Consider the following 287,407-nt stretch of genomic DNA (forward strand, 5'->3'; position numbering starts at 1 on the left):
TTGAAATCAGCTGGTAAACTTGCCAGGATCTTCTGAATGGTATCTTATTCTCCATGCAAAGCAATGACTACATAAAAAATCTCCTAGCTTGTATGGCTTGAGTGATGCATGGCACCAATCTCCAAGGAAATAGTTCAGGGAACAACTTGTGCTTTTAATGTTATTCTGTTCCGGCTTCAGCAATTATGCTATTTATTGACTGATTTATGTACAGTGCCATCCAGTGGTGAATGAGGCCACTTGCTCCAACTTGCTAAAATAGATCCATCTCCCACACAGCTTCTCTGATCAGCTACTTGAAACATTCAGGTAAGACTTGAAACATTCAGGATGCTTGCTTTTGCCTTATTGTCAAGCAGCTAAGGCAGAAAGCACAGTTGTGGGGGTTCCCCATGCTGCCCTTGTGCTTCTGCCCCTTTCTTCTATCTCAATCTCCATTCCCACGTCTCACACTAATTCTCTCCTCAGGGTATTAATTTCCTGTAGAATACCCGTTTTATTTAATGTCTGCTTAAGTTGTATTGGCATAGATTTCAGAGCAGAATTCACAGGCCCTTAAATCAAGCACCATGCTAGCCTATTACTTGGGCCTGTGCACAGCCACACAGAGATGCAGGTCTGATGGAAGACTGCTGGAATGTGTGCTGCTTGCACTTGAGCTAAGACCACGTTCCTACTGCAATTCAGCAAAAAACCTGAAGGATACTATATTGGGCACAGAATCCAGTTTCCAGTGAGCCTCATCGATCAATTTTTTTTTTAAAAAGGAAGAAAGAAAAAAGAGGCAGGTTTCTAATCCTTACAGCTTGAAAATTTTGTTTGAATTTCAGCAGGCAATGCCTACTGAGATCTCAAATATCAGGTGTTGCTAGACAAGATTCTCAGTAATCGGGACATCAGTGTCCTTTGTAATTCCTTGCTCCTATCAACAGCTAGAAAAAGGGGTGTATCCAAAGTAATGCCAAGTAACAGACCTTTCCCATCCCTGCATGCCTCACTGAATCTGTCCTGGCTTTCTCCCCACCAACCCTCCAGAGATTTTGGGGAGGGCACAGGCCAGGCATGAGCGAAGGGCAAGTTCCATTGCGCGAGCTTAAATCCATGGAGCACATTAGCTAGATACTTCCCTAAGTGATTGCCTTGGTACATCATCATCATCGTCATAGCAGTAGTAATAATAATTATTCCTACTGTGGACTTGAAACTCTAGAAAAGGGGAGAACAAGTCTGCAGGGTTTGTTGTAGAAATATACCATAGGCAGAGCAAACAGAGAAGGGGTGTGGCAGCACAGGAGACGTTCTGGGTGGGCAAGAGAACAAAACCAGCCCACCCAACCCCACAGGAGCTGAAACACATTAACTATTGGCCATTCAGAACTGTGGTGAGCCTACATTCTTTATAGCCCTGGTGAATGTAGACTGGGAGAAACTAGACAACAAGCAGCTTCTGCAGCCCCACCCACAGCCACCTTACAGCCCACCTGTGGCTACCACAGGTTTTTAAGACAACAGCACATCCTAACTTTGTGTGGCACCCAAGGTGACCCCTTCGGACCTCAATCAGATGAGCTTGATTTCATACCTGTATGAAAATCCCTGAGGCCTTGTACCTTGCCTCCTCCAATCCTGCAGTGAAAGATACAGACAGACAAAAAGTAGGAGACTGGGAAGATCTATTATTAGAGTTTATTGTCTGCATAGTGATTAAGTGGACTGAAGGCGGTTGATGTTGTTTTTCCATTCCTGTCCCCACTGTTAGAGAAAGTGTCCTTCCCCTTAAATAGTCCCTAGAAAAACAGCCAGGATAAAAATTGTTTATGGGATTTTTTTCTGTTATATTTCATTACAAAACCACGCTGGACATAGCAGCTAGGCCTAAGGGGCACCTGCCCCTGCAGCCAATCTGAGGTAAGGCTGGTGTAGGCAGATGCCTACCGGGCAACCTGAGCCCAAGAGAGCCAGCGTTACCTCTGCAGACTCCGCTGAGCCTGCTTCAATAAGGTGTCGAAGTCAAGGGAGTCAAATTTGCTCCTCGCGGGAGCAGGCTCAAAGTCATCTCGGTTTGAGTCTGAAAAACACAAAGACAGTCACCGGTGAGTCAACTAGAATCAGCAACCAGAAAAGTGCACTGGAATGGAAAGGCTGACTAGGCCTCTAGCCACCTCTACACTCCCCCTAGACTGTTTGCCCCAAAAAAACTCTGGAATCAATTATTCCGAACTCTTCTCTCTCTCCCACCTTCTCTATCACACATAGGTCATGAATATACGGGGGTGTTACTATTATGCTATCCATTTTGGGTTTTTATGTTGAAAACCACCCTGTGATCTTTGGATGAAGGGTGGTATATAAATTTAACACATAATAATAGGCAAAAATCAGTGCCAAGCTAGCTGAACCTCAACTGACAACTCCATTACCCAAGATACTTAAGACCAAGCTTCCTTTGCTGTGTTGAGAGACACCTCAATGCAGGACTGGCACCACAAGTATCATGAGATCGGCTAAATAAAGGTTAAGCAGGGGGCTAACCTCCTGCACAAAGAAAGTTCCAAGAACTTGGATACTCCTGTTTGCTCAATGTCTCAGAGAAAGTTCATGGCAACTGCGTTTAACCCAAACTCACAGTCACCTCCATGGACTCACCCAAGTCGGCGTAGTTCCTTTTGCAGAACTGCCGGCGTCCTCCAAAGCACAAGTCAAAGGGCTGCTCATCAGGGCGCTGCAGTGAATGCCCACCGTCTATGGCAGCAAAGGCATCTTCAGCATAGCGGTACGTCACAAAGCCATAGTTATCCCTGCCAGATGGGAAGGACAAGGAATTACGATTCTACAGCTGGGACCAGCCAGGGGGAAAGTGAAGGGCCAGAATCAAACACCCCATCCCCCCCCCCCTTCCCATTAGCTCCATGCGGCAAAGGAGGTTGCCCAAAGGAAGGCTTGATCCTCTCTTACCCCTGCTCCCGGAAGTGCAGGGTGCATTCCTCAATGATCCCAAACACAGAGAAACGGTGTCGTAGTTCTGAACGAGTCATCCGGCTGGGGATCTTCCCAATGAAGACAACACGCCGTTCTTCCTATGCACATAATTGAGGGAGAGAGGGGGCAGAACTCAGCCACAGTTATATCAAGCAATCATCTTCCTCCTCCCAATCCACTTGCCCCAACAAGAACACTCACCACAAACTCATTTTTAAATATAGATCCCCCTGCTTACTTGTGCGAACCACTTTTGGGGAACTCATGGTCCTTCAGGATGCTAATAGAATATACTTTCCAGCATCAGTGAGCACTGCCCAGCCAAGAGCAAAAATCTGGAGGGCCACAGGCTTCCAAAACTTGTTCTAACCCTTCCCATGGTGCCTCTGTGGATCACTAAGAGGAGGGCTACAGCTTATCTGGAAAGTGCCGGAGAATTTTGGGATGGCCTCACGTTCACTCTCTATGTGGCGAATGTGTTCATGTGCTCTACGCATGAACTTCCCCACTGAACAGAAGTCATGAGGCGGTTTAGCTACTACGCAAATACCCACAACTATTAACCTTTGTTCATGCAAATACAACTTCAACTTCTAATAGAAAGTGCTCCAGGACCAGGACCTCACTTGGAAGTTTGCCTAAAGGGCTAAGACATTGTCAGGTTTTCCTCAAGGGAAGGGGAAAAGCCCAAGTAGGTGCGTGTTCCCAAGGTAACTCAACCGTATGTGTACCATATCCAGGGAAATCCAAATTCGACAATCAGCATGCTTTTTTGCTAGCTGAGTGCATCTGTTTTTATTTTTCCTCTCTTTTTTTTTGCAACTCTTGTTGTGTATTTGCCTACCTCAACAAGGACAAAGACTCTGAAGAACATACCAAGCCTAAACCAGCCACCTCTATGGCTTCTGAGATTTCAGCAAGCATAGCCCACACACTGTCAAGGTCATCTCTGCAGCTCAAGAAGTAGATACTTCCCTTTTTTTTTTTTTTTAAAGCAATTGCTTGCTCAAAAACTGCACTTCTGCACTGTATTAGCACTTTGGCAGTGAGGAAAGTTCACTGTCACTTAAACAGGCCAGCCTTTCCTTATCCTTGGATCAATGGAAAAAGCAGAGCTGCCTGGTTCTGGGAAAAACAGCCTAATAGCATTAGGTTGAAGAAAGCTTATCAATTCCTGAGCAGGAAAGCGACACATGGTCTTACAATGGCCATGATTAAGGCAGCCCCCCGTGATGTAGCTGCCCTTCCTAGAACACTGGTATGCCCCAGAAATACTCACTATTGCACGGTCTTTGTATCCGTTTTTCTGCCTTTGGTAGCGCTCACGGGAGCTGCTGGAATTGTATCTGTATGGTTTTTTGTAAAAAAAGAAGTCAAAGCAAAGCAGAGTGAAAAAAGTGAAATGGTAGCAGAAAGGTAGGAGCAGCTTGATTCTTCACTTAGGGAGATACAGCCATCATCTCCTGGTTTTAGCTCTTAGAGAAGAATAAGATGTTCCAGGCTGCAAGCAGCTTCCAAGGAAGAGAGGGGGTGGGGAGAGAGAGAGAGAGAGAGAGAAGTACAGATCCAGTTGGGGTCCACTCACGTGGCTGGTCAGTATAAAGCTAAACACCCCACTCATTGTGAAGGTGGGGGGGGGGGGGAAGTGCTGCACAAAAAAAACCCCGCAAGCTGTTGATCAGGTGACAACTAACTTGTGAAAGTTGGCACAGTGGCAAGAATACAGGCAAGACCTGGAGATCCTAGGCTGCAGTTCAGCTATGAAACTCAATGCAAAAGTCACAGCACACTTTACTGCACACGAGGCAAAAAACACACCTCTGAGCCCCTTGGGGGAAGGGCAGAATACTAAGGTGCCAAATACGTGGGAAGGGTTCAAGGTTTCAAGAAAGGAGAATGCAAAACTACTCCACAAGGAAAACCCATATGGTGACTAAAAAAAGCACAAAAATGCATTTAAAGCATTTCACATTATTTAATGTGGGGAAACAGAGAGGGAGCCCAAACTGAACATAAAATATTTGACTTTACTTTCATATTAGAATTGCTGGGGTGGTGGTGGTGGTGGTGGAGAAAGGGGAAGACGACAGATTATATATATTATTATATATATATTCAAGAGAACAAACACAAGTGCTGCATGTCTCACCTCTTCCTTCTGTGCAGAGAGGGGGAGCAGGAGGATGATCTTGAGATGTAGGAGGAACACGAAGAAGACCGGGACCTGCCCCTCGACCGACTCCAGGAGCTCCCACAGGAAGAGGAGCTGGAACTTCGAGAATGGTACCTGGAGTGAAGGAGGGAGCCCAGTGAGACCAGCAGCTACACACACTGTGTGTCCATGGGAGTGCGTGCAAACACACACAGGAACTCCCAAGTGACCTTCAGCTTGTGCAACCTGCTTGCAGTGGAGCTTCAGCATGCCTTCTCTCCCAAGGAACAAGGGGTTCCCAAGACAGAAAACCTTGTGGCAAAGCAGACTGTGACACCTACTTGCATTGGTAGAGGTCTATCCAAAATATATTGGTCAAATGTTCACCCCAAGACATGCCCAAGACGCTTTAACACTTGTTCTGTAAGGGACTGGAGCTTAATAGGGCATTTGCATTACATGCAGAAGATACCCAGTGAAATTCCTAGCATCTAAAGTAAAAAGAAATCAGTTAACAGGAGATGGGGAGAGCTATCCTGGAGAGCTACTGTCAAGAATAGACAATGCTGATCTAGATGGATGAACGGGAAGCTGCCATATACCAGGTAAGACTATGTTTAAGAAGTAACTTACTGCTAACAGTAGAAGTGCAGGATATGCACAGTGCAGTTAATTAAGGGCTGCATACCCATTTCTATCTCCCCACTACAAGATATACCAGAAGTATGGCAGATGTTCAGGCCACTGTATTCCACCACAAATCAGGACAAAGGTCAATTTCTGTGCTTGGTATGCATTGTGCAAGTTAAGGCTTCATTTCCATCAACAGGTCTTAATACAGTGGTACATCGGGTTACAGACACTTCAGGTTATGCATTTTCGGGTTGCGCACCGCGCCGATCCCGGAAATACTGGAACAGCTTACTTCCAGGTTTTGGCGCTCACGCATGCGCAGAAGCACTAAATCACACTTTGTGCATGCACAGAAGCGCCAAATCACGACCCACACGTGCGCAGACGCAGCACTGCGGGTTGCAAACGCCACGGGGCATGTTCGCAACCCGAGGTAATTCACCTGATCAAAATTTCTCCAGAGAGAGGTAATTAAGGAGAGAATGCAATTTGCGCATCCGTTAGCCATGGACTGTTGCCACCTATGCCATTGTGTGGCTAACCTTCCACTCCAAGGGTCCTGAACACTGGGTTTTTGGAAATAATTGAAATCTTAGGCCTTAATCATCATCAGCATCCATGTGCATTCCTCAGTACCATCAAGTGAATAGACCAGCTGAGGGCTGGATATTGGCAGCCGCCTCAGGCAGCACAAGATGTCACTAGAAACAGAACTGATGAAAAGAGAAGCAGAGGCTTAATGGGCCCAGCTGAAAAGGTTCAGCAACCCACAAGCTGCCATTCCTAGGATGGGAAGAGTCCTCATGGTGACTATATGTCACATGCAAACTGAATTAGCCTGTGGCCCCTCCGTATAAGGCGCAGAACAAATTCACCAAGAAGGGTATCCAACTAACATGTCCCAGTAATGAAAGGATTTCCATTTAAGCAAATATGCCCCAGAAGGCTGGAAGAACCTCCAAAAATAAAATTAGGGGCATGGGGAGGCAGGGAGAAAGTCCTGTTGTGCAAACATAAATCCCTGTGCTAACAGGACCATGATTTAGCCCTGCTTTGGATTCAACCCAAAGGGACAGAAAGGGATGCTAGATGCACACTCATTAGAGTAGTTTGCAAAGCTATCCTCCAAGTAACAAGATACAAGTTGAGAAGTTCAGTCCAAAAGCTCCTCTGGAAGAGAACCAGAATAGGCATGTAAAGATAAAGGTAAAGGACATCTGGACGATTAAGTCCAGTCAAATTTGACTATAGGGTGTTTTCCAGGTCATGTGACCAGCATGACACTTCTGGCGCAATGGAATATCGTGACGGAAGCCAGAGCATTTACCTTCCCTATTGGTACCTATTTATCTACTTACACTATACATACATAGGCATGTATACTGTAGATAAGAGCCTAAGACTCGCTAAGCTAGGACAGGGCCCAGCTACCCACAAGGCTAGCGAAGAGTACAGTGGGCTTCCTCTTGGGCAACGTAGACTCCGACATTGTGCATGCAAAACACCCCAAGCCACCCCACAGCACTCCACACCCATAACTTTCAGCCACAACAGCTGCTGAGGGAAAAGGCCCATAAAACTTCTGTGCCACGCAAGGGCAATTTGACACTCGGGGTGCCGAGTCTTGGCAAGAGGAAAGAGACTTCATCCCTCACCTTCGCCAGCGCTTCGCTGGGGGAGACCGAGAGCGTGACCGAGAAGAGGACGCAGAGGAAGAGGAAGAGGAGGAGCAGGAGGATGAAGAGTCACTGTTGTCACTGTCTCCATCAGAGCTGGAGCTGAAGGATCGGCTGGCGCGGGTCCGGCTGGCACGGGTCCGCCTGCCTCTCCAGGGCCCCTCTGGGGGACTGGCTGACTTCTGTCTGCCCCGGTAGCACCGCAAGGAGCGTTTGGAAGCCAGCCGCTTCTGCTGAACCTCTTGAGGCTGCTGCAACGTGGGTCCTTCTGTGTCCCGGCAGGGGGACGCAGCCGGAGATAACAGTACGGAGCATGGATCGTCGCTGCCTGCGGACCTAGGTGTGCTAGTCCGGTGGTCCAGGGGCTCCTTTTGTGAGCTGGTGGGGCTGCTGTCCAACAGCGGTGACTCTGATGTGTCAGGGCTGGAGCTGGCTGCAACGGGATTAGAGGCTCTGAGCTGCTCCCGCCCAACATCTCTGGGACTCTGGCAGGCAGCCGCCGTGCCAAGGGAGCCAGCAGGGTCCAGTCTGACAGCAGCAGGGAGCTGGCTCGCAGCAGGGGGCTGATCCGGCACTTCTTTTGCCACGGCTTTGATGGGCTTTATTGTTATGTCAGAGTTTTGCTTGACGTTCCACCGGGCACCTCCCTTTGGCTGAGCGGCACTAAGCTGACAGTAGTCATGCTCACCGGAGCCGACGTGAACGGGGGCTGCAGCTTTCCGGTGAGGCTTGCTCAGGGATTTCGTGAGCCTGACGCCTTTGGTGGAGCCAGCCTTACCCAACAGGGAGACGGCCACCAGAGGTTTCCAGAGCTGGTGGGGCGGAGTGGCTGGAGGCGTCAGTCCTGCAGAGAGACAGAGAGCCCTCAGGAGATGGAAGAGAAACCCATGTGCACAGCACATGTGCACCCCCTCCCACCCTCAAAAAATGTGGCCCAGGCAACTGGCCTTGTTGCCCCTCCTATGGGGGGGGTGTCAAAGTTTTCACCCCCAGCAATAGCCCAAACCAGCTCAATTTTACAACTTCCTTCCAGAAAAAATTAAGAAGACTCCATCTTCTTGAAAAGGCTATGCGGTGGGTAACCTTTTTGGGGGGGGGGGTAGCATTCCCTTCCGGGCAACCTTCCAGGGGCCGTATCCCAGTGTTGGGCAGAGCCAGAGATATAAGTGGGAGGAGCAACTTATGCAACTTTTACCACTGCACAGTGGGCTACTTTCTATTTACACACCCTTTTCTGCCCCCCATCTGGACAAGCAAGATACATTTTCAAAGTTTGAGGACACATTACAGCCAGAGAAAAATAGTTTGCAGTGTGAAACACAAGTCAGTAAGGACTGTTGCCTGGGCAGAGTTCCAAGGGCCACACAGAGAGGCCTGAAGGGCCACACTCTGCTTCCCTCCCCATGCTCTAGTCTTTGAGTGAATTGCCACCCCCACCCAGCAGTTTACCTTTAATGTAAATTTCATGCCTTTGCATTTTGACGGCAATTTATAATTACTTGATTCTTTTTCTGCTTTTTAGCTTATGTCTTTTCATGTTTATGAAAAGGGTGTGTCACAGTTGCCCCATCTACCTTCCCAAAAGAGCACCCTTCCTCAGCATGAACAACCTAAGCTAGGCCCCTCAGCAAGAGCTCAACAGAGAATCTCAGGAATGCATTTTTTTGGGTGCTGAAGAGTTGAGGCAAATTAGCTCTGCCCTCAGCACTCACTTCACCTCTACCCCACACCACTCCTGGAGAAAGAGCGTCTTGAATTTCCTGGCATTTCATTCTCAGTGATCATCTCTCAGTACAGAAATAGCTTAATTCTAAGAGCCTTCACCTGCAACATTGGTGAGCTCTGGCGCCTGAAGCCGGTCCACCATTTTCTTTTCCTGCTGTGTCTCAGAGCTGAAGGGGAGAGAGAGAGAAAGGCCTCTATTACACACAAAGTGTCCCACACAATCAGGAATCACCTAGTCAGCACATGGAGCACTGAAACACCGCATGCTGGGTACTCCTTAGCAGGTTATCATGCAACTTAGTCCAGGATGTGCATGCTCTGAAAAGCAGTCTCTTGCCACCAGTGTTTCTTGCCTGCCTCCAGAAATGCAGTGCTATTTGTCAACCAAGCGGAAATAATTGTGGGTGGGAAGATACCTGGTTAGGACCAAGTTCTGTACTCACCCATTGTTCCCCAAAGTCACATTGTCCTTAGATTTTGCCATACTAGGAGCTTCCTTTTTGGCTAAAAAATAAAATAAAGCAAAGCATTATTCACAAGCATTTTTTCTGAGCACAAAACTTGCCTATCTTTTCTGGAGACCTAGGTTGTTTTCAATGAAAAACACATTCACCCAAGCCAGTATTTATTTTATTTTTACATTTATATCCCATCTTCCCCTCCCATCAGCTCTAAATAGCATACATGGTTCTCTCATCCCCATTTTATCCTCACAATAACCCTGTGAGGTAGGCCAGGCTGGGAGGCAGAAGCTGGCCCAAGGTCACCAGATGAGCCAAGTGGGGAATTGAACTCTGGTCTCAGATAGCTCTCTTCATTTCCACAAGAAGTGTGGTGCTTTGTGGAAAGAAAGTGCAAGGAAGCCTGGGACTGGCTGCCACCTTCATGTGATACACAAGGCAGTCAGGCATGTTTGTGTCAGCTTGCATTTCTTAGTAGGGAAAATATTGATCTGATATGAAGAGATCTTTCCTATTCTGATTAATTCAAGAGGGTTCTGGAAGCTTCTCTGCGTGAAAGAAACAAGAAGAAGGTTCATGATGTTTGGGTCATTCCTTCAGAGAAGGCAGAGTACAGCTGGCTTAAACTGGTTCTGTTATCTCTTTTGTCAAAGTCATGCTGACTATAATAGGAGGCCAGAAGGAGCCTCCGTTTCACTTTCACTTTCTATCTCTTTTTTCTTCTGGTGTGGTGTTCTGTATACAGTCGTACCTCTGGTTGCGAACGGGATCCATTCTGGAGCCCCGTTCGCATCCTGAGTAGAATGCAACCCACAACTGCACATGTGCGATTCGACGCTTCTGCGCGCAACGGCATTTTGAGCGTCTGCGCATGCGCAAGTGGCGAAACCCGGAAGTAATGCGTTCCGTTACTTCCGGGTTGCCGCGGAGCGTAACCTGAAAATGCTCAACATGAAGCATATTTAACCCAAGGTATGACTGTACAGTCGTACCTTGGCTGTCAAACGGAATTTGTTCCAGAAGTCTGTTCGACTTCTAAAATGTTTGACAACCAAGGCACAGCTTCCAATTGGCTGCAGGAGCTTCCTGTACGCAATCGGAAGCCGTGGAAGCCACATCGGACTTTTGGCTTCCAAAGAACATTCACAAACTGGAACACTCGCTTCTGGGTTTGCAGAGTTCAGGAGCCAAGGTACGACTGTATAGTGTTAAGGTTTAGACTTATTAAAGTCGTTGTAAGTTGAAGTCTGCTGCAACAGGATTTCTTATGGACAATGAGAATCCTGAGTGTATTGAATTTGTGACCATTATGCCTTAAGCAGCAGTAAAGCTCAGCTGGATGAAATACAATTGCCTCTGGGAATCCTGCAACGTGTTTAAGTTTTTACTCTGCTAAGTATAGGTTGGAATCTGCTCTGGATCAATATGGAGTAGAATTTCAATGACAGTTTTGGGACAGGCGAAGAAGCTGGAGGAGTGAACAAGCCTGCCGGCACACTGGTCAACGTGCTGAGCTGCTTGTCCAAATTTCGCAACTCACCTTCTGTCTTTTCAAATTGCTCTAGCAGGCTGGACAAATCAGAGGCTTCAATTCCTGGGGGGGAAATGATAATATTAACGCATTGTGTACACTCGTTTGGGCTTCGTAACTTCTCAGAAGCTTCACTGGGCGGCCGGAGAAGCCAGGCTCCCCACTATTACGGCCTGGCCCTCTTTGCCAGCATCTTCAAAACAGTGTCTTAAGAGCATGAGACAGAAACAGACAGAATATGTAACTACTTAAGCATAAAACATGGAATGCAGTTGTTTGGAGCAAAAAAAGGGGGGGGGTAAGCAGGTTGCGAACACGTGATGAGCTAGAAAGAGGACTGTCCCCAGGCTTTAAAGCAGGGCTTCCCAAAGGGATTTTGACTTCCTGAAGTGAAGGGGTCAAGAAATACCATGGGGCAGAAATAGGAAAGGAAAATAAGTTTGCAAGGTATAGTGCATAATTAGGAATTATGAGCCTCCAATGGATATGGGCTTCCTTTTCCTTTTCTTAGAAGGGGATCCCACCATACAGGTTTATGAGCCCACCAAGGGGACACCCTGATCTGCACCCCAAGTTCTGTGTCCAGCAAAGGACTGCCTGCCATGCCATTCTTGGGCCACAGATGCCATTTAACCCTCTCCTCCCCCCAAACCTCAGCAGCACAGCCACTCACCAATTTCATTGATAAAGGCTTGAACAATGTCCTCTTTACAGCTGCGCTGTGCAATGTTGATGAGTGGTTGGTACTTCCAAATATGGGTTGTTTTCTTGGAGAGCTGAGCAGTTTCATGCACCTTCTGGGGCACCAATGATGCTGGAGAAGCGGTTGCTGTTGGGGCAGCTTCCTCAGCACCCACCTCCATTGCAGTTGGCGCTGTGAACTTTTCTGGCACTGAGGCAGCAGGAAAGGAAGAACATTCTTCATGCGACCAGGAAGCAGGAGGTGCCTCTTTGGCACTTGAAGCTGCAGTGGGTATACTCAAGGTCTTCTCCATACGGTCAGAGAGCACAGGGGCCTTCCCTGAAGGTTGCAGCAGATCAGGAAAGGACAGCTCTTCTGAGGGCTTTGAGGCCTCCCTGACTTGCTGGGAAGGAGGTGAAGAATGGGGTTCCCCCAAAGACTGAGGGCTGGAGCCCTTCCTGGCACAATGAGACAGTGCCGCTTCCCCTGAAGGCTCATTGACTGGTGGAGAAGGCAGCTTCCCCAGAGCTACTTGCCTCCTTGGGTCAGACACTCTTCTGGGGTCAGCTTTGATGGCAGAAGGGACATGCGCTGGCGGGAGCTGTGTAGGCAGGCTTGGTTTCTCACTGGCTGCCAGGCTTTGCATTCTGAAGTGAGAGGGCTCTGGCATCAAGGCTGCATTCTGGGGACCAAGCGCCCCTTCAGAACAAGATGGTGCAGGCAAACTGCCAGCCAGATGTCCCTGATCCCCGTAAGGGATGGGCAACATCGGATGGGGTACTGGCATGCCCGGCCAGTACGGTGGCTGTGGCGCCCACTCGACAGAGCTGTAAGGGGGGCCTGGGGCTAAAGGTGGCAAAGTAATGGGCGGGGGAGGCCAGGTCGGAGGGGGCACAGGAGGAACCATGTGGAAGACAGAAGGGCGGGCCTCAGCAGCAGGAAGTGGAGGTGGCAGGCTTTGGTAGGCGGCTGGCACAGGGGCAAAGGGAGGCCAGGGAGGCACAGGTGGTAGGAAAGCCCCTGAGGATGGGGGCAGGAAAGGCGGAGGCAACGTTGGAGGCACCTGAACCCCAACAGGGGGAAAGGCACAGGCTGTGCTGGGCAGTGGGGACGCAGCAGGGAGAGATGTGATAGGTGGTGGTGGTGGTGGAGGAGGTGGAGGAGGAGGAACAGGGCTCATACAGCCATGCTGCAATGGAGGAGCCACTCTTGGTGCAGAATTTGGAGCTGGCATGGATAGAGGCGGGGCACTTGCACTGCCAGCTGGGACAGGAGCAGCGGAGGAGCCAGCGGGCTTCTCAGGGTCCTTTGCCAGTCCAGACGAAGCAACTTTGGAAGGCAATGGTGGGACCAAGCAAGGAAGCTCAGCCAGTTCTGTGGGGAGTTCAGGGAGGCTGGGCCACTTGCTGGCGCTCTGGTTCTCTGTGCCGCTGCTACAGCTCCCATCGCGAGGCTGGCGCTGCTGACGGCGCTGCCTGTATTCACTCAGGCTGAGAGGCCTGGGCTTTGCTTCCTTTGGGGGGCAGCCAGCATCCTCATTACTGGGAGGCTGCCTTTCAAAGTCGGCAGTACTGCTGCGGAGCTGCTGGGGAGGTTCTGGGCCAGCCACCTCATTCGCCAGCAGGACGTGCTCACTCGGCACATCCCTCCCTTTGTGCTCAGCAAACCGCAGTTCCTTGTTGCATGGCACAAGTGGGGTTTGGGGCTCCAGTTCCTCCATCTCAATGTCTGATCTTTCCACTGTATGGGCTGACTGGTCTGAGAGCAACCTGCCCTGCTCTTCCCCTCCAGCTTTCTCCATCTCCTCCTCTGGCACAGGGTGGCTTGGCTTAGTCTCAGCCTGCTCTTCAGTACAGACAGGAATCGGCCCACAGCTTGTGGCCTCTTTGCGCCCCATTGTTTCCTTGTTCGATTTTCTCTTGGTGCACATCTTGTCCTTTGCCAAGGCACTGCGCTTTGGTTTTTTGTGTGCAGCTGAGCTAGGTTCAAATATAAGTTCTTGTTCATCCATTGAGTCCTGGGTTTTTGCCCCTGGATGAGCATCTTCTACCCCTTCTACCCTGCCGACATCTTCAGCCCGCTTGTCCAGGTCAGGCTCTCTGTCCAGGCAGGCAGCCTTGGTGCTGTCATCAGGTGGTAATTTTTCCAGGGCAGGGTCCAGGAGTGCTGCCCCTTCATCCACATGGCTAGCTGTACAGTTGCTCTCAGTTCCGTCCTGGATCTCTGTCTCCATTCTCTGCAGGACCACAGGGATCTCCATGCTCTCTCCACTCTCAGGCACCACCTCCAAAACAAGTGGGCCAGCAAGGAGCTCCTCAGCAAGGGGCCGGTTGTTAGGACTCAGGCACACTGTGAAAGTGGGTATGCAGTAAGGGTGCATGGACCTCACCAGCTCACTGAGGGAGATGCTCTCTGGGGCAATGACACAGGGACCATCACTTGCAGGTGGGTTCGGTTCCGCCTCCTTCATCGCTGATGCTACAAGGGTCTCCTTCACACCTGCTCCCAAACCCTGCCTGCTGCTTGTTGCGGCCGCTTCCTCCTCCTCCTCTTCCTCCCCATCACTGCGCTGCAGCACAGGCAGCTCTCGGTCCCTGTGCCTAAACAGCACACGCTTGCTACTGGGCTTCTTTGGAGCAGCCGAGTCGTTGTGACAACTTGGAGGCAGTCCCAAAGGGAGGCTGGCAGTGCTGGCTTCAATCTGGAGGGGAAGAGAGATTATGTAGTAAAGCTCCTTGCAGGTATGATGATCTTGGGGGGGGGGGCGTGATTTCCCTCTCCTTTGCTATCTCACCAAAGGATGCTTACTAAACACTGACTTTAGAGAGATCCACTGCTAGAATTACAGTGGTACCTCGGGTACAAACACTTCAGGTTACAAACGCTTCAGTTTACAGACTCTGTTAACCCGGGTTAAGAACTTTACTTCAGGATGAGAAGAGAAATTGTGCAGCAGCAGTGGGAGGCCCCATTAGCTAAAGTGGTACCTCAGGTTAAGAACAGTTTCAGGTTAAGAATGGACCTCCAGAATGAATTAAGATCTTAACCAGAGGTACCACTGTATATTAGTCTCTTAGGGTTGCCAGATCATCACCCAAGGGATGCTTTTACTTATTTAAAGCATTTTTAAATGCATTTGCGCCTTTCATAGCTATGTGAAAGGCAGCAGCTAAGCAAGTGGCGTTTCTTCCATTTCTGAAGTACTCTGGTGGCAGAGGTTGCCCTTACTCGACTCCTGCTGATTTGGAACTCAGCTCCCCCTCTATGTAGCCCCCAATCCAGGAGAGGCCATGCCAAAGAGGACTTCATAAATAATATTGATACAAGGCAGATAGGTGCAGGGAAATATTAGTTTAATATTTTATTTCTTTTTTTTTTATACACTGCTTGATTGTAAGAAGAAAACCTCAAAGCCATTTGCAAGATAATGTAACGGTAAACCAGAGATAAAAACTGGGTTGCCCACTGCACAACCCACCGATTTGGTTGGAACATCTCACCTTCTCTGTCACAATGGAGCAAAGTCTAGGCTCCTTTAAGTCCTCTATGGTGTGGAAGTCTTGCTCAGGGGGTGTCACGGACAAGCTGAGAAACCTCTGAAACTGACAGAAGGAGAGTCATTTGGAAAGCAGAAGTAAATTCAACTAAATCTGAAAATGCCATGTGAAGTGCTCCCATTTTACCAGCGGAAGCTGAGCTTTGCAAGATAGCAGCCAATCCATGCTTGCCTGGGGTGCATAGATTGAGGAATGTTCTTCAAACCACATTTAGCATCTTTGCATGTTTCCACCCAATGGCAAGAGAGCCCTTTTAACACTACCTAGCCACCTCTTAATGCCACAACATGTGCACCAGAGGGCGCTCTGACCTTGCAGAGTTCACAGTGTGCTAGACCCATTACATTTGGATGCCAACTGTAAAGAGGGATCCTTGCCAGGATTTTCTGAATGCGTGTACTGATGCACATGCCTGCCAGGAAGAGGCAGCTAGCAGCTAGCCTGGAGAAAATGATGTCACTATTGTCAATGTATAAGCAAAAAAAAAGACGTGACTGTCCTAAGAAACTTCATCATCAAATGCAGATTGAGATGAGATCACAGGTGAGGAAAAGGGCCTCCAGAACTTCCAGAAGGTTGATAAGCATCATCCTGGAACTGTGACAAAACCCACAAGAAAACCAAATGCTAGCAGCCAAGAACAGGATGCTGTTGTGTGTATATAATGATGACAGCAATAAGCTGGGAAATCTTGGAGCTGAGTACCAAGCAAAGTATTAAGCAGCTTGGATGCCCAGCCTATGGGAGACGTTTCAAGCTGAAGGAAGAGGAGGATGGGGTCATTCACATCCAAGTCTCCTCTTGGTGGAGAAAAAATATATACTTGTGAACTTAGCTGAGATTAGATGAGACAAACTCTGCCAGGGTCCAATCAGCCTATGGTATTACAAGGACAGGATGAAAGTTACATTAGCTTCTGTCAAACTGACATTTCATAATTAACCTTACCCGGGACGGGCTGCAATTTCAAAGGAGCTACACTGTTGTGGTAACCCCACAATTTTAACTGGCCACACAAGAGAAGGCAAGCAAAATCTTCTGTCCCATAAACCATGTCATACCGAAGAATTATCACGCTCTCTGGGTGATGTCAACAATTCAGAGTCAGGAATGGTATCAAAAGGAGAGAGAGACTCGTCATCGGTGCTGTCCAGAATATCTGTGATTGCAGTCAACAGGGAAAGCTCGTTCTCTACATCCATGCGGCCTTTTGTCTGTTAGGAGGGGGAAAACAAACCAAATTTGGAATAGACACTCAGTTCATATATGAAACTCAGGGATGGGCAATTTAGCTTTACCCAGGGAGAGTCCAAGGAAGGAAAGGAGCAGCTCTCAAGCTCATTGCCAACACAGGCTTAACTCACCGAAAGTTACATGGAAAACAAATTAAGTAAACAAGCTGTGGAGGTCAAGGAATGGAATGATAACAGAGGGTTGCTGTTAATGGCAAACAACTCAGATCTGGAAGATGAAGGAGCATTACCAAGATAACTTCACAACCAAATAAACACAGAATAGTTAGAACAATTGAAAATAAAATCCTTGCAGCTGGTTAACATTCCTCATACCATCCAAATAACAACTTCTGAAGCAGGTGTGAGGAATTTAGATATTAGGCCAGCCAGCACATAGCCACTAAGAGTTTAAGGTCTATAAATCTCCCAGAGGATGTCTGAACTTTTGAGCTTCAAGGCAGGCCCACACCAGTAGGTTGCTGTGTGCTGGCTGGCTTTCATCTCTCCATAGAGCAGACCATACCTCAGTCAGACTGCTGAAATCCTCAATGATGGAGATGACGGAAGAGTCTAAGTAGTCCTGCATCGTTTCCAGGAACTCTCCTGCTTCAAGGATGGTTTCTGCATCCAGTGATGTCAAATGCAAATCCTCTGCCAATAAGTACTGGGGTGAAGGAGAAAAAGGAAGAGCAACAGATGAGGGCATAGAAAGCTGCTTGGGGGACAATGTAAGTCAATTAAACATTACCTACTAGGTGCAGGTTAGAGCCTTCCTAAAAGTTGACTCTGTCTGATATTAATGCCCTCCCCTCTATTTTCGAACACCAGTCTAAACAATCAGGTAATCTTCAGCATGAAGGGTAGGATATATATCAATTTAATGAAAAAAAGGTAAACACAAAATGGATTTATTGCATGTGTGGCACAAGCACCAGTCCTGCAGTTCTAAGCTGTCAAGTGGGCACATATGGGATGAAATACTCCTTCCAGTAGCCTTGTTCCAAACTGCTGGAGGCATTATATACTAACAGAAACTTACTATACGTACATATAGTACAATAACATTGTTTTCTCAAGTGCTACAGAGCAGCTACTTGCAAGAAAAGCTTTAATGCCAATAAGGCTTACATTTTTGGTGTTGAGCTTCTTAAGAAGGAAGCAACACTATAATTCTAAGGCAGAGAAGACCAACCATTCTGAAGTTTAGGAAAAACCTCCAAGGTGTGAACCCCCCCCCCCCCCGAGATCATATAGAGGAAACACATACTGGAAGAATTTTGCATCTCAAGGAGATGGGTTAATTGGTTTGTACAATTATTCTTCCTTGCTTCTCAGCACATCCTTCAGGGCTTTCAAGGGCTTTCTGGTTTGCTTTATTGTTTTGACTTGCTGCTTGTGTTTCAAGGATAAGTGTTGGCAGAATGTGGGAGGATCAGCTTGTGAGCAAGTTCACAAGGTTGGGTGCCTGCCAGGAGGAGTACAGCTGCAGAATTTATTAATTAGGCCAGTGGAGAGGGGTCAGCAGTGACACAGCACCTTGCAGGTGATGTGACATTCCTCACACCATCCAAATAATGACCTCTGAAGCAGATGTGAGGAATTTAGATACTAGGCCAGCCAACAGAAACCCTTAAACTAAGGGCTTAAGGTACATTTATATAGCTCTCAAATTTGACCTTCAATGTAGATCCAGACCAGTAGGGTACTGTGCTGGCCAGCTTTGTCTCCCCATTTTCATTCTCATCAACTAAATAGGAAAGTATCTTATCTTGTTTCTGTTATGTTGCTCTGCTTGAATACTGGTTTCAATGACTTTTATTTTGTATTGAGTCTACTATTTAATAAATCACCAAGTTTTTCTCCCCTGGTGTTATTTCCACTGACTCCCAAAGAACTCTTGCATTTGGCAAAACAGATCACTAGAGTCAGAAGTGCAGCCCTTTTCATCCAATAAATGTTGGATTCCTGCCCCTAAGTAAACTCAAGCTGTTTTGCTAATACCTTATGCTCCAATTAGGGTACCAATGTTGCCTTACTACTCAAAGCTGTGAGTGCTAGCATGCACTAGGTCAGGAGTTGTCAATGTGGGGCTCTCCAACTCCCATCAACCCCAGCCAGCATGGCCAATGGAATTTGTCTGGAAAGCACAACCTTGCTATCCCTGCACTAGTTTCTATCCCCAGTTGCCTATTTCCACAGTCTCTGTTGATTAGCCCACAGCATGTAACTTTACTGAGTCAGTGCATGTTTGCCCCCCACCAACACACACACACACCTAAATCAAAGAGAAATGCCAAGCCACAAAATAAGGTGCAATTTGTTGCTAATGCAAGAAAGGTTCATATCATCCAACTGTGCTAAACGTGTTTTTGAGGAATGGATCTTCAAACATACTAAGCAATGGAATTATCATATCAGCACTGGAATATTCAAGAGACATTTGCACAATAGGATCACCATGCTGATCTCTTGATCACTTCTCAAGGGCTAGTGGGTAGTGAGAAAAGACAGGAGCAGTCGCCGTAAATGGCTTGCCTTAAACAAGGACAACTATTTCAAGGTAAAGGCTAAGCTGGAAGAAAGCAGTGGTCTTCGTCTATTTCTACATGGCAGATTCTACAGGAGTAACATTAACTATGAGGCAGCATTCCAAAATCAGTATTGTCAGAGTCAGCAGCAAATAAACATGCATGATCTCTGGGAGGAGCCACCCATTCTGACCTGGGAGATATTTTCTGGCTGCTGAATCAACACATTTAAGATGGGAAACTTGCCAACTGGAAAAGTCTGCCTTCACTACTGGTTCTGACAGATGGATATGGTGGGAATTCCATTTTCCAATGCCTGCTCCCTAGCCTTTAGGAAGACATAACTGCAAGAGAACGTGATGAGCAAAGTTATGGGAAACTGTGACAATGAATGGATTACCTGTGGACCTCCGTATGCTATTGGACTCCCAACCATTGTGGTCCAACAATATCTATAGGGCTATAGGTTTGAACCCATACTGGACCCTGTTTAGCTTTGCAGACATGCTAGCAGTTTTACTGCTGCACCACTAAATCCCACTTCAGATCACAGAAAAAATGCAGTTGGTGTCATTCACCATAAGAACAACAACAAAAAATTCCATTAATGCTCCTTTATTTCTGAGGAATGTTCTCCGGATAGCATATTCCACTGCAGTCTAATATCAGCCAAGGAGCATTATAAAGTCAAATATGCTGTAACACACTGTACTACAAAAAAAACCCTCTAGCACATGCATTCAGTGAATACTATTGCAGTCTGACATATGTTTTGCAGTAACTTGTGATCCTTCTTAGCCCCGTATATCAAACTGCAATGGGAACAGCAACATTTTTATACTCTTCCAATGAACATTCTACAGGCACCACTCAACAAATCAAGGCATGGCCACCTTGCAATTAACCACTTGTTCAGAGTTGCAATCCTGTCCACGTAAGCAGTTTCCTACGACTTAGCTGCACTGCACACACATGGATGTCCAGCAGGCAAGTTGGTAAATGTTATGCAATTATCTGCAAACACTAGGTCAATGGAAGGTAGCAGAGCTGGCAGGATAGGTAAAACTATGAAGCTGAAGACTAGCTTCTCGGGGCAAAGACTATTTTTGTTATGTAACTGTAAGGTGCCCAATGGTTGACCAAAGTGAATCTGAAGGGCAGCCTTTTGTTTTCTTTGTGTGTACATACATGGTTAACAACCAAGTCACCATGAGTAGCAGTCTGTGCTCTCGTGCCAAGGTAACAAATGCTAACATGGAAGTCTGACAGCTGAAGGACACTGTTCCTGGCAACTGAGAGATCACTAGATGAGATAATGTTTTAGAATGCTTTTAAGAACTGTTTTGTTGTGGATGTGTCTGCAGCCTTGGACTCCTTTAGGAAAGGCAGGATACTAGTAGTAGTAGTAGTAGTAGTAGTAGTAGTAGTAGTAGTACTATCATCAACATCACCATCATTAACAATATTCCATCAAGAAATTTTTTCACAAATATAATATATGCCTAATGCACTGTACTTTCACATTACAGCTAAACCTTACTCCAGATGAGTTTCTGGAACAGAAATGTCCAATTCATCATCCTTCATAGAATCTATGATACAGGTCCCAGGAGCCACATGGCTCCTACCTTTTCTATTCCTGGTTTCTAACACTGGTCTCCCACGCAGTTGGTGTGGGAAAGAAATAGGGAGTCACATGAACTGTTGCTCTTCCCAGATACCAAGCACAGAGATGCGAAATCCCTTCAGCATGCCTGTTATCATTTTCTCTGTGCTCTGCACTTGCATCAACTCAGTGGCAATGCCGCCTGCCCCCAGCAGCATGCAGAGGAGGAGATCATTCTGTCTGGCCAGCTAAAATGCTGGTGCTGATGGAACATTCACCATAGTATGAAGTTGAATCCCACCCTGAGTTAATGCTTGCTAATCACCACCAAAGTTCTGCACCTCTCAGTTTGGCTCTCGTTTGTCATAAATCCTGGTTTCCAGTCTGCCGGGTTTCCGTAACAGACTCTCTCTTACCTGTGGCAAGCTAGGGAAAGGATGCTGCATCTTTACAAACAAGCACCTTCTGATCCATTTCAGCACTTTCATCCTACTGCTGACAGTACTTGAACTCCACCAAGGCAGGCTCATAAACACCTCTTCCTAGGGCCACTCCTTTTTTTTTTTGGTGAAGCAGGGCTAGTCTCAGGGATGCAAACACCCAGAGAGCAGCCAGCTCAGCTTCAGGGAGGGAGGAAATGTGCAGAGCTGGTTAGAAAGCAGCTATGGAACAAGTTCTAACTCAAAGCACGTTTAACCGCTTCCCTCCCTAGACATCCAGCTGAAATTATTGGGCTTTGCATAGCAGACTCTCACTACAAGGACTTGGCAATACTCCATGAATACCTGGGAGCATTCTTTGGCCTGATGTCCCAGTCACCAAATTTTTCCACGACAGCTTCCCACCTAGTCAGCCAAAATTCTTTTCATACACATAATCCAGAGCAGGGCTGCTAAACTGTTCCACATTTTCTACGTGGAGGAGTCTGCATAGCTAGCTTCTCAGATTCTGAAAATTCCCATGGAGTCGTCTGCATTGCTAGCTTCTCAGATTCTGAAAATTCCTAATCAGTTTAAGCTTGAGAATAACCCAAACAAGCTCAAGATAAGATGGTTTCACATGTGGGGGAGACCATCCTGGCCTTGGATCTCCATTGCGGTCATTAACATCAACTGCTCATCTTTTGGTTGGGAAAGTGGATTTGCCTACCATCTTTCTCTCAAGGTCCAAATGTGGTGTTTTTAAGGCACTCCATCAAATGAAAACTGTTGCCACAACATGCGAAAGGAAAAAAGTGAATTTCTCAATAGGACCCATAGCTCATGATGTCAACTGGATAGGATAACATCTTTTCTTGGATTAAATGTTTATGGGTGGTATCCAGCTTTCCTGTTCCGCTAGCACAAGAGACTGTGGACCAGAAACCCCCCCCCCACGTGCCTCCCCATGCAGTCACCAGCACACCCTCAAAGTCAGCTCTGGAAGGCTAGGAGGGGGGACCTTACAAAGATGATTTTGGGGACAAGCAGGGCAAGGAGAAGGGGGGCTTTTTTTGCTGTGAAAGCAGAGTTCTATTTGCAGAGCACTGGGTACAACCCAGGCAGTTAGCTCAGTTGGTTAGAGCATGGTCTGATAATGCCAGGTTGTGGGTTTGATCCCTGTACGGACCAGCTACATTTTCCCCTGTTGAAGGGGTTGGAATAGTTGACCCTTGTGGTCCCTTCCAACTCTACAATTATATGATTAACCCTTCATGTTCCCTTTCCCTGCTGTGGATTTCACAACTAACCTCTTCCCACCCCCACGTGTCTGTAAATGGCACCAATGACTACAGAACAGTTTCCCACCATCAGTAGATTACTGTGGCAAAGCAGGTACCCTGTCACTAGGCCTGAGTCAATATGCTGCATGAAGAGCTAATCACCTAAACGAGCATGAATGCATCAACAGGTAAATTACTGACACCGACTGCAGGTTTGACCTTTCTGCTCCCTCAAACTGCTGTAGGTTATGTTTGATTAGCCATCAGGTCCCTGATTACAACGCCATGTCACCTAAAGCTGGATTTTCTCTCCCAACCCCTTTATAACTGTGGACCAGGGATGATGGGAGTTAGAGCCCAACATCCAACTCCCTAGAGAGCTACATGCTCCTCCTTCCTGCTATAAGCTCACAAGATTTGTCTATGCTACCCAGTGTCTTACATTGAACCTTGTTTCCAGATTTGCCTTCTCCAATAGGCAAACATACTCCAGTTATATAGTAAGCCCACAACTTACACCAGGGTTACATTCCAGGGGTTGCACCTAAAGCCAAAAGTGCACATACAGTAGTCAAAACACAATGGATTCAATGGCAGGTGGGATTGCCAAAGTCATTTTTCCCAGGCCCCTTTCTGCTCCCTTTCATCATCATCAACAACATCATCATTTTGCCATGCACATAAAGCTGAATGCATACAAGTTATGGGCTTACTGTATCTTAATAAATGCCCCAATAAATATACCATACTTCAATTGCAATTTAACAAAAGTATAGATTATTAAGGAATTAACATTAAGAATACAGTGAAGGGAAATAGAAAACAAAACAAGAATCCTTAAAGAGGATTTAAGAGATGACAGGTTGAGAATTAACACATCTACCACTGTAATAAAGTCACATATGTTATGAAGCCTAAAGTCTGGTACTTTTATCTGCTTAGCAGTGTGTTCTCCATGGTATTAGGAATATAGGAAGCTGCCTTACACAGTCAGACCATTCCACTGGCCCATCTAACTCAGTACTGTCTAACTGACCAGAAGTAGCTTTCTACAATTTGTGATAGGGTATGATTGTACTCAGAAAGAATTTATGGGCTTAGTGAGCTTATTACACTGCAAAATTCAATTAAGATATGAATGTGGAATAGTGACAAATGAAAACCTAAGATAAAATCTTGCAAGAGAAGCCAAACATAGTGGTTCAGCTTCTGCAGATGAAAGCTAAGGAAGGCAGGTTCACCTACTACTTAACACCCCTTCCACTTCCAACTGCAACAGGCTGGTAATTTAGCAATATAAATTATGTTAAATGCATTTTCCTTTACTTCTCACTGCACAGACACACAAAACAACTAATTTATTTTTGCATGGTCAGGACACAGTCTGCAATCACATGCTTAGTACATTCATCACATGGTATGGACGTGGTAGGAAGGAACTCAATTGGAGAAAAAGTCCAGCTGGAGTCCCAGCAGACTCTTCCAGTGAACAAAATGCCAAAGCAGGCCACATGCACATTACTGCTATTTATCATTCCTAACATGGGCATACACTCTCAACTCCCATAAATGGCTTCTCTCTGAAACTGCTTGCTGGAAGCAAAAGCCATGCTCCAAGTGATCATAATTTTTCCAAAAAATATATAAGCCAACACCAAGGGTTTTCAGGAATGCTGGTAGAATAAGATTCAGAGAACAAGAGATGCTAGATTGTTTGGAGCAGACAGAGGCATGCATGCTTGTAGAGTGCCTTCTCTCCGAAGAATTGAAACTGCTGAAAGACTGCATCATCAAATGGGGCTGAACAGGATCAGCAAGTGGGTGGGGATGAACACACCCAGAAATGAAAAGCTTTGGGTGGGAGGTGTATAAGAGGAAGAGGGTGGAGTTAAGGCAGGCAAAAGCATCAGGGCCCATTTTTACATGAGGGAACGCTTCCCAGTCTGCAGCCAACCCAGCGCATGAGACAGGGCTCACCCATCTCCAGAACAAGCAAAAAGTGCTCTAGCCAACATTGGCATGGGTGGAGGAGACAAAACGAGCCCCGCCCCGTTATGAAAGATAATGTGGATATACCACAGAAGAGGGAGTTAAAAAACAATCACGGGAAAGGGGCTCATTCTGAGCCAGATTTGATCAGAGCGATTCCTAAAAGATTCAAAAGTGGGGAGGTCCTATTTCCTTTGCTTAAACCCAGAACCCCAGCCAAGTCATAAATACCCCAGTTCTCCACGGAAATAAGTCCAAAACTGCCCCAATGGTGGTCTAGGAGACACCCCCCCCCCGACAAACTCTAAAGCTAGGACTAGCATGTCTTAGAAACCTCCAGTTTAACGTATCCGTTATGTCGAGTCCCTCGATAACTTTTTTTTGTCGGGGGTGGAGGCCACCTCCAGATCTCTGAACTGCGGTGGCCCTGACCCAGCTCCCCAAATCCCACCTTATGTCACCGTGTCACTCCTCTGGCCGCCACCGCGCGCCCGGGGCCCACGCGAAGAGCCTCTCCGGGACTCCACCATTCGCAACTTCGCAAAAGCTGGAGCCAGATGTTCCGCGAAGCATTTCCCCCTCCTGCCCCCGAAGCTCCCTTCCGAGGGCACCGGTTCCTGCCCGGTTCCAGCGCTGCCTTCGCCCTCCTCGCCTCCCAACCCCAGGGCCATGCTAAGCCGCGTTTCCCGGTCGTGCTGGCCGGTGCCACCTCCCTATGCCGGCCACGCCGCCTCCACGTGTCCACCCAGCGCCAGCCAAATGGCCTAGCCCAACTCTCTCCCGCCCGCTACCAGCCGCCAGACCCGGCCATTACCTGCGTGGAAGAAAGGCCATTGCCCGCCACGGACTCCGGGCCCCCTCGCAGCGGGAGGGTTCCCCCAGCCCCGGCATGTCCCGCGCCGCCGCCCCACAGCGCCGCCATCTTGGCACCTCCTCGCAAGCAGTTTCAGCAGCCCGGCCGGCACGCTAAAACTCTGTTTCCCAGAAGGCAGCGCGGCGGGGAAGTGAGCTTTTCTTCTGGCGCGATGTATGCTGAGAGCTCCGTTCCCTAAAGCATCATGGGCGTTGTAGTTTCTTCTGGCGGAGGCGGGCTCAAACAATAATCAATCACTTCAGGCTTGCAGTAATAGCGCGACATTCAGTGGTAAAAGCATTACTTTATCTTTGCATTGGTCTGTGGTAATGCTACAGTTTTTAGCCTATTTGTTATGCAATTAAGAAACTGTACAGAGGAGAAATCGTTTGGCACTGGACTTCAGTGCAGGGTATAACTAAGAGGTGTTCTTCAGCCTTCGCCTGTCTGAATCTGATGCTTGGTGATGGGATCCCATCAAGCTGCGTGGTTGATTTTTTCCAGCAGCTTGATCGGAGGTTCGTTTTTATGCAAGATGCAGACCCTCAAAAGTTGCTCTCCTGTTATACTACTACGTCGTTAGCATGCAGGGGGAAACGATGCGGAAAGGCTACGGAGATCAGTATTGCAGCAATTATTCTATTTAGCCTTCTCTTTTTTGTAACAGGTCCAGATCCCAAGAACCAAGGTTGCAAAAATACTGCCAACTAGCGTGCCCATTGAACACAGCGAGATTTCATAGGTCCGACTACGCACGCATAGGTTCGCGCAGCTTAGCACACGGTAGGCAGCCTGGTGACTGATTTGCAGATTCGGTGACGCAGAGTCTGTAGTTTTGTTCTAGCCTTGGACCCCGAAAGACGTCTCAGTACAAAGCAGTATTAAATCATTTCCGACAATTTCCTCTTTATTGAATGCGGCATTTCCTTGCTTACAGCTGCGATGAATTCTATATTCTTCTTATGCGGCGCGAGAGAAAGCAGACTCTTAACAAAGATCAGCTCTGGACTTAAGGCCGTTAGGCAATCTTATTACATGATTACAATACAATAATACAATTATGCGAAGGAGGAAGACATTTTACAGTTGGGCACGGGCTGCTGCCTCAGCTCCATCTTAATAGTAGGCGGCCCGCCCTTCGACTCCGGGAGTGGGTGACGTCACTCAGCCCCGCCTCTTTGTGGCCTCATTTTCCCGCGGTTAGAGCCCGGAAGTTTCCTCCCACAAGCTTTGCTTGGTGCTTGGCTTCCATGTGGGCAGCTGAGCTGCTGCGTGGTGAGTCAAGCTTAGCTGCAGCTCTGCCAAGAAGGAAGCAGACAAGAGGCCGTGGCTCAAGGGGCGAACGGGCTGAGCAGCCGGCACTCTTAGAACCACCCAGTCCAGCTGCAGCCGCTTGAGCTCAGAGGATTAACTTGTTTGTTTATTATCATTTTTTGCAGTTCATATATTTCATAAATATTAACAGTATAATAGCAGTAACAACAAGAGCATCAAAGAGTGCAAAAGTGTAACATCAATTGAGTTCAGCACGTATAAATCTTAAAATATTTTCAGTGGAAGATTCCAATTCTAAACGTAGCTAATCCTTCCGTCTGTCCTCTCAAGGGGGTGTGCATTAAAGCTATGGAGCAATAAAATGCCATTAACTTTAAGCAGCAGCAGCAGAAGCATAAACATTTCATTGAATTACCAAATGAAAATTAAAATATATATCAACACAAGAGCTTATAAAATACAGGGAGCCATCTATTCTGTATGCAGAAGGTCCCAAATTTAATTTTGGACATCTGGTAGGGCTGCAAATGTCTCCTGCCTGAGACTCTGAAGTGCTGCTGCCAGTCAGTGGTAGACATTACTGAGCTAGATGGACCTTATTCTGGTCCATAGGCCCAATGGAGGGCTTGTGGGAGTGGTTGGGTGCAGGGATATTAAAGAAAGATGTCAAAAAATGCCAGAGTGATCAGTTCTAGGGACATATTAAAGAGAAAGGTGTAGACTTACAGAAAATCAGCCTGCAAGGTCTCCCAGCTTCTACAGACGCAGGATGGACACCACAGCAAAGAGATTGCTTATCTGTGCCCAAGCAAACATTCATGTATTTTTTATACACAAAGCAGCATACATCATTTTAGCCAGGACTTCACATCGCTTCACCTGACCAGATGAGGGCATAGGTGGCAAAGACCCAAGTCATACAGATAGTTCCTGTTCTGGGCTCAGAGCCCAACACCCGAAACCCACAGATAAAGATAACACCAAAGCAAGCCAATTAGCTTATATCAAAGCATGTGAATATATGAGCTCATTGCTACAACAACTGCCACTTAATTGTGGGGTTATCTTGACTACCAGTTCGCCTTTGGTTCAACACAGACCTAAGGTCTGATTCAGCATGAGGGAGGGAACCCGAGGTTTGTCACAGCCAGGCATTTCATAAGGATGGGATGACACAGAAGAGCCCTTATCGCTTGTGCCTGCTAAGCTGATAAATGTTAAGGATGGGCCTCTTGAGCAGGACCTCTGCACTCTTTCCTAGGACCTGGACAGGTCATAGAGGTTCAGGCAGTCCTTCAGATATACTTTTTGCAAGGTTTATGCCACTTTAAAGGCAATCACCAGCCCTTTAAATTGGGCCTGGAAACACACTGGCAACTAGTGCAACTGATACAGGATTTGGATTTCCAACCACCTTGTCCCTGCAAGCAATTTGGTGGCTGTATTCTGCAACAGCTGAAACTTCTGGACCATCTTTAAAGAAAGCCTCATGCAGAACACATTACAGTTAAAGGTAAAGGACCCCTGACAGTTAAGTCCAGTTGCAGATGACTCTGGGGTTGCAGCGGTCATCTCGCTTTACAGGTGCGGGAGCCGGCATTTGTCCGCAGTTTTTCCAGGTCATGTGGCCAGCATGACTAAGCTGCTTCTGGCACAACAGAACACCGAAACCAGAGCAGCGCACAGAAATGCCGTCTACCTTCCCGCCTGCTTTCGAACTGCTAGGTTGGCAGGAGCTGGGACCAAGCAACAGGAGCTCACCCCGTCATGGGGATGCCAACCACCGACCTTTGATTGGCAGGCCCAAGAGGCTCAGTGGTTTAGACCACAGTGCCACCCACGTCCCAGCTGGCTGCAGATAAAAGTCCAGTCCAGTGCCAGAGTGAGGCCACATACAACAGCACTATTCTATATGTTTGTGTGCATAAAGCAGACATAGGCTCAGTTACACACACACACTGTTTAAAATCTAGGGTAGAGTATTGTAATGCTGCCTGATGGGAGATACCATTAAAGAAAGTTCAGAAACTTCATTTCATATTTTTTTAAAACAATAAGTAATTTTTTTTGTTAAAAATCAGCCAGCAAGATACTAGAAGAAACAAGATGGCCTGCTTTGCTTTACCCCATTCCTAAATCAATTGTATTGGTTACCAAGTTGTTGGTGGGCTCCCATTTAAACTGCTGGTCTTCTAAAGAGGAATGGGTAGTCAAATTGTGTGAGTACTTGGAGCTTGCAAAGCTGACAGATGCAATAAGAGATAAACCTTAAAAATTGGTGAAAGAAGAATGGGAATGTTTAAATCATTATTTAGGGGACAAGGGCTCAACAAGAAAGATCTGGCTATGTTTAGAATGATACCTCATAGAGAAATGCTCCCTGATACCAAGATGAGGGATTCCTTTGGAATGCAGATAGAGATAATTGATAAGAATAATGATCTGTTGTGAGCTTGACGGAAGTGTACAATAGATGAGCTTTCCTGCTTTGGCTCATCTTCCTTTTTTATTTTTTATTTTTTTCTATTTTTCTTTTTTCTTTTCTTTTATCTTTCCCATAGTTGCTTATGTTCTGTCTCATGTACTTCATTATTTTTTGTAGTTTTTAAAAAAGTTTTTTTTTCATTACTATTAAGGAAATTTCCTTTGTAATTTTGGTTGTCTATATTTATATGTACCTGTTTAAAGCAAAATAAAAGTTTTTTTAAAAAACTGCTGGTCTTGATTTTTACAGCAGTAAAAGGTTTGAGATCAGATTATATTGTTATAAGAATTCTGTAAGGTATCATAAATAAAATGAATGTTCATAAGTGCACAAGGTAAACGCACATATATAAATACATGTCTGAAATAGTATGGGAGAGCAATCCTGAAGCCATCTGGACACTTAATGACCCCAAATATTTGCTCTGCAGAAGGAAGCATCTTGGAAAAACCTCCCCCAATAGTTCAAACCTTTCTAATTTTGTTTTAAGGGCATATTTTGTATTTGAATAGGGTAGGCCTGTGACCTGGATTCAAGAAATAAGGTATTTAGCATCTCAAAAGAATGGCCCAGGCTGGCCAGGTAAGGCAATCAGTGAAACATTATCAGTTATCTGAAGATCTTCCTTGTTTTCCTTCTGCTGGTTCCTTTCTCCATTCAATTTTCTCTCACGGATAACATAAGTAGGGGATACTGAATCCCTTGATGGAGAGTTGGGCTGAAAAAGCCAACCCCATTTTTTTTCTATAACAAGATGAATGAATTACCCGTACATGTAAACCTGCCTAAGCCTGGAGATTGGCCTCAGTAATGATGTATGAATTAGAGACCCAGGGTGTAGGTTTCTGTTTTTAAAAAAATGTTTCAATATTAATTGCATTTAACCTTTGGCTCGGATGCATCCATGAATGATTCCTGCATGCCAGCATTTTGTGACTCTCATGCCTCCCTCCTCCGCTGCATTCCATCTCTCCTATCTGACCCTGAAAGTGGCACAAAAGGCAGGATGTTTTCCTATGCCTGTTGTGAGTTAGCCCCAACATCTCCTTAGGGGTTTCAAGGAACGGATAGGGACAGGAATGTCAACAACCCTGTCAAAGGCTGGGTTGCTAAGGAAACAGTGATAAAGTAGCATTTGAGACCCAAATGGCCTGAGCAGTTAGGAGCACCCAAAGGTAGTTGTGGAGGTGAAGTTACCTGTGTGGAGCCATGTGTGTTTTATTTCTCATGACCTGTAAACTTTCTTGATGTATGCAGAAGACTGCTTGATGTTGTATGATGCTTTGTTTGCTGTGTTTGAACTACTGTATATAAGTTTTGTTCTGATTTGTCTTTGAGCAGCCTTTTTGAACTGGTTCTGCTGAGTAACTGATTGGCAAGACTGTGCTATTGCAATAGTAAATAAACCAGGTCCCTAACTGAATATGCTGACACTTGCTGTAATTCTTTTGGTTCTGTGTTTTATTTAAAAGGTGTTCCCTCACCTGGGTAACAAACAGGTGGCGTAGAAGCCAAATTCTTTCCACAGTAATCACACTCTGTGGCTCAAAATTGGGAAGACTGGCAGGCACCAGAGATAACGCTGTTTCAGGGGTGGTTCTGCTGCAACAAAGAGCCGCACAAACAGGAGGCAGAGATGTGAGAGGGCATCAGCGGAGGAAGTGAAGGAAAGAGGGATAGAGGCCAGTGTTGCCCGGACACCCCTGACCATCATTCAAGGCACCCCAGGGTGCCACAGCACACTGGTTGAAAACTATTGATATATGGTGTGAATTATCCAACATGCAAGAGAGTGGATTGGTGCATGTGTTCAGAATAACTCTCCTGCAATTAGTTTGCAGCAGAAGTGCAAAACAGTCCCTGTGTATCATACACCGTAGGTAAAGACTCTGGTTGTAAAATTTTGCACTTGCTTCTAAAGGAAGCTCCAGAGCACAAGTAGAACAGCTTTTTTCAGCCCTAAAATGCCTGGGTGAACAGGATGCAGCTCACCTTAGGCAGCTGCTGCTTGGGCAGAATGCCAGCTATCCACATGCTTCAGATGTTTTTTCATAATTCAGCCTATGAGTGGCACATTTGCACTTTCTGCCCAGACATGGCTATAGGACTGAGGAACTGTTGATTGGCATTGGGGCACCAGGAGCAGAATCTTAGAGGGCACAAAGCCACTGTAGGGAGCCGGATGCCTTGTGATGGCATGATGACTTTGCAAGATTTAGAGAAGATTATCCCGAAATGACCCAGCTACGAAAATGCCCTTATTCCATGTTCTGTCATATACTGTTCACCATGGAAAATACTTGCCTACAAGGCTTCTATTGCCTTATGATGAATTTGGGAATTCACTCTTGAGAGGTGTGTGCATGTGAGATGTTTAGACACAGCAGGTTCCCGTATAAAAAAAGCCCTGAATAAAACCTTCTTCTTCCCTTAACCCCAAGTAACATCACACAAAGACAGAAACAGGGATTTAACTTTCAACATGTCCTTGACATGGACAATGTGAAATAGCCTCAATGACCTTGGGATGACACTGGATTGTAAGACAGTGGTGGGTTGGGGTGTGTGGGATGAAGCATACAGTTAGCTTAGTGCTACAGCTGGGCATAATACGATGAATGAAAGAAAGGAGTGTTATCAATTATTTGGTTGAGATTCCTACGTTTCAGGGGTTTGGACTAGATGACCCTCAGAGTCCCAACTCTACAGTTCTATGATTCTACCTGTCACTGCCAGCCTGCTGCGCCCATACCCACTCCACCCCTTTCCCCTCATTCAGCGAACCAGGGCTTTCCCAGACCACCTCCAGTCACCCCAGTCATGCTGCAGATGAGGAGTGAGGTGGGAGCAGCATTTTCAGTTTTGCCTCAAGTGGGGAAAACATCCCAGCCAACTTCCCATCCCTGGACCTGATTAATTTCCCCTCACTAGGGACTGGAGCTGTGTCCAGCACCAAGGGAATGGTTCTACAAACTAGTTAATCAGGACAACATGGTTAACATAAGCTTTCCTTCTAATTACGGTAAAACACATGGTTTGGGGAGGGGTGATTGAAGTCAAAAGTAGACTGAAAGAGAATCACAGTGATCCTCTTTACAAATAAGCTACCAGTCTCTCCAAAGTTTGACCTGGTAAGTAAAAAAAACAGCACCGTATGTTATTCAGGAGAATGGGAGCAGTTCTCCTGGAATGTACCAAGATCCAGATTTTATCACAAACTCTTTGGGTGGCTATATGGAATCTAGAAGGTCTCTTAAGTGATTTCTCCATAGATGCCTTCCTGACCCTCTCTCTTCATATGGCTCCTGGCATCCTCTCCTGCCCTCCCTGCCTGCCAGCCTCAGTAGATTTCCCCCTAGCCTCCTTCTTTAAGAATACTAGTATTAAAATACTATTTTCTATTGCACACACATGTTCAAGGCAAGGATGCTGGCACTGCCCTAAATTTCGGAGTCTGAAACCAAAAGCCACGAGCCCAAAGACTTGGTTCCTGCATCAGTAGCCTCATTAATTTCTGTAAGACATCTTAAATTGTTCTTAATATTTTCAGGAAATTACATTGAAAAGGAATGATACTAAAGAAAGTTGCAACTCCCTAACTGGAAGACACTACATCTATTGAGGAATGTGGCTATTATTTTAAAGTTTCTGTTTTGGATACATATTCAAGTTTCACCTCTTAGCTCCGTTGCCTGCTACAGTTTAGTGGTACTGTGTTATTGATGTCAGACTGTACATTTTAAAGGCTTTTAATTATACTTCATCTATTTGTATTGACAGAAATATGTGACAACTCTGTTCCATTTGCACTGGCTAGAATGAGCATCAGAATGTGAAGTTTCTTGTCATTATCAGATTTTATTAGTAAGTGCTCCCTCCTTTGTGTGAATGCGTTCTGTATCCTTTTGGTATTACTTCCTTTCTCTTTGTTCTTTTAGATTCAACATCTAGGAACAGGCTATCTAATATCCTTTGGAAGGCTTCTAGTAGGAATTACCACTACCAGCATTATCATCAATACTTATTGAAATACAAATTGCTTTTAGGATAGAGGGTCAGTGTCTTTCAGAGCACCAACTTATTGAAAGCCAGGGTCTCTTCTGTTCCATCCTCAGCTTTTGCCTCATTCTGATCAACACATGTGAAAATTTTAAATAAATCTGCACCACCCTTTGCTCTCTTTTTGGTGATAATTAAGTGACCACTTATCCCCACCCTATCTCCTCTAGTTTTGTTTAATGTCATTCTCTTGCAATAAAAAGAATAAATCAATCTGAATGCACATTTCGCTAACAGCCTGCCTCTTGTAAGAGGTTTTCAGGAAGCAGGTTTGCTCCTCATATCCCTTCCCCAACTACATATCTGTGAAGTCTTTTTATGTGCTCCATATCTGTGAAGTCCTTGCTGCTAGGTAAAAGCTAATTTATTAAAGAGCTTGGCCATCTGTTAAGAGATCAGATTGTCCCAACCCTCTGGAGAATTGTTACAATAATTTTAAGGTGTACACACATAGTGGGCCATATTCCACAGAAAACCAATCCTTCACCCTTCAAAATTAGGAAATATTTCCCTGAAAAAGTAGGCACTTTACTTTAGCACACTGGACAATCCCAAAGCCATGTTGTTTTTCCTAATGACCCCAAATATTTCCTCAGCAGAAGGAAGTATATTTGGGGGGGGAAAATCTCCCCCAATAGTTCTTTTCACTTACAAATCCTTTAAATCATATTATGTATATGAATAGGGTAGGTCTGTGACCTGGATTCAGGAACTAAGGTATTTACCATCTCAAAAGAATGCCCCAGTGTTATGTACTGAGTTGAATAGGATCCAAACTGCAGCAGTCTGATTGGTCCTAGAACAATAGGATCCAAAATGCAGCAGTCTGATTGGTCCTAGAACAATAGAATGCAGCAGTCTGATTGGTCCTAGAACAATGCAGCAGTATGATTGGTCAGCAGGAGCCACCCAATCCAGCTCTAGATAGAAGTGAATCCACAACCTGATTGGCCTACAGGAGAATTCCGGAATTAGCCAATCACGTGCAGCCCATTGTGTAAATAATGTATATAAAGCAGATACCTTGAGGGGACATTCATTCCCTCCTCACCACTATGAGCTGAATAAAGAGCATGAAATCCACTCTCGACTCTGAGTACCGTATATTTCACCCAGGCTGGCCAGGTAATGCAATCAGAAAAATATTATCAGGTATCTTGACAGACAGGAGACAAGTCACACTCTCAAATTTCTGTTGTGGACCTCCTCTTTTGGTGGCAAGTGTATGAAGCTTTTTGGGTGCCCCATGGCTAAGGGGCCGGGCAGTTTCTAAAGCCTTTAAAAGTTATTGGACACCTTCGTTCTGGGTCCTCACCACCTACCAAAGGGGGCGAAGAATTCTGTTGCAACAGGTAAATAAAGATCTGCCTTGCTTTCACTGCCTCCTGCCTCCATCCATTCTTCTCTGATTGATAATGGACTTAGGGGACAAGTGGAGTCCCTTGATGGAGAGTTGAGCTGCTAAAGGCAACCCCAGATTTTTCTATAATAGAATGTTGTGCTCCCCAATAAAATAGATATTGGTTATCCCTGGATAACTGGGGATGTAATCTGCAGGCACATGTGTGCCCATGGGCCAAGTGTTGGCAACACACCTCTAACCACTACACTTGCTTGTTCTCATGGTTCCCATTGCTGGGAAGTTATTAAAATAAATGGTAAGTTTGTGGAAAGTACAGTATGGTGAATAAAAATAATGTAAAACATTATTCCCACCCACTCCTTTATAGCAATCACACAAAACTATTCCACCCTACCTTTGGGGGATAAACTGTGTCAAGAGATATCGGTGAACACCATGAATATGCAGTACTTGGAATTCACCTAGTTTTTTCTTCTTCACTGGTTGCATGACATCTTCCTAAGCAGGAAATTTTAGAATTCTGCCATCACACATAGGTGCACCATCAGTTCAACTTAATAATTAATCAAAGAGTAGATATTTAATTTTTATATAAAGCTGGGGGGGGGGGGAATAAGCTAGGTTTTTATAGAGTTCCTTCTAAAGTGGCATGAATGAAAAGAAAGGAGCAGGAAAACCTATGGTGAAACTACGGTAGTTGTTGTTGTTGTTTAGTCATTTAGTCGTGTCCGACTCTTTGTGACCCCATGGACCAGAACACGCCAGGCACCTCTGTCCTCCACTACCTCCCGCAGTTTGGTCAAACTCATGCTGGTAACCTCGAAAACACTATCCAACCATCTTGTCCTCTGTCGTCCCCTCCTCCTCGTGCCCTCCATCTTTCCCAGCATCAGTGTCTTCTCCAGGGAGTCTTCTCTTCTCATGAGGTGGCCACAGTACTGGAGCCTCAGCTTCACGATCTGTCCTTCCAGTGAGCACTCAGGGCTGATTTCCTTAAGAATGGATGCGTTTGATCTTCTTGCAGTCCATGGGACTCTCAAGAGTCTTCTTCAGCTCCATAATTCAAAAGCATCAATTCTTCGGCGATCAGCCTTCTTTATGGTCCAGCTCTCACTTCCATACATCACTACTGGGAAAACCATGGCTTTAACTATACGGACCTTTGTTGGCAAGGTGACGTCTCTACTTCTCAAGATGCTGTCTAGGCCTGTCATTGCCCTTCTCCCAAGAAGCAGGCGTCTTTTAATTTCGTGGCTGCTGTCACCATCTGCAGTGATCATGGAGCCCAAGAAAGTAAAATCTCTCAATGCCTCCATTTCTTCCCCTTCTATTTACCAGGAGGTGATGGGACCAGTGGCCATGATCTTCGTTTTTTTGATGTTGAGCTTCAGACCATATTTTGCGCTCTCCTCTTTCACCCTCATTAAAAGGTTGTTTAGTTCCTCCTCACTTTCTGCCATCAAGGTTGTGTCATCTGCATATCTGAGGTTGTTGATATTTATTCCAGTGAAACTAGAGAAAAAAGCAAAACAAAAAAAAAAAAAAGCTACAAAAATCTGGTAATGCAGACAACACCAATATGAATAAAGAGGTGCTGTCAAAATTTATAATTCTGTATTTTAAAAGTACAGCTAAGGAGAAATACTGTCATGTACTAATTAAAAATAACCTGTTTTTTTACCCTAGTACACATTGACACATTGCTGGAATTGGGCTGTGGGGAGCAGTGTGGAGATGACCAAATGAGCACATTCTGTTTGTGGCCTAATATAAGGTACTCAGTGCATACAAGCAAGCTGAGGCAGGCTCTGCTTTCCTGTATCTTAAAAGCAGACTTCAAAGTACAGTATCCAGCAGGGAGTTAATATTGATTGTGTTATTGTGTATTATCTATGTGCAGTCTTGACATGGTCAGAAGTGGTTTAACAGGCTTAATTTCTAAAGATAAATTGCTGGTGGCGCTGTGGTCTAAACCGCTGAGCCTAGGGCTTGCCGATCGGAAGGTCGGTGGTTCGAATCCCCACGACGGGGTGAGCTCCCGTTGTTCGGTCCCTGCTCCTGCCCACCTAGCAGTTTGAAAGCACATCAAAGTGCAAGTCCGGCGGGAAGGTAAACAGCATTTCCATGCACTGCTCTGGTTTGCCAGAAGTGGCTTAGTCAGTACCTATTTATCTACTTGCACTTTGACGTGCTTTCGAACTGCTAGGTTGGCAGGAGCAGGGACCGAGCAGCGGGAGCTGCACCCCGTTGCGGGGATTTGAACCGCCGACCTTCTGATTGGCAAGTCCTAGGCTCTGTGGTTTAACCCACAGCGCCACCCGCGTCCTTTTTTACTCAGAATAGTTCCACTAAAATTCATGAACATGGTTAAGCTAGGTCCATTAATTGCTATTATTTATTTTTAACTTAATTGTTCCAAGACAGAGTCATTGCGTTTAGAAAGATATTGGAGCTCAAATTCTGCTCTCTGTTTTTTGTGGTCTGTTTCTTTTAATCCATTTAAGCTGTGATAACGGTACTCATATAAATTATGCAGAGGACCAAAAGTCGTAAGAGGTTGAGGCTGCAAATATAAGTCTAATTCTTCAGGTAACCAATATGAAAATCAAATTAATATATATGAAAATAAATTAAAACTGAACTTATTATTTATAACTGTATGAGAGTCAGCATAGTATAGTGGTCACTTTGATTAGAACTGGAGGGGAGGGGATAGACTTCATCAGGCAAGGCCTCCTTCCACCTGCCTTGCCCCACCTCCTGGCCCTGGGTCTCCTCATAAGGAAGCTATGCCTGGAGGAAGAACTGTGAGGGGAGAGACTTCATCAGGGAAGGCCTCCTTCCACCTGCCTTGCTCCACCCTCCAGTCTCTGCTTATCATTTGGTATTGTATTATGTTGTGCACTGTGGTTTGCTGTTGTTTTATTGATTGGAGTTTAGAAATTACTTATTGTAACTGTTGAGTAGATTTCTGTTTAATTTTGAAATGCTGATATTCAATATTATTCTATATTGTTTTAATGAATGTTGAACGTTATTTTATTTGCATATTGTATGTTATATTATGTATATTGTCTTATTTATATGATGTTAGCCGCTCTGAGCCTGGCTTTGGCTGGGGAGAGCGGGATACAAATAAAATTTATTTATTTATGGAGAGACTCATGTTGAAATCTTCACTCAGCTGTGAAGCCCACTGAGAATATAGGGCTATTTCAGTCTAACCTACCTCCCAGGGTTGTTGTGAGGATACAATGTATGCTGCTTTGTCCGTGAAGGAAAATGGGTTATAAATGAGGCAAATAATTTGAAGAGCTGGATTGTAAACTGCAGTAGGAAATTCAACAAGAATACAGTATAAATACAATATAGGAAAAGACTGTCTAGGCTATAGCTTTGCAGATAAAGAATACAGGCATTACAGTAGATCACAAACTAGTGTACATTATAGGAGGCACTGTCATAAAAAGGCGAAAGCCATTTTGTGTTGCCTTAGTAGAAACATTATAGCCAAGACACAGTATTAGTCCTGCTCTGCTTAACACTGATTAGGTCTCAGCAGAGAGAAATATGTAAAAATTTGACTGCTTAATGCTGAATATGATGCAAAGGAAAAAATGGAAGATTCAGGAAAGAGCATCAGAAACATGATAGATATATAGGAATTTTGAAGGGACATCTTATATTTATCTTGTACTGGGAAAAATATATGGAGGTTTCCGACAATGAGTGCTACTCCTGAGCAATTGCCTCTGGAATTTTTTAATTTTAATTTTTCACAAAGATTGCTTTTAAAGTAGGAGGATGTGGTTTTTCTTTGATAATAAAGAACAAGATGCCATGCTTATAACTTGTGGGTTGAACCATTTAGGTTGCATTTTCCATCCAGGAATAATTACTCTGGAATACAGGTAAGGGGAGGGGAGGGAGGTTATTTTGTGTTGCTTGGTTTGGTTTTTTGATGTGGCAGATCTAACCCGGGCTCAGCTCTGAAACGTATTTGCAGCAACCAGGGCTTAGTGAGTCCTGGGAAATGTAAAGTAACGATACAAGAAAAGTGTCGCCGCCGAGCATTGCAGAGTGCCTTTCCTTCTTCGCCACTGAGTCATCGTGGCCGGTCCCCACACACCTCATTAGCAGGCCTTGCAGGGTAGGTGGCAGGCAGGCTTTGCAGCAAGGGAAACTACACAGGGCATCCAGGGCAGGGCAATGGAGACAAATGGTTTGAGAAATCGGGAAACGTGGGGAGGATCGGTGCAAGAGGCTGGGTCATCTGCAGCAGGGATTTGGTCGGGGAACGAATCCTGCCTCGGTGCAAGGGGAGAGAGGGAATTGAGGATCCTTCTGATTTTGGAACGATTCAGCCCCAGCCACAAGTTCGCGCCTAAGCAAGATGCACGCAACGCACGTGATCCCGTGCTTTTGCACCCCCGGCGCGCACACATGTATATGCACGCTTGCAAAACATGCCAGCACATGCCACCACACGAGAATACACAGAGAGAGGCGAGCGCGCAGGCTAGTGCGCGCGCCTGCCTCGGCTCCCCTCCCCTCCCCGCGCGAGCCCGCCCAGGGTGGCTGCTGTGGCAGAGATTGGTGTGTTTTTCCCCATCTGCGTCACATGGCTGCCCCTCCCCCCCGCCCGCCTGCCCCTCCCCTCCCTGTCGCGGCTCGGCGCTCGGCTCAGGTCACTTTGACAAGCTCGCGCTCGCTCTCCTCCCCCTCCGCCGCGCAATTAGCATATTAATCAGCCCCCGGGATCGGGATTCGGAGCCGATCGGAGCGCCTCGTCTGCGCGCACAGCGAGGCCGGAACGCAGCGTAGCCCAGCCCTGGACTCGCCGAGAGACGCGGGATCGGGCTGCTGCTGCTGTTGCTGCTGTTGCCGCCGCCGCTCCGCTTGCTGCGGCTGCTGCGCTTCCCGGCGGGGAGGCCCCGCGATCGGGGGGCGGCCTTGCCCGAGGGCTCGGCCAGGGTCTCTCTCAGGGCGGCGGATGCCAGGGCCCCGCCGAGCGGGCACGTCGCACCTCCCCTGCGCCAGGCCGGGCATGTGAAGATGTCAGTGGGCTGTGCGTGCCCAGGTGAGTGCGAGCGCTCGGGGAAGCAGGGCGAGGGGAGAGAGGAGGGAGCGGTGGGGCGTACATCCTTCTCGAAGCCTGGGGGAAGCGCCTGCCTCCCTGCCCCTGCCCGGGCCCCTCTGCAACCAGACGGAAAACAACCCCGCAGAAACCTCCTCCTCCCTCCCTTCCCTTCCCAAGCAGGGGGAGCAGTTTTGGGGATGGCGGGGTTTCAGCCGAGCATGAGGTGGGGGAACCTGGCGTTGGCTCGGGATCTGTGCGCGCGCGCGCGTTTGCGGTAGGGCATTTTGCTTGCCACTAGTATAGCTGGTATCTGGCCAGAGAGTGGGGGGCGGGGGGGGGGCTGGCGCGGTGTGCCCAGCGCTGAGGTGAATGCCTGTCGGAGTTGCTCCTGTGATGGGGGAGGGTCTCCGGGGCTGGGAGTGGGGCACTGTGCAGTTAAGAGGAATGCTGGGAATGGGGGGGGGGTCGGGCTAGGATAGCTAGATCAACATTACAAAAATAGTTGTGGGAGGGACCTGTGCTCTGTGACAGCAGTGGCTGCGCGGGTACTGCTCTCCAGGGGTGTTCGGTTGTGGGGCGGAGGGTCGTCCTGTGGGGGTTGTATTCAGCAGTGGGGTGCCGATATCCTCAAGGGATGTTGCTTTGCAGCGCGCGAAGGTGTGCGCTTCTTCCGCCTCTACAGGGTTCTGTGCAAACGTCTCTTCCGTTTTTAGGATCACTAATTCCAGTAATTCATAGCCTGACAGTGCTCAAGGATGTGGTTTATTGGGGTTCACTCCAGTCTGGTGAGGTTAAGCATTGCCTCCAGAGTTGCTGTGGTTGTGACCACTTCTGGCTTGACTTGTGTGGCCCAAGATAAGGAAGTTGCTATTTTGGGGGGACGGGGACGGACTGACTATTGCCCTGCAACTGCCCTTTTTGGAGAAACTGTTGAGACTACATGGTTGTTGGGTCTCTCCTCTTTGCTAAGTGCTTTTGAGTTGGATTAGGGGAAGAGGAGAACTAGCTGGCTCATTAACATAGATTTTTATTGGTTTTAATTTTTGTATTATATTGCAAGTTGCTTTGAGTTTGCATTCCCTTTTTAAAAAAAGATCAGCCAACAAGTTTAATAAATACTGTAAATTGATCTAGCTGGCAGGCGTTCAGCTCTGTGCCAACATGGGTCTTACTGTGCTATCAGAGTGAAAATTTCCTGATAAGCCTGGGAGTTGCTCCAGAACTAGAGAGTTTTGTAAATTCTGGGTGCTCCTCAATATAGTATTATGCCCCACAACCATTGCTCCAGAGCTTTTAAAACACTTGCACATAAGTTGCCATAGTTATGAAATCTGAAGCCAAGCAGGGACCCATCCCATTAGTGTTTGGTAAAAGACAGGTGCCAGTCAGGAAGGCTAAGATCTGGGACTGGGTGTGTCTGATAACTGAGGAATGCATTAAGTATTCAAGACTGCTGCTAAGAGGGAGCTGATGGCCATCCTCCATAAAGCATCAAGGATGGGTACTGATTCTCTGCAGACTGTCTGTTCCATTATCAGAACTCTTTGTCTAATGTTATCTCTCTAAATGCCATGAGTGGTGGGGTGGGGTCAAACAGCTTCCCCAGTAGGTTTTCTTCAAAGATGTGTTTGACATGACCATGCTCAACTCCCTTTCCAGCCCCTTTCCTTTTGGAACAATTGCTGCCCGTGGCTCCTCTTCTGCTTCAGCAGCCTGTGACACAATCAAGCAGATTGTGTGGGCGTCACTGAAAAGTTAGGCTGCTTTCAGTAGGGAGCCTGCTGTGCTGCACCCACACAGCCCATGGTTTTTTGGGGAAAACCCTTCACAGCAGAGGCCTAATTTGCCAGAGAGGCTTCACTAATGACCTCCCATAACTGACAGGGAAGTGGCTTGACTGCCTGAGAATTTATACCTCACTCTTAGAGGGGTGCTGCACCCCACACTGAGGTAATGCTAGTGGCCAGGTAATGTCCAACTGCTCCATCTCCCAGTGACACACCAGCCTGACCCAGATTTCCTGAGTGTGGGTCAATTTCCTCCAGTGGGCATGGGCCATTACTGTACTCCCAGCACACGGGAGCCTCCGCCTAATCTGACATTGGATCCCTGAGACCCTAACCTCTCAGATTCCCTCATTACCCCCTACCTGTTGTCTGCTTGAATCTACTTCCCTGGCTTGCAGCAATCTCTGTTTCTAAACAACCCCCCTTCCCTTCCACTTCCCTTCCCCCACAACCTCCTCCTCCATCTCCCGCTGGAAGCTGCCAGAGCAGCGGCTGCTTCCTCAAGCAGAAAGTCACGTGTTCTCCCTCCAAAGCCAGGCCAAACATTTAAAGCACCAGGCACAGCGTGGGTTTCTTCTCCCTCTCCTCCCTCCAGGCAATCCTCCTTATCTAGCCCTGCATTGGCCCTTCCCGTCTGCTGGCCAATACAAGTGGGGTGGGGGGCAGCCAGGGTACTCCATGTCCCAAGGAGCCTGCAATCTGCCTATAAAAAAACAGGTCTGCTGCTGCTGCTGCTGCATAATGCCTGGCTTTTCATAGAGGATCTTGCATTAAGTGAGATGAAGATTGATCCTCTCTGCATCCTTAGCTACATGGCACTCCTGTTTTCTTTCACATTCAAGGTTGGACCTGTGTGTACCAAGGGGCTTGTTAAAATCCCAGCTCCCCGAGGTGTGCACACGACAACAAATGCTGTGTTGTAGCCATGTCTTGTCCCAGGTGTTTATAGATAGCATCTTACAAATGGCCTGGGGTTCAGAAGGCCCCGTAGGAGAACCAAGTCCCCCTGCTAGAATGGGCGCTGGCTATTTCCAATGGCTGCAGAGGGGAAGTAAGCAGCCATGGTTGTGCCTCCGTGCATGTGCATCTTTTTTCATGCTGCAACTGTAGTTTCCCCCATGATTTTGCTCCTAGGAGCCCATAACAGACTGTTTATCGGAATATAGAACAAACAAGCTCTGGTTCTGGCCTCCTGCCAGCTAGAAACATTTAATGAGCCTCTCGTGTGGCTGCTCTTATGGAGGGGGGGCTGCATTAACTTGGAGGAGTTTCCAGCTGTGGGTATATTTGCCTTTAAAGGGGAAGCCATGGCATTTGTAAGTTACAACAAAAGGGTTGCCTCTATAGGGCATTTCTCCATGTGGTGTAGCTCTGTATTCCTTCCATTTTCTCTAGGACAGAAAGCAAGACTAGTGCCTCACACGCATCCTGTAGACCAGAGGGAAATATCTGATTCCAGTGTGCTTACTGAGTCTCTTGCCTTGCACCAATCCTTCCATGCCTTTCTCCAAATTCCTCCAATTTCCCAGAAGCAGACATCCTTCTTGGTTTTTTTTTAACAAGTGGGGGTGGCTATAAAATGTATGATGCAGGAGAGCCTGATGGAAAGCAGGTGTGTGTGTGTGTGTGTGTGTGTGTGTGTGTGTAATGATGATGTTGGTGCTGGGTGTGATGTCTCACTGCCCCAGCTGGGCCTGCAGGGTTGTGTTACGCAGTGTGTTGTGTACCATATGTTGACTTCCATTATGAAAATTCTTGAGCGATCAGGACACCGCAGTAGTTTGTGCAAATAAATGAGCTTGTGTATATGTTATAAAGCTGTTTCCTATGAAGCTGCAATTGTTCAGATAAACAACTCTGCTTCAGGAAGGACTGGAAATGTTTAGTTTTGTAAAGGTGTTGTGGTTTCGCAGCTGAAGATTGGCTGATAAACCTGGGTTCCTGGCTTCTCCGTTGGTATATGGCATGGTTCACTTGCCAACACCATTTTGATCCCACCCCCTCAAGGAGTATTTCAGGGCATCCACAAAAATAATATATTTTTGTAGTAGTTTAGTAGTGCTGGACATAGTGATACAGGACCCTGCAGAAGCCCATTTGGCTTTCTTGGAGAGATTTCACAATCTTTTCCTTTGTTATAGACAACAGTCACTCATTGGGTTAATAAGGAGAACCCAGAAGATGTTCCTCCCATACAATTCCTTCCCATGTTTTCTCTGCTGTTTGCTTTCCCCTTTCTTCATAAAGGCATTTATACCCCACCCTTTAGCAAAAAAAGGCCCTTGAAGCGTCTTACAAAAATCAGTACCAAGTTCTTTCTCATTGTGGTTTTTAAAAATTGGCGTATGGAAATGTTCTTTTGTTTTTTTCTTTGACTTCCAGTGCAGTTGCAACACAAACATTTCAATGGTTTCTGTTGTCTCACCTGGTGCAGAAAAGTGGTCTAGAACATAGCTGGGGATAGTATGAAGTCCTGCCTTTCTGCATTGCTTGCCTTGCAGCTACCTGTTTACACTTCTTCCATTACCTGTAACAGAATCCCTAATGTTATTATTTGTCCAACAGTTGGCATTAGCCTTTTTTTGTTTTGTTTCACTCATTAAATGTTAATTTCATTTTATTTATGGCACTTCTCAGATTTTCCAAATTTGTAAAGCGGATTGTGGGGGGTAGGATACCTGACACTGCTCACTAGTTCTGTGCCAGGGACTGGGCAGCTCTAATGTGCCACCCACTTCCACCTTTGCTCTCGCATTCCAGGACGATAACAGTTTGGAACTACAGTGATAATCTCACTCTTAGCTGATTGCAGAAGAGCAGTGCCGCAATAGCACTAAAGAGCCATAATGAAGAAGCACCTTGGGTCATTGCAATGCTCTATTTGCATTTTCCCACACCTGCAAAGAATAAATTTATAAGTGGTTTTCCTGGAGATAGGAATGCAGGACATAGAACATAGGAGGCTGTTGTATACTGAGTCAGACCATTGGTCCATCTAGCTCAGAGGTTGCACTGACTGACGACGGCTTCCTAGAATTTCAGGCAGGGAGTCTTTCCCAGCTCTACCTGGAGATGCCAGGGATTGAACCTGGGACCTTCTGCATACAAAACAGATTCTCTGCCACTGAGCTATGGTCCTTCCCTTTTAAGGCAGAGGTGGAATCCTTCCCTTCCCATTACTTTCACAAGTCAGTGTTACAGCTGATGGAGATTCTATTGCTGATTTCTGAAGGTGACTTTGCACAAGAAAATGGGAACCAGGTGGCCAAAGACACTTGGTTAAGCGGGTTTGTTCTGCAAAGGAGATGCTACTTATATACAGTCGCAACGCCTTGCGAGTCAAACGTTTTGGCTCCCGAACGCCACAAACCTGGAAGTGAGTGTTCTGGTTTGTGAACGTTCTTTGGAACCCAAATATCTGACGTGGCTTCCACGGCTTCTGATTGGCTGCAGGAGCTTCCTGCAGCCAATCAGAATCCACGCCTTGGTTTTCAAACATTTTGTAAGTCGAACGGATTCCGTTCGACTTCCGAGGTACAACTCGGTGCCTAAACAGAATATCTAGTGTGGCCATTTGGTGGTGGTGGTGGGGAAGTCGGCAATGCTTTTTATTTATTATTTTGTTAAGCATGAACTAATGCACAATTCACATAAGTGACATATTGTTAATATCATATTTTTAACAGAAATTGTTAATACATGTTTAATTTGGTGTTTACAATAAAAATATTGGTACTATACTTCCGTTTTCGAAACACTACTCTTTATTACTAAACTCCTTGACATATTGTCTATCCTAAACCTTAATATTTACTTCGAGCCTTCAAAGCACAAAGGTAAAGGTACCCCTGCCCGTACGGGTCAGTTGTGTCCAACTCTGGGGTTGCACGCCCATCTCGCTTAAGAGGCTGGGGGCCAGCGCTGTCCGGAGACACTTCCGGGTCACGTGGCCAGCGTGATGAAGCTGCTCTGGCGAGCCTGCACCAGCGCAGCACACGGAAACGTCGTTTACCTTCCCACTATAAAACGGTACCTATTTATCTACTTGCACTTAAGGGTGCTTTCAAACTGCTAGGTGGGCAGGAGCTGGGACCAAACAATGGGAGCGCACCCCGCCGCGGGGATTCGAACCACCGACCATGCGATCGGCAAGTCCTAGGCGCTGAGGTTTTACCCACAGCGCCACCCGCGTCAAAGCACATACATTTCAGTAATCCTTGAGTTTCAGCCAGGCGCAAAAAATGGCACCCAGATTTTTGAGGTGCTTGCAAATGGAGAATCTTTGGATGCAAGATGCACCTGGTGGCTTGCTAATTTCAAACCCTGCATGTAGCCAGGGATGGCTTCTGTTGGGTTTGTGTGTGTGTGAAAAAGAGGGGTGGCGGAGGCTGTTCAATAGATATTTGAAATTCCTCCTTTCTTATGGGGTTATTCAGTACCGTACTGTGAATACTTCCCACAAATATCTGTTGCTGCTAAAGAGTCTGGGAATTTGCTTCATGCTAACTTTCTGCACCTCTAATCCAGGGTCCACAGCTAACAATCCCAAAGACCCTATATTACCTTTCGGCTACTATCAGATGCTTTCCATGAAGATCAAGGTGCTACTAAGTATAAACAATAGGCAGATGTTGCCTCTGACTCCCAAGGGATTATTGCTGAAGGACATTCTCTTGTGCAATTCACCACAATATTTAGAATTGGAAAGTCTTCTCTTAACCCTTTGGAGTAACTGGTCAGGGATGCTTGCATGGCAAATGGAGAAGTTCGTTGTGAGTGGAAGAAACAGGGCAGGTACCACATGGTGGCTTCAAGGACATTAAGTATAAGATGGAGGAGGCATCAATGGTGCTCCTTACTGGAGCAAAATACACTGCTGGCCAGAATGAGAGTATTTTAGTAGCATTATAGCAGCAGGAAATTGGGTCCTTTTAGTAGACACTTGTAGAAAGACTAATCTTGCTTGTGCCGAGAAAGAGGTGGCAATGGACATTCCCAGTGGGGAGAGGAAACCACTGCAGTAGCAACTTTGTAGTCACAACTTGGAATTTAATGTACAATAGATAGAAACACAGTTGTGTGCTGATTACATGGAGATAAGGCCAGAATGCAGGTACTGGTACATTCTCTCTGTCTGTCTGCCTGTCAGTCTCTCGCACAGAGAGAGTCTTTCTCTTTCCCAAGCTTTTGAGCAGCTCTTGATCTCTGCATGCACTTGAAAACTCCATCCTTTGCAAAGAGAAAGACATGTTTCACTCGGGTAGCCTCCCTATGCCAATCTCTAATATGGAAAATGTGGGTGTAGCCAAACAAATAATCAAAAGTATTCATGGGATCTGTTAGGTGCAGATGGGGTCTGTGATTGTCCATCTGCTCCAAGAGACATAGTCAACAGAGGAAGCCACTTTACACTGAAACAGACCACTGGTTCATTGCCTACCCTGATTGGTAGCTGTCCTCCTGGGTTGCAGGCAGGGGGACATTCCTAACCATTCACAGAGATGCCTGGGACCTTTTGCATGCTCTATTATGAACCATGGTCCTTCCCTCAACATGACTAGGGCTGTATGATTAATTCTGTTGTAGAGTAACCAGGAACTGGAAAATTCTACATAATTCATGGATGTGAAAGAACCTAGGAGATCCATCAAGCAGATCCTGTGGAAATTGTGGAGCCTCCAAACAGGATGCCAGATGTGACTTCATGAGGCTGGAAACAGAATACTGAACTAGACTTAAGCTAATGATGCTACTGCAGTTCCAGTTTGTCTCAGCAGTGGATGCTGGAAAGAGATGACAGGATGCAGAGGGAGCATTCTTATTGTCCAGGCTAGGAAGGGCGGAAGATGCTGGTAGGGATTGTTTTCAGATGAAGATAGGAGGTTCTAGGCAGGGCTGTTGCTGCACTTGGATGCAATAAGGGTTGGCAGTGAGAAGCAGTAGTGAGAGATTGCTTGATGGAGCCCGTGGGTGCTGAGTGGGGGCAGGAGCAGCGGATGCCTGGTGGGGGGCGAGTGAGCTGCTGTGTCATACTGGGCCATGATTGGTGCTTTCCCTGTGTGCACTCAGAACTGAAGCAGGAGTTAATTGGGAGCTGTCACATGCTGGGTGCATGTGAGCCCTTGCCAGCCACGCTGCGGCATCTAGCTCTGCTCTGCCGCTCGGCTGCCCAGGGAATTCACCAGCCAACCAGCTCTGAGACAAACACAAAGAAACCTCCGTGCTGCCAGCCTGGGGGCACACACTGCGCAGCCTGGGCATGCACCAGCCTTGGGAATAGGGAGGGGGCAGGCAGGGCCTTGGAGGGAGAACTGCAGGGGGCAGGATATGCTTCCTACTGGGGCAGGCTGGGGCTGGAGTGAAATTGGAATTCCCCTCCACCACCTGGCCAGCCCTCCTGCCGTCATTCAGACATTGCTTTCAGCAGGAAGAGTCTGCTGCGTCTAAACTCACTCGCAGCTCCCTTCACAATCAAGCCATCTGCCCTGCATGTTTTGAGAGAGGAACTTTCCTAATGCATGCACTCTTCCTCCACAGTCTGTAAGATGGAGCTTTTTTCTTGCAATAGCTGGGGAGGAATTACATGTCATGCACAACTGCACATAACAAAACACTATTAGGGTAAAGTAGTTTCAGGAGGGAGGCTGGTTCCAGAGAAGAGGCAGGGAGGCACGAGGAGGAAGTGGGTGCTTAACCCTTCTCCCTGCTGTCATTTTTCTGTTGCAGCCTCTGCCCCCCCCCAAGCCACTATTCCTATGGGATTCCAGACACATGTTTGCAAGGGTGATCTTGCTTTTGGAGCAATGTGAGGCAGCAGCAGGTCAGGGAAGTTGCATTAGGAAAGTGTCAGGAGGGGGAAATGCTAAAGACACTCCACCATCCCAGTACTCCAGTTTGCCTGCCCACCCCTGAAGGTGCTTTGCTCATGAAGTTTTGTTATGTGTTTTTGGGGGAGGAGGACAACGTGTATCTCTACCCTTGCAGATGACGAGTAGAAGGCAGCTTTAGGGGTGCTCCTATGCAGAGATTAGGACAAGGGGCTTTGTGAGTCCTATACACAATTGCATGTGGAGGGAGAATCCGCATTAGAGGTAATAAGCAAGTTGGAAGACATGTGTGAGGAAAAATCTGCACGTATCTTCTGCCAAGATGTGGAAGCAGCATCCTGCAACCCAAATAAGCAGGTTGCAGTTACTTGAGGTTAATTTAGCAATCCCAGCCGGGAGGGCCCCCCAAAGATGCCCAGGATCATTACCCTCACTGCTGCAGAGCAGCTTCCGTGGAATATGAAAGGATGCATTAGGCACTCAGCTGCAGGTTCGGCACTGTCAGCACACACTGTCAGCAAGGCTATGCAGGGCATAATGGAATAATAGCAGGTGGTGGTTTAGATGACAAGCTGCACCTCTAGATCATGTCCCACATAAGGCACCTGAAGGAATAACATCTTTTTTTGAGTCAAGCCTTTTCTCTTCCTCCTCACCTGGATTTTCCTGGCAAGTTTCCCCCCCTCTCCACACCTTGTGCTTTGCCTAGGACGGTGCACCCCGCCCATCCCCATGGTGCCTGGGCACCCATCCCTGTGAAATGAATCCCTTCATGGCTTGTGTGGGGGGGAACAATTAGGCTTCTAAAGGAGGTGAGTCACAAGTATGATTCTGTACTTGTGGGTGGGCTCCGTTAGGTATCCCCAAGCTAAGCTGCCTACTTTCCTGGCTGTTGCTTTTTGCGCACCATGGTACGGGTGCAATTATTTTGCCTGGTATATTCTGTTAGGCATGTTCAGCTGCCAAAGATACTGTTTTACTGCAGAGGTGCGCAGACCTCAGGCTTTCAGGTTCCATTTTGTTTTCCACTAGAACCCACCAGCCAGAGCCAGGTGAATAAGAGTGTCTTATGCAGATGGCTGAGAATTAATTGGCAGAGGTTGCCTTTGAGCACATGCTCAGTCCAGGAATTTTACCAGAACCAGAACCAAGATCACATCTTTTCACACACAAAAATCACACCTGGTCTCTCACCAATGGGGAGTGAGGGGAGGGGGAACTTTGTTGTTGTTCTTAGATAATTGGGAGTTTTTGCTGATCTGCTCCAAATAATCCAGAGATCTACCTGTAGAATCCAATCTACTTTCTGCCCACCTATGCTTTACTATAAGTGGTTATCATCACTGTTAGGTTCCCTTCCACACTTCTACGATTCATTCTGCACACCCAGTTGGTCATAAGGGTGGCCCAGGATGCAGCTTTCCTTTCCCTTCTGTCTTGCTGGAGGGAAGGAGGGCCCAACATTTGGATTGAAAGCCTAGTGTTAACTCTAGCAGATTTTTTCATCTAGTCTGGAATAACCCTTTGGTTATGCACCAACAGGGTCACAAACGTGGGTTCAGGTCCACTCAGTTCACTAGAATAAATGAACAGCATGTGGTGGAAAGCATTTGACCACGTTTTTAGCACTTTTAAACTATGCTGGCTGCTAGTACAGTGAGCTAAAGTGTTAAGAGGTAACTACTCTTAATTATCTTAATTATGGGTCTGTAAATGATGGTGGGGAAGTGCTGCCACCCTTTCCTAAACCTCAAATGCTCTTAGAAACATAGGATGGGAGTTGACCTAATTGTCACCTAGTTCATTTCTGCTCTGGGACATGATATTCCATATCAGCAGTGTGCCAAAAACTGTCTATATGTATACATACATACATACATACATAAATGTATACATACATATATATGCAGGTTTTGGTGTCCTCGGGTATCTTCCCGTGTAAAAGTTGGGGTGTCTAGGCGACGTTTCGACGAGGTCTCACTCGTCATCTTCAGGCTGGTGCTTTCGGCTTCTTGTTACTGGAACAGAGCAGGATCTCAGTGTTTGAGTTCCTATAAATACTGTTGAGGAGGTGTGGCCTCCAATGTTCTGGGCAGAGAGGAAGTTCCCAGGCTAGTGTGCCTTTTCTTCTTTTGTTCCTTAATTGCTTGAGGGATATCTTGAGTGATTTCTTGAGTGATATCCTGAGTACCACTTAGGTGGGTCATTAGGTGTGGATTAGTTGCTAAAGCCTTTGTGTCTTGACCTCTTGAACTTTGTGAAGAGTTTTTCTGAGAAGATGGGTGTACTACATTTAGTTGTGCTCTGGCTTGGCTTCGTGTATAGGGGCGAGCTGTGGTTTTGTGGCCTGTGCCAGCCAGATCTGTGTAGGGATTGCAGGGGGGTGCAGCATCCGGAGGTGCCACCATGGTTTGGCTACTGGATGGTGTCTGTAATTTATCTGTGGAGAGGGTCTGGGTTTGGGTCTGGTGTGGTTGATTGGTGATGGCGTTCTGTGTGCCTCTGGATCTGGTGTCAGTTTTTGTGGGGAGGGCTAATTTCCAGATGTCTGGCAAGCGGGATGTGTCGTCACGCTTGTTCATGTTGTGAGGGTGTTTCTCTATCTCGATGGCTTCCATGATTATTCTCTTGTGGTGATGTTCCATGTACATCACCACAAGAACATCACCACAAGAGAATAATCATGGAAGCCATCGAGATAGAGAAACACCCTCACAACATGAACAAGCGTGACGACACATCCCGCTTGCCAGACATCTGGAAATTAGCCCTCCCCACAAAAACTGACACCAGATCCAGAGGCACACAGAACGCCATCACCAATCAACCACACCAGACCCAAACCCAGACCCTCTCCACAGATAAATTACAGACACCATCCAGTAGCCAAACCATGGTGGCACCTCCGGATGCTGCACCCCCCTGCAATCCCTACACAGATCTGGCTGGCACAGGCCACAAAACCACAGCTCGCCCCTATACACGAAGCCAAGCCAGAGCACAACTAAATGTAGTACACCCATCTTCTCAGAAAAACTCTTCACAAAGTTCAAGAGGTCAAGACACAAAGGCTTTAGCAACTAATCCACACCTAATGACCCACCTAAGTGGTACTCAGGATATCACTCAAGAAATCACTCAAGATATCCCTCAAGCAATTAAGGAACAAAAGAAGAAAAGGCACACTAGCCTGGGAACTTCCTCTCTGCCCAGAACATTGGAGGCCACACCTCCTCAACAGTATTTATAGGAACTCAAACACTGAGATCCTGCTCTGTTCCAGTAACAAGAAGCCGAAAGCACCAGCCTGAAGATGACGAGTGAGACCTCGTCGAAACGTCGCCTAGACACCCCAACTTTTACACGGGAAGATACCCGAGGACACCAAAACCTGCATTCCTGTACCCGTGAAAATCTACGAAAGCACATACATATATATATATATATATGAATATGGAAATTTAAAGGCAGCTTATTTAAGCATTTCACACTTTTACAGTTATTAAAATTCTTTCTTACATTTAACCTAATTTTCTTCCTTGTACTTTAAGAAAAAGTCTTATCTTTCTTGCTGCTGAGGCTGAAATGATCACTTTAGATCATTTTAGACAATACGAAACAGTGAGCCTATTCCCACTCCTTTGATATTTTCCTCAGGCTTGAAGATACCCCATTGATTCAGCCTGTCCTAAGTGTGATTTGCATTTTAAACTGTGATTCTATAAACATTTATCTGGAAGTAAGCACCACCAAACACAAGTGAACATTCACAGGATTGCATTGTCAGGCTGCAGTTCAGTGCACCATTATGTGGGTGTGAGCTTTGTGTAACCCAGTAAAACTTTTTTAGACTAATAATTTTAGCCTTTGCAGATCAAGGACCCACATGCAGAATAATATGTTTTGCATCTCCACTCATCTCTCTCTCTCTCTTTTCAAAAACCCTGAAAAGAACTGTGGTGGCATGACTCACCAGTTAAAGTCAGATCTTAGGCCTTTAATCATTTTTGTAGCTCTCTTCTGACTCCTTTCCATCTTCTTGTCAACACCCTCCTTGAATTGTGATGCTCAGAATTGTTGCCTACATGTGAGCAATGTATTTTTCCTGGCCTCAAAACCTTGTCCTTTGTGGTTTTCAGAGACTTTCTGAGCTGGAGTTTAACTTTCGTTAGTTGGTAATCTAAAACAAAAGCCCACCATGGAATAATTTCCTCATGTGTGATGCACATTCCTACTTCCATTGCATCTGTTTCCCACCCATTCCTTTTCATTGCATGGAGTGTTTAAATTCTGCATAAACTTGCAGTGGAGCCTGCAATTATATTGTGGGAAGGTGTGAACAAGAGAAATTTCAACCTGAGCATAACTCATGCTTCATACAGCAAAATTACCAATACTTTGGTCAGAATCTTGCTCAGGATGCATTCCTCATGCCTGTTTCCCTCCTAAAACTGTCAGCGTGGTTCAGTGAGGTCAAAGGCAGAGTGGACTTAGCTTTGTAACCTCAGCAACTTGACCCTTCCTGACCCAGAACATCCCATAGGGGATTTAAAAGGGTGAGGGGAGGAAATCTCTGTTTACAAAATCCAGTTTGTGGGTACTTTGACTGCAGGCTCGTCCCCAATCTTGTTCATTTCCCTTCATCTACCAGCATGGCGCCAGAATTGCCTGGTTTCCGAAACCACTCAGCTTTATTCAGAGCTATTCATTCATTAGCTGAAGTTGTCCTGTCATAGACAAGTTGGCTGAGAACTAAGAGCCCTGCTTTGCTCTTTCCTAGGGAAGCCCTATATCAGGGGTCGCCAACACAGTGCCCTCCATATGTTGCTGGGCTACATTATTGCTTATCCTTGGGTTTGCTGGCTGGGGCTGACGGAAGTTGTGCTCTACAATAGTGTCCTATACCAAATGTAATTGAACTGTGAAAAAGACTCTATAAACTGAAAGTAGAGATGCTATATATACTTTTCCTTGTTTATTTGTTTGTTTTGTAACACAATAAAATCTTTAATAAAAAATAATAATTATTTTTTTTAAGAAGGGCACCACTTTGGCTGCATCTGCCTTATATCATCTAAATCATGTTGATGGAATTTGTGCTCTGTATGTTCTACACTGATCTCTGTGCACATGTTTCCTGCCAGTTTTTGCTGAGACTCTACTGGTTTTATTCATGTTCTAGCAACACAGTATTTGCTCCGTAGTCATTCTGGACAGGGACTAGGTGTCAGCCACGTTATTGCTGATTTCAATTCACCTCTCTTCACCTGTAGGTTGGGCATTCCAGATAACAGTCTCCACCAGCAGGGAGTCATGTCTTTTACCGTGGAGTATATGCAATAGTAGTAGGGACACGGGTGGCGCTGTGGGTAAAACCTCAGTGCCTAGGACTTGCCGATCGCATGGTCGGCGGTTCGAATCCCCGCGGCGGGGTGCGCTCCCGTTGTTCGGTCCCAGCACCTGCCAACCTACCAGTTCGAAAGCACCCCCGGGTGCAAGTAGATAAATAGGGGCCGCTTACCAGCGGGAAGGTAAACGGCGTTCTGTGTGCTGCGCTGGCTCGCCAGATGCAGCTTGTCACGCTGGCCACGTGACCCGGAAGTGTCTGCGGACAGCTCTGGCTCCCGGCCTATAGAGTGAGATGAGCGCACAACCCTAGAGTCTGGCAAGACTGGCCCGTACGGGCAGGGGTACCTTTACCTTTACCTTTATATGCAATAGTATTCAATAAATAAATTTAAAGGTGACAGGAAGACTAAAGAGACTGGGTGTGGATGTGCACTTCAAGGATTGGAATTCCACTCACTCAAAGAAAGAATGGAAGAGGCTTGGAGAAAGTTTAGGACTGAGTGGTGTGCTTGAATTCTGCTGTATGTGCACTCTCATGCTGATAGGATAAAGGATATGGGTCATCCTACATATTTCTTTTGGTCTGGGTCGGATTGGAAAATGGATTGGCCCAGTGTGGACTCCTAATCTTTATTAGCCCTGCTGCAAAATGTGAGTAATAACGACCTACCTCACAAAAGTGTTGTGGGTGGACATGGTAAGGACTGCAAAGCTGCTGGCAGCAGAAACACTGCAGCACAAGGGAAAACAAAAACAAAACAGCTCCTACTCATTTTACAGCCAATATGAAGAGTTCTGGAAAGGCAGCAGGAACTCCCTTTTCTCTAGCCCAGCCGGGTGTTGAGTAAGATAATGCCTTTCAGTTGTTTGTTCTATGGGCAAGGGCAAAAGCTGTGTTAAGCTATGCGCCTCTATTAATATGTGCATAAAAGAGGCCAAGAGAAGGATGTGTTTTAAAAGTTCTTCCAGCTGTGCATCTCACTGGAGATCAGATCTCATGCAGTTGGAGGCTATACAGTGGTACCTCGGGTTACAGACGCTTCAGGTTACAGACGCTTCAGGTTACAGACTCCGCTAACCCAGAAATAGTACCTCGGGTTAAGAACTATGCTTCAGGATGAGAACAGAAATCACGTGGTGCTGGTGTGGCAGCAGCAGGAGGCCCCATTAGCTAAAGTGGTACCTCAGGTTAAGAACAGTTTCAGGTTAAGAACGGACATCCAGAACAAATTAAGTTCTTAACCCGAGGTACCACTGTATCTAAATAACCTAGCCAACCACATTGGTCTTTCCTGTTCTGTCCATGAGAACACTAACTCATGGATAAGTGGCTTCCCCACTGCTGGTAGAATGCGTAAATGGCATTAAGGTTCACAAGAAAAACTTAACACTGATGCAGCTTGGATTGTTCAGTTCACACTGGAGTTACCTAGCACAGAAGTATCACCAATAGCTGTTGCCTGCCATAGCTCAATGGTAGAGAATATGCTTTACATGAAGAAGGTTCCAGACTCAATCCTGAACATATCCAGGTTAGGGCTGGGAGAGAAATCCTTGCCTGAAATCCTGGAGACCCACTGCCAGTCAGTGTAGACAGTATTGTGCTAGATGGACCACCAATAGTCTGACTATTGGGAGGTTTGCCAGTCCTCTTCAGCGTTGCTGCCTCCCAGAATCCCCAGCATGGCAGGCTCCCATTAGGGCTTAGTTTTCACTGAGGTGTGAACCTGTGTTTGGGCTGTACCACTTCAGACTATAGGTGGAGGTTCACATGACCGAATGCTCTTCCAGAAAAAAGGGGTATGTGTGGTAATAGCTGCCCCAAATATGTCTAGATGGCAGGGGAAAAGCTTAGAAGGTCCTCATTCTTATGATTCCTAGAGGACCCTTAAGGCTTCTACCTCTTAAGGCTTCTCCCCGCCCACCTAAAAAACAAAAACAAAGAACCCAACAGCAGCTGGGGCTGCTAAAGCCTTTCAAGATATGTAAAAAGGAAACACTCTTCTGAAGATGCAGAACTCTTAGTTGACTGGCTTAACTCCATTAGATGCTCCCCCCAAATGTGTGCTATTACAGAATCTCCAAAAAAAAATAATGAGTTGACTGGGGATGAGGAAAGGAATTGGAATGGCATAAGGGGGAAAGAGGACAACTTGTACAGCAAAACCAAGTGAAAATGCAGCTGCTTGCCTACACCTGAGTCCCAGTTTCAATTTGCAGAGGTTTCTTTTCAGAGGGGAGGGAGGCTGGGGATCCTATTTAATAATCAAGGTGCCTACTGCAGCATGTATCTGGCCTGAGACAATCCAGAACTGACAGTTGCTCTTGCTTTTTAAGTCCATATCTTCAAGGCAAATGCCATAACTCTTCCCTTCTAGGTATAGCAGCGTGATCCTTTCATCTCTTGTCTTGGAAATTTCAGCTGACCAAGTCTGTGAGCGTTCCTTTCCTTGCTAGAGGCCAAAGGTGTGCGTTGGCTGCTTTTGAAACACAGGCTCTTTCCAGCAACGTAGCTTCTGGAGAAAACTAGATTCACAACAACTAGTGTCCAGTGGGACTGGCAGGATAGACGGCAGGGAGACTAACAGCAGGTGGAGTTGAAGCCAGTGAGAGGCAGAGCCACCCCATGGCTGGTTGTAAGTATAAGGCAGGCAGGGGGTTGTAAGTATAAGGCAGACTGCAGTTGGTAAGGCAGTGCTCCTTTCACCCATATTGACCAGTCTCCACTGACAATTGGATTGTTTCCTATACAGTGGAACCTTGGAAGCCAAATGCCTTTAAATTCAAACATTTTGGTTCCTGAACCCGGAAGTGATTGTTCCAGTTTTTGAACGATTTTCAGAAGCTGAACGTCTGGCGTGGCTTCCGCAGCTTCTGATTGGCTGCAGGACACTCCTGCAGCCAATCAGAAGCCATGCTTTGGAAGCTGAACGCTTTGGACTTCTGGAACGGATTCCGTTCGACTTCCAAGGTATGACTGTACTTGTATCCCGCTGGTTCTATAGTGAGCTCAGAGCAATAGTTTAACCCCACAACAACCCTGTGAGGAAGATCTGGCTTGTAGAGAGTGACTTTCCTGGTAAACTTCATCCCTGAGTGGGGAGGCGATTCCAGATTTCTCTTGTTCAAACCCAGCACTCGGCTGCATCACACTGGCTCTCTAGAGAAAACCAAAGAATAGTTTTGTAACTGCAAGCAGGCTCTAAATTGCTTCCTGGCTGAGAGGGGCCGGAGTGTTATGGAGTGCTCCTGTTCTCAGCATGGACAGCTTCATTGATTACCGGGGAGGCTGAGTGGTGGCTGTAGTGATGAAGAACAGAATTATTTGCCTGAGCCATGGGAAGCAGATAACATGGTTTGCTTCAGGATTTTTCTGCATGTACCCATAACTTCTGTGACTCTTCTTCCTGAGGAGCAAGCAAAGAATTTTTTGGGGTTAGAACATTTTACTGTGGTGCTTATAGAGATCAGGGTAGAAGGACAGAGGTACACACTGCTCTGAACTTCTGGTATTATGCTGACAGGTGCCATTGGCCATTATGAATGAAACAAATCCCCTTTCTTTGCCTCTTAATGGTGAAAGGACCAGCTCAGTGTATTACCAGGAACAGTGTTGAAGACTGTGCTGGGGCTCTTACCCCTTTAGTGTCAAGAGCAAACCAGGAAAAATGTATATAAAAGCACAGATGCAGATGTGGTGGCTGTGGAAACTGTGCTTGTTTATTTGAGATGTTGGTGGATGAATTTGGCTAATCTCTCTTCGTGTTAAAATACAGTTATTTCTAATCAGTAGAAGTGTTTTGGTGTGGTTTCGCAGCTCACTGTGCAAGGCAAGCCACCCAGGGAGCTGTTCTTCTTTCTCTCTCTCTCTGTGTGTGTGTGTGTGTGTGTGTGAGAGAGAGAGAGAGAGAGAGAGAGAGAGAAGTTGGAGGAGCTTGTTTAGGTTTGAGGACAGCTCATGATGGTCAACTGTGCCCTGCCATCAGTATTTCTCATTCACTCTCTTTCTTGCAAGGATTCTGCAGGATCAGTGGTATTGGACACAGAATGCAAAGCATCATTCCATCTTAGATGTATTTCCTTGCTGGAATTTCCCCTGCTTTCTCCTAGGAAAAAAACCTGGTACCTTGTTGGGATGAGTGTAATCTGCTTCTCCTAGCAAAGCCACTAAGCATTTAATCCTACCAGCCAACAGAGCTTCCCCAATGTCCCAGTTTAAACCACCAGCCTTTTGTGTGTCTGGCAAATTCAAGTTCACTTTCAGAAGTTGACTCTCAACCAGTATTAACTCGATAGTTTCTTTTGCACAGAGAGCACCACTCACTTCTGCAGCAGGCACATTCCTAATAAATGTTAGCTGTGTTCAAGCAACGTGAGTTCCAGTGTTCAACAACATGGGAGCAAGGAGGAGAGCCACAACAAGTAGCCCCATCCCTAGGGTGGCATGTTCTTCTCCTGACATACAGGTGAATGTCTATAGGGAGGGGGGCCTTCACAGGTATGTGCAAAGGTCCTTTCCCTACAGACTTTTGTGCTGTATCTGCAGATGTTGGAGGAGGAGGTAGGGCTACTTGGTCTAATATAATATAATATAATATAATATAATATAATATAATATAATATAATAGAATATAATATAATATAATATAATATAATATTAATATAATATATTAATATAATTAATATAATATAAATGTATTTGGTTTCACAGCTCACTGTGAATACACACACACACACACACACACATATATATATATATGAATATTATTTTTATTAAAGATTTCTTAGTTTACAAAAATACGTGTATTGTCTTCTTTCAAGTTGTGTTTTCTACAGATCAGTTTCATTTGTTGTGAGACATTATTATTGCATGCAGTATTGGGTCAAGAAGAAAAGAGGGGGAGGGTGGAGAGGTGAGTGGGGTGGAAATGCTTCTATTATTCTATTTAGCGGGGGGGGGGGGTTGTGTCAGGGTCACTTGTGTTGGTCCATTATTGTTGAACACTGGAACTCATAAACACCCAAATACTGTAGGACTTTTGTTACATTTTTGTGACTCTGTTATGAAGAGAGAATAGTGGAAACACAGTGGAAAATTTCAGTGAGGCCTGTATGACGCAAATACTTGAACTCTTGGGCAGTATTAGTATTTGTTGCTGAGTCTTTGCAAGGGACAGTTTCTGAAGCTCAGGCGGGTTGGGAAACGTTATCTGCCAGCACCACTGAAGCCAGTGGGGAACAGCAGCAACTGCAGCACCATGATTAGAACCTGCTAAATGTTTCTTCCAGCTTGGAACCAGCCACCTCAGGCTCAGGAAACAAGTGGAGGAAGATGGAAGAATTACCTATTCAGCAGGGAGCTATCTGTTTAACTAGGCAGAGTCCCAATTGGGACTGTAAGCCAGGCTGGATTGAACTGCACCCCCCCTGGGGAAGGAACTGGCAGGAGAAACTCTATTCCTGATGCATTCAATATGCGCCCCCCCCGGAATCCAGATGCTGGAGCTAATGGAAAGGGTGGGGCAGTGCGCATGTCTGAGCCACTGTGCATGCAAGTTAGTTAAGAGTGAGCATCTCTGTATTTGTGCAAATACAGACATGCGTGTATACCAAATACGTTTGCACACTTGGAATTCTGCAACGGATATATTTGTTGTTTGTGTATCTCTGGTCTGCTTGCATTTGTGCACATTTGGGCTTTTAGGAATGGGCAGGCCTTTCTCCATAGAATGCATATTGGTGCCTTGGAAAAGCAGTAATCAGCAGCTTCATCTTGAGATGCCGAATCTAAGGCACTCTTCATCTAGAGACACACACAGAGCGTTTTCCTCCTTTACAAGCCTGGGAAATAAATTTGCTTTGTGCAAGTCCTCAGGGGGACTCAGATAATCCATGGTTATCACCAACCCATTCCTCCTGAATTCTAGGTTAAAAAAAAAAAGATTTGTGTCGCTGAGTGGGGGAAATGCTCCCTTCCTCGGCCAGCTGCAAAAAGAGCCCTGCAGATCCTCTTTATTGCCCAGCAACTGAAGGAAACCACAAGTCATGCATGCAGGTGCCCGATAAGCCTGCCTTCTGCAGAACAACTCTTGGGAGAGGGTGGGGCTGACTTTGCTGCTGCCTGTCCTCCTTCGCCTAAGTTGCTTTGTACAGTTCCACATGCTGAAGCCATGCTTAGGAAAGGGGCCCTACCAGATTTCCTCCCCAAACGCCAACATATAGCAGCCAAGGCTCCCAGTGATGCCCAAATCCCCACGTAACCTTTGCTATTTTTGGTGGGGGTTGGTCTATTGATATCATAGGCTGCCATGGTGTTTCTGCCAATGTCTCAACATGCTTACTTCCATACTTTAAAAAGAAAGTGAAAGCAACCTGTTGTTACTAGTAGGTGATCATATCTTTCATCTACACACAGATGTGTGTGTACACCATTGCCAATTGTATAATCAGGTAGTGCTTTGTAGCTAATTTGTATCTGATTGATGTGGGCATGTCATGCTAGTGCAACTGTAATTTCTTCACAAGAGCAACACAATTGATCCTCTGCCTTGTGTAGTAACAATATTTCATATTCAGGAAACAGTTTCCTTGTATGTTGAATCTTGTGATCTTGTACAGTGGTACCTCGGGTTACAGATGCTTCAGGTTACAGACTCCACTAACCCAGAAATAGTACCTCGGGTTAAGAACTTTGCTTCAGGATGAGAACAGAAATCGTGCAGCGGCAGCGGGAGGCCCCATTAGCTAAAGTGGTGCTTCAGGTTAAGAACAGTTTCAGGTTAAGAACGGACCTCCAGAACGAATTAAGTTCTTAACCCGAGGTACCACTGTATTGGCTTCTAAAGTGTAGCCTTCCACCACCGGTGCTGTTAATGTTCAAAATCTTAAGTCAACCACTAAAAGCCATGAGAATGACTTCAGAAATTCTAAACGCACATGGATATCTTTTTTAAAAAACAGTATTTAATTACCAGTTCCTGACCCTTTGATGCATTCTTCCATCACATTTTCAGCCTTTTTGTCTAGGGATGAAAGAGGTGATTAATCAATCTAAAATGTTACCTTTTTTTTTTTTTTTTTTAAGAAATCAGGTTTTAATCACTATGGGGAGGATGTTGGAAAAAGTAATTTCTGTACACTTCTTGACTCCACTTAACAATATAGTGAAGATAATTTCCTCAAGAAGGAGTGATCTGCCTGTTTTTGTTAGCAAGCAAAAACTGATCTTGATTAAATACCCTCAGCATATCATCCAATATGGCTAACTGAAAGAAACATACAATAAATGCGTCAAGCAGTTGGAGACTCTGTTTTCTTCAAATTCACAAGAATTTCTTAGTTTAACTATGTGCTCCCAGAAGAGATAGTGATGGTGGCTAACTTGGATGGCCAAATTCATGGAGAATACGACTGTCAGTGGCTAGTAGCCATGATGGCTATCTTGTCGCCCCACTGTTGAGGCAGTATGCCTCTAAGTACCCGTTGTGGGGTTTCACATGGGAAGAGTTCTCTGCACTCAGGTCCTGCCTGTGCAGGCATCTGGTTGGCTACTGTGAGAACAAAATGCCTGATGCAGCAGAGTTACACTAGGAAAGGGTTAAGAACAACAATTTGTTCATTTCCCCCTTCCAAGTTCATTGACTTCCATTTTTCTCCAAAAGATGTCCCAAGCTTTACCCAAACCATGCAAATGTCTCCAGACACCTGGTTATACCGCCACTTATTCTGGGGAACCAAGTTGCTTCAGTAACTGATTAGTTTACATGTTCAAAGGATGAACCTTGAATGTGAAGTGAGCTGAAAGTCTAGCATGGTCACTCTTTCCTTTCTAGCACAACGATTTAAATAAGATAAAGGTTGTTATCTGTGGTGGGTGGAGTCCACAGTTTCCTAGAGAAGCACAATAAATTGTAAATGGCTGAAGAGATTCAACCAGGGGTGTGTTTGCTTGGCTGGTTGCTGTAAGAATCCCCCTACCCAAGAAGCATCCACTTCTCAGAGTTGTGCAAGGCTGTTGGTTACAAACAACTCCCCAGATAACAAGCTTGAGATGGAAGAGTATATTTGGCAAAGTCTGATAAGCAACTCAGCTCCTGTAAAGCATGTAGGAAGGGGTAAGTGCCATGCTTTGGGGTCTGTAGAGTTGCATGGGGTCAGGATTGGGACAGCTGTAGGCTATGTGGCTTGTGAGTAAGAGCACTTTTTGTTCTGAAGGGGGTAATGATTCATTACTGTGGTGCATTTCCCCCTTCTATTTATTCCAAACATGCTGCTCCCCCTCTCCTTCTCAGCCCTTTCTCCTGGCTTGTTTGTGTGTCCCTTGTTAACAAGAGACTCTGATGGACGGTAGTCATCTCCTTGGCATTTTGTTTGCCACTAAAACTCACGTATAGGTGAGAAGTGCCAGAGTATTAGTGGGCCTGTCTGTGGCTTTCTCTCCTGCTGTTTGACAGCAGGGTGGTTTGAAGAGCTGTGGAGCAGCTGGCCAGTGCTCTTTCTGTCCCTTCCCTAGCAGGAAGAGAATCACCGCTGCATGGAATTGGCATGCACAGATGTAACATGAAACCAGAAGGTTAGGGTAATGCAGAAGTTATTGGTCTGCCAGAAGCCACTTAAGTGGGATTCTGCTTGAGAGTTGTGAGCTGCATAGTGCTAGGTGTGTGGTAAAGGTAAAGGTAAAGGGACCCCTGACCGTAAGGTCAGTCGCAAACAACTCTGGGGTTGCGGCGCTCATCTCACATTATTGGCCAAGGGAGCCAGCGTACAGCTTCCGGGTCATGTGTCCAGCATGACTAAGCCGCTTCTGGCGAACCAGAGCAGTGCACGGAAACGCCGTTTACCTTCCCGCCAGAGCGGTACCTATTTATCTACTTGCACTTTGACGTGCTTTTGAACTGCTAGGTTGGCAGGAGCTGGGTGTGTAGTAGTTTCTAGCAAAAGGTTTTGCTAGTACAGATATCTTTCTGTAGGGTTTTGGTTAGCAAGTAGATTGGCTTGCCAGTTAATCTAGACCTCAAAACTAGAGTGATCGCTACTTCCCTCTAGGGATAGCTGCTCCCCCTTAAGAGGGCACCAATCCCATGGGAACAACAAGAGCACTTTGGGTGCCACAGGCCTTCTTTCTAGCTATCTGCTAGAGCAGCCTTCCCTATCTTGGTGGCCTCCAGATGTTGTTAGACACTAGTTTTCATCACCTCCAGCCAGCATGGCTAATGATGGGAGTTGTAGTTTAAAATGTCTTGAGGGTACCAAGTTGGAGAAAGTTGCACTAGGGCATTTTTATGAAGCATTTTCTTCCCTCTGCATGCTGTATGGCTGTTTGTTATTGTGATTTCTCCAATTCCACCAACCCTGTCCAATAGGCTTGATGTCACTGAGCAGCCAGAGGGCAAGGCTGTGTGCACCCTACACAGTTAAAGCACTTTCAAAGCACCTTCTTTCCCTCAAAATAATTTTGGGCACTGTAGCCTGTTAAGGGTTGTTGGGAATCATAACTCTGCGAAGGGTAAACTACAGTGCCTAGAATTCTGTGAGGGAAAGAATGTGCTTTCTCCAGTGTCCTTTAACGTGCTTCAAATGTCCAAGTAAGAGTGAACTAGTGGAAGTTTCGTTGGTCAGTGGGCCAGGTGGAAGTTTTCCTCAACTGGGCAACAAATCAAGTTGCTGAAAATTAATATAAGTAGCCCTCCTAGGAAAAATATTTTCTACAATCAAGCGGCACATATATATTTTATGAAATAACAATTAATAAATAAAAATTGTACCCATTGTTTACTCAGAAGTAAGTTTCAATGAGTTCAATGGGGCTTACTCTGCAGTCGGTGACTATAGCAATGCAGGCTCAGGAAGTCAATTTAGGGAGCCGTATGGTTGCAGAGAGACACTTGAAAACTCGTCTCAGAGAATCACATAGTAGCACTTGCTTCTTTTTCAATGCCAGCTTCATGTTCAAAACCAGCACCACCCAGTGAAAACCAAAGGCTCTAGGCCAGGCCACCGAGAAGTGCCCCTTTAAGTGGCATTTTTTTTTTAAAGGGAGAAATTAGTAAACTGTACCAGTGTTCTATTATGAAAATAATGGGCCATAGGCCAAGTCCTTGTTAGCTTGTTTGATAATTCCTTTGCTGGTCAAAATGACCTCAATCTCAATTGTCAGGAAAAAACCCCAACAACAAATCAGGCACAGAGCCAACAAAAAAACAAATATTATTGACTGCTCACAATCTTTTGTTGGGATCACCTAAATGGAGCTTATGGTCCAGTTTCAGAATCTTTGGTCTAATAGCTTAGTGCAGGAATCAGTGACAGTTACAAGCTCTGTCTAAATGTTTTCAAAGTTGCAATCAGAGCAACTTTAAAATAATTTCCCTTCTGTCTCAATGACTGGTTCAGAGACACCTGATGTCTCTTTAGTTATCTTCCAGGGGCAGTGCAGGGCCATCAAACAAATTAAGGCATGCTTTCCGCCTTTTATTCAGGTCAATGTGCATTACATTATCATACAATGCAAGCACAAGAATTGGTGTTGGGGTCAAACTTCAGCATCCTGAGAATGTCACCTTCTTTTAAGTTTCTAGCCCTTAAGGCTGCAAAACAAGACTTGAAAATGCCCTGAACATCATATGAAATCTCAGAAGCCAGAGGGGGAGGAAGACAGGAATTTCAGTAGACAAGCAGAACAGATTTAGCACCTGGCATAGCTCTTTGTTCCTCCCTATGGCTAACAGAAAAGGAGTAGATTATGCAAAAAATAATAATAAAGCAAATTGATATTGCATGATTTTATACAGGCCACTTCATTTGGTTTCCTTGGTCAAAAACAATGATTTATTTATCTCTAGAGACAGACACAGTCTCTTGATTATATTGTGCTACCAACAAACAACAGAAGAGATCAAATTATTCCAGGTTGCTATATGCTAAAGGTGCCTGCAGGGCAATGAAAAAGTTGGTAAAACTAGCTTTGTAGTCTTGTTGTTCAGAATACTGTCATGCCAGGAACCTGTATGTAAAATCGGGTAAGTTTTTGTAACCTAACAGAATCCAGCTGGAGCAAAAACTGCCCGTAGCTGTGAACCCCGCTTGTGGCCCTGCTACACATGAAGTAGCCACATGTTCCTGTATAGCACAGGAGATAAGTTGAGTGGCACCCATAGCAGAAGCATACCTGGGTACTGGGAACATAGCATAGAAGCTACCTTGCTGGGGGCAGCTCTTTGGAAACCTCATTGATCAGCGGCAACAAAAGAAATGAGATCAAATGACAGTGGACTATTTGCCTGTGGAACTAGGGCTAGAGAGGGAAGATGAAGGACTCTGTTTAGCAGGCCCTGAAGGAAGCACTTAACTGCCTGAAACAAGTGACAGGAAACACCTGCTCAGCTGTGGCCTTTGCAAGGTGCAGAGGTCCCCCCCTCTCCTCCCTTGACTTCACATGCCAACAAGTCCTGGAGTAGACAGCCTGCCTCTCAGATGAGGGCCCTTCCCCACCGTCACACACACACAGCCCCAGGATTTGTTTGTGAGCAATTGTTTTTGTGCTTTCTCTGGAGTGTCCCTTCTCCTACACATAGGATCTGGAAATCCGACCCAACCTGCACCCTCCATATTCCCTAAGGCGTTCTAACCATCTTGGCTATCCAATCTTGGCAAAGCCCCAGCGAAAAGGACTTAAGTTTCTGAGCAGCTGTGTCTCTCTTCTAACAAGGGGAAATGCTCCTCGTCGGAGAGCGGCATCCGTTGCCACGTGGTTGGATCAATGGCCGTAAAGCTGTGTCTGTGTGATTTATATCTCCCAGAGCACCAGTGCTAGCTGCACAGAGTACAGTAAAAAGGGGCTGGTGAACTGTGGCACATGAAAAGACTGAACTGCAGGAGTTGAGAGAGAGAGAGAGAGAGAGGTTGGTTCTTGTGCTGCTGGACTCCTAGGTATAAAAGGTGGAAGGGATCTTCTTCCTCCTCTTCCTCTTCCTGTTAAAATATGTATAGTGCCCTTTGTCCAAAGATCACAGGGTAGTTCACAACATTAAAATGAGAACACAAAATACACAATACCTCCCACTGGAGACTGAATAGGACTTCCGCCAACCACATCCCAGTCCTGCTTCAGCATCCATCCAATGCCTCTTTAATTATTAACTTGACCAGAACCAGAACCAGCTAGAGCTGCTGCATCTTTGTGGACCTGCTCCAAAAAGGGATCGCTGAAGGTGAGGATGTGCTGCAAGGCTGCTGTAGCATAAGGGTGCCCTAAGTGAGCAGACAGGAGAATAAAATGCACACACAGGGCATGTTTTCTTTCCGCCTACCCAAAGGTTGCTAAAGATGTGTTCCTACTAGAGGATGCGTTCCTGTGACATGGACTGATGCTGCTAAAAAATGATATTGCTGAGCCCCACACCTACCAGTCTGCAGGACTTAGTGGTTTTCACCCTCCCCAAATACATGTGGGAAAATTAGCCCCCCAGTTTCTGGATTTTGATACACCCATGAGGCAGGTATAATTCCCACCCTCTCCATGCCTAACTAACCTGAATCACAGAACCTTGTCTAGCTTTGTTGGGAAGCTTGTTTGTCTCATTTCCTAAGCCCATTATAATATGTATGTAGACATTCTCTATCACTGCAATGTTGATGGTGGTGCAGTTGTGTGATGTGTGAATCTGAGATGTCAGGTGGGACAGAAGTCTACAATGTGTGAATGCCTGAAAGAAGTGTACTCCACTGGATTAATAGATCTGGTACTTTGATCTGGAAGCTCTTGATGTATGTTCAACTGCTGCTAAAGATTACTTATATAGTTTTGAGAAAGAAATGTTCAGCACCAATCCCACACCTGTAGAACAGGAATTCTGATAACTTTTCTCTCACAGCATTGTGGTGAGGTTAAATACAATAAAGGCTGTAAAGCACTTAGGAAATCAAGAATGTCATAGTAGGCAGTATTTTTGTTCTTATGGGACGTGGGTGGCGTTGTGGGTTAAACCACAGAGCCTAGGACTTGTTGATCAGAAGGTCGGCGGTTCGAATCCCTGCGACAGGGTGAGCTCCCGTTGCTCGGTCCCTGCTCCTGCCAACCTAGCAGTTTGAAAGCACATCAAAAGTGCAAGTAGATAAATAGGTACCGCTCCAGCGGGAAGGTAAACGGCGTTTCCGTGCACTGCTGTGGTTCGCCAGAAGTGGCTTAGTCATGCTGGCCACATGACCCGGAAGCTGTACGCCGGTTCCCTTGGCCAATAAAGCGAGATAAGTGCCACAACCCCAGAGTTGGTCACGACTGGACCTAATGGTCAGGGGTCCCTTTACCTTTACTATTTTTGTTCTTATAGTAGTATTAGAGGCACCCTCATTACTTTCAGTGTTTTCCTGTTCTAGCAAGACATAATATGACAAATGAAAGAAATGAGTGTTCTGGATCCTTTAGTTGAGATTCCTGCATTGCAAGGGGGTTGGACTAGATTACTCTCAGGGTCCCTTCCAACTCTACAATTCTATGACACTATGTAAAGGATTTTAAACAGTGTTGACGCTTAGAGTTGTTTTGCTATGCTTCCTAGTACAGCACAAATACAGGTGTGAAGAGGAGGTGGAAGGGGATAAGCTATTTTTCTGTACCTCCACAATATCAGATTTATATGATTGTTACAGCAAGGGATTGGGTCTCCCTTTCTAGGAAGCCTTGAACTTGCATCAGCCACAGGTTAGAAACCTCACAAATATGTGTGCATTAGGATATGCTATGGCTCCATTTCCCAAGCTCATGCAGCTTTGGGTCCTGAAGAAGTGTTTCCTTGCCACTGTGGATTGTTAGGATGACACCTGTTAATGCCAGGAGAGGGAAATGATTAAAAATAATATTTTAAAAGGGTTATTATTATTATTTATATAATAGCTTCATAATCAGCCTTTCAGGTTCCATGTGACCATTCAGTGTTTTATCACATGGTATGGTATGCTGAATTTTGGAAATGACTCATAACCCTTTGCTGCAGTAGTGAACATACAGCAGCACCATCCTTTCTCAGACACCATCACTACAGCCATAGCAACTGGGCACATCAAATAACAGATCCACCATGGTGCTTCTGCTGAAAGGAGCAGTATCTCATGAAGGTGCTGTTCTGTGACTCATCCTGTTTTGTCTGCCGTTCCTTGCAAAACCCAAGTTTATTAGAGGACTGCTTGGTAGCATTTTAAATCAGAGCCAGAAACTGTCCCTTGTACCTAGGGCTAGAACCCTAGGCTATGCTGCTTTTTATGGCACTGAAGCAGCCAAGAGGAGAAATTCTATTGCTGCCTTTGCTTATTAGGCTAGAAACTCTGTGATCCACTTGGGAGACTGAGCATAGATCTGAGAACGTAGTAGTAGCAGCTCTGTTTTTTTTAAATACTGGCTTGCTCACCTTGATCATTTCCCTGTCTGCTCTTCCGTTGAGCTCAAATGGGTGAAACACCTTCACTACAGTTGTCTGTAACCACCCAAAAGTGTTCGCCTAACATTTTAATGTTTACCATTCCACTAGAACTGAAGGGGTAACACAGTGAAATTAAAACTAAAATCTTGTTTTTGTTTTACCACAGCATGCATCATTGATCCTTGAAACATGCTACCATAAGATCATGGTGATAGCCAATAGTTTAACTAACTTCAAAAGGTGTAGAATTTCTTCCTAGACATAATCCGTTCCATAGCCATTAACTAAAATGGTTCAGACATCTTATTTCTTTATAGAAATATTTTTTAATGAAATAGCAGTATAATAAATATCAAAGCAACAAAAAAGAGTAAAACCATACAGTAAAGGTAAAGGTATGAAACGGATTTGTAAAAATGTTACATGGAAAAAAAATGCGAGGCACTACACTTCTGTAAAACAAGAAAATTCTGAATAAAATATATATTTAATAAAAAAAAAAAAAAAAAGTAAAGGTAAAGGTAAAGGTACCCCTGCCCGTACGGGCCAGTCTTGTCAGAGTCTAGGGTTGTGCGCCCATCTCACTTAAGAGGCCGGGGGCCAGCGCTGTCCGGAGACACTTCCGGGTCAAGTGGCCAGCATGACAAAGCTGCATCTGGCGAGCCAGCGCAGCACACGGAAACGCTGTTTACCTTCCCGCCAGTAAGCGGTCCCTATTTATCTACTTGCACCCGGAGGTGCTTTCGAACTGCTAGGTTGGCAGGCGCTGGGACCGAGCAACAGGAGCGCACCCCGCCGCGGGGATTTGAACCGCCGACCTTTCGATCGGCAAGCCCTAGGCGCTGAGGCTTTTACCCACAGCGCCAAAAACCATATAAAAAAGTTAAACACAGACATCAATTAACCATTGTAGATGTGTTCTTCATTTCCTTCACAGGCCTGGTGGAATAGAAAAGTTTTCGTCAGGCGTTTAAAAGTTGAAGCAGAAGGCGCCTGCTGAATCTCTGTTGGCAGAATATTCCACAGGCTTGGGCTGATGACTCTAAAGGCTCCATTTCTTGTAATCAAGTGAGCCTCGCCAATTTGGGGAATGATCTACAACATTCCTGCAGATTATTTTAGTTATTGCAGATTATTTTAGTTAGTGATCAAAATGGGATATAAGGGTTCGGGTGATCCCTGAGGTACCCTGGACCCAAGTTGTTTAGGATTTTGTAAATACATACAAGGACCTCTTGCTGAGGGTGTCACCAGTTTAGGAGAGTGAAATAACTGAAAAGTGAATGGCAAAGGCTGGAGTTATATGCTGATTCATTGCAGTGTTTCAGGCTTCCTCTGGTACATCTGGAGCTGATTCTTGTCAGAGAGGGGATACTGTGCTAGATGTACTAACCACATAAGACTGATCCTTTGTTTTTATGTAGCAGAGACTCACATCTCCTTGCTAGACCCTCACTAGAACCAACTTGATTCTCAGGAAATTTGTGACCTGAATTCTGTAGCTTAGAGTCTGGTAATTAGAACCATTCCTATCGCTAGGCTGTTCCCGAAAGCAGAGCTTTGGTTTGTCCCAGTGGCAGTTTGACACACAGCACTTTAGCTACGTTTTGTGTGTGTGTGTATGATTTCGTATTTCAGCACATAATCCAAGCCCCAACTCCTTTTATGAAAAAGAAAACAGATGTGTAGCCTTTCAGCTGCAGTTGCAATTGCACGTTACCCAGAGTTCTGCAGAATGAAGTATTCTTCCATTATTTTCTTACTTGCTCAGATGAGTAGCAGGCATTTAAAATGCTGTATTTATTGACTTCTGATTTTAGCATCTGATGAAAATACGACAATCCTGGTTCAGGCTGCCAGTACATTTATGCTTGTGCTGCTAAAGCAAGCCATCAGTTATGTGGAAGGCACGCATTCCATATTTTGAGGGTTTGTTCTATTACAGTCAAACCTAGAAACCTGTAACTTTTAAAAAGTCTATTGTGCTAGAACAGTTGTACAGCTGCAGCTGTATATGTGTGCACATTTGCACAACCAGCTATATACTCCCCCCCCCCAATTATTTTCCAGTGCTCCGTTGAAGGAAGCACCTAATTTTATGCCTTGAATCTTACTGGCTTTTTTACATGGTATATATCTCAAAATTACTCTTCATTGCAGGAGAATTAAATAATACCAACCAACACCAGCCAATCTGAGTGGCTAAAAAGGCTTGCTCTAAAACGAAATGATACATACTTGGGGTTTAGTTTCCAAGTTAAAAACAATAATGTGTTGTTATTACTTTTTTCAGGAAAAAATGCAATTAAAAGTTCTGAAGGAAAAAGTGTCTTTTGCCAGCTCTGTCCATCAGTTCTCATTTGCAAAAGCTGCCATGTGTCCTTATTTTGGGATGTTACATTCTACAGAACATATATTGCCCATAGAACAGGTGCTGAAAACTCCCTTTTGTCCCTCGTTTCTGGCTAGCACTGGATTTCATGCTTCCCTGCTTAGTAACATTTAGGGTTTGAAAGACATCTTGTCTGTACCTGCAAGGTTCCTATATCCTAGGGCAGTTCTGAAAGGGACGCAGTGGCATTAGACCTAATGATGAGGAACTTGTAGCTCTCCAGCTGTTGTGGGATTATGGGAGTTGTAGTCCAGTGATGTCTGGAAGACACAGGTTCCCTACCCCTGCTTTAGTTCAATTCTATCTTACATAAAGACCAATGCTATAGATTCACTGTGTTTCTAAAATTAGAAATGTGAAGGCTCAAACGTGCCTGCAGGTCACTATCCTGCACTAGAAACCTTCCACTGAATTCTAAATGTGCTCATAATATATGTAGTTATTCATCAGGCGGCCAGTATAGGTACTCTTATTTATGATTACATGACATGTTCAAGGCTGAGCCCTGGGCTAAGGTTGCATCCTTTTCTCCTGACAGTGGTTCTGTGCTATTGACAGCTGGAGGACATGCAGAGATGCAAAAGGAATGGCTTTCACCATTCCCAGCAACCAAACTGTGAAGCTGTTGGCTCCTCTGTTGGATGGGGGGAACTGAGCCCTAGGTTCCATGGCTGTCCTTGGTGAGCCACAACACAAGTTTAGTTCTACTGGTTTTAGCCATTGCTCATAACAACTTGACACAAATTCAGCCCTGCTGCAAGGGAAGACATAACTGTAACTGTTTTTGGCTACCTATAGAAGAGACCCCATATCACAAAAAGGCACCACATCCTGGGAATTGCAGTGAAGGCTTTGGACTGCACAGCCCTAGGATGTCTCAACCCAGTTGCCCTAATTACACTGAGATACAGTATAAACATTTTGCATCTGGCATCGCAGAAATTTAGGCTTTTGGTCTACTCTAAATCAAACCCTACAAGCTAGCAGGAACTGGAGTAGTTAAATGCCCATCTCCTCACATGCAGTTCCGCCAGTAATTATTGTCGTGGTTGTTTGTGGGTAACAAAATATCAGTTTTGCATGTTTAATTTACTTAGAAGTAACTCCTACTTAAATGCAAAGGGTTTTTGCTTCTTAGGTGCGTCCTTGCAACAAACTACCCAGTAGGAAAAAGCACTTCAAGCTATTTCAGCACGCAACCCCAACCCTTTCATTGAATTAAAGCGATTTGGGCACTAGATTTGCGCAGATAGAAGAAACGAGTGAAACCTCCCAACGTGGCGAAGTTTCCTTCCTACCAGGGATATTTGCAAGACCAGGAATAAGGCAGGCTTTGAAGCTCTCCATCCCGCTTAGATGGGGGTGGGGGGAATTGGCCTTTTTATGTTTTTTTGTTTTTGCTGTAGAGCCCGAGAGTTCTTCCATGGTGGGAGAAGACCTGGTACTTCCCAGCCTGCTTTACTTAGAGTGGGGAGCTTTTCACCCACCCCTCTTCTTCTTCTTCTTCTTCACCATCATCATCTTTAAGGGCGGATGGCATCACCTCCCACCGCAGCTTTCTCTCCTCTGGTCTTTCCGGCTGCCTGGCGTCCCCTTCCCTCCCTGGGATTTACCTCTTTCTGTCTGGGTCTGTCTCTCCCTTTTGTTTTTCTCAGCCTAGGCATGGCAGATCCCTCCCTCTTTCATGCGATCAGAGCAGCCCCTGGAGCGGGGGAGAGAGGAGTGGGAGTGGGGAGGGAAGGCCTCCTCCTCCTCCTCCTCCTTGGAGAGGAGCTTCTGGGCCTCTTTCTGAAAGGCACAGGGAGGTGTGTGTGCGCGCGTGTGCGCGAGAGCGAGCGTGTGTGCAAGAGCCGAGCCTCCTCCATGCCCCAACAGAGGGCCTGAGACAGCAGCAGGAGCAGCCATTGTTCAGGGAAAACCTGGCAGACAAAGGACGGGCTTCCTCCTTTTCACCGAAGCCTTCCTGTTTCCTTCGGCGGCCGCTCGCTCCGCTAGGCCTCTCGGCAGCCGCCGCCGCGCTCCGCTCCCGCCTGGTCCAGTTGCAACCCGGCTCCTGGCCTTTTTCTCAATTATTCTTTCCATTTTGAACTTTCTCTCTCCTCTCCCCATGGCTGGCTGGGAGTAAAGCACCCTCGGGCAGCAGGGATGTTCTGAGTTCCCGTCTTGCCGCCGTCTCCCACTTCTCCCCCCACCCCACCGTCCCGCCCCTCGCCCGCAACAGCGACACTCCGCCACTTCTCCCCAGGTAAGGCTCGGAGCTCGCCGCTCGCGCTCGGATCAAGTTCGGGGGAGGTCCGCCAGGCCGTCCCGGGTGCCTGGGAAAGGTCCGGGGTGTGTGTGTGGAGGAGCCGGCGGTGGCGGCGGGGGGCGGTTCAATGGCTTCTTCCTAGCCACGGCTCTTGCATGGATGCGGCGCGGCGAAGGGCTTCCTCCATCCGAGCATGTCTGCGCTCCCAGAGCCATGTGAGGATTGGGAAGGAGCTGTGCTGGGCAGGAAAGGCAGAGGGATTGAAAACACTCCGGCTTGCCTTTTGGGTGGGTGGATCTCCCAACGAGGGGGTCTTCTTGTTCCCAGCCTGTTTTTTTCCTTTCTTCTGGATTCCTCTCTCTCTCACACCCCCCCCCCCCGCTCCCGGTGTCTTCAGGCAGTGACATTAGGCCCTACTCTCCTCGGAACAGAGTTGCAAGCTGGCCCTTAAGAAAGAGGGGGTGTGGGAAGGGAAAGGAACTGAAGGGGTAGATGGGGGCTTCCTGGGTCTGTGGGCTTTGCTTAGTAGCAGCAGCAGCAGCAAAGATAATAAAGTTTCCTTCAAGGTGTGTATGTGTGTGTATGTTTGGTCAGTGGGCAAGGGAGGCCGCCAAGACACGAGTGAGACCAGAATTCTTTTTTAGTGGAGTTTACAACTCCCAAGCCTGCTGTTTTCAAAACAGGGGAATGGCAGAATCTCAGAGTGTTAGGAAGAAATTGTGGGAATGAGTGGGGGGTTTTTTTGGGGGGGGGATAGGTCCCTGGAGATAAGCAGCACTAGGGGTCACAGTGTGCATGATGGGGTCGTTTAATTTTTCTTTGCCGGAGGCTGTTCTCCTGCTGTCACTCTGCAGCAGCCTTCCCTGGCCTCAGACCCTTTCCTTCTGTCTTGCTCCAGCTTCTTTCGGTAAACCAGAATAGCTTGTATTTGGCTGAGAGCTCTTTCCCCTGGAAAACCAGTTATAAGTTTTCCCAGTTTCCAGGCTGCTCAGCGAGGCTAGAGCTGGACAGGAGTGGCCTTTGCATATCCAGTAGGTCGGAGTTGGGATTCTGTCAGTGTGGAAGCTCTCTTAACCAAGCCTTCCCCTTTTTTATGCATTTCTTAAGTTTCAAACAAATATTCGGACTTGGGATAGGACAGTAGTTCCTGGGGAAAATGTGGGGAGTATTTTCAATTAACCTGTCATATTCTGTAATTCTTCTTAGTATTCTTGAGACTAAACAAGCTTTGTAGCTCTATCAAACCCTGTCCAGGGGGCAAAATTTGCATTGGACACAATGTCTTCAACTTGGAAGAGCCGGCGACTTGTACCCATATGAGTTTATTTACTGTGGTCCTTCCCTAGTGGAGAGCACATTTGTCTTGGGATCATTAGACACACTGGCTAATTCTAATCTAGACCCTAGCTGCTGGTTGACTCAGAACAGGGTAAAGAGGTGGGGATATGTTGAGCTCATGAAAGAGAATTCTCATCTGCACTAGGCTTAAATGAAGCCTTCTACAACCTGGTGCCCTCCAGAAGTTTTGGACTGCTAACCTCAACCCCAGCCAGCATCATCAATAGGCAGGGAGAAGAGGAGAGATAGCCCATCTGCAAAAATTGGAGGGCACCAGGTCGGGAACAGCTGCTTTAGTGTGTCTTGGGACTGTGTACTGAAATTAGAACATGTCCAGTTCTTTACAGACTCTTGCCTCAAAGAGGCCCTGCATACCAGACACTAACACTGTTAGTGTAGACAACTCTACAGAACTTGAATTTCCAGTTTAGTGTCTCCCTTTGGTTTCTTGCAAGTCCTCAGAACAGGGAGAAGGATTTGTTAAAATCTCAGCTAAAGGTTTGACAGACTACCTTGTGGCACCTTAAAGACTAAACACATTTATGACAGCATACATTTTTTGTGGACCAAACTCTGTGGTGTATATGAAAGTTTGTGCCATAATAAATGGGTTAGTCTTTAAGGTGCCTCAAGACTTTACATTTTTTGCTTCAACAGAGTAGCAAGGGTATTGTATTCACTTTAGGTTTTGTTATTTAGGTGCTTGGTCTCCAGACTTTGGGAAGTGTGTGTATGTGTGTGTGTGCGTTATTTGACAGCAAATCATAAAAATCTTTGGACCTCTGTTGTGTGTTGACAATGTCAGTATACATTGTGGAAAGATAGATAAGGGATGAGGTGCAGTTTCTCTAGAAGATTTGGTGAATAGAGGCTGCAATCAAGAGCTGCTCAAGGGGCACCATCTGTCCTCCAAGGTTTAAGTTTCCCCATCTGGGTAGTTATTCTGAACATGGGATGACTAAAGCAGTGCTGGAAAGCAACAACCTCTCCATGACAGACTGGCCACATGCAGTGTAAAGCACAGTATTGTGCTTCATCTGCACTGAGCCCAGTAGGGAGTACAAACAGGTCAGTAGGAATCATTTAAGGAGGCTGAGAAAAGCAAAGAATAGGTCAACAGCCAACTTATTAATCTCCTTAGTCCTTTGTTATAAACAAGCCGTTTCTATCTTTTCTGCATATTTGCAGGGCAATTGTTGTGAGTTTATTTGGAGGAGTATGCTGGTAAAATGTTTATGTTAATACTGCCAAAGGAGATGTCTGATACTTTGGTGTCTCTCCTTTTCTGGAAGCATCAATGAAGGAACTGAAGAGGTCTCCCCACAGTGGATAATCTCTTGTTGCTGGGAAGTTTTGAATGCACAGGGATCTGTGTTTGAGTTTTGTGTCTCACTTGGAACAGTGCAGAATCATAAAGCACTCTAAAGATTAAAAATGTAACTGTGACTCGCACAACAGTGCTATCACACTTTAGGTATGTGCCCTGTGTTTTTGAATGATTGTCAGAGAAACCTTCCTGCCCAGAAATCCCATGAACATTTTCCATTTCACCCATCAAATATACCCAAGTTGAGCATATACTATACATGTGACAAAATACTCCTGTCTGTATTACTATGTTTTTGTGTCACCTTATGCAGTGGTTCATTCCCCCCCCCCAACTTTTCAAATCCAAGCAGTTGAAGAGCTCCTGTCAATTACAGACTATGCCCATCATCTTTGTCTTATTGTCTGGTCAGTTCCAGATTGCTTGAGGGTCTCCTGTTGTAGAAAGAGGTCTAGTGGGCATGCTGCTTCTCCATGTTGCTCTATCTAGTTGTCATGTAAAGTAGAGGGTTCTCTAGCTATTGAGTAGCACCATAGATTTTCCAGTAGGAATTTATTTGGGAAAGGGGAGCTTCATTTATTTTTTACATGATTGTAAGAGCACCCGGATTTCAAACTATTGTTTAGAGCAGGCTATGTTGTAGTATGATTGGGGCCTGCTGGCTAAACATCACAGCCTGGATCTGCACAGGAAAACCTGCTGATTCCACTATCTCCCTCAACAAAGCTCAGTGTTGCAAAACAAAACCATTAGTGATTAGGTGAGGGATTATCAGTTCCCCAAAGCTGTATCTTCTTAGCTCTGTCACACCATCTCTCGAACATGCTCAGTACTGATTCAGATCTATTCTGTAGCTTTTGGAAACTGATCTAATGGAAATGTGGTTTTTCATTGTGCTTCTTTATTTTGGTTTAGAATTCCACAGCAGAGAGTCCTAGCCCAGACTCCGCAGGTCCTTGGCACTGGATTTAAGGCATGCCATCCACTCTCCAAAGCACTGTGCTACTGCCAACCCACGGGGGCTCATGGTTGCACAGCACTTTGCTGATCAAGCTGACAAGTATAATTTAAAAAGCCCACAACTCACACTTTTATTTCCTCTACTTCTTTGTCAAGGCCTTTCCAGTTGTATAGAGGTATATATGCTCCATTTTGCTTTTTGAGATCTCTCTTCCTTTCCATAAGAGTATTTGGGCCAGCTCATGTAAGGGTTAATTCATTTGGAATGTAGAATAGCTTTTGGAGGTTATAAAGAAATGGCAATAATGTACATACAATTGACTAGCATTGGGAATGCAAATAATGGATGTGCTTGCCAATCTCCAAAAGGGAAGCTGCTCAGCTTATTCCATGGGTAAGAGGCATGAGCCCCAGATGGTAGTCCAGCTCATCTCATGTGTCTTACCGTGGGTGGAATGGGAAGAGATATGTATGATCCCTCTTCAGCCTTTATACTGGAAGCATGAACCACTGGCACATCTGCTGTGCTGTAGTACTTCATCAAATATGCCTGTTTTCTCTCTCCCTGTGGCTTTTAAAAAGATAAATAGGACCACCCTTTCTGCACCAAGAATTTAGAATTCCAAAGTGGAGTACTTTGGGATTCTACCTTGGCTTTAAATGTTGGTTGAAGTGTGCAGGCTGTAATCCTGTAAACACTTACCTGGCTGATAGACCTACTGAGCCTAGTGGAGCTAGTGAAATAGATAACCATCTCTTCAATTGGCCACAATTTTGCCTTTTTCTCCTGGCTTAACACTGTTGCATTATAGGGTTTGAGGCATCAGACTGATATAAATGTGGATGCATAACCTCAGAAATAGTGTAGACTTCAAAATGGGCAGCACTGATAGTAGGACAAAATCTGGAGTAATGCACATTACTTTAGGGAAGATTTTCTCCAGCTTTTGATCCTTAAAACAGCAGCATGGGAGATCACAATCCTTCTACCTCTTCTTTCTTTGTCTCTTTTTTATTTGCTGTGTTTCTGTCCTGTTGTCTCTTAAGCAGAACACATAAATGAAAGAAAGACAGAGGGCCTTCCATCAAACTTACAAACTAAAAAGACAAGACACACAAGGGAAGAGGGATAAAATGGTGAGCTGTAAGTAGACAGTTTTAACTCGCGTGTGCTTCTTTCAGCTCTCCAGTCTCAGGGTTGGAGCACATACTGGTGTTTTGGAACTCTTAGTGGAACGTTATGCCTTATACACTGCGGTGCGTTACATCTTCTGAGTGTCCAGGAAACTTAACGGGAGCCAGGAAGCACCTATTTATAGTGCCAGAAGCAATGCTGGGATAACAAATTTCAGTGTATCAAAGACACGGCAGGCCAAAGTTGCAGGCCCAGGTGATCTTCTGCAGAATGATAGTTGAAGGATCTCTGCAGCAAACTAGTGGTTGTGGAAACTTTGACTTGGACCCTTTTGCATTTGATACTGCATTCTACTTTCCATCCGTTACTTTTAATATTTGTTAAAGAAAACTCTTCCCCCTCCCACAAAGCTTGATAAAATTATCCCAGCCCCCTTGTTGGCATGTCTCCTGCCTTACATTGTATTATTATTATTTAGATACCAAGATGTTAATAAGTTATGAGAGTCCCTTTCGTGAATTGCAGGGATGGGGAGCCTGTGGTCCTTCAGGTGTTCTTAGACTCCCCTTGGTGGCAGCCAGCATGGCCACTAGCCAGGAGTGATGAGAATTCTAGCTCAACAACATCTGGAGGCCTGCAGATTCCCCAATGCATTGCAATCCACACAACTCTATATTTCTCTTAACATTTATCTGCACCAGTCCTGCTTACCATTCTATCCCTGCTGCAATCATAAGACCACTTTTAAATATATTTATTATTTTAGTTATTATTTGCATTTGCTGGTCACCTTAGACTGGATGTTCTTTAGGTGCCATGAAGCAATTAGATTTTAAAACAGAATTTAAAGCACAGCATAATGCAAGAAAATTCAGTATAAAAGTCTGATACCAAACAAGGAGAATAAAACATCACAACCTTTCTCGCCTTCACTGGCTCCTCATTTGCTTCCAGGCCCAATTCAAAGTGTTTGTTTTGACCTGCAAAGCCTTACACTGACCGGGACTTTGGAAGATGGCAGAAGACATCCTTCTGTATTTATCAATCCATGCATTATGACCTTCTAAACTGTTTTGCCTGAGTCAGTCTGACATACAAAGAGTAGTTGCTAAAGAAGAGGACCTTCTCAGCAGAGTCCCTTCAGTGGTGAAAGGCCTCTCAAGAGTGGCTCACCTGATACCCACATTAATGTCTTTACAATACCCTAAGAAGGATCAGGCCAATGGCCCATCCAGTCCACATCCTGTTCTCCCAGTGGCCAATCAGATGCTGTGGGAAACCTGCAAGCAGGACCCAAACACAAGAGCACTCTCCCCTCCGTATTACTGCCACCAACTGTGGAGGCGGAGCTTGGCCATCATGGTTTGTAGCCACTGATCCACCAGACAGACTTAGTTGTTCTCCAAGGCCTTTTAACATCTTCTAGCATTCCTTTACATTGGCATTCATCTGTGAAGCCATCTTATCTACATTTAGATGGGGTTGTAGCTGGGATGCCAACCTAAGCTGGTGAAAGGCACTGTGCACCACAGATACCACTTACACCTCTGATAAAAAGGATGGATTTAAGAGTGCCCTCAGGCTACAAACATGATTCTTCAGAGGGTGTGCAACCTCATCTAGAACTTCATGTTGGAAAGTGAACTTCATAACCCCCTTTTCAACATGGTATTTCTGTTGGAGTACAGCACCAGGGAAGAGCAGCCTTCTGGCACCTTAAAAGATGTGCACCATCTTTTGTGGACTGGGGTCCACTTTATCAGATACACCAGTGTTTCCCAAACTTGGGTCTCCAGCTGCTTTTGGACTACAACGCTCAACATCCCCAGCTACCGGAACCAGTAGTCAGGGATGGTGGAAACTGTAGTTCAAAAACAGCTGGAGACCCAAGTTTGGGAAGCACTGAGATACATGAAGTGCTATTCTATGTTTGTAGGTCAGTATAAACCTGATGGTAGAGAGAGGAAGAAGAAAGCAGCGAAGTCATGGTGAAATGAAATGCAAAAATGTAACAGCTGGGCTAAAGCTTAAACGTATGCAAAGTTTACCATTCACAAAACAGTGTTAAAGATAACAAAAGCACCAAGCACCTGATTTTCTAGTCCATGAAAGCTTATGCCATAGTAAAATTTGTTAGTCTGTAAGGTCATACACAACTCTTTGTTTTTGTTGCAACAGACTACCATAGTTTTCCCTCTGTAAATGGCTAGAATACTCAATACCAGGGGTCAGCAAGCTTACTGGATGATGGGCCAGTCCACGCTCCATCTGTTGGAGGATGGGTCGGAGTGTGTGCGCAGGCCCACTCTTCCGGATCAGAGGAGTGCCCATGCGCACATGGTATTTCCAGCGCTTCTCTGACCCGGATGTGTGCCAGAAATAGTGTGTGTGCATTCGCATGGGCGCTTCTCTGTCCCACACACATGCTATTTCCGGCACACATCTGGGTCGGAGGAGCGCCTGTGCGCACGCACACGGGTGCCATCAACCTGGAAGTCAGTCCCCACACTGCGCCACACCAGTAAAAGTGGGGGGCAGCAAGGGTCACAATGGGCCAGATAGACGAGCCCCATGGGCCTTAGGTTGCCAACCCCTGCTCAATACGCACAACTACTAAACAAGGTTTTTGTATGATAGGAAGAGCATACTTAGCTGCCTTATATTGAGTCAGACTATTAGTCCATATTGCTCAGAATGATTTGCTCTGACTAGCGGTAGCTGTCTAGGATTTCAGACAGGGATGCCAGGAACTGAATTTAGTTTTGGATTTGGTATTGCAGATTCTGTAAGGGGTGTCATAACAACATAAGCAAAGCCTGCTGGGTCAGGCCAATGACCCATTTAGTCTAGCATCCTGTACTCATAGTGGTCAACCAGATGTTTGTGGGAAACCCTAAGCAGGACCTGAGCACAAGAGCGCTCTTGCCTCCTGTAGTTTCCAGCAGCTGTTATTCAGAAGCATTGCTGCCATCAACCACAGTGTCAGGCCCCTTTGTAGTGCACATTAACCACACTAGGACATCATCCTGCTGAAATGGTCTTAGGAGTAACTAATATAAACTTGCACCATCATGATCACTGATTTGAATTTCCCTTCTGTTCCTCTGCAGCCTCCCTAGTTGCAGCTGTGTATTGAGCCTTCCTAATTCTAGCCATGAAATGTGTGCTGAGATATGAAGGTTCTGAATGCTGCTTGTCAAATGTGATCAGGTTAGGGCTCTGACAGACATCCAGGAGAAAGGAGCAGCTACTGCATGCACGGCTGTACATGCTTCGTGAAGTTCAAAATCACACATAAATGAATTTGATCAGGATGACCCTATTGCCAGTGGGTAGAAGAGAGGTGACTAACCCCTTGCCCAGGGACCTAACCTGGTCTGCCAAGGAATTTGTCTATCTGTCTTCTCGGCTGATCTGCACTGGAGCAGCTGAGGAGGTGGAGGTATATGTGTGCTTCTCCTATGACTGGGGGTACAGAAAGCGAGAGAGCGCACTTGTGAAAGTGTGGAGTGGTCCACTTTTACATGCATCCATCACTGGCCCTCAGGTTAAAAAATGTTTTCCACTCCAGACTAGAAGATATTTAGGTTCCAAGTAATTTTAAGCTTTCAAGTTCATGAGCAACCTATTTCCTTTTCCCAAAAGGCTATTCAAAACTTTGGAGCTCGTGGATATTGTGCCCCACAAACTGTCCCTTTGTAGGAGCCAGAATGCTGCTGTGTTGGGTTACTTTCTTTGTCTCATTGGCACTAGTCTGCCTAATTCAGTTATTCTAGGAAAAGCTATATGTTTGGTCTCCAATCAAGGGCCAAGTGCTCAGCTGCTCAGAGTGCTCGGGAATTGCTCTAACTCTTTTTTGTGATTTCTGGCCTGTGACATTCCAGCTGTGTGCTGGAGCCTTGGTGCAGAAAGCAGAGTTCAGGTCATGCATTTGGCATTTTTAACCTTGGATAGCAACTTTGCTTCCTCAGTTACACAATGCTTTTTAAGCATTTGTCTTGCATCTTCATGTAAGCCAGTTAAGTTTTCTCTGGTGCAGTATATTCCAAGTGCTACTGCTTGTCTTTGCCCTATGGCCAAGCTGCAGTAGTAATCTCTTCAGAATCCCCAAACTCATCACAGTCTCTGCACTAACCTTCTTCCTGGCTGATGCCGAACAACCCTCATTGCTAAACTCTTTCCTCCCTCACAGCAAACAGTTCAGCAGGTGAAGCTCTTAGCCATTGTGTGGGTTTTTCCTCTACTCTCTGCTGTCCATCCCCAGATGAATTCATCCAGCATCACACCTCCCTCCCTTTCAGCTAAACCATTATCACTACACATTTATTCGAACACCTGATAACATAATACTATTCTCTATTAGATGACCCTTTCTCTGGGATCCAATTCTAGGTTGTCTTCTGGAACATCCCTACTCCCAACATAGTCTGTTCTTAAAGAAACTGCTATGCTTCTTTGTGCTCCAGGGAAGCCGAGTGCAAATTCACACAATCCTGTTTGCTTTGTGATAATTCTTGCAGATGAGTGACAGTAGTAAACATCCAGCCAGGATGATTAGGTATTGCAGATACACCAATCTAACAAGGCAAGCATATAATTTCATAACTTGCAACAATGGATTTTGTGAACCGTCAGTAGCTGGCACTTGATCCTTGAAGTCTGTAAATTTTGGTTGCATTTAAAACGGGGGTTTGAGCTTTTAAAGGCTACTGAATGTATTGTTTTTATAAACTGGTCCTGTGCCCACAGAATCCACTGCATGGAATGTGTGATTCTGTAGGACCACCAGAAATAATGATTTGGAGATCACAGTGTGACCTTGCTGGAGCCCAGATCTTTCACTCCTAAAAATTAGCATTCAAGGCACAGGAAGGAAAAATACCACTCCCAGAAACTCCCTTCTGGGTTTTTGCTCTGAGTCTAGAGCCTTGTGTTGATCCCCTGGCCTGCTGTGAGTTTGCTCAGATAAGGGTCTTGCCTGCCAGCTGGATTTAGTTCCTCACCTCTTTTGTGGAACTTATAAAGTAATATCCTTGCTTCTGGGACAGTGAGGCATCTTGACTCAACCCATCTGGAAAACCGCATAATAAACTGAGCCAGTGACTTTCAACTTTGATGTGCCTACCAGCTAGTATGCTTTCAAGGTGGCTCTCGTCAGAGCACATGGCTGTCAGTCCTAACATATAACACCTCCGCAAACCCAGACCAGATTTAGACAAGGCAGTAGGCAAGTGAAAAACATTTATACATGCAAGGTTTCCCATAGTCTGGTGTCCGATTTAAAGCGGCCTTAACTTGTATGCTGCCCCCACAGATCTAGTGCTTGCGCATGGTGTGGCCTCCATCCAAACTGTAGAGTTCAAAAGGTGCATGAACTGAGGTCAACACATGGGTTAAGAACCTTTTGGTATGATGCTGGACCATATGATGCCCTGTTTTCTTTCTTAAGTGCTTTTTGCACATCTTTGAACCAGGCCTTAGTCTTGAAATTTAAAACACCTAATTTTCAAAGACCTGAAGTATGTATGACTCAAAATAAAAGGGCAGAATAGGCTGTATCACTTCATCTGTAGGACAAGGGATGCCATTTATGAATCCTCCCCTCCCCCCCAATGCAAAGAACTTCTGCATGTAAAGAGCTTGCACATCAGAGAGAGAGATTCTAGCTTGAATAATCTCTGTACTTTTGCTAGGTTTTTTGCTTGCTCACCAATACCAATAGGGAACTTTTTTTTTTAAAGTGATCCCTGCAGTCTGAAGTGGTTCATTCTACCGCATCATTTTACTTTTGTTCTGTTCCATATATAGTCCACATGAAAGCGCCAGCACAGAAGTAAGAAGAGGTCTTGGTCCCTTTCTAATGCAACTGTGAGAAAAGAATTGGGGGAAAACCCCAAGGTCTTTGAGAGAGCTTTTGGCTGTTAGCATACTACTAGTTATCTCCATGCAAATTTCTCTAGCTCAGAAGCCAGGTTTTTTTTTTAATGCATCATACTGACACTTGTAACCAGAATGCAATTAAGCAAGTTAAGGAAATTTGACAAATTTGTTTGCTTTGAACTGTGATAGGCTGTTAAAGTTGATGATGCGGTAAAGCAAATGATGACTGCTTTATACTTTGTGTTTGGTGACGTGGTTTCCACTCCAAAACGTAGTGTGTTCTGGGCTTATCTTGTGGATGGAGGCATCTCCATTGAATATCCCTATACCAGTGCCATTGCTCTTTCCAGGCTACTGATAACTACTGTGTAAATGTTCCACGCATTAAAGGAGCAGTGTAGACCCCTACTGTGAGGAAATATACATTCGGAAACTTAGTCTTATTAACTGATGTATTAACTGATATTTGATGTGTGCTACATATCAATTGACTATGCCGTGAATGAGTAAGCCATGAAATTATCTGTCAGGTTGTTTTAGCTTTGCCCAAACCAGCATGAAAGCACCTACCTTTGGAGATCTGGCTGCAGATTTGATAAAAGAACAGTGCTTATTCATACAATGCATAATTACCTTATGCAATTCACTAATGCAAGATATGGTATGGCAATGATGGCCACTAGCTCAGAAGGTTTTTAAGAGGAAGGCTATCAGCAGCTTTTAGCCGTGATATAGCCAGTATACCTCCTGAATACCAGTTGCCGGGGTCTAACAGTAGATGGTCATCATCATCTTGAGCTTCCAGAGATGACAGGCAGTTGTCCAGGGAATTTTGGAAAAAAGATGTTGAAACCGAAGGTCTTAGTTCTGATCTAGCAAGGCAATGGAGACCAATGCTTCTGCCTCCTTTTTGAGTTATGGGGCCAAATAAGAAGTCCCTTCAGCTTTCAGGACACCTGGGGAGTAGGCCTCCTCCAAAGTGGGCTTTACCAATCCAGTATGCACGGGGTGCAAGGCATGGAGGGGGCGCTTTAGTTTAATGAAGGTTGTGAAGTGTCATGAAGGTTGCCTAAAAATGGGCTGCTCCCAAGGTGTGGGAACTGTTTCCTCCCCTCCTCTTTTTTTATGCAGCTTGTTGGAGTTTAATTTAAATATTGAGAGCAGACTTTGTCTTGGAGGAGCTTGCAGTGAGTTTGCAAGGAAAGCTAAAGTGCCATGCAAATCTCTGAAATGGATGGTTTTGGTGTAATTAAGCTGCTTCGTGTAAGGAGTGTTAGATGTCCCTTTGGGTAGCCTGATCTTGTGAACTCTGACTAGCTTTTTCCTGCTGCTGACAGAAATCCTTTCCCCATGTGGAGCTTTCAGCATATGGCAGACAGGCTCTAGGTTGATCCCATTTTAAATACCTCCCTTTTCAGACTTCCTTCGGCACAGTTCTGGATGCAGCTGCACAGAGATGCTTCTCCACTGGCTGTGCATGTGGAGTGAGTCTTGAGCTCATGTGCCTTCCCCCTCCCTTCTCTGGTTTAGCCATGGAGAGGAGATTGGAAGCTTTTCCTTCCATTTTAGACTTAACCACAGTTTGTCGTGGTGTCTCAGCCCAGCAAGGTGTACAGTGGTACCTCGGGTTACAGACGCTTCAGGTTACAGACACTTCAGTTTACAGACTCCACTAACCCAGAAATAGTACCTCGGGTTAAGAACTTTGCTTCAGGATGAGAACAGAAATCGTGCTCCGGCGGCAGCGGGAGGCCCCATTAGCTAAAGTGGTCTTAAGGTTAAGAACAGTTTCAGGTTAAGAACAGACCTCCAGAATGAATTAAGTTCTTAACCCAAGGTACCACTGTAGTTAATTTTCAGTCTATGGTTATTCTATGGTTTCCAAATGAGGTTTTTGCATCAAGGGGATGGTCTTGTATTTGTTGAAATAGTGGGATCGTGTGGAGTATAAAATCTCTAAATACATCAACCTCTTTAATGATAGTTTGTTTAAACAAGCCAGCCTCAAACTCTTTTTTTGTTTACAAAGCTGCCATGTTTCCAGAAACTATAGTTTCTGGAACTATAGATTACCTGCATTTTAGGGTTCAGGTGTAACACTAAATTGTGGTCAATTTAAAATGGGAGTGGAAGCTTCCAGTCTCCTCCATGCAGGTGTACTGGAGGCTTAGCATTACAGGTGAGTGCAGGCACATTGTCCTTGCACAGCTTGCAGATGATTTGTTGGCTTACCTGGAAGGGACAAACAAGCATTTTGGGCAGTTTACATTGACTGCCAGGAAGCCCGAATGTTTCAGGATTGGTGGTCCACATGCTAGAGTTAAAAAGAACTCAGACATTTGGAGTGTGCAGGTCTAGGCACTAAGAACCCTTGGTCAAGCTGGACCAAGCCAGATGTGCAGCCAGCCAGCCAGCCAGCCAGGGAAACTCCATTACTCACCAGCAGCAGATGGTGCCTGTCAAGGGATGCTGAGAGGGGAGGAGCAGGGTGGTTGCCTCGGTGATTTTTCCATCACCACAGCAACAGAAAGGTCACCCAGAGGGTCCTTCATGCTCTCCCTTCCTGTGTATGAAGCTCTGAGATTTGTTGGAACGTAAGTCAGGGGGTATGATTGGAGGGATGGTATATTCTGGGAAGGGGGCAGTGGAGGTTAGAGAGATGCCTTCCAGGATGAATTGTTTTGGGGACCCCTCTCCTGAGATCTTGGAACAGCAGGTAGTACCTGTTCCAAATGCTTTAGACTGAGTTCGAAGTACACACGAGTGAAATGGAATCCAGAATTTGGCTTGCTTCATCTTCCAGAGTGAGAATAGTCCGTTCCTTGCTCACATGCATAGGTAAAGGTAAAGGTAAAGGGACCCCTGACTGTTAAGTCCAGTCGCGGACGACTCTGGGGTTGCAGCGCTCATCTCGCTTTATTGGCTGAGGGAGCAGGCCTTTGTCCGCAGACAGCTTCTGGGTCATGTAGCCAGCATGACTAAGCCACTTCTGGCGAACCAGAGCAGCACACGGAAACGCCGTTTACCTTCCCGCCGGAGCAGTACCTATTTATCTACTTGCACTTTGACGTGCTTTCGAACTGCTAGGTTGGCAGGAGCAGGGACTGAACAATGGGAGCTCACCCCATCGCGGGGATTCGAACCGCCAACCTTCTGATCAGCAAGTCCTAGGCTCTGTGGTTTAGACCACAGTGCCACCTGCGTCAGGTCACTTCATTTAGGTATTTGAAAATCAAAAGTTCCCCCACTGCCTCTCATTGAGCCAAAAACTCCTCTTATCAGAGCACACATGTTTCTTTGCCTTTTCCCATGTATTTACTTATGATGAGGGACAAGAGGAGCTGCAGGTCCGTGTTCCATGTAGCAGCCTCCTGCAATAAGCATCCTGTGGAGGGAAGCAGAGAGGAGAAACCGGAACAGTTTGTCACCAGGGCATCCTATGTGGCAAGTTGCTCCTTTTCTGAAGAAGAGCCATCTGCTGTGAAGGAACCAACGGGAGTCAAATGATTCCTGGTGGTGGGTGGCAGTGCTAAGGCAACAATGTCTAGCACAGACAGCTCCCCAGTTGCTCCCTTGAGGCAACAGCTCAGAGGGGGGGCAGCTTGGAAACTTACAACCAGGGTTCTTTAACTAAAACTACCGACACAAAATGCCAGGGAACTGGTTCACTGTGTCCCAGATTGCATGTGCATTTCCACATCTTGGCTCCCCTGTCTTTGATTGAATATATCCAGGGTGTCTTGCTACTTGACTAAACAAAGGGCCTGTAAGTGCCCCCTACCATTCCCCCCTCCCCCACAATGTGCATGATGTTGTTAGCGAAGCATTTCCAGCTTGAACTCAGCTGTTAGGACCAAAGGCTGGTTGGGTGGGGAAGGTGATGTGCTGCAGCACATACTGTCCAGACACAGCGGCGGCACCTGCCAGGAGTGGAACTGGTCTTTCTTGCTCAGCGGGAGTGGCTGCTGCACTGGTGCAGTGCTTCTCCTGGGGAAACAGAGGCAAGATCCGGCTCTCTTCTTTTGGTCCAAAGAAGGGGGCTGAAGGGAGGGAGAGGGAAAACTGTACTGATAACACCAAAAGGGATGGGGCAGAGGGGAGGGGACAGAAACCAGTGTGTATGTTAATACTCTGCAATGATGTGGCAGAGATTGATGGAGCAGCAAATGGAGCCCTCTAGTGACACACTTTCTTGTTAGCACAAGAGACACTTGCCGGAAGAACACATGTATTTTCAGCCCCTTCCACTCCCACTGAAACTCTGGTATCTCCCCACACATTCGCTAATTGACATTACTTTTTAGTGCTTTAAATGACACTGGATTGTCAGTGACAGCCTCCTCAAGAAGAGAGATGTAAAATTACCAGAAATTTTAAAGCCACCAAGGACAAAAAAACCAAAACAGTTTTTTGGGGGTGAAATTCTTGTGGAAATTGAAAAATAGGCAATACTTTTTTCTAGTGCCCTTTAATGATCCAAAGTCACTTTGTTACTTTAGAAACATAAAATATATCATGGATAACTTGGTTTGCTATTAAATTACCATGTTCTTTATGCTATATTAAAAATACAATTTATTCAGTTAATAATTACAAATTGAATATACTTTTTGCTTTTCTTTTTGTTACATTTGGAGTTACAAGCTGCTGAGCTGTAAGAAACCTAGCATCTCTTTGGTTTTTGTACTTTATGAGAAGGCAAAAAAAACCCCCAATAAAAACAGGAGAAACCATCAAAACTACAGTTTTTTTAAAAAAGAAAATTATAATGTATTTTGAAAATTATTATGTGTTGTATGCAACTAAGTCCTACATTCTGTTTCTAAACAGGGATAGAAAACCTGTGGCCTTTTGGGTGCTGGCTGGATTCTAGCTCCCATCAACCATTACCAGCATGGCCAGTGGTTAGAGTTGCACATGCAAGTTGTAGTACAACAACATCTGGAGGGACACAGGTTCCCCACCTCTGGTTTAAAGCTGTTGTATGCTGAGACATTTCCCTGCTCCTTGGACTTCCCTCAGTGGGTTCTCCCATGTACAACTCTGACCCTTTAAGTCTGTGCTGTAATTTTTCCTACCCACTGCAGAGAGATTAGACGCCAGAAGTGAGTTGGTGGATACAACACCACACTGCTCTTGATTCTGCATATGACCTTGGGTATAAGGCACCAACTCCCCTTTCTCCATCACTCTGTACCAGAGCTGCTAGCCACACCCTTTGTGGCAGGAAGGATGTGGAGCGGTTTGCATTTAGGGGGTGTTCTAGCTGCCTGAATTACCTGCGAAGGAACTTTGATCTAGATCTCTGGAAGTACACAAATCACAAGGCTAACTTTTAATTCACATCACGTGACATATTTTCTGTAGTGTCTAGATTTCTTTTTCCGTGTTGGGGCAGAAAGTATTTGTACCTGGGCCCTGCTAAGATAAATGTATCTTCCCAATCACTTCTCTGAGCCCAAAGCAAGCTGAATGAGGTGGTAAAATTTGAAGGTGGTAGAAGGGAATGTGCCACTTAAATTTGCATAGCAGCACTATAGTTTTTAAATACTCTTCCACATAAAAACTCTCTGTCACAAGAAAGAAAGCATAACAAGGAGAAAGGATCCATACCTCTTGCCTGCTGTGCTGGTTCCCTACATGCATGCAGGTGCTGTTTCTGTGGTTGTTGTTTTTATTTTAATGTAGGACAGTTAAGGGGGAACCTGTGGCCTTCCAGATGTTAGATTACAGTCCCCACCATCTCTGACAGGTGCACACTGTTTTCTGGGGCTGATGGGAAATGTGTTTCAACAACATCTTTAGGACCACCGTTTTCCCCCACCCGCCCGGACATATAGACTCCAGAGGTTTAGGTATGAGGTTCAGAAAAGGGCAACCAAAATGATCAAGGGACTAATGCAACTTCTCTATGAGGAGAAGTCAAAACATTTTGGGCTTTTTAGTTTGTAGAAGAGTTGAGTAAGCACAGGGGCATAATAAAGGTGCCTAAAATTATGTGTGGGGTGGAGGAAGCAGATAGAACCAAAAGCCAACAAAGAAAAGCGTATGTTGGAAGAGGCATTGCACACAAAATGAACTATTTCACTGTTGGAGACAGAATCCCTTCTGAATACCAGTTGCTGGGAAACACAAGAGGGGAGTGTGCTGTTGTGCTTGTGTTTCTGCTTGGCAGGCTTCAGGAACAGAACACTGGGCAAGGTGGACCTTTGGTCTGACCCAGCAGTGCTGGTATTATGCAACAAGCATATAAATGACACCTGCAAACCAATGTTCTGCTATTTACACCTATAGGTTTCCACTCCAGATACTATCTTGAGCAGGGGTCCCCAACTTTTCTGGGCTCAGGGGCACTTGATCTACAAGAGGAAGTGGTTTCTGGGCCATGACAGCTTTTGCCACAGTTACTTTGTTAACCTCTGAGGTTCCACAGGACTCCAGTGGAGAGTGCCCCCCCAAACTCCTTTTATTTCTATCTCTTCTTCTGAAAATGCTACTGCCTTGTTGATGCTGGAGAAGTCTCATAAATTGGTGTTCAATGAGGTGGTCACCTGCCACTTAATTTGGCTGGAAGTGGTTTCCTCCTGCCACAGTCCATTTCCCTGACAGGGAAAAAGCAGCACTAAACAATGGCTGTTGTTACTCCCTGCACCCCCTACTCTTTCTCTTCTTCCCCATATCCAGTGTGAAGTCAATGGGAGGCAGGGAGGGAGGATAGCATCTACAGCAGAGCATTATACTTTCATGGCACCAACATGACTTTGGCAGCCACTCTGTGTGACTTTTTAGAAGAAGGGAGGAGTGCATGTAGCTGTAATAGTGGTTCACTGTGCTTCCTTTGCTGGGAGCCACACCACAGTGCTGGAACAGCTCCTTCCATGCGTCTCTTGCCCTTGAATGTTAGAAGACAGAACCAGAAGCACAGCTACTATAGCGCTGTGCTGTTTTTCCATGGGGTGGGAAAGACAGTGCTGTGCAGTGGCAATAAGGGGGATGTGGCAGGTTGTCAGTTTTTGTCACCCAGCTCTTCAGCCAATGATATTTGCTCTCTTATCTTCAGCTTTGAGTTTTGTTTGATGATGGCATTTTATATTCGGAACTTCTCTGTCTGGAGGAGCTGAGTCAGGGCTGGTGTAGTGGCGTGGATGCCTAAGGGGCTGTAGTAGTCACAATGAAATCACGTATGTCTCATTCTTGTCTCTCGTCTGCTCCTGGCTGAGTGATCTTCTTTCATTTTCCCTCCCCCAGGCTGTTCCTCTAAGTCATTCAAGCTGTACTCTCCAAAGGAGCCCCCAAACGGCAACGCCTTCCCCCCCTTTCACCCGGGCACTATGCTGGATCGAGATGTGGGGTAAGTGAGAGGCTCTTTTAAAGAAGTTTTTCCTTCCTTTTGATAGCTGAGGAGGTCACCTAAATTTGTTTCTGGAGAAACACCCCTGGAGTTCAGGGGAGCTCAGTTCCTGCGTATCATCAGCAGGGTCCACTATTGATTAGAAGGAGGGAATCCCAGAGACATTAATTGTTCAGAGAGACAGCAGGTGGTTGGTTACCTTTAAGGGTAGCTACTGTATGCTGAGGGATGTGGGTGGCGCTGTGGGTTAAACCACAGAGCCTAGGACTTGCCGATCAGAAGGTTGGCGGTTCGAATCCCCGCGATGGAGTGAGCTCCCATTGCTCGGTCCCTGCTCCTGCCAGCCTAGCAGTTCGAAAGCACGTCAAAGTGCAAGTAGATAAATAGGTACCGCTCCAGCGGGAAGGTAAGTGGCGTTTCCGTGTGCTGCTCTGGTTCACCAGAAGCAGCTTAGTCATGCTGGCCACATGACCCGGAAGCTGTACGCCGGCTCCCTCGGCCAATAAAGCGAGATGAGCGCCGCAGCCCCAGAGTTGGCCACGACTGGACCTAATGGTCAGGGGTCCCTTTACCTTTACCTTACTGTATGCTGATAGGAGCCATTAATTATTTTCTCATGGCACACCAGCCATTCTCTTCTGGCATGCTGATGTGCCCTTGCATACAGTGCTTTTTTGTTAATCTATCCTGTATTGGCTTATTTCTCTGCAGACCAACTCCTATGTATCCGCCAACATACCTGGAGCCTGGGATTGGGTAAGAGACTGCACTGCTTTTCCTTCTGACAAACTGTGTTAACAGCAGGGTAGAGACAGATAAAACATTTTTCAAGTGTGGTGCAAGTGATTTCTGAGCAGATCACCCAACTGCCCCCTTGTCCACGAGGGTATGAAGGCGGCTACTTTCCCCTCACCTTGAAAAGGACATAGAGGTAAAGAAGGAAGTTGGAAGACTCTCTTTCCCACTTCCTCTTTCAGCTCTATGTGCTTTTCAAGGCTTACCTTAATTCTGCTGGATCTGACTTTTATACCTAGATCCCTTAGGAAAGTGAAGGTTGTGTGCATTTTTTCTTTCCCGGGGTGGGGCTGATGTGAGGAAGAAGGGAGAGAAGTGACCAGAGAGGGTGCTACCCATAACACTAAAAAAATCCAAATGTGCCCATAGACCCCCCAAAAAGTTTGGCAACCCATATAATCCATATGCATGTTGGAACTGTACCATAGTATTACTGAACTCATATTCTGGAAGAAAAACAAAACTTGGTTTCCAAACCTTCTTATAATGACAGCTGTTATAATCTCATGATACAGTCTAGCAAAGCTCTACAGTTAAATGTTTCAAGAAACATTTGCAGCCCTTTGAGGCATTTGCTTTCATGGTAGCGGATCTGTGTTCAAACCACTTAAAATATTAACATCTGTCCTCATCCAAACAGAACCTTAAATGAAGGGTGCATGCGGTGTACATATTTATGCGTTTTCAGATGTGTATGAAATTATCCATTTTGACAAGAGTCAGGACTTCAGTGTGTAGGGAGAAAAGGGGGGAAGGGAAGTGGAATCAAGCTGAGAGAAGTGGCTGGGGCGACCCAGTCTGATGGGTGGGATATAAGAAATAAATTAGCAGCAGCAACAGCAGCGGAGTGACCTTTTCTCTGTTCCTACATTGTAAATCACTCTGAGGGTTTTTGCCTACAATCAAACAGTATATAAATTTTATGAAATAAACGCACTCTCTCGTTTGAGGAAATCCCGTGAAATAGTCTCCTACATCAAGTATCATGCAGGTACTTTCTGACCAGGATTGGAACATTTGTAGAAGCAAATCCCATTGAATTCAACTGGGCTTACTCTTATAAAAGAGTCTCAAGTTCAATCCCTGGCATCACAAGATAGGACTGAACTTTTTAAAAATATTGCTTTTATTTTGTATAATCATGAGATACAAATACCCATTCCCCTCCCACAGCAATAAGCATGCAGCATGTTCTTCCTCCTATTGTTTATTTTGTTCCATAACCATCGCTGCTGGTGTCTATCTTGTTTCATAATCATGGAATGATTAGTAGATGAATCTCTGGGCTATGAAAGACTTTCACCTGAAAATTTAAGAGAACCCTTGCTAAGTCAGTGTAAACAGCCATGAGCTAAATGAATCAGTGGTTGGACCCTGTGTAAGGTAGCTTCCAGTGTTCCTATTTTAATTGACTAAAAAGCGACCCCCAATTAATCGGACAATAGGGTTTTTTATTTTAAAAAGCCCCAAATATTTTTAATATGAGTAGCTACATAAAGTTCTATGGTGGCAATTACCATCTGCGGAGACATTATCATATTTGCTGCAATTTTCAGCAGCAGCACCTGGTGGTGGTGGTGATTTCGCATCCCTGATCTTGATGGCTGCTGTTAGTTTAAAAAGGAGGACTCCAGGCATGGAGATAGATGCAAATATGTGGTTAACGTCACATCTAATTGTATCGTAAGAGCAGTAAATGAAGTGTGTACCCTCCACCGCACCTCTGGAAAGGCCTTTTATTTATTTAACAATGGAATTGTTATTTGACAAGATTACTATACTGCTTGATTGTAAGAAAACCTTCTAAAAGTTTGCAAAAATATGGTCCAGTGATTGGAGAGTTGGACACAGATGTCGATAAACCTGAATTTACATCCCTGCTCAGCCATTAACTTGGTGGGTGGCACCTGGGGTGTGGGGAGGCATTTTTCTGTCTGTGAAATGTGATCACCAAAGCAAGTAATGCATTCTGCATCATCGTAACACCCCAGACAAATTATTCTATTTTATTAGATTGAAATATTAATTGTTCAATTGCTGTGGTTGATTGACAGGAGGCACACACCATATGGCAACCAGACTGACTACAGGATATTTGAGCTCAATAAGCGGCTGCAAAACTGGACAGAGGTATATTTATATGGGGGTTCAGGGTGGTTGAATCAGGAGGAAGAGTGGGGAAACTTGTGGATGGGGGTACTGTTACTCTTGCAGGGGATGGAAGAAGAGTCTGGGGTCTCCACCAAGCCCTTGGAGACACCCGTCCTGGGTTCCTTTGCTGCCTTTGGTGGCGGATGGCTATCTCCTAGCCTTTGAAGATCTCCCCTCCCTGCAGGTAATGCTTTTGTCCTCTGTTGCTGCAGGAATGTGACAATCTGTGGTGGGATGCCTTCACCACCGAGTTCTTTGAGGATGATGCCATGCTAACAATCACCTTCTGTCTGGAAGATGGACCAAAGAGATACAGTGAGTCTCAGCCTAGGACGGGTCCTGCAGGCAGGCACCGTTGTCTCATGCAGGGAAAGGGCTGGAAACTGAGCAGGTTGCTTCAAAGCCTCTCCTGAGCTAACCTTGAAGGAGTAGTCCCCTGTTTTCAGGGTTGGCTGTGAGCTTAGTATCTGGTACATAGCTGGTGTGGCTCAACCAGCCCCCCCTTGCCTTCACAGTCCATCCTGAAGAAGGAACTCCAGAAGAATCTACTACATAGCTCAGATATTGGTAAAGCTGATGACTAGGAACGGAGCGTATATCGTACTGCTTACTAGGCTATAAAAACTGACCCTTCATTTTGCAACCACAGAACACTCCAGTTGCCTTTCAGCAGACATTTAGCTCCTGCAATCTTGCTTAGGAGCTCATGGTGTGTACCAGAAATTTCAGAAATTTCAGCAGTTTCTCTCTGTTCCTCCAGTATAAATACATTTTCCATGATTGAAAACAGATTTGTAGTGCTTCCTGGGCACAGACACATAACTTGGCTGAAAAGGTTGGTGTGTTAAGAGGCACATTGGAAATGAAAATCTTAAAAGTCTTAAAAGTTTCAAGCAATTTTTAAAAAGCATTTTCATCCCTGTAGTTCCTCCAAGAATCTTCATTTCTCACGGAGGAACTGAAAAGTTTCAGGGCCAGGGTGGTCTTGATTTATTCATTCATGTCAGCACTTGCATGTGTCTAAGGCACACCCACACACCTCCCTTTATACATCATATTCTAGATAAGAGGCAAATACTTTCAGGGTGAAAATGTGTATCATTTCTTTTTAAAGCAATTCGGCACATCACCAGTCCCTCCTTGGGACAGAGGTTAGAATGCTGTTGTCCAAGTAGGCTTTTGAAGCATAGCTTCCTAGAGACCCAGTTGATCACAGCAGGTCACAGCTCTGATCCCCACGTTCATCATGGGTGGGCCTTGGGCAACCCACCTATGAGTAAGCCCGAGGGGTTTGGAAACAAGGACAGTTTGCCCAGGACCCCCAAAACTGGAGCTTGGACTGCTCTACATATTCATTTGGATACTTCACCTGGTGCCTTACTATGGAAGACTTCGCTCTCTTGGTATTTCCACAGAGATGCTCATGATCCCCAGCATAAAAATAAGTGCCTATTGCTCTAGCAGCCCTGAGTCTGCAGTGCAAAATATCAGTAACTGATTTTCATCTCCCTTTTCTTCCCCTACGTCTAGCGATTGGCCGCACCCTGATCCCCCGCTATTTCCGCAGCATCTTCGAAGGGGGTGCTACCGAGCTGTATTATGTCCTGAAGCACCCGAAGGAGTCCTTCCACAACAACTTTGTCTCTCTCGACTGTGACCAGTGCACCATGGTCACCCAGCATGGCAAGCCCATGTTCACCCAGGTGAGAGGGCAGCACTGGTCCTCTGCCTCGCCCCCAAGCCAGGCTAGCAGGAGTCCATGCTGAACTGCTCCCCAGAGTAGTTCAGCCCTTTGTCACTGCTTATGACCTCCTGCAAAGAGCCCGAGGGTGGCGGAAGCAGGCAGAAACCTAGAGACCAGGTTTGTTTGCAGGGTGGAGAAGGCTCACCTGAGCCTCCAATGCTGTTTGTTTGCTTTCCACTTTCCCAGGTGTGTGTGGAGGGCCGCCTCTACCTGGAGTTCATGTTTGACGACATGATGAGGATAAAGACGTGGCACTTCAGTATCCGGCAGCACCGGGAGCTCATTCCCCGCAGCATCCTTGCTATGCATGTGAGTCCTGTGTTTGGTACTGGCTGTGGGCTTGACCTGGTTTAAGCAACTCAGCCGGACTCCCTCTGAAATCAGGAGCATTTTGTAGTTTGAGCTTGCTTTGTGTTGCTGAGCCCTACTCCCCCCCCCCAAAAAAAAGCACTGTTGCTTCTTGGATCTTTGCCAGCTCAGCTCCTCGGCACCCAGGCCAGCACCTGTCACCAGAGGGAAGAAGTGGGTGCACAATTCTCAATTCCTAAATTGTTGATCTTGGACTGGATGCCATACATGAGGCTTTTATCCAGCTTTTCATATCTGCATTTCATGGGTTTGTTTTTACTGTGTTTCATTGACACTCTCTTTCTACTGAAAAGAATCATAAAGAGGCTTTGGGGAGGAATAATACAAAATGCAAGGAAAACTAACCCCAAGAAATATTGATGATCACATTAAAAGCAACAGTAGTACAAACAAGCCTCCTATTCTTGTTGGACTCCTCCTTCTCTCCTTGCTCACTGCAGGCGCAAGATCCCCAGATGCTGGACCAGTTGTCCAAGAACATCACTCGATGCGGACTGTCAAACTCCACGCTCAACTACCTCCGAGTAAGTGCTTTCCCACAGCGCTGGTTAGGCTGTGGAAAAAGCTCCCTTGCATCCTTCCCTTTTACTTTTCATAAAGAAACATAAAGCTTACCTTTCAAATGCGGCACCTGGGGACTAATGCCTCTGTATTTTTTGTTCTACTTTACGATTTATTTGAACAGAGCAGATCATTTTACTGCGTGCATATTGTGACTGGAGGCCAGGAAGTTATTGCTAAAAACTAGTTCCGTGCAAGGAAAGAGTACAGGAAAATGCAGATTAGAGGTTTATACAGAGGAACATGAATTTCCATAAATATATTTATGTATGAAAATCAGCTTGTGGCATTGGCTTCTCCACAGCTGTTGGGGGCAAAGATGCCCTCATATTGGGCTATGCCCATGTGCACCGAAAAGCCTCTGCATTCTGTGTGTAGCTTGAGATGCATGGCTTGGAGGTGTGTCCCTGTGAATGCCCCACTAGCAAAGAAAAGGGGCAAGGCTGAAGCTGGGAATGTACTTTATCCTGTGACCAGAGACTAGAAGATGTTGCCCCTTTTCCATCTTCCCCAAGACACAGACACAGAGCTACATTTGGCTCGAGGGGGTTTCTGGTCTCTTGACAGGGGCCTGCTCTCCCCAGCAAAACCCAACCTTACCTCTCTTTCTTCCCTCTTTACAGCTTTGCGTAATCTTAGAACCAATGCAGGAGTTGATGTCACGGCACAAGACCTACAGCCTCAGTCCCCGGGACTGCCTCAAGACATGCCTCTTCCAAAAGTGGCAACGGATGGTGGCGCCACCTGGTGAGAGTTTTGCAGGGCCACCCTCAGTACTACAGCTTCCTGGATGCATTTCCTGTGAAGCCCACTAGAGGGAGGTATAGGAATTGCCCTTCTCCGGCCTGCAACTGCTAGTTGGGACTACTGACATTTCCTGTGAAACCCACCAGAGGGTGCTATGGGCATTGCCCTTCTCTGGGATGCAATTGCTAGTAGGGAATGCTGACAGTGCTTGGTGCCAGAATTCTTGGCTTCTACTCCTGGCTCTGTTGCTACAGTGTGGGATGGGTGAATGAGATCTGGGGGGCTGATGATGTTTGAAGAGGTTACAGGCAAGTGTAACCAGTGAATCAGGCTTTGGGGGAAGCCTAGCAAATATACAATAGCGAGTTGGGAGGTTATTTTTAGTTGCAGCTTGATTGGACTGGGGAACACTGGATTCATTTGCTAGGACCAAGATGTCTCACTGGCATTCCCTTTGCTAACACTTTCCAGCTGAGCCTGCACGTCAGCAGCCCAGCAAGCGCCGGAAAAGGAAGATGTCAGGGGGCAGCACCATGAGTTCTGGAGGTGGCAACACCAACAACAGCAACAGCAAGAAGAAGAGCCCAGCCAGCACCTTTGCCCTCTCCAGTCAGGTACCTGTAAGCATCCCCTTTTCATTCTCTCTTTTCGTAACCTGAGAAGTCCTCCTGCGAGGGGCCCTGCTCCATGTAGCTGGAACACCCTCAGAAACGCTGGAGAAGGCTCCCTGCGGTATATCTGCAGGGGCGGGATAGAGAGCTTCGTTTGTTCAAAACGGTGGCGGCAGCCATCTTGAAAATGGCAGCACTGTTGGGGTGCCTGTTGGTGCCAGCGCCACATGAGGAAGAGGATTCCTTCTGTAATTCTTCATGTTTGACATCCCGCCCCCCTCAGCCCTATGCCACCTACATTCAGGCATAGTCAGAGGGAGAGCTTCCTCCTCATGAGGGAACAGTAGATCCAGAGGCATTTGACCTCTTCCTCCTTGGATCAGATCTGGAACAAAGCAGAGAGGGGTCATATTTATCCTGTGCTCTGGTGTATTCCCAGATGTGTTAAGTGGCTGTCAGCTCCTAAACACACATTGGAAATGGAGTAGCCACAGTTGTAGGAATGTTTTGGGGCTTGATAAAAGAAGTAGAGAGTAAAGGAAGCCAATGGGTTTGGGTCTCCTATTCAGAAGGAAATGTTTTGATTTGGCGGTGGCTGGCTCCCTCTGTGGTGTGGGTCAGGGCAGCCTCCACCTCGATTATGTTTCGGGACCCTCTTCCCTCCTCAGGATGTGATGGTGGTGGGCGAGCCGACCCTGATGGGCGGGGAGTTTGGTGACGAGGACGAGCGCCTGATCACGCGGCTGGAGAACACGCAGTTCGACGCTGCCAATGGCATTGACGACGAGGACAGCTTCAACAACTCTCCCGCGCTGGGCGCCAACAGCCCCTGGAACAGCAAGCCCCCCTCCAGTCAGGAGAGCAAGTCCGAGAACCCGACGTCGCAAGCATCGCAGTAAAGCCCTCACCCCCAGCCTGGCCTTCAACGGACTTGGCTGGCGTCCCCATGGACTGAGTCGAAACCGTTCTACCTGGACAATTTGTGAAGAAGAGTAGCCGGCTGGCTGGCCGGCAAGGTATCAGGGCCGGTGGGCCTTGCAGCACCAGCCTGCCCACCTACCTGCCTCCAGTTGGCCTGGCCACCACTCCCTGATGTCTGCACTCTTGGCTGTGCCCTTTAGGGCAGACTTGGGGCGCTGGGCCTGACGGAGCCTGGGCCTCACTCCAGGCCTGGCAGAATTTTAACTCCTCCTCCCTTCCCACCACCCACGCATCCAGAGCTCCGGACAACACAGGCGGCACTCCTGCAGGATGGCGTTCCGTGCTCTTTATACGCCCCGTTGGAACCTGACTGGCACGAAACACCTCAGGAAGGGAAGGGGCCACGAATGCTCCTGGCCATTTGGCAGAATGTCCAGCCCTAAGCACGTTTTATATAGAAGTCCAGCTCCATATTTGGCCTCAGGGGGGCTCCCTTCTAACAGGAGGGTCTGGCAATGTCATGGGGGCAGCTATGATTTCTGTGGGGTGGGTCTCAAGCAGTTCCTCCTGGTGGCTGTAGGTGCGGCAGTGGGGCCACTGCTGCCCCGCCTGAAGACAAGGGGAGTTTAAGGCCTCCTGGAGTGGGGTTAGAAAGCAACCCTGCAGTTGGCATGGTGAGGGCACCTGCCCCTTGGGGTCTGGCCTTCTGCCTGACCTGCTCCTACAGAAAACTGCAATCTTGACACCTCCCCTGTACTTTGGGTTTGTTTTTTTGTTTTTTTACAAAAAAATATTATTAAAATTGTACGTTTAAAAAAAAATCTGCCCTTCCTCCCTATTTCCCCCCAGTCCTGATTTTTGTACAGGCTTGTCTACCAATTGGGAGTCTTGGTTTTTATATACAGTTCTGAGAGCTTCAAACCAAGGAGAGACTTTGCAGACTTCCTTTCTACATCCTTTGAGGACAGCATGGCTGCCCCACTTTGCCCCCTCTGTGTAACTTGTGTGTGCTGCTGTCCTTGCTCCCTCCCTTCTCTACCACCTCCCCCCCCCCTTCGGGTTTGTGTACCTTGTGCTTGTATATTTCCGCGCTGTAGGCTGTGTGTATGATACTGTTCTTTCACTGTGTTCTCACTAATGCAGCCGCCCCCACCAGTGGTTGGGGGAGTTCATTGTGATGGGCGTCCTTTGTGGGAGGCAGGAGAGTTCAGAGGGTACTGTCACCAGTTTACAGCAGTGCAGAACATGGGGAATGGGGGTGAACGCAACCTGGAGATGGGGTAACACGTGCTTTGTAAAGAAGGGTGGTCATTTCCTCCATTGCGGAGTGAGGTTCTAGGTAAATTTTTTACAGCCAGATCCATCCTTCCTGGTGGGGAGTGACAGGGCTCACAAAGGTCCCCAAGGAAAGAAGACCTGTTCCTAAACGCACCCAGTTCACTCTCTGGTGTTTGGATGTCACTCAACATTTTCCACCTGCAATTCCTTACTCTTAATTTTGTCCCAAGAACCATGGAGAGAAGTTGCGTTGTCATGGAGGCCTCAAACCAACCATCTGTCAAGCTTGGGTTGCCATGCGTGAGGTAGCCCCCAAAGTCTTTTGGTCACCTCATGGTATGGACTGATTGTGAGGGTGGTGGCATTTAGAGGGCACAGTCTGGACTGTCATGGCAACCACCCTTTGCCTTACTTAGACTGTTTCTCTAAGCAGGTCCCAGACTGCGAGGGGCTTTTGCTAGGAGGATGGCTGCCGCCAGGCTTACCCTAGAGCTGCTGTTTCTGGCCCGTTGCTCTGTGGTAGATGCCACCTGGCTCATGCGCTGGAATCCCATGTTCTCCATTCCTCTGGAGGAGCCCAGATGGATCAACCTGGAACATGCTTGGGGTGTGGGGTGGGACTGGTCACTTTTTGTGTTACTGGGCCCAGATGCTCCATTCTGCTCTGTCCCCCGGGAGTAGGCAATACAACAGTCAATACTATAATTTACAGGGCGTTTTTCTGTAACCTTTTTGTACCTAAATATATGAGTGTCACGTCCCCCATTGCTGTGCTCGGCATGAACTGGTGACGTGAACTCTGTCCCCTCTCCCCACCCTTCTTGCCCTTTCCACCTACCACTTCCCCCCTGGGGCACTGTAAAGCCTTTTTTTTTTTTTTTTGCATAGTTTGTGCCATTTATGGTCATGTATGGTACCAATAAAACAACTTTTTTCGGTTTGGTGCTCTCCTGCCAGAGTCGTTTCTCATCGGACCTTGAGAAAAGGGACCTGTCCTCCCTTGCTAGGTGAGGTTTGGACTTCCTCGCTTAGCCTGAAGACTTACCTGTTGTTCCCTGATGCCAGCCTCTCCCAAACTTTAAACTCTCATCCTTCGCTCCTATCCGTCTTCCCTTCCATCTCCACGGAACTGTGTTTGCTGGTACAACCCATTCTGGGACTTATACACCAGGAAACAAAAGAAATAACAGACACACCGAAAAATCACAGAAAATGTGAGGGCATGGATCAACAATGCTGGTAGTGATTGGAATGGCATAGCTCCTAGAAACATGGAGTTGGGAGTTTGCAACACGGCTTCTTACCTGCAATAGTAAATTGTCCTACATCACTGACCCAAGCAACCATAAGCAAGCAACCATAAGCCATGTTGTAGGGAGATGGGGGAAAGGAGGGAAATGTTATTTCAGGCTGGCTAAGAGAGTCACTTGTTAAGTACTTAGTGGTGGAAAATCATGATAGGCAGCAGTTCTTTGAACAACTTATGATGGAGTGCCAACTGCAAGAGCCATCTTCCTGCCTCACTAGCAGTGGTCACTTCTAGCCTTATATTTCCCTGCTCCTGCATGTGTTTTCAAAATGAATGCAGTGAAGCTACTTCAAAGTAGTTGTAACTCTTCAGTTGTAACGCTTCTCGTGTTGGAAAGGCCATCTTAACCCATTGTGAGACCTGTGTTTTCCAAAGTCGTTGCAACCCTCCTCCCTGTTCCACACCTCCCATTTGGAACAGACTTTTCCAACATTTCAAAGACACAGGTCTTTTGACCGCTCTCCTGTCCCTTCTCCATGCAAATTTAAAAAGTGAGGATGCAGTGGTAACTTCTGTCAGCAAACAGCCACTGTACAAACGTGCCTGGTTCTATCTAGGCCTTTATTCTTCTTTTAAGCTTAAACACATTTGTTAAAGGTAAAGGTACCCCTGCCTGTACAGGCCAGTCTTGACAGACTCTGGGGTTGTGCGCCCATCTCGCTCAAGAGGCCGGGGGCCAGCGCTGTCCAGAGACACTTCCAGGTCACGTGGCCAGCATGACAAACCTGCATCTGGCGAGCCAGCGCAGCACACGGTAACGCCGCCAGTAAGCGGTCCCTATTTATCTACTTGCACCCGGGGGTGCTTTCGAACTGCTAGGTTGGCAGGCACTGGGACCGAGCAGCGGGAGCGCACCCCACCGCGGGGATTCGAACCGCCGACCTTTCGATTGGCAAGCCCTAGGCGCTGAGGCTTTTACCCACAGTGCCACCCGCGTCCCTAAACACATTTGTTAGCAGTTGCTAAACTGTTGGATCCCATAGGCACAAACCTGTTGGAAGAGAAGAAACCAACTTCTCCAAAGCCTGGGCCTTTATTTCTTTAACCTTTATACGACAGGCCTACTCAAGGGAAGCCCTAAGGAGTTTTCCGTCAGGATAATTATTTGTGCTGCTTTAGAAGCCTATAACTTTGGGTGGCTGAGGGGGAAATGGGCCTCCAAGCTTTTGTTCTGACAGCAGCCTCCTTGTGCCTTGGCTCTTATCCCGATAGCAGTTAACCACAGAGATGCAAACAGGCCACAGTGCTTGTGCCGTTGAGGGTGAGGACAGGAGGAGGTTAAGCAATGGTTAATCTTGCCAATTGTCCTATCCTGTTGGCAAAAGACTAAAGGTCAGGCCAGTTCTGTCATGATGCCATTGGGGAAGGCTCAGGTTTCTCGCTCCTTTCCTCATCAGTAGGAGCAGCCAAAAAATACTTTTCAGGTCCAGCATCCTAGATCCTCTTCCAGAGAGAGAAAGAGAGAGAGAGAGAGAGAGAGAAAAGCTGTCATAGGTTACTAGAAACCCATAATGTTGGGGTTGAAAATCTGAATACAAATCAGCTCTGTTGTATCTTCATTGCCAGCAGCCTGCTTTTTGTGAGTTGGGACCCACAATAAAAAACCCTCTTTCCTTCAGGGTTACCTTCTCAGTTTGCGAGTTGCAGATTTCAACTTGCTCATTTTTTCTTTATTGAAAGGATGCTCACTTGGGACAGAGAAGAACAGCATGTAGCTTATAGTTGGTCTTATCATTTGATGTTCAGTAGGTAATGGCAAGATTTTGTTTCAAAAATATCAGCTGCAGTGACAGCTAGCATGTCCTACAACAGTACACTGGTACCTCTGGTTACGTACTTAATTCGTTCCGGAGGTTCGTTCTTAACCTGAAACTGTTCTTAACCTGAAGCACCACTTTAGCTAATGGGGCCTCCCGCTGCCGCCACCCGATTTCTGTTCTCATCCTGAAGCAAAGTTCTTAACCCGAGGTACTATTTCTGGGTTAGCAGAGTCTGTAACCTGAAGCATATGTAACCCGAGGTACCACTGTAACACCAAGATGCACAGAGTCATGATCCACAGGGTTGTTTTTTGTTTTTGCTTGCCATGCAGTGAAACACTGGTGAAGAAAAGAGCATACAGGGACACTGATTTCACTGAATAAGATAATCGGATTCCTTGCAGGGCAATCATATACACATGTCTACCCAAAATTAAGTCCCATTGAGTTCAGTGAGGCTTACTCCCAGGAAACCAGGCGCAGGATTGCAGCCCCAATTCCCTTTGAAATGCACACCCACTGAGGGGAAAAAAACAAAGAACCCCTCCCCCTGCCCCCACCCACTACTTGTGCTGTAGCTGCTAGGAGCTGGTGCCTTGTTCCACCGAGCAAATTGATGCAGAGCAATTGCCACTTTGCCCTTTCCTCTCCAGAAGATTACAGTGTGATCAGCCTGAACACAAAGGCACTGCAGTCAGGCCAAACTGCTCTGTGAAGACGTGTTGACTTTGCGCTTGGATATGGAGGTAACATTTGGGTATATTTAGTACTCTCTATGGTCCGTTTAAAACTTGACTGTATGCTCATTCTAAGGAAGGGCCACTTCTGATGCTGCAAGCTGCTTGCAGGAACTTGCATTTAGGAAGCACAGTAAGTCTGCAACTTGTGTGCATTTAACTTGTGTGCATTCAGCTTTATGAGCTTGGCAATTAAAAAAAACCAAAAACATTTTAAAAGGGGACAGGCAACCAGGGGGGAAAACTTGCAATCTCACCCACCATTGCACCTAATGTGTTTTGATTACATGTGATTTTGGCTTTAGGCACGATCTCTGGAATGTAACTCCCATGTAAGTGGCAGACTTACTGTACATCACATTTCAGGTGTATTCAGATCCCTTTAAAATCATGTTCATTATGCCATCATTCATTGGGATTTGATTTTCATGCAAAATATGAACATCAATATGTCATCCTATTCTGTCATGTTGTCATCTATTATTTACATATTGCATTTATATCCCTGTTATCAGCCAGGATTGGCTCCTGGAGTGACTTTTAAATAAAACACCCATATACCGTATTTTTCCATGTATAAGACTAGGGGTTTTTTACACACACAAAAAGGTTTAAAATTGGGGCTCATCTTATACACGGGTAGTGCTGAGGGGTGTTTTCTTAATTTGGAGTCCCCAAAAATAGGGGTGTCTTATACATGGGGGCGTCTTATACACAGAAAAATATGGTAGATACAATATATCTATAGAGATCTTTGGGGTGGGGTGGGGGAGTCTTTTTGCCCCTTGGCAGTCATTGATGCAATGCAGGCTTTTCTTTCCAGAGAGAGGGAAGGCAAAAGAACCTGCAGATAGATACAGAGGTTCGGTGATGGTACAGATGGCAAACCAAAAACGCTGCCTTTCCCTTGGTCGTCATTTTAAAGAGACGGAGGGGACTGGAAAAGGCTAATCCAAAGGTCTGCATCCCTCTTTCCTGTGTGATATGCTGCTCAAAATGCCTGAGACCACACATTTAACTGTTTAGTATGTTATTAAATGAAACAACATTGTGAAATGTGTTTCTATCTGCTTCTGATTATGTCAGTAATCTAGAAGCATTCTTCAGGGATTTGTTGTTTAGTCGTTTAGTCGTGTCCGACTCTTCGTGACCCCATGGACCAGAGCACGCCAGGCACCTCTGTCCTCCACTATCTCCCACAGTTTGGTCAGGCTCATGTTTGTAGCTTCGAGAACACTATCCAACCATCTCGTCCTCTGTCGCCCCCTTCTCCTTGTGCCCTCCATCTTTCCCAACATCAGGGTCTTTTCCAGGGAGTCTTCTCTTCTCATGAGGTGGCCAAAGTATTGGAGCCTCAGCTTCACGATCTGTCCTTCCAGTGAGCACTCAGGTCTGATTTCCTTAAGAATGGATGCGTTTGATCTTCTTGCAGTCCATGGGACTCTCAAGAGTCTTCTCCAGCACCATAATTCAAAAGCATCAATTCTTTGGCGATTAGCCTTCTTTATGGTCCAGCTCTCACTTCCATACATCACTACTGGGAAAACCATGGCTTTAACTATACGGACCTTTGTTGGCAAGGTGAACGTCTCTACTTCTCAAGATGCTGTCTAGCCCTGTCATTGCCCTTCTCCCAAGAAGCAGGCGTCTTTTAATTTCGTGGCTGCTGTCACCATCTGCAATGATCATGGAGCCCAAGAAAGTAAAATCTCTCACTGCCTCCATTTCTTCCCCTTCTATTTGCCAGGAGGTGATGGGACCAGTGGCCATGATCTTCGTTTTTTTGATGTTGAGCTTCAGACCATATTTTGCGCTCTCCTCTTTCACCCTCATTAAAAGGTTCTTTAATTCCTCCTCACTTTCTGCCATCAAGGTTGTGTCATCTGCATATCTGAGGTTGTTGATATTTCTTCCGATTCTTCAGGGTATAGCCCTTTTAATATTCCTCCTGTGTTTCTCATAGGAGGAATGTTTTAAAGGCCTGTCCTGTGAAGGACGCAGGTGGGTCAATTGTTCTGAAAGCACCGCTGCTCCCATTGGTAAATGGCACAGTGTCATTTGGATTCTTAGAGGCTGACCCCAGGGTGCCTTTGGAGTGCAAGCTAGATAGCCATTGGCTCCCTTGAGTTCTTAATCTGGGATTCTGGGAAAAGCAGCCGCTGTCCTGAAGACAAAACTACTTGTGTGAACTTAAAGGTGGCCTTGTGTGTTATATAAACACGTGCCAGGCAACGATGCCTGTCCCTGTACCTTCCAAGGAGGAAGTGGCCTGCAAGCATCACAAACTCTAAGCCAGAACAGTTTGGATTTACCCTCCTCCACCTGCCCCTCATAAACTTCCTGCTTCCTGCTTGTATTTTCAAGCATGCTAATCTCTGCAGAGGTGTTCCTGTCAGCCACGCCCACAGCAAAAGTGCACAGCACCCTGCGGATTAAGAACAATTCAAAGAATTACAAACCCAAGAGCAACAGGAAAGTAGCATGTTGCTTTCTCTTTTTAAGCACTTGCAGCCATTTATGAAAGGTACTCCTTACAGAGTTGTTTTAAGGATTATTGAGATAATGTATGTGAAGCTCTGTGAACACTCATAGGGTATTATATCAAAGCATACGTATAATTGTGCACTATTTTATTTAAAAGCATTTTAAGCCTGGCTCCAGATTTTTGCTAGCTTCAGGTTGTTGGGAGTTTGATAAATAAGCTGCAGCAGTGCACAGAAAGAGGCAGTCTGGGAAGTAGTTATTTAAAAAGAAGCAGGAGGAAAAAAAGGATACCATTTTGTAATATTACTTCCCTTGACCAGGAGCACTATACTTTGGTTGATGCAGCTTAGAATAGTATTAGGCTATTTTGCTGCTGCATCAACCTGTTGTCTCATGTTAAGCTTGTGATCCACTAAGACCCCTAGATCCTTTTCACATGGCAAGGCATGTGTCCCCCATCTTGTACTGTGTAGTCTGCATGGAGTTCTGCTGCCTGTTCCTTCTCATTCTTTTCCAAAAACCACCTGCAAAAGGACACTCTTTTCCTGTGGTGACATCATGTAGCCCTGGCAACCTCCCCCTCCCAAACCTTCTGTCTCTGCCCACCACTCGGAGCTGGGCAGTACAATATTTGCATTGCCAATTGCACTTTATGGCCCAGTACTCTGCTCTGTTTCTTAATGGTGCCTCTATCAGCTGATCTCCTGAAAGGGAAAACCAGTGTAGCCTGTATGTTTATACTGCACCTGGCATCGTCCCTTAATACTCCACTCTTATTGCCTGCTTCCTTAAACTGGGACAAAGCTTCAGTAGCAGTGTTGGCAGGGCAGAGGGAGAGTTCCCAGTCCTTGCAATCAAGTCCCTTCAAATGCTTAAAGACTCACTAGAACTGGTCTCTGCGTGCCATAAAGAGCACACCCATAGCTTTCTCAACACAGACCAGACAAGGAGCCTTCACTTTGGGAGTGTGCATTTTGTATTACAAATCTGGATTTCCTTTGTCCTCTCTTCTAGGATGGTGGTCTCCTGCTGTTTGGTGAATTGAGTCTTGGAACAGGTAGCAACTGGGCAAAGCAGCAGAAATGCATTCATGTGTGTGGCCTTCTTATTACAGGTGAATGCTGTTTGTTCTGTTTTCACAGTCACTGGCTTCATATCCCTAAGCAAACAGGTGTTTCAGCATGTCACGCCTACACCTCTCTTGTCAACAGCAAGGAGAACTCCTGGTCTTTAAGGAGCCCAGTTCCAGACTTAGTTATGCAGGCTTTCCATGAGGGTGGCTTTAAAAAGTCATGAGATTTTAAAGTAGAATAACAATTTACCTCTTGTATTCTGACATATGAGCCTGTTGAAGCACACTAGAATTATTTCAAGTGCTCTCCAACTAGCATTGTCTTCTCTAAGGGGAATTAAGTGGGTAACATCCAGTAGCTATAACTCTTATAGGGCTAGGTAACTGCACCCAGAGATCAGGGTTCAAATCCCCACTGCCATGAAACTCACAGGGTGACCTTGGGCAGCCACTGCCTCTCAGCCTAACCTACTTCACAGGGATTAAATCAGGGGAAGAGCCACAGTGGCCCCTGCTCTTCCTTTTGAGACCCTGGTGGTTCCCCTCTGTCTGCCCCTTAGCTAACCTACTGCCCTCAGGAGTGGTGGAGAAAGCATCTCCAGTGTTTGAAGTATGAACTGTCAGGACAGTGAGCTCTGGTACATGCAGTGGGGGAGCATCTTGTCCTTCCCTTCGAACAGCAAAATGTATTGTGCTGACCTCCCTCACTGGATCATCACCTTGTCGTGGTGAGTGGGCTTGCATGTTCCTATGACCCTTGTGAGCGAAGCCGTCGGAAATCTCATACTCCCAGCAGGCAGCGGCGTAGCGTGGGTTGTCAGCACCCGGGGCAAGGAAAGTAATTTGCGCCCCCTAACCTGTGGATTTGCGCCCCCTAACCCGTGGATTTGCCCTAACCCCAGATGTTGCGCCCGGTGCGGCCGGCCCCCCGTGCACCCCCCACGCTATGCCACTGCCAGCAGGGTCACCCAAGGTGGTAAGGTCAAAGGGAAGGTGCTAGACAAAGAATGATCCAATAAGTTACAACGGCTGTGAAGGCGGATGAAGGCTGCAGCAGATAGGATCTACCGGTTCGTTGTGACAACTCATGCTATCGGAACAGAGCCCTACTGCAAAGACTGTGCGTTGATCAGCGTGCACTGAGCTACACACATAAAACAAATTCACGCACAGGCGTCTTCCAAAAACCCATCCCACGGACTTATTGCTAAAACATTGTTTATGGAAGCCAATCTTACTCGGCTACGAGTGATCGCCAAAGAAGAATTGTGCTGACCCTGTCTCTCTCACCACGAGGAAGCACAGGATTGCCGTAGATTAAAGATGGAATTTCAGTTCCAAAATGCATTTCTATCCCACCTTTTCCTCTGAGGGGTTCAAGGTGGCATTCATGCCTCTTCCTACCCATTTTGTTTTTACCTTCACAACATCCCTGACAGCTAGAATAGGTGGAAAGACTGTGACAGGCTGAAGGTCACCCAGTGATCTTTGTGGCTGAGGCTCAGGGGTGCCAACTTGAATAAAATATGAGGGGGGCAGGTAAGCCCCATCCCTCATAATTAATTTGAATGGCAATGCCCATCAACTTTGGTCCCCCCCGGCCCCCTCAAAATTTTATTGAGGCACCCCAAAGCACTCTTGGCCCCTAGGGGTTGGCTCCTATGGGATAAGTTGAGATTTGAACCTTGGTCTCTCTGGTCCTAGTTCAGGACTCCAGTCGCTTCACCACAGGACTCCAAGACTATCCACTCCTAGTCAGACCCTTGGGGGCTTTTGTTCTCTCTCTCTCTCTCCCCACCCCCCAGCATATTCAATAAAAAACCCCAAATCCTTGATAGTTCCTAGAGTGGCCAGAGGCAAAACAGGAGAGGCTGCTGCCCACTTAATAGCTGTGGGAAATTCAGCAAGTGAATTTATTGCATTTCTACCATTGGCCATTTCAGAAACTGGATCTGTTCTCATGGGGGAGGGGTTTATCTGGCAAAATAGGCCAGTTTCAGTCATATGTATCTTTCTAATCTGGGGCAAAGGACAAGCTTCAAGCAAGCAAAGCAGCATCTTTGGTCTGGCAATCTTTGTTGAATCCCAGTGTTGGGGCTGTTTGTTTTTGCAAAACAATTCTGTTCCCCTGAGGCGTGAGCTGCTTGCTAAGGAATGTCCCTCTGGAAGGATAAAGCAGGAGTCCAGACTCCCAGGCGGCTGCTTCAGTCTACCCCAAGGCACCCTTAGCTCTTTAACAAGGAAGTTTCCTGTCAGAAATTCCTCATTCCCCAGGCTCCACTAGGGATAGCTTTAGCAGCCGAAAATGAGGTGTTACGAACCCTCTGAGGGTGTTTGATTTAGGAGAAGGGTGGGTTTGGTTCCTTTCACAGGAGGAGCGGAAAGGCCTAGCGAAGAAATCAGTAGCTCCTCCCTGAGTTTACATTACTACAGCAAAGGAGCAATGTGGGAAAGCTCTATCCTCACAAAAAAATAGTTTTTACTAATCCTTTTGCTAATGGAACAAAACTTTTGGTCTAATCAAGCTTATCCCTGTGCGCCATACTTCCGAAAACTACAATGGATGACATCAGTTTCAGAAAGATTACTCCAAGGTCCCTTCATTTTTGAATTTGTGACGTACGAAACATATTGAGCTCTGACTCAAAACCCTCTCACCTTGCCCCAGTCACCCTGAGTCACTCTCTCGCCAACTCAAACTGCAAGACTGTGATGCTCATATAGCTTTACAGTATCTGTAAGGAATGGCCCCCTCAGGGCCTGCTCCTCCCCCTTGGAAATCTACCCTTAACTGCCCAGTGGGAAGGATCCTGATGTGTTTTTAATCTGTGTATATTTTTATTGTGTTTTAAACATATGTTTATTGAATGTTACTTGCGAGCTAACTTGGTAGGATTTATATTCTGAACGATTGGGATATAAAGAATTGCAATCCATAGTAAACAATAGATTCACTCCCCTAACTTATTCACTGTTGATGATATATTGAAGTGTACATCAACTTCTACTAGTTGCATAAAATGGAAGGTCCAAGGACAATATGTCAGCAGTCCATCTCACTTCTGCGTCACAGCTGGAGATTGTTACTTAGGCTTTAAAATACAGGAAGGTTATTGCAATGTTTGTTTATGTATTTAGCTTATTATGCTTATTATAGGTAAGAACTGAAGTCTTTCTGAAACCCTCTGAGTTAGTGCTCTGACACAGCCTCATGCCCTGCCATGTCTGCTATTCAAGAGAGTGTCACTCAGACCATGGGGAGATTAACAAACATATTGTGGCATAAGCTTTTGTGGGCCAGAACACACTTTAATGCTTGAGAACATTTGTGACAGGGCCAAAAAGGGGTTCGGTTGAGCAAATATGCCAGCAGATTCTGGTCATGTTTACTCTGAAAAAAATCCCACTTTATTTAATGAAACTTATTTCTAAATAAATGAGCATTGGATTACAGGCGTAGCTTTTCTTTTTTGCTCTGGAAACAGGCAGAGACAGCAGCAATTAAAGGAAATCAAAATATTATTTAACAAGCCTTGAGTGCATGATAGTAAGAAACTGCTTTTCTTCTAAGAGGAGTTGGTAACAAAATACCAAATGTGTTACCCAACAACTCATACAGTATACTTACTAAAGATAAGGTGAACAAGCAACAGTCAATTGTGTCAGTTAATAATTCAATAATCTAACTGTAAAGTTGATAAAGGAAATCAGTACTAATAGGCTTTCACTTTTAATTATGACTTCTAGTGCTTTTATGTTATTCTGCTGTCTCCTTCAACTCATTGTTTCACCAAATGCTTCCCCACAGTGCCTGCAGTTTTCACTCAAGGAGCATTTCCACACAACACCCAGGCCTTGCTCAGCGTGACTTCCTTTTTTTGGTTCTGCCTCTCAGCTCCTCTCAGTTGCGTGTCAAAACCCCTCCCCCCAGAAAGAAAGACACAGGACACAGCGTTTAAGATTTAATTGGGCTTGAAATGGCCACAACTTTATTGATTAAAGAATGGAAGGTATTGGCCTTAGGCATTGGCTCCTATCTGCTACCCGGCATGTAGTCCGGGAAGGGTTAACACAAGACCGTGGGGAAGCCCCTGCTGGAGTACGCCAACTAGGGCCCCCACGGGTGTCACCGCTTGGGGCGTGCCGGGGGCCCTTACCTAGACAGGTTTCGGACAAGACAACGCCCCTCGGAGTCCTGTACCGGACTACCCCATTACCTGGGGAAGGTGATGGCGTTCCTTCCCCCCAACCATTCGACTAACCATAGAACCCCAGCCAATGCCTAACCGCCAATACAAGGAAAGTTGTGACGTTTGCTAAGAGGTAGGCGAAAAAACCAACTGGCCGAAGATTGCCAACTTGGAAAAATTCCTACCAGGCCCCTTGCGGCGACCAACCGGAGTCCATAGCAAGGTCATGCCTGCCTACGACTGTCTAAGCCTCAAAGGGTGGGTGGGATGGGAAAAACCTCTCGGCAGCTCAGGTGAGAAGAGGGAGGACCCTGGGCGTGCCCGGCTTAAATTACCTTAAGCCCCGCCTCCCCCTGGCCCTCCGATAGGAGGCCAGGGTCGCGAGCACGCCCAGGGATTCCCTCACCTCTCGCGGGGGCAACGACGGCCCCCCGCGCAAGAGGGGGGAGGGGCTAGACCGCAACCCCCTCTCCTGCCCAGGGACAGAAAGGGCTTTGCGTGTCAAAACCCCTCCCCCCAGAAAGAAAGACACAGGACACAGCGTTTAAGATTTAATTGGGCTTGAAATGGCCACAACTTTATTGATTAAAGAATGGAAGGTATTGGCCTTAGGCATTGGCTCCTATCTGCTACCCGGCATGTAGTCCGGGAAGGGTTAACACAAGACCGTGGGGAAGCCCCTGCTGGAGTACGCCAACTAGGGCCCCCACGGGTGTCACCGCTTGGGGCGTGCCGGGGGCCCTTACCTAGACAGGTTTCGGACAAGACAACGCCCCTCGGAGTCCTGTACCGGACTACCCCATTACCTGGGGAAGGTGATGGCGTTCCTTCCCCCCAACCATTCGACTAACCATAGAACCCCAGCCAATGCCTAACCGCCACACGAGCAAGGCTCGCCGCCAATACCTTCAACCCTGTAACCAACTCCTATGCTCGTCTATGGAAACCCCTGAACCCAAGACCTAATTCCTGCGATAATGTCACCCAACCAGATTTCGTTCCCCGCTTCAGACAGATGCACGCCATCTTTCCTGTAGAGGGCCTCATTGCTGAACTGGATGTCCGGGTGTCTGATGACAAACCCGCCCAGATCCGCCACTCTACGTTCAACTGCCCGTTCTAAAACCTTTCGCGCCTTGTTGACTCCGACTGGGCTCCCGCAATCTCTCCATGTCCTCCTCTCCAGCAATGAGGACCAAATTATTGTAACATGTGGGTATGCAATGACCAACTCGGTCAGGTCGTCAAAAATGTGCCACCTCAGATCGATCGCCTTGCGATATGCGAGATCATTTTCCCCCAATTGAATCACAAGGGCGTCTGGCGGCCCCTCAGCCGCAGCCCTAGCCATCACCACTGGTTTGAATTCGCTCCAGCGCATCCCTCTACGCGCTATCCAAACCAGCTCCACCCTAGGATGTAAACTCAGGTTGCTGCCCAGTCCGGTTTGCAAGGCATGAAACTTGGCCCAGTGCACGATGCTGTGGCCGACCAACCAGATCCGCAGTCTCGTGGGCTCTGAAAAGCAAAATAAGAGAAGGCGGGTGGAGGTCAGGGGTGCAACACACAGTCACAAATCGCTTCTCACGTATGTCTTGTACGCGTTAGATTTCCACCTCCCCATTTCCTTGATTCTCTCCGTGGGGAGCCCCATATGTACTGCGGAGGTGGCTGCACCGATACGGAAGGAGTGTGCAGCAAAATCAGACGCTGGAAAACCACACGTCGACAGCGCCGACCGCATAACCCTGGTAAATTGGTGCCTAGTAAGGCGAGATCCGTCCTCGTGGATCAAAAGCGGACCCGGGCCGACAGGCCTTAGGTAAAGGAAACGCCGCGTGTCCCGAACCGGACAAGGGCCCCTTCCAAACACCGCTTGGAGCCGAAGCAAGGCCCCTTTGCTTTGCTGATCCGTCTTGGAGTTTCGGACCCGCACAACAAGATCGGTACTAGAAAGGGTTAGGTCGCCCAACAAAATCCCCCTCTGAGGCAAATTATTTTCACCTTCGCACACTACCTCGCCTACGCGTAGAGCGCCAAAGAAAGCGATGGAAAACGCTGCAGAGAATAAACGCGCTTCGTATTTTGACCAGCAAATCTGACGAAGGGCCTTGTGGATCTTACTAAGTATTTCGTATGTTACGGGTCGCCTACTGTCCGCGGCAGGGGGTTGCTGCCTGCGCCATCCCTGCAAGGCTTTGCGCACGATGAAAGCTGCACATGGGTCCTTTTCAAAAAGTGTTTTACAAAAGTACGAGATCCCCGCTGAATGAATGTTAAGTGTCTTAGGGGCCCGTCCTAACCCCCTCAAGTGTGCCAAGTATCACAGCACCTCCCTGGTTGAGGGCATAGAGTGTCTACTCGGGCCCGGGGTGCGCGCCCGAAATTGTAAAAATTCCACCCACGCCTTCTTGTATGACCTCATTGTGGACGGGGCCACTGCCCCGATTACTCCCTTCATTATATCTCGCTCCCAATCCTCCAGAGATGCTCCGGGAAAGGCATCGATGATTGGTCCGCTTCTGGCGCTAACAAGCGGAAGCGCTCCATCTGGAAACGAGATAGAGCATCCGCGATATCGTTATTAATGCCAGGCACGAATTTGGCCGAGAAATAGATGTTATGTTCCAGGCACAGGAGGACAAAAGCCCTCAAAAGGTTACCCACCCTGGTGGACCGCGCAGACTGTCTTGAGAGAACCGCAACAACTGCTTGATTGTCAGTGTTGAAACAAACCCTGTGATTTCGAAATTGATCCGCCCACAGATGTACAGCCACAACAATCGGGAAAAACTCCAGGAAGGTAAGGTCCCTGGTGATGGGTTGATTTTGCCAGTCTGTGGGCCACCGTTTAGCACACCACTGGCCGCGGAAGTATACCCCAAAACCCAACGACCCGGCTGCGTCAGATTGAACCTGAAAGTCGGCGCTAAGAAGAAGGGTATCCTGCCATAATGATATCCCGTTATACTTTTCCAGGAATTGTAACCAAACCCCGAGGTCCGCCTTCACCTGTTTTGATAGTCGCACCCTGTGATGGGGTGCTTTGAGGCCCGCCGCCAGACGCGCCAGGCGCCCGCAAAATGGCCGTCCTGGGGCAACCACCCTGCAGGCTTTCACTTTTAATTATGACTTCTAGTGCTTTTATGTTATTCTGCTGTCTCCTTCAACTCATTGTTTCACCAAATGCTTCCCCACAGTGCCTGCAGTTTTCACTCAAGGAGCATTTCCACACAACACCCAGGCCTTGCTCAGCGTGACTTCCTTTTTTTGGTTCTGCCTCTCAGCTCCTCTCAGTTGCTCTAAGCTTACGCTAGCTGCCCTGCCTACATGCAGCCAAGGCTGGGATTCACCAAGGCACAATCCATTATTGTATGGCATGCCAGGTCAACCCAGGGTACCATATCACTCCAGCTGCAGCTTGTCGTAATGGTACAGCCTTCACCAAACTGGTGCCCTCAGTTATTTTGGACTACAATTTGTAGTAGTAGTAGTAGTAGTAGTAGTAGTAGTAGTAGTAGTAGTGTTGCCACCTTTGTTCTGGCAAAATATAGGACAGGGAGGGGTGGGGTAGTTGGGGGAGATTTCCCCCCATCTGGTGATGAAGTGACTTCAGACCAATCGATTGCAATCTATTGCAGCCTAACCAGATTGCCCTTCTGGAATTTGTAACACACAAACATGCGCATGAATTTTTAAATCTGTCTTCACTTGGCTACCCAGAGCTTAAATACGTGACCTTTCACAGACATGCATTTGGCGAGGATGCCTAATTTGGCATAGAGAGAAAGAGGAGACCTGAAATACAGGCTAAAACTGCATCAATACAGGGCATAGCATTTTAAATTGAAATGCAGGACAATCCTGTATTATACAGAACAGGTGGCAAACCTAACTACAAGTCCCATCAGCTGAAAATGACCCTCTCTCCCATACAACATAGTTTCTCTGGCAGTCTTCGCCATAGAAATGTTCCCTTTTGTTGTTGTTGTTGTTGTTTAAAAAACACCAAATATTAGATAATGACTTTCTATGGGGTTCAGTCTCATCACCACTTATTTGTATGCCACCTTTACACAGAAAAGAATTGTGTGAAGAGGTTTATGACAAAGAAAACAGGAATACATCTCAAAACCAACCAACAATTTCACAATACAGTCACAACATAATAGCCAATATAACACCATACCCAAAACCACATCAATTCAGTACTGTAAGTATAACAAGATTGCACTAATAACATTACATCTCCTGGCAATAGCTTTCTGGCATTGCCAAGAAAAATATTAACCAAATCACTGAACAGCAAAATGTATTTAAAGAGCCATCTTCTTCAGTCACAAGGTAAGATGTTCCATTCTAAAGTATGGTTTATGTCCCATCAACCAGATTATGTACTTGTCTATGCAAACATGTTTACCAATAAAAACCCAGAAAATGTCAGCCACACAAAACTGATAAAATGGGAACTGAAATGTCAACAAGTGGTTCCTGAAGGTTCCTGAATGTTTGCTTAACATTTAAATCTCCATCTCTCTCCCCCCCCATTTCCCAGTAGCCTGAACAACTTACCATGATGAACCACTTTAATGAGAAGTAGTGTGCCACATGCCTAAGTCTTCTTCCATCGTTTGAAAAACTTTAAATCCTGCATGCATAGCATTACACTCTTGCATTCCATGCAAATATTCATCCTGAATAACTATTCCTTCCAGGGTTATTTTGTACAGTAATCACAATCACCAAGGGCTGAGCTACACAATCAGCAGACAACTTCACTATAATAGGCTTCCAATAACATTATTGGCCTGAGAGGCTTTGGAAAGCAGCAAAAACACCTTGGTGCCTTATCGTATCCACGTCCCAGCATTCCAGGTGAGACGGCACTTTCCTTCTGCAAGAGAACCTGGATAAAAGATGCAGCATGAAAAAAACAAGCTTCCTCCATTGTTTGTCTTTTCTGTTTTACTGTACAGCTTTTAATTGATGATTATTGTTTTTGTAATACTATGTAAACTTGTGAGTTCTACCTGAAAAGTAGTATACAGTGGTACCTCGGGTTAAGAACTTAATTTGTTCTGGAGGTCTGTTCTTAACCTGAAACTGTTCTTAACCTGAAGCACCACTTTAGCTAATGGGGCCTCCCGCTGCTGCCGCACTGCCGGAGCACGATTTCTGTTCTCATCCTGAAGCAAAGTTCTTAACCCAAGGTACTATTTCTGGGTTAGCGGAGTCTGTCACCTGAAGCGTATGTAACGCAAGGTACCACTGTATTCATTCATATATATATATATAAACTGGATTAGACACTTTTAAATCCTTCCTTCAACAATGTTTTTAGATTTTGTCATTTTCCTCAATTCTGCTACCATTTGCCTTTTCTCTTTGGATACTTTCCCATAAATCACAGATGTTTTGCAAACAAATATATTATAGGTTTCCAATTTGAAACTGGGAGCAGATGATTTCTATTAATTATAGGGGTGTGTCAAAATTTAAAAAGTATTGAAATTGTATTAATGAAAAGACAACTGACCTTTGTGCCAAAAAGTGATATACAAATAAACTATGATGACAACGGCTATACGTCGTTTCTGTCTGTTTATAAATAATTTATAGATGAAGTTGTACATAAATTTACTTACATATTTTTAAATTATTACAGTTATAACCCACCTTTTTTCCAAGGAGCTGAAGGTGGTGGTGTACACCCTTCTTCCGCTCTCTTGTGAAGTAGGCTAGGCTGAGAGACAGAGCCTGGCCTAAGGTCACCCAGTGGTTTTCATGGATGAGTGGGGGTTTAAGCACTGGTCTCCCGGGTCTAAGACGACTACGACCACACGCTGGCTCTCAAATGGTAAGAAATTATTACCAGAGATGGAATCCAAGGGGATGAACTGTGGAATTAAATAAACTTGAGGATGAGGGAATGGTGAAAAGAATGATTACATTTTGATAGATTATCTTATTTTGGGAATAATAATATTAAAAGGCAGCCTGATATTTGGTAGCGGAGGCAGAAAATGCAAATGGAAGCCCTATGGTAATGTAATTAATACTTGACAACTTGGTAGCTTAAAATCCACTGTGTGAGGAAGACCCACAATTTAATGCATAGGCAAAGACAACCCTAATAATAATGTTAACCAGATTTGGTGACCCCAACCCAAATAGCGTGGCAGCAAAATACAGACTAGGTAAGTTCAAGAGACTCCCCATATTTGCAGGAGAGTGTCACGGTGTTTACAAAAAGCAGACCTCCTGCAGCATATGCACAAAGCCCACAGAACAGTTGTGTGCATTCATAGTCAATTAAAGACCTTCCTTTTGGTTCATTTGTTTCCTAGCCACTAATAACAGATCCTCTCCAGTGCTATTATTTATGATTTTAAAATAAAAACTGATAACCCCCTTGATCATAAAATATCCGAGAGGTGAACAAAAGTACATTGAGAATAAAGATCCAGAAGATACATACCCAGTACAACTTATGGATTTACACTCTTTTGAGATATTAAAATCTAGCTAGGATCGGGCAGTTTGTGCACACATATTTAGTGTGTGGGTTAAGAACATTATGTTGTTATTATTATAATGTCCATCCAGCGTGGTGTACAAGCTTTTTTCTTCAATAATAATATAATAATGTATAATGGAAGAAAATCCTTAATTACCGTATATTCAGTACAACGCTAGCTACAGATAAAACTAATAACCATTCATTTCACAAAGTGAATAGTAAAAAGAAATAAAGTTTTGTGTTTAGTGTTTTATTGAAAATAGCCATTGGAAAGCTTTATTACTGTGTTTATTAGAGGGTTTTTTAATGCATTGGTTTTAACTGCATACAATTATTTTAATAAATATAAATGAATAAAAGAGCTGGAAATGCAGAAAAACAAAGTTGCTAAGGAACCATCTTGCGCTCGGGGGAGAGACAGAAACAGTCTAGTGAGTTGGGGAAGTATCCAATTTTCCATCTGTCCTGACCTCCCGCCCTCTTCCCTTAAGCATCTAGGAGTCTCCAAAGCTCCCGAGTCTGCAAGGGGCTGCGCTCAAGAGTTTCCCGCGGGCTCCGACCTTGGGGAGCCGGGGATGGCCTTGGGGGGCGCAGGGGTTGCGCGCGGATGTCCTGGCTTGCTCCCGGGCCGGGGAGGGGGCACGGGCAGCTGGGAGGGGCCAGAGCACCGACCCAAAGAAAGCGGCCGGCAGGCGGGCCGGGGAACGGAAGGGAGGGCAGGGCGGGGACTGGAAAGGAGGTGAGGCTGTTCTCCTGGGTCCAGCCCCCTCGCTCCACGCCGAGAGAAATCCGCTATGGGCACCGGCGCCCGACGGAGCGCCCTCGCTGTAGCCTTTGCTCTCCTTCTCCCGCGCCCCCCAGTGTCCGCGAGGGGGCAGCGGCAGGTGAGGCTAATCCCCCCCCCATTCCCCAGGCGCGCGTGGTTTGGGCGGCTTTCTGAATCCATCTGCCTCTCCCCGGCCTGAGCGCGACCAAGCGTGGGATCTCTCGGGTTGGCTGAGGGGAGGGAGTCGGAGCGCGCGCGCGCGCGAGGAGAAGTTGAGACTTTCCTAACTCCCTCCCGGGCGGCGGACAGTGGCGCTTGGCGGGTCGCGGGGAGGGCGAGTCCGTGCCTCCCTCGCAGCCGGTGCTGAGCTCCGTGGCGCCGGCGGCAGCGCCGCTTACTTCCTCCTCCTCCTCCGTGCCGCCTCGTTGGGGTGCCGCAGGTGAGGAGACTTTTCGGTGAGAAGGACTTTCCGGGAGGAAGTGTGCGAGTTGGGTTGCTTGGAGGGTGGGACGGATGGGACGGCCAGTGTGTTTCATCCTTCTGGCAGCGCCTCTCGGTTCTGGCTGGTGTTTCCTGAGTAGGGGGGCTGCTGTCTGGGATGTTAGTTCTTGGAGTGGTAGAGGCTCGAGTTTGGCGCGAAAGAGGCGCTGTTTCTGCCATGGGCTTCGTAAGGACCTGAGAAATGCTCCTGCCCCTAGTCAGGCCAGAGACTCATCTTGTCTGGCCACCTGTTTCTGCCCCCCTCCCCGCCCCCGTGACGAGCCTGGGGCCCCGGAAAGCTTCCACATCAGCTTTGAATCTGGAAGGGATCCTGAGGGTCATCCAGTCCACCCCCCTGCGATGCAGGGCTAAAGCTTCTGTCCTGCTTTCCTCCCTCTCCTTCCAAGTAATATTCAGAGGGACAGTATTTCCAGCCTTTAGCTAGAATAGTTATCTAGCTTCTAGGTTCATGTGCAGTCCTCTAAAAAACACAAATGTACTATTTTTCTCCAATGAACTCTGTAGTTCAGGAAGGCAGAAAAGAAGCACATAAAGTTGTCCCCTCCCCCTGAATTCAATGCTGGAAAATACGTCACCTGTTGAATTTTGGTTTGTCAGGCAGCGATTAAATACATAGAGATCTGGTGGTGATGATAACAAATAACTTGCCACATCCCATCTCAGAAGAAGTTTGCTAACCGAACAATTCATTTGGGTGATGCAGCTATGCAGCCCAGCATTGTTCAAACCATTTTGGGGGAGATCGTAAGGGTAAGGTGCAAAAATGGCTTTGTTGTGCTTTAATTCTAAAGCAGCCTTTCCCAGCCTGGTGCCCTTCAGATGTTTTGGACTGCAATTCCTATCGGTTCCAGCCAGCACAGAGGCTAATGGGAGTTGTAGTCAAAAGCGTATGAAGGGCCCCAAATTGGGACACGCTGTTAGAAAATAATGAACTCATCGACATGACTGCTATACTGGGCCCTGCTGCATCATGGTTTGAACTCCTGAAGTCTTCCTTTCCTTGCAGTCGTTTGCATTTTCTTGCTGTGCTCTTGCCCATATACTGTTGGCTATGACTGAGGTTGGCAGAGGGAAAGGTGGCAGTATTCAGATGACAGGTAGGGCATATGCCTCCTTACCTTCTGTGCCGCTAAGCTACTGTTTGAAGGTTATGGGGTGGCATGATTTGGCTAAAATTGGGTGAGGAGGGAGTTAAGGGCATGAGCTTGTGGATTGCATTAAGAGCCTCCTATTTTCACCTCTGTGTCCTCTGTCCTAACTCCAGAATATCCCTGTTGACTACATTATCCACCCACATCCCAACTTGGACAAGGAAGTTGGTGCTATTTCATGTCCACCCCCCCCCTGCAGTCTTTTCCTGGTTGACTTCTGAGCTGCACCAACTCACTGACACCTTTGCTTTATTGCAGGCAGGCAGTTGAGCTCCCTGGTCTGGTGGGGCAAAATTCTCAAATCCTTTGCATCCAAGTGAAGGGTGAAAAGAAACCATTGCAGAGGCCAGCTGTCCTTCTAGGGCACTGCACGGGCAGGGATTCCTGTGAAGGAAATGATCTGAAGCTCCTCAGGATCTTTCTGAGCTTGCCCAGGAACTTTAAAAGGGCCCTTATTTCCACTACCAAGATGGCTCTGCAAAACTTCACACAACCTCAATATCACCCACAACCCACTGGCCCAAGTGGTGGTCTGCTGGGCTTGTACAGTATGGTACACTCCTTCCTAGGGATGGTACAACCCAACACCTTCCCAGCAGGTAAGTGGTATAGCAAGGCAGGTTTTGCCAGACCAGGTCTTCCCTTTTATCTTTTTTTTTTAAAATAATATTTATTACTTTTACAACAATTTAAACACTACAAAAAAACAAAGAAAAAACAGTACATTACAATACAATACAAAAACACTACATAACACTAAAACATTAAACTAACAAGACAAAACAAAAACAATTTAAAAACACATAAAAAAGAAAAAAAATTCAATATCTTATCTTTCTTTCACATATTTCAACGACCTCCTCACACCTCCCTTTTTGTATTCCACTTCTATTAATTATTTCAGCAATTCCTTTCCATCTTCCCCGTTTTCTATCCTATAGTTATCTTAACACAAACTAACCTTATTTTTTCCTTTAATGTTCTATTAATCTATTTATACTTAATTCCTTATAACCTTTCTACTAAAGCCATATAACTTCATTCCAACATTCTTCTAACATTCATTAATTTTACAATATTTCTGTAAATAGTCTTTAAACTTTTCCCAGTCTTCTTCCACCAACTCTTCTCCCTGGTCTCGGATTCTGCCAGTCATTTCCGCCAGTTCCATATAGTCCATCAACTTCATCTGCCATTCTTCCCGGGTGGGTAAATCTTGTGTCTTCCAATATTTCGCGATGAGTATTCTTGCTGCTGTTGTTGCATACATAAAAAAAGTTCTATCCTTCTTTAATACCAATTGGCTGACCATGCCTAGGAGAAAGGCCTCTGGTTTCTCAGGTCTTCCCTATTATCAAGGGCTACTGTGGTACAGAATAAAATTGGGTTATGAGCCTGTGAAGGGAAAATGTATCTTCTCCAAAGACTGTGATCAACAGCTTATTTTCTCCATTATGCACACAGGTCCCACTTTCCAAACACCCACTAGGTGAATATTCACTTATTGAACATGAGGAATTAACACCTGAACCTCGCTATACACATCACAGATTCAGATATCAGAACCGAGAGCATTTTTTACTTCTTTGTTTGCTCGTTGGAGAGAGGGGAAACTGATGGGACAAATCAGAGTGCATTTTGCAGAGGGATTTCCTGGTATAATTTTTGCGGGAGTGGGGGGAGTCAAAATTCAATGATCAGGAATGCGTTATAAATTTCCCCATAGGAATAAATGGAGATCAATGATTTGTTATTCAAATGCTTGCCAAACAAACGATTTCAGGGAACACATTTGTGTTTAGGTAGCAGGACCTGCACGTACTGAGAAGTTGCCTTTGGGATAGATGTTGCAGTTGACAACTTTCTCAGGATGAGACAAGAATTGATAACTGATAAGAGGTGTGGATGGCAAACAACTTTTGAGTTTCCAGTACCTTGCTATGGCACAATACAGGGATATACTGTCTACCTAGTGCTGGAGACAAAGGCCTGTACCCTGCAAAGTTGGTCTGTTAGTGTGTGGAGTTCCACCTGTACAGCAGGACTGCCTGTCCCCATGTACACCCACACTCTGTTCTTTAGGATTGGGGAAAACCCCGGAACAGATTTGCGAGTGTGTAGACGAGAAGGAGAGGAATTCCCATTACTCTTGTGGAAGTTATTGTACTAAGGGGATGACTTTGGATACAACCAGAAAACTGTATTTTACTATGCTAGGATGAGATATTGTGTCTTTTGCTTTTGGAGTCCATACTTGTGAAAATATGACTAAAAAGTGGGTGGAGGAGATGATGGGGCATACCGTAATTTACACATCAGTGAGTCTGGCAGATAGAAGCCACATACCATTAGCTGCTGGGTGCGTTTATTGTGCAATATTCCTTCCTCAAATGTTGAAAAAATATGAGCCAACCTTTGGAGAGTCTTCATATCTACTGAGGGAACAGCATGCAGTGCAATTCTGTGCATGTCTGTGCAGAAGTAAGCTCCAGTGAGCTTAATGGGAAATGCTCCTATGTAAGTGGGAACAGGAATGTGGCTTTTATTTCTCTCCTTGCTCCATTTGCCTGCTTGCTTGTTTCAGGCTCCTGTGCCAATTGCCAGAGCAGGTTGTTTTTAAGTGTAAAAAAAAACTTCTTAAAGAGAAAAATAAATTGCTGAACAAATGTTGGAACAAATTCATGCAGGCACTTGAGAAAACAACACCAAAGGAAAACTGTGTCTGAAGCACAGGAGACAATAGGCACCAAGTTTATAACTGCTGTGTGTGTCCTTTGAGGAGGGAAGGCAGAGGGAAGCAGCAGGCACCCTGCAGCAAAACAAAAGTCCACACCCACTCCTGTTTCTGTATACGTCTTTGTGCAGTTTAAGAGGAGCCACATAACTAACTTTCAGCCTGCCCATATGCATTTTGCATGATAAACCTCCAAGCTGTGTCATGCTTTCTAATAAATGGTGCCAGACTTTCATGTAAAACTCCAGCGGAAAGTCTTAGAGGTCTCTGGCGAGAAAGAGAGAGGGATTATCCAGAGACAGCTCTGAAGATGTTGGTTCCGGTGACAGAAAATACAAATGGCCCCTCACTACCAATGATTTGTTTAATTGCATCTCTGCCCATTTCACATATAATCATAACTGTCAACTTTTCCCTTTTCTTGCGAGGAATCCTATTCGGAATAAGGGAATTTCCCTTAAAATAGGGAAACGTTGACAGCTATGCATATAATTGCAGTTTACAGGCAGCCTTCAAATGCAGCCCCACATAGAGTCCAATCCAGTAGTCAAACCTGGAAGTTACCAGAGCATGGATAACTACAGCTAAAGGCTCTCTGAGGTCAGAGCACAGGTCACCTGACACCACCAGCATAGCCTTGTCATTTAAAAATGTCCCTCATTCTCTGTGTTATATATGAATAGGAGGGAGACATGATTAAAGAAGCGTGGCAGCCTCTGCTTCATCTAGTTTGGCCTTGAGGTAGGCTGTGTTATCTGGGATAATCACGAAGAAGGCCCTGAGATTATGATTTCTTATCTTCTTGTGATGCAACTTAAAACGTTGTTGGGTCCTCTTTTTGTAGCAGTGTGTTGCATGCTGACTCATGTTCTGTTTGTGGTCAGCAACCTTAACTTCATGACCTTCCCAACAGTTACTGACTCCTGCTCCTTAAAAGACCAGACACAGACAGACTCCTAAAATCAATGATTTAGCTAGTCACAATTTAATGGTTTGTTGTTTGTTTAGCTAGTCACAATTTAATGGTTTGTAATAGCTAGTGAGGATTGGTGCCCCTTTTGACCTTCAAACCATCAAATTGGTTAGGTATGAATAAGATCCCTGCCCTTATGGGAAAAATTGACTCACAAATTTAGACTGGCAAGAGGAACAAAGCACAAAGATACCTTTGCGGGGAAATGCTGGAGCCTTACTTCATTCACAAATTCTCCAGAAAAGCAAAGACCAGTTCCAACTCATGGATCACTTAATAAGAATTTTTTTTTTTTTAAAAAGCAGATGTATACTGTTTTAAGTTTGAGTGTATGTACAGTAATACAGGTTTTCATAATGTATTTTTGGGGCACGTGAAATGTAAAGGGGGGGGGGATGAACAAGGTCCAGCCTAAGAACAGCCATGCTGGATTAGTTTGAAGGCCTAGCTGGGTCTGCTTCCAAGACTGGCCATCTTGGATGCTTCAGGTAAGAGATGAAGCCAAAAGCTTCCTCTTTGTTGTTGGTCCCCATATATGGTATTCAGAGGTTTATTGCCGGGTTGGGGGGGGAGGGACCATTGTCAGTCCTGGGGCCACATTCCCTTCCGGGCAACCTTCCAAGGGTTGCATGCCAGTAATGGGTGTGGGAAAAGGCACACGTGGGTAGAGCAATTAATGCAAATATTACTTTTCCTAGATAAGGCTATTTTCCTAACACGCACTCAGACTCTCTTTCATCCATCCAGGCAGGCAAGAGGTGTTACCAGAGTTCAGGGGCTCATTCCAGCCAGGCAAAAGTATTAGGTCTGCAGAGGAGAGCCAACGAGGGGTGTGGCCTGGGAAGGGTTCTGACTGTGAGATAGAGAGGCTTGGAGGAAAATATTTTGCCCCTGGGCCTGAGTTCCCTTTGCCTCTGACAAGCAAGGTTCCATTTAGCCATTGTAGCTAATAGTGATTAAAAGATGCAATGCTTTTAAAAAGCTGTATAAGGGCCGAATGAGGTGTGCGGGGAAACATTTCATTTTCAGAACTGTTCCTGACAGCTTCTAACATGGCATTTGCTGCCATTGTTGGTGCTCCCTGCTGGGTTTATATTTGCAATGAATTAACTGCCACAGTCCCTAAATTTGGCTAATTATGGCCAGTTCAGGAACCCACCAGTCTATCTGTGAAATGTTGGGTTTTATTGTCCAGATCACACATGCTGCACAGCATAAGAACCAAATATCTGTCATTTTGCTGTCCCTCCACAGTTTTGAGGTATCCTTTTGGAGTACCTAACAGTCTCCTTAGGATTTTACTGTGCTGATTATTTTGGCGGTCATTTGCAAATCTCATACCTGCCTCCAGATAATTTGTCAACAAGTTAAATATTGCTTCTCACAATAGAAAGTCCTTCAGGGTGGCCTTCATGGCTTATTTCCCTCATTTGTTTATTCCTTCTGCTTTTGATTCTTTGATCACTTGCCATTCCATAAGCAGACCTGTTCTCTTATCCCATGACTGCTAAGTTTACTCAAGAGGTTTTGGTGGGAGACTCTCTCAGATGTTTGCTGGCAGTCCAATTATGTCAACTGGATCAGTCTAATTGATCTCCATGTTTTTGTTGGCAGTCTCACATAGTTATACAAAGACTGGTTAGGCAGTACTTCACTGTGCAGCACGTTTGCAACCTGAAGAGCCATTAGCATGGACTTTGCCAAACTGCAGAACCCAGCCAGAAATAGACACCCCGGCATATTTTTCTGTCCTTCCATCATAAACCCCTGATGCCCTCAGTAGTGATTTTTTTCCATCAAGATTAGATGTGGCCCCTGGTGGCTGGATAAACTAGGCAGAGAATGGATTCCACAGGTAAATTGTACCCTTAAGTCCTCTGTAAGAAGTGTGGGGCAGAGGGAGTGAGGAATTGAGCTATTTTATCCCAAGCCTTGGGAGGGCAATGGGATTTAACAGGTCATCAAGGGAAGTCGAAGCAGATTATTCGTTTGATGTCAGCACTCCACCCACTTTGGCTGGAATGGCACTCTTCATAGAATGCATGGGTACCAATATAACTGGTTGCAGCAAGGGAGCTGTTCCAGCTTCAGTCAATCATTAACTTATCTTTTAGAAAAATTTCCCAGGTGATCTGATTCCTAGATGCAGAAGAGAGAAGTGTGTTTGGGGGGCAGGGAGGAGGAAGGGAAAGAATGGAGCCAAGAGAGATGGCAAATGGGACCAGGAAGGAGGAACTGGAAGGGGAAAGTAGATGTCTTGGGAGGGAGGAACAAGAAGTGCTGTCACCAAGGACTCCATGGCCCATTATACAATCACACTAAGCCAAATAGTGGCTTGGCACAGATGAGCAAACATTCGGGTTACTGGAAAGAAAAGTGCAAGCTGCTTTGCTCTTTCTGCCTTCCTGCTGCAAGCTATTGTTTGGCTTAGGGTTACATCTGAACCTCACAGTTTGTCTCAATCCAGAAAAGCCACGAGCTGCAGCCAAGGCTTGTTCTGTGGCTTACCACTCGTGGCTTGTCTGGGAGGAATAAACCAGGAGCCCGGCTCACAGGTGTGAACTGTGCCACAGAGTCCTGGATGACAGCACCTCTTGTTGCAATTTTCTCTTCCGAAATCCACATGGGTCCACAGTAAGCATTATAAAGTTTTCAAAGGCTTGGTTCAGAGCCACGTCCTCAAGTTGTGTGGGGCCATTGTCCACTCTGGGCGTTCAAATATCATGAGTCAGGGTTTACACATTTTGACCTTTTATGTTCTTTTATGATGTGGTTTCTTTATTTTTGTGGTTGCATTTCCCAGCTTCTCTGGCATGAGGGCTAAAAATCGCTGCCTTTGTTGCAATACTGCTAAGAATACTGTGCCATTTATTGATGTTCTGATGATTTAATCACAGTCATATTTTCTAAGATGGCTACAGCCTGTACTTTCTTGGAGTCAGAGGAACTGGGGTTCAAGCCTAGCAGAGAGCCAAACTGAATGCCATGCCCATCCCCCCAGTTTCTCAAGAAGGGTTGCGTGCTGAATTTTCTTAGTAGCAGTTTATTTATTTATTTTTACATTTATTTATTAATTTATATACTGCCCTTTATCAAATGACCACAGGGTGATTTACAGTATAGAACATAATAAGCAATATATGTCAATACGTTACTCAATATCCATACAATTAAAAAAAAAGTTTATATACATACCAATTGTTGCGTATTATGAATTGTAGTAGAGAATATATAATGGTACATAATACTTTATGAGCAAGACATACTAAGCAGTAATGTCAAATTATACACAATGTCTTCCCAGCAGTGAATATCACAACTCAACGGAGTTATTGCCTACTAATCTCAGGTACAACTATAGAACATAGCGCATATCTAAGAACAATAGCCTCTTGATAAATATGGGAGGGGAAAACCTGCAGGATATCTAAAGTGCAGAAATAGTGTACAAACGCACATACTTTTCTGTATACAGAACTAGCTCTTAATCCCACCTTCCCTTTCTTCTCGTTTTTCACCCTGGGATATCTTCACTTCCCTGCCTCTCTCTCAGGGGCCTTTCATCATCTATCTGATACTTTCATGGGGGGTGCATACTTTGCTCCCCTAACGTTTCCCCTAAGGGAAGAAACCAAAAGGGTTCCTATCCCTTGAGGTCATCCTTATGGGCACTGGTCCATCACTGGTAGCCGGCAGCCTGCCTGGTTAGTAGAGTCCAGTTTGCTTGCCTCTTTGCAGCGACAGCTAATGGACACTGCCTCATGCACTCAAATGCTGAACGATTAGTATAAAATGTTAAACAGTCTTGGAAAGTATCCTCAGCTATGAGAGGCAGAGAGTAAGGTCGTTGAAGCTCACTGTGCTTTCCTCCCTGGAGGCACCCCTATGCTTTGTTGTTATTTTACACACTCCAAAATGGAGCCCTGGGCATTGTGTGTGTGTGTGTGTGTGTGTGTGTGTGTCCTGTGCATGCAGGCCTTGGCTCCGATTTAACTTTCTAAGTCTGCTCTGTGGTCTGGTTGTTTGCACACATTTACAAGGCCATTCTATCCAATGAAGAGAAAAGCTTCCTGACCCTCTCTGGTGTGAGGTCTGCACACACTGGTTTGTATTGGACATGTAGCAGAGACTCTTTCTCCATCTCCTCTCCTGTCTCCATACCACTCCATACTGTCAATAGAGATTCCAGTTTCCAGTCCGTCAGCTTGTCCTCAGCCAGACCTGAGCCTTGGCATAAGGTAAAGGTAAAGGGACCCCTGACCATTAGGTCCAGTCGTGACCGACTCTGAGGTTGCGGTGCTCATCTCGCTTTATTGGCTGAGGGAGCCAGCGTACAGCTTCTGGTGAACCAGAGCAGCGCACGGAAATGCTGTTTACCTTCCCACCGGAGCGGTACCTATTTATCTACTTGCACTTTTGATGTGCTTTCGAACTGCTAGGTTGGCAGGAGCAGGGACCAAGCAACGGGAGCTCACCCTGTTGCGGGGATTCAAACCGCCAACCTTCTGATCGGCAAGTCCTAGGCTCTGTGGTTTAACCCACAGCGCCACCCGTGTCCAGTTTCCAGTCAGTCAGCTTGTCCTCAGCCAGACCTGAGCCTTGGCATACTTCTTTCTATATTTAGATAAATATTCAGCATAAAATGGACTCTGACTAGCTTTTTGATGTTTCTGTGCTTTCCAGTGCTTTTTAACATCTTGTTCTTCTTGAAAACTCCTCGCAACTTTAGAATGAAAGCACCAGAACTAGTCGATGTGTTTCAGTTGCACAGGAAAAGTGCTTCTGTTAATCTCTCCCCCTCCCACCGTCGGCCACAACTTTTGTTAATGCAGGAACTTCCCGTTCAGTATTGCTACCCTGCAGACTAATAGTTAGATCATATCCTGGTGTTATAGCCCCATAGTCTTTCGTCTCCAGCCTTCGAGGCTCAACACTGCTTATTTGTGTTTATGTAATTCTGTGAATCACATCTCAATTTACTGTCAGTGCATTTTTCTTTTTCCTGGGTTTTAAATCTGATTGTGTACAATGATGAGTCGTACCTGCTAGGTGGTGATCACCCAACTTCCCTCCTTGCACAACAAAGGGAGGCATTCAACAAAGTTTTACTCAGGGTAGACCCGTTGAAGTGAATGAACCTTACTTAGTCACATTTGTTCATTTCTGTAGGTAAATACCACCCAAAGTCACTACAGGTGGTTTAGACCACAGCACCACCCACGTCCCTTCAAGCCTGCTAGTTTTACCTAAAACCTGGAGAAACTGATATTCTCAGTCCCATATGTTTACAGGCTAGAACCAGCTGCTCAGTAGTGGGAGAAGAATACATAGGTGGGCCATTGGCCTGGTTTAGCGAGGCTCATCTTAGGTGCTTATATTTTTACCTGCTAGATCAGAGTGGGCAGAAGACAGATCTAGCTTTACTGGTAGATCTTTGAGTGATTTGCAGTAGATCAGCAAGGGTTTCTGACTGCCAATTGTTTGTGGCAGCAAAACGATCCCTTTTCTCCAAATTATATTGTCAAAATGAAACAAGCTTGGTGTGAATTTTTGTGTGGAAGGAACATAGGCTCAGAATTATTTAATGCTAAGCACATGTATTTTGCACTAGGCTCTGGGTGATGGATCTCAGGGTTCCAGTTAAAACCAAGTAAACTTCACAAGCCTGAAGGTCTGGTCTGTTTTCTGCAGTTCCCAGGACACAGCATTTTCTCTTCAGAGCTGTTGAAGCGCAGAGGCCATGTTTGCTAAGCATACAGTATGGCACCCCTTAGTGGTAAAGTGGGGTATTGCTTAACTTGGGCTGCAAAGTGGGGGGTTTCTTTTCTATCGCATAATGTTTATTGAGCACTATAGCACGTGGCACAAAATAAAAAGAGAGAAAGAAATTTCATATGTGATGTGCATAGAGTCATTCAAACGGGTTATAGCAGGAGAGCTTTAGAGAAGGACAGCTGGAGAAAATAGGGTCTCATCCTGGTAACGTAGGCTACGGGTAGGAATTTCGAAAGAGATCTCAGTGTTGAGTGATGCACAAATGTCCAATAATGTAGGTGATGGTATATTCCCTCTTCCCCCTCCCCGCCACTGCTGACCCCTCTGTTCTTCTCCTCAGATCTTCTGACTCGCCTGATCCAGCGCCAGGTTAATTTCACAGACCCAGCAGCGTATAAAGAGGTGATTTATTTATTTTTTGTATTGGGTCATGGAACTCAGAGGCTAGTGGGTGGCAGTTGGTGAACCTGGGCAGGGATGAAAAGGAAATGTTGGTGTGGTAGGCTCAGCAGACACCAAAAGGTTGACACTTCACCCAGAAGTCAAATGTGGTGGGTCTATATATATATATACACACAGTACAAATGAAAACATTCTCAGTTGCTCTCTGCAAGCTTCATAAACCCAGTAAAGATTCTGATAGGGACTCAGGGATGCATGATGACCCCTCTTTCAGGAGAGTGAAATTAAGATCAGCTGTAGCATTGGAAGGAGAATGCTAGGGAAGAAGTCCAGAAAAAAACCCTGGTTTGGAGGATCAGACTAGGTCAAGCTTGCCTAGACAGTGCCATGCCTTCCCAGTACACTTTTGGTGCTAGCATGCGCTGTTTACATTATCCTGGAAGGCTAAGGAGGGAAGGCCTTCTGAGGTCTGAGTATCCACAGCCACATTGTTCATAGGGATTACTGGACCTGTGATTATGTGTGACTCTGGGTGGGAACTTTTGAAGCCCATGTGCAAGAACGCAGTGCCCTGTGCAAGCACACATATACCCTGATGACTAACAAGAGCAGCCTGATCCTTGCCAGGAATGCAGGAGCAGGGGTAGAAGCCTGTAAGCCCTGGTACATGCGACTAGGTCACTACCTCTAAATGAGCAAAGTGGACTCCAGAATAACAAACTTCATGTCCAGTACATGGCGAAGAAAACATTCTAATAAATCCAGATTGTTTTTGAAGAAGAACCATCAGTGGACTCCTGGGGACCACCCTGTGCTGAGCCCTTCACCCTTTTATTTTGGGGCAGGCAGGTGTCAGCGTCTTTGAATGATCATACTAGCTGACTACTGTGTCTGTTTGTTTTCTTCTCTCCTCCCCTCCCCTTCTCTAGATGTTTGTATACCAAGCAGGCTTCCTCGTTTGCCTTGTCATTGGTCTTCTTTTCATCATCCTTGTGCCCCTGGTGGGTTTGTTCTTCTTCTGCTGCCGCTGCTGTGGGCACTGCGGCGGCTCCATGTACCAGAAGCAGACGAAAAACACCAATTGCAAGAGGCGGACGTTATTTGCATTCCTGCTAGCTGTCTCTACCATTCTCGTGTGAGTTGAGTAATATACTGAGCACCAACGAACAGGGCGGGAGTGGGTTATTGCTGTGACCAGTTCAGCAAGGAGTTTATTCCAGTCTGTGTATGTTGCCTGTTCAGCAGTAGTGGACAGCATGGTGAGGCTGTGCTGCTCACCTGACTTCCATCTGGCTGAGTCAGTGCAGAATACTGCAACAGAGTGGCTGAGGGATGAGGTTAAAGGTAAAGGCAAAGGGACCCCTGACCATTAGGTCCAGTTGCGGAAGACTCTGGGGTTGCGGCGCTCATCTCACTTTACTGGCTGAGGAAGCCGGCATACAGCTTCCAGGTCATGTGGCCCGCATGACTAAGCCGCTTCTGGCGAACCAGAGCAGCGCATGGAAACGCCGTTTACCTTCCCGCCGGAGCGGTACCTATTTATCTACTTGCACTTTGACATGCTTTCAAACTGCTAGGTTGGCAGGAGCAGGGACTGAACAATGGGAGCTCACCCCGTCGCGGGGATTCGAACCGCCGACCTTCTGATCGGCAAGTCCTAGGCTCTGTAGTTTAACCCACAGCGCCACCCGCGCCCCTTGAGGGATGAGGTTGGTGCAGTGCAAATGCACCAGTGGAGCCAATCTGGCGCTCCTGCCAGCATGCTTGCAACATGCTGACCTTACCTCTCACCTTCCATCCTGGTAACTCAGCTGGAAGGGAGGTCAGGTGATGGAGCAGCCCCCAACTATACAGCTACTGCCATTCGGACCCAATTTCAAGCAAGATGCACCTGCTTAGCTGTCTGATATGAACTGGCTTGTCTCACCTGCATGTACACTGTTTGTAGGCCAGGTGGGCACTTCTCTTATGTGCTGATGTTGTACACATAGTGGCTGCAGGTCTAGTTTAAATGAGACAATTTATTTGTCTACTTGGAATCACTTTTAAGTCTGGCCACAGCCTTTTATGATGGTCTTGTGCAAAGGAATGGCTTCCTGGAGCCTGAGGGAGGATGGGATGGTCCCTGCAGGGAGGCCCAACAGGAAATTGCACTGTGCGTGTAAGCTACTTCTATTGTGTGAAATGAAAAGTTGAGGTTAGTAGCTCTGGCAGCATGAGATTGAGTTTACAAACCTTTGGGGAGCTGGGAGATCAGCCACTAGAGATGTTTAGCAGTGCAGAATGATCAAAGTAGGCATTAATTCCTGCCAGTGCTCAAGCAAGTATATCTCCTCACTGAACAACCACAGAGTTACATTGGACTCCAGGGGAAATGATGGATGACACTATTTCCAGTCAGACTTGACCTGCAGCATCACTGTTCCTATCAATTTAGCACATGGTTCAAGTCTGAGCAGACGGTCACTAATTTTCTGCCAGAACACCTTGAGGCACATGAGCATAAATGTGTGAAGGGAGACTCCCAGGAGCCTTCTGTGGCATAGCTGGCTGCCTGGGAACCAGAGCATGGCTGGCTTTTACTCTGGAGCATGCCACCACAGGCACAAGCAACTGCCAGAGCCCTTGCTGCACCATTTGTCCTTGCACTAGTTCTACGGAGGTTCTTGCAGACTCGAGGGAACCCAGGGTGCCTACGAAGTGCTGAATTATTTCAGTATCATAAAGTTGGAATGGATCTAAAAGCGACCTGGATTAACCTCTGACCAGGGACAAGGGGAGTGCATCCACCAGGCACCCCCAAAATCAACCTATACATTCAAGATTACAATGTGTTGCAAGCACAGAGTGGGTGCTACAGAGTAAATAGTTGGAGACGAATCACACAGACATGCAAGTCACATGCTGCAGTTTTACTGCTGCCTTTGGGGGGTACAAGTAGGTATAGAGAAGAAGAAGAAGAGTTTGGATTTGATATCCCGCTTTATCATTATAATATATAAATAAATGAATTTTATTTATACCCCGCCCTCCCCAGCCGAAGCCGGGCTCAGGGCGGCTAACAACAATCAAATAATCCAACATTCTAAAAACATTTCATTATAAAAATTAATTAAAATCAAATTGATGGCAACCGTTAAGCAAAATTCTGTGCAGATTGCCAGAGGAGGGAGTCAGGCTGCGCTCTGACCAAAGGTCTGGTGGAACAGCTCTGTCTTGCAGGCCCTGCGGAAAGATGTCAGGTCACGCAGGGCCCTAGTCTCTTGTGACAGAGTGTTCCACCATTTGAGCGTTCCATTTGAGCCGCAGCCGAGAAAGCCCTGGCTCTAGTTGAGGCCAGCCTAACCTCTCTGAGGCCTGGGACCTTCAGGATGTTTTTATTTGCAGACCGTAAGTTCCTCTGTGGGACATACCAGGAGAGGCGGTCCCGTAGGTACGAGGGTCCTAGGCCGTATAGGGCTTTAAAGGTTAAAACCAGCACCTTAAACCTGATCCTGTACTCCACCAGGAGCCAGTGCAGCTGGTATAGTACCAGATGAATGTGATCTCGCAGCGAAGACCCCATAAGGAGTCTCGCCGCGGCATTCTGCACCCACTGGAGTTTCTGGGTCAGTCTCAAGGGCAGCCCCACGTAGAGCGAGTTACAATAATCCAGTCTGGAGGTGACCGTCGCGTGGATCACAGTGGCTAGGTCAGGGCGAGAGAGATAAGGAGCCAACTGCTTAGCTTGGCGGAGATGAAAAAATGCCGCCTTTGTTATAGCTGTAATCTGCGCCTCCATAGAGAGGGAGGTATCGAAGATTACACCCAAACTCTTAAGAGACAGTGCTGGCACTAATTGCACCCCCGCAAGAGATGGGAGTTGCCCCCTCAATCCCATATCGTCCCGTCCCAGCCAGAGGACCTCTGTCTTCGAAGGATTTAACTTCAAGCGGCTCCCACGTAACCATCCAGCCACAGCTTCCAGACATCTGGTCAGTGTGTCTGGGGCCGAGTCAGGATGGCCATCCATCAACAGATAGAGTTGGGTGTCATCGGCATACTGATGGCAACCCAACCCAAAACTCCGGACAATCTGGGCGAGGGGGCACATAAAGATGTTAAAAAGCATCGGGGAGAGTATCGCACCCTGAGGCACTCCACACACCAAGGAGTGGCGCGATGACAATTCCCCCCCAAGCGCTACCCTCTGTCCCTGAAACGAGTGCAGCCATTGAAGGACTGTGCCCTGGGTCCCCACGTCGGCAAGGCGGTGGTCCAGGAGTTCGTGATCGACCATGTCGAAGGCTGCTGACAGGTCTAGAAGAATCAGCAGCCCGAAGGAGTCTCAAAACGGCTAATATTCTCTTTTCCCTTCCTCCCCTTCCCTTCCTCCCCCACAACAAACACTCTGTGAGGTGAGTGGGGCTGAGAGACTTCAGAGAAGTGTGACTAGCCCAAGATCACCCAGCAGCTGCATGTGGAGGAGCAGAGACGCGAACCCGGTTCCCCAGATTACGAATCTACCGCTCTTAACCACTACACTACACTGGCTCTCATTACCTGCTCACATTGCTTACACTGTATCCCCCATTTGCTCCCCCCAAAATGGCACAATGTCAATCAAGGCACTTCATAAATAAGTCACAACTTTGTTGGTACCCGTTGTTATGTTTTTTGACTGGTTGCATGATATTACTAGCTTTTCCTCTTTGAGGAAAAGGAGAAGCAACTTCAGTATGAAGAGTTGTCTTCTCAACTCTGCCTGCTTCCTTCACTGCAGGGCTGGGGATATTTGTGCGTATGTCAGCAACCGTCAGATATCACAGGGAATCAGTGGAAGCTTCATCACTTTGAACAATACGATGGACAACCTGTTCATGTTCCTGAACTCTATCCCTAAGGTATATAGTCTATAAGCTGTATTATGCACCTTCCCCTGCTTCCTTTCTGCAGGCAGGTGTCTTTTGTATTGTCCTCCTATCCTCCATGTATGATCGCTTCTACTGCCCTGCCTACATAGTCAGGTGTTCTTCTTCCTCTTGTTCTGCTTGTTTCCTACACCAGCCTCCATATGCCTTGCCCTGTTCCCCAGAAATGCACCTCTGTATCCCTACCTCCAGTCTCCAATGATCTACTTCTTATGAGCATCATTGTACTGTTTAGCAGCCATTATCCCACTGACATGCCCTAAATCTGCACTTTCAACACTTCAGTGGCCATGGCAAACTACTTAGCCACTATCAGATAGCAAGGGAAACTGGATCAGATGATACCTGAAGAAGAATCCTGTGCCAGGAATAGAGGTCCATGGCTTTTCAAGCACAGGTACAAGGTGAATTCTGGGATCATGACAGGGCTACAGGAGTCATCTTGGTAGTTCTGGACTTCAGTGCCTTCTCAGGCACCTGTTTTCCATATCTTCTTTGATTAGGATATAAAAATATACTCGTTTAAACAGCTGCACAAACTGTTCATAGTACTGGAAGGCACAAACATGCTTTGCTGTTAACACAGAAGAATTATCAAAATGGTGCTGAGCTACATTGTTTACCAAGGTTTATTGGTTTAATGGTACCTCCCACTGAAGGCAGCTCCCACAAGAAACACAGGGACCAGTATATCATGCCATGCTAACTTCTTAGAGCTGTTTCTGAATAGTGAATTAAATTGTTCTTTGGGAAATCACTCGTAAAACCTACATGTGCCTGAAATATCTTTTTAACCCATGCTTAACCATGGGGATTGGCAGGAGCTGGTCTGGATAGAAACACCGACCATACCTGGAGGTAAAATAACTGCAGTTGTGCTCCCAGTCCACAAAATGTTGGGTTGGCTGTGGCTTCAGTGTCTCTTCACCTGCAGAATTAGATGGTAGTCAATTTTGTATGTTCGGTTCCTCAATTTTTTTGCAAATAGTATTTGCCTCTATGGTGGAAGACACTTGTGAACACTTACTTTTAAGCTGTGATCCATCATGAAGTTCCACATATATTTTTGCAGGACAAACATAAGTCTGTTTACGTCAAAATTGGTGCTCAAAGGGGACCGATTTCCCAGTATGTGTACACAGGATGGTAGTCTTTAGGGCTTATTTTGTAGACTTTCTACACAATATGTATTTATTTAGGCTATTTATATAATGCTATTTCATAGAAAACATATATATTAAAAAAAATCAAACATCAATTAAGTATTGTGGAAAGATGCATTCTAAATGGCAGTGATTCAGGAGTTCAAAGAAACCTTTTCAACTGGATTGGTGTAAAACTGGGGAGTAGGACAATGCGGAAGCAATGCACTTCAGTACAATGGGCACTTTTGAGTCCTCTGTGTTCAAGCAATGCACATCATGCTGTTGTCTTTATAATTTCATATCCATGGCCATAAATATGTTCAGGATCTTGATCCTGCTTGCTGCCCCCTCCCCTGCAGAGAATACTGTATTTCATCACTTTCCTGGTTCTTCACAGGAGATTAATGACATCATTGACTCCAGTTCGGTGCCACTGAAGCAAGCCAATCAGAGCCTGCAAGGTGAGTCTCTGCCACTGGCCACAGTCTGTGTTGTCTAAATCTTGAGGGAGGGAGGCAAAAAAAGCAGGCCTCAAGCTTGGAAATCAACTGAAATTACCCAGTCTCATTGGTGGAGGTGTAGTCAAGGAGCAAGCCAGGAGTCAGGGTCAAAGAGCAGGCCACAACTGGAGGACAAACCAAGAGTTTGGGAGTCAGAAATGGAGGACAAACTAGCTGGCATGAAGAAAGAAGAATGAAGGATTCAGGGAACACACCAGTGCTCAGGAAGACTTCGTTGCTCAAGCAAGGCTCAGCTGAAATGGGTAGCCTTTTATATTTCTTCTTGCTCAGGAAGATACAGTGTCCAGCCAGGGTGGGTAGAGTCAGACCAGTACTGGAAGGGTCTTCACTAAGAAGATGTTCACCTGAAGCTCAGTGCTCTACCACACAAGACAGCTGCATACAGACCCAGCATTTCCTGAGAATTAGAAGTCTGCCCCAGAAGTTCAGTGGTCATCTGCAGAATTCCTTCCTATACCCTTGTGGCCTGCTTCATCCACACAGTCATCACTGAGTTCTGCTCCTACTTAAACTGTAGAACGTTGGTTTATACCCAAAGCATTGCCCATTATCCCTTTATCATTCAAGGAGATCTCAATGTCCATAAACCATTTTTTTCTGGCATTTGGTATGTGACATAATAGTGGGAAGCATTCTTCTTGATCCTCTTGTTCTGATGTTTTCTCTGCAGAGATTGGGCAGACTTTGGGAGAGAAGATCAAGAATCAAATAGGTGGACGAGTAAACGAAGCACTGGACGATGCTGAACATCTTCTCAATGGTACTGACCTACTGTCTAACGAAGAGTGTGTTGTGGGATCTAGTAGTAGAGATGGAGGCCCAGAAAGTGTGTCTCTTTAACTGTGGCACAGGGCGAGGCAAAGGTGCTCAGAGGACAAAGAAGGTTTAGAGCATGGGTCAGGAACTTTTGGCCCTCCAGATGTTGTTGGGACTCCAACTCCCATCAGCCACAGCCAGCATGGCTAATGATCAGGGCTGATGGGAACTGTAGTCCTGCAACTTCTGGAGGGCCAAAGGATAGCCAGCCCCTGCTTGGGAGAAAAGTGCTCATTGCTGTAGTTCATTGTCCTGAATTTGATTTGTTTGTTTAAAGCATTGTTTTGTTTTGTTTATGTTTTTACCCCTCTTTATGTGACTGCTTCAATCTGTGGAACTGGCAATGTTATAGGTCCTGTATAGTATTTGTTCTGCGTTTGTAAGAAATGGATCTTGTAGTGTGGCAGCCCCACACTTCAGAACTCCTTGCCTATTGACATCAGGCAGGTGCCTACATTGTGCTCTTTTTGGCACCTGCTAAAAACATTTTTGTTTAGGCAAGCCTATCCAGATACGTCGAATGTTGACAGGGGTTTTACTCTGGTTTTTAGCTTATTGTTGATTTTAATATATATATTTTACTGATAATTCCATTGTTTTATATCTTTGTTAACTGATTTGAGGTTTCTTTCTTTTTACATTCAAGTCCCATATAAATTTTACAAAAGAAATAAATTGCATTTGATTTGTTCATTGAGGTCCAGCTCTGAGGGCCTTCTGGTGGTTCCCTCCCTGTGAGGTTACAGGGAACCAGGCAGGAAGGGCCTTCTTGGTAGTGGACCCTACCCTGTGGAACGCCATCCTGTCAGATGCCAAAGAGATAAATAATTATTTGACCTTCCGTAGACATCTGAAGGCAGCCCAGGAAGCTTTCAGTGTGTGGTGTTCTGTTGTGTTCTTATTTATTCTGTTAGAAGCCACCCAGAGTGGCTGGGGCAACGAACTCAGATGGGTGGGGTGCACAAATTTATTTATTTCATTTTATTTTATTTCATAAAACTTACGCACCACTTGATTCCCTTGTGCTAAAAACTATCTGTCATCGGGGTGGAGATTGCAAAGTTCCTCCTCACTCTTTTTCTCTGTCCATTGCAGAGATTAGCTCTGTGGAAAAAGAGCTCCGGGCAGTCAATGAGTCAACAAATCACTTGCGGGACCTTCAGGAACAGCTGAGCCAAAACCTGACCGCCTTGAGCACTGATATCAACCAGACTTTGAAAGACTGCGGTGAACCTTGCAAGGGTGTCCCAATGTGGAACCTGGAGCCTGGGGCCAATCTCAGTGCGGTAAAATGGGGTTGGAGTGCAGAGACCTTGGGAAAGGGATGGTGGGTTTTTAGAGAACATGGGAAGAAGCACCACTTTCAGGATAAGTGGGCTTAGCTAATTGAGTGACACTACTGAGACAGAGGCTAAAGCCAGTGTCAGGTGGTGCAATAGATGTCAGGGTGGAATCTCAGCTGAGGCCTGGCTACAGTGTTGGAGCGTGTCTACAAGATGCCCATGGATGTGTTTGTCTGGTCTTGCCAGCATGTAAACATACAAACGTCTCAGTGGATGCTACGTTGCTCTTACCTGTGTCAGTGTAAACATTTGAGTGAAACACAAAGATTCCTACCCCTCCCAGAACACAATGCATCATCACTTTAATTTCTTATAGATAGATAAACTGTCCCTTTATCTGTTCCCACAGGTTCCGGATGTCAGCCGCCCACTCCAGCTGTTGACCAATCTGACAGACTCAAACCCTCAGGACACCATTGCAAAGGTAACATCCTTCCCTCTGTCCATCTTTTCTCTCTCCTCCGCAATCAGAGTGTGCCACACAGAGCAGGCTTTCTGAGTGCCCATGCCAGGTGGCAGTGTGCCAGGGACGGCCTGTCTAGGAGAGGCTGTGCAGTAGGAGCAGAACCACAGACTGAGCCTAGCATCATAAATCACAGCCTTGGGCCATAGGGCTCCCCTGATCTCTCAAACCATCAATGCCTGTATCCCATCCTCAGAAGGTATTGTTAGCCCACTTCCTCTTTGGAATCAGCACATATTGCAATGCCTTTTAGATTCACATTGCTTTGCCCTTTGTTCAACACTATAAAAGCATATGTGATTCTGAGATCTCTGTGTTGTTTGTCTTTTGTTTCCATCTGCATATGTCTTTATTCTGGGTTCTGGCACTGGCAGGCAAGAAACGTTCTGGCTGATATTCCAAAGAAGGTGTCTGAACAAACAAAAAAGGTGGTGTCTGGTAAGTAGTTTCAGCAGATAGATAAAGGTGTGTGTATTCTCATTTCAAGAACCAGTTGAAAGGCTATGGTTACATTTATAATGTCCTCAGAAACTAGAGATCTCCTGCCAAATATCTCTTTGATCAGTTCACATTAATATGTGGAATTTAGTCAAGTCTCGGCTCTCAGTCATTCAATATAACTGTTTACAATGCAATAGTGCAGCCTTTTCTTTGTTTAGAAATTGTTATTCTACAAATATACCTTCTATATAGTAATTGGAGTTCACACCCAACAGTTTCTCATATGTGAATGTTCAAGCAACATGGCATTTCCTGCCCTGAAGCTGCAGTTACAGCTACCTGCTGTGGATGCATGGAGTGATAGGTGTGAGTTAATCACATGTGAACATATGAAGCTCTTGTTCTACAGAGTCAAATCAATGGTCTGTCCAGCCCAGCACTGTCTACTCTGATTCACGGTAGCTCTACAAATTCCACTTGAGATCCCTTAATTGGAGATGCTAAGGAATTCAGTCTAGGACCTTGGACATGCATTCACTCTTATCACTGAGCTACAAGATGTCCCAAAACATTTTTAAAACATATGTCCTCCTATGGACCAATGCCACATACACACTGTTGTTTAGAGGACATGGCTAGTCTGCACATTCTTGCTAGCTCCTCCATTTATTAGGCATCAGTGGGGCTCAGTCAGGATTGTCTTAAGCATATGTGGCACTGGTTACAAAGATCTGCCCGGTGTGTCCCCCCCCCTCCCCGGTTGCCTAGTCCCAGAGGCGCAGGAGGGCAGAGCCGGCTGCCCACCTCAACATCTCACTGGACTTGTGGTGCAGAGCCACCCGCAGCAGAAGAGCCCACCGCAGTGCCCCGACTGACGGACGGGCTCTTCCCCGGACTCAGCTCTCGGGTCCTGGACTCTCAGCCTGGTGCCCCTGAGAGCCCGGCACCCAGGTGCCCCGCACCCCTAGCGCCTATGGGTAAGACGGCCTTGGGCTCAGTGGAGCTGGATGTTTCCTTTTCCCAATCCACAGCTTTCCTTGTCCTTCTTATTTTGTCCTCCCTAACTTGAACTGAATGAAGGATGGGTAGCCAGAAATGAAGGAGGCATGAGATTTGCTGAGGTATGTGAATGGTTCTTCCTCGGAGAGCTAACAGGCAATTGGGCATAAAATACTACATATCCAGAACACATAGCAGATGGCTGCCCTGTGGTAAGATGCTCTCTGCCATAGTGAACAAAGTATATTTGTTTATCTGTGTATCTTTTGGTCCTTGCAGAAGGAGAGGCTCGCCTCCGTGATGTTGAGCAAGCGATTGAAGATAGCCGTAGCAACTTTTCCACACTGAGCAGAATGGGGAATATCTCTCAGTCCATGACAGATGTTGTCAGTTGGGCGAGTACCTATGAGCCAGATATTGTCACCTATGATAGTTACAGGTATGAATTAAAGTGTTCTCAGAGTATTGTAAGCTGGCGGAATCCCTTAGGTTAGCTTAAGCCACACTAGGTCATGTGTTGGATGAAATGTGGTCTCCTGACCATGAGTGGTCATATGTTATCAAAATGGCAGCTATGGAAAATGGAATGAGAATGGTAGCCTAAACGAAGGGCTAAAAGCTTTCTGGCCAGTATTTTGGAAGCCTCTGATGTGCAGTTTCATGTCACACTGATGGTTTCCCACAGCATTTTTGGACAGGGCACCACATCTAGTCTGCAGTAGTATGAAAGTTAAAATCCTTGTCTTCCGATTTGGTTAATTGGCCCAGATAGCACTTGTTTTTCTTCAGTGCTATACCATTGTTCATAACCTAGGCTTGGATGGGATCTCATGTTTTCTAATTTGCTTCTTCTTGTTGCCAGGGCTTTGATGCACATGCCAGCAGAGTACAGTGTTGCTGATGCTGGTTTTTAGCAGAGATCAAACCCATACCAGGTTTTGACCCTTAGTCATTGCCTTCTGTCAGAGTCTTAACTGTTTTCCCTTTCCTTACTTTAGGTGGATTGCTGGCCTTTGCCTCTGCTCTCTGGTGCTCGTGATCATTGTATTCAACGTGCTGGGCCTGTTGTTTGGGGCACTTGGGCTAAACCCGCGAGAGATGCCTACCAAACGGGGCTGCCTCGCAAACACTGGTGGAGGCCTCCTCATGGCGTAAGAGACTTTGCACCTTCTCTCATCTCATGACAGAGAGTCATCCAATAAGTCAAAGGAATGTAGGAAGTTTCTGCTGCATCCCATGTCAGGCCCTTGGTTCATCTGGCACAGTACCATCAATGCTGACTGGCAGTGGCTTTCCAAAGTTTCAGCTAGAAGTCCTTCCAAGCCCTACTTGGAGTTGCCAGGGATTCATCCTGGAACCTTCTGCATGCAAAACTCATGTTCTGTTACAGAGCTCTGGCCTGTACCTTTATTACCCTTCCTGATGATTGCTAAATGTTGCCAAGCTGTGTTATGGCGCAGCAAATGTTAGAGCATGGGTGGCAGGACTCAGGAGGCGTCTGTAGATCTTTACATGTATTTCTGGTTGCCTGATTTCCCAGCTCTCTGGGAGCTATTCTATAGAGGGTTTTCCCATACACAATCTGTTTTGTGTACAGGCTCCTACTAGAGAAAGCTAGGGTGGGAATATCCTTAAGTATCCAGAAATGCAGCATTACTGGCAGTGCAGAGCCATGCCCCCTGAGTATTTTGGCACCCTGACCTTGTCCTGGACTTTCCCATGGACTTCTGGCTGTTCCTTATGTTTATCTGCTGGATTGTGTATCAGAATGAATGGAAGGGTTGCCTGGGGCAAATGTCCAAGGGCTCCGACGGCTGCTCTTCACATCCATCCAGCAAAATCCCAGGCCTCCAATCATGTTTTCCCTTCTCTGACAGGAGCGTTGGGTTCAGCTTCATATTTTCATGGCTGCTGATGCTGCTGGTTCTACTGACATTTTTAGTCGGGGGAAGTATGTACACAGAGGTGTGTCGGCCGTGGGCCGATGGGCATCTCCTTCAGGTAAGTCCCTTGAGCTACCATGAGTATTCTTTGATACTGCTGAGTGCCATCTGCAGTGGAACAAGGGGGGAAATAATGTGGGCGAGAAGTGAGTCATGGTTTCCCTTAACACCAGACCAGAACCCACACACTGTAACCTTAGATTCTAATCCTGGGATCCCATCTCTCCCCCTTGTCAATCATTATCATTTTGGCATGGAAATTGCTGAAGTAGACATGAGACAGCCAGGCAATCCCACATTCTGCAGAGGATGAAATCGCAGGGAGAGGGAAATACTGAAGATGTTGTTTTGAGTTGAGAGGCTAAGAATCTAATTAATGACTCTTTATTTTCTTCTAGTTTCTGGACACACCAGGGTTGTTTCCTGAATTCAACCTGACACGGCTCTTGCATTTGAAGAGTTCTGATGTGAACCTCTCCAGCCTGTACAAGTGAGTGGCTGGCTGGATTCCTCCATGGCTTCCTGCCTGCTGTGACTTTGGTCCTCAGCTTCCCCCAAAGGGAGAGAGACTCTTGAGAGTAGTGTGGGAACTGCAGGCTTGATATGAGTCAGGCATGCAGTGTATGGGAGTAGAGAAAAGTAAGTTCCACCCACTTGCCAACATGCAATGTCAGGGTACCAGGGGGCCCTGGTGCAGAGAAGTCTTTTAATATTTTGTTTTTAGTTTTTTCAAATTTTGAAATTTGCAAACAATTATCAAACAAAAAACATAGAGAATTCTTTTTCCTTACATTTCCAGCATGTATTTGACCTTGTTTTATACAAGCTAGTTTACTAGGGGTTAAATACCAACGATACATCAATTTCATATAATTTTCTTTCAACGTATAACATGCAGTAAATTTCAAATCCCAGTTCCATAGCTTCTCCCACGCTGTAAGTTGTATATTATGTCCAAAGTCCTTGCCCAGCATAGACAAGAAGCTTCATAATACAGTCATACCTTGGAAGTCGAATGGAATCCGCTCCAGAAGTCCATTTGACTTCAAAAACATTTGGAAACCAAAGCGCGGCTTGAAGCTGTGGAAGCCCTGTCGGACGTTTGGGTTCCAAAGAGTGTTCGCAAACTGGAATACTTGCTTCCGGGTTTGCAGCGTTTGGGAGCCAAAACATCCAAGTACCAAGGTGTTCAGGATCCAATTTGACTGTATAATCTTAAATCTGGTGCAGAGAAGTCTTTCCCTGACCCACAACTTCTCCATTCTGCCAAGAGTTTGCTAGAATAACAGCCTGAATCATGCTTTTCTTTCTCTGAGGTACCTTTCAGCCTGATCACTGTGCTTCTTAGTCCTGCTGTTTCCCCACAGTTCTTGCTCCCATGCTGAGCTTATGTCACCAGCAACCCCACTGCCCCCTGGCGTAAGAGTTAAACTACATGATTGGAAAGCTTGATTGCATGGTGATGCTGTTTCCCCAGTTTATGTTTGACATAGCACAGTGTATCCTGGTCTCTTAGCTCGGTTTTCACTCTTGCAGGAACTGTGAAAACAATGCCCCCTTGTGGAGCACCCTTCACCTGGGTGAGGTCATCCCTCTGGATGAGATCCTAAACACCAGCAAGGTCAGTGATGAGTGTCTGTAGGTGAATCGAGACAGCCACAAGAGAAACTGAATGACCAGCAAGATTAGTGTCCTCAGATATGCTCTGGGATAGTTTAAAGTCCAGATCTGGGGCATATCTTCAGCCACCTGGAGAACCCCAGAGAAGGGTCCTGGGAGACTGGATTGTTATGTACTCTGCACCTACTCGCCTTGTTTTTCTTTTGCTCTTACAGTACACCGGTAATATTGATGCAGCCTTAAAAAAAATAAATATCAGTTTGGGCTCCACTGACCTCCTGAAGGATGAGCAGAAGCGTCGCCTGCAGGAACTGGGCTCAAAGGATGGGCTGAACCTGAATTTTTCCAGTGCTCTGAAACAGGTGAGATGAGAGGGTGGAACAGCTTATCACAAGATGATTTCTTTTATTGATCTTTATGGGGTTTGACATTGTCTGGTATCTTGTGAGATATGTCACATCTGAAAAAGAGTCGTGTTTTTTTTTAAATAAAAAGGTCAGGCCATTAAAAGTCATTTAGATTGCCTAATAGGACTAGTGACTTGCCTAGAAAATGATATCATTGCCAGTAATAGTAGTGTAGGCTCCATCCCCACAGAAAAATGAATGCCCTTCATCTTTGCTGGGGTATGAATTGCTGCAGGAAGGAATCAGTCAGCTGTGATATTCTGATTAACCGACAATGGAAGGGTCGTTGGGTTGATGATGTCAGCATAGGTTACTGGCAGCTGCTCAGTCTGTTCAGGAGAAAGGATAGTGTCCGGAAAGGGCTTTGGGTGCAGCCCAAAAGGAAAGCCGTCCCCCAACAAAACCTGTGCAGGTTACTGAGTTTAAGAAAATCTCAAAGACATCTGTATAATGAAATCATGCCATTCCACATAAATAAAAGCAGCAGTTAACACGTAAACAGGACAGGATTTGCCTGGTGCCTAAAAGCAACGACGAAGATGACAGGCAGATCACCTTTGGGAGGGAGATCCATAATTAGAGCACAGTCACTAAAAAGGTACACTCTTTGGAAGCCACCCACATGTCCTTTTGTAGGTGAGGGCACTCAGAAAAGAGCCTCTGATTGTTGTCTCACAGATCATTGGAGGTGGAGGGATGAGGTGAGCTTTCTCTTCCCAGAGGTGTGATGTGAAATAATAATAGCTTACATATCAAGGGGTTCAAAATGAAATAAAGCAAGTTGGAAAGCGGATTCTAGGAAGTGTGCGAACTTAATCTGCCTGGGCCCTGACCTTACTCACTCCGATGTCTCTTGCTATCCTTGAGGAGCTGACCCACCGTGTGCTCTCTGTCCCTTTCTTTGCAGATCAATGAGACTGTGACAAAACAAGACCTGTCTTCATTGGCAGCGGTTCTAGATAAATTGGCAGAAAACACAGTGAGTGGTGCTTTGATTGGGATATCCCCATTCTTCTGCAGTGCTTCTCTCCCCCAGCTCCCTTTCTAGGGGGAGGGGCCCTGTAGGTGTCTTTTTGGGATCACTTCAACCCAGAGCTGGCCCAAGACATTTTGGCACCTGAGGCGGACCACAAAATGGCACCCTCCCTGCCAGAGAAGTAGGGGTGAATGAAGATCTACATTGGGGACAAGGGGGAGAATTGAATTAATCTTACCCAACAGCTGAAGTGGAAATGAAATGCTGTCATGGCGGGGGGAAAGGGGCCTGTTCTGAATCATGCCCCCACCATTTCCTCTCTAAGGGTGATACGAGACCAGCAGCATCTCCTATTTGCCAAGAGGTCACTGTAGAGGTGGCATGGGGGGCAGGGAACTGTTGAGGAGAGACAGATCCAGCCCCCGAGCAGTGTGCCACAGCCGTCAGTGCCACTGCAACAGCAACCATGGGCATGTGTTCCTTGGAGGCTGAATCGGCTGTCCCTGTGGATCCTGCTGCCTGAGGTAGTCAACTCATCTTGACTAATAGGTAGGCTGGCCCTGATTTAACCCCAGATCCTCCCTGAAGATGGGAAATAATTGCATCACACATTGTCTCCTGGAAATGTGCCCACTTGTATGTGTGAAAGCAGCAGAAAACCTATCAATATCTCTTCACAATGGTGGTAATTATGAAAATATTTTCAGGCAATTAATGAGAAAGCTCGGAGCGATTTTCAACTGGAGGCCAGAAGGCTGAGGAAGCTCCAGATTTGGGTCAATTACACATTTCCTCCTCAGATGGTGAGTGCTGCTCTCCCCAAACACCTTTACCTCCTTTTGGCCCAGACCAGGTCCCGCCTTGAACAAGGCCTCCCTGGACGGTTTTGACTCTTGGCCCTACCAGGCCATAAGATGGTTGATATCTGTCCCACCTTCTGTCAACTCATTCCATCCAGCTCAGTGGATGGTGCCCTCTGATGAGCTTTCTCTGTCCTCAGCACATCTTGAGAAGCAGCATTCGAAAACTACAGAAGTCTGTCCCTCAGATTCCGGTAAGCAGGACAGGGTTTGAGGAAGGAGTGATCTGGGAGGTGGGGCTTTGATGCCAGGCTTTCTGAAGGACACCCCATTAGATATTGGATGGGTGGGGAAGTACAACCTGCTGACAATCTTGCCAGGCCTCCTTGCATAACAATGTGAGAACTCAAGGTAACAGGTGCCAATTGGGAGATACAGAGATTTCCCTTGGCATTGACTCTGTAGGGATGGGGTTTCAGAACCTGGAAGACTGTGGGAGATTGACAGAGTTGGTAGGCATCCCAAAGACGGACAGAGGAGATGTTAATGGGGCACTGGCAGAACTATACTTGTGTGTGTTCGGGGTCTGTATGGTGCTGGGTATGAAATGCTAAGCTGCAGTCCTCCATATGTTGGACTCCCAGTTCCCATCAGTCCCAACCAGCATGGCCAATGGTTAGGATTGATGAGAGTGGTAGTCCAGCAGCATCTGAAGAGCTGCAGTTGTGCAACTCCCACTAAAGCATACCAAAAAACCTGTCTCAGCCTTTTGATAATATACCAGCGCTGCTCCCTTATGTCCATTGGATTATGTGATGTCCTGCTCAGTGGTCTGCTCAGATCTGTATGGAAAGTGGTGGTGAGGGCAGCCCATGAGACAGTCTCCCAGGGAGTGAACCTGACAGTACTGTGTCCTGCCAGGGTACAGCGAACACCACATTGTCAAAAATAGAAGATGCTCAGATATTTATGAAGTGGCAGGCGCAGGACGTTGTCAAAAACGTGAGTCTTCTTCTCATCATTCAACCTATTTCCTGGTGGGGGTACACAGAGGGCATCATTAAGACTGGATTCATGCTAGTGAACAACTCTGGGAAATGGGAATACAGGAAATGCAGTGGAGAGGAGGACAAGCGAAAGCTAGTGCTCCCAAGATAGGGACATGTGACACCCCAGCTGATTGTGCATTGAATAGCCGTATTACCTTTTCCTGTACCCTATACAACAGCCCAATTTCCCTTCCTATTCTTGGAACCATTAATGGAGCTTGGATAGGGGATTGGAGCCCCATAACTGAACCCCTTTCCTTGTTTGGAAGCTGTTGTCCTATCCTCTAACTTGCACCCACCCATCTTACCTTCTTACATCTAGGAGACTTCAGCTTTCGTGAAAACTCTGCTGGGTTTATTTGAATCATATATAGACTGGGCAAAGAGTACCGTAAGTAATGCCAACTGCTGTTGATGGAGATTGGGCTTAATCCTGAGTGATGACAAGGTGGGAGCCTGATTGTCCTTGCTTGTATACTTCTGCTATACTCGCATCCAGGCTGGATGCTTGCCTGAGGCTATGCATACCCAAGCCATGAATTTACTGGACCTTTTAGCCATAGTTTATTTATTATTTACTGGTTTAACAGATTTATAAACTGCTTAATCAAAGCAACTCTCTAGTTGTAATTAAAATGCAGATGAAATCTGCAAAGCAATAAAAAACAAGTATATATAAAACATACTGCATTTTTCCATCCATAAGATGCCCCCATGCATAAGATGCCCCCTATTTTTTAGGACTCAGATTTAAGAAAATGGGGGGAGATGGCCTCATGTATAAGACGCTCCCTAATTTTTGACATTATTTTTTAGGAAAAAACCCTAGTCTTATACACGGAAAATTACAGTAATTAAAACACTGATTAAATCAGTAAAACTTTAAGAACAAATATGAGTAACTAAGTTATATGTCTGGGTAAGTTTGCAATAGACATCTAAAATGATATGGGGCAGGGAACCTTTTCTGCTTGGCGGGCCAGAATTTTATTTCCAAAGCTTTGACAGGTTACTTTTGGCAGGTGGACGGAGTTTTGACACCAGGTGATACTGCAGTTTGAAACCTCAGTTGTCCCCATGCCCTGCTGCCTGAACTTCTGAAAACTGTCAGGAGCACTTTTGCAAAGGGCTTTCAAATAGCCACACACTCCTTTTTGAATGTCCAGTTTTTGGAGGTTCAAACAGCAACACCTGGTCCTCCATTTTGGCAAGATGCCCATGCAACCGCACTCACGAAACAGGAAGGAGGAATCCTGCTGAACTTATGGCAGCCGATGAGTGAGAGTTAATTTCTCCTGGCTTGGCAGCACTTGCCTGTTTCCTACAAGTGTGAGCAGCCAATGTAACATTGAATCCCGTCATCCTGCCCATCAGCAGCCAGTGCAAATATCTGAGGGCAACTCCAATATGCTGACAGAACCTGACTCCTGGCAGCAGTTGTGCTGCAGCATTCTGTAGTTAACTGCAGTTTCCCGATCAGCCACTTGCATTCACATGCCAGTCTTACAGCCTCATGCACAGGTGGCCCTGGAGGCATATGTAAGCAAAATCAAGTTGATCTCATGGGAAGTGTAGTGCCGTTGCCCATCTTACTTCTAGGGTGCAAGCACAGCATGAAGTTACAAGGTTGGCAATGCCAGGACAATTCCTACCATGTGCTTAGCTGCACTGGCAACATTCATGATGACAACACGATGAAGGTGTTTGGCCAGGAAAGGAGTGCAGGGCTCAGGATTTTTCCTTTGGTGGTCATGATGTTTCCTTGTCTTCTTTGCTGGCAGATCAAAGAGCAAGTGGGCCGCTGTGGCCCTGCAGCCTGGGCACTGGATAGTGTGAATACCGTGGTCTGCAGCTGCGTTGTCAATTCATTGGTGAGGCAGTCAACATGAGAGATGTAGCTGGGGTGTGGCAGTGAGCCAGCATGGATAAGGGACAGCAGGGTGGCAGTCCGTAGGTTGAGAGATGGCGACTGCAGCCCAGGATGTAGGAGTAACTGGTAGGTGGTGGGGCCACAGAAATTGTAACTACCTTCGGCAGAGGCTGTGCTGTGGCTCTGGGAATCTTGCCTGGGGTGGGGCATGGAAAGAAGCTGGGGAGACATCTGCACGTGGGACAGATCCCTGTGCTCTTGAACAGGCACAGGGCTAGGGAAAGTGTATAGATGTATGTGAAGGGAGCTCTAGGGAAACGTTGGGGAGATGGATGGAAAAGACACAGGTAGGCTGTAGGCGAGGCTTACCTTGCATGAGCTCAAGCAGGGTGGGAGTTAAGTGGAGAGAGACAGCAGGAGTACTGACAGCTGCCTTCCCCTCTTCTCCCCCTAGAACGCCTTCTGGTTCAGTCTAGGCTGGTGCACTGCCTTTCTGCTGCCGAGCATCATCTTGGCTGTTCGGCTTGCCAAGTTTTACCGCAGAATGCACATGGATGACGTCTACACGTGAGGATGGGTCATACTTTTGCCTGTCACCCTGCCTATAGTCATGGATCAGATGCTTTACTTCTGCCTCCCCCACTCCCAGTACTGTTCACTGATTATAGGCTTGGACACCCCTTAAGCCCTCTACCCTCCAGTTGGTTCCATTACCTAGAAGTGCAAGTCCAGGTGTAGGGCTGCTCCCGTGGTATTCTTGTAAACCAACCATCCCTCTTGTGAAAGTGTCTGCTTTTAAGATACTGATGGAAAAGTGGGTTCTCCAGGGGAAGCCTCTAGGACAGCGGTTCTCAACCTGTGGGTCCCCAGATGTTGTTGGACTACAACTCCCATCATCCCTGAGCTCTGGCCTTGCTAGCTAGGGGTGATGGGAGTTGTAGTTCAACAACATCTGGGGACCCACAGGTTGAGAAAGGCTGCTCTAGGGGAAAGTGATAACTGCCTTCCCTAGTAAATGAAAAAGGGAATGTTTTGACTTCCCACTTGCTTATATTCAGAAACAGCTTTCAACCTTCCTGGCAAAACATGGTCCTGTGGAAGCCACACCCATGCAGTGTTATCTGGGTTTGTTGTCGTTGTTGGCATCCATCCGTCTTGAGAGACAATGGAGTGTGCCTCTGTGGGTGAAGTCAAACTGCTGTGACAGGGACATCGAGGTGACCTCTCCAGGGCACAAGCCTGGGCAGTGTGAAGCAATAACAAAAAATCCCCATGACCCTGGGCATGAACTAGACTAGAGCCATGACAAGGTCAAGAAACAATTGCTCACATGACCAGGGAGGATTCTTGCTATTAAGGCAGCATTTCAGAGGGCGCGTAATTCTAACCTTACGGCTAAACTTCTTTGCACCCACTTTGGCTGTGTGATGCCAGAAGTGGACCCACAGAACACATGTAAGAAGCCTTACTATATAATGGAGCTATGCTAGCTAGTGCTTAGGTGCATTGAGCTTGGTCGATGGACATGGGATTTTCTGCCGTTCAACAGGCACCCGGGATTGGCAGCACTGCTGAAAGGTTGCACTGTCCTGCCATCTGGTTCCAGTATAAGCAGTTGGGGGTTATAGTACTTTTCTTTTTAATTCCCTTGCCCACATTAGGGTTGAGGGAGCTTAGCATGCATTCTGGGAAGCCTTTGAGAAAGCTGTCATATATCCCATTGACATTCTCTTTCTTTTACTAGGGACGGTGCCATGGAAAACATGGAACTGTAAGTATCTTTTCCTACCTCCTGTCTATGTTTGGTGTGGAACTCTAAAGAAAGCCGCCCTAGATGTAGGAAATGACGATGCAATTTAAGTAACGGGAAGGAGGTCCAGTACTGGAGAAGGGTGCCGAACAAGACCATTTTGGGAAAGGAGCTCTGCCAATTCAAAATATGAAGCTCTCTTGCTTTGGTGTTGGTGACTGAGACAGGAGACATTTCATGCTGTGCAGGGTATGCTTTTGGTCTTCTTTGCGCTAAGCTGAGCTTTCTGTTGCATGCTGGCCCCAGCTGCACAGAGGCAGTCCCTGGGGTGCTGGTAAGAGGAAGTATGGCTGGCATTGTGCACAGAACCCACCGAATCCTATCTGGGCATGAACTGAATCTTAGCTGCAGGGAATGCTTTTACAGTGCGTGGGGGCTAGGAAAGTATTCATCCCCACTTCCACTACAGGCCAATAAGACTGATATAGACCAGAGAGATTTCTCCAAGTGTCATTATTATTTTTTAAAATCCTTATTAGAAACCCCTTTCCGCTTCATGCCCTGCCCAACCACCTAGCCTCAAGCTTAGAGCGCTATTTCTACTTTTCTCCCTTTGCAGATCAAGGCCACCACATATGTTCAAAATGCCCCGAGCAGAGCTGAGGAACTAGCAGTTACCTTGCCAATTACCTTGCCACCTTTCGTTCTTGAGCAACACTGAGGATGACACATGAATGTCTGCAGAACTGCTTTTTGCTTCTCTTCCCAATGCGGAGCATATGGATCACCACTCAGAAGCAAATTCTCCTTGGCCAAGTTGACTTATCCTGCGAATGACACCATTAGGTGTAGCTGCAAGACATGTTACACAAGAGCAGGCCTAGCTGTGTTCCCAATACGTAGCCCCACGTGTGTGTGTGTGTGTGTGTGTGTGTGTGTTCTGTGTGTTTCTACCCTAAAGACTAGGCTTGCAGTCTCTGCACTATGACATTTCTGCAAAGCCACGATCCTCCCATTGGGACTGTAGCTCCTTATGCCACACTGCAGCATGTATAAGTATTCTGGAGAGCATGCCTCTTCTTTGAACACCAGTGCCTTACACAGTTATATGCCATTGAATGATCCTGCTGGCTTGGGTTGATGGCTGACTGTGCTTGCTTTCTGTCCATAATAATGATGGTGGCTCCAGTGAATGCAATTAATCCACCCAGAAGCAGCAAAACTCTCTCCCTGTCCCCATCTCTATTTGGGGTTCAGGAATGCCGTCTGATGCAGCTGAATCCAGGATTTTGTGTGACACAGCTAAAATGACTGGCTGGGGAATTTTGGCAATTCAATTATGGGCATTACAAGAAGCATCAGGCTGAGCAACATGACAATCCTCCCGCAAGGAAGTGGGAGCTGACTTCAGTTTTATTGGGACTGCTTTATTTTTTTAACCCTCTATGGTTTTCTACTGTGTGTTTAAATTTACAAAGCAAAATCGTGTGCTCTAAATCTCTTAATAATGAAGGTATAACTGAATTGTGTACAATGCATTGACAATGCACTCTTATTTAAAAATGCTAAATAGTGCCTTGCTGTCTCAGGGCAATTTCTATCTATCCTTTACAACAGGGGTGAGGATCTTGTGGCCTTCCAGATGTTGTCTGACTCCAGCTCCCATTAGCCCTAGCGATCATGGCAAATGATAAGGACTTATGGAAGTTGTAGTCCAGCAACATCTGGAGGGCCATACATTCTCCATTCCTGCTTAACAAGAATCCCAGCAACCAGCAAGTGCTAGGTGGTCCCACCTTCTCCCCATCCCTACTCTAGACTGGAAAGAAAGGAGCAAGTACTGTATAGCAAAAGGAGCCTTAGCTAAAAAACAACAACCAAACAACGCATACTGTATGGTTCTGCTAATCCACATGTGCAGAAAACACATGTTGCCTTAGGCCACTCATCAGCAACCTGTCCTCCAGATGTTTCAGACAGTGATTTCCCAAGGCAGTACCATTGCTGAGGCTGATGGGAAATGGCAGTCCTAAACATCTGAAAAGCACCAAGTTGGCAAAGGCTGGTCTAAGTCGGTGGCTAGAACACTTTTTCACATTTCATGTCGTCCCTTGCTATCTCAGGACATGCATTGTATGTTCCCCTATTGTATGAACTTCTTCTACCCTCCTCCTTGATTTGCAGTCTTTGGCATTTTATATTTTCCCAAAACAATGAATTTATACAAATGCATTGTGCCAAAAAAAGTAGGTCTCACTGTGGACCGAAAACTCTAGTAGAGCTGGGACTGGCCTCAGCCTAACTTTCATGCCTTCAATCTAAACTGCGGGTGGAGTTCAGTGTAGCACTAAGGCGAACTTCTGTCCGTGGAAGGATTTTTCCTTATGCAACAGAGTGTTCTCCAACAAAATCTGTTTTAGGGGTTCCCCCAGTCCTTGGGAGAAAATGGGGGGGTGTGCAGGACATGCACGGGGGTACGGGGGGGGGAGTCCTGTCTGTGCAAGCAGAGACCGTTCTGCTTGTGAAATAATTTAGTTGAGCATTGCCCGTGTGGTAGTAAAGCTTGTCTCTCTTTAATGGGTTACAAGCTTTCAATAAGAAGTCCAAGAAGTAATCAGAAACAGCATGTGCCAGATTCCAAGATACATTGTACTACCTCCTTTAACAACCACCAGTGGATTGTACATTCCACCAGAAATGCTGGTCTAAATGTACATAGAATATGTTTATTGTCAAGGCTGTATGTTTTTAAAATTTGGTCTCTGTTATTGTAGTGATGTATTTTCCCAGGTGGAAAGAAGCCTCCCATGCACCCCATTCCTGTTTCTAATAAATTTCAATTTGGATTCCTGCTGTGGGTAGAGAAGCATTATTTACATGCTTGGCTTCAGTGGCAGCTCCTTGAAAGTGGCACGTTGATCTTGCTGCATTTGGGCTGCTGTCTGAGAACTCAATCAGGGTTCTGAGGCTGGACAAATTCCCTAGTTAATGAGAAGAGTTCTTCCTGATGATGCATTTTTATTCAGTATTTTTAAAGATTGGTACAGAATTATTGTATGAGATCCAGCTGCCTTTTCAGTATGTGTGTTATAGGGAGTCTGCAGCATTTTTGTTGCTGGGAAAATGCAATCTCCTCCGAAGTGCCAGCTATTAAGAACGATGTGGTTATGAGGTCACATCAGGCATATAGTGGCTATTTCCTACAGCATCACTGATAAGAGCAGATAGTCCAAATGTCATTTTGTAAACTGTAGGAGGCATTGTATGCCCACTATACTTGATCAGTGTGGGAGGATTCAAAGCCCTATTAAAGCTAATAAAAGCCAGCTTCTTATTGGTAGCTGTACCTCCCTAAACAACACCTATTCTATAGTACTGCCCTGCACCACCAAAATCCTATAACCCTTCCAACACCATTTTATTTAGTATCCATTTCAGTTTTGAGTCTTTTATAACCACTCATATGGGTCTTCATCTCCTACCTTAAAAACAAACTGGTGTGGCAGTTCCCAATTCATCAGTGCTATCCTTTAATTCCAATACCAAGGGGTAAGGTATTATGCTATTACTGCTGGATCAAGATATACTAGCACAGATGTTCAGCAGGATATTTTTAACCATCTGGGAAAAAGACTACATTGCAACAGAACTTACTTCCCAAAATGTTTTACAACCCTCTCAGAAAATGTGGTAGGTGGATTTTGAAGTGTAAGACAAAAGCCTAGCTGGACAAAAAGAAATTAAAATAAAATAAATAAGAGAGAGAGATGAGGGTACGCTAGTGTGTTGCAGCCATACAGCTTGAGGCTGACATTTGTGTACTGATTTGTAAGTGTGCAAATTCCTGGTAAGTGTTGTGTAGGGAGGAGAGGTGCCCAGGAGTTACAATCAAGACTTAAGATGGTTAGAAAGTTATGCTAAAGCAGGTGGGGAACGTTTGGCCTGGAGAGCAAAAGATTCCCATACCTATGCTACAGTCATGTAAAACACGAGGAACAAGTATGCAATAATAAGAAACGGGAAGCATTTATCACTGCAACATCACCAAGAGTTCTTCCTCTAGCAAAAAGTCTGCAAGGTATCCCTAACTGTGCTCACTAGTGTGGCAAAGCAGAGAACATGTGAAAACTCACAAGAAGGTATATTTAACCTTAGGGGGAAGTAATTCTATATTATTATGTCCAGGATGGGAAATATCTACCATACTGATTCTCTGTGACATTTCCAAAGTCCAAACACAGTGGCACATCCAACTGCCAAGCCCTACAAGATTTTAAATGAAAATGAAAACGAAAGTCTGTTTGAGTGGTACTAGATAATCCAGGAATCATGCTGTAAAGCCACAGGATCAGAAGTGGGAAATGATTAGCAATCTGGAGTGAAGTATCTACCCCCACTTTTCCTCCTTTGATCTTGCTGTAGTAATAAGCCGCTTGAATTAAATGCCACAACCCACCCATACCCAAAGTACATGTGATACTACAGTTCCCCGTGTGAGTGAAAGCCCTGTTCTAGCATTTTCTATAATTATCGTATGATCCATTTGTATTTTTATATCACTTCAGTGCAATCAGACTTTCCATTACTTTTGTAAGGTATAAGCCAGGGCTGAAATATTGGAAAATTAAAGTGGTGGAAGAATGCTCTGTGAGAAATAAGGGTCACAAAATCTAGTGCTGCCTTGTTGGACTGGAAGTTGCTCCTCCTGTGCCCATTGACTAGAAGTGATCCAAGAGTGGTATTCAACTGAACTTTACTCAGAAATTGATGAACATGACTAAGTCAGGCCCAGTAATTTCAATGGGCCTACTCAACTTTGTTGAATACTGCCCTGCCTATTTTGTGACTCTTAAAATGAGCTAGTAGCTGCCGCTGCCAAGTACAGTATCAGACGGTCAGGAAGCTGAAGTCTGTCATTGGATCTTTACAAATACAAAGACTGTGTAGAGAGGAGAGCAAATAACTACGAGGTCTTCTAATAGGTAACTCCTGCAAACACTGCTATTAAATATAATCTTGGGATTCTATTGCACTGGATTGGCTAGGGCTCTTTCAGTAGTGGAATACCACCACCCCAATCCATTGTATTCTGGTTTCCATCAAAGGAACAGATACAAAGCCAGGACATCCTTTAGGAAAAGGCACCCCTGGAAGCATAATAATCAGTATTACATGCTGCTGCTTATAAAATAAAGAAAAAATCCAGACCAAGGAGGCTGCTTGTTCTTTATGTATAAAGAGACATCACACGCTACTTGTTATAAAACGAAATCCTATTTCAAGCTGGTTTGCAACCATTTACCTATTGCTTCTCCCTTCCCTCCTGCACTTGTGTAGCTCTTGTCAAATCTCTCTACATCTCCCCCCTCCACTTGAAGGGACACTTTTAACCTCTCCTTTGTTGGAGGCAACTGTGAGGGAATCTAAAAGGTAGACTATGACCCCCATAACTGCTTTCACAGAATAAGCTGGGCAGCTGCCAGCACAGCTCTTGTGCTATGAATAAGCAGACAAAAGGTGCATTGATTGCTAGCAGAACAGCTTGCCCGCTGCAGCTTTCCTTCCCAGCAATGGTTTGCTTTTTAGTGGAGGGACTTTTTCTGGGTCAGGCTGCAATTTATCTGCTGGGATTGTTCCCCATTAACAAGTGAGGCCGAGCCTGAATCAACAGAAAAGGCACACACAGCTGGGTGCCCAACAATACATATGCCAGGTACTTCACAGCCACAGATGAGTCCTCTTCAAGGTTGTTTACCTTTTAATACTGCATACAGCACACAGGATTCAAAAACAAGAATCTCATTAAAAACAGAATAAACTTGCCAAGATTAGCATAAAAAAATTCTTTGCCAAGTTACTCAGGATGGGCACGGCAAACACACCATCCAAGGACCATTATGCGGGCAGTTTCTCTTAATCCTCTGCCTAAGAGGCCCCACTGGGCCATCAAAGGGAAGCTTGTGAATCCCAGCACTGTCAAAACCTTAAAAAAAAATTTTTTTTTAGGTTTTGCAGAGAGGAGGAGGTTTGTGCAGCACTTGGAAGAAGAAAGCCCACTCCTCTTTACAAGAACCCACACATTCCTCTTAAGTTTTCAGGTATGAAGGACAAGGTGATTTACTCTCATCTTATCTTTATATATATATTTTTTAAAAGGCTCCAGGCTGAGGAAGCGTATTATGAGTTCCCTGAAAGCCTGAAAAAAACTTGTAAACAGTATTGCAGATGTGGATTAACTAGGTTTGGAACAAGTCCTCCATTTGTGCTGGTTTTGGAAGGCAAGTCCCAGTAACACAATTATACCTCTGCATGCCAAGTATTGACAAACTGGTCACTGGTCAGTATTGGTATGGCTTTCCTCATTCTCTGACAGAAGGGGGCAAGATCCAAAGCTGTCCTTGTGTTCTGCTACTTATCCATTTCCCCAGCCCAGGAAAGGCTAATCTGCAGCACCAAAAAGACGTATTTGCTCTGCACAGGAAAAATCCAGATTGCTAAGGCGCTGCTGCAGCATCAGGCATGGGCTGAGGCAGAATACATGTGATCTGCTTGGAATTCAGGCAGCTCAGTCTCAGGGCAGGGTCCTGTCTTACAAAGGGTCATAAGCCTACAGAAAATTACCCACCCAATTCAACAGGCGTAAAGAATCCAGACAACGCTGTGAGTAATAAAGCCTTCCACACCCCATTTTTGGCTGGCAAACCCATCCATTGAGTTTGAAAATTGAACTGCATGGTGACTTGCTGCTTACACTCAGTAAGTCATCTCTCTCCTTTGTACTATATTGGGGAACCTTTGCAATTAAAAAAAAAGTGATTTCAGCAATTTCATAAGGTTTAAAATGTTTTCTCCCACCTGCAAAAAGAAAAACCCACTCCTGTCTGGAAATGTTAAAATTTACTCTTCCTGCCCCATCTACGTAAGGCGGCTTCAGTGATGAAAGTCTCATTAGGTGAGAATATTCCTCATTCCCAATGGCAGTTACTCTTAGGCAGAATGAAGGAAATGCAAGACACCAACAAGCATTACTGTCTTGCTCCAAGTCCCCATCATTCTTCCTCTATAATAGAGATACATTTGATTTAAGCCTACAGCCAGCGTGGGGTCCCAAACATGAGGCAAGGGTTACACTACTCTGCAAGTGTACAGGACGTGCCCTACCCCTGGGAACTGCAGAGTTCCTTCTATTGACAACCTCCACTTTTCTTTTTTTTATAAAAAGCAAAAGATAAAACCACTCTAGGGGACAAAGGTGTGCGCACACATTTGCAGTGGGGCTTCCCCAGTTGCAGGTAAATAATGCATGTTTAAACACATCAGAGGAGTGAGCTGTGGATTATCAGCCAGAGAAGCAGACAGAGGACATGCTTTCTGTCAGGGACTTTCCAAAATGCTGGTCTCAGGGGGAAGTAATACTGGTCAGTGAAACTTGGCAACATACAGGATGGCATATTGCCGGGCGCAATCCCTGCACTTTAAAAGGTAGCTACTAAAGCATATTGATGGAAGTTCAAGATGCGCATCCTTAAGGTAGTCAAAGCAAGGCAACTCCCCAGTGACACTAAGCTCGCATGCAAATACCTCAGATGCATGTAGACTAGCATTTTACCAAAACGCAGAGGAAGTTTAACAAAACCCAAGCCCACCAGCATCATTCACAAATGGAAGGGAACACACCAGCAGCAGTTCTTCAGCTAGTCTCAACTGTTTGAGCTCAATAGTTTAGCTCCTATGTGACTTTATCTGCTCTTGTTTAAGGCACCAGAAACACCCAACCCTTGCTACAAGCTCTGCACTCTTCCAAAAAACCCATCGGCAATGCAATAAACTTTGGGATTTACCTCCCACTTTGGCAGAGGCAGCTTGCTGATGCAGGGCCTAAGTGGATACACAGGCTGAAGGCTCCTGACCCCACCAGGCCCTTTTGCCTGTTCCCACCTCTAAGCTTCATACCACCTCACGCAATGAGTGGTGTGTGTGGTTCTGAAAGGGGGTTAACTCCTCCTGGGCAGCTGCCTTTGGGGTATCTTTCTTTTGCCTGGGTGGGGTTGGTGGTGGGAAAGTTGGACTCTGTAAGACAGCATAGATTTCATCCTGGCCAGGTGGGCCCTGGGCAAGTCTGTGCAACAGGGGCTTCAGCAGGCCAACAGTCAGCTGGGATGACCCACCTGGGAGAAAGGGAGGAGGATCAAGTTCTGTTGGGGGTAAGTATTGCTGAAGAACGCTCAGGATGTCAGAAGCGCTCAGATTTGTAGGGCAGAGTTCCCACAGCTTGTCCAAGTAAGGGTCCAGGTCCCTATGCTGGGAGCACTCTCTCAAAAGGATGGTGAAGATCTCTTTGTTCAGCAAAGGGCTTAGCATGGAGAACTTTTCTGCAGCCTCCATCACACGCTGCCATCTCCTATGCTGGATAAGGAGGTCCATGGCCTGCAGAATGGCTTTGGGCCGCTGGCTGCATAGCAGGAGCTCAATCTCCATTTCCCCATCTGCCAGAGAGCCTCTGGTCCTCCTTGGCAGCACAGCCAGTGCCCTTTTGTAGAGGGGCACAGCACCCTCGGGGCCCTCCTTGTTGCCGTAAGTCCAAGAGGCACCCAGGTACTCTTGGGACAGCCCCACAAACTGAGGCAGCCACTTAGGCTTGAACTGGTGCAGCAAGAGACAGATGAGTTCAAAAAGTGGAACCATCCCATTTAGAGGCCCCTCCTCTTGCTTGCTGAGGCCGGGCACTGATCCCCCCAGGATTTTCTTCCACACATCTGGAGTAGCTCTGGCTACCAGTACTCCATCCCCATTCTGTTGCAGCTGCAGGTGGTTTTGGATGGCCTTCCAAGAGGCCCCAGGGAAGGAACTGAAGATGGCATTCAGGTAGGCCAGGTTCTCCTTGTTTAAGTCCAAGTGTAGAAGACGACCGAGCTCCTGCTCCACGAGCGCCTCACCATAGCTCTCCACCTCACTTTCCGAGGCCCCGACCACACACAATTTAAGGAATTCCAGCTTTTGGTAGCTCTGCAGTTCCAGCTGCATTGTGCCCAGCAGTTTGGCATAAGGCTCTGGGAGGGCCCTGGGACGTTTATCCTTGGAAGCAAGGCTATAGCACAGGATGGAGGAGAGTGCAATGGGAGCCTGGAACATGTCTCCCTTTTTCAGTTTCTCTACGGTGAGCTGAGAGCTGCTGAGGCTCCGCCGCTGATAGTATTTGCAGGCCTCTTCAAAAACCATCTCCACCAGGGTGGGCTCTTCCCTGTCGGTACCAGAGAAGTCAAGGCTGTAGATGCCATTTGGACCCAGGAGCTGCACTTCCTCCTCCTCGGCATGGAAGTCCAAAAAAAGCACTTCCTCCGTGCTCAGGACTTCCTTTTCTATCAACTGCCTGCTGCCCAAGTCCACAAGATAAAGAGCCCCTCCAAAGAAGCAGGCAAGGGTGTCCCCAAAAACCTTCAGCTGGACCTGCTCCCCTGGGGCCAAGGCACTTCCCCCAAAGTCAAAGATGGGTCTCCACACTCCGTCGGGCTGTACCAGCTCCACAGCTCCTGCCGTGCTAACCAGGAGGAGCCCCCTGCGACCAGAGAGCGCACAGCTATGGATATCCAAAGGGTCCATGTTTGCCAAGAGTCCCACACAGCCCAAGAGCAGCTTCTTGAAGTCCACTTCACTGCCTGGAAGCAAAGCCTTAGTACAAACGCAGCCTTTGGATGGAGCAGCGATGATGATGTCAGCATTTTCGGGACGCCAGATGAGGACAAACTTGGCTACTCCCTGGAAGGTGGCTGGAGTGGGCAGCAGGAAAACACCAGAGGGTGAGGCGAGCACTCGGTACACAGGGCTGTTGTGCAAGACAATCCTTAAGGGGCTCAGCTGGGCTCCCTGCTCCCCGATCTGAAGGCGTCTAGTGCAGATGCAGTACCTGAAGGCTCTCCTCTCAGGCGTCAGCTGGGCGTCCAAGGGGGGCCTCTCCTCACACCACACCAGCTGGGCCCCCCAGCTGCAGATGGAGACAACCCGGGCACGAGCTCCATGGCACAGCTCCAGGCTCTGCAGCAAGTGCCACCCCACTGCGGGCACAAATCGCCAGAGTTCAGTCTTGCCGTGCTCCCAGATGATGGTCAGCACCCAAGGGACAGCTGTCGCGGGGCTTTCCAGGAAAAGCAGCCCCACCACGGGCGGCTGAGGAGGCTGCCAGCTCCTCTCCAGGTCCGCCCCGTCGGCGCCCAGGCGCTGGAAGGCCACAACCCGAGCCTGCGAGGCCGGCTGGTTCCACAACAGAAGCAGATGCTGCCTGTCCGGGCTGGCTAAGAGGCGGCTGGGAGCCTCGCCCGGGCCGCCCTGCTCCAGCAGCTCTCGCAGGCAGCGGCCGCGGACGAAGTCGCTCCAGTCCGAGACCTGCCGCAGCTTCATCTCGGGGCGTCCGCCGCGGCTGCCGACCACATGGGGAAGGAGCTCAGCGGGACGCGCCGCGGCGGGGCGAAGCTGGCGGCGCCTCACCAACGCGCCCTGCCTCTTCGAGCCGGTCTCCCCGCCGACTCTGGCGCCACTATATCCCCCCTCGACGCCCTTCTTGCTCTCGCCGGGCACTTCCACGTCCTCAAGGAGGGCCCCGCTGCCTGCCTCTGGCGCCTCCCGAATACCCTTAACTCTAGTCCGCCAGCTCCTGCGCGCCCTCCTGCTAGCCGCCGCCGGGTTCTGCTCAGCGGTCAGGTCCCGGGCTCCGTCCCTCGTCCTCCTTCCGCTGCCCCGCTTCTTCCCTTTTTCTCCCTTCCTCGCGCGCTCTCGGGAGTTGACAGCGGCTCTTCCTTAGGCGCCCCGGGGTCCGCCCCGAGGAGGCCGAGCGCCGCGCCGAGTGCAGGCAGGTCGACCCGGGCGTTTCTCCAGCGAAGCTCTGGGCGCGCGGGCAGCGAGAACCTCGGCGCCTCTCCCCATCCAGGTCCGAAAGCAACAGCGCCCCGCACAATTACTGCAATCACGAGGCCTCTCGTTTCCGGGCGCAGTCGCTTCCGCGGCCGGGCCTCGGCGGCAGAGCCCGAGCTGCCTCCGGCTCTTACTTCCGTCCCTGCCCGATGGGGTTAAAAATCTCACCGCTCCGAGTGAGCCGCGGCTCCGGAGTGCAGAAGCAGGCAGAGGAGAGCAGGAGCCCTGCCTGGCCTGCTTTACAGCTCCGCCCTGCGTTAAAGAGACACGTCATTATCATCATTAGTTTTCACTTGTATAGCGCTTCATATTTCGACGCAATCTCTAAGCGGTTTAACTTTTAGAGGAAGGTCGCAGAGTATTTACTACGAAGGGTGAGAGGACTCAGCAGGCCTTTGGCCCCTCAAAATTACCCGCTTTGCATTACCTGCAATGCATGTTTACTCCGGTGTAAGTCCCATGGTGCTCAGCGGTGTTTACTTCGTATAACACTGAAATTTACCGTGGAAGTAAATCACAAGCCAGTGTTTTTTAGCACTGTGTTAACACAGGATTGTTGAAAGCAGCAGAAGGCTTCCTCAGGGTTTTCCGACAGGAGACCAGTCATTGGCTTTATTGAACAGTGCAGTCATAGTCCCCCTGCTTGAGTGGGCCTCACAGGAAAGTGGCCTTAGGGTAAAGATGGCAGTCTAAACTTGTAGTAACATGGTGTGCAGTTCACAAACAATTATGTTCATGGCCTGAAGTACACCAAAAGCAGCTTCCTAGCCTCAAGAATAAGCCCTACTGAAATAAACTGAATTTTCTTCCAATAGGATCAGGCTGCTTTTTAAAACTCATTTATAAAAACCCCACCAAAGTTTACTTCAAAAAGGGGTTCAGTCCTGTGCACCCTTACATTCTAGAACCACTGTGGAACTTACGTTTGAGTAAAAGTGCATAGGATTGGGCTGCATATCTTTCTTGGCTCAGAGAAAATTGTGTTCTAGTTTTTCAGAAAGCAACCTAAGTGTTACCTGCATAGGAGTAGTGGGGAATAGGAAAGATTGGGCCCAGCTTGTTGGTTTGCCATAGGCATCAAGTTGGCCACTATGAAAACAGGATGCTGGACTAGATCAGCTATTGGCCTGATCCAGCAGGCTGTCCTTCTGTTCTTAAGGATGGTGTGTCTGAACTATACAAATGTGTGTGCAGGCAGCACGCTTCTCAGACGAAGTCTCTTGCTTTGCCAAGAGTGGGGCACATTTCCCGTCTTTGTATTTATTTCTTCTTCAGAAGCAAACAAGCAGAGGCAGGAAAAAGTCTGGAATGACAAACACGCCCAGACTATCTGCAGAGCAGGAACAGCCTCCTGTGGCAAATTTCTGCAAATCTGCTGACTACAAGCGAGCGAACCAAACGTCAACTGTTTGTTCTTATCTAACAGTGAGTATGCGCAGCGGTACATGAAGAGCACACATGTACAGGGCGACAAACCGGCTGATTGATTTGATCTGATGAAATTGCATGGATTAATTTGCAGCTAGGGTTTCTTCACGCTTATGCTGTGTGAGTGTGTAAAAGCAAATGGAGGATCCCTCCTGCCTCGTGGTGGTAACTGCTTCTTTTACACAGGCTACTTCAAGGTCTTAGGAACGGGGATCAACTGATTAGGGATCTTGGAGGCAGATTATGTGGATGTGGATCCTTTCACTAGTACAGGAGTTTTCCATAAGAAGGGCTTAAGATCCCCGTACGCAGGACACTGCAGCCCTGTAGTACGATTCTTTGCACGTTGACTCTGGAGTAAGCCGCAATATGTTTAACAGAGCTTCCCCCTACGTAAAAAAGCGCGTGGGATGTAAATACAGTGGATCGGGCTGTGAAAATTACAACTGCTTCCGTACTTTCTAATCCTGGGGTAGATTACAAAAATAACTGGCTGCGGGGAGCCAGTTCTGCTGAAGGTTTCCTTTCCCCCCATATATGTCTGTGTAAGGCCGGCTCTCGCCTATGCCGTTCGCTTTACATCCACACTCAACTCGCACTAGTACCCAGCAGAAGCCGTTCTCCGCAAGGTGGTTGGAGGTGGGACCGGGCAGATAAAGGACGGCGCGCCTGCGTAGTAGGGAGAGGGCGGGGCGAAGTCTGACTCGGTGGCGCATGCGCGCCGAGAGGCGGTCGCCCCGCTCAGGTAACGGGGGCTATTTCGCTCCCTTCCTTTTAGGGTCCGGCCTCGGTTGCGCCCCGCGCTGTGTAGTTAGGCTTTGAGGCTAGGGAGGGAGCGGCCAGGGTGCGAAGTTGGGGTGGCGGTGGGAGAGGACCTGGCGACACTGCCAGGGGTCGGGTGGCAAAACATGACTGGGAGGGAGGCGTGTTGGGGTGCAGAGGGGGATGTTTGAGGAGGCTGCCTGTGGGGGCGTGTTTGGGGAGAAGGGGGCCTGAGCGCACCTGTTTTTCTGTGTACGTGGGATAGGGGGACGTACCTGGGATGGGAAGAGGAGAGCCCAGTTTACAGTGGAGGTGAGTTGGGGTGGGGCGGGAGGAAGTATGTAGGTGCTGCTGCTCAGGAGGCAGTTTTATGCATTTCCTGCTCTAGTCATCTCCCCCACTCCTCTTTTCTGTTGTAAAGTGCTTTCACCTTCCTGCACCCTTGTTGCAGTAGTATGGAAGAAGGAAGAGCTCTCATTTGGGGGCAGGTGAAGTGTCTTGTTCTGCTGTTGCCCACACGCTTAAGCTTCCACGTGGTTCCCTGCCCTCATAACTGGGACCAGTGTGCTCTTTCTTCTCTTGTTTCCACATATTTTGATAAAAGATTGGCTCCCCTGCCCCAAATCTTGTTTCTGTATGGGGTCCATTCTTCCTAGATCGCATAATAGAGTCAATTCCCAGCTGTTGGAGATGACTAAATTAATATGCTTCAAGGATGGATTCCCTTCTTTTCTTAGCCTTCCAGGGTATACCTATGGGCACAGTGAAGACTGTTAATCGGTTCGTAGGAGTTGGCTCCTATGTTTATAGCTTATACCATCACAGTGCATGTACGCACTTTGTTATGTGTTCACAGGAAAACTGAGTGATTATAGCAGCTGGGTGCAAAGAAAGTGTACACATGCAGTACAATACATATGTGTTGTCCACTTTCTTTGATGTTCTATGTATATGTTAATTCCCACACAGAAGTAGCTCCATGTTGGGATTTTGTAATGTCTGAAGCAGCTCCAAGTGTGCTTGCACATGTTAATAAAATCAAACAACTTCTCAGAAGTATTGTAATCTCCATGTGCCAGTTGTATTCATTTTAAAATATACCTGCATTTTGATTTCTTCTGTCTATAGTTTTTTTGGGTCACACATAACCAAGTGAGGGAACCTAAAATTGAAATGGTGAACACTTGCTTAACAGCAAGGCATACGTTTTTCAAATGACTTATAAAATACATTATGCATTTCCCCATTTCATAAAGCAAACGCTTTGAAGTAAAAGAAGCTGCAGTACTTAAAAGCACAGTTGATGTGGTATTCATGATGACCCTTGTCTTTATGCATGAAAGCAGCCATAAGGGAAATGGGAAAATGCACATGGGGTTGCAGCTAGGTAACTATGGCTTCCCTCCTCCGGCAGGCCATTCCCTTTCTATACACACACACCATTTCTGCCCCCCCCAACAATATTCTGTGGTTACTGAGAATTTTCTGCCCTTATTGGCGCTTTTAGTTTTTAAATTGTTTTATATCTGCAACCCTTGGAGTTCCCTTGAATGAACTGATTCTTCTCTCATATTTCTCTGTGGTCTTGTTACTTTTCCTGGCACTCCCTACTTGATTTTTCTTTTCTTGGCATTCCCCTCTTGATTTCACTATTAGTAATTTCATCATCATCTTGTGCCTCCACTTGATGCAACCTCTTATATCCCATCATAATGAGTATCTGTTCACATAATCCCAACACTGTGCTTTGAAAGTGTATTAGCATTTATTCAAAGGTAACAGATTCCATGGTTTACATTTTGTGGTAGCTCTGACACAGATCAGAAGATTTCCTCATGGTTTTTATTTCTGTAACAACTTCTCATTGAAGCTTTGTTTAAATAATTAACATTTGTACATAATGACGGGGAGCTGAAGTTGTAAGAGTACAGTTAACTTAAAAGACAATCTGCATTCATGCCTAAGTAGGAATTTGGACCCATACCTCTCTAGTTCAAGAGAGACATTGCCCACCAGCTCACATTCCAATAGCAAAATTTGATTAGAGGTTTGTGTCCCAGTGTTGATGGTTAGTTTTTTTATAATTGAGATTGATTGGCCTGGAGAATGGTCTGAAAGTACCTGGCACACTTTTGCTGCAAGTACAAAGCAGAATTGGCTCTATCAGGAAAGAGTAGACAGACTACAGACTTGGCAAATATTCTTTGTTCTTTATTAGAGTCCCAAGATCTATTAACCAGAGCCAGGAGCAAAAGACATAGTTATAATTAAAGAAAAGGGTGCCTCTGAGATAATTCTGAGCCCAGGAATTGGTTTTCAGTACCATAACTGAATTAAGCTCACAACCCTTTCACAGAAGAGTGCATTCCTGGTTAGCGTTCTTCATTTCTGCAGCCTAATTTAGGCGTGAAAAGTCATCTTGTTGCTATTTTTAAACAACTGGGAGTCAGGAATGCTTGCTGATTTATTGCAAATTGTCTAGAGATCTATCAGTAGATTCCAGTCTACACTCTTCCCACCCCTGCTATAATGGGTGGATTCTTGGGAATCCTTTTATCTGTTCAGAGGCTCTGATGTAGAGGGACATCTTATATTATGCTTCTAAATATCATAAATAAAACTGCATATTTGTGACAGATATGTCTAACCCTTAATGGGTTACCGTCCGTTTGTCTGCCGTTCTCTAGAAGTAGTTGTGGTTGGTTATGCCAACAGTGTCTATTTTATTTTTCCTTCTCTAATTCTTCTCCTTTCTCATTTTGCTTCTGTATTTCCCCTCTCTGTATTAGTAAGATCAGTCGGTTGGGTGTTTTTGTGGTGGAGGGATCTGAAACACGTGAGCTAAAGTTGCTGGGCAGTGATTCAAGTCATTGTCAGGCAGGTTTTAACCTGGGAGTTGGAACCTGGCAGGACAGCAGGGGTTCTTGCATTGCAAACTTGATCTTATTGTATTCTTTTCTCCCTTTCTCTTTGTATTGCAGAAGTAGTAGCTGCTTCACATGGGGATTTCTTAGTCACTGAGTTGTACAAAAGAAGATCAAAATTGTAAGTGCTGATTCTAAGGAAGGTACTTGTATCACACCTGTAACTAACTTCAGTCAGATGCTTTGCTTTCTCGGGATAAGAAGTTTGAAATTCAAAACTGGCTACTTTATTACTTCAGCTGTAGGTTTCAGGATAATAAAATAATGCTACCCCCCCCACTGGCTGTGGAGTGTGTTTACAACTTAATATGAGGCAGTTGGCGTCTGTATTGCTCTCACACAAGTGGTTTCCTTAGTTCCAATTAGTTCTAGGTGTGCAAATGTATTCCTGGATGTGGGATCGCAAGAGGCTTAATTTATAGGCACTGAGGCCATTCTGAGGTTATTGTGGGCTTAATTTTGTTCCCTTGTAGATCAGTTTTAAACTCTGGCAGTAGAAAGAAATGAGCTTGCCTCTGAATATCATTTTCCGGGAATGGGAGAGAGCTGTTGCAGGCATGCCTTGCCTAGGGGCTTCCCTTTGGCATCTGGTTGGCTACTGTGAGACCAGAATGGTGGACAAGATAAGCTCAGCAGAGTTCTTACGTAGCTTCAGTCATGGGATGAGACTGCAAGTTATGACAGGGAGACATTGCACTGTAAAATATTATGTTTAGAACAGAACATTCTATTTCTAGAAATATTTCAGTTTCACCATATAATTGTATGGTGCCATAGAGTATTTCCTGATTTTAATGTAATCTCTGTGAAAGTCAATGTTTAATCTCGCTTCTTCTTTTTTAGTCTTTCTGCATAATATGAGATAAGGAGAAATTAATGTATCTGGCAGCAGCTGTGTATGTAGCTGCTCTGTGTCATGCCCTGTTGCTCTGTTGCCTCTTTTCTTCTCCGCCTGTTACAGCAGGCCGAAGGGGCTGGAGAAAGCAGAGGGGTGGTGATGCAGGAACACAGGGTTTCAGTCTGTGGTGGCAGACATTACTTTGGGTCTGGCCTCTGGCTGTTGATGGTGACGAGAGAGAGAAGTCAGAGAGGTTCTCGACCAGGGCATAACAATATCCTTCTCCTGTTTGTTGGTAGTATTTAGGGCATTATTTGAAAATCGGAATCTGTCTGACTATAATTCTCCCTGCCCTGTCCCACCCTTGGGTATTGCATACTACCTGGTCAAGCTTTTAAAAAAGTTGCTCTGGATTGGGATGCTGGAGGAATGCTATAACCAATTCCACCTATTGATCTCTCTTGCTCAGCCCCTTGGTGGACCCTCAGATGTTGAAGACTTTGGGGATGCTTTTCAGTCTGCTAGAATTATGATGCTGTGTTTGTTTGGAAACATGGTAATAGCTCTGTTGAAATAAGCAGCTACTTTTCTAAAACTGAAGAAGAATGAAGGTCTGTACCAGTGATTTCTGTAGATCACGAGACCAAAAAAGCCTTTGAAGTTTTAGAATGAGAGGGTATTGTACTTTTTGTTAACGGCTTTCCACATGTTACTTTGGATTCTCTAACGTAGGCAGCTATAAGATAGAAGAGATAGTCTTAATTGTTGCCTCTAGCAATTTCCCATATGCATGTGTACTCTGTCTAGTTTAGGACAGCCTGTGTCCCAGTTCCAGCCTTGTTGAAAGCGTGAACTTACCTGCATGATCGTGTTACCTGTCTGTAGCTTCTTTGCTCTCACTTTACAAAGGGATGTAGAATATTTTGCTTTCCTGGGCACCCAACACAAGAACTGAAATCTGTTACTCCTGACTAGGTGTACAAGGATGTTCTTTAACCCCATGAAATAACTTTGAACCAGAAGTATGGCTTGTTGTTTTAGTAGTGGTGACATGGAGTGATCAGCTGTATTCCAGGTAGACTACTCGGAGTATATGGACATAAGTGTGTCCTATTGATCTTGCTCAGACTTTCTGATTTTTGTCGCAAAAATCTTTGAGTCTGACAAACAGAATGTTGTGCTGCTGGTATCACCTTCCTACAACTTTATGGGTCGTATTCAACCAACTTGTATTCAGAGTAGACCCCTTGAAATTAGTGACCATGGCTAACTTAGGTCCATTAACTTCAGTGCGTCTACTCGGAATAAAAGTTACCGTAATTGATTACAACACAGCAAGTTGTAAGAATGTGATGCCAGTAGTGCATTGCACTACCTGCTAGAGACTGGCATTGTGTTCCAAAGATAACAATGGTGAATGTTTCTGCACCTGCCCCTTTAGACCAGACAAATGTGTGGAAGAAATGTCCTGCTTTATGACCTGCTTCAGATGCCTGATGTTTGCAGAAAATAAATCTCTGTGTGGTAGGCTGAAGCTAATATATGTCAGTCACTGGAAATGCTCATGAAGGAGCAAGTTGTGGTATTTTCTCTCTATTGTAAACAGTTGAAATGAGGAGCTCTTTAGGCGTTGCAGATGTGCTACCATGTTTGTGCTGCTCTGTGCATTATTTATTGTGCCTAAATGGAACTGCCATATGCCCCAGCTTCTGCTTTACCTCTATAAGTCTATGTCAGCACAGATGCTAGTTGCTTTAAATCCAGTAATCCTAGTATTGGGGTGGGGGCTGGTAGTTTACCCCAGGAAAGGAGACTTTTTCAAAGTGTATGTAGGCTATGGGATTGTAGGGCAGTGTGACACTTTCTTTGTGACTTCTTGCTCACAAGAGGAAAGCAAACCTTTCAATAATGGTAGAGAATAGTTGTTGAATAGAAAATATTCCTTTGGGCCAATTCCTATGTTAAACAAAGGTGTGCTTATCATCATTTGTACATGTTTAGAATTTCAGTCAATCTAACTGCCTGGAGCACGTATCTACATAATATATTTCTAAAGGTGTATCTGTGGCTTGTGCACACTGCATTTTTATATTAACAGGTACAGATTTTTGTGTGTATAAGATTGGTGTGAAGTTGTGTTGCAGGATTCCTAATTTAGCAGGACTTCTGGTACAACTATAGTGCTCAGTAGACCAATTTCTACTTTCTTAGGTGCTAAATTTATACTTCCTGCTTGGGGTTTCCTGTTTGGGACTCTGGCTTAGCCAGATATTTGTTGGATTACTTTTGACAAGACTTTCTGTCCAGTTCCTCACCTTTTTAAATGAATCTGTAATCTTCCATGCTCCACACTTTCCCTTTCTGTCCAGAATACTTGATGTGAAATGATTCCTGCAGCAGGTATAATAAGAAAACCATTGTATATTAAAAAATCATGTGCAAATCTATTTTGCATTATGCACATTTGGACAAATGTACACTTGCATTTTAATAAACTTATTTTTTGTACATTTTTTCTCCTATGAAGAAAAAAATATGTGTGAAGCAGCCCAGAGGAAATTAAGATGGTTGTAATGTAGTTACAGAGCATAACCTGGAAACGTGTGAATGCTGTGGAAATTAATCTTGAGAGAGCTTCTCTGAAATGTGGCATGTCTCTCTATCCATAGATTGTAAGCCATGGCGCAAGCTGAGAAGAAAGGCGGATTGCTTCGGAAATCTTCAGCTAGTAAGAAACCCTTGAAAGAGAAGGTTGTGCTAATGTATGATGAGATCTTTACGGTAAGGATGGGACTTTGCTCTCCTCGTTGTGGCATTTTGTTCAGCTGCAGGATACATTTTACTGTGCTGAAGTAGTCCCATTGAGAAGTGTAAGCCAGGCTGCCCTAGAGCTGTGCCTTATTGCATTATCTCTGGTTTCCTCTCTTAGTTTAGTATTAGTAGTATCTAGTATTAAGAATGAGAAGGGGAATGCAGTGAATCCTGCCTCTGGGTATGCTTTTACTTTCCTGCTTTGAGGTGAGTATATCTGTACAGCAGGAGATTTCCTCATTTAGAATTACCTCTGCAGGCTCTACCATTGATAAACTGCGGAAGAATATATGGTGTGTATCAGGGCCCATTTCTGCATGCTGTTTCCTGTTTTCCTGGACCTAGAATGGTTATAATATTGCTATAAGGACACCCATATTTTGTATCCACAGTGGCCATTGTAACAGGAATTACGTTCTCTTTCAGACAGAAGATCCCAGTAAATGCAGTCCTCGGTTTTGGGAGGAGCTCTTCCTCATGAAGGTAATATACCAAAGATCAAAAACATCCACTGACTTCTAATCATCTCTTCATGTTTACTCATCTATGTAGCAATTTCCTACCTTTAGCCATGTCCTCAGTGACTCCATGAATTGGCTTTTCCCTCTTCCCTTTGTCTTGACAGGTGAACTTGGAGTACCTGGAAGGGAAGCTGGAGTCTCTAGATGGTGAAGAGCTGATGAAGATAAAAGATAATATTAACTGTTTGTTCCAGCGCTGCATCCGGGCTTTGGGAGAAGAACATCCTATCAGAGTGGTCAATGCATTACAGGTGCTGTATTGTACATTTTGTGTCTGCAGTGGAGCTAAACCCAGGAACAGGCAGCTAATGACAGTTGTATCAGCGTTGATGAAGGAAAGAGTCCACTTCCCATTAAGATTGACTAAGATACATGTCAGTTCAGTGTGCTAGACCAAAAATCCCCTCTGTTAGCATTTATATAATAATAAAATAGTTTCTCTTCTTTGCTACTTTGTTGGCAGTCAGGAGAGTAATTGAGAATGAATCTATGTAAGCATATTTCAAGTTCCAAAACAGGCAAGCATACTAAAAATGCAGCCTGCATGGACATGGAATATGAATCTGCTGTGTTATACTAAATCAAAGTAAACATCTTCCCAAAATGCAGCTGTAAGGGTCTAGGGCATATAATAGGCTCTTGGTGCACCAAAAGCTTTCTCACAGGTCTAGTGTTTTTCTCTTTCCAACACAGACGCTGTGTGCACTGATCCGTGGAGTTCATCAGAAGAACAAATCCACATCTGGCTTTGACATCATCAACATGTTAATGGGTTTTGACAAGGCTGAACTGTGTATGAAGGTGAGGGCTAGCTAGAGTGCAATAAAAGAAAGTGCTGCAGGTGAGGGTTGGGGAGACTGCAGTAAGAGGCAATGGTGTGCTTGTGGAAGAGACATGTTAATCCATTGTTGATATATTGGTTACAGTGTCTCCCATAGTATTAAAGGTCCTGTCCAAGGTATGGACAGTCTCATTTCAAATATAGTTGATATCTGCATGCAACCTCATGCGTTGCTTATATTTCTGCTAGCTTTCTTTGTCTTCTTGAGTACTGGTAACAGAGAAGAAACAATGGCATATAGTGCTTTTTGCAGAATTGATGTGTTGACTTTTAGACACTGTATAATGAGGCTGTGATTTGCAACTAGAGGGCAAAAATAGAAATCCTTTAAAATGCTTCATAACTAAATGTATCACAGCTGGGTTTTCTTTTGTGTGTGGGGAATTAGCTCCATAAGGAAGCAAGGCTAATTACAGCATAATAGCACCTTGCTTGAGAATTACAGCATAATCAGATCAGTGCAAGGAAGCCCCACTCAAGGATCCTTCATGCGAGCACTGGCACTTTATTCTCAGGCTACTCTGTGCAACTATCTGGGCATACATTTTTATTTCCTTTTGTGAAATCAGCTGAGATTCTGAGGGAACAAAATTGTGTGTCACAATCCACTCTGTGTGGTTTTGATTTGATGAAGCACAGTTTTAGGCAGAACTGTTGCTTTAATTTGTTGTGGTTATCTGCCTTGGGAAATGTAGATTTGGTAATATTTATGTTTTAGATGATGGGACAGAATATCTTTTAGAGAATACCTTCTAGAGATGGAAGTAATTAAACATATTTATTTATTAAAGACATTTGTATATAAATCCCCCCGCAAAAAGCTCTAGGCAGCTAACAACAAAATCAAAACATGATTTAGCAAAATAAAATATAAGTTACGAAAAGTTAAGAATTTTAAAACACCAAGACCAGCGGCAGAGTAGAAGTTAGTCCAATGTATTGGATGTAAAAAAAATACAAGTAAAACAGCAGTCTACAAACAAAGAACATTCTTTAAATGGAAAGCTTTTATTAGCCATTACAGAGGGGACCAGAGATAATTGTATGTATGCAAGACAGCTCCATTTAGACTAGAGATGGAGAACCTGTTGTCCTCCAGAAGTTGTTGGACTGCAACTTCCAGCCATGCTGGGTGAGGCTGATGGGCATTTGAAGTCAACCATATTCAGAGATCCAAAGGTTCCTTATTCCTGACCTAGAATTTTACTGAAATAGATCCTTCCCATCAAGGATCATGATTAAACTCTGTGGGGAAGGGCCATAGCTTGGTGGCAGAGCATCTGCCTTGCATGCAGAAGGTCCTAAATTCAATCCCTGACATATCCAGGTAGGGCTAGGAATGTTCCCTGCCTGAAGTCCTGGAGAGCCATCGCTAGTCCATGTAGACCAGGGGTAGTCAACCTTTTTATACCTACTGCTCACTAATGCATCTTTCTTGATGTTAAAATTTCTTTACTGCTCTCCAGTGCTCGATGGAAGGAGGATTCAGCTTGTGCCGTAGAACCCCCTACCGCCCTCCTAGAATCCTGAAATGCCCACTGGTGGGCAGTAGGGACCAGTTTGACAACCCCTGGTGTAGACAATACTGGGCTAGATGGGCCTGTAGTCTCACTCAGGCTAAAGCAGCTTCCTATGTTCCTAGTACTGTATTGGGTACAGCGTCCGTGTGGGGGCTGTGAGAAGTAATGGATATGCTGTGGTTCATAGTAACTTTTCCCCCTCTAGAATCTGATGGAGAGTCTGGATGCTCTGCTATGTGCAGAAGGCTCTGAAAGTCTCAAGAATTTGTGCCTGAAGCTATTGCTCTGTTTGGTGACTGTAAGTAATAGACAAGAGTCAACTATAAAAAGCATGCACTTTCAAAACTTGGAAATTGTTATTTGTGAATTAGCAAGGAATTCTTAATTTCTAAGGCAGAGGAACTTTCAATTCCAGCTGATCAGCATTCCTGTTATAGAGATGACTGCTGTCTACAGTCTTGGATATAAGTATTGTGTTAGTACATTTAATGTGAAGCCTCTTTTCCTGTCACAGGCAGGAATGTACTCTTATGTATAGACCCTTTTTTAAGATTGTTCAGCGTATGCATCTCATGGAGGGAAGTTTGATACCCTTAATTATTTTAGGGAAGATTTACTAATTTACAGAGAGTTTTGTATTTGTTGCTGATGTCTACCTGTGAGGAATTGATTTCTTTTTTGTTGCAAGTTTGTATTGTTTTTCTTTTTTTACAAATGTCTGTCTTGTCTATCCTATCCTACAACTTTTCCCAATAGCTAATAATAAACAAGGAAAATCACCCTGAGGGCAGGGTGAGAGGTAGGCCAACCCATAATTAATTCAAGTATATGAGCTTCTGTACCTCAAGCACATCCCTAAAGCTCTGCCAAGTAAAGTGTTAAGTTTCAAGAGTCTCTAGCCTAAGCCATATTTTCTAACAGAGATTTTCAGCCTCCCTCTATCCAGAGCTCAATGGTAGGAATGTGGCAAGAAGCATTGTGATGAATCTTCTGGTGTTGGAAATACTGATTTTATTACTAGCAATATTTAGAAAGCACCTATAAGGATAGAAGATAGCCCAGAATAAAATGGTTCAGGGGAAATTATATAAGTGATAAGATAGTATTAGTATTGTACTAAGTAAAATCATTAAAGTGTATACCAAAATCAGTAACCTCACTGTAGCCCTAGTACATATGCCTAGAACCCACAAAGAATGGGCTTCATTACACAGAATATGGGAGAGTTTCAGTAATTGAGAGCACTGCTTCTTGAAACAGGAGACAACAAAAATACTGTGGAGTGGTGGGTGCAGTTCAGTAATTTTGCAAGGGTAATAGTAGATAAGAGCATGTTTTAAATGTGTTGTCACTTCCAGAAACTTCTTTAAAACAACAACCGCCCTTTGATTCTCAATTCAGGTGACAGATAACATCAGTCAAAACACAATTCTGGAGTATGTGATGATTAACAGCATCTTTGAAGCTATCTTACAGGTAAGTTCCACCCCCCCTAAAGAAAAAAACAAATCTCTGGGCAGTTAAATTTTCCATACTGCATAGCTATAAATAGTGCAGTTCCTGTGATGTTGCTTAAATGGAAACTTAAGATGAATGCCAAGTAGCATGTTAATGTCTCTCTTGCTTTTGTCTTTCTGTTTTTGTTTTGGTCAGTGTATACATTTTAGAAGATTTCATTCAGATCTTTTATAAATTTGGCTCTGTGAACCTAATTCTCTAATAAGCTATGACAAGTAAAAAATTTTAGTGCCGTCAGCTTAAGTCCGTACCCAGCTATTCATTCCCTTCTAATGTGCTGATTCTCTTCAAGGTAAAATTTTCGTTTGAATTTGCTCTATACAAATGGGGATTGTCAAGGCCTTTTAAAAGTTGTGTAGGTTCATTTTGGAAACATACTTTGGGTCTGTTTGCCTGTTGTTTATCTACATCTTTTCAGTTCAGGTGTCTAGAATCACTTTGTTCTTTGCAGCACAGAACTGTAGTTAATCTAAGTTATTCCTTTTCTTGATTTTAGATCCTCTCCAGTCTCCCCAGTCGCAGGGAACATGGTTATGAAGCTGTTGTCCTGCTTGCCTTATTAGTAAACTACAGAAAATATGAGGTGAGTAATTCATGTGGAAAACGTGTACCTTACCCCTAGGGCACGCATGTCCAAATTATGAATGAATTTTATTATTTTGGTCACAGACCAGTTCCAACCCACATACAATATCAAGGAAATTATAAAACACAATAGGAATACATTTGAATTTGCAATTAGGTGGCGTGGGTGTGCAATTAGGTCATGCTGGCCACATGACCCAGAAGCTGTACGCCGGCTCCCTCGGCCAATAAAGCGAGATGAGCGCCGCAACCCCAGAGTCGGTCATGACTGGACCTAATGGTCAGGGGTCCCTTTACCTTTACCTAAAGGGGCCCCTGACCATTAGGTCCAGTCGTGACCGACTCTGGGGTTGCTGCGCTCATCTTGCTTTATTGGCCAAGGGAGCCGGCATACAGCTTCCGGGTCATGTGGCCAGCATGACTAAGCTGCTTCTGGCGAAGCAGAGCAGCACACGGAAACACCGTTTACCTTCCCGCCGGAGCGGTACCTATTTATCTACTTGCACTTTGACGTGCTTTTGAACTGCTAGGTTGGCAGGAGCAGGGACCGAGCAATGGGAGCTCACCCCGTCGCGGGGATTCGAACCGCCGACCTTCTGATCGGCAAGTCCTAGGCTCTGTGGTTTAACCCACAGCGCCACCCGAGTCCCCCCAATACAGATAATAGCAACAGTTTAAAAATATATAAATTAAAACTTAAATTAAAACTTAGTTATTAACCTATAACCTAAAATTATAATTTAAGGTCTTAATCATTATGATAGCACAGCTTGTTCCCTAAGTTTTATGGCAATTGCACATAATTTGGCTACCCTTAACGTGATCTCAGGATCCTTGTCCTCTACCAGGGATTTTAGACATTGAAGTTCGGAATCATTTGGAGATTTTTGCATAGCAGGGGTAATAAATACCGGGCGTATATCCCCGTAGAAACAGCAGCGTAACAAGGCAGGGGAGACAGTTTCTACCTCCATCAAGCCTCAGGGGCAGACTCATTCCGCGTATGGTTTACCCTCGAATCTGTCCTGCAATAAGGCAGATGGCAGCAGGTTGAATCTTGCGAGTGTAAATGACTGTCTGTATTTAGGCATTTGTAATTTTGACAAATAATTTGCTGGGGTAAATCCTCTCCCATTATCTTTTGTTGCTGGGTGTTTATTCATCTCGCTCACGTGGCATTGCAGTTCCACATCCCAAATTCGTTGACGGATTATTGCTCTAGCTTTCTCATAACCTACAGCTATCAGGGCCTGTGGGGAAAACCCCAAGCCTCTTAGCTTTTCATGCAGTGTAGCTTTCCATTTGGATTGGTAGGAATCCAGTAGGGTTAAGGGTGCCAACCCAACAGGGAAAAAGATAAGTTTTAACCAATAATGGATCTTCAGTTTCCATATCTGAGCTCCAACAGGGATTTGCCTGACCTCCAGGCGGACAGCTATGTTAGACACACAAGAAGGGATCCCTAGCAGGCAGTGATAGAACTTAGTTTGGAATGATTCTAAGGGAGCAAAGTTTAAGAAGCTGCAGAGCCATATGTCAGTTGTGTTAATATTTTTGCAGCAAAGACCTGGGAGGCTGCCGGACTATATTGGCCCCCCTTTCCCATAGAAAAATGTTATAATAGCTTTGGTAGATCTTTGGGCATTTACAATAATATTTTTAACCTGATAATGCCACGGGCCCTTTTCCTGGAAGGTTAAACCCAGGTATTTAAAAGATGATGCCCCTGTTCAATAGGTCGATTGTCAATTCTCCATTTGTGTCTCATTCTTTTTTAAGAGAACACCATAACTTTTGATTTGCTATAGTTAATTGTTAATTGTTTGGCATTACAATAAACAGTGAGAGATCTTAGAAGTTTTCTTAGGCCTACACAGGAGAAGGAAATTAGAACTGCATCATCCACATATAAGAGAACCGGGAGGGGTGTACCAGCCAATTTAGTGGTGTGGGCATTTTCTTTCTCCATGTTTCCTACTAAGGAGTTAATATAGAATTTGATTAAAGTAGGCGCAAGGACACAGCCTTGTTTAACACCATGGTAGGTTTGGATTTCCTTGGATAAATGCTCCTGTCAGTCACACCTAACCCGGACCCGAGTGTTTTCGTATAAACTGCGGATGAGACACAGTAGACGTCTGCCTATGTTTGAGGTGCGATATTAAATCCGGCCCCACGGCCAATTTAATCCAGTCCCTGTGACAGTTTATTTCCTGGGGTAAAATCCCCCCAAAAGCTGAACAACTTCAATCCTAAAAAAGCTCAACAACTTTACAACTTTGGTCGGCCCTCACGCATGTTCACTTCATCAAATCTGGCCCTCTAAGAAAAAAGTTTGGGCACCCCTGCCCTAGGGGTTTACAAAGTTTGTTTGGCTTTATTTGTCAATTAAAAAATGGTGGTTGCCAGGACTCTGCCCCTTCTCTAAGAGGCAGATTCCTCCCCTTGAAAGCATCATGCACGGCCAGGAACAATTTCCACTCTCCTAGGGTGGCAGACTGTTTCTGCAGTTGTGCTGCATTTCCACTATGCTCCAAGTGCCTTGAACGTGCATTGTGAAAAGGAGCCCCATTTGTTTTCTCCAACTTCTTTGTTCCTGGGAAACAGTACAGCTGCAGGACAGTCCCCATCTCTCTCTCGTGGGTTTCAAGCTGGAGTGGAGTTCTGGGACTTTTTCTCCTGAGGTGCCTCAGAAATACAACAATGAAATAAGCAGCAGCCTTTCTCTCAACCTTGTAGTAAGAGAGGTAGGTAGGGATTGTCGGCACAGTTGCACTCTAGTTACAAGGTTGGGAGGAAAGCTAGTAGTTGTTGCTCACCAGGTGAGGATAGTGAGTGGAATCTTGTCCTGGTGTGCTAGAATGTGAGCTAGAGCATGTTGAAAAATTGTGTCCTGCTTGCATCCAGATGAAAAATTGTGTACTGTATCGATTTTAGTAGTATCTCTGTGTTTCCAGTGTACTTTGTGTATGTGTTTAGAAATAATCCTACAGTTCTTTGCCAGTGTGGTGTAGTGGTTAAGAGCGGTAGTCACGTAATCTGGGTAACCGGGTTCGCGTCTCCGCTCCTCCACATGCAGCTGCTGGGTGACCTTGGGCCAGTCATACTTCTCTGAAGTCTCTCAGCCCCACTCACCTCACAGAGTGTTTGTTGTGGGGGAGGAAGGGAAAGGAGAATGTTAGCCGCTTTGAGACTCCTGAAGGGGAGTGAAAGGCGGGATATCAAATCCAAACTCTTCTTCTTCTTCTTCTTCTTATAAGCACAAGGGAAGCTGTTCTATAAAGTACATATTTTTAGTATGGGAACAACTGTGGTGTTTGCAAGCTTCTGCCCCTTTTTTAAAAAGTGGGAGTTTCTAGTTTAGGTTTTCAGACCCCATAATGTGTATGATTTTGCAGCTAACTGGGTAGCCTGTTGGACTATTAACACCCTTGATAGGATTGATGGCCATGCGATCAGTGGATGACCTGGTATGTTATGTAGCACACAGTTCCTTGAGAGGATAGTGTGCATGTGTTTCTGATGCTTTCCAATTACTTGTTATTTTCTCCAGTTTGCATGAGGCACAGTATTTTTCTTATGGCTTCTATCATTTTGCCTAGTCTGCAGGATTTGATCTCACTGTTATCTAATAGATGCTGAAATCCATAATTCCTGGATGTGGAAACAAGACGTATCAGGTTGTTTCATATTTCTGTAGTCCCTTTGGGATGTTAGTGCATACTTCAGTCAGAAACACAGAAACAATGCTAATAGCATTCCCAAATCTAAAAGCAAACTTAGGTCAGTGGAAATATCCTCAGAGAAAGAAAAGGTTATTGTTTTGCTGTTATTAGATGAGGGTCAACTGGAGTAGTCTGTTTCAGATAAAGTCATTTGGAAGTCCCTCCTGGGGAAAATAGGCTTGCATAAGGCTTCATTTTTCTCCTAGGGGTTGTCTTGGCTTTGCATTACAGCTGAGAGAATTTATATGTATGTGGTGCTGTATAAAGCAGTTAGTATGATTTGAGAAAATAGTAGATTGTTTCCTGGTCAGTCTGGAGAGACATTAGAATTGCATGTATTTGTGTCATGCCTCCAACATTGCAAATCTTCTGTTGGAGGGTGTGGGGGATTTTCCTGTTTTTTATGTAAGCTGTGAGAGTCTTTTCATTTCAACCACACTGTTGCTGGTCATACTCTTTTTTCCCCCAGAGCCTCGTGGGCTGCTAAATTGTTCCATTAAGTTAAGGAAATCTAATTGCATTGAGAGCGTATTCGTTGCTTATGACTTTAATGCTTGTCTATTAAAAAAAAAACCCCTCTAGTGTTGCTTACAAAAACATGTCTTTAAATGTGCTTCAAGATTAGCAGAATATTTGCTGATGTCTTTATTTCTTATCCAGGTTCACCTTATTTTTTTTTATTGCAAAATCATTAATCTGATTTATAGACAATGCTCCTACCAGCATAGAATTTCAGTCCATTGCTCTGATTACCACTTCCAAAGGCTTTCTTTATTCCCGGGTGACTCCATGAACTGCAGCAATTTAGCAGTGGGTAGGGCTTTCCTATATCTATAGATTCATTTCATCTCTAGTTTAGAGCCCTTTGATATCCAGTTGCCAACACCTAAGCATAAAGCTTTCTGGAAGCATAAAAACAAGTAATTTCATAATCTTAAACTGAGAGGTGGGTACTTCTGTCTGCTGAATCCTAAGGCAGAACATGTAAATCTCTATAAATACGTGTATGTTTAAAGTGAAAAACAATATAATAGAATGAAACAAACACTTATCTGTAATCTGGATATGGCAGGTTAAGACTAGGCATGAATCAAATTATCCTCCTTTTGCGATCTCTGACACAGCAGTGGAGAACAGGATCTGATTGGGCAGGTGGGGGTTGAGATTGTTTGGCAGGTGGCTGGAGCCACCCATCGGCCAGTCACTTTCCCCTCAGGAATCTTATGACTTTAATGTCCCTTTCAAAGGGCAATCTTGCTCAGTACTTTGCAGGCACTGTGGGTCAACTGATTGGTGGTGTTTGCAAACCTCCTTTTGGAGCCAGATTTTCCCCTGTCCCATGCCTGATGCCATATATGGCAGGTATAGGGCAGGTGGCCGTGGCTTGGTCTGCAGACAAGAGGTTACCCACGCCTGCTGTAATAAAGTCTGTTCAGCTTCTTTTGTGGAAGGTCTCATTTCAAACCCCACCCAGACTGTGGTTTGCAGCTCTAACCATAATGCAGAACCCAGGCCATGGTTTGAACTTTAAAAATTATACAGGCAAACTGCTTCCGTACAGCCAGTCCTGCAGTCCTTGACTGCAGTGGCTCTGAAGGTGGAACCATGGCCATAACTAGTTCAAAACCCATAGTTTGACAATTTTAACACCTCATGGTACCATACTTAAGCTTTCTAGTGTCTTAGCAGAATTGGTCTAAGGCATAGTAATCAGAATGGCAGTCAATTTTAGATCATGATTTCTTTCAGAATCTCATAAATCCTGATATTCTAGTGAGGGAAATGTTGAAGATGTGTGTATTTAGGTTTTAGAAAATTAAGTATCCCGCAATTGTATACATGTCTGTATGTATGCATGACTCCCATATAAGCTGGTGTAGGCTTTGCAGCCTTAGCCTGGTTTCATGTTGTGCTCCCCACTCCTGCCTACAAGCAATAAGAAAATCCAGATTTGGCAGGGTGTGTATTGGGGAAAGGAGGGAATGGAACCTCCTTACTATGGTTTGGTAATCAGAACAAAGCACGTTTGTTAAACTGATACAGTTACATAATTTCCATTAGTCTCTTTTCATTCAATTATAGCTATGAAATCACTATAAACATGCCTTGGAATTGTTACTTATACATTCTATCTATCGGTCTCCTGACCTTTATGTCTACTTCTAGGGCAACTCATAAATGATGATAAAACAATGATGGATAAAGATTAACAAGTTAAAACAGCAGAAGGATAAAAGCAATTCAGATTGGTTTTAAGGGGAAGGGCTGTAACTCAGTAGTAGAACATCTCTTTTGCATGTAGAAGGCCTTAAGTTCAATCCCTGGCATCTCCTGGTAGCACTTGGAAGGACACCTGTCTAAAATTTCGGTGAGCCATTGCCAGTCTGTGTAAAGTCAGGAATGGGATGATTGTGTGCTGAGAACTGTACAAGAGCCTAACTAACATTCATAGCTGTGGAACTGAAGGACAACCAAGATTCACCAGAGAACTGGGTAAAGTCGTTCCAAAAGAATAACTGTGTTTTGCCATAAGTAAAGGAAGACGGGGAACAAGGTGTGGCTGTTCTTGTAGAAAGCTTAGGCCTAGGGGGTATTAGAGACCTCACTGATACGATCTCCTAGCTGCGGCAGGCCCTTGCACCCAAAGTGGTAATGGGAAATTATGGTGCAGGACCAAACAGCCCTTTTAGGTGAAACAAAGCTCTGTTTATCTTAGTGTCTTCAAAGCTATCTCCTCATCTAACCAAGGTAATTATGTAGAAAGGTCAAAGGCCTTGAGTACATTGAACAGTCGTAAAGATTGTGTAAAAGAAAAGATCTGAAAGTGCAGAGGCCTGGGGGCAAAGCTATTCTGTTTATTAATTCTGCCCTGGGAGATGAAAAGGTTGTTTTTTTAAATGATTATGCACCAAATAAATGAACAGGTTCAGCTGCATATTGTTAATCTCTTGCTGCAGATAGCAGTGCCATGTTTGGAATATACATTCAGGAAGCACACTTTCCACAGATTAGGGTGGTGTTGTTTTTGTTCTCCCCCCTTTCCTAAGTTTAAATTTGTGAGAAATGTTCTCATCCCTCCCTCCATTTTAAGTGTTCTTGTGATGCAGAGCTGGGGGCATTATGCTGTGCTGGGGTTTATGTTACAAGATACCAATCCATATTAGCCTTTTTTTCTTCTTTTAAAAACACTTTTCTACCTTTCCTCATGGATTACACTTGACTCATGTGGGACTGAGTTGGAGTTAGGCAAGAGTTAAGTTTTTTTCCAAACTGCAAAGTATTGCAACCAAGAAATCCAGGAAAAGAGGAGGAAGAGAATCAACAGAGAAAATAAAACACACATAGCCAGGAAGGCAGGTGCACTCCCTCTTCACCCCTGTGCTTCAGCACTTACATTCTTGATCTATTAGAGCCTAAACCTTACTGACCCTGATAAATAACAAAGAAATCCTCTTGAGTATGTGCAGTTTCTCATTTTAAATGTACTTAACTCTTGGCATCATCATGACTGCAGGAATAGCATTGTGTTTCCTTCTGCTTCCCTGGTCCTAAGCGCTTTTACTTGTGAGAAAATATCATTTATATTTTTAAAGTAAAAGTACAGTCATACCTCGGGTTACAGATGCTTGAGGTTGTGTGTTTTCGGGTTGTGCACCGCGCCGAACCTGGAAGTACCGGAATGGGTTACTTCCGGGTTTCAGCGGTCATGCATGCACAGAAGCGTTGAATTGCAACCCACGCGTGCGCAGACGCGGCGCTGCAGGTTGCGATTGCTGCGGGTTGCGAATGTGCCTCCCACACGGATCACGTTCGCAACCCGAGCGTCCACTGTACTAAACTGAACATCTGTAATGTTGTGCATAGATTGGAAACTGTGTGTCTGGTTCAGTGGTGGTGTGATCCTGACATTACTAGGGTGGTTCTGAGTTGCTTTTATGAAGAAAAGACACTTGAAATGTGCCGAGGCATTCATATTTAAGGGGAGGGTATTCACTTCAAGGATGCCAATAATAATTATCTTTTAATCGTTTCACAAAATACCCAGTGTCTTGACTTCTGCCCTTTGAACTGCTCCTGAGTGAAGAAAGCCTTTGGTTCATACACAAGGATTTCAAAAAGGTCTGAAAGATGTCAGTTATTTGGGAACTTAGATGTTGCTGTTCCTCCAGTCAATGACCCTCAGAGTGGCTTACAATAGATTGAACATATTTAAATTTGTGTATACATATGTGTAAAGAAAATTCATTTTTTTTTAGTCCTGCTGTGTTGTATCAGCTGTCAGAACACACAGATATGAAGTAGGTAAAGCACACTTAGTAGGAACAAGTGTTGTTGAATTCATTGAGACTTTCTTCTGAGTAGATATGCATAGGGTGTACGGTCAGATGTCTTTTTTCTGGTTCTAGCTGTCTTACCTATTCCTCTCTTAGTCTGCTGAATTTAGCTTGTCTCTCTGCTAGCTTTTGGTTATCCCTGTCCTTGTGTCTGATAAAGTAGGTAAAGGTAAAGGGGACCCTGACCATTAGGCACAGTCGTGACCGACTCTGGGGTTGCGGCACTCATCTCGCTTTATTGGCTGAGGGAGCCGGTGTACAGCTTCCGGGTCATGTGGCCAGCATGACTAAGCCACTTCTGGTGAACCAGAGCAGAGCACGGAAACGCCGTTTACCTTCCCACCGGAGCGGTACCTATTTATCTACTTGCACTTTGATGTGCTTTTGAACTGCTAGGTTGGCAGGAGCAGGGACCGAGCAACGGGAGCTCACCCCGTCACGGGGATTCTAACTGCCAACCTTTTGATCGGCAAGTCCTAGGCTCTGTGGTTTAACCCACAGCGCCACCCGCGTCCCTGATAAAGTAGGTACTTGCCCCCAAAAGCTCATAGTGCACTGAATTTATCTGTCCTTAAGATGACAGATGCTTCTCTGTATTTTGCATTACCATCCTGTAATGGCAATTTTTCTTGAATTGTTGCTTTTCCCTTCTCAGTATTTGGCTCCTTTTAGGCACTGATAATCACTGAACTAAACCAAAGCTGTGAGCATAAGGTTGTTGTTAATGGGATTGCAATTCCTTTGGTCCCAGATGTTTCAGTCTGTGCTGGTCTATCTCTCATATATGAACCAGTCTGTGCTAGACACTCTGCATAATGAGTGTTGCACGGTGGGTATGTATGTATGAGACATGGGTAGCTCTTTATTTAGAACGCTGTTCAACCAGGAGCATAGAAAACTGCTATACTGATGGACACTGGCACTAGATGGATGCAGTATTGAATATATTGGCTTGTTTACTGTTTCCCTAACCATTGAAATAATGAAGGCTAATGTGTAAAATGTGACCATGACTCTCAGTATCTTGGAGGGGCTCTCATTTGTATGTGAGGCTACTGCACTGAAAGGAGGAGTGGACCTAGTCTTGTGGTTTAAATTGACAGGCACGTGTATCCCCTGGCATCATAAGACGGGCAAGACCTTTGCATGAAGCTGTGTTGGCTTTGCTGAGTCACTAAGCTAACCCATGATAACCCATGACTTTCCTTCTTCCCACTACAGTCTGTGAATCCTTATATAGTGAAGCTGTCCATCATAGATGATGAGGCCACCCTCAATGTGAGTATGATGGATTAAGTGCTGTGCCTATTGCACGTTATCCAGAGGACTAGGAATACAACAAGGAGCTGAACTGAATTAAATTTTTTTTAAATCCCAAGACATTTTCAGAAGCTCTGATTTCTGTGATCATGACTGAAGTATTCCACAGTGTATGAGAGAGGAATAAATCTATGATATAAGTAATGCAATAAAATATTTAATGAAGAAACAAAAAAAAATTTGAATGAGAACTTAATGGGATCTGTAGCAATGTGAAGCCTCCACATGTTTTTCCTGCCAAAGGGTATAGTCCTAATTTGGGGACATAGCTTTTGCCTCCACCTATAGAACCGGTAATACAGAATTTTAGTTCCATTATTTTCATATCTTGCCTTTCTTCCAGAGTACCCAAGGCAGCATACATAGCTCTCTTCCCACCATAATTTTATACCTTCAGCAACCTGTAAAATAAATTAAGCCCGGGGGGGGGGAGTGCCGTTGCCCCCCAGTGAGCTTCAAGGTTGCATAGTGATTTGAACCTGGGCCTTCCAGTCCTAATCTGATATTCTTAGCACTACAAAATGCTTGCTTACTTGAAATGAGTCTTACATGGAGAGGGACGTGCAGATGTGACCTTGCCAGATAATGACAGAAGCCTGATCCCTGTAGCTTATATGGATCTAGTGCTATAAATTATTGGGGGTAATTTGGAGAATAAGCTTTTGGGGGGCAAAGGGCTCTGTCTCTGCTCTGCACTTGCTGTGTGGCTGTAATCTGTAGGGAGTAGAACTCAACATCTTCCTCTGTTTTTACAGGGAATGGGTCTTGTAGTCGCTCAGGCTTTATCAGAATACAACCGGTAAGTCAAGTTAAGGCATGTCTTTTTTTTACAGCCGCAAAAGGAGTTAACATCCCCTTCTGAGAAAACTTGCTGATGTGCTTGTCAGCAGCTTGCTTCGGCTGCCTGAAAATGTCTAGATCTTTGAGACGTTTTATTCCTGCTGTCATTCCAATCAGTAAATCTGGTTTTGGCCTTGCGTAGTAGAGGTTTAGTTTCACAGGGGAACTGCCAGGATTGCATTTACTTTCTTCTTCCTTTAATTGCCATTGGCTGTACCTTTTTGTGAACTGTCTGTAACATCTTCTGCTCCACCACTGATAGAAGACTAAGTGAATTGCTATGTATTGCTTCTGACAGAAAATCTATTTTGGTTATAGGACTTTTGAAATAAACAAATATCTAACCCTGTAGAAATGATCAGAGTGGATCAACTTTGTTATTCACCTCATCTAATGTCCACATATGAGCTCTGATGTGCGATCAGTTACTTAGAATAATAGAATTGTAGAGTTGGAAGGCACCCTTTGATAGGAAGTGGGCGAAAGCTGACTATTCCTCTTTTCTTTAAATACTGTTAAGAATTTGAGTCAAATCTTTTTTTGCACACATAGGTTGGCAGCGTCATGGCTTGATCTATCTGTTGCTGTCCTCTTTTTTTAGGCAGTATAAAGACAAGGAAGAAGAACACCAGAGTGGATTTTTCTCAGCCTTGACCAACATGGTAAGGGGTGTGTGTGTGTGTGTGTGTGTGTGTGTGTGTGTGTGTTGCTGCTCAGTGTTTGCTGTGCCAGGGGCCCAGTCCAATGCTTGTAAAAGAAAATGAAAATGACTTTCTTATATATGCTACATTAGGCTATGACTCTGGCTCCCCTGAAAATATGTAGTGTCCATTTTACTTTAAGAATTGTGTGCCTGCTCAGCTTGAGGGAAAATTTCTATAGGTGCTAATGCTGTGCAATATTGCTTGTTTCCACAGGTGGGCAGCATGTTCATAGCTGATGCAGATGAGAAAATCTCCGTTCAGTAAGTGCACCCAGCAGATAGCAATTTGCTGCTTTGATTGAGGAGTATAAAATGCTATCCATTGCTGACATTTAACTTAAAAATATAAGGCAAGAGAAATTTAACTCTAGCTCAGCAGCCAGTACTAGAGATGGCAGCAGGCAGTCTGGTACATGAGTGAATTAGCAGAAGCTTTAGTCAGATGGTTAGGGTATAGCATTTCTATTCTTACGCACTGAAACTGGAATGGAAATGGGGGCAAATAGGAAGGTGGAGTTACCATACATCGCATTTGGATATGCATGTTTTTGAGCAGATACAAGTAAATTATTTGACACTGATGACCACATCAGAAATTTTGCCACAGTCAAGCAAACAAAAACATTGTTGATGCCTGCAAACTTCTGGGGCCATACCTACCCTATGTGCTTTAAATTGACCAGTTGGTTGTAGATGCTATGATCTTTCATTTGTCCATAATATTCCTTCCTTCTTATTTGGGGCTGGGGATAACTAGAGCAGGGTGTTATATGTGAAGTGCAATAAATAAATGTTAAGTGCTGCAATAAATTGGGGTGGACGACTACATTTGTATAAAGTAAAAGTTACCTTCTATCAATGCATATGGGGTATGTGTAGATTTTTGCTAGGTGTCTAGTGGGTTTGGAAGTCGGGGGGGGGGGAATACCCTGCAGGGACCCACCTTTTTTTCCTTTTTAAAATAATTTTTATTAAAGATTTCTTAGATTACAAAATACATTTTTTCAAGTTGTGTTTTCTACAGATCAGTTAAATTTGTTGTGAGACATTATTATTGCATGCAGTATTAGACTGGGAAGAAAAGAGGGGGGAGGGGGGAATGGTGTGTGGGGTGGGTGGCAATGCTTCTATTATTCTACTTAGTGTATGTGTGCGGTTTTGTGTCAGCGTCACTTGTGTGGGTTCTCTTTCTATTCGCTTGTTATGCTTCCTTGGTGGTAAGAGAGGTTGGTTGTCTTTGGTTGGCTGTAGTGAGATTTGTTTATGTGTGTGAGGGGGTGGGTTTTTGAGGGACCCAGCTTTCTAATATAAATATGTCTTTGTTTATCATTCTGGGTATCCAAAGTTGCTGGGTAGTAAGGGCGGGGAAAGTGACCCATTATTTTACACTCATTTACTGCAGCGCATCTTTTTCTCTTACATTCTTTTTGTAGAACCAATGAGGCTATCCTTTTGGCTCTTTATGAAGCTGTTCACTTGAACCGAAACTTCATCACTGTGTTGGCACAGGTGGGGTGAAATTCCTTTTTCTGCACCTGAGGATTCGAATGCAAACTAAAATAGCTTCAGCATGCTGGAGATAGCTGTGCCAATGGACCTTGGAGCTCTTCCTGCCTTTTGTCAGATGTGGTGGTTTGCCACAAGAAGCAGGCTTTCTTCTGAATTTGATGGCTTAGGGAACAAATGCACAATGCTTATTTGTTTCTTTCTGTTATCCCCCCCAATCTGAGTACCTCTGAGCCCTGAGGGTGAGATTCAGACTAGTTTGTTACTGAAATGATCCTGAAGCAAGATGTGATAGGTCCCTGGCGACTACCAAGTGAGGAAGGATGCTTCAAGCTAGTTTAAAAGTGGAGGATTGTTTGTGCAGTATTTGCATACCAAATGGCTCTTCTTTTATCCTAGTCTTCCCCAGGTTAGTGTACATTGGTGGGAATCAACACTCTGCAGGCAAGGATAGCTAGTCCTGAAACAAGAAAGCTTTACCTCAGTTGCACCTGGGAAGGCAGAAATTGCTTTGGTCCCCTAGATTTAAGGATATTAAATTGTTCTGACCATCAACTAGAGTCGAAACCTGCTCTATACTTTTTTCCCTACTCATAAGGTCTTTTGAATGTTGCTTTCAATCTCTGGCCATTCTTTTTAATTTAATCTACCAGTAGTAAAAAGCCTTCTGCCCTCTCACCTGATTTAAAGGTTACTGGCATGGCTGTGGCATTTCCAGTCATCACTGCTCCTTGGTTTGTGCTCTTGTAATATTCTCTAGAACTGCATATGTTTTGGCTTTCTTCTGCATGTTGGCTCTTGTGAAAAGCTGAGTTTTAATTTTTCTGCTTGTGCAGTTCTTGCAGGATTGGCTTCTGTTCTGGAGTGCAGTAAATGTAGTGGTATTTTATTAAGTTTGCATCAATTGGGGGGGTGTATGTTAGCATACAGAACAGGGCTACTTTTCATGTGTGTTTGCTGGTATTGGGACCACAGCTAAAACTTGTGTAATTCATATGTGTTTAAGTTGTTTTGCTCATATTGTACATGTGCACAGGCTGGAGACTATAGAGCAGAGCTAAACAGGGAGGGTATATGTTGGTTTAGTAGATTTTTGGTTCAAGCTATTGAGGAGTTGTTGTACCATGCACAAAATTACATTGATAGATGTGTTTTAGAAATGAGGTGCCAATGTGCTGCTGCTAGGTGGTGCTGTTATCCCTTAGCTGGCTCGGGAGTTATAAAACCTTATTATAGCAGCATGCAATCGTTTTATTGCATGGAAATAGAGTTGCTTGCCTGTAATATTTTCAATGGGCTGTATGTTTCAAAGCTTGCCCCAGAGATGGCTTTCTGAAATTGGGTCTACAACCATTGGCGATGTGCTCTCTTACAAAACGGGCTGGTAAGAGCCCATTAATAAACCAGACTTTCTAGATCTCTGCCATGGCAGACCCCTATGTGAACTTCCATGAAACGTTGTGCAGTTAAAAGCAGATTGGTAGTTCTAGAACACATTTCAAATCATTGCTCTGCTTGTTGCCGGGAGAACATTTGAAGATGCATTGATATGAAAGGCGTACTCTGAAACAGACTTCATTACTTCACTGTTGGATATGAAATAGAATAGTATGAAACCTTGCCTGTTCTCGTGAATGCCAGTGATACAAATGGAACCCTATGGAGAATAAAGTTAAATCAGAAATTAGATTGGGGGGGAGGGGGCTGCTGGCTGAGATGAAATGCAGACAAGAACTAGTAGAAGAAGGCAGGGGAAATCTGTAACTGCATTATTATTTATGTAGCCCTGTCCTCTGGAAGCACCTGGGTTAAGCAGCTGGGTGGCAACGTGATGCATTGACTTGCTCTTTAAGGAGAAATACATTAAGATAGGAACTATAAGGACAGGAGGAAAATGCTGCTTCAGCAGCAACTCTGTATTTTGGAGGGTGTGAGAAAGAGAACGTCCCCCAATTGGTTCTGTCAATTCAGTTGTTACAAAATAGTGAAAGGCTGAATGGGGGCACTTTCCAAGTTTTTCTATTACAAACACCAACTCACAGATTTCTGTAGGGATTGTAGGTCTCATCAGGTTTATCAACAATGCTGAACTTAGAATGAGGGTGCAGCAAACAAAACTTACGTTGTACGGTATGGGCCACATGGAACAGAACTGATCTACATGTGTTTGGTTCCTAGAGTCATCCTGAAATTGGTTTGGTGACCATGCCAGTAAGCCCAACGACTCCGACAACTCCAGTCACTCCTCTTGGGACCACACCACCTTCTTCTGATGGTGAGCTCTTCTGCATATGCTCCAGTTGCCTGCATCTTGATGTGTTTATACCCTGGGAAACATAGCAATTGTCCTCACTTTCTCCAGAGAAAACTTAAGCTTTTGTAGTTCAAAGCCAAGGTTTTCAATGCATCTGGAACCCCACCAAGTGTAAGAATGAATCACAGCATGATGGCTTCATGTGGCTGGATCATAAACTGACCCCAAATGAGATTTCCCCTGGATCTGTTTTTATGATGTGGGAAGGCAGTTGTCCTTGGTAAACAGGAGGACAATACACAGTTGCATGAGCAAAGTTGTGGGTAGTTATCCTGGAGAAAATAGCATCAATTGTCTATACTGGACCTCACGGTTTCCCTGTGTATGTGTGTGTGCTGACTTCTTTATGCGTCACAGATGGTTTAATGGCAGAATGTGAAGGGCTTGAATAGAGCTCAGTTTGTAAGCATCTCTGGGTGAGAGCAGTGTGTGTTACCCTCTTGTCGCTGCTATTCAGGTCACTCCGATATCCTAGCAGAAGAGCATTCTTCTCTGGGAGGATAAATTCTTCTTGGTTGCCATGGATATCAAAAGCCTCCGTTTAAAAAAAATCATGTCTTCTACCTCTGCATATGTATTCCATATGATGCTGAGGGTTGGGAGCTGCTTAGGCTTTCTTTCAAATTGTTCACTGCAAATGTATCCGCCCACACACTTTTTTTAAAATATACAGCAGGCAAAATTTGTGCTTACCTTCATCTCTCTCTGTCTTTCACAGACGGCTGCAGACAGGCATAGTGAGCGCCGCCTTCCTACTGCTGGGAGGTTGATTAACAATAGTAGAGTAATTTTAATCTTGACCTGCATCACTACCGTTAAAGGTCTTTCTCACTGTTGCTTTTTATTTCTCCTTTGTCCTTTTAGTAATCATGAGCATGAGTTTGCTTTCCTCCCAAGATTTCTGGCTCATTCTTTTTAAAAAAAATTTAAGCATGCCAGGATTACTCCACCTCCTCAGGCCTTGCAATTTAGTAATCATTGACTCACAATTGGCAGTATACTACTTCAAAGTGGAAGGTCACTTTTCCTTTTGGTTTGCCTCAAAAGGACTTTGTTAAGCCCCCCAGCCCATGTAGTTCTGGGTTCTTTACCAGCAACTGGAGTTTGCAAACAGGCTTACAGTCCGAAACCACTTCCTCTGCATCTTGCTTGTGACATGGACTAAATACCATTTTCAATATTTTTAAAAATAAAAACCCACCCACTCTTTCATGAAAGTGTCAAGGCTGCAGGGGTTGAGCTCTGATAAATAGTAACTTTCTACACAGTGATTTAAAAAGAAAAGAAAAGAAAATGACCTACCTTTTCCTGCTTTTGCGTGAACTGTGTCTAAGGTGACTGTCACCATGGTTATGGTTATCCTAAGTGCTGATTTTGCTGGCTGCTGTTAAATATTCATTCACGGTGTGCATCATAGCAGCTCCAGAAGGATCCATTATAGTTGTTGAATACATATTAGTTAAATCACTGAGTGGATTAGTGCTACTATGGGGAGGTTGCATAGTTCTGATGGTAGAGGGAACAGCTGAGCTCAGGGCCCTGTTAGCAGTGAGCTGAGAACAGCTTTCTTGTCTGTTAAATGTGGAGGAATGACCTACTGGACAAGTTACATAACTGGGCTGACCTCTCTGAAACTGTCATATTCTCATGATTTCTCTTTGGGTGTCCCAAAAGTGAAGGCAGCAAGACATGTGTTGGGCTGGCAATACATATTGCTTGGCCATTATATTACAAGGCATTGATGGGGAACTTGTGGATGTCCAAATGTTGTTGGACTCCCATCATTTTTAACTGTGCTGGCTGGGACTGAGGGGGAGTTCAATATCTGGGGCCACAAGTCCTCCATCCCTGTTTTAAGGGCTTAAGTGTTCTTTTTTGTTTTTGTTTAAATTCAGCAGTGCTAGAAATGCTTCCACTCCAGAAAAGGCAAATAAGACTTTGCTGTACTGGTGATCATTAAATGGAAGGGAAAGGCTGATGGACATCCAAGCCTTGCAATGCTGTTAATGACCAAAGAAATGCACATCCTTCCTGGAAGCAGCAGAGATGTGGGGGGAGGAAGCTGCTTTATTGAGCTTGAACTGAAGCTTGACATCAGGGTTCTTGTCCCTTACTTAGATGGCAACCTTTTGAGCAGTAGTGGAAAAGTATGTATGGATATTGCAAGGAAGAGAATGGAGAATTATGCAAATCCCAGAGAACAGAGTCCACTCCTTCTTTTTCTCCCCCCCCCCCATCAAAAGGAGCTGACTCGGATCCCGGTCTCGCCTGCCTCCCTTCCCCCCTGTCAAAGGGAGCCGCTCAGCTGATGCAGATCCCAATTGTGCCTGCCCCCCTCCAATTGTCAGAGGGACCCAGCGCCAGGGCCACCACTGCAGCTGGGCCGGGCGGCGAGCGAGCAGGCAAGGAATGTCACCGCCCCCTGCCCCCACGAGCAGGCCGTGGCGGCGGGACCCAGTGCTTGGGGGGGCGGCGACATTCCTTGCCCGCTTTATTTAATCCCGCGATTCTCCAGGATCACTCCTGTGATCTACTGGTCAATCGTGGTCGACAGGTTGCACATGTCTGACCTACAACAACTGGAGAGCTACAGGTTAGCCAAGTGTGAGTTAGGGCCATGCCTACAGAATAGGATATTAAGCAGGGTGGCAAAAGCACTACAAAAATGTGCTTTTATTGGAGTATTTCCTGTGGCGTTGGTTGTGGATGGTCTTACCACATTGTGGAAGTGGGGAGTTGAACCAATGAACGTTATTTTTTATTGACATCAGGACTGGTAGTGGCACTGCCTGGGACTATAGAAAGTTATGAACAGAAATATCTGTAAGACTGGATGTTTCCATAACAGAGGCATCCTCTTTACCTCCACTGGGAGAGCTTTCAAAACTTTGTGCTGGTGATTAGCAAATCTTATCTGACCTTTCCTAGTTATAAGCACCGTGGAGCTGCCTCTGGATGCCGACGTGCAGACCAGCAACCTGCTGATAACTTTCTTAAAGTACAGCTCCATTGTAATGCAGGACACCAAAGGTAAGCATTTGTGTTGACACAGCTTTACATTTCAGAAATTTGCTGGAGGGTGGGGGGAAAGGGGATGTTGCTAGTTGGTCTGTATACAAAAATCTACCTGGACTCCCCGTGGAGATGAAAGTGGTTCACGCTGAGAGAATGAGCTGGTTTCTCATTGCCAGATGGCAATTACTGGATACTAGGGAGCCCTGGCGCTGAAGGGAGGGAAACCAAATATAGAATAAGAAAAACTGTAGTTCATAACTGCCGGAGGAGTCTCAGCATGCCCTCCCTATGAGGCAAAACGCATCCAATTTTCAGCTATATCGAGGGAGGCGGCAGAGGCTTCAATGCATAGAGTATGGCATTTCTAAGAGTGCCCAAGAGGAGCAGTGCAGAACAGAGCTCTGGATGAACCTCTGTGTATCATATTTCCTGACTGGCAAAGGTAGCTTGATGTGGGCTGGTGAAGGAAGGCTCTGCTGAGTGGGCAAGAAGCTTTGACTTTCTTCATAAAGTGGGTGATAATTGGGTCATGCATGGGTTTAGGTAGCCTGCCTACATCATGGTTTCATAAATCACAGTGCCTTGTACCTTGGCATGTTTTCTTACCTCTATATTTTAACCTTTTGCAGACCATTTGTATCACAAGATAGGAATTTCTGGCATTAGCCTACTACATTTTGCTTAGCGTCCCATTTTTGGCAACATGCAAAAATAATCTCCTGAAGAGTTTTAAGAGAGAATTGTAGCTATTCCCTACCACCCACCCTTGACTAGAGTCATTTGGTCCCTTTTAAATTCCCATTACAGTTTATGTAGCTAAGTGTGAAGACATTAAGCAGCACAATGCAACTTTTTGTTATAATTCCTTTGTAACATACTGCAACAGCAATTTTAGCTGGGCCTGGGTTCTTTTAAATTCAACAAAATGTATCTTCTGAGAAGACAATTACATTGACTCCCCCCTTTAAAAATATTTGAGATTACTTTTAAATGCTTTCTCTGTTCAGGTTTTTTTAAGCAGAGCGTAATTAGTGTTCTAGGTTAATCTTTCTAACACGTAGATGGCTGAAGAACTGAATGCTGTCCGTTAAGGATATTAATTGTTAGCTCCCCTCTACCAATGCTCAGTTTGTTAACATTTTATGAATTAATCCCCCTAGTTGTTATTCTCATTTGGTGTTACCTGTTAATTTTTCCTGGTTCTGACTTTTCCTTGGCTTGAGATAGAGGAGAAGAAAGCTCCAGTCAGGTAGCCACTGCCTGCATAGAAATGGGATGGTAGCAGAACCTCCCTCTCCCTGTCACCTCATCTATTACCTAGGACCAAAGTCGGTCTCCATATCGGGGTAGCTGTGTCATTTTTATAATGTACTTATGACTTATAAAGAAGAATAAGATACTAAAGTACTGCTCTGTACAGCTGCAGATCCATACCCAATGATGTGCTGTTGAACATATTGCATCACTTGCAGTATGAGTAATCTAAAGAGCAAATGCTCAGTATAGAAAAGTAATGCCTGGCATGTAATCCCAAAGGAAACACGACTGTGGCCACAATGTCTTGCAGTGAAAAGATAACAAGGCTCCAGAGTACTGGGGCTTTCTTTTTAAATTGGTAACACACCTGGCCTCAAGGGATGGCAATGTTTAAATGTACTTGTGTGCCATTGTCCTTTACATGTACCCACAGAACTGGTTTGGATGTCATGAAAAGGCATGCTTTATTGTGATGGGAACGGGTTTCAGCAAGTCTTGGGCTTGCATGTGCTCTCTTCCCCTCCTCTTGTGCCATGGCTGCAAAGAGGAGATTAGAAGCTTTTTCTTCCATTTCGATCAATCATAGCTTGTTGTTTCACATGAACGTGAAAAATAAATATGTATGAAAAGCAAGCCAGCTTCATAACCATGGGTTATAAGCTACCTTGTTTGAACATTTCTTATTTGAGATTAATCACAGTTTTAGATTTGGACATAATGCAGATTGCAGTTAATCAACAACTTCCAATTTCCTCATTATGGTTGCATCAGAGAAAGACGTAAGATGTGATCTGATAGCTTCCTTTGGCTTGTTCCTGTCATGATGAACGATGGCTTATTGTGATGTCCAAAGCTGCCCACAGTTTTGAGGCTTTCACGTTTATCTTTTTCAAAATGACTAATAGTAAGTCTAGTGGCTGTGTTACATAGACACAGTGGAAAAGATTAACATCAAAGATGTAAAGAGAGACTATGAAACCAGGATTAATAGCACAAGCTTTATTACAGATCTTTGGAGGTCTTACAGTTTCTTGTCTAGGGTAACAACTTTGAGCGCAGAGCTGAAATGCTACTGATGCCTCACCTCTTGCTCTGCTTTTTCTGCTTCCTGATTCACCTACTGACCCTTTGGCACATCAAGGTATAAGTGGCTCATGTGGGACCTGCTGTTTTTCATTTGCAGATGAACACCGGCTCCACAGTGGCAAGCTCTGTCTGATTATCTTGACCTGCATAGCAGAGGTAAGCCCCGCTGCTGGTGTCCTGTATCTCATTTACATATGCATTAGCCTCTAGCCCGTGACCTGGCGCTAAGCCTGCATTCCTAGCCCTCCTTTCTTTAGGAAGTCGAATAATAACTAATGCGGTAATTATAGTTAACCATGTGCTGATGGTCAGCTTCCCAAACAGATCATTCCCTTTTGTCCATTACTTTTATTCTGATACTGAATGTATGGAGCAGTAAACATGAGAGATCACATGTGTGTGTGTGTGTGTGTGTGTGTGTGTGTGTATACTTCTGTGTGTATGTGTATATACTTCTGCAGAAGGCACTTGACATAGGTCGACTAGGAAGTGATACATGATTACACATTGGTGCTTTCCAGTCTCCTAGAGGAGTCCCATTTTTCTATTGGAAAAAGTATATTTGTTTGAGTGCCAGCTAATAGTTGGGGTTCTGTTTTGTTTAGCATTAGAGCAAGGCCCTTCTGCCCTACAGCAGCTCATTCTGCATCAATGCTACCCAGAATCTTGGATTTTAAAGTGGTATTTCAAGAGGCCATGAATTCCTATTATTATTATTTTTTAAATCCCTCAGCAATTAGCTGCTGTCGATATCACCTAAGCTTACTTGAGAGGAATGTAGGTAGCAGAAGACAGAGTTATTGCCTGCTTTCAACCAGGGCATGTTTGACTGTGGAATTCAAGGAGAGCAAATTTGTTGCCATACTTCTGTTACATAGAACATGATTTGATTTAGAATTGAAGCTAAAATGAAAGCTGACTGAGGCTGCTGAGCCATCTTCCAGCAGCTCAAGCTGTAATAACTCCAGTGACAATGAGTCCATTGGAATGTCGCCATAAAGCTTTCTATATACATTATTGTAAAGAAGCTTCTTTGTGAATTCTGCAGAGTGCATTACAATTTTCCTGACACTTTCCTGCAAAGATGAACATCAGAAGGAAGCAACAAAATGCATCCAGTTTTTTGTGGGGTTTTTGAGCTGGGCTAGTCATCCATATGGAGAATCTGCATAAAAGCATAATTTAAAAGCACACTTAAAAACATAATAAAAAGACTGATAATTACCAGTAGTTACCTGTATAATATTTACTTGGCAGTTTTGCAAGTGTTACCTTTCATGACTGTGCTACCTTTCATGACTGTAGTGTTTTTTCCTTCCTTAATAGGACCAGTATGCTAATGCTTTTCTGCATGATGACAACATGAATTTTCGAGTAAACCTCCACAGAATGGTGAGTCTCTCTCATTAAGTGCCTTGGTTTACCAGGCTGGGATGGACTCTTAAATTGGGTATCATTCATGTATGGTGATGCTTCCAAATATTTGAAAACCTACTTAATGTGGATTAAACACACTTTAATAATATGTTTAAATAATTGAGATAGCTGAACAGAATTTTGAAATATAATTCTAGTGTGTTAGAATATCATAAATTAATCCTGAAAAGACCCATATTAACATAAGGTTTCAAAAATGCACATCTCTCATGGGGTCACTTATGATTTCTATTTAGCTCATGCATAAAATGGTCTTTTCTGTCATGGCTCCTTAGCTTCAGACACCAATGGTCATACCTATTATCTGACTGTGAAATCTTCTCTTCCTGACTTGTAGATAAAACATCATAGCCAATGATTGTATGAAAATCTGCTACCTAGCTCAGTATTTTTTTCTCTAGCAGTGATGTTTATGGACATTGTGTTGAAGGACACAATAGGAGGTACAGCCTATCCAAAACCCAGCCTACAGATACCCTGGTCTTTGCTTATAGCCAAATCAGTAAAGTGACCAATGAGACTGTGTGGAATGGGAGAGGGGGAAAGCCATCCCTTTGGGCAGCAGTTTTATTTGCATGGAAAGCATTTGAGATCATGTATCTTGGGTGTCACTGCTGCATGCCACATGACTATTTTATCTCCATGTGTTTTGAAGCCTATGAGACACAGAAAGAAAGCTGCTGACAAGAACCTTCCCTGTCGGCCTCTGGTTTGCGCAGTGCTGGGTAAGTGTACTTACTAGATTTGGTCAGCAGCTATTCCAAAGATCGGTGTGTGTGTGTGTGTGTGTGTGTGTGTGTGTGTAGATTTATTTATTTAATTTGTATATCATCCTTCATTTATAGATCTCAGGGCAGTTCACAACATGAAAATACAAGATAAAAACATAAAATACATAAGAACAAAACAAGAACAGAAAAACCCAAGCAAACCAATAACCCCCTACTCCCTCCCACAAATACATTTAAAAGGGTATAGGATGTTAATCAGCCAAAGGGCTGGTTGAAGAGAAACGTTTTTGCCTGATGCCCTAATGTATATAATGAAGGTGCCAGCCGAACCTCCCTCAGGAGAACATTTCTCAATACTTTGCCAGCTAGGCATTAATTCTAAAATGTATTTCATTTACCAATATGGCATCTTCTTGCCTCTTCTATGCCTGCCCCTCTACTTACTTTGGGCAAGGAGAAAAGCGAGTCTTTATAAATAAATCTTAACTGAAATTGGCTACAGAGTAATAATGGAACACATTTGTTCCAAAGAGTTTCAGAAGCTAATGGAATACTGTTTTGCCAACTTTCCTTAGCTGGATAATGCACTAAAATCTAACATATTAGTGCTTCACATAAATAAAATTAACTGCTGATGACTTTAAATAAAAGGCTGGATGAGCCGGTGTGGATAATTGAATATAAGAATTCTTTAGGTTCCACTCTACTCTACTGTTCTTTGAAAATTGGTAGGAAAGACAGGCAAATATTGGCAAAAGTGTCTGGGTCACCTTGTCCACTCTGGAAAACATTGACAAAAGGCCAGAAATAGAAATTGAATATTTCTGAACCTGTGTGATGCCATTAGACTTTATTGACTCAGTGACACAGGAACAATTTAAGCTATTATTGAGACCCTGTCAGATTTATTGTGCTTTGGAACATGCTCCATAGATGTAAAGCACTATTTTGTATCTCATTATGTAGTGTAAAATAAATATGGCCCCCTGTCACAGCAAATTTCTCGAACTTGTTTTTTGCAGGAATTTTCCACCAGTGGTGAGATTTGAAATAAGTAGAATTATAGCCCTCAAAAGTAGCTTTTGATATGGATGATAAGGGGAAAGTTGGACAACTGTTTGAAGGATTTGATGCTTGGGAGTTGAAAGGCATACACAAACATGCATTTTAACGCATTCATTTCCCACTAGTATCATCTCAGGTTTTTGGAAAAGAGAATAACTACAGCCAGAACTCTCCATACGGTCCCTTCCCACTGCTCATAATTATAGTGTGTTATGTCTGCATTGATGTTAACACTAGGCAGTGCAAGTTCACGATCTGGAAACGAAAACTTAAATTGATTATAAGTCCAAGGTCTTCGTCATAGTTTTGTCATGATATCTATATCCTTTCCTTCTAGATCTGATGGTAGAATTTATCATCACACACATGATGAAAGAGTTTCCCATGGATCTTTATGTGTAAGTAATAGTTGACTAAAGCATATTGAGCCATTTATTAACAGGCATCGCTTTTTATTTTATTTTTTTAAAAAACAGAATGATTTCCCTCCCCGAGGTAATTTCAGGAAACTCCCTAAGAGTTGTGCTTTTGTTCAATGTGCCAAGAAATTGAAATTGAAACGAATTCCCATTCGGAGAGTTTTCCTAAATTACTTAATCAACAGAACAAGAGCAAAAATCTTGAGCTGGAAAGTATTTCAAAACACCAGGCAAGTGTGTGAAGCATTGTCCAGGAGAGATGGTGAAACATGGTGCTAATGGCCTATAAAAGGCCAAAAAGGAAAGCGGGGGCGGGGGGGGGGTAGTGCTTTGATGCCTGTGCATGCAAGAAGCCACTTCATTTTACCTGGCTTATCAGAACCATGTATCATATGTAGCTCTTGAGATGTTCTTTCAAAATTCTTTTGAAGGACTATTTGAATGTCAGCAGCATCTAACCTTTGTGTACTGTGAGAGACTGGGAGATTAATCAAATCATTTATAATGCTTCATTTCCCACAAATGCATTTGTGCTCGAAACAGTTTACAAAAAAAAGTGTTACTGTTACTTTGCAATAGGTGAAGAACTCAGAAGTGATTATCTTTCAGCCTCCTGGCAAGTGTGCTGTGTGGTTGCTGCGGGTTATTATCTGCAGGTTATCATCCTATCATCTCTATGAATCCATTGCAGGCGGTCCCTTGGAGATTTGGTACAAGGTGCCATGCCAGCTTTATTTCTCATTAGCGTTTGAATCAGGAGAGTGTATCTCTGGATCAGTGCCTGGACTCGGTGGTAGTCTGGGTAAGAAGAAACTGACTTGGTATCCTGGCAAGACAGGCATTGTGATTGGTTGGTTTATGAGTTCAGACAATTGGTCAATTGCCTGCTTTGGACAGAGTTGTGCTCCTCCCAAAGGATCAGGTTTGTAGTGTGAGGTTACTCTCTTTGTCACCAGAGATGGACCCCAGTGGCCAGGAGAGACATTTCCTAGCTTTGGCTGATCAGATAGCTATAACTGTTTCTGGACCAGGGTAGCCTGACAACTGTCAGCCATGTGCTACCTATATGTGGATGTAGCTCTTTGTGGAACGGCCCTTGAGGTTAAACTGGAAGCTGCAGCTAGTGCCTAAAATGACAGCTCACTTTGGCTGAATATCACCATCATATTAATGGGCTGTTGAAATAATTCCATTGACAGCCCAGTACCTAATTGGCAAAGTTCAAGGTCCTAGCATGGGTGGAAAAAGGCCATATACAGCTGGGGATGAGGATACTGAAAACATATTGGCATCCTTATATACCCAGCAGTCTGAGCCAGTGTAGTGTGGTGGTTGAGTGTCGGACTAAGACCTGTTGCAGGGATATAATGGAGTGGGGTGGAACAGGTGCACTACCTTGAGCTCACTAGAGGGAGGACAGGTGGGATATAAACTCAATAATGAAATAATAATAAATATAACTGATCCCTACATTCTGCAGGAGGGGGAATCCTGAAATAGCATCTTATAAGGAGGTCTGTAGTGTAGCAGCAGCTACCCACTGGAACTCAGACAGGCACCATCTTCATTGTCTTTTTTGTGTCTGTTAAAAACTTCCCTTTTTCAATCAACTTTCCAATAGGAGATCTTTATTCGATGCAATATCTGTATTGGATTCCAAACGGTTTTAACTGTGTTTATGTATGTACTGATTTGTAATTGTTTTATGCGTGCAATTGGTAGCTATTTTTATATATGCAGTTGTTTTATATATGTTGTTTTTGTATTGTGAAATTTTCTATTTGTTTGGTGAGATCACTTTGATATGCCTTTGAGGAAGCAATTCTGAAATTAAATAACAATATCATTTTTATGCAGCTGGCTCTTGAAAATTTGCCAGTGTTCCTGCACTGTATATCACAATTACATGCTGCTTATTTCATTAGGCTTTCCTCTGTTTTCTCCAGACGCTGCATTCAAATAGTGCACAAGCTGCTTTGCTACCAGAAGAAATGCAGAGTGAGGCTTCATTACACTTGGAGGGAACTCTGGTCAGGTAATTATTATTATTATTATTATTATTATTATTATTATTATTATTATTATTATTTTGCTTGCTTTCCTCTCTTCCGGTACCAGTTTATCCTCCTTGTCCCTTTGCAAGCTTGGTGTTTTGTTGTTCTAGAATCAGAATCACCACAATAACTGAAGTGTGTTGCTCATTAATACCATTGTCCGGTACCTTTTGAAGCATGATTGCACCAGGAAGTATAATTGTGGGGAAGCAAGCAGCAGGAAAAGTAGCTGTTTAAATCAAGCTGTATGAGTGGTTTTCTTTAGGTCGAGCTTCCTCCATATCAGGTGAGAAGTTTCTATATAGGATCTGTTCTAATCGCTGTTAAATTTTAGAGCAGAAATAGGTGTGATCCTAACAATTGGGTGCTATTTTCCAAGTTTGGTTCTCCCTTTTGCCCCTGTAAGTTTCAGACAGATTTACTTTGAAATCTGATTTCATTCTAGGCAATCCCCACTCCTACTCCTCATCATTGGCTACTGCTGGGGGTGGAGAAAGGCAGGTAATATTCAGGTTTGCCGGAATATTAAAGAGGGGCAGTGGGGTGAGAACTTTGTGTCAGGCTACTGTATCCATACTAGCCCTAATCCAAGCATTGTAGCTCTGCCCTGGGAGATTTAAACTGAAATGGGGCATAGCAGTACTTAATAGACAGGCAGTGGACTGACTTTTGCCTCTGGAGGATGAAAAGGATTGAGCTAATCGGTTTGTCTAGCTTCTAATTCTGCCTTCCTGTTCTATGCCTGGAAGCAGGACCAGCAAGTAATTTTTGAGTACAGCTAACTGTGCCCTCACCATAAAAGTTTCCATGCTTTAATAAAGAAGTTGTTATAGAAATGGTCTAGTCCTATTATATGTCCTGGGAACAATAGCTAATGGCTTGGTTTTTTCAATGAAACTCTTTAGGGAAGGGCAATTGGGAAGCTGCGTTAAATTGTTCTTAAAGCAGAGCTTTGTTAGATGGCTAGCAGTCTTACCTCTGTGGCCAACTACAGCTAGGTGAAAATACTGCTGTTATCTGATTCTGCCTCAATCAGTTCACATTTCTTTTTGTGACATGTGGCTCCTTTAGGTTTTCTAAAGCAGAGTACAGAGGGTGATATATCTTTTCTCTATTAATGAATTAGCAATATTTCTGTCGCCCTTGCTTTTGTCAGAGCTGTGGCTGGCACTGAACATTATGAGAGCTTTCCCCTTCTTTCTCACCCTGATAATGTTTTTTGCTGCCACTTGGTATGAACTTGCATATCACACATTTTGCATTTCTAAGCATTGCTGGGGGAGGGCAGAAATGTGGGGCTGCTGCTTTGGATAGCAGCTATGAAATATGTGTAACATCAAGCTCTGTTCAGTTGCACTTAAAGACAAGGCTGATTCATATGGCGAAGTACCAAACCATTAGCTAGTGCTTGTCATTCTTGGAATGAATAATAATCTGACAGTTATCATTTACCCTATACACACCAGTGGAGCTATATGCCTGGTGTTCATACAGCTTCTAAAAATACTGCTTGGAGGGCATGAAACATGCAATCCTAAAGGCTTCCTGATATCCTCTCCTGTTGGCTCCCCAATTTGTTTCCTGCCTTTGCTCAGGTCAAAAGCAAGTTCCTCTTGTCTACTGCATTCTGCCAAAACACTGGCTTGTTGCTCCTAAAACTCTTCCTATGTATTTCAACCACCAGATCTGTCTCCTATTGTGTATCTCCATTCTGTTCTTCTACACGCCCACACAAAGTTTGTGCTTCTCTTGCTCCACTTTCTTCTTCCCCTACCTTTCTGTTCTTCAGAAGACTCCAACAGGGAAACATTGCTTAAGCCATCATAAAGGAAGCACATCAGGGTGGTGAGACTTGCAGCTTTAGTTGCAAGGAAAGCCCTCACAGTGTCATACAAGTAAAGAAAGTTAGATCAGCACAAAGGTTTCTTGGGGCAAACCCCACATGTTTAGACAGTAGCTGTGATCAGGGACATACTAGCCTCCCATCCAACTTCCTGTTTACTTCAGAAGGCCTAGGCCTTCATGGTTTCATATTTTGGTTTGGAGGGAGTCCTTAAGTCACAGTTTCGCAGTTCAGATGTTCAGAGACTTGCTCAAGAAGCCAAGATAATTTTTCTGAAGTCAGATGTGAAAGGGACAAGGAGCGAACATGCGGGCACAACATGATTTAGCAGATCAAGATTGGGATGGCCAAACCAGGCCCAATATGTGTCTTGTATGTGTGTGTGTGTGTGCTGAACTTGCCCTAGCCTAGGGCATACATGTTGGCATCCACAACATAATGCATTGTATGTTAAGCTGTCCCTGAAGATTGTTTGGAAATGTTAACTGTCTAGCTGTCCTGTTTTTAATCAGTTAACTGGAACACATCTTTTCATTGTGAAAAGATCTCTACCTGTTTGCTTACAGGCATAATTCAAAGTGCTAGTGCTTCTGTACAGCCAAAACAGCTTAGACCCGAAGCCCTAAGTCTTTGAAGCAATGTGGGAAGGTGGATGCTTTCAATGGGGAGTGCCCAGTTGCCCCCCAAGCTTGCTGGGAAATAGCCTTGGCTAAATGTGGGGAAATTTTGCAATGTCTTCCTGTACAGGATTCTAAGCTTGTACTTCGAAACGGATCACTCAGCGTATCCTCACACACTTCTTTTTAACCATTTACTAGCGATTGCCTGAGTACATAAGTGGAAATGTTCAGACCCATCCTCCCACTGAGAGTAGAAAGGGAAGGTATGAAGAGGTAACCTTCCGGCATAAATTAATTATGTCAGATAAGAGGTCCATGTATCTCAGAATAATTTATTTCTATTTGATTTTCATTCCTGGATTATGCTGAGTAATCTCTATGCAATATCAGCGTATTGTCTTTTATTGACAAAGATGTTAATTTCACCCTATTTTTTGGTATTTGATAATGGTTCACTTTGATGTAGTGTAAGATTTGTTCTGTAACTTTTTGCCTTGTCCTGTTCCTGATGTCCAAACCTACAGTTTGATTTTGTTGTACAAATGTTGTCTTCGTTTGTATGGAGCAACTTCTCTCAATGAAAACAACATTTAAAAAACAAGTAATCATTGGGATGAGGGTAATTATTAACTTGTTAATTATGAACCTGTTTGAAATCTGATCTGCTTCAGAGGCCCTTCTTCAGGTGCCCTCCTTGTCAGAAATTAGGTGGATGACAGCTTGGAAGCGAGTCTTTTTAGTAGTAGCTCTCCATCTTTGAAATACTCGCTCCAGATAAACTCAAGAGACACATAATGCTATTTCATTTAGGAACCAGTTTAATACCTTTTTCCTTAACAATATTTTTTTAAAATTATGTTTCGCTATCCACTATTTTTGCTATGTTTATGTTATCTGTGTTTAATAGTGTTTTTAAAATAATAATAATAATAATAATATTTTTATGTAGTTCTATATTTTTTTACTATTTGAAGGCTTTTTTAAAAAGTCAGAATGCAACATTAACAATTGTGATGAATAAAAAATATGTCATCATTTTGACTAGCCTGGATAGGGGTGTTCTGATTTGTGGTGGCATGACCTTTACAACAGCAGAATTTCCACTCTTGCTTTGTTACTCCAGCGCCAAGAACACACATTTTGTATTGTGAGTCGCAAGTGTATTTGTCAGACAAACGTTGGAATAAAAAATAGAAATCAAAACATATGGATAAGGCATTGGTGCAGTTTCAATCAATCAATCAATCAATCAATCAATCAATGCCACTTCAAGTGCTGCATTTTGTTCAGGATAGCCCATGTTATGAAGGGTGTTGATAACCTAGCACTTAAAACAGTTGTATTGCCTTCACTGAAGTTCTGTATGTCCATGTTTTTAAAGTAGAGTACTGTGTAGATGTTAGCACAGTTTATTACATTCAGTGATCAGGTGGTAGATTGCAGAGTATCCATTCACAGCAGGCATTTCTTCTGCCTGTGGCGTTGTGTGGCCAGGCACACCTCCGCTTTCACTTATATATCCCCAGCTCCCTTTTGGCAAAATCCCATTGCTTTCTTGGCTGATTGACAGCAAGCCTTCCAGCACAAGTAGTGTCCCCTGGTAATTGCCTGCCATGTCCATGAATTCTGGGGGAGACTGTGCCTCAGGGAAGTTTGATGCACTTGTTTGTAAGAAAAGAACATCTATTTCTAGAGCAAACTCTGAATCCATGAGTATCTCTCTGGAGGACAGTGCTGATACCTCGCTGTCAGACCCTATTTGTAAATAATCCTCTCTCTCACCAAGTGTGTTTTGATCACTCTTGTGTCGCAATTTGATTGGTGCTTAGTGTGGCTGGTTCCTGCATCCTGGTTAGCAAACAACCCCCTGCTACTCCCTTAGGAGATTTCTTCCTGGAGTTTTCCTGCTTCCTGCCTTTGAGTAGTTGTTGTTAAGACATCATGGTATTATTACAAGTATAATGTGCAGGCCTCAAAAGAATTGCTTTGGAAGTGGAAAAATAGAAATATACTGACGCTGCCGCCTTAGGGCAATCTCAGTTGCTTTATGTGGAAAGTGTGTCTATCCACAAAGGGTTTGACCAGGCTGTGTTTACCTCTGGCATTCACTCTGGCAATAGTTAATTCTAGTTGCCTGTTGGCATTAAGGTACAAACCAGAGATCCTAGTGCTACGGTCTGCTCAGCTAGCTAGGTGTGCCTCATGCCATTGCCTGTGATGGCCTTACAGTAGATAAAGGAACTTGAGGTTTCTGCTTGATTTTCTTTATTCAACCTGGTTGGTGTTGCAGGAATAATACCTGTCTTGTTTCATCTAGCTGTCATTGAGCATTGTAAGAAGGGTACTCTGGCTGAGTGAGCTGAGCCACTTCTGAAAGATGTCAGTATTTTTAGAAGTTTGTTGTGAAGAGTGGTTCACCAACTCCCTGCTCAAGCATTCTTAAGGAAAATAAGCTTTGTTTACTTCCATTTGTTCTGCCTTTGACTATGGACAGCAGTTGAATCATCTTTATTCCATTGTGTATTATTTTTGCACAGTATTATTTTACTCTGTGCGTATATGTACATACTCTATATCATTACTAAAATTGTACCCCAGCCTCTTCTCCCCAGTTTACCCTCTAGATTAAGTGCCTCCTTCTTTCAGTTTTGTCTCTTAGCCAAAGCCCTTGGCTTCTTCTTAGCCAAAGCCCTTGGCTTCTTCTTAGCCCAAGCCCTTGGCTCTCTTTATTGCTCTCTTCAGAGCCCTCTCCAGTTTGTCTAATATACTGTATTTTTCCATGTATAAGACTTCCCCTATTTTTGGGAACTCCAAATTAAGAAAACACCCTCTCAGCACTACCCGTGTATAAGACAAGCCCCAATTTTAAACCTATTTTTTTGGTGAAAAAACCTAGTCTTATACACAGAAAAATGCAGTATGTTCCTTCTGTATTGGAAGTTGATTGTGGTGGAAACTCTTTATTGAGAAGCCTGCAGGTGGAAGCTGCTAAAGGAGTAGTCTCTCATAACTGATTTAATTATTGATTTTAATTGCATAATTAACCTTCTCAGAGCATTTAGTCTAGATTATTGTCCATTATTTTGGACTTATTTCACCTAATTATTGCCCCTTCCTCAGCCAGCCAGCTTGAGGAATTAATATCTTACCTGTGGGATCTTGCCACCTCCCCCTAGAGGCCAGTGCATACGTAACATTTGAGATTATTTTTAAATATTGTAAAGAAATTGCAAGTGGACTAGAACAGTGTTTCCCAACCTTTTTTGGGCAAAGGCACACTTGTTTGATGAAAAAAATCTCGAGGCACACCACCATTACAGCCCCGTGACGTCAGCGCGCAGCGTCACGCCGGGAGGGACGCACGAAAGTGTAAGTTTCAATTTTTTTCCCTCCCCCTTGCCGGGGAACCTCCAAGCAGTGGCGTAGCGTGGGTTGTCAGCACCCGGGGCAAGGCAAGTAATTTGCGCCCCCTAACCCGTGGATTTTAGCACTCGAGTGCGAGCGTGCGCCCCCCAGATGTTGCGCCCGGGTCCCCCTGCACCCCCACGCTACGCCACTGGGGCTGGGGGCGAGCGAAGGAGCCAAGGACCCCCCTCCAAAGGCTCAGCATGAATTTATTAAATTTATTATTTGCGGAGCCCCCGCGGGCCGAAGCAGCCGAAGCCCCCTCCCCTCGGGCGCCTCCCCGCCCCCTCCTCTCCTTGGGCTGTAGGTGGAGCTCCAGATCCGGGCTTGGCGAGCGCCTCTCCTCCTCCCGGCCGGTCCGGGGGCTTCCAGCTGTGCTCCGTCCTCCCCCCACCCCTGTGGCTGAGACTTGCGCTGAGAGCCGGAGCCAGCGGCGCCCCCTTCCGCTGGGAGACCCTCGCCCGCCCGCCGGCTTCCTCTCGGAGGGTTTTGGGGAGCGCAGGGCGCGGCGAGGCCCCTCGGAGCTCTCCTCCCTCCCAGTCGGCAGAAGCAGCCGCCGCCTGTGGCTGGGCCGAGGGGATGGCGTCGGCGTCGGGGTGCGGAGGCTGCCTGTGCCCGGCCAGGCGTCGGTGGCGCTACGCCACTGGATGTATGGAAAGAAATCGGTGTCTACATGTATTCACAATCTCCATGTGTTGTTTTTTAATCACTATATGGTGTTTCTCCCTTACTCCCCTCTAGTTAGTTATTTATCCTCCCAAGCACTTCAAGTTGGCATGCATGGTTCTCCCACGCACACAGCCTGCCCTTGAAGTAGGTTAGGTTTAGCGACTGAGGCTCTGTGTACCATACATGTAAAGCAACATGGCTTCCTCCCCCAAAGCATCCTGGGGACACAGAGCGACCCCCTCACAGAGCGATCCTTCCCAGAACCCGGCGATTTATATCCCTGTACACGTCTGGCGTCAGGCATGCAACTATCTTTTAACATTTATTTTTTTTAAGCACTCGCACTCGCACCCATGCACTTGCTGTCTCTCACACACAAAATTCCTCTCTCCCTCTTTTCACATCCTCTTTGCCAGTTTCAACACACATGCTCTATGTGTGTCTGTGTGAGAAAGAGAGCGAGAGCATGCATGTGCATTGATTATGCTTTCATTTCACAACATACAGACACACATATTTGTAGTGTCCCATCTCATTTCTCTCTCTCTCTCTCTCTCTCTCTCTCTCACACACACACACACACACACACACACACACACACGCTCACACCTGCCCTGCTTCAAGCACACAGCCTGTTTGTCTTGCACTATCAATTTTCCCTAGTGGCTCCCACGCACACACTTGCACTGCCCCAGGCGCTGTTAAAGGTTCACTATTTCCGACACTTCCTCTCTCACACTCACACACTTGTGCTGCCCCCCCCCCCCGTGGCTCCATTTCCGCCTGCCTCTTTCTCACCCCCCAACCCCATCCCTGCTCCAAGCCCCCAACTTTGCTGACTCAGCCTATGTCAGCCTTGCGCTGCTGCTGCCTCTCCTGCGCGCTCCCTCGCCACCCTGTTTCCACAAGGCACCCCTTGGCATGTAAACAACATGCTTCGCAACGGCGGCGCCTCGCTCACACACACTTCCCGCTGCCTCGCCCGCTGCCCAGCCTCTTGCTCTCCTTTTTCCGCCTGCGCTGCTTTGCAAAAGCAGGAGAAGCCACTCCAGCAGCACAAACCATCCCTGCTTCTGCTTATACACACAGCGTCAGCGCTGCTGCAGCGGCTGCTCCTCCTGCGAGCAGTGAGTGGAGCACCGCCGCAGCGGCGGCGGGGGGCGCGCACGCGCTAGGGCGCAAGGCTGGCGGCGGCGGCGGGGAGCCCGGCGGAGGAAGGAACTTGTCCCTTCCCTCTGGACTCGCGCCCCCCCCCAGATGTTGCGCCCGGTGCGGCCGGCACCCCTCGCACCCCCCACGCTACGCCACTGCCTCCAAGCTTTGGGGGTGGGGGGGGGGAGGAGGCAGCAAAGCGAGGGACTGAGGGACTCCTCCAACTCCTCCTCCTGCTCGTCCACGGCCGGGTAGAGCCGCTTGAGGCGCCGCTTGAGCTCCTTCTCCTGCTCGTTCAGGGCCGGGTCGCCGCCGTGAGGGAAGGGCGCCGGGGCGCTGCTGCTGCTGCTGCCGCCGCCGCTCCCGGCAGGCATGGGCCCAGCTGAGGCGGCGGCGGCGGGGGAGGAGGCGGCGGGTGGAGCAGGAGGGCGGCCGAGGCCGGTGAGGGAGTAGGGTTGCCCAGGGCTTGAGGAGCCGTCGCCGGGAGTTGCTGCTGCTGTTGTTGCTGCTGCTGCCCGGACATGCCGGCCTCCTCCTCGTCCGCTGTCTCGCGCTCCTCCCTTTTGCGCGCGCTGCCCCGCCGCCGCCCCATTGGCCGGGTCCTGTCAGCTGATCCTGTGTTATTTCCTGTGTGTGTGTGTGAGGGGAGAATGGAGAGAGAAACCCCGGCACCACCACCGCGGAGCCGCCCCCGGCTCGACGCGGATCCTCGCCGCCGCCGCCCCGCCTCTCGCCGCCCGACTCGCCCGCCTCCCTCCCACGGCACACCAGGCAACGTCTCGCGGCACACTAGTGTGCCGCGGAACACCAGTTGGGAAACACTGGACTAGAAGATGCTCTTAGCTCATTTCTCTCCACCACCCCATTCCCCTAATCTATCTTACCGTATTTTTCGCTCTATAACACGCAGATTTTTTCTCCTAAAAAGGAAGGGGAAATGTCTGTGCGTGTTATAGAGCGAATGTGTGGTCCCTGGAGCCAAAAAATCAAGCAAAAGTCAAACCGCGAGTCACGAGAAGGGAAACCTGAAAAGAGGAAGTGGCAGCTTTCCTGCATTCTGCCTCAGGGTCTTACTGCCCACCCTCCTCTGTTTCGTTGCTGTGATTGCTGAAACGGAACAAAGAGCAGGGAAAGCCCCTCCCCTCCAGGCAAGCAGAGTGCCGTTCTTTCTAATTCCTCTCTGTGCTCCGGTGCTGCTGGGGGAGAGGGAGAGAGAGTGGGGGAGGGAGAGGGAGAGGGGGGGAGGGAGAGGGAGAGAGGGGGGGAGGGAGAGAGAGGGGGGAGGGAGGGAGAGAGAGATGGCTGGCTTGGGGGGGAACTTTTGCCTTTCTTTCCTCCCACCCCAAATCACTCTCCAGCATTCTTAGCCAGCTGCTTCTCTGCACACCCCTCTCATGTCCCTTCTTTGTTTTTCCTTCGCTCCCCACTTAAAATGTGGTTACAAAGCATAGATCAACATGGATCCTCAGGATCTTTGCATTGGGTCACCCCAAATTCACCATCAGATCACATAGCATGTCCATGGCTACAGCCTGCACCCAAAAAAAGCAAGCACCCACTGTTGCCTGAGGCTGCAATGGTGCAAAAACGTGGTTACAAAGCATGGATCCACAGGGATTCTCAGGATCTTTGCATTGGGTCACCCCAAATTCACCATCAGATCACATAGCATGTCCATGGCTACAGCCTGCACCCAAAAAATCACGCACCCACTGTTGCCTGGGGCTGCAATGGTGCAAAAACGTGGTTACAAAGCATGGATCCACAGGAATTCTCAGGATTTTTGCATTGGGTCACCCCAAATTCACCATCAGATCACATGTCTGTGGCCACAGCATGAAGCACAAAAATGATACATCCACTGTTTCATTCAGAATGTTTTTTCCCTTGTTTTCCTCCTCTAAAAATGATGTGCGTGTTATGGTCAGGTGCGTGTTATAGAGCGAAAAATACGGTAATCTGTTTTCAGTGTTGAGAGTCACCACTACCTTTAGTGATTAATGCCAACTAGAATTTTACACTTAGCCTTAGTTTTGGTTAAAGTTGAAGTCTTCCGCTGCTTAGACATATTTATCTGAATACCTCTGTTTTGAAGAAGATTTGCTCACTAGCACCTGGATGGACTTTCTGCCAGCAATAATTCAGTTGTCTCCATGGCTGCTCAGAAGTTCCTGTGGTTCCCCCTTCCTTTCTCCTGCTGCTGGACTATGGGCAAAAAAAGCCAGTCTGGCTTGTCATGTCATCTGAACCTGAGTCACGGTTTGTTTCCAAACTAGCAACAAACAGTAACCAAGGTTTGTTCTTGTCTTATCATTTGGGGGGGGGGGGGGGAGCACCATAGGGACTTTTGAGCATTGTGCACCAGCATGCTGCTCATTCATGTTAAGTCATAGTTTTTTATTTAAACTATGGTTAGTGTGACACGTGGACTGGGCCACTGAGTCAGAGAACATACATTTGATGTCCAGATTTACATGCAGCCTTGCATGACTTAGCATTAACTTCTTTGCCTGCAACAGTGTGTTGGTATTTCATATATGTTTCATTTTATTTGTAACACTCTCCTAAAAAGAGAGAGGTGACAAACAGCACTGTGGATGCAGAAGGGATTTTCTGCATTTTGAAAATCACCTGGGAAGGCCTTTTGTTTCCTTTCAAAAATCTGCACAAAGTCCATAGTTCTCTTCTGCTTCTTCTCTTCTGAAACTTTGACCCTAAACAGGAGGTAGAATAAATCTGAGAATTTTTCGTTCATTCAGGAGTTGAGTGCTGACATTAGGAACTGACACAATATGCAGTATAGAGGGATGGATTTGGTAGAGCACCTTTGGTAGAGATGTTTGGTTGCCGCCTCTTTTTCTGCTTTCAGAAGTGGGGCATCAGTAAGAGTTAAAAGTCCTGGAGCTGGAGTTGCCCCTGATTTTTCAGAAAATAGGCAAATAAACCCCCGTCTCTAGAGTGCCATGAAGGACTTAGGAAAGTTGCATTTAGGGACTGGACCTGTGCACAATGCCTAATCTCTAACTATATTGTACCTCAATGGAGATAATGATTTTTAGCACATCTTATACAATTTCAGCAGGGTGTTTCCATGTCTTTCTACCTGACCTGCTTTTGCCAAACAGTTATATAAGGTTTTGGCCTAGTAGTAAGAAGAGGCAAGCAGTAAATCCCACGAAGATGTTCTCTGTTCTGTTATACCACCAGCACCTGCCTTTGATGCAGAACTTTGTGCAAACCTTCCTGCCTTTCTTTTTTCCACTTTCTTGAATTTCTCCCCTTTACCCCCCACCTGCTTTGCAGCTTGTTCAGATACCAAGAATGAAGTATAATATAGTCTTCCATACTGCCTTCCATACAGGTTTCCATACTATCCTGAATGAATTGTGCAGCTTGGTGTGGGTTCTATAGCTAGATAGTCAGGAGGTGGACAGTGGCTGGCCAAATAGCATACCACTCTTCACAGGGGGGTTCTCACAAAGGGAACAGGACCCCAGCATTTCCCCCCTGCTATAACAGACAGCTCAAAGCTCCTGCTGAGCACTGGAAGTGCCAGTTTGCAGACTAATCAGAGCTGTGTGAGCTGGAGAGCCATACCAATTTGCAGCCATCTTAATAATAATATAAAAAAAAAGATTGAGAAAACAGCTTAAAAGCAGGTTACCCTACTTTTTTCCTTTGGTTGCTTTTATCCCAGCGAGAGGAAATTGAGGGAGAGTAGTAATCTGGGCAATTAGACGAAATGCCAGTGCTGTCAGTTGTGGACACGGCCTGTAACTTTTGTACTGAGCTTCTAGTTTGCTCTTGCTTCCTAGTCTGGGGTACAGGTGGATGTTTTGGGGTCTTTTTTATATTAAGAGTTCAAATGGTAGCAGCCAGAGGAGGAGCCCCTTGAAAATGAATGAAGTACAGAATACATTTTTGTGCCCCTAAGTGGTGTAGTGTTTAGTCTCATGCCTTTCTCTTTCTGTCTCTTTCTTCTCTCTCTCCTGCTGAGTGTTCAGCAGTTGGGGGACCTGAAATTGCTCTCAGTGCTTCAGGGAATGAGGATGCTAGGATATTTTGTGGCAACCTGTGACAATTCAGAAAAGCTGGTGTTTCCCCCCCCTTTGGAGATGCATAGATCACTGAGACTCTGCTGTTCTTTATAGCTGGGGTGTGTTGAGACTCTGCTGTTCTTTATAGCTGGGGTGTGTGGACGTAGCCAGGATTTATGTTAGGGTGGCAGGCTTTATGTGGGGGTGGGGTGGGGCAGAACCAAGCTATCTACAACACGATTGGTCAATTAAGTATTTTTATTTATTGATTTGGGTGCGACAGATGCCACCCCCCCCCCCCGGCTAAACCCATGCTAAGCACCAACCTAGATGACCACCAACCTAGATGGCTTTAAAGAGGATTAGACAAATTCATGGAGGAGGAGGCTGTTAACATTATTAGCTATGATGGCTGTGCTGTGCATCCACAGCTGGAGGCAGTAATGCTTCTAAGTACCAATTGCCGGAAACCACAGGAAGGAAGAGTGTTCTTGTGTTCGAATCCTGCTTGCAGGTTTCCCACAGGTATTTGGTTCTGTGATAACATGGTGCTGGACTAGATGGGCCTTATCCAGAAGACTTCTTATGTTCTTACGTCCTGCACTGGCTACCTATTCTGAGCCCAGTTCAAGGCTGATGTTGACATACAAAGCCATATACAGCTTGGGGCCTGATTATCTGAAGGAGCGCATCTCCCCCTTGTATGTTGAGATCAGCAGTGGAGACATTTCTCTCATCCATCACTGGGTGAGGTGCATAGTGTGGTGGCATGGAATAGGGTCTTCTTGGTGGTAGTGTCCTGTCTCAGCAGTAGCCTCCCCTATGAGGTACATCTGACACCATCATTGTTCATCTTTTAGTTCCAGTTGCAATACATACCTTTTTTCTGGGCTATTATTGGTTGTTACAGTTTTTATTGTTGTTTTAAGTGTAACCCAAGTGTTCTCCATGCCAGAAGCTAGTAGAAGTAGGATAATTTTAAAATAAGAGTTCAGACTTTCAGGGTAGAGATTTTCAGATTCTCCACTAAAACTGAGCAGCCTGTGAATCAGACCTGCCGATAAACAGCCACAGGCAAATTGCACTTCTGCAGACAGTTGTGTGGTGGAGCATTCCATGCGCTTGAGCCAGTGATCTCTGCCTGTGGAATTTCTTAAAGCTGAGCCAATGATCAAAGCATATTATAGCTGCTCATGTGAGAAGTGTCCAGTAAACCACCATCACAAAGACTCAGGGCAGCTGTCTTAGTCCCTAGCAGTGATTGCCTTGGCTGGTGACATTCACCATGGAGGCTTAGTTACCTTGGAAACATGTTTTAACTGCATCTCTGCTCTGAAGAACCCATTTGAAGCTACTCTTCTGCCCTGGAGGCTGATGCCTCTAAGTACAATATGGGCAGCAGACTCTTTCAAGCTGGAGACAGTGTGGCATATAGGGCATGCCCACAGTCCCCAAAGCACAATTCATTACACTAGCAAATGAAGCTATAAACACAAGACTAGGTATTAACACAGAGAGGCATGTTAATAGCATGAGGACAGTGGGTGGGTGCATGTCACTGCAGCGGTGATCTCATTAGTGCTCTAAATCTGAGGGCAAAATGTTATCTTCTAAATACGAGGATGAAATGTGTAGGTTTTTTTAAAAAGGCATTTGCAAAGAAGTTGTCTTTGGTTGTCATGGTTATATCTGTGATCACTAGACCGAGATGGAAATTGCTTCTCTGCCGTATTTGCTTGATTATGTTTTGGCTTAAGATGAGTTTCTAAACATTTTATCTGTCTTTCTGTGATTAACCTGATGTACACCGACACCGGTAAAATAATACTAGCGTTATTGGATCATGTGGCCCTCACTATCCTTCAGCTGTTTTCAATCATATCCAAAATATCAGAGAGCCCCACCTACCCTCAGTGCCATGGTTGGTTCTTCCTCCTCTCTTGTTCTATCATCTTCCCTGCAGTTATTGTCTTGTGGCTGAAATCTGTTCCAAATGGATGAATATACTTTCACATGGGGCAGACTCCTCCCCCCACCTTATCCTGCTTGTGTTTTTATCCTACTAGTCATATTAACCTGGCCCATCCAATGCCCTCTTGACTAACTCATTAGACCTTCCACAACATGCCTAATTTTTAACATTGTCTCATGACAGAGGATAAATTCTGAGCATTTCAAGTCTTTAGATCATGGGTAGGTAAACTAAGGCCCAGGAGCCGGATCCAGCCCAATCACCTTCTAAATCCAGTCTGTGGACTGTCCGGGAATCAGCGTGTTTTTACATGAGCAGAATGTGTCCTTTTATTTTAAATGCATCTCTGTGTTACTTGTGGGGCCTGCCTGGTTTTTTTACATGAGTAGAATGTGTGCTTTTATTTAGAATGCATCTCTGGGTTATTTGTGGGGCATAGGAATTCATTCATCCCCCCCCCCCATATAGTCCGGCCCCCCACAAGGTCTGAGAGACAGTGGACTGCCCCCCTGCTGAAAAAGTTTGCTGACCCCTGCTCCAGATAAATGATCAGTTGGCAGCTGGATAATCTTTTGTTCTGGATCCTGCCAGATTGCCCTTGTCTTAAATGGGCTTCCTGTTCTGGGAGTTCTCAGCTAGCGGATTATAGAGCATGTTGCTTTCTTGCACAGTGGTGGTTCTATAAGTAGGAATGCTCTTCATGATAATGCTCTAGCTGTACCTGTAAAATTTGGCTCACAGACTGACATTAAGCCGATCCAGCTAGAAAGTGATGAAGAGCCTTTGACATAAAACGTCTTTGTATGGTTTCCTTACTGGAAAATTTCAGGCTAAGAATTTGATCACAGAACTGCTATATCTACACCTAGCTCCAGAGCACAAAATTACTGTCAGTTCACATAATCAGAAGGGGATTCTTTCACTTGCCAAATAAGCTCCAAGTAAAACAGAAGTGCCTGTGTTTGAAAATTGCTTTCTATTGTTACCAGTGATTGTAATAACACTGTCAAGTATATAAATTTCTTACCAGTATTCAGAATGCAGCAATTCCTCATAAACCATTCATGAGCCAAACATTTTTCATTTACTAATTTGTCCATTCTCCTTGGGTGACTGTTGATATAAAAGAGGGATGGAGAATCCAGTGGCTAACATTTTTTTCTCTCCAGGCAATACTCCCAAGAGGAATCAAAAGCGACATGTCCTGCCCTAAGAAACCTGGCACTCTGTGTAGTATCTACTTGGGTGTCATGCATGCCATTATAAAACTAGTCAAGCTATTGCAGAGTTGCACTACACCTGCTTCTGCCTTGTGCATCATCAGCACAAATGACAGCTGAGATTGGTTCTCCGTGTCCTGTGCTGTCAGTGTTTGAAACTGAAAGCTGGCAGCTGATTTCCCAGACCCTTGGTGCTACTTAAGGTGCTGACAAGTAGGGGGAGGAAACCCTCTGTGTCAGTTGATTTGAATGGCAACTGACTCAACATGGTATTGAACAGGAAGGATAAATCTGGGACAACAATACATCAGTTTCTGTGCCTGCTTATCTGTGACGGACAGGATTCTAATTAATCAAACGCTTTCTTTGAAGACTTTGAGCAAGTATCTGCTTATGATAATGTAGTTGCATTTAAAAAACTCTTTTCATTCTTTTCTCAGCTCTGATTAATCTATTGAAGTTTCTCTTGTCCAACGAGACTGTTTTGCTGGCAAAACACAACATCTTTACATTGGCTCTCATGGTGAGTTTCTTTCTGGGGGACAGTGAGAGTTAATAGCACTGAATTTAAAACAAAGGAATTAGTGTGGAGCATGCCCACTCAAAAACACACACACAAAAACCAGATAGTGATCTTATTGGAGCCGTTTTTAGAAGTTCTGTTCTCTATCATGGCATCTCTCTTTTTCTGTGTATCTGGGTTGGGAGCACTTATTTTTGGCTCAAGCTGGAATTGGATTCAAGGACTTTTCCTGCGGCTGGATATCTGTTTGGAATGCCAAAGCATTTGGGCAAGGTGTTCACTGGAAATGTGAAAGAGGGAGGAAAGCCCCTTCATGTGTATGTTATTGACTGTTGTGCTGTGTGACAAATGGATTTGTCACTGCTTTGGGTAACAAGTGGAGTCTGCTCAAACAAACAAATGAAACAGTTGCACTGTATCCCCATCCCCTAACAAGACTGAACATACTCAGGAATTCAGCCAGCCTGGAACAGGAACCTTGTAGTGGCTTACATGGGAGAGTGGGAGTTCCCCAGCAGAGCTGTATAATGTGAGAGGGCTCAGGTTTGGGCCCGGTTGCTAGATAGGGATGTTCTCGAGAGTGGTAAAAGGAAAATGCCTCACCCAGCATGCCCCACTGCTTTTCTTCCCCTAGCCTAGAAACAGCCCTGTATAGAGCAAGAAAAGGAGGTGTGTTTTTTAACCCTCTCAGGAGACTTGCTTCTGCCCCTAAGCTCTGTCCTCTCGCTATTAGGCTTTGGCAGACTCTCTTCTTCAGTCCTCCAATTTCCTTCCCTCCCTCACGGGAATGATGCCCGCTTTCAGTGTTTTGGGTGGCTTATAACCAGTTTTTATTTTTATCCCTAAATTTATCGGGGAATGAAAAAAAGTGGTTTAAAATCAATTGAGGTGAAACACTTGTTATCTACAAAACACTTGTTATCTATAAACACTTGTTATCTACAAAAATTAAGTAATGACTTCTTTATTTTAAATGCTTAGATAACTGCATATATTATATGGCACATTTTTCCTGTAGTAATTCTTATAGCTTTTGTTTTTGAAGGTGGTAAACCTGTTTAACATGTTCATCACTTACGGAGATACCTTCCTTCCGACTCCTAGCAGCTATGATGAGCTATACTATGAAATCATCAGAATGCACCAGAGTTTTGATAACCTGTATTCTATGGGTGAGTAGTGTTGGATGACTTGGTTTGCTGTTGACAAAACACACAGATATGACAGATAAACTGTGTGGGTGTGAGAGAGAGCAATTGTGTACGATGCCTGATCAGCATGTGTGCTCACTGTGTGGCTGTCAGTTACCACATGGATGTGAAATAATCCTGTTCGAAAAGGATAAAGGTTCCTTGTTCTTGGCAAAGGACATTTTGAAAGCGACTCTTCAGGAGCAGACATCCAGAAACGATGCTGTTTGGGTATAGAATTGCCATCTGGTTCACCTGTGTATACATGAAAGTGTGTTTGTTTGCTATTGCCAGGCATATAATATTTAAATGGTAGCAAGGCGCACGGTGCCCTCATTTAGAGTGAGCCAGCCTGCCGTGCGCAGAGAGTTCCCAGCTGGGAAAATATGCCTTAGTCTCAGGTCAGAGAGCAAGCGCACCCCCCAGAGCCAATCAGCAGCAGGAGTTGGTGTTGTAAACAAGAGGTGAAAAAAGCATTTGATGGATGCACAACAAGGAACCCACTGTACAGAACAGGGAGCACGTAGGCCTGCTAGCATCCACAGAACCAGGTCAATGCCTCAGAAGCAGTTGGAAAACAACCCCCCCCCCCACGATACCCTTTTTAAAATAGTGCAGCAAACAGTCTAGATCTGTAAATGATGTTTTTGGGTAGGGGAGTGAAGGTGCAGAGAGATGCAGTGAAATGCTGTAGAGCAAATACTTAGTAGGGAGGCAGAATGAAGGGGAGGAAGGAATGCTGGCAGGGAAACATAACCAAGGAATTATATGAATGCACTTACCTCTGAGTAACACTTTAGAAGGGCTACATATAAAGGGCCAGCCCTCCCTGCCTTCTATTGCTTTCCTCTCTGTTTAGAAGCATTAGTCTGGCAAGCATATAATAAGGGTTAAATGGTCATTCATAAAAGGGACGTAGTTGATCCACTCACACAGCATGATAATGTTAGAACAGTTACATAAAACTCTTAGAATAGCCTCTTCCAATAAACATCGATAATAACTTTAAAACAAAAAATTGAATGTACATGCATATTCAAAGTGAGAACAAATAAAAGGAAAAATGTGTTTCCCCATATTGTTTCTGCTGTATGCTGAACAGTGGAGGCAATAAGCTTCTTAATAGTTTTGTTTATATGTTGAGCAGTGTAGAAGCAGCCCAGTGAAGTTCCAGGAAGGTTCCTTAGGTTGTGAAGTGTTTTCGAAGTCTTATCCTCCTTATTATACCCTTACATTGGTATAATGTAAATACATGCACATTCTTTACTCATGTGGTGGTGGTCAAATTTGGATGATGCCTGTACTTCATCTAAGATTATTTATATTTTTCTAATAATTCGTTTAGTTACTTGATTGCCTTGGAAAATGTTGTACTGTTGTCAAAATAGGTGCCATAGAATGTAACCTTTGTTTAATCTTTTTTCTTTCAGTTTTGAGGCTATCTACCAATGCTGGCCAGTGGAAGGAGCCAGCCAGCAAGGTGACACACGCGTTGGTCAACATACGGTAAGAAAAGGAAAGTTTTTGTTACTCATTTGTGCATTCTTGCTTTTATTCCCAGAACACTTCATTTTTTGTTGCAGTATAGCATGCTGGTTGGTTTCTTAGCCAGGATTTTGGGGTGGGGTGGGATATAAACCTGAAAGAGTCTTGTAGCACCTTGCTTCCCCCACCCCCACAAAAAAGTGCTATATTGCCTAGTGTGCTGAACATGTTCCCACTTCAGCAGCGATTGCTTTTGTAAACTTAGGGGTACAACAACTCGTTTGTTCTTTAAAACGGGTTAAGGGATGCGTTTCAAAATACATTGTTTTCTAAGAGTAAGATGTAGACTTACTTTGGATAGTCAGGGGCAAGGTGTAAGTATTTGAATGCATCTTTTGCAATACTCTTTGCTGTTCCCAGAAGTTCCATTTTTTAAAGCTATGAGCAAGTGCCTGTGAGCTCATCCTCATAATATCCCTGTGGAATGATACATGATTCTGCTGGTAGGAGGGCTGATTGGCTAATGGGCTTTCCTCCATACTGAGGCTCTTACGTCTCATGGGGCTTACAGGAGCTGCTGGAATCAATAGTGGCTGGCATGTTGGGTGATGACCTTGGGAGCCTGTCCCCAAGGTAATATTTAAAATGAAAGATTGGAATAAAAACCAATACTTAAAAGCAGATTATGGCCTGAAGAGTATTCCTTTCTCAAGGGGCATGCAAACAACTAATTGCTAGAGCCTGCAATTTATCCTTCTTGAGAGGCTGTTTGAGAATTTGTGTTCCTTGCCTTTTCGTTCAGCAGTGGCTACTGCTGAAGACTGGAGACTAGCCAGTTTGGGAGAGAAGTTACTTTTAAATGTTTGGGGGTTGTGTAACTGGAAGTTTAAAACTGAACAGCCCATGATTCACTAAGAAGTAGCAAATCTTCCCCCTTGAGTTCCCTAAGAGCTAGTCATTTGTGTCAGGGTAAGAAGGATTAGAAAGTCAGGCACAGAAGTCATGCTTCCCCTGTGACACAAAACTTACCTTTGTTGTGGTGTCTCCAGTTTCTTTGCTCAGGAAGACAGCATGTGGAAAACAAACTCCCTCCAGGCATTTTCCAAGTAATTTTATGTGTCTGTAAACCACCATTAAAGATTCTCTCTGCAGGCCTGTGAGTTTCATGTCCTTATATATAGGTTCTGCAAGATTTACTCTGCTGCGCTCTTTATTTTTCATGAACAGAGTTAAATGAAGCTCTTGGGGACTGATAATGCTCTAAATGTACCAGCTGAACAGGCAGTCATAGGTAGGGGGTTGCCATCTAAAATGCCATAGAAGATTGAGCCTGCCCTTGGCATGGTCTGAATCTTTTGGGCGGGGCGGGGGGGGGGACTGCTTAGAAAAGTCTCTAGAATTGAGAGTAGAAACAAAGTGAATTATGCTTGCAAATTGGAGGGATGTGACTGGAGAACAGTCTGGCTGTTATTTCCTCTGCAGGCTCCTTGACAATTATTTACTATAATTGATCTTCTTGGACAATAGGAAAACAGCCACTAGACTGTATTAGCAGTTTTGCAAAGAGAACAATCCTGCAAACCCTTTTGATGTTAGACTGTTTGCCCAACTAATACTTAAGGCTGCAGTCTTAAACCTGTTTATGTGGGAGTAAGCACCACTGAATTTAATAAGACTTACTTTTGAGTAGACACAGTTAGGATTGCTCTGCAAATCCATTCCTTGCATTCCAAACTAAATTAACTTGAATGAGAAATAGTTTCTTACTGATGAATTTCTTACCTGGCAGGCATTGATTCATTATATGTAGTTTTGAGAGGTTAGTTTGCTAAACTATGATAAGTGGCACACTCTTCCCTATTAACTTGTGGGTTTTAGTTTTGACCCACAACTGTTTTGCTGGAGGTGGCCTGAAATTGCATTTTAAAGTACTTAATTTTTTACTGTTGGAGCATTATGCAGATATGTCGTAGTTGGCTTGTTTAGGGCTTTCTTAAATTTGTCTCTTCATTTGGAGGTAGTGATGGTAGTTCTGTTCTTCCCTCACTTTCACTCTGGAGATAGATGTTAAAGCAACATGATATTGCATGGGAGGTGTTGGCTTTACAAATCTTTTCATGTTCATAATTTTCACCTGCCACTATCTGCCTGGACCTGCAGATGCTGAGAGTTGTCCAGGGACTAGGACCCTGGGTAGGCAGACAGCATTGATAGCACTTGTTGCCCCAGGTGTGAAGCAACTGCTTGGACAGCTATACAGTGGTGCCTCGCAAGACAAAATTAATTCGTTCCGCAAGTTTATTCTTCTTGCGAGTTTTTCGTCTTGCGAAGCACGGTTTCCCATAGGAATGCATTGAAAATCAATTAATGCGTTCCTAGGGAAACCGCTTGCCAGGCTGGCGGTGCGGAGAAGGGCTTTTCTCCCCACCGCAAGCCTTCAGGACAGGTACGGGAACAGAGGGGAAGGCGCGCAGCGCTTTCCCTCTGTTCCCGGGGCTTGCGTGGGAGGAGGGTTTTTCCTCCCCACCGCCAACATTCAGAACAGCATTCTGAATGTTGGCGGTGGGAAGGAAAACCCTCCTCCCACCCCAAGTCTTCAGGAAAGCCATCCAAAGCCGGGCGGCGGGAGAAGGTGTCCCCGCCCCCCCGCCCGGCATCGGAGCTTCGTTCCGATGGCGGGCGGCGGGAGAACGCGTCCCCGCCCCCCCGCCCGGCATCGGAGCTTCGTTCCGATGGCGGGCGGCGGGAGAAGGTGTCCCCGCCCCCCCGCCCGGCATCGGAGCTTCGTTCCGATGGCGGGCGGCGGGAGAACGCGTCCCCGCCCCCCCGCCCGGCATCGGAGCTTTGTTCCGATGGCGGGTGGCGGGAGGAGGTGTCCCCGCCCCCCGCCCGGCATCGGAGCTTCGTTCCGATGGCGGGCGGCGGAACGCGTCCCCGCCCCCCCGCCCGGCATCGGAGCTTCGTTCCGATGGCGGGCGGCGGGAGAACGCGTCCCCGCCCCCCCGCCCGGCATCGGAGCTTCGTTCCGATGGCGGGCGGCGGGAGAACGCGTCCCCGCCCCCCCGCCCGGCATCGGAGCTTCGTTCCGATGGCGGGTGGCGGGAGGAGGTGTCCCCGCCCCCCCCCCGCCCGGCATCGGAGCTTCGTTCTGATGGCGGGTGGCGGGAGGAGGTGTCCCCGCCCCCCCGCCCGGCATCGGAGCTTCGTTCCGATGGCGGGCGGCGGGAGAACGCGTTCCCGCCCCCCCCGCCCGGCATCGGAGCTTCGTTCCGATGGCGGGCGGCGGGAGGAGGTCCGAGGACAGTGGGGAAGACACGCTGCGCTTCCCCGCTGTCCCGGAGATTTCCCTATGGGCTTTCGTCTTGCGAAGCAAGCCCATAGGGAAAATCGTCTTGCGAAGCAACTCGCAAACGGAAAACCCTTTCGTCTAGCGGGTTTTCCGTCTTGCGAGGCGTTCGTCTTGCGGGGTACCACTGTATAAAGCTTGCCTGCCTTGTGAGTGGGGCTGCCATAAAGGGGCAACACCAAAGGGAATTGTCCCTTTCGGGGTGGCACTTTGAGGGGTTGGAACGAGGGCATGGGCCAGCCTACTTGTGGTAGGATCAGTGTTTTTAAGGGGGATGGGGATGTTTTAAATTGTTTTATTGTTAAGTATATTTTTAATAGTTTGTATACATTAATATTGTTAATGCTTAAATTAATTTTATTGGGATTTTTTGTTTTTTATATTGTAATCTTACGTTTGTGTAATGTAAAGTAACCTGTGTGTAATTGTGTAATTGTGTGTAATTGTGAAGTAGCCTGATACCTATGGGTATAGGGCAGTATACAAATTTAATTAATAATAATAAGAAGAAGTTTGGATTTGATATCCCGCTTTATCACTACCCGAAGGAGTCTCAAAGCGGCTAACATTCTCCTTTCCCTTCCTCCCCCACAACAAACACTCTGTGAGGTGAGTGGGGCTGAGAGACTTCTTGATCCATTTGCTGAAACAGTTGTGGCTTTATAGTTGAGACTTGTAGATGATGTGCAATCTTCTGAGATCAGTGTGTAGCATAACATGATTTGAGGACAGTTTTCATTTTGACTTAACAAAGATAGATCATCCTGTTGTATTCACTGGTGCTGAGATACCATCAGTATGCAACAGATATGTATCTTTTACCCCTAACCTCTTCGCTTCTGTTATTTCGGGTAGAGCTTTTCTTTGACTTACTGTGATTTGTCCTGATCTGTTCACAGGAGGGTAAACTTCTGCTCTTGTGTCAGAGTGCTTTAGACTATAGAGTCCAGGTTGGTTGCATAGGCCAATATATAGTTTCTTTTTATTTGTTCAGCTTATTTTGGATGGATGTTTCATTTTCCGTCATTTTTATGCTTCTTTTAAAACTAGAAATAGAATGCAATTTTCCTCTATTTTACAAATGGATTTTGTGCTAGTGGGAGCCATTTGGCCATAGGATACTGTTAGTTTTTTGTAGTACATCATTTGAGGCATTCTTCAGTTTAAAAAAGGAAAGAAAATTAATTTCAGAATGTTTTTCTAGTGTAATGCAGGGGATCATTTTATTCTAAATCACTTAAGGGCAAGAGAAGTCACATTAGTGATACCCAAGCTCTGTTGGAGATCTTTTAGTAATCTGGTCCTTGTTGATTGCTCAGCATTTTCCCACTTTTTCCCATATGATACCTTTTGTGCTTGCATGTTATATTTTTTTGTTCAAGGTCTTACATTTTGAGTACCATTTTACACCAGATGTTTGTTTTCAAATGATTTTGAGGCAAAATGCCCTTCTCCTTGCCTTCCACTTTGTTTGTGCCATTGGTTTAGTTTAGCTGATTCTAGTATTAAGTAGCCTGTAGTGCATTTTTGTTTGAACTTTTGATTTTCCAAATCTCGCTAGCAAAGTAAATGGCTCAGTAAAAGAAGACATATCTTAACTCACCACCACCACCACCTGTGCACCCCTAACGCTGAGATTTCAGTAGGCATTGTCCATAGACCTTTCAATACTATCCTTGTAGTCACAGAGGCTAGAAGCTTGCTTTTAAAAAAGATTTTAAAATCTATCATTTTCAGGAAGTTGAATCCTCTTCCCAGCACTCATGTCTCCATCTGCATAGCATGATTGTGGAATATATTTCCCTCTGTCAAAATGGCAAACCTGGCAATGTCCACTCACCCTTGATTGTTGCAGAATTTACCATATTTTCAAGTTGCATGTGGTGGTTTCCCATGTAAAACGACTGGCTGCGTTGGTTGAGGTGCTCAGCTGTAAGGTCGATAACTGGAAAGCTGACCTTCACTTCCGTAAGGAAATAAGCAGCTTTCCAGGCGATCAATTTTTCCAGGCTAATGAGCCCCTTTACATTAACATCTTGCAGGTTTGCATTTAATGAGACTTTTATTAATGCAGGGTTTGAAGGGACATCCTCTGATTGCTTACTAAGTGATGGAGGTGGCGCCTGAATCATTGTATTCTTTTAATAGACTTTCTTCTGATCAGTAATTTTCTCAAGGTGAATAAATAGATTAACCCCATGATTAATAGATTCAATTGCTCCATTATCCGTAATGCAGTGACATCATTTAAGGTATTTTTTCCCCACTGAAACATTTTGAAATTGGCTAGTGAAGTCTTTGCTATGCTACCTAGGCTAATAGATCTTTGATGTTTCATTTGGGTAATTGTGTTTCTTCTGGTGCTGTCCATTGTGGTGTCTCTGCCTCAATGCCGCTGCTTGCTTTATTATCTCAGAATGCAGGGTTGCTCTGCTGCAGTTGCCCTTGTTAGTCCTCTTCTAATACATGAGGCCCTGCTGCGTTCAGCATTGTCACGAGAGTGATTAGTGAGGTGTGGCTGCTGTTAGAACATAATTTCTGCATGTGTATATAATGGATATGCTAGCTGTCGGGTTGTGTTGGCAGTAGTAGGGCTGTAATTTTTTGAAGTTTAAGTGATTTAATATTCAGGTGATTTCTCTTACAGAATTTGAGAGGTGATCATATTATAGTTGGGCTCAGGTGCTTGATGAATGTAAGTCAAACTTCTAGGTAGTTAACGTGATGAAACACAGGGAGGCTGAAAGGGCTACCCTAGGATGTTCATTATTATCCCAGCCTGTTCATTGTATATGTACCAGTTCAGAAACCTCATACTTGAAAGTAAGAAAAGGTCTTGCTGTTAAACATTTTCCAGATATCACAATAATTGTTCTCATTTGGGGTCCAAACCTAATCCAGTGCAGGATCTGAAACTATTGGTATTGTTAAGGGTTTCCTTTCTGCCAGAGTGTTTTTTCCCCCACCTGTCCATTCAAATTACTTTGGTGTCCTGGGAATATGGAGTGTATGAATCTGCCTGTTCCTGTGGATAGCAGTGTCCTATACTGCCACATTGCATAAATGGGCACATTTAAAGCTAGATTTTCCCTTTCACCTTCTTATACACCTTTTTCCTTAGGTGCCTTTTGGCTTCATCAACACTGATTGTTATGCCCCCATAATAAACTCCATCTAGTTGCAGTATAATGACTCCGTTTATATTGTTCACTGAGGTGCGTTTAACAGTAATGACCTTTGGCATACTGTCACCGCTAATCTAGCTTGGTTGATCTCAAATTGCAGGATAACAAAGAGCAGCCAAGTGGCTAAAAATGCAGTCCTAGTTGTTGTTGGGTTTATCGCTGAGATCTGGAATAGGTTCTAAAATGCAGTTGCAGGAATAGGATAGAGATGTTTTTCCCCCTCTCAGATGGAACGGTTTCACATAGATTCTCCTCCCCCCCTTTTGGATGTTGTACAATGGAGTATGACATGGGAAGGAGAAGAAAGCAGGCAGGAGGGGAAAGTAGCAACAGGCTCTTGAGGGGAATGGAGAGGTAGCAATTTTGAGAGGCTGCTTGGAGCGCCTCATGAAATGTGGCTAATGCATTTCATAGAGAGAGAAAATATAGTGCTTTCTCCCTCTGCATTTCTTTTAAGTGAAACATGGTATATGTCTATTGCCTTAGGCATATTGCACAGTTGGTGTAAGAGGCATTTTGTGAGCTGCTTTTGATGCTGAATATATTTCATTGGTTAAAAATTCCTTTGTAATATCTTTCTGCAACCCCCTGTAACTTTCTTAGCTACGGAAGCAAATTAAAGTGAGTTTTTGGCAGGGTGTGGGTGTGCAATGTGAGGCACAGAAGAGTTACATGTTTCTCTTTTGCACATATAAATGGCAAGACCAGAGATAGGGAGCCCTGACTTCCCAGCCCTTTTCTTCCCCCGCTAGCTTTTTTAATAGGTATCTTTCAAAGATTCATTCCTTCTGCATATCAACACTTCATGAAGTGGCAAAAATATCTGACCAAAATATTGTACGTTGTTATTCTACATCTTGTGTCTCCTTTTTATTTTTAAGGATGTCTGCTTCCACAAAGGTGTGTGGATACTGTGGGAATTGGTGTTCATATAATATCTTGGGTTTCTGTTATGGCAGCTGTTCTGCCCTGTGCAGAGCTAACTCTCCTAATTACATAGTTATGCAATCACAAGCAGGCTGTGAACATTTGAAGCTCCTCTTATATTGAGGTGATGTCACTACTCTGCCTGTGTCTGTCGACCCTGACAGCAGCTTTCCTCCCCAAGTTCAGATACAACTTTCTCCACTAGAGCACAAATTCTTACTACTGCTCTGAACAACATTTATGGACAAAAATGGTTTCAAACCAGTCCCAAACTCTGGTGTCAACTTTCAGCTAAGCAGGAAGTCTGGTTATTCTTTTTTTGAAAATAATAATTTATTTTGCAAATAAATTTATTTTGCAAATAACAGATGGAAAGAGAGAGACAAAGAGATAGAAACATTGCCAGCTGACATTAACAATATTCCATCAATCCTAACTTAAAACATAAAGGCTTAAACATACAGGGATTCCTTGTGTCCAAATAGGTTCCAAAATCAGATGGATGCTTACAAGCCATGCAATGGAACATAGAAAAGCCAGTGGGAACTTCAGACCACTAAATAGTGGACAGTCCAGCGTTTATCTTTCCAGACTTGCAATATAAGTTTCTTAGCCACTATAAGGATTTGTGAAATCCACTTTTGTTGTCCACCTGTTCATCCTCTGACTGTAGTGCTATAATTTAAGAGTGTCTGAACACCCACAGATATAAAGTATTTTTCCAGAACAGAGTTAAGATGAACAATAATTTCTGAGCAGCAAGAAAACATCCTGGGACATATTATACCTCAAAGAAGTGTTTTTAGCATTACATTGCCAGCAAAAGAACTAGCCAGTTTTTTTTCTGATAAAGGCGTGCTGTGGTGTCCAATGTACTTGCTGTTTGCTGAATAAATTTCAATGTTTGCTGAATAAATTTCAATTTTAAATCTAACAAAACAATACATATAGATGCTAAAGCAACTTTCCATCAATTGAAGTGAATGAAACACTCTAAATCTATATTCCATGCATCTCTTAAGTTCCTGAACATCAATTTACAGCATTCCAATAAACTTTTATAAACCATTATTATGAGTTTAGCTTTCTGTGCAGATCCAATTATTTGAGGCACTCAAAGCTGATGGCCCATAAATCGACTCTAAAAGGTGCTGCAGTTGGATATATTGCCCTTCAGGTCTAGTGGGTTAGTGGTGTCTGCACCACAAAACTGAAAATGACAACAATTTTCTATCTGATCCTATTAACTGGTGTAACATATACAGTGGTACCTCAGGTTAAGTACTTAATTTGTTCCGGAGGTCCGTACTTAACCTGAAACTGTTCTTAACCTGAAGCACCACTTTAGCTAATTGGACCTCCTGCTGCTGCCGTGCCGCCGGAGCACGATTTCTGTTCTCAACCTGAAGCAAAATTCTTAACCTGAGGTAATATATCTGGGTTAGCGGAGTCTGTAACATGAAGCATATGTAACCTGAAGCGTATGTAACCCGAGGTACCACTGTACATCCCACTATCAACCCCTTCTACAAAAATGAGGTTAATCTAGCTGTCCTTAACCACTGTTAGTGTTGACGCAGACATAACATTGAATTGAATTGAAGGGCAGGCAGGAATTTATGCTCCAAAATGGCAGGGAAGGAGGAAGGAGATAATTTGGGTGTATGGTTCCCCATTTCCCCCCCGACACAGCTCCTTTTGACTGAAATAAAATTCTGCCTTTAGCTGGGGACTTGAGCATCAAGAGCAGATGGGCTCCAAAGGAAGAGCAATCTTTTTTCCAAGCCAGTTGGACTAATGATTTTAAACGGGGTAGCTGAAGAAATAAAGCGGAAGGCAATATGCTTTGATGTATCCATGCAAAACCTGTGGAGCTACCACCTGTTCTTTCAGCTAATCTCTCAGAACAGTGCAGCTTCATGTGTAACTTCTCAGCAGAAGCAACCTAAAACCCTGTTTTTTCTTCTTCTCGGCATATTTTACAGTTAGTATTTACATAAGAGATAATATTTCTAGAAACTCAATCCTGCATTATGTGGCTTTATTATTAATTATTTATATAGTGCATTGCATATGCAAAAGCCTGCTCAGTACTTTTTCTTGTTTGTTTGTACACTTCTAAGGTAGGCGGTGGTAGTTTCTGCTGTATAAATGAGAAATTGAACCCATATGTAGGACTTGTAAGATTTGCATTGTGTATTAACAAAACCTTCATTCAGCCATCTGTATAACGTGGCTAGTTGTGTTATTTGCCTTCATTTGCACCATTCCACTATAAGTTGTGTGGTGGAGCAGGGAATTGTGCAGGAGGCTGAACTTTACCCTCACCCACTTCCACTAGAATCTTTTTCACCAGTTCCTCTTTTTGATTTCACCAGGTATGGCTCATATATTTAAAACTAATCTTTGCAATTCTTAAGGACTAGAAACTTGCTTTTCTAAAAGAATTGCTTTTTATTGTTTTTATTTATTAAATTTATATACAACCCTACATCCAAGGATCACAGGGATGGTTTACAGTGTAAAAAATACAAAACTGAGATTCTTAATAAGTCAAATTCTTCACAAACTGCCATGTTTTAACATGTTTATACATAAAGATGGGTGAATCAGCATATTTCTAGTCCATGTCAACTTCACATGCGTGCAGTCGTAGGTCAATTTCATCCTGTCCGCCCCCCCCACCTAGTATAAATAGAAATGCACAAGACAATCATGTATAGCTTGAATGCATTTTATACATTTTCACCTGCATTACATCTTGAATTTTCCTGCAAAAATGCATTTTGAGTCATATTTTGGGAACCAAAGCTGTATTGGAAAAATTGGAGAAGTGCATAATCTGATTGATAGCTGCATTTCATCCACATATAACTGACCAACTAATGACCAACAAATCAGGTCATTTCACTTTAAAATCTAATTCAAATGAATTTCTCCTTCTTCCTTACTTGTCCATAACATTACTGTTTTGATAGTTGCTCTAAGTCTCTTGATATGCTGTCCAGAATATATATCCCTCTGAATTCTAAAATTATAATGACTTTGCCTCTTTTGGATGTGAGATTGTCTCTAATCTAGAGATGAGGAACCTTTTTTCTACTAAGGGCCATTGACTCACAGGAAGAAAAAAAAGGGAAAGGTTTCATGGTTAATTAATTGAAGGACGGATTGACCCCCTCCCCCCAGTGGGTCAGTGGTTGAAGAACACCTTTGAAATTCAGGTTTGCTGTTAGTTGCCTGATCCACAACTTCTGAACATCTGAATGGCTTGGGCCATTTAAAATGTGTTTGTGGGAATATAATGTAATGTGTTGGAATGGGTAATAGGGAAGTGGGGATGAAAGAAACAAGCATATGCCTGAATCCAAAAGAATGTACAGCTTTGAGCTTGTAATTGTTGAAGAACAGGCTTTTTGGCAAACTTGCTCTGCGACCAAAAGGACTTTGAAAATTGCTTTGTGATGTGCATTTGGGATGTACTGTTCAAAGAGACTCAAATTCCACTGGTACACTCTTGTTTTTAACTTATATTTACATATCTAATTAAATGTTTAAATGCATCTCAGACTAAACCTATATCTCAGAATTCAGATCTTGTCTTGGGAGTCTTTCAGTGTCTGCTAGAAGTCGGTCTATTTTCCCTGTTGAAGAACTGTGGTATTTCCCCCAGGATCGTTCTTAATGGAGTTCAAAGTCAGTCAAATTCATCCCCAAGGATCCCCATGATTCCATGTCTCTCTCCTCCCTCCATTCAGTGATATCACTCCTGTCATGCTGTGCTCAGCAGGTTTATATGCTGCCTATGGCTCAGATAAATGTTTGTAAATTAAGAAGAACCTCTTGGAGTAGAAGTCTCAGAGGAAATAGGATCAATCTGAATGTATTGATGAAGGATCTCTGGAAATGTAAAAGTCCAAATGTTTGGGGCATATAGAAACAGGGATTGCAATTAGAGATTTATTTAGTACATCTTTAGTCTGAGGTTTTAACTGGAGATTCCTAGACCTATATCAAATACTGGTCATTTTTTTGCTTGTTGTTACTAATTAGCATGGTCAAAGCTATAATTATTCATTGCCCAAAATTATTGCCATTGGAAAAAATTATTGAGTACCATTATTTGAACAAGTGGCAACAACCAGTGCAGATGGTTCTGCTGTCTATCAGATTACCCAATAATTTGGATGATAGCTTCCCTTTCTGCTGGTTGGCTTCTTTCCACATGTCTCCCTGGAAGAATGACAACTGCAGTCGGATGTTAGGCCTGTTTTACTGTGTGTGTCAAAAAACTTCATGAGGCACTCCACCTTGAATGCCATTAACAAATGTAATCATTCTATGATTTTTCTGCTCATAGCCACATAAATAATCTGCCAAATTTCCCAGAGCCTCTTGTTGGTTGAGATGTAAGTGGAGGCTGATACCAATTACAAGAGGAGGGGAATCATGAGGTGGTGGCTTTTCCTTTTGAGAAGGCAAGGCAGTTTTCCAAAAGCCGCCTTACCAGGGTAATATACTATCCCCTGCTTCTCTCTCACACCTGGTTTCTTCTAAGATGGTATGAGTGTGGCATAGTTGAAGGATAATGGCAGAAGACAAATGGCAGCCTGATCCTATGCAGGTTTACTAAGTTCACTGGGCTTACTCCCAAATAAGGGTGCACAGTCCATCCTGCAGCCTTTGGAAGTCTCTCTGTTCTATCTAGGTAGATAAGAATGCTGGAAGAAATGAGAAAGTAAAGAGGAAACCCATTTCTTCCTTAGTACTCTGCAACTTATTTCATGGGGATTAGCCATTTTAGAGTGGTTTCCAGAAATGTATGTATTGCTAAACATGACTGGAACCGCTTCTTAATCTTATTCCAGCACAACCGAGTCTCCTGACTCAATATGGAAACTTTCCATGTTCAGGGAGTTCTCCCGCCCCATGTTCTTACTGTGTGGTTTCAGCACAAGGCCAGGAAGTACGGAGTCAAAAGCTCGTTTGATCTCCACAATATCCACGTACCACCAACTCCTATGGAAAGCAGCTGAACACGATCTTATCATGTTCCTGTTGCTGTCTGCCTGGGTTATATGTATGCCTGAATAAATACATTTTCGCTTTCCAGCTGGCTTTGAACGTCTTGATTCAAAGATTGACTTTCATAGAGAGGTTTTAATTGCAACCCCCTCCCTGCGCGCCAGTAAGAACCAAGCAGTTTCTTCCTTTTGTTGCTTAAATGGAAAGGAACAGCAAACATAATTGTTTTACTCCTGGTACCCTGAGACTTGTGTTTATTGAATAACAGACACTCCAGTATCCAATAATGTTTTAATTAATAGGTGATAAAATTGGGGTGTGGGCTGATTTTGCTGAAGAAACAGATTTGCAGTTTTGATTCCCCCCCCCCCTTTAGGACTGAATCAGCTCATTAAGTACATCTGCTCATTAAGGTAACAAAGTGCCTACCTTGATTGCCAACAGAAAACAGTGATTATAGTGACTGGCAGAGCTCCAGTCCCTGAGCTGAACAAGAAGATTAGTGGAAGGAAATGACCCAGAGATAAAAGCAAAGATTACAGTCCCATGTACTCAAGAGGACATTGCAGAGTGCAAAGAGAAGATGGCTTTCTGGTTAGATGTGTAGGCTTGGGTGCCGATCATTCAAGGAATGCCAGTCGGCACAACAGGGAATCATTTGTCACCAAAACACTGGCTGCAAGGAAAGGGAATGCAAATTAAATGAGTCACCAAATGAATGTTTTCTTTTCAGTTGTTAAAGGTGCCTCATAAGCCAAGTACCTGTCTGTCTGCAAATGCCAGCCTATGGGGATAGAAAAGTTTGGCTGAGCTAGCTCCTGTCCCCTGGGAGTTAATGCCACCTTATGAGGTACTCAAGAATAGAAAGCAATGTTTTCCCTAAAGCCTGTGCCTATGGAGACTGGAGAACACACTCTGGGTTCAAAGGGCCACCCGCTGACTTGCAGTTCTGCTTGGCCTACTGTCTTCTGCAAACAGAAGTTCTCTTTGCCAGTAGTGGGGTGGGCATGTGTTAAGTCATGGTGTGTTACCTTTAGCAATGCTAATTGGAAGGAAAGAGGCCTGTCAGATGTTAAAGCTGCTGCTGCGCATGGAAACAGGCGTCATATAGAAGTCCAAAAGGGCAAGGTATGTGCTGCTTTCAGTAATGCGTCCTTTGTGCTCTGATATATTTTTTGCACCAGGGACTGATGTTTCTTCAAGAAGCTGAAATTCTGTATGAAAATGAAGGCTTTTTTGTCATATGATTTATATTGTCTGTGATCCATCAGAAGGAATCTGAGCCGCAGGGCACCAGCGACACCCCTGTTGGACATTTTTCCTAAGAGATTATGAAAGCTCAAAAAAGGTGTTTTCTCGCTGTTGATTAATGATTAATTAGACCAGTGCCATCATTTTGTGTATTAATTACAGTCATTATTTTCTTCCTCATTAGTTAAGAGGTTTCCTTGGTTGTTTGGGAGATGCTGGAGAGTACCTGCTGTCTTCACAGCTAAGGAAATGTCAGCCTACATCCAGACCTCCTAATATCAGGTTTATTGAACTGTAAGGAGGATATTTATTAGGTGAAATTAGAAATCCTGCTATGCTTGGAGGAAATAGAGTTGGTGCTGTGGACTCTAAGGGACAGTAAAGGCAGTAAACAAGGACTAATGATATTGCTTAGGCTCGGAATAAGGGGAAATGTACTGCCTGTACCTGAAGGGTTTCCTACTGGGTAAATTAATCCAATACTTGTGTGTGTGTGTGTGTGTGTGTGTGTGCGCGCGCGCGCGCACACGCGTGCACTGAAAAGTGTAGGCGATAGGATGCACATGTTGTGTTTTGCATGTTAACCTTTGCGGAGTCACCAAGGCTTTCAAAGAAACAGGTTGTTATTAATTCATATGCAAAACAGAGGTAAAAGGTAAGGGAAGTGGTGGTTTAGTGGTCTAAACCACTGAGCCTCTTGGGCTTGCGTATCGGTAGGTCGGCAGATTGAATCCGTGCAATGAGGTGAGCGCCCGTTGCTCTGTCCCAGCTTCTGTCAACATAGCAGTTTGAATGAGTACCAGTGCAAGTAGATAAATAGGTACCACTGCAGCGGGAAGGTAAACAGCATTTCTGTGTGCTCTGGTTTCTGTCATGGTGTTCTGTCGCATCAGAAGCAGTTTAGTCATGCAGGCCACATGACTCAGAAAGCTGTCTGTGGACAAACACCGGCTCCCTCGACCTGAAGCGAGATGAGCGCCACACCCCATAGTCGCCTTTGACTGGACTTAACCATCCAGTGATCCTCTACCTTTTTAAAATGCAAAGCAGAAGTAGCTTTTATTTATACACATTCTCCCTTAATTAATTATTTAAGAGCTTGCTTGTGATTTTGTGCCTTAGCTGATTTTCCCCACCCCCACTTTGGATTATGAACTTTCTGCATTAACTTTTCATAGTCATCTGAGTCGAGCCAGTCTGATGCAGGTGTGCTCTTTCAGTTTTTCAGGGCAGCGTGCCTACCATATGCTAGTCATGATTGTTCTAATTGTTTAGCATTTGAAATACTTTTGTTGCCTTTCAGTTTGCCCAGAGATAATTGCTGGCAGGAGAAAGTCATGCTTTCATAGCATGTGTCTCCTCTTGTAGCTTCTGCACTGTCAGAAACAGTCAGCTGCAGCCATTTAGGAAGTGTGTGAACCAGAAGGCCAGAATGGGGTAACTTACTAAATTTAACCCTGAGCTGAAATCAGATTTGAAACATTTGATCCTTTTTTGTTTGGATCTCTCCTTGTCCAAGTAAGAACAGTGAGACCTCACTTTCCCTCTGCACATTGTGTTCTGTGCAATATTGTGTTCTTGCACCTGGCTGCTGTACCTCAAAATTAGGGATTGCACATTGAAAGCTAATTCATGCCACCATAAACAGATGCCACTTTGCAAATGTTTTAAGTTTCTGGGGTTTTGTTTGAAATTAGTGGCATATTTTCTGCCACTTTGAGAAACTGGTAAGACTACCTGTAGGGAATTTGGGAGGTGCTGCTGTACAATTCACATTCATATCCCATTTAAAAGGTGGTTTTGCAACCCTAAGGGTCAGCAATCTATGAGTGCTCAGGGCGATGACAAGATGATAAATTCCTGGGGTCTGTTAGACTTCTGAGCCAGCCGAAGGTGATGATTTCTGATTTTGATTTATCGGGAATGTAAGAGGGAGTGGTTTACTTGTGAAAATAGTGAACAGATGAAAGGCCCCTCTTTTATGCTAGTGATTTTTCTCTCCCACCTTCATTTTTTATTTATTCCATTTGCTTCATTGATAACCCTTGAGGTCCCTTCCAATTCTATGATTGTTATAGCCATGTGTGAAAACATTACTCAGTGAAAATAATTTTTAAAAGCGGGCTATTTGCAAATAGCTTTTTGTAGTTATTTTTAAAAGTTCAGTGAATAAAAAGCTAAACTCAGAAGAAAAACTGGAGCAGTTGCCTCATTCTGCCTCTTATCGATGAGCTTGTCAGCATGTTGGGTCTTGTGGATGAGCTCCAGCTTTGAAGCGTAGTCATTTATGAGAGAAAATTAGCCTGAGTATGATTAATGCTGTGCCTGACAATCTGACAGGGAGCTCCCTGTTGACTAGCAACAGTAATTCTGCATTTCCTCCTATGAAAGATTCATCCATGACTGAAAGACCAAGCACAGTTCACATACAGCACTAAGCCCAAATCATAAGTTAACTGCAAGTTGTCCCATAAATGCTAAAACACACCATGTATTGTTTTTCTAAAGCTTGGACTGGTTTCCATCTGCTCTTGCTCTTTATCTTTGTAGCTTGATGAGCCTGGTTTTGGTGATCAAACAAACTGTGGTTAGAAAAGGTGATGAATTCATGTAACACTAAACTGTAGTTAAAACAAACTATGATTTGTAAGCCGACAACAAACCATGGTTTCAGATAGTGATTTATTGTCAGCAAACAAAAAAATAGTTAAGCTGCTGGGCAGGGTTCAAATGTTCAATCAAACTATGATTGCTGCATGTGGCTCAAGCATTTGAATACCAGTTAAAGTTGTATCAAAATTAAGTTAGTGTGAATTGACCTCCAAGGAAATTAATGTCTTACCATGGGAGGTAGATCTGTTTTTGGCTCCTGGGACTTTTCTCCTCCATTTTTTAAAAAATGCATGTCCATGTAAATTCCACTCCTGTGTCTTACATGTTGTTGCGAACTGGGATTCTGTTGTTGTTGTTTCAATTTATATACTGCCCTTTATCTAAAGATCACAGGGTTATATACAACATTAAAAACTTAATTTACATAGTATAATAATAAAAGACAATAAAACAATATTAGAAAAAATAAATAAGAATCCCCCCCCCCATTTAAAAGGCTATAGATCAGGGGTGTCAAACTCAAATTCATCGGGGGCCACATCAGCAGTTTGGTCACCCTCAAAGGGCCGGTTGTATCTGTAGGACTATGTGTCCACTCTTTATTATCATAAATTATTGTCACCGCCGGCCGCGCTCGCGTCCTTCCCCACCACCACCACCACAGAGCGGAGGCTTCTGCTGGCCTAGAGCGGACCAGAAGGGCAGGTGGGCAGGGCGTCGCCATGGCGGCCAAGGGCCAAGCCGGCCAGCTGGCAGCGCCGACAGGGACCGAGATGCATGCGCTGAAGAGGCGGGAATAAAAAAAAAAAGCGAGAATAAAAGGTGAAGGCTGGCGGCGGCTACATGGGCCACATGACGAGGTCTGGTGGGCCGGATTCGGCCCGCGGGCCTTGTGTTTGACACCCGTGCCATAGATTGTTTAATGGCAAAAGGCCATTTTTGCCTGGTTCCATAATTACATGTCTTTAGGCACTAGGCAAGCCTCTCTGGGGAGAGCATTCTACAAATGGGGAGCCACAACAGAAAAGGCCTGTTCTCATGTTGTCACCCTCTGAACCTCTCAGGGAAGAGAGACACAGAGAAGGGTCCCAGATGACAAGTGTAGGGTTTGTATGGGGAGAGGCAGTCCTTAAGATATTGAGGTCCTGAGCACACATGTGGTCTAATGTGGGTTCTAATGTGGTCTAATTGGGTTCTGTAATTTTACATGTGGACATAATAGATGGACCTCTTCTTAAGCATGAGTCCATTTCCACTGCTCGATTTTTGAACAAAGGACCTATTAATTCAATACTAGTTTCTGGCTGCACAGCTTTTTGTTGGTTTCTGCTTTCCTTCACTGTGCAGCGAAAGGGCTTGTCACGAGACAGGTGTTTACATTCCACAGTCTGTACTGTTGGAGTTTCTCACGGGAAAGGGAGACTGGATGTGACGTACACTGGTTTCCTGTTTTTCACTGTGTGATTCTCTCCAAGCTGTCGAGGAGAGAGGATGCATTCTCTGCTCCTGCAGAGGCAAGTTGTCTTTCTGTAATATATCTGCTTTGAACTGTAAATAAAGCAATATAGAGTATGTAGTGCGTACTCCTCATCCTTCCGCTGGGCACGGAACTCTGCTTTACACCAACACGTGGTTATGGGCTCCAGAAGTCGAATCGGAGTGCCGGCAAAGGATCGGAATGCAGAGGGACAGATCGGATCGGAATCTGCTCTGCGCGTAAACATGATTGATGAGGTATGTGCTACTGCTCCGGGCAGCCTGCCAGCTTCCAGTTAATGGCTTTATGGCTGGACTTTGAACTTTTATTTATTTTTTTTTTTTTAAATATATATTTATTAAAGTTTTTCACATAAAACATATATTATATAAACACAAATCAACATTGTCCATTTAGCATCTTTCAATTGTTACATAAGACTCCCCCACACCTCCCACATACACTTGCATCATTATTAAATTAGTTTCAAACAAATTATTATTTTACTCATAATCTTGATTTAGTTAGCATATAATTCATCCTTAGATCTAATTTAGTGATAGACAGTTATTTTCGGCTCTGGCATCCGATTCAGCACTCAACCAAATTACAATATTTTTGTAAATAAGTCTTAAATTTCTTCCAATCTTCTTCCATCCTTTCTTCTCCCTGGTCTCGAATTCTGCCGGTCATTTCGGCTAACTGCATGTAGTCTATCAGCTGCATCTGCCATTCTTCCACAGTGGGTAGCTTCTGCGTTTTCCAATTCTTGGCGATCAGTATTCTTGCTGCTGTTGTTGCATACATAAAGAATGTTCTGTCCTTTTTTAACACACCCTGGCCTACAATACCCAAGAGAAAGGCCTCTGGTTTTTTGGTAAAGGTGTATTTAAACACCTTTTTTAATTCATTATATATTGTCTCCCAGAAGGCCTTCACTCTAGGGCATGTCCACCAGAGGTGGAAAAATGTTCCTTCATTTTCCTTACATTTCCAACATTTACTATCAGACGAATGGTATATTTTGGCTAATTTAACAGGAGTCATGTACCATCTATACATCATTTTCATCACATTTTCCTTCAATGCATTACATGCAGTGAAGTTCAACCCAGAGGTCCACAACCTTTCCCAATCTTCAAACATAATATTATGCCCAATGTCTTGAGCCCATTTTATCATTGTTGATTTTACCATTTCGTCTTGTGTGTTCCATTTCAGCAGCAAGTTATACATTTTTGAAAGTACTTTAGTCTTAGGTTCTAACAGTTCAGTTTCTAACTTTGACTTTTCCACTTGGAATCCTAACTTTTTGTCATTTTTAAACAATTCTTTAATCTGAGCATAGTGTAACCAGTCTCGCACTTTGTCTCTCATCTTTTCTAAACTCTGCAATTTCCAGTTGTCTCCATCCTTTTCTAGTATTTCCCAATATTTTGGCCAGTTGGCCTCCATATTGGCTCTTTTTCGAGCCTTGGCCTCCAGGGGTGACAGCCACCTCGGAGTTTTGTTCTCCAGTAAGTCTTTGTATTTTATCCAGACATTAAAAACTGATTTTCTAACAATATGGTTCTTAAAGGCCTTATTTATCTTAGCTTTGTCATACCATAAATACGCATGCCATCCAAATGCATTGTTAAAACCTTCCAGATCCAAGACATCCGTATCTTCAAGAAGTAGCCAATCTTTTAGCCAGCAGAAAGCTGCAGCTTCATAGTACAACTTTAAGTCTGGCAGGGCAAAGCCCCCTCTTTCTTTTGCATCTGTTAATATTTTAAATTTAATTCTGGGCTTTTTGCCCTGCCAGACGAATTTAGATATGTCTTTCTGCCACCTCCGGAAGCACTCTGTCTTATCTACAATCTGTAATGTCTGAAACAAAAATAACATTTTTGGTAATACATTCATCTTGATGGCAGCTATTCGGCCTAACAAAGAAAGTCTTAATCTTGACCAACTATCCAAGTCTCTCTTAATTTCTGACCAGCATTTTTCATAATTGTCTTTGAATAGACTCAGATTTTTTGCTGTTATATTTACCCCTAGGTATTTGACTTTTTTAACCACATTTAAATCTGTCTCTTTCTGAAACCGTTCCAACTCAGTATCTGTCAAGTTCTTCCCCAACACCTTAGTTTTTTGTTTATTTAGCTTAAATCCGGCCACTCGACCAAAGTTTTGTATCAGTTGTAATACATTTTTCGTACTAGATTCCGGCTCCTGTAATGTCAGAACTAGGTCATCTGCAAAAGCTTTAAGTTTATATTGTTTCGCTCCGACCTGGATCCCCTCCACCAACCGGTCCCCCCTAATCATATTCAGTAGCACTTCCAGAACCGAAATGAACAGTAATGGGGAAATCGGGCAGCCCTGTCGTGTGCCTTTTTCAATTTTGAACTCTTCAGTAACCACATTGTTAACTATCAGTTTGGCCTTTTGTTCTGAATATATTGCATCAATCCCATTCTCAAACCCCCGTCCCACTCCCATTTCTTTTAGGTTCCCCTTCATAAATCTCCAGGATATGTTGTCAAAGGCCTTCTCCGCGTCTATGAAAATTAAGACTGCTTTAGTGTTTATGTTTGTTTGTAAAAGTTCCAATATGTCTATAATGTTCCTTGTATTAGCAAACATGTGTCTGCCCGGGAGAAAGCCTGCCTGGTCTTTATGGATTATCTCACTTAGAACTTTCTTAAATCTTCGTGCCAGAACATCTGCAAATATTTTGTAATCCACATTTAAAAGGGAGATGGGACGGTAGTTCTTAAGTTGTGTCTTCTCAGTTTCCGACTTTGGAATCAATGTGATAAATGCTTCTTTCCACGATTCAGGCGCCTTCTTCCCCTCCATTATTTCGTTACTGACCTCCAACAGTGGCTGTATCAAGTAGTCCTTCAATATCTTGTAGTAGTTAGAGGTCAGTCCATCTGGTCCTGGTGATTTGCCCTGTTTCAAACTCTGGATGGCCTGCTCGATCTCTTGTCGTGTTATTTTGCCATTCAAAATTGTTCTGTTTTCTTCTGACAGCTTTGCTAGTCCATTTCTCTTCAAAAATTGTGTAATCTCTGTTTCATCTTGTGGCCCTTGAGTGTATAGCTTTTTAAAATATCTCTGGAAACACTTTCTAATCTCTCCCGGATTCTGGATGTTCCTTCCTTCAACCTCTAAGTTCGTTACTGTATTTAATCTTTGTCTTCTTTTCAGCTGCCAGGCTAGCAGTTTCCCACATTTATTAGCCGATTCAAAAGTTTTTTGTTTCATTGTTTTAATCTTCCATTCTATTTCCTGATTTATCAATTTAGAATATTGTGTCTGATGAAGTTTGATTTCTCTCAGGATCGGTTGGGACTTCGGGTTAGATCTTAACTTCTTCTCCAACTCTTTGATGCTTTCCAAAATTTTATCTTTCTTTTCATTTTGCAGTCTTTTCTTTAAGGAATTCTGTTGAATCAGGAACCCTCTCATCACAGCTTTGCTTGCGTCCCAGATAGTTCTTTTTTCCACCGTAGTATTCAAATTAATCTCAAAATAGTCCTTTAAGGTTTTTTGGGCCTTCTTTACAATTCTTTGATCTCTAAACAGGCCATCATTCATCTTCCATCTAAAGGAGCCGGTTGGAGTCAGTGTCATATCCATTCTCAAGGCGTTATGGTCGGAGCATGTTTTGGGGCAGATTTCCACCTTCCTCACCTTAGGTGCCAGACTTCTAGTTATCCATATTTGGTCGATTCGTGTCCAGGTCAGTTGGGCTTCAGAAAAGAATGTTCCCTCTCTTCCCAAGGGGTTTCTGACTCTCCAAATGTCAACCCAGTCCATATTGTCGGTCATTTCAAAAAAAGTCTTAGGTAATCTTCCTTCTTTAGTGATGTTTTGATTCAATGACTTATCCATGTTCGTTGATACGACCCCATTCATGTCCCCCATCATGATGACGTTGTTATAATCCAGATAGTCCAGCATAGTCTCGTGCAATTTCTTATAAAAGTCTGATTTGCCTTCATTTGGAGCATAAATTCCTAATATCAAAATTTTTTCTCCTTGATATTGTACTTCTATTGCGAGGATTCTTCCACTTTCATCTTTAAAGAGAAATTTTGGTGAAAGGCTCTCTTTTGCATAGATCACTACACCTCTCTTCTTGACTATGTCCGATGATATAAATTCTTGACCAAGCCTTTTATTTATTAACACCTTTCTATGGAGCCTAATCACATGTGTTTCTTGTAAACATATAATGTCCAATTGTTCCTTTTTTAATATATGAAAGATTTTAGACCTTTTTTCGGGGCTGTTACAGCCATTTATGTTCCAACTCAAAAGCTGCAGAGACATCCTGGGCAAGTCCGGTTATTCTTTCTGGGGTGGTACCTTGTTCTCTGGTCCTTGAGGATCCGAGGGGGCGGGTTCCCCTGGGGGTTCCGGCGCTGGCAATCCAAGTCCTTTATGGAGGTCTTCTCCGTGTGCTCCCAGAAATTTGTCTCTGTCTTCCGCTGTTTTAATTTTGATCTTTCTCCCTCTATAGGTAAAGGATAATCCTTGTGGAAACTCCCACCTGAAGAAGATTGCGTTGCTTCTTAACAATCTTGCCAGTTCTGTGTAGTTAGATCTGAGATCCAGCAACTGTCTAGGGATGTCCTTGTAAATTTCAATTCTCTTGCCCAAAATGTCTAGTGACCTTTCGTAGTGCAGGCCCAAAATCTTGTCCCTTTCCTCCTTTGATCTCAATGTTATCAAGCAGTCTCTGGGCCTCTCTATCCTTTTGACTCTGCCAAGCCTAAAAGCAGATACTATTTTGAAGTCTTTTTCCTCTAGATTCCAAAACTTGGCAATTTCCTTAGTTAGGAATTCAGTAAAATTATCTTCTTCCACCTCTGGAATCGACCGTATCCTCAAGTTGGTCTCCTTACTTCGCAGTTCTGACATCAAAAAATGAATCTGGTGTTCTCCAACTTGTTTGCTAAGTGGTCTTACTTCTTTCTCAAGTTTTTCCACTCTTTGACCAGTATCTTCAGCCAGTTTACGGTTTTCACCTACAGCCTCCTTTAATTCTCCAATAGCCTGGGCATTCTGTGCCACTTGCCCAGTCAACTTGTTCAAACTTTCTGTGTTCTGATCAATTTTAGCTGTATGTAGGTCAGCCTTCTTGTCCAAAACCTCTAACTTCTCCAAGATTTTATCCAAGACAGAGCTACTTGTCCCTGAAGCCATATCTTCCAAGTGCAGCTCCTCTGTCTCACCCTCCCCTGTTTGTAATAGGGAGGCCGCCTCTATGTCTGGAGGCAAAGCGGAAGGCAAGGCCGGCACAGATGATCTACGCTGTGAGGCTGCAGATAAAGTTAAAGTTGTTTGTTTAGTTCTTCCTCTTCTCCTTGCGCCACTCATTCCAGAGTTGTCTGTAATCCAAGGTCAATCCAAGTTGTTCCCATGAGAGAGTGAAGTCCCAGGTGCAGTAGTCAAACAAAGGCCAGGAAAGGGAAAGTAAAACAAAGTCACTGCTGTAAGTCCAAAATCCTCTAGAGGGAGCTTAATACGTCTTCAGGGAAAAGATCAAATCCAAGTTAAACTTGTAAATTTAAGTCCATGTCCACAGCCTCCACAGTGTATTATTTTTAGCAGAGTAAACTTAAAGCAAAACAATGTTTCTACAGTGCCTTGACTGCATCAGTTTCAATGTGTTCAATTCCAGCTCAGAATGTTTCAAAATTGAGTTCAATGTAACCAAAGTTGCAGACTGGTGCTCAGCCAGGCAGCTCCAGCACCAGGGGTTCTTACTTATTTTGTAATCCACTGGTACCACAGAAGAAGAATATCAGTGCACCCCAACTATCCCAAGAAGAATCAATAGCTCAAAGTCTTTCACTCAGAAATCTGCTTTTAAGGGTGCCGGCAATTGGTTAGAGCATAACTTTTTGTCTCCACTCCTCCTGCTCTTTGCTTAAAGTTCAGTATAGTGGGAGGCAGGCTTCCTGCTTATCCTCACTCCGTTTTCAGCCAAATTTCAACTTTTTTTAAAAAAGTTTTGAAAGTTTCAGAAAAGTTCTCAAAAGTTTCAAAAAGTTGATAAAAGTTTCAGAAAGTTTTCATCGTCCAAATTTACTCACGGGTTGTAGTTTCCAAAGTTCCGAAAAGTTGCAGGAAGAAAGGACAGCGCTGACCGGGAACAGCAATGCGGCTTCACTCCGCTGTTTGCGGAACGACCCACAGCGCCGCTACCCCCTCCGCGATCCGGAGCCCCTTACGGGGTTCCTTCAACGTTTTGGGGGCTGCTTTTGGCGCCCGCCGGGTCCCGGGACCACAGGCTTCTGCTACCTGTGGTTTGCCTAATTGGGTCTCCGCTTTGCCGTAGCGGACGACCCTTTCGCAGCGGAGCTCCTTCTCCTCAGTCGGAGAAGGCAGCCATTGCCGGTCGCGCCGCCTCCGGAACTGGACTTTGAACTTTTAAAGCCGTTTTGCCGGGAATACGCAAAAGGCTCCCAGGCACAAGTTACTATGCTGGGGAAATCGAAAGTAACTTTTAAAAGCGCTTTTGGAATAAAGCAGCTGCAGCAGTGACGCAGCAAGATTTAAAGCAGCATATATAACGCTGAAGGCTAATGCCAGAGTCATGATGGCCCTTCAGGATGCTTGTAGGATTCCTAAGCTCAACAAGAAAAATTATGCGGACTGGGTTCTGTATGCAGAGGCAATTCTGCGGAAAGAGGGTTTGTTTGAGGTGATTACAGAAACCCCCCCAGCTCCAGTTACAGATGCATGGAAAGCTAAGGATTCCAAAGCACGGGGAACACTTACATTGATAGTATCCCCAGAAGAGCTCTGTCTATTGCGTGATAAGACCTCAGCCAGAGAAATTTGGGATTCTTTGAGAGAGGCTCACTTAAGGACAGAAGCTGGATCTACTATGTTTTACTTTAACAAGCTGCATAATATGGCTCTTGCTGAAGGTGGAGATGTGCGTTTACATCTGATGGAGATGCAAAATCTGAGACATGAGCTGCAACAGAGAGGACTCAACATTCCAGAGGCTGTGTATTCTTTCATGATACTACAATCTTTGGGTTCAGGTTGGGAGTCTGTTGCAACCCAGATTGCTGTGCAGCCAACAGCTCAGCTGACAGTGGACTACGTTACTGCCGTGGTTTTAAATGAAGCAGATCGCCGGGGTGCTAGCTGCATGGGCAAGGGGGAGTCTTCACAGACGTCATCCCATAGTGCAGTGGAACCACCAGATGGCGCCAAAGCTTTGAAGGCAGTGAAATGCTACTCATGTGGACGTCTAGGCCATATGAAGAGGGAATGCAGATATCCCAAGGCCAAGACAGAGCAGCGCAGCGAAAGCTCATCGCGCGGAAAAGGCCGAGGCAAAGGCAAAGGTCCGGTGTCTAGGACAACGCAGCACAAGGCTATGGTTTCACGCTTCACTCCAAAGGTTGCAGAGATCCGGAAGACGTCTAGATCTTTCTTCGTTGTTGATTCGGCGGCGACCCACCACATGTGCAACAATAAAAGACTGTTTGTGTCTTTTACGCCGCAGGAAGGTGCGATTCACCAGGCGGATGACCACACTATTCCCAGTAAAGGCTACGGAACTGTTGTTCTTCACAGTTTGGACTTATCGATACAGAATGTCCTTTACGTGCCAGACGCCAAACATAATCTTCTCAGCGTAGGACAGCTAATTGAGCGGAACATTGACGTGTCCTTCAAGAACAGGAAGTGCATCATCACAAAGAAAAATGATTATGAATTGCATGCTGAATATGTTGATCGTTTGTTTGTTTTGTATTATGATGATGTTGTGCAGGATGACACTTGTTGCATTGCAGGTTCTAACAAAAGTTTGCATGCAGAATGTATTCATGATTTTCATCGAAAATTTGGTCATTTGCATTTTGAGGCAGTATCTAAAATGCCTGCCTTGGTTGAAGGTATGACTATTAAACCCTGCAAGTACCACATGAAGTGCAAAGCATGCGCAGCAAACAAGGTGAAAATGGCTGCGAAAGGTAAGGTGTCTAGTAGGCAAGCTACGGAACCATACCAGGTTGTTCATGCTGATTTGGTTGGACCACTAGCGCCCTCTTTGGGTGGAAATAGGTACTTCATGGTTCTCATTGACGCATTTTCTAGATATATTTTTGTGTACAATCTCAAGCAGAAATCAGAGGCTTTTCCTAGGTTCAAGGAATTCTGTGCTTGGTTGGAAAATGTGCATGGTAAGAAGATAAAGACTCTTTTCAGTGATCGCGGGGGAGAATTCACTTCTCAGCAGTTTGAAGCTTTTCTGACTGAGAAAGGAATTCAACACGATTTGTCTAGTCCTCGCTCGCCATGGCAGAATGGACTTGCGGAACGGGCAAATCAGACATTGCTTCAAGGATTAAAAACCTTGCTGCATGATGCCAATCTTCCAGAGAGTTATTGGGCCGAATCTCTCTCGTGTTTTGTTTACAGTTACAATCGCAGGTTATCTTCAGCGATTGGTTGTACCCCCTATGAGAAGATGTTTGGCAAGAAGCCATACATCAAACACATGAAAATTTTTGGTTCTGACATGTGGATTCATTCACCACAAAACTCCAAGTTAGACAAGCGTGGATTGCATGGTATCTTTCTAGGTTATCAGAAAGGGTCTTACAGAATAATGATGACTGACTCTAAGACAATTAAGCTCACGAGAAGTGTTGAGTACAATGCAAAGTGGGGGGAGAATGTGGGAATTTTCCAATGTTATCCTGATGACAGTGATGAGACTGAGGATAGTCAAAAGCAACCACAACAACCCACACCCACTGATGAAGGTTCTGAGTCTGAGTCTGAAACTGAATCAGGTGATTCAGAGGATTTCAAGAGTGCGAAAGCCTCTATGCGACCCTCTGAAAGCTCTGATCGAGAAGAATTGGAGGAACCATTGTTCACAATAGGTCGTTTTTCTCCTAAGAAGGAAGAGGAGAGTGTTGAAGACTTAAGGCTAATTCGTAGGTCACAGAGAGCCACAAAAGGCAAACCTCCAAAGAGATTTGCTGATGAGTTTGCTACGATAGCAGTAACAGCTGTTAAAAGCTCCAAGAAGGTATTTGAACCTTCAAGTTTCCAAGAAATCCAGGGTTTGGATTCAAAGGAAGCTGAGCCATGGTTAAATGCCATGAAGGCTGAGCTTGATTCCTTGGAAAGGAACAAAACTTGGGAGCTAGTTCCAGTAGTTCCAGGAATGAAACTGCTTGGAAGCAAATGGGTCTTCAAAGCGAAGACAGATCAAAATGGCAAGATAGTCAGACACAAAGCCAGATTGGTAGCCAGAGGTTTTGCACAGGTACCAGGTGAAGACTATCACGAGACCTACTCACCCACAGTGAGGTATGAAAGCATTAGGCTTATGCTCAAGCTAGCTGCAGAGGAAAATCTACACATTAGTCACCATGATATTAATACAGCTTTTCTGTACGGATCTCTAGATGAATCACTTTATATGCTTCCACCTGATGGCGTACAGGTAAAACAGGGATTTGTTTGTGCTCTGAAGAAATCCCTTTATGGTCTCAAACAAAGTGCACGGTGTTGGCACACAAAACTCACTGAAGTATTGTTTTCTCTAGGTTTTCAGCAAGGGAAAGCTGATCCATGTGTGTTTGTCAAAGAGGAGGGGCAAAAGAAACTGTACTGTTTGTTTTATGTTGATGATTTATTATTCTTTTGGAAAGATGTCGCAATGTACAATAACGCCCTAGCTCAACTGAAAGAGCACTTTGACATGAAAGATCTTGGTGAGGTAAACAACTACCTATCTCTGGAAATAGAGAGAGATCAAGATGGTAACATTCTAGTACACCAGTCACGGAAAACTGCTGATGTGTTAAGCAAACTAAACCTGATGGATGCTAACCCTGTAGACACACCGATGACAACAGGTTATCAGGTAGATGACACTGAAGAAGCATTTTCTGACACTACACTGTACAGAAGTGTGCTAGGCAAGCTAAACTTCATTGCCAGATGTTCAAGACCAGACATTGCTGTTAGCTGTAATTTGCTAAGCAGACAAGTCAACAATCCTAGTGTCAAGGATTGGAAAGCTCTGAAACGCATAGCGCGGTATTTGAAAGGCACTATGCATTACAGACTGAGACTTAACAATCAGAAGTCTGGTGGTCTTGAGATATTTGCAGATGCAAGTTTTGGAAGTGACACTACAGACAGGAAAAGTACGTCTGGAGTTTGCTACATGTACAATCAGGGTCTGTTTGATTGGTCATGCAAGAAGCAAACAACAGTTAGCTTAAGTACTTGTGAAGCTGAACTGAATGCACTGTCTTATTCACTTAAGGATTGTGAATGGTTGATACAATTGTGCAAAGATATGAAAATTCCTGTCAAATGTCCAATCCAAGTTTACCAGGACAACAAAGCATGTTTGGCTTTGCTGAAGTCTGAAGGTTGTAAGCAAAGCACGAAGCACTTGCAATTAAAGTTGCAGCATGCTAGGGAATGTATTCAGAAGGGACTCGTAACGGTGTCCTATATGCCAGGTAATGAAATTCCTGCTGATGTATTGTCCAAGATTGTATCAAGGGATCAACACTGTACCTATGTGCAGAAGTTGGGTTTGTACTGATATTGTACGAACACGCTGCCCAGTGATGTTCACAGAAAGGGGGAGGATGTTGGTTTCTGCTTTCCTTCACTGTGCAGCGAAAGGGCTTGTCACGAGACAGGTGTTTACATTCCACAGTCTGTACTGTTGGAGTTTCTCACGGGAAAGGGAGACTGGATGTGACGTACACTGGTTTCCTGTTTTTCACTGTGTGATTCTCTCCAAGCTGTCGAGGAGAGAGGATGCATTCTCTGCTCCTGCAGAGGCAAGTTGTCTTTCTGTAATATATCTGCTTTGAACTGTAAATAAAGCAATATAGAGTATGTAGTGCGTACTCCTCATCCTTCCGCTGGGCACGGAACTCTGCTTTACACCAACACTTTTATCCTCTTTCCTCTGACTTGAGCACCCAGGATATTATTTTAGATGGAAGCTGCTTGTAGCTGAACGTTCCTAGCTTGATCTCCTCATTATTCTTTGGTCAGTGGCATAGCTTGGTGGACCGCAGGAATCTGTCATTTGAATTGATTCAGAGTGACAGCAGGGCAGGGAAGAGGTGGCGGAAGCTGCATGTCTCTTGCAGTCTTCACATCTGGCTCCTCTCTGATGAATTCAGTGAGCTTCGTTCGGATTAATCCATTATAGCAAGATGTATTGCAGTGTTGCACTGTGTATGGCAAGACAGAACTGGCATTGCTGCTAGGATTGGATTTGCTGTGCAGATGACTAATTGTCCTGTCACCTTTTACTGTGTGGTTAGCCTTAAGTTGATTAGCTGTATAAGAAAAGAGAGGGGACAAGGCAACATAACATATTGGAGAATAACATAAAATCCTGCTGAAGAACAAGAGATTTTAATTGGAAGCTTGGTGGTTTTGGTCAGCAAGAACACTTTGGGAGCAAGTGTTCTCAAAGTGGCAAATGGGTGTTTACAGCAGGAGCTCACTGATACCCCACATCCACCTAGGCTACCTTAGATTCTGCAAATTTGGGTTACATTCCAAAACTTACCAGTTCTTAAAGTATCTGCTTACCTACAACACTCATTGACCTGCATCTCTTGCAGTCAGAGGAAGTAATGATAGGCAGTATTTTAAAATAATAATAATAATAATAATAATAATAATAATAATAATAATAATGTGTCAAATTGAACAGAAGGGGAAAAACCTCACAAAGATTGGTGATTTTGGTATATTTTTAATATTAAATTTGAATGATGTTCATCTTCCCAAATTCTTAGGTATAGCCATTACCAGCCTATTTAAATTCATTTTAATCATTTGGGAGATCAGAATAAAAAATGTCAGGATATGTTATGACATCTGGGCACCAGCAAAATTGCCCATTAGTATACAAAGTATGTGATTTACAATTACCCATTGGCATTAATTTAGACTTAAACAGTTAATCATATATCTTGAGACACTACCAAAGTTATTAATTAATAGTAATTCATCCACATACAAAGCTAATTTAAATTCTACTTGCTTGTGAACAAAACCAACATTTGCCCTTACTTGCGATTTAGGAGCGTGGTATAATATTCTAATTCACTTCATATATTATTGAGGAAATCAAAGTTTTTCCGAAGAAACAAACATAAATTGCCAGTATATTTTGTCAAACACCTTTTCAGTGTCCAGAGAAATAAGTGAAACTGGATATTTGGTACTTCCAAGGGCAGCAGCTTTGTGGGGTTTGAGCTTCATTGGAGTAAACCTTTAATTTCATTTCCCTGTAGTTCTTCCCTTCCCTTCTGCAACTATTCATACAGTTGAGTTAAGCACCCCAATACAGCCACTAAAGCTTTAAAGAAGGGTGGGGAGAGTTATGTAGAAAATAAAATCTTTGCCACAAGGAAAAATTCTTGCAATTGTATGGTAGGAATATAAGGAGACAAGACAAACCAGCTGTAAAGTGAACTTGAGGAAATGAATGTTTAGTTAACCATCCTAAGTGGCCAATCATCTTCTGTATTCCACGCAGTGCCAAATATCTTCCCACTCTCATCTAGAAAACTGTCCTGAGGTCTTATGATGAAGGGTGATATATAAATCAAATGAATGAATGAATGAATAGAAAAACAACATTTATTTCTTACATTTGTATCCTACCTTTCTTCAATTGTGAAATCCAAGGTGGCATACTGATGTATTCTGTTTCAATAAGACTAAACCGAACAATTATGAACTGGAAAATGGGTTGGTAAAGAATTGATTTATGACATGCATCCTACTAGAATTCAATAAAGTAGTTTTGGTTGGGAGAATTCCTTTGTGGTCTCCTCTATCTTTCTATGTATGAAACCCTGTGCAAAATAAATTAGTTCATGAAAAGCTAATGCTGAGTTCCTGGCTTTCTTCCTTTTCTGCATTAGACTACATGAAAGATTGCTGTATTGGTTGGAAGGCTCTAATGCTGTACTCTTATTCCTTGGTGTTTATCATTGCTTTAGTATATAGACCACACTCATTCTTTCCTGGCGGTCAGAAATCACTCTTCTGTGTGGACTAGATAACCACCTCAAATGTAAAGTCTGTGATCATCTGACAAATTGCTTGGAATACATTATACTTGGTGATAAATGCAATCTCCTTAAAGGGAAACCTATTCATTTAACATAGTACTTCCAGGATTAATTGCTTGCCAGGCTAAATTGCTCCATAAAAGTGCATACTTTTTTATCCAATTTCTTCATGGCATGATTAGTTAGACCATTCCATGCTTTGTGTGCTAATTACACTGGCTTTTTCTTTTCTTTAATTATTATTAATTCTTACACAGCATGTTTTGCTTTTAGTTTTTTGGCTGCTGCTTTAAAATCGTATTGCTGTTTCCTCTTTAAATATCATGTTGTGCTTTAGAAAACAGAGGAAGCAGCTCTACAAAGTGTAGGCAGAGGGCAGCCCTTACTTCACTACCAGTTAGCAGTATTAGGAGCTACAGGGTGCTAAATACTTCCATTTTATTTTCCACCCAGATGTCCTCAAATTTGCATACCAAAAAAATAGAATAAACAATGTTATTTCAAACAGAGAGTGAGAGCAAGAGCAGCAGGAAAATAATAAACACCAATGCGAGGCGGGAGAGCAAATAAATATTGAAGGCCTGTTGAAGTGAGACACTCTTCTCTTAATGTCAGAAGGTCAAATAAGGGAGGGGCCAGATGATCCTACCAAGTTTGTGTGCTGTAGCCAAGAGGGCCTTATCCTGTATTCTTTCCAGCTGCACATCTCACACCTGTAGAAAGCTGAGCGAGGCCTTTCTTGAAGACCTCAACAGATGGGCAAGATCAAGTGGGAGCAGGCTGTCTTTTAAGTAGACAACTTGGGAACAGAGAGACTGAGGAATGTTTATTATGTTTGCTCTCTGTAACTGTTAGCAGAGATTGTATTTGATGGAGTTATTTTATAATAAGACACAAAGGTATTTCACAATGCAGTTCCTATACAGATTTGGGCATCTCTCACATTTTTTAAGGAAGGCTTAAAAAAAAAATTGTTCCCCAAAGCTTTTGATACAAGGTGTAAATTAGAGCTTTCTATTCCGGTTGAATCTGATAGTAATGTAGTCAGTATTTCTAGTTGTTTCAACATTTATATCTTGCACTAAATCTCAGTTGCCACTTAAGACTTTGTGAAGGTAAGTAATAGTGTCTACTGGATTACCCCTATGCACTTGCTTACTGACACTCAAAGAACACTAAAAGGTTAATGAGACAGGACTTTCCTTTGCAGAAGCCTTGTTTCTTTTTGGCAGGATTTGTCCTTCTTGGTGCTTGATAATTTTATGCTTTCCAACAATTTATCTGGAATATATGTTAAGCTAACTAGACTGCCATTTTCTGGATCCATTTTTAAACATTGACATAACTTTGAGCACCTTACAGTCATTTTGTACAGAGGTTGACCTTAGGAACGTGTTATATATTTTTGTGATAAGATGAGCAATTCTGCATTTGAGTTGTTTAAGAACTCTTGGAAGGATACCATCCGGGCCTAGTGACTTGGTTCTTTTCAGTTGTCAGTAATGTCTGGAACTTGTCACTACTATTCTCCTTGATTCCTCAGGCTCACTTCCTGAAAATGGCAGTTCAGGCATGGGTATCTGCCCTACATCTCTGAAGTTGTACAGTTGTGGAAAGAATGTACCTTGTAACTTCTTAAAAACAACATTTGTGTTGACTTTCGCTTGAATCCACAGATAAGTGAATTTTGCAGAGCTACAAATCCAAAATAAATATAAGAAGAAAAGCCAAGAAATTAAGAAAAATGCCTAGTATCTAGAAGAGCACTAGAAAATAAACACTCTATGTATTGTCTATCCTTGAACTGTGTGTGTGCGCACACCCACTCACACACCCACACCCCTTTGCCAGAACAAGGAATCAAGGGCACATTTATTTGGATCCATCTGCATTTTAGTTAGTTGCACCTGTAGTTCTGCTTAGTCTCAGGCTGGTTGTCAATAACAAGATTTGGACTATAAATAGTTTCTCTTTTTTTACCACGACCCCACTTCCAAGCCTTTTACTCTGTCTGAGTATCCAGGCCCCAATGCCTTTCTTACATATTCAGACCCCCAATATGCACTGGGAAACCCATAGTGAACTTAAAGGTAAAGGTAGAGGGATGCCTGACTGTTAAGTCCAGTCGCGAACGACTCTGGGGTTGCAGTGCTCATCTCTCCTGCTTTACTGGCTGGCCAAGGGAGCCGGCGTACAGCTTCCAGGTCATGTGGCCAGCATGACTAAGCTGCTTCTAGCGAACCAGAGCAGCGCACAGAAATGCCATTCACCTTCCCGCCAGAGCGGTAACTATTTATCTACTTGCACTTTGACGTGCTTTCGAACTGCTAGGTTGGCAGGAGCAGGGACCGAGCAATGGGAGCTCACCCCGTCGCTGCCGACCTTCTGATCGGCAAGCCCTAGGCTCTGTGGTTTAGAACTTACATGTCTCCTAAATGTCTGCATCAATACAAAGGATGGAAACAAACCTCCAGAAGTGTTTACAAAATACCTCAGTGAGTATGTGGATTAGTTCCTCATACAAAGCTAGATTCTCTGGTAAATTATTCCCCAGCATGCACATTGCTGATGCTGAGCAAACAAATAACTGAAAACTCAGTAGGGAGTTGCTTCAGAACACCAGGCTAACACTGTCCCTTAGCTCTCCCACTTTAAAAAAAACACAGTATAATTTTAATGGGTTAGGATCCCCCCACCCAATCCCGACTGACATATGTTGAATTGTGGCAGCACTAGCATAGCCACAATAGTGCAGCTCATGGGAATTGTAGTCCAGATCTGGAGGGCACCAGCTTCGCAAAGGCTGCTGTATTACATGATTCCCAAAATGGGCTATCATCTTTATACAATGTGTTACAACAGAAAGATACTTGGGGTGAGATGTGATGTCAGTGAAGCTTCAAACAGAAGGTTGTAGATACCTCCTATAACAACAAAGTTTAGCAAATGATAATTGACTGGTGTAATGTAAACTGCAAGTATATGTGGGCTTAGACTTTGTAGACATTTTTGTGTTCATTCAATGATACTGTAGCTGTTTAAGGGGAAAATATTTTTATTTTCAAAAGCAACTTATGCCTCAGTTCCTTCACCTCAATTTAGAGATGCTGTTATTACATTGATGGTAGAATGCAAACCTGACATAGGAACATTAGTTGCATCCCATAATACCCAGTTCCAGTTGTTGCACTTTTACTGGTGTTTATCCTAGTAACCTCAATGGTGGCAGTATTTATTGTGTGACAATGTTAGGATGAGAATATTAATACTTTACTTTTTTAATATGAATTCTCATCTCAAGTATTGCATCTGTACTACATTTTTAGAGATGTGCTTTATCTGTAAGGGCATTTTACCATAATTATTATCAGGGTTGAAGCTACATTTGTGGTATACAAGTATTTTTTTGTGAGCACTGCTGAATTTTGAATATGTTACACATTGGCAATATGCTCCAAGCCAAGGGGATCACTGTTTTGAATTTCTTACTCTTCTGGGATGTTGAGAAGGGGTGTGCATCAGCACTATTTGGAAGTACTTCTCTTGGCAGCAGCTAGAATTAAACTGCTAGGATACCAAGAGAAATTGCTAGTCCAACTCCCTGCTGAATCCAAAAGTCCATTGCTTTAGTGAATTTCTAGTGTCTTGCTGGAGCTCATTGTTAATGAGAACTCTGTATGCGCTCTGGAACTATGTGATACTTTGACGTTACTCTGCACTTTAGATTCATTCCAGAGTAGTACAAAAACAAATATTGCTTTAAGCTGACTGACCTCCCTAGCATGGAATTGAACAGCAGTATTGGCTACAACATGTGCAAAAGCCAAATTAGTTCCTGGAACCTTTGCCATATATAATTCAACCACATGCCATTATTCAGCCATTATGTTTTCCCAGAAGATTCCTCAAGGAAACATCTTTAACCAGTAATGAAGCTGAGTTCACATTTCCTGGGAAAGGGTCACCATCTTCTTCATGAGAAGCACCTTAAGTCTGCTAGTTGTGATTGGCCAGAGACCCCTTGTGAGCATCCTGCCACTCTCTAACAGGAAACCTATAGAATCACAGAATTGTAGAGCAGGAAGTTAACCCAAGGACCATCTAATTAAACCCCCTGCAATGCAAGAATCTATATTGATATGCCTGGTAGTGACTCAGAACTTGACTTGAGTAGCATTTAATGCCTCTTCTTTTCTTAACGTTATCACATTTTGGTTATGGTACACTGCCCATCAATAAGCCCCTTTGCTATAACTGGGCATCTTGCAGATTCCCAAGCTGTTCATCTTTTTGGGTGTCGCTAAAAGGCTGCTTTTCGTGCCTGTTCTTCCATATGTTATTTTATTCCAGTCATGTATCTGATGTGAAACACAAGCTACTGTGTTCTTAAGAAAAGCTTTTCCTATTTCTTAAATTTTAGTATGAGGAACCCAGGGTCGTAGGCATGTTGCAAGCCTGGCTCTATTGTTTTCTTTCTGGAAGAAGAGCATGAGGTGGTTGAGCCCTTTCAAGGTAGTCTAGTCATTACATGAACCGTTGTGTCAAATGCAGAAGGCCAAGCATAGCATATGGAGGAATAAATCTCTGCGCACATTCTATATTTCACTTTACATTGTGTAAGCTTTGTGATAGGCATTATCTCTGTTGACTAACCTGGCTGCCCCTCTGGAATGTAGAATAAACATTTTAAATGTCACTCATTGCTTGGCATATTTTGAAGCTGGCATGTGATCTGCACAAGCCACAGCAAAAGGAACCCCAGATGCGTCATGCTTTTTTTAAAGGGAAGAAGCATGTAATAAAATGACTAATTAGACTACTAATGAGCGTAAAGAGTAATTAAAATATTTTTGCTTTTTGCCAGCACCAGACTCTGAAGTGTTTTAAGTCTCAGAGGGCTGGAATCTAAACCTATTATGATTTATTTTGAAGCATATGAGCCAATTTACAGTTATTACTGTTGCAGGGGGTGGGTGGGAGTAGGACTCAACATTTGCCAGCAGTGCCTATTACGAAGTGACTAGGGAACTGGTGCCTGAAGTTTTGTGGTAATTCTTACACTGTTGAGTCCCATCACATAGTTTAATGCTCACCCCTAGTGACCCATCCCTTTAGTTACCTTCTCCTAGAATGCAGGTTTCGCCAGAACCTTAATTTGCCTTTTACCTTCATCATCATGGTGTAATCGGCCAGAAAGGGACACAAAGAACATAAAAGGTGTTTCTGAGTATATGTTTTCATTCACTCCCCATATTACGCAGGCTGTAGTGTGTGACGAGCAATGAGTAGGAGTAAGGCAGACCACTGAGCCTGTTTATCACGGTATAAGTTTAGCAAAGCAATTTGAGTAAGGAAACCTTATTACAGAAGAGAGAAAAACATTCTTCCAGGTTAATAACAATTTCAGCCGGGAGATTGTTGAGTCTTTGGGTATATTAACCAATAGGATGAGAGATTATAATGTTTTGTGTTAAAGTTGATATGCGTGAAGCTCACTTTTAAATTGTTTCCCCCAGCAGCTGCCTCCACATAGTGAATCAGCATCTTCTCTTCATACCACTTCTAACCCATCTTTCATATTTCACTCAGTGAAACATGTAGGCAATTATCCATGTAACCACCTGGTGAGATTTCTGGAAAGCAGTGTCTAGGGCAGGGGTAACTTTCCTATGACCCTTTAGATGTTTCTTGTTCCCTCAAACATAGGCAGCATGGCCAATGCAGTTCCAACAACATTTGGAGGATCGTGGGTTAGCCACCCTTGGTTTTAGATACACAGAGAGGCCCATTCTCACCCATCTGTAGCCTGAGGCAAGCATGCCTGTATAAAAGAGAAACTGCCTTAAGGAGAAGCAGTGTTAAATAGTGACAACCATGAAACAATTGCAGATCAATAATGAGATACATAGCTGCCATGTTCTGCTGGTGGTAGCCTACCCAGCATTCTGCCTTAGAGCCATAATTAGCCCTATGTAGCTACCAATACACACCATAGACTCTATGTAGAGTGGGCCTTTGTGTACATTTTTGCCTCAGGACTTTTGTCTCTGATAGCTGGAAAGCTTTTGAAAAAAAGGTGTTTCACATATCCTTTGCCAAGCACAGTATAGAGTTGTGTGTATGAACTCCATGATTCACCTGTGTTTATGCTTTTGATAGATAAGTTCACTTCCTTGCCCAATATTTAGACTAAAGACAGAGTCAAGGGAAACAATGGTACCTCCCATGGCAATACTTATCTCCCTTGAAAAGTATGGACTTAGCCCTTTGAGTGTGGAAGCAAAAGTCATGTGTTAAGCCACCTTCAAATAATTTATTTAGTATAATTTAAGACCATCGCAACTCATGTTCCGCTTCCTTAGTTTTAACACTTTGTCTCACAACAACTGCATTGTTACTTGAATGATTGCCCTACTCATAGCATTTTAAGAGGCATGATTCATAATTATTTCATATGTTTACCTTAAAAATTTATTTGGCAGGTTAGGGGGCTTCTACAGAAATTGCAGCTAGCCACTGGGAAATATGGACAAAGTACATGTAGTAGATGAGCGGTGCAAAGTGGACTTATTTATGTTGTACCCAAGGCATAGTTAAGGTGCCTAACAGGAGCACTGGTGTCTGTGATTGGTTAGAATAAATTCTCATGGTCCATTTGCTTACTTTTAAGCCTCATGGGCTGCAGATCTTTAGGCAGAAGGAAGGGTGTCTTGGTGAATGATCCAGAATGCTTGAAATTTTTAACTGACTGGCTAACATGTGAATAATAAAAACAATATAGTCCCTGCTGCCAGCTTCTGACCCAACCAACACAATACAAAAGGAGAAAGAGATGAGAAAGGAAGAGGAGGCAAGCGCACACCAGTTATTATCTAAGTTTAAGGACTAGCTGTTTAGGGAGAGGATAAGCTGAAAAGTTGTTGTTCTCATAGCAGAACAGGTAGAAAGGCACTTCCTCTCATCTCCCTCTCTGCTGTGGCCTGATAGAATGGTTGCTGCCATGTGGTGGTTGAGGAATAAGCCTGATGGAGTTGGTCTTCCAACAGAGTTGATAGAGTGGCCCTGCTTCCCAGGGTTCCCTCTGAATTAATCAGCCATTAGCTTCACTAACAACTGCTTTGTAAATGAATGCCTTTTTGATGTTTATGGATGTTTAAAGAATCTATGTCCCAATCAGGCACTGTTATTGTCCAGTGTGAACTCATTATGGCTCATTGGGTGCAGAGGCGTTTTATTTCCATGTGACAGATAATGCTGTGTGAAAGGTTGCTGTGAATACCTGCTTTATGTGCATTGTGACTGGTAAATGGTCACACTGAAGTGGTTAATCTTTGGACCTCTGCTATCTACTCTGGCAGAAGTCAAAGAGCAGTGATTTAAGAGGGGTGGGGGATGAGAACTCGGATACATCACTCATCTTAAATCTACAGCCATGCGTTGCAGCAGAAAATTAGCTTATTCTTCAAGCCACAGAGATAGACTGAATTGCTTAATAACCAGAAAGTGATGAGAGATAGAAAATTGAGTGCCGGGGAAGGAATCAAAAGCATTCAGTGTGTTCCATTTGCAAGCAAACGGAGCCAGATGAAAACAGAGAGGCTGAAAAGCTGCTGAAGGTTCAGCCTACACAAGCAGGCTCTCTTCTGTACTTCCCCCCCTGCTTCTTTAAAATGGGATGTGAGGCTCCCTCAACACAGAATCCATCTACCACACAAAGAATACATCCCTACTTGACAGGAATGAACAGGTGTAACAGGCTGCTTTCTCCTACCATCTGACAACACTGCTGACTCAAATATTTTTCTGTACCCTTAAAAAGAATCTGCTTATACTGTCTGATGAAACTATCCCTTTGTTTTGCTTTCCCCCCTGCCGTTTATTTTTGTGGCTAGTGGATCCCTCCTTTTAAAGCGTAAACTCACTGGTTTATTTTTATGCTCATTACTGAGGAGGAAAACAACCCTGATACTTTGCACAGAGGAACAGCAGCCTTATCATTAAAGCTGGGTCAGGAGGAAAGTCCTAGCTGCAGCAAGAGCTTCCTCTTTGGCTGCTTCTTGAATGGTTTACTTGACTTGAATTCACAATGGCAGAAGCCATGGGAGCTGGTTCAGAATGTCAGCAACCTCTGCGCTCAGGGTTGCCCATTACAGCACTATTAGGCCATTGTTTAAAGATTATAGATTGGGTTTTGTGTGTCAGCTGGCATATGGTGGGATGTTCTGTTACCATATGCCCTGGTTGACACGCCTGTGTGCTCTTTTCAGACATGGACCCTTAACATTTGGAGAGGAATTTTGAATGTTGTGTTAATGCTGGTGTTCAAGTGCTACTGAAATCTGATGTTCTTTTTAGAGGCCTGAGACAATAGTATTCCAGAGGAGAGCAGTGAATTTTATCAAGAAGAAATTAATGAAACAATTTATTTAAAGCACTTAATCCTAACCAGAATTTATGGTGCTAATAAATGCTCAGAACTGTTCATTATTCTGGCAACTATAGGTAAAAGCAGGAGTTATGCAGAAAAGCAAGTATGTGCTGTAAAATATTCCAATTTTCTAGTAAGGGTATGGAAAGGGGGTGGGGGAGAGGAAGTTGGGCACAAATAGATGGTTTTAAAGTGATTATTTTTGTAAATGCTAGGAAGTTGGGCACAATTAGAGGGTTTTAAAGTGATTATTGATGTAAATGCTAGGGGTTTCTGGGATGAGATGGGTAGAGAAGAGAGCAGGTTTCCAGGAGGTGCAAATAAGTGAGGATAGCAGAGCAGAGGTAGAGGTGCTTTTCTTGGGGCAGGGGCACAGTGTGTCATGAGGGAAGGTATGTGAATAATGCAGTGGTTTGGCAAAGAGTTAAGGGCTGAAGAGCTTATGCCTTAGGTGTGCAGAAAAACTAGGTTAGAAACAGAACAAAATTCGAGGGGGTGTGGAAATAGAGAGGTGATAACTTTCGTTGGCTTATGGACCAACTAAGTACAGTGGTGCCCCGCAAGACGAATGCCTTGCAAGATGAAAAACTCGCTAGACGAAAGGGTTTTCCGTTTTTTGAGTCATTCCGCAAGACAAATTTCCCTATGGGCTTGCTTCGCAAGACGAAACGTCTTGCAAGTTCTTGCGAGTTTGTTTCCTTTTTCTTAAAGCCGCTAAGCCGTTAATAGCCGCTAAGCAGCTAATAGCCGCTAAGCCGCTAATAGCCATGCTTCGCAAGACGAAAAAACCGCAAGACGAAGAGACTCGCGGAACGGATTAATTTCATCTTGCGAGGCAGGAATTAGTGGAACTCGTTACCTTTCTTTATCTGCATAGCTGACTGGTGGTGAAGTGGAGGCAGTTGGGCTCAGTAATGAAAAGGGAAATGGAGGAGGATGAGAATGCAAGATTTCTCATGCCAGCAGACATCTTTGGGAGAAAGAACCCCAAAAATCTGGAGCAACTAACTCTGGCTTTTTCGCCCAGGTTTAATAAAACAACAACAGCAACAAAGGATAGATTCCTGTTACTTGATGGCTCATTTAAAGCATGATTGCGATGTTAAAAGTTTTAAAAGGTGCACACAGCTTGAGCACTCCCACTTTGCTCCTGCCACAGTGGATCAGGGAAACAGCAGTTGACTTAGCGTTACATCTGAATCAGTTCTCATGGTTTGCTTTCCTCCATATAAACCATGATCTGAAGCCATCATTTCTTTTGTGGGAGAAACAAGCCACAAGCATGGAACTTTTGCCCAGTGTGATTAAACAAACCATACCTCTTGGCTCAGCATTATGTATGAATGCATCTTCTATGCACTGAAGGAGACATAAACCTGGCTTTCCCCTTAACCTTGGCTTGAAGATTGCTTGCCTTTCTAATCAGAAGCTTCCTGCCAAACAGGTGTGTTCTTTTGCAGATGAAAAGTCTTCCTTTGTCTCTCAGCAGGCTGACTTTCAGTTGGTGCTAAAGCAAATTCATTAATGTTGCAGAATTCCAGTAAATTTGTGTTGCCACTTCAGCGATGAAATATGTGCTAGTCAAAGGTGCCTTAGCACAAGGATGTTTCCTGCCCAGTTCTGTGTAAGAAAATTACTTTGATGTTCATTTCCCATGGAAAATAGTGTCTGTCTCAAACAGCTCTGAGTTTAAGGCAAATCAATATCCTGTTTGTGGCTAATCTATAAATTAGGACACCTGTCCAGGGTATTCTGGATCCATAGCAGAGACTTGAATTACGATAGTTTTGCTCTCGAGTAGTTAATTCTTAGATAATTTGCCTCACAGTTGCATTATTAATCTGAAAAAGAAATTTAGAATAGCATGGAATAGATGCATATTTAAAGCACAGTGCTGTTTAAAACAGGGCTTTTGTGTTTATACTAATGTGCAGTTCAGTGACTTTATGAGAAGTTAGAAGTTGGGGTGCTGTGAATAAAGCACATTGCTAAGGGAAGAGCCAATTGAACCCAGCTTCAGATGTGAACCAGGGGATTAGTACAGATTTCAAAATATTTTTTGCTGGCTTTGCTTTATTCTGTTTTGCTCACCTACTTCTGGAATTGAAACAGTGAGGAGGATGTATTTGAAGAGAGTTAAGTCACAGTTGCCTTGATTATAGCCTATATCGGATTTGTACAAGCATGGCAACAATAAACTTATCCAATTGAGTTAAATTGCTCAGAGGCAAATTATCTCATAGCAATGTACTCCAGGGCAAATTTCTTACTTGGACAAGTACCCACATTTAACCTTTTAGAGCACAGGAGCACAGAAAGCTGTTTATACAGCGGCAGTTCATTTGTCCCTTTAGCTCAGTATTGCCTACACTGACTGGCAGCAGCTCTCCAGAATTTCATGTGTCTCTCCCAGCCCACCTGGAGATGTCAGGTTGAACTTGGATCATTTTGTATGTATCACACGTACTCTTTCACTGAGCTGTGATTCTCCTCACAATTTGATATGATGAGTCAGGGTGGTACGCATCATGTTCAAGAGGAAATTAGTGCTCTCATAACATCTATTTGTTGTTTGGATGAAGCAACAGTAGTAGTAATGTTAGGCCTGCTGACTCTACTTGTATTACCACCAGTATCTGGAGGAAGTTGTAATCAAATACACTGAAAAAGTACTTGAGTTCTATGGACATAACCAGGGTTGGGTGTCCTCTGTCTTCTGGCTGAAACAGTTCAAGTATATGAACGCTCACTAGGAAAAGAGTAATGGCCAAGCTACACATTATGTAATATCCACACCCACATTATGTATTCTCTCTACCCCCACACCAGTGTTTTTCCCCAAATAAACTTGCTGGCTCAGGTGGCTATTTGCCTCTTGGAGCTTAAAATATGTATATATAGTTATAATCTTATAGCAGGACAAAGCTGTATCAGAAATAAAATTAGTGTGCAAAACAAAAACAATTTAAAATTAAGAGTCAAGAGTTTTTTTAAAAAAAGCTTGTGTAAACAGGTAGGTTTTTAAGAAGCATTTAAATGCTCATGAATTGCACATCATTCCAGAGGGAGATGGCGAATGTTATCACTACAAGGCCTGTAGTAATCTGGTAGTTGCGGAACCACTGGCATGGTCTCATTGGAAAATCTTAAAATTTGCCCTGGTCTGTACTGGAGGTCATGGTCTTCTAGCTATTACTTAAAAATGTGTTTTTCAATTGACAATACATATGAGTAGTTCATCAAGCATCACTCTCCTGGCTCCCACTCTCAGAGAAAGTACTTGGACTCTCAACTTGAGAATTCCCAAAGGCTTTATTCCAAAAGTCATCACATAGTTTAAACATAGATTAAGATACAGGCTACAGAATCGGTAATTCAGAAATAAAAGTGTAAGATACATGGTTGGCAGAAGCTAACACATTGTCACAACAGCTGACATGTCCACGTTGCTCCTGCTTTGCAGAGCGGGGTGGTCACAGTCAGTCTCATGATTCATGTCCCAAACAATGGGACTGGACAAGCAAGCGGGCACTCCCGTGTGTAGGCTGGATCTGCTTGCCAGCACATTTAACAGCACATCTTTGGAGATTGGGCCAGCTCACTATCTGATTCAGGCTCATTTACCTCCCTGGTTGCCAGGGCAATCTCAATCTCCGGAGGCAGGTTGACAGCTGGGATGTCCAGCAGCATCTGGGCAGACTATCTGCACCCCTCCTCCTATTTCCCGCTCTCTCTGATAGATCCTGCCAGGACCATCCCTCCTTGTTTGTTGCCATGGGGCTTTTGACAGTCACTTTTGATTGCTTTTATCAATTTGTTTTTATTGATTTAGTCTATGCTCTGACTCTATAGCTGCCCATAAGGTAATTTTACTTGGATATTTTATTCTCTGTTTTCCCCTTTTCATCCTTCTGTCATATTCAACTCATTTCACATGTTTGGTACTCCTTGCCATTTATGCATGGCTGTCGTTAATAAGGTGGTACTATAAGGGAAGACTGAAATCTTTGCAAAATTGCTGCTGAGCTCTCCACACCTAGCGCTAAGTGAACAAGGATTGCTGCTTGTTCAGCAGAACATTCCTCCTTCCCTCATGTGCCCCTTAAATCTGTTCTAGGGGTTGCCCTTGCAGATTTGCCATGGGTGTCCATGGGGGGGGGGGAGGGAGAAGGTCTCATTGTGCAGGTGGAAATCCTTGCTCTGACAGGGTGGTTAGTTGAATACCACCCAATATTTTGAGAACACTCGAAGGGTCAGCCCAAACTTTCTCACAAGGAAGTGGGGCCCCTGAAAATGATGACTTCACCCTAGTCTTTCACTCTGGAGTTTATGGACAGGCATCAAAGTCTAATGGAACTTACTCTGGATGTCTACAATGGTCTTGCATTGAGCGGTCACTCAGCTGCTTTCCACATACCCAGTTCCAGGCTTCAGAAGGCTTAGTGAGTTTCCCAGGGGATCTAAAAGATGGCAGATGGGAATCCCTCCATTCATAGTTCGTTCTGTGGCCTCTTCACAGTTCTCCTTTTCTAGCTGCTTGGAAGAGTGCTTTATAGCAAGCTCTCTTGCTCCAAAGTTCTGCAGAATAGGACTATGTAGGAAGGCTGGATCTGACTAAATTAAAGTGCAGCCATGTGTTATCTGTTTATGAAGGAATCCCTCCCTGCACCTCATGAATACCATATGCTCCTTCTTACCATAGGCAGGGATAAAAGGTCATGCTGCATGTAGCTTGGAGTGAATCAATAACTTTTATAAGTGCTAAGCCACACCAAAACTAATTATTTTTGTGGTCCAGAAATACATTAGTGCTGCATTATGATGCTGGCATAGGCAAGTGGAATCCATCAAAGTCACTGGTCTCAGTTGGTGGGGGAGAGCAGCTTGCTTTGAGAAGAAGCTCCTCCTCCTGTTGCAGGCAGTTTTAAGGGGAGTGCTGAAGGGAAAGAAGAAGAAGAAGAGTTTGGATTTGATATCCCGCCTTTCACTCCCCTTCAGGAGTCTCAAAGCGGCTAACATTCTCCTTTCCCTTCCTCCCCCACAACAAACACTCTGTGAGGTGAGTGGGGCTGAGAGACTTCAAAGAAGTATGACTGGCCCAAGGTCACCCAGCAGCTGCATGTGGAGGAGCGGAGACGCGAACCCGGTTACCCAGATTACGTGACTACCGCTCTTAACCACTACACCACACTGGCTCTGGAAAGTGGAGGAGCGATCCCTGTTTCCTTCCCATAATACTTCCTGATAGAAATGCTCTAGCTACATACTACTCTGCCCCCCCCCTTTCCAAGAGAGAAAAATCGGACTTACTGTGAAGTTTTATTGGTTTACCTTACCCAAGTCCTAGGGTGTGTTATGAATGCAATATTTATAGCAAAATTATCAAAATAAAGAATTTTAGCATGCTTATGTGAATGTTCTCTAGTAGTTGGAATAAGGAATGGATTCTAAGGGTTTTGTGTGCAAGAGGTTTGGAGAGAGAACTTGGTTCCAAGAACTAAGAGACGTTTTAGGTTAGCAAAACAAGTGCAGCTTTTGTAGGCAATCGTTTGGATCGTTTCTTCATCTCCTTTGTGTTCATGTAATGTATTGACCTCTGCTATGTCTATGAAAGCAATTTACATTTAGAAGAGCTGTTATCACACTTACCATAAAGAAATCAGTATTTTTATTCATAGAACCGGGAGACTTTTAACAACCTGAAACAAAAATGAAGTTCATGCTTTATCTCCATTTGCCTTTGTTTTGTTTTATTTTGTGTTGGTCACAAATTGCATTTGTACGTTGTGTGACTTAATTTTATTTGCACTTTTATATACCACCTTGCAATCTGTTGATGGAGGGTGGTTTAGAAATATTCTCAATATATAAAAATACATTTTGATTGTCTTAACTCCTAAGACTCTAATAGCCTTGTACGGGGATTCAACATTGTACTGAGGAGTAAGTGGAAGTTATTTGAAATATCATATTGTTCTTGTCAGCATCTCCAATCAGCTGTGACTTGTTTATTATGCACTTTGCAGATAAGGTTGCTTACATGCTGTCCACCTTTGATGCTATAGTTGGGTCAGAAGTGTCATTAGTATAATATTTTGCCGTTGACTATCTGTTTCGGTTAATATCACATTAGGCCACAGAGAGCATACTTAAGAAGCTGCATGCAACTGTATACACAATGCACCATAGACTGCCCCGGCTGATAAAATTTGCTTAGGAAGAACTCAACTTAAAACTGTCTCCTCTAATATACAGTATTGTCTTAGTGCTGGAGATTTTCTGGTAATATGACTGACAAATCCTCCCAAAATAGTGGTGCTATGGGATAGTCATAGGTGGCTCATCTGGTATGGTGCAGCTGCTACATTAGTTTCTCAGCAGATGGATTACTTTTGCTTACCAAGAAGTCAATACGATGCGAATTTGGCAGTCCTGCTGGCATGCTTGCACTGCACTGACTTCCCTGCCACATCTCCCATCTCCTAGTAAGTAATAGCATCACAACTGCTGGGAAACTAGCATAGCAGCTCTGTTACCCTGGCAGCTGAGACCACATAACACCAGTCCTGAAAGACCTACATTGGCTCCCAGTATGTGGGTGCTGACCTTTAAAGCCCTAAAAGACCTTGGTCCAGTATACCTGAAGGAGCATCTCCTCCCCCATCGATCAGCCTGGACACTGAGGTCCAGCTCCGAGGGCCTTCTAGCAGTTCCCTCACTGCAAGAAGTGAGGTTGCAGGGAACCAGGCAGAGGGCCTTTTCAGTGGTGGCACCCGCCCTGTGGAATGCCCTCCCACCAGATGTCAAGGAAATAAACAACTATCTGACTTTTAGAAGACATCTGAAGGCAGACCTGTTTAGGGAAGTTTTTAATGTTTGAAGTTTTATTCTGTTTAATATTCTGTTGGAAGCCGCCCAGAGTGGCTGGGGCAACCCAGCCAGATGGGCGGGGTAATAATAATAATAATAATAATAATAATAATAATAATAATAATAATATCTGTCTCTGAGGACAGCATAATTGAAGTCTGAGAACCATTGTGGCAATTTCTGGATTTGAGTACTACCTGAGACTACTCAGCACTGAAAGGCTGAAAGATTCCAACAGGCAAGAAATATCATACATGCAGACAGGCCCGATGCCAGCATTGTTTTGCAACTTTGAAAATGAGCAACCCATGTCTACATTCAGCTCTTATGTAGCAGAACATAAGCTGCTTCACGTTTAGGGTGACTGTGAACACTGGAGCCATCAAAGGAAGGGAAATTGCTGATTGATACCTAGAACCTCATCTCCTCAGCTGCATTGTTTGTTAGATCATAATTACTGAGAACCCTTTTTTTCCTCTCTGAAAAAATATATATAATTTGTTTGAAACAGAAATATCCAGATGACTGAACAGACCAAGACTATATGTATGGATATATTATTCTAGAATCTGTTTCAGGCAAACTCAAGAGGAGGGCTTCAAGGACCAGTTTAGTATGGTGTCAAATAAGAAATCCTAGGTAACTTAGTAACCACCAGATGGTCCTAATTTTTATTGGTTTTCCATGTAGAACTGATATGTGTAAATATATCCCTTTGAGCTGTTGATTTTAAACTTTGTCAGCTAAAATGACACCACAGCTATGCAATACAATAGAAGAAAAGGCTTCTTTGCAACACGTAATGGAGAATATTTTCACTCTCCGACCTTCATACATGAATGTAAAATTTCTCTCTCTGTTTCAGAGCCATTATCAACCATTTCAATCCAAAGATAGAGTCTTACGCAGCTGTGAATCACATCTCACAGCTTTCAGAAGAACAGGTAAGTTACATGCATCTTTTTAATTCTGTTATTTCTTATGGTGCACTGTTCAGAAGAGTTCACCCTACTCTGTCCCGGCTGACTGCATTGGAAGCCTTACAGTATCCCGAGCTAGGGTTTAGCAAGCTCTCAAAATAGCAGCACATGAGCAATAAATGGGGCATGTGCTGCCACATGGTTAAAGTCTAGGAAGACAGAGCTGTGGCCCAGGAAGAAAGACTTTTCCCAAGACTACCCTGAATTGAAAGAGAATGCACAGCAGGGTCAAGGTGGTTTCTCATTTGCAAATGTGTCCTTGATAGGTGATGACTCCGGAAATGCGCAGTGAGATCTTGGCAAACATTTGGAGTGCAACTTAATTTGGGGGAGTGCTAGGATTATGTGAACATACGCAATAGTTGATGCTGACTTTTCAGTGTAATGGAATTCACTAAGCCATGAATAGCTATTTTAAGTACATTTCTAAATGAGGAGATTTTTCATAGAGAGAGCAATTACGGTTATATTTTATTTTATCATAATTCAGCCTGATTCCTCTACTTCCTTGCCTGTCAAGAGCTGTGTAAATGGGCCTTCCTGAAGTTAAATAGCTTCAGGGAGGAAAAGGTTGACCTTCTTGTCCATTTCATTAAAACACACACAGAGAGAACTGGGGCTTAGGAATTTTGAAGCTTGGCAGTAGCTAGTCATACACTCGGTCCACCCTTCTTTCCCTTCAAGTTACAATTTATTATGTTGATGCATTGCAAGATAACCTGAAGGTATGGGTTAATGATGCAGCATCCCTGTTCTTGTTGGCTTTCCTTTGTACAGTTCCTCTGCAGAAAGAGTACTGCCAAGCTCCAGACAATCTATTCAACTTAATTTTCTTGCCAGGAGTTGCTGTACCCGTTACTATGTTCTATGATGTTGTATTTTACAGATTCTCATTCATCTGTTCACTGCTGATTATATCAGCCTATGCTTTTTTTACTTCTTTTTTTAAACCCTTTCAGCACGTGCAGTAATTGAAAATGGGGCCCTGGATGTGGGAGGCTTCGCAACCATGCTTGGCTTTGTCTGCTAGTTTTAAGAAAGGGAAGCAGCTTCTCCCTGTCAGTGCAGTGGAGCATTCATCCCCCAGCAGTTCAGGGAGGTCATGCTGAATTCTTTCTTCACCACACGCCTGTGCTTTAAATAAAACCACCACCAGCAGCAGGCGGCAGGTAATGAAATCAGCTCTGATGCACAGAGCAGTTTGAGGAGAGATTATTAGGAAGCAGGGAAGTGGTTTGATTTCTTCTTTCAAATGGAAGCATTACCCCGAAGTGGCAGAAAGATCAAAATAGAGAGGAGTTAATTAAAAAGAGGTGGGACCTCCGGATGGCATCCAAAGGAGGAAGGTCTAGGCTAGGGCTATGCTAAATGGTAGCCACTTCAATTTTGTGCATGGAGGTAAAGCTTTGGAGAAGGGGTGGAATGTTCAGTGAACACTCAAATTTTGTTTACCTTCCTATCTCCTCGCTGCTATTCACTGCCTGGTTTTTTAAACTGGAACATCTTTCTGGGACTAACGAACCTAGCCAATCACAGATCAGGTAGCGAGAGTAATGATTTCACTGAGGGCAAATGAAGCCAGTATATTTGTTTATATTTCTTAAATTTGTATACCTCCCCCATCATCTGTAGTCCTCAGGTCAGTTCACAACATAAAAATACAAGGCCAAAAAAACCCCCCCAAGAACACAAACAAATCAATAACCACCCACACCTCCTTCCAGCCAGTTGCTTTGCCCTCACCATGAACCATGATATCAGAGATTAGGGATAGGAGGGATCTTGCACCTGTTGTCAAGGCAACCAGGCTTGGCTATCTTGGTCATTGCTACATTGGAATGGGGTGGATTCATAGGTTAATAGCCTTTGCTGTCACTGTCCCCACACAATAGGTGAACATTTGAGCCCTCTTTCTTCGACCCTTCAAAATAATAATAATGAAGGAAGGGTCTGCATTTTGTAAATGTTTGAAAGGTTTTGAGAAACAACTCTCTTTGATTCAGCATTAATCTATATGTCCATCCTAAGAGGGCCTTAGATCTGCTTCTGCAGTGAGAATCATGGAATCATTCTGGATATGGGACTCGGATCTATTTTTGATATTTTTTTTAAGCTAAATATTTCTGAATGCTTCTGCTTTTAACCAATCTGATAATGAGCTAAAATATATATTCCAGTGTTTTGAACAAATAGCTTGACTAGATAGTACACACAGACTGTTAATAATTTGGAACATCATATTAAATACATTGGCTAAAGCAGGGTGAGGGTGAGAAAGCGCAATATTTTTTGGCAGTAGTATGCTGTGAGCACTGAATATGCTTTTTTGAAAGGTCATCTCCTGTTAAAATCTGATAAGAAATCCAATTTTGTAACTTACAAATAATTAAGTAAATTGCATGATTATTCATAGGTTATATCAGTGCTTTTTTGTACTATCAAGCATACAACTACCAGCATTGTAGTAGATAGAAGTTACATCTGTTGAAAGGCCTGGCTATCAAGTTTTCAAAACTAGGGAATGTCATTGTGATCAAGTCTACCCACCCTCTGGCTATGCAGGCAACTCCACAAAGCAGTTGTTGCATCCAGGCATTGTGATTTAGTTAACATGCTTCTCAGTTTGTGTCCACATACAGGCTTTCCCAATTTTATAATACGTGAACTTCTTATTGTTCACTGTGCATTTGCCTCTCAATACTTGCTCTTTTTGTATACTGAGCATTTTATTTTCTACTCTACTGGATGTGGATGTGGGGAGGATAATTAAGTTTAATGCTCAGAGTGTGTGGGTTACTCTGCTGGTCACTCCCCCAAATAGATGAACCAGAACAAGCCATATTGTGGAAACCTTCAAGCGACTGCTGTAATTTTTGCTGCACAGTCAGGGCAGATGTATTCAGCCAGTTCTGTCTTTGTGCCCCGTTTTTTTCAAGCAGCTGTAGCAAAACTACTATATCATGCTGTCATTCCGCATTGTCATTCCGCATTGTCATTCCGCATTGTCATGCATTTCCTATCTAGTTCTCCTGAGTCAAACCTTTAGTAATTTTGCTGGGATTGTCTGTCTGATGACATTTAGCTCTTCCCTTAGTGATTACAGTTATGATGTAATAAGAGCTCTGTTGCTCAGTAATACTAATTTGTGTAAAGCTATTAGCTAAATTTTCTTCTGCTCCCTCTGCTTTTCATTAGTTTATTTCAAACAAGTTTTTAAAAGCAAATAAACTTAGGAGTTGCTGTTTGCAAGCTCACATATCCCCACCATGATCCTAAGTGCTCTGCTCTGTTCTCTTTACATCTGGGTATGTACTGCGTCCCCAGCTACAAGTAAATTAATATAGTAGTTTCTTTAAGTGGCTGTTCTTGGTATTTTGAGCAGGGAAGAATATGTTCAAGCTTTTTCAAGCCACTGTTAATTTGTTTCATGGTCAGGTCATATATCCGTAAATGTCTTTGTGCATGTGTATTTAGTACTCGAAAACCGATGCAAGAAAGATCAGAAATGGTCCTCATTGTTAACAGGCTCTTTCATACACACTCACCAAAATACCACCAGAATTTCATAAATGTCCAGCTTTCATTTAAATATGAAGTGTACTCCAGAATTTTAACCTTTGTTTTCTGGGGCTTGAATTCCAAGCTCATGGATGAAATTAGCTTGTTGAAGTGGTGGTTTTCTTACTTCTAGTACACATTGTGCTAGTTTACTGTTCGAGTAGCACACATGAGTTATGTAATACCTTGTGACAGCTTTAGAGCATGCATATGACAACATTAATTGTGTCCCAAAAATATCCCTGCTTAACTACAAGAGAGAGAGAGAGAGAGAGAGAGAGAGAGAGAGAGAGAGAGAGAGAGAGAGAAGCCTCAGAGCAATGGCTTTAGTGCCTTTTAGTGGCTTCCATTAAATTTAATGTATTGGATGCAATAAAACAAATGTCACTGGAGCAGGATGGAATGGGCAGAAAAGCCACATTGGAGACAGGATTGGCTTGCCATATACCAGGGGCAGTTTATTGTCAAGGAGAGTTGATCCCTCCTTCCCCTGGTTTTTCAGCCATTTCATAAATGCATTTTCTAATTTAGTTATATTTTAATTACATGGAAGAATCAAGGCCTTTCGGGGCAGCAAGTATACTTTGGCAACAATGTATTCTGAGTTTATCAGACTCACTTGTATCTATGTACAGGACTTAGCTTGACAGTTTAGGAAAGATCTTCAAGTGCAACTTCTTCATAGTTCAGAAGCAAAAAATATTTCTTTTTGATAACTAAAGGAGAACACACATTACAGGTTTCTGTCTGAGATAGCCAAGATAAATTAATTTTTTTTAATTACTTGAATTAAAATTAATTGAATTCAGTTACTGCAAACAATTAAATTTCCAAAATATCTGTCAGGTTTCCCTGAGTACATATGTGATGGGTGGAATTCAATGTCACGCTCCTCCAAATGTTCCATCTGTGCAAGCATTGCAGCTTGCCAGATGAAGCAATCCCCCCTCTCCTACCGCTGTGTGCTATTCTTGGATTTTTCCCACCACTGCCCCTGAGCCACATTCAAGGTACATGCTGAGGGAGGAGAGGGTGTGCAAGCAGAAGTCCTTGCATAGGGCTTCCACTGATGGGACATTAGGTTTACTTTGCCCATTATGATCAGCTCAATGAGAAGATTACAATTTTTGCAAGATCAGGATGGAAGACATTCCTCTGATGGGGTGACACTTGCCACCAGATGTGACATGCAGGGTCCAACCAGGTCTTCTGCCTCGTCCATTCTGCCCACCAGTTTGTGGGTGGTCTAGGTGGTGGGTTGAATGGCTCTATGTAGCAGTTTATCTTCTGACTATATGGTGTGTGTGTTTTCCAATTTTTCTAAACTCTTTTTTTATCCAGTTTGGTTGAGTATGTTCCTTCCACTCCATGTTCTCATTCTGTCTCCTGCCGTGAAACATTAATTTTCTTCTTCATTAGTTTCTTTCCAGCCCCTTTCTTCTTCTCGTTCAACCCCATTAAGTGTTTGTTCTCCTTCCTCCACCACCCACCATCCCGGTGTGGTTCCCTGGGGTGTATGTGGGGTTTATTTTAGGAGTGATGCTGAGGAGTCCTGTGATCCTCAGAATGGGTCTTGGAGGGTAGTTAGCAGTGGTTTCTCCTTTTGAGATTTGTCTAGTGACACAGAGCACAACAGTTCCCAGTCACCTCTTCCAAAGGTGGAAATGTTTAAAGTGGTCTTTCTGCCACACCCCTCTCCTTGTTTCCTCACCGCTCCATAGTGAGCTATTCAGCCCTGCTCTCTGGTTCCAGGTATTCCAGCACCTTTAGGTCATCTGGACTGTCTGTGCTCCTTAGCCTTCCTGGCAATTGGTGTGTGAGCATCGTTTGAGAACAGAGCAGCTTCAGGTGCATCTCACCCTTAGACTAGCTTGGCAGGAGCATCATTTTGGATTTCATGCATGTCTGCAGATACTGGCTTCCCACCAGGAAACTAGCTCAGTGGGGAGGCCTGTTGAGGCTACGGCATTAGGTACTAGGTGCACCGTCCCAATAAACTGGCTAGGCAAGAATACATTTCCTGTGCTATAGGTGTTTAGTAGTTCACTCTCACAGGAGTATGCTAGTCAGTAATCACACAGTTCAAAGATGGAGTTAACTCTCTGTTAGCAAAAACATGACCGCCACAGACTTGGTTGTGTGTCAGACCTAATGAGTAGAGTAGCTCATTCCCAATGGTCTTCCTCCGTGAAAATCAGCAAGACTAAAAGTCCCTGCCTCCTCACCAGGGCTTTCCCCAAGCAATCAAAACCGCACCTGCATGCAGTCAACCTCTCCTCCAAACTTTTCATATCTCTTCTGGTTCTGGGAGACAAGTGGGGAAGGGAGCTTGCTGCAGCAGGAAGAGGAGACACCTGTGACTCTTCATCAGCCTGACTCATTTCTGCCTCTTGGCTTCCTTCATCCTACTGTCCTGCTTCAACTTCTGCCTCTGATTCTGGACTTCTCTCTGCCACTGACTCTCCCAGCTCACTAAGTCCTGTTCCCTCTTCAGCTTCTAACACCTCTTCTTCCCAGTCTTTTACCTCTGACTACTGATCGTTATCCCACCACCACTCCCTGGGCTTTGAGCCTTCTCCAGCTGGTTCCTTCCATCATTCTTCTTTCTCCAGCCAGTTCATGACAATGACTGTATCCTAGGTATAGATTAAATTTGAATTTAGACGTTTGAATTTAGAAACTATAGGTGATAAGCTAGGTAAAGGTAAAGGGACCCCTGACCTGACTGTTAGGCCCAGTCGTGACCGACTCTGGGGTTGCAGCGCTCATCTCACTTTATTGGCCGAGGGAGCCGACGTACAGCTTCCGGGTCATGTGGCCAGCATGACTAAGTCGCTTCTGGTGAACCAGAGCAGCGCATGGAAACGCTGTTTACCTTCCCGCCAGAGCAGTACCTATTTATCTACTTGCACTTTGACGTGCTTTTGAACTGCTAGGTTGGCAGGAGCTGGGACCGAGCAATGGGAGCTCACCCCGTCGCGGGGATTCGAACTGCTGACCTTCTGATCGGCAAGCCCTAGGTTCTGTGGTTTAACCCACAGTGCCACCCGCGTCCCTAGGTGGTAAGCTACTAATGCATCAAAGTGAACACAAGAATTTCTGCTTGCACAGTGAAACTTCCCTCTCTCTCCACTTCCTGTGCAAACCCCACACCCTCCCCAAATTTAAGAAGAATGCAGGAGGAGGGGAGGGGAGGTGGGAGAATGTTCCGTTGCACAAGCAATAGTCCTTGCACTGATGCAACAATTGCCTTAGTGCTATGTTGGATTCCACCCTATATTTTTTCCTATCCATTTTTTGTGTGGTTTGCTTTTTTCTACTGTATTCCAACTCCTGGCCTACACATCTTGTATGCTGGGATATTCTTAAACAAATCTTTACCATTTTACTGATAATTATTTTAAGGGCTGTTGCTTGTTGGTAATCTAGTTATTTCAAATAATTAATTTTGATGTGACTTCAGTTAATTAAATTGAACCAATTAATCTCTTGTTTTATAGATACTCCTTGTCCCATCCAAGCACTTGGGGTCAGAAAGCACTTTCTGCTACATGGCGGCGGGGTGGGGGGGCTAAGGCAGGACTAATCAATAAGGATCTTTTTGCTGCTAAGGATGTTCAGATTCTGTGTTTCTAATGTGCAGTTAAAAGACAGTGGTTGGGATACTAGGGATCCTCTCACACCAGGTGTTTTTTATTGTACAGATATAGAGGTCAAGAGTTAAGACATCCTGCTATGCAGCGCCAAACATCCAGCATGGAATGCCTGTCCTGGTGTCAGAATAGCAAGCTGAGTTTAGTGGTCAACATATTTGTACCTAGCTGTCCCGTACAATAGGGTGTGCTATCTTAATTCTGCATGAGGATGCAGGCAGAAACATTTTGAGAGACAAGGCTGCTATTTTGAACAGCATTCAAAGTGTTGTATGATGTGTCTAATTTTAGGTACTCTTTCAGAGATGGCTGTGTTTACTGTTTTGGTATATTGAAACTTGCCACAAGCCTCTGTGATAGGGTAGGTTCAGTGGTAGTAAAACTGCTGCTCCCTAAGCATCAACTAAAGAGTAGCATAGCAGATTATTAACCTATTTTCTATTTATAATCCAAATTCACTGGGTTACAGGCTAGTGCTCAGAGCACACTCATTAGTTCTATTTTTTATTATCTCTGCATTTGCTTGTAGAAAAATGCCTAATAACTTCCATAATTTAATTCCATCAATTGGAGCAGGGGGTACTTGTGGCTTTCTTAACACAGAGGCTTAATGTGTTGGGACTTGTGAAGCTCACTGAGATTTTTGTGATGGAGGATGTTGTCAAGTTCAAAGTGATGCTGTTGATTAGCCCTGCCATTAACCATCTGCTCCAGTTGGTTAAAGTGCCACTGAAGAACAATCAAAAGAGCCTGCGTTTAAAACAGATTAAATTACAACTTTTTGCATCTGATATTAAAGAAGGAGCTGTCGCTTGTTAGCTTTTGTGTTAGCTTTTGTGATTATCTGTATTTTCTATCCCCCCCCAGTTTTAACCCTTTCCTGAAACCAAGGGGACAATAAGCACTGACTGCTTTCAGGCATTGACTTCAGTAGCATGACATGCAGGTGCTATGTAAGCTGCCCTCCTGACACTGCCTGCACACTGACAGGTGCTATGTAACCTGCCCTCCTGACACTGCCCGCCCGCCCGCTGCTTTCCCCTGGATTATCTGTGCTGTGTAGGTGACATCTATTCCCCATGGTGGCAAAGTAGGTCATCTGATTTTTATTTGCTTCCTAGGAGGGGGAAACAGATAAACCACTATGTCTCCTGGAGCATCAGAACGAATGCTTGTGAGGCAAAAAGGTGCAGTGTCTGTAGGGAGACAACGTAAAAGCAGGAGAATGAACGCTGCTTTGGTGGTTGGTTTGCCTCTCACTTTCAGATGCTGCGAATTCAGTTCAAAGTGTTAGCCGGCAAAGACTGTCAGCCCCTAGGTGCCCAAAGGGATGCTTTTCATTCCACATGAAGGGAATCCTGCATATCTCGGCTGAGATGTGTCACTGTTCTGTGTTGTATCTGTCCTGGAGAGCCAGGAGATTGAATAATGCCAAATTAATGGAGAACTAGGTGCAAAAAAGGGCCACTATTTTGTTAAATTGAAATAGCTGTATTGAGTCCCATCAAAGGAAATGGTGGGTATAAATAATGTATAAATAAATAACTATATAGAGAGCAACCAAATTTTTAGTTTAAAGAGAGCAGGGCAAGTCAGAAGGGTGGTATGCAGGTGCCAAACAAATGGACCATTCTACTGACATTCCTCTCTTCTCCTTGAGGTAGAGGAGGATAGTTTTCACCTGCTGTACCTCTTCCTGGTGAAAGGTGAATTCTGGACACTAGGATGGCCCTATTTTCTTAATAGGGTTCAAGATCTTTACAGAGCTTCTTTTTCTTACCATGTTCTCTTCCCTGCCTTTCCTAATTAGAGGCCCATGGTACCCAGACCAAAGTAAGGAAGAAAAAATGCCCTTTGCTAGCCTGTCACTTTAAGATTACCCAGTTTTTCTAGCCCTTGGTTCTCCTCTGGTGGGGAGTCATGTCCTTCCTGCCAATTTCCCAATACACAGGCTGGGGAAAGGCTGCTAGGCTGCTGTCTCCTAGGTGCCATTGCTACCTTGCCTGATTCATCCCCTGGTTAAGAGCCACCTGTCGGGCAGAACCAACGTGGGTCAAGTGCCTTAAAAGCTGGACTGCTGCAAACAAAATTGGTTGTCCCTCAACTTCACAAATAAAATATTTTTGATCTCTGATGTCTTTAGTTTTACACCAATAGCTTTAAATTTTTTTGGAAGCGTGTTGGTTTCTTTTAACAGTACTTGGAATCTGAAAGTCAGCAAGATGGTCAGGTATATGGTTCTATCCCTCTTCTCATGATGGGCAGATAAGGGTCTATGTTGAACGTACCATATGACTGCCTGGCAACCATTCCTCTTGCCACCAGTAGCAGCTTCTGAATGCTTTGCTCCAGTGAAGCAAGCAAACAATCGAAATAAAACAAAGCTCCCCCCCATACGCAAGGCAATAGTTTATCTTCTTGACAAAGAGGCAGATGGTTTCACAGATACGTAGTTCCATCCCCCTGAAATAATTAAAGTCTCTGTTTTCCCCCCTTAAAGGGAATTTGGTATGGGACAACAGAATCTGTCACTACATCCTCCATGCCAAAAAGTTCCAGATCTAGAGGACTTCCTAAAGCTGCTTAATTCTTATTCAAAAGTAGGCTCTGATTCTTCATTTAACAGATGACAGAGCTACCTCCCAGCTTTTACCCTGCCCAGCTTTCTAGTTTCCCAAGTTATGCTGTTTGACTAGGGTATAGCCATCCCTGTATGGAAGATCAGATCAGATCAGATCACTTGCACATTCACAGCCAGTGTTCCAGACCATTCTTTTCCTTTGTGCCATCTGAGTGTGTGTTTTAAAAGAAAAGAGTCAGAGAGGTATGGTGTTCTGAACTGCCCCTGATTTTGCCTCAGAGGTCTCCCACACATTGTGGATAATGTGCCAAACTACTATCAGCTTAGCTGAAATGTTTGTCCCTTCCTAAACCTGACCTTTGTCTCTGCTCATAGGAGGAGGAGCTCACACTCCTCTGCTGCCCAGCACAAAGTAACTGTTTGTGTCAATTGTCCATTACTTTCCTTTGTACCACATGGTAGTTCTTCTCTCCAGCCAATTCCTGGCCAAGAAACTGATTCAGCCTGCATTTTTACACTGCTAAGCTGTCTTTCACCTGGGTGAGGACTTCAAGCATTTAGTGATCTGCATTCACAAACTAGAAACTACTGGGGGGAATATCTGGTACCCAGGACTTTTAGGGGATCCTATGCAAATCCATAGCAATGCATACATAGAACAATAAATAAGATTTGTAACATTTGTGTGCACATGATATTTTTAAACCAACCATTAAACTGTGAAGAACCTTTCACGGAAGCAGGCAAACAGTTTCAGACGTCACAACCCCTGATAGTAAAATCTAACCACTCCCAAAGGTCCCGGGCAAAGATGTGCATCCTCATCTATCGAGAGGACACCAAGAGCATCAGCACAAGATGCACCTCAGAAGAGAGATCTGTCTTTCCACAAGTGGGGGACCACCAAATAAAAGGTCTTCTCCTGCACTGTCACCTGTAAATGCAATTTGCAGGTGGAATCACAAAGACTGTCTCCTCTATAAGTCTTGATGCACAAGCAAGTCAATATTTCTTTTGAATATGGGGTCCTAAGTTGTTTAGGGCTTTTTATAAGCACCCAGAATCTGGCTAAGAAAAGAATTGACAATCCTTTTTGACCCCATAAAATTTCCCACTATCTAGTCTCAGTGCCAACATGGAAAAGAGGATCGAATTTTTAGCTGGACAGATAGCTGTCCCATAGAGGAAGAGTTAAAAAAAATCATATATTTTTTTAGCTCTCAGCCTTTTCTGACCCACGCTCAAGTTATCATGAGTTTTGGTGCAGAGGAGGCAGTTTGACATGACGTGGGCTTTATTTTATCAGCATGAAACAACTCTCTTGCTGCTTCTCTGTCACAATTGCTGCAGTTACTTTTCCAGGAGGTTATACTGGAATATAAAGTAGGTCATGCTGTGCCCTGTGGATTCCGTGCAATCCCAAATATGGAAACCTGCCTGTGCAGTCTATAAGTGGGACATTCTAGAAAGTTCTGGAAGATTAGAGGTGCCACCACTCTCTTCTTTACCCATGTATTTTGGTGTTCTTTGGGAGTTTAACCAATACCTTTTGGCTCAGTTTCTTTATGACCACATAGTGAGCAGCAGCAGAAAGGGATCTCTCATCATTTGGTAGTTATGTAAGTTGTTCTCATTCTCTTCCCCGCCTCCAACTTTGTACGGATAGGGTATTGCTAAACCAAATGTGTTATGACTTTTTCCACCCCTTCCAAATTCTCTGAATTGGCCCATCCTTGCCATTGCCTAGTTTGTCAACATTGTGAAGGCATCAGCCTTGTAGAGCTTCTTGAACTCTTCATCAACACTGCCTTTGGAATCTTTAGGCTCAGAAGCCTTTGGGTACTCAGTGCCACTACGGTATTTCATCACCTAAGCAGTTGTGGATAATCCTTGTGCCAGTGCTGCCTTTGTATCAGCATGTTAAGAAGTTTTATGCAGTGGTACCTTTAGTTATGGACTCAATCCGTTCCAGGGTGCCATTTGCACCCCAAAAAGTCCACAACTAGAGCGCTACTTCTGTGCATGCGCGAGACATGCAGAGCGCTTCTGCGCATGCACGCAGCGCGAAACCTGGAAGTATACACTTCTGGGTTTGCCGCGTTTGTATCCTGAAAAAATGCAACCGGAGACTGACGTAACGAAGTACGAATATACAGGAACTCCTTCTAATACTCCTACTTGTTGCATCAACATTCTCTCAACCCTTTGACAGTGGCCAAACACTAAACAGTTCAGCATTGTCTACAGCAGTGAAAGTTTTAAACCTAACCTAATGGGCTGAAGAAGTTACTCTTGGCTATCGTTTAAAATGGTTGAGAAGGAGAGAAGTGAGAAACATCCTTTTGCCTCCCCTCTGAGGTCAGAAGACAGAAGCGACGGACCAGACACGTCTTTCATTCCAGAAATTGTTTTCCTCTGTACTTCACAAAAAGGAAAAGAAGGCAAAGAACCATGATCTCTCCTCCTTCCTCCTGGCCCCTTGTTGTTCACTGAGGAAGAGGTGTGAATTCTCACTTCCTCCCCATCCCATCAGCATTGGGGGTTGCCTCTAGCACTTCAGCCATGAAGAGGCAAAAGCAATCATAGACTCCCTACATGTTGAAGCCAGTCTTTCAAAGATAGTTGTGGAATCTTTGAAAGCACGAAGCTATGCTGATGTCTGTCCAGCACGACTTCAGAGGTGCCATTCACAATGACAACACCTGTAATTTTCAACTGTCTGGGCATTTAGAGTGGGTTAACATTGTTGTGAGCGCTTGATTCTTCTAAGCCTGTCGCTTTCCCACCTGGACTGTCTGACTAGTGCTGCTCTGCTGTGGAAGTAAGTTAATAAAATTGTTGACTGGATTGATTCTGAATTACACTCTGTATTACTAAAAGAAATTAAATGCTAGATGAAGACATCACTGCTCAGATGTCCTAGGATTCAAGACTTCGTTAGGCTAAAATACTGGGTTTTGTATAGAAACAATAATTTAGAAGAGGAAGTCTCCTTCTGCATGTCAACTTCCCAAATCATATATTCACAGCAACATTAATACTTGTGTCAGACTTTCAAAATAAGTAATGATATACACAGCTTTTCCTTTATGGGCATTATCTCTGTGTAGTATTTTGGCTACTACATGCAGTCAATGCAAGGATTTCTGCTTGCGCGCTAGGACTTCCTCCCCTCTCTTCCCCTTGTTCCTGTTCTGTGCCCTCCTCTAAACTACTCCGGAGGGCTGAGGGAACTCCTAGAACAAATTTAGGGGGCATGCAGGCAGGGCTGTAGCTAGGGGGTGGTGAGGTGGGCCCCCGCCAGGGGCGCACAAAATCAGCTTAAAAATATGTCCATAAATATATATATTGAGTGTTTCCTCATAAGAAATGGTTTTAAATAGAGGGTGAATTGAATGGGTGGAGGGAGGGGGGGTTGTAGGAAAGGCAGAAAGAAGAGCTAATTTGTCCATGGCTAGGGGATGCAATCTGGACGGTTCTGCCAGGGGCGCAAGATCACCTAGCTAAGGCTCTGCATGCAGGGGGAGAAAAGGGAGAGAATGTTCTATTGGTCAAGCAGAAATCTTTGTCCTGATGGAGCTTTCACTTTAGCACTATGTTGAATACAACCTAGACATGATTCTGCTGAGAAGGGATAATGGGGCAAGTCCATTAGGAGCAGGGAACCAAGCAATAGGAAAATAAAGACAAGAAAATAATAAAGAGAACTATTTGACTTGGGGCAAATGAGCGATTTTAAAATAGGAGAAAGCAGCTAACATATTAATCCCTGCTGTTCAGCCTCTGTGTTCTTTTTGCAAATGATTTCTGAATGTCATCTAATCCTTCTAAAACTTAGGAAATACAGGCTTGTCTCTGTACGCAATGCTATGTAATCAGAGGAAATTAACCAGATGAAGTGAAGGGAGCTAACTAAATTGATAAATCATTGACGGTAAGGAGTTGTGTATGTGCTGTATCTAATTGCATTTTGTAAATTAATGCCCAACATGTTCCTGAAGGGTTGGTGTGCTGAACATATATGCAAAAATATGCTAAAATACCCCAGTGAGGCTTTGAAATCTGCCTCTTCATAGATCATTGTGCACATCACCTTCAATTGCTCTGGACAGCTTCTAACAGGGACTTTTTGCAGCCCTTGAATTTATGCAGTGGAAATTCACAATGGAAATTGAACAAGCCTCAGAGTCACGGAATAAATCAAATCTCATTTCTCCGTGTGTGGAGGGTGGGCTTTTTGTCCTGTCCCTTTGCCTTTCCAGCAACTTTAAAATTGTACTGTTTTCACACCACCAGGTCAGATCCACCTTTCCTTTTAATGATCAGTTCTTAGTGCTTGGCCACTTCCCTGAACCTTTAAAAAAAAAAGAAAAAGAGCTAATGGCTTCTCAGATGCCTGGTGCCTTGCTATAGCTCTGTAACTTTAATTCTTGCATGAGAATTGTTAGGCAGAAAGAATGATGGCCCTCTCAGGAATATAGGAAACTGCTTTATATTGAATTAGGCCATTGAGCTCATGTATTCTCTGCACCAATGATGGTAAACCTGTGGCCCTCAAGATTTTGCAGGGCTACAGTTCCAGTCATCCCTGAGCCATGCTCGCTGGGGTTGATGGGATTTAGAGGGCCAGAGGTTTCCCAATCCTTGTCTGTACCAACTGGTAGTAGTTCTCCAGGAAAGGGAGTCTTTCCCACTTCTTTCTGGAGACACCAGGAATTGAACCTGGAAGACCAGGTTGTGCATACTAAGGAGACACTGTACTACTGAGCCTTGAGCATTCTTTAGGCTCACATGTAACACAGTTGGTTGGCAGTACAGGCCAGAATTCCTAAATGTTTTCTATGAAATGCTTCTTTCACTGATAAGAAAATCTTAAATGGTTTGAATGCGCTGCTTCTCCCCCCCCCCCTTTTTTTTTTCATTTAGGCCAGGGGTGGTGGGCAACCTCTGGCCTTCCATATGTTGGTCTGCAGCTTCCATCAACTCCAGCCAGAGGTTCCCCATGGATGTACATACAGGATGTAAATAAGGTTACTTGGGGCTGTAAATACTGTAACATCAGTATATTGGGCTGCAGTCTGGAGAACTGCACAATTCTTCTCTCTGTCTGTTTTTAAGGCAGATATTTGGACACCAAGACTGGCACTATAAAAGAGGATTGCCCTCATTTTTATTGTGTACTTGGAATCCTATTGATTCTCTGCCTCTTTGTAGAGAGGAGGGCAGAGTTTTCTTTATACCCATGAGAGACTGATGTAACCACTTTCCAAAATCTTAAACAGAATGGCTTGCTTAAGATCCACACAGCATTTCTTTAGTAGCCCCTACAGAGACCACACCCAAGCCTTAGCAGATATGGTTGGGCTTGTTGGATTTGTGCACTACTCGGTGGGGGATATTGAAGAAGTGGATTTTGGGGTGTTAGCTGTAAATTCTTAGTCTAATAGTTATGCATAGTACTAGTCTCTCCTGCCTTAACCATTGCTTGAGAACATTTTTTGTTGGCAGGGGTAGTGCTTTTTACACCCTTGAAAAACCTGATTGGCACTTTCTCCCCTTATCTTCTGAGCTGTACTTACTAAAGGTTGCAATGGTGAGACTAGCCATAGCATATAAGTTTGCTCATGGCTATGAAGGGTTATCTTTTCCAAAGCCTACCTCACTATCAGGGCTTACAGTTCTACTCATTCCCTCATCCTTGATGGGGAGCCATATGCCTAGATCAGAGGTTTTCAACCTTTTTGAGTCCACGGTGCCCTTGACCAACTACATTCTTTCTGCGGCACCCCTGTGGGCCTTAGGAGCCCAGTTATGTCACCCCTTGTCTGCAGAGCTGGCACCGTCTCACCCTTTCTCGAACACGCTCACTTGTGGAGTGTTCCCTCAGCCTCCTCTCCCCTCTCATTGGGAGTCCTCTGAGCTGCCCCTCCTCCACCCTCTAAGAGATGTGCTTCCTCACATTGCCCCACAGAGATCTGGGACTTGTCTGTCCATTCCCAACAGTGGGTCTGCAGCTCCCAAGTCTCTAAAAGCTTTTTGATTGCACTGTAGGGACAAAGGTTAATACTGGCTCTTTGTTTTGTAAAGGCAATTTCTTCCAGAAGAAATCTATCAGGCTTGTATGTGTGTGCCCATCACAGAGAAGTCAGCTGCCTTGCCTGGACCTGCAGCAGCCTCTAGGGTGGAGTTTGGCAGATGTTTTGCATTGGCAGTGGTATCATGAAGGGTACAGCAACGAATTGCTCCCCTGATTAAATCTGCAGGGTGCACTTTAGGGAATCGGGATTGAATTACCGGAGCTGGAACTTGTTCAAAAGCCTGAGGATCATCCCTGCTGTGATTAACAAAAACAAACCAACTGTTGGTTCTCTTCTGCTTCAGACATTAACTCCCTGGGTTGTACCTGTGCCCCTACTCCCCCCCCCCCAAGTGCATGGCATAAAAGAGAGGAGTGGTAACTATTATGGATTCTGTAGGCAAGATTGTCTGCATTTTGCTGTGGAAGTGGGGGAGATAAATTCAGTTAAATAAAAAGGAAAAGTGTATTGGCTTTTTGATTAAACAAAGCATCTCAATATATAACATAGACCTTTTTCAGTTTTGCTCTATGGAAGCTTACAATTTTTTAAGCAATGGGAGTAGGTTCTGTTGGAGGTGATATCCTCTGGTGTGAGAGCCATCTCACCCTTCCCTGCACCTGCACCAGTGATCCTTCCTTCTGATCACCATTGCCTGTTTGAGCTTTGCCTTCCCACTTCCTAACTGCAGTTTGCATCTGTCGAAGATGTCCCATGATGTTATTGTGCCCCCTTTTTGTCAGTTGTAGTCCTTAGAAGCAATTTATCTTGGTGCCCAGCCTCAGTGACCTGATACACAAATCATGGTAGTAATACTCGTGATCCAGAACTAACCTTACTATGGGTTATAACACTAATTTTGCTGTAGCAACTGTTGAAGAAAGGACTGATGCTGCTTTGGAATGATAGGGAATAAAGAAACAATAGTGTTTGTTTAAAAGAACAATAATTTTTGAGAATTGGGGGGAGGGGGCGTTTTGAGAGAAGTGCTAATGTGCCTGGATTGAATAAGCAAAAGGAGTGCAAGCAGCATAAATGGTATTTTCCCTAGTGAATTGTAGCCACGTGATTCTCATTGACTTGAATGGGTGTCGTGCTGCTAAAGCACTTTTAAATTCAGCCCATTTAATGGCCAGGCTGGGAGCCAGCGGGAAATTACTGCCGTTGCTAATACATGCTTGCATCTTTGCAAAATCTGAGAGTAAACCTAGGTGGAGGAACTGTGGGTTTTTTGTACTCTCCTCTCCTCCTCCAACCACATCATTTTTCCTCTTCACTGAAACTCTGCCCAAGTCAGACTGTGGTCCCTGCCCCCTCTACAGTCTTGAACAGTGCACAGCACAAGGCCTGATCTAGTTGGTAACTTTGAACTACTGCTAGACCAGGGGTCTGCAACCCGCGGCTCCGGAGCCGCATGTGGCTCTTTTACACCTTTGCCGCGGCTCCGGGGCGGATACTAGCAAGGGGAGGAGGCACATTGTGCGCCCCGACACTCCCCACTGTGGTGGGCGCTGTACTGGCTGTGACGTCGCATGGGGGCGGTGCGTGCGTTAGTCACGCACCGTCCCGACGTCACCTTCCCACCCGCTGTCAGATCGGAGGGCAGCGGCGCGCATGCTTTAAATGTCGCAATGGTTTTGCGGCTCCCAGTTGTTTTTTTCTTCGGAAATGGGTCCAAGTGGCTCTTTTTGTCTTAAAGGTTGCAGACCCCTGTGCTAGACCATTTTGCTGTGTCCTCATGAGGATCTGGGCTGTGTGGAGAAGTGATTTGCTAGCCTCTTGGAGTATTGCAACAATAATGTCGTCTACTGTGCGGTAAAGCAAATTAAAGATGATTTTCTCCCCAGATTTCCAGCTGTGTTGGCCTTGGGGTCCTGGCTGTGTCATGACTCCAGAGGCGATAGCAGCAAACCAGACTCTGAGGCTGCAGAGGCTGCAGCTAAGGAGCTGAACCAGATTCAGGGCTCTGAGCCTGCTGCTGGAGATTGGAAGACCACTGAGGCTGACTGACAGGAGCACCCAGAACAATCTCTCACACCATCAGGATCTAGAGGACCAGAGCCAAGACCCTAATGGGAGCCTTCCCCCTGAGCATGAGGAACAAAATGCCTCTCACAATAGCAGCACAGGGAGGAAAATAGGCAGGAGGCTATGGAATAGAGGAAGAGTGCCTGTCTTCCAGGTAGAGGATTGGCCCTTTAAAATCTAAAGTTATCCAAAAAGGCAAGGAGCCTGGCAAAGGGAGTCTGGGTAGCAGAGACTAAAAAAGGCTCAGTCTGCTCTCAACTTTTGTTGAATGAGTAAGTTGCTTGCTCAGAGCTATCCATGGTTCTGCAGCTCCTGCCTTGCCTTACATCTGACTGGAAGAGGACATACTGCATCCCTTTTTGGAGGCTAACGAGCCTGAGTCCTAATCTCTGTATCCAAAATCCCTACAATATGGTGTTGGTCACATTTACGATTTGGTTAGGAACATTCCCATGAAAGAAAATGTAAAATAGAAAGTGTCAACAAGATTCTGGTGTTCCAATAAGTTATTAGCGCTTCAGTTGAAGATGAGAGTGCCAGTTCCACCCCACCCATTTCTATTAATACTATGTATCCTTTGGTTGCAAGATCCAGTTTGTTCAAAAATGCAAGAAATACTGCCCGAAAACTCCTAATGTGTTGTTCCTCTCCACTAGAGGAACAAATAGGACAGTTTTGCTCTAATTCTGTCTCTGATAATTCTCCCAAGGTGTTAGTCTTTTCCATCAGAGAGGAGGGATCAGGAAGAAAAGGACAATATTGTTCTAATTCTGTCAAAGCCATTTACTTGCCATTTAGGGGTATAGTCTTGTTAGCCTCAGAATTTCATGTAATAGAACGCTATCCAAATTCACTTATCATGGGAGTGTTGCTTCTTTCTTGGTGAGTATGAGTCCCAATTCCCTCTCTAGCTCTGAGCTTGGGAGAAGAGCAGAGGTTTGCTTCTGCTATCAAGTTATTCTTTGGAGGCACTTGCAACACAACCCAAAGTTCAGGATGATGTCAGACAAACTCTTGCCCCTGCTTCAGCAAGGAGTAGAGTTGATGGTGAGCAGCTGTGTATCACCTTCATTTGAAAGAAACTGGAAATGGACATGAAATCTTAAGAACATAAGAAGCATTTGTTGGCTCGGGCCAATGGCCCATCTAGTCCAGCATCCAGTCATCACATTGACCAATCAGATGCTGGTTGGGAAATCAGCAAATAGGACCCAATCACAAAAGCACTTGCCTCTCTTGTGGATTCCAGCAATTGATATTCAGAAGCATACTGCTTCCAACCATGGAGGCAGAGCATAGCCATCATGGCTAGTAGCCATTGACAGCCTTCTTCTCCATGATAATCCTATTTTAAAGCCATCCATGTTGATGGCCAACTGTTCTACAGCACAGTCATTTTACCTTTTGTCATAGGTGGAACGCATATGCAGCCATTCTATGTGAGGATACTTGAAGCCACCCATTACTACAACAAAATTCCCATGATATGCTTATATCGGTCACTAGAAATTCTTTGTTGCATTGAAAATGCAAACTAGGCCCAGGTGGCAGTGCAATTTTGTTTTGAACAATTTTGAAGTTGGCAAATACTTGGTTTATTTTGGAAAGTATGCCCTTGGTTAATGCAAATCATTGACTTTGGCTACTGAGGGATGTTTTTAAAAGCTATGAACACTTAATTCATATGTGTTCCTTCCAGTTGAACTAATGAATGTATACAGTAAACAATAGAGAGCGCAGCTAAAGTAAAAAGAGCCAAATTTGTCTGGGAAGAGAATGTATTGCCAGGTTCAGTTGTGTATCCTCTTTAAAGGGCTCCAGCTACTTTACTGTTGTCAGAATGGTACACCCACCCACCCACACAGAGAGAACCTAAGACCATTTCTAACAGCATACTTGCTAGGCATGCCTGAGGGAGGAGCTGGACTCCAGGACAGTAACCTGTCTTCCCCATATACCGTGTATAAGAAGATTCTTCTTCTTCTTCTTCTTCTTCTTCTTCTTCTTCTTCTTCTTCTTCTTCTCCTCCTCCTCCTCCCTCCTCCTCCTCCTCCTCCTTCTCCTTCTCCTTCTCCTCTCCCCCACCCCCAGTTTGGTCCTACTTCTACTCATTTGTAATTTCTGCTAGTTGAGTTTAGTAGTACATTATCTGAAGAATGTAGTGAGACTCAACTGCAGGCTCCATCTGCTTGAACTAACAGACGAGAATGACTTGATTCTGTGGTTAGTCGTACGGATAACTGCTGATAGTCCGAAACAGCACTGCTGTAAAAACCTTTCAATTTGGATCATGAACCACAGACTGCTTAGCCATTCTGTCCACAGCTCAGCATATTTGTCTGTGGAAAAGTGGTCTCCTGCTTCGAATTCTGGCATTGTGTGTTCTATGCCTCTACAATAAAACGGAGCAGGGCACTTCGACTGATCAGGTGCTAACTATGTAATTATTATGGATGCTGGTTTCAGTCCAGGGCTACTGCTTTAAATTTCTATTCCGCCTTTCCACACAATAGTGTTCAAGATAACAACAAC

General features: G+C 44.7%; 5 protein-coding genes across 14 annotated transcripts in view; 3 read left to right on the forward strand and 2 right to left on the reverse strand.

Annotated features, from left to right (window-relative positions):
- Window positions 1-1,671: 1,671 nt before the first annotated feature.
- PPRC1 (PPARG related coactivator 1) lies at window positions 1,672-25,430 on the reverse strand. 2 transcript variants are annotated; one of them, XM_028730531.2, is made up of 14 exons: window positions 25,271-25,430; window positions 17,155-17,295; window positions 16,458-16,610; window positions 15,340-15,441; window positions 11,831-14,540; window positions 11,167-11,220; window positions 9,609-9,669; window positions 9,265-9,332; window positions 7,420-8,284; window positions 5,129-5,266; window positions 4,259-4,325; window positions 2,956-3,077; window positions 2,647-2,798; window positions 1,672-2,068 (listed from the first exon to the last, which is right to left on the reverse strand). In XM_028730531.2, exons 1-14 carry the CDS (start codon window positions 25,376-25,378, stop codon window positions 1,965-1,967), a joined length of 4,845 nt encoding a protein of 1,614 aa, XP_028586364.2. In that variant the 5' UTR covers window positions 25,379-25,430; the 3' UTR covers window positions 1,672-1,964. The 2 variants fall into 2 exon arrangements, with proteins under 2 accessions (XP_028586364.2, XP_077786276.1); XM_077930150.1 differs by lacking the exon at window positions 25,271-25,430 and adding an exon at window positions 24,908-25,052.
- A 13,732-nt stretch (window positions 25,431-39,162) lies between these two features.
- LDB1 (LIM domain binding 1) lies at window positions 39,163-100,696 on the forward strand. 3 transcript variants are annotated; one of them, XM_028730529.2, is made up of 11 exons: window positions 39,163-39,571; window positions 90,477-90,579; window positions 91,291-91,335; window positions 93,429-93,504; window positions 93,738-93,840; window positions 95,056-95,228; window positions 95,456-95,578; window positions 96,079-96,162; window positions 96,823-96,946; window positions 97,418-97,560; window positions 98,226-100,696. In XM_028730529.2, exons 1-11 carry the CDS (start codon window positions 39,547-39,549, stop codon window positions 98,454-98,456), a joined length of 1,230 nt encoding a protein of 409 aa, XP_028586362.1. In that variant the 5' UTR covers window positions 39,163-39,546; the 3' UTR covers window positions 98,457-100,696. The 3 variants fall into 3 exon arrangements, with proteins under 3 accessions (XP_028586362.1, XP_028586361.1, XP_028586363.1); XM_028730528.2 differs by having other exon boundaries at window positions 39,164-39,571; window positions 97,418-97,566; XM_028730530.2 differs by lacking the exon at window positions 39,163-39,571 and adding an exon at window positions 72,064-72,585 and having other exon boundaries at window positions 97,418-97,566.
- Window positions 100,697-118,564: 17,868 nt separating this feature from the next.
- Window positions 118,565-154,034, forward strand: LOC114597571 (prominin-1-A-like). Of its 4 annotated transcripts, none has more exons than XM_028730517.2 (25): window positions 118,565-118,712; window positions 120,505-120,845; window positions 130,069-130,130; window positions 131,060-131,265; window positions 134,893-135,013; window positions 136,583-136,646; window positions 137,377-137,466; window positions 138,618-138,808; window positions 139,215-139,289; window positions 139,703-139,766; window positions 141,048-141,207; window positions 141,767-141,919; window positions 142,646-142,769; window positions 143,110-143,201; window positions 144,248-144,332; window positions 144,547-144,693; window positions 145,646-145,717; window positions 146,422-146,517; window positions 146,715-146,768; window positions 147,436-147,516; window positions 147,886-147,954; window positions 149,345-149,434; window positions 149,888-150,000; window positions 151,178-151,204; window positions 151,803-154,034. In XM_028730517.2, exons 2-25 carry the CDS (start codon window positions 120,716-120,718, stop codon window positions 151,852-151,854), a joined length of 2,418 nt encoding a protein of 805 aa, XP_028586350.2. In that variant the 5' UTR covers window positions 118,565-118,712; window positions 120,505-120,715; the 3' UTR covers window positions 151,855-154,034. The 4 variants fall into 4 exon arrangements, with proteins under 4 accessions (XP_028586350.2, XP_077786279.1, XP_028586353.2 ...); XM_077930153.1 differs by lacking the exon at window positions 118,565-118,712 and adding an exon at window positions 118,762-119,049; XM_028730520.2 differs by lacking the exon at window positions 118,565-118,712 and adding an exon at window positions 118,762-119,033.
- Window positions 154,035-155,919: 1,885 nt separating this feature from the next.
- On the reverse strand, window positions 155,920-162,270 carry HPS6 (HPS6 biogenesis of lysosomal organelles complex 2 subunit 3). Its single transcript, XM_028730516.2, has one exon. The coding sequence runs from the start codon at window positions 161,576-161,578 to the stop codon at window positions 159,131-159,133; it is 2,448 nt and encodes an 815-aa protein (XP_028586349.2). The 5' UTR covers window positions 161,579-162,270; the 3' UTR covers window positions 155,920-159,130.
- A 58-nt stretch (window positions 162,271-162,328) lies between these two features.
- Window positions 162,329-287,407, forward strand: part of ARMH3 (armadillo like helical domain containing 3) — a 133,220-nt gene continuing 8,141 nt past the window's right edge. The window contains exons 1-25 of one of the 4 annotated variants that reach the window (XM_028730525.2): window positions 162,329-162,462; window positions 163,364-163,513; window positions 170,710-170,821; window positions 171,278-171,334; window positions 171,477-171,623; window positions 172,066-172,173; window positions 173,939-174,031; window positions 175,135-175,209; window positions 175,748-175,834; window positions 185,117-185,173; window positions 185,971-186,014; window positions 186,657-186,717; window positions 186,973-187,019; window positions 188,192-188,267; window positions 190,443-190,539; window positions 193,507-193,608; window positions 196,034-196,092; window positions 197,263-197,328; window positions 198,029-198,098; window positions 199,507-199,567; window positions 201,535-201,623; window positions 217,001-217,083; window positions 218,129-218,255; window positions 219,704-219,779; window positions 266,864-266,942. In XM_028730525.2, coding sequence (XP_028586358.2) covers window positions 170,720-170,821; window positions 171,278-171,334; window positions 171,477-171,623; window positions 172,066-172,173; window positions 173,939-174,031; window positions 175,135-175,209; window positions 175,748-175,834; window positions 185,117-185,173; window positions 185,971-186,014; window positions 186,657-186,717; window positions 186,973-187,019; window positions 188,192-188,267; window positions 190,443-190,539; window positions 193,507-193,608; window positions 196,034-196,092; window positions 197,263-197,328; window positions 198,029-198,098; window positions 199,507-199,567; window positions 201,535-201,623; window positions 217,001-217,083; window positions 218,129-218,255; window positions 219,704-219,779; window positions 266,864-266,942 — 1,863 coding nt within the window. In that variant the 5' untranslated portion in view covers window positions 162,329-162,462; window positions 163,364-163,513; window positions 170,710-170,719. Of the gene's footprint in view, window positions 162,463-163,363; window positions 163,514-164,212; window positions 164,262-164,571; window positions 164,591-167,259; window positions 167,324-170,709; window positions 170,822-171,277; window positions 171,335-171,476; window positions 171,624-172,065; window positions 172,174-173,938; window positions 174,032-175,134; window positions 175,210-175,747; window positions 175,835-185,116; window positions 185,174-185,970; window positions 186,015-186,656; window positions 186,718-186,972; window positions 187,020-188,191; window positions 188,268-190,442; window positions 190,540-193,506; window positions 193,609-196,033; window positions 196,093-197,262; window positions 197,329-198,028; window positions 198,099-199,506; window positions 199,568-201,534; window positions 201,624-217,000; window positions 217,084-218,128; window positions 218,256-219,703; window positions 219,780-266,863; window positions 266,943-287,407 lie in introns of those variants that run through there. The other 3 variants (XM_028730524.2, XM_028730526.2, XM_077930154.1) reach the window with 3 other exon arrangements.

Source organism: Podarcis muralis, chromosome 6 (assembly GCF_964188315.1).
Source record: "Podarcis muralis chromosome 6, rPodMur119.hap1.1, whole genome shotgun sequence".
Classification (NCBI taxonomy): Eukaryota; Metazoa; Chordata; class Lepidosauria; order Squamata; family Lacertidae; genus Podarcis; species Podarcis muralis.

Coding starts and splice junctions, on each gene's coding strand:
- PPRC1 (XM_028730531.2), bottom strand. CDS start 25,378: ATGGCGGCGCTGTGGGGCGGCGGCGCGGGACATGCCGGGGCTGGGGGA. Junction 17,296..25,270: donor ATGGCCTTTCTTCCACGCAG/GTAATGGCCGGG, acceptor CCTTCACCCCAG/TACTTATTGGCAGAGGATTT. Junction 2,799..2,955: donor CTGCACTTCCGGGAGCAGGG/GTAAGAGAGGAT, acceptor CCCATCTGGCAG/GGATAACTATGGCTTTGTGA.
- LDB1 (XM_028730528.2), top strand. CDS start 39,547: ATGTCAGTGGGCTGTGCGTGCCCAG. Junction 93,505..93,737: donor GGCTGCAAAACTGGACAGAG/GTATATTTATAT, acceptor CTGTTGCTGCAG/GAATGTGACAATCTGTGGTG. Junction 97,567..98,225: donor CCCTCTCCAGTCAGGTACCT/GTAAGCATCCCC, acceptor TTCCCTCCTCAG/GATGTGATGGTGGTGGGCGA.
- LOC114597571 (XM_028730517.2), top strand. CDS start 120,716: ATGGCTCTGCAAAACTTCACACAACCTCAATATCACCCACAACCCACT. Junction 145,718..146,421: donor ATAAATTGGCAGAAAACACA/GTGAGTGGTGCT, acceptor AAATATTTTCAG/GCAATTAATGAGAAAGCTCG. Junction 146,769..147,435: donor AGTCTGTCCCTCAGATTCCG/GTAAGCAGGACA, acceptor GTGTCCTGCCAG/GGTACAGCGAACACCACATT.
- HPS6 (XM_028730516.2), bottom strand. CDS start 161,578: ATGAAGCTGCGGCAGGTCTCGGACTGGAGCGACTTCGTCCGCGGCCGC.